The sequence below is a fragment of the Euprymna scolopes genome, chromosome 14 (genome assembly GCF_053919585.1).
Source record: "Euprymna scolopes isolate OS-2025 chromosome 14, ASM5391958v1, whole genome shotgun sequence".
NCBI classification, from domain to species: Eukaryota; Metazoa; Mollusca; class Cephalopoda; order Sepiida; family Sepiolidae; genus Euprymna; species Euprymna scolopes.
In genome coordinates, this window is record NC_136495.1 from 34982383 (window position 1) to 35204882 (window position 222500).

At 33.9% G+C, this 222500-nt stretch overlaps 1 long non-coding RNA gene across 1 annotated transcript; it reads right to left on the bottom strand.

The window, feature by feature from the left end:
• Window positions 1-59370: 59370 nt before the first annotated feature.
• LOC145292941 (uncharacterized) lies at window positions 59371-171615 on the bottom strand. Its single transcript, XR_013869620.1, has 5 exons — window positions 171191-171615; window positions 114830-114944; window positions 80232-80300; window positions 69453-69650; window positions 59371-59723 (listed from the first exon to the last, which is right to left on the bottom strand). It is a non-coding gene; the product is annotated as an uncharacterized LOC145292941 (long non-coding RNA).
• Between the last annotated feature and the right edge of the window lie 50885 nt (window positions 171616-222500).

The window sequence follows — 222500 nt, forward strand, 5'->3', positions numbered from 1 at the left end:
TAAGCATATTACCTAAAAACACTTTCCTGTGATTGACAAATAATTATGACCTTATATTTCTACTATGCAAAGAAATTCTATAAAAGATGCAAAAATACATATTTAGTCATAAAAAATAATAAAAAATTATATAGCCAGCATCAGTATCATAAGCAGCTTCCGCATCTGCAAAAAAAAAAAAAAAAAAAAACAAGTAGCAGTCACCAACTACAAATGTTGCTGATTAAATAAACAAAAAGATTTTTAAGCAATGATTATTTATATATCAATAACGATTATAAATATCCATCCCATACAAAAATCATATTGGAAGTTATTTTATGTACTTCTTCTTTTGGCGATTAGACACCAGGTCAAGTGTGGGTTTTATGAAAATTTTTTGGTGAAACGAACAAGATTCGAACCTGACATATCCAGGTTTTCAGTCTGTGTTGTTAACCACTTAGCCACATTAAAAAAATAACTTGTATCGGCTGGTTCAAAAGTATTGTTACAAAATACGTTTGTCAACATGTTCTAAGATTCGTGTTTCATGTATATGATACAGTTTGGTTAGGAAATATTGTTGCTCCTTTCATAAGCAGCAACAACCGAAAAGCAAAATATCATTTTTGTGCCACAAAAATCATGATGCTAATGGAGAAGACTTCGATTCTGACAGTTAATGAAAGTGAATAAACTGAATCCATTAAATGTTCTTTTTTATTATTTATTCTATTTTTATGCTGTTCTTATTTCGTCTGTGATTGCAAAAGTTAATTAGTGCATAGACTAAGTTCAGGGAACTTCTGTCATTGCTAACCAGCATCGCGTCACCACTGATGACCAATGATTGAAAGATGATGGAAATGTCAAGCATGTTTCTGATTTTTTGAGGATTGGTAATTCCTATTATTTGGATCACTGTTCTCATCTTGGTTGCTGTTCTCACAACATTTTGGCCAATGTAACCTTCGACCATCTTTGAGTGTATCTTATTGAATTCTAGAATTTTTTTGTTGAACTTGAGAATCTGCATGTAATTTCAAAAGTTGCTCTTTATCTAATCCACAGGGTTAACATGCTCTCGTTTTGTCAGCCATGACCAAGTAGAAGTCTTAAGTAATTCACAATTGTATTATTCGTATCAATTGCTCTGAGGATTGAACCTTCAACCTCCAGATAAGCGTTATGTAAAACTTTATCCGCCATGAGTCCTTGTGGATACGTCTAGTATAAATTTGGGGAATTTTAAACCTATTCTCGTATTTAGATGAACAATTTTACTATTTATCACTATAGATTGCTTATTATTACATACTACCCTGGGTGCCTGGCGTTGCCCGGGTGTTTGTAGGTGTGTGTTGAGCAAAAAAAAAGTGGTAGTAAGCAGGCAGGCTCGAACCCGTGACCTGAAGGCAGAAAAGAAAATGAAAGAAAACCTGACATCTTACCACTACTCCATGACGCGATTGGAAGTCTAAAGCGTTCAAATTTAACATAGTCAATTAAAAACAAAAGATGACTTGCAGAAATGGAGTTGCTTTTAAACCTCTCATGAAAGTAAATTAGACACAAGGTCGTTTTTTATGTTTGCGAATGCGAGATATTACAATCGGGGAAGTATGTAAAAACTTCTCGTAGAATCTAATCGGCGAAAGAACCCGATGCAAAAAGTCTTTCGTGGACATACACAAACGCTCATGCCCATTTTGCCCTTTGTATAATAGACTAGCATGGGTGCCAGCATTACCCGGGTGTTTGGAGGTGTGAGTTCAGCAAAAAAAAAGTTGTAGTAGGCTGGCAGGCTTGAACCTGTACCGCGAACAAGGAAAAGAATGCAAAAAAAAAAATGATGCGTTAGCTGCTGCACCCATAGCCAAACTGGAAGTGACGTAGGTTTAAATTAAGGCTAGACAATCAGATAGAGGTGATGACTTTCGAAAATATCGGGAAAAAAATCGACCCCTCCCCCTGTAGAAAAGTCCTCAGTTGATGGTGAAGGAATTGATGTTTTTGGGCAATTTTTCGATATTTGTCGTCTGAAGGGTCGAGCTTCAAAATGATACTGATCTCATGAAAATCCGTGGCCTCTGCTGAAAGTTTTTGTGAGAGATACAAACATGATGATTGCAACGTCTTGTCAGACGAGTGCCACTCCCTCAGACACTTAAAATCCATGATTGCAAATGTCTGAGGGAGTATCTATACAAATATGATGTTACAGAGTCTTAGCTTTGTACGACAGCTAAGTCTCTCTCTCGGTTCAAAATGTTGAGATCCAGCAACAAGCAAGAGCAAGATAGCCAGCAACAAATTAAACTGCAGACCAGCTTAATGCGGGTACTGGTCTTCCGCTTTATGGTTTCTTAAATTAGAGATTTGCTTCTCCTAGAAAGGTTGCCTTCACCACGGCTTACGGGAGCCCTCTCTACCCCAATATACATACACACACACACAAATATACACGGTGCTAGTTGGCCGTTCACCCAGAAAAGAGTTCATTCGCCCTTTGGAAGGTCTTGTTTTTAATCCTTCAGGGAGACTAGCCGCCCTCCTCACCAAACAAGTCTGGTGGGGGAACCAGTTTAGTCGCCGGTGACCCAACCATGAGGCAGGTAGTACTGGGTTACATGGTACCAGTAACATATGACATGACCTGACATATACAATTCATATACAATACATATACAAACATACATACATACATACATACATACATACAAACATACATACATACATTTAAATAGACAGGTGAGATTTATATTATAGATTACTCGCCATATATTCACATTCACATTCCATATAGATTCCTGCGTTTGACAGAAAGATTCCCGAGTCCAACAAGATATGCTTGAAACGTTGCGAGAATAACACTTAATATGAAAACAGAAGTCCGAATCATCCAAATAATACAGGTCAAGCACTGACTTAATTCTATTCATATCAAACTAGAAATACCCGTCCAAGGAAAGGTAAAATTAAGTTCCGAAGCCGAACAGTTATGCACCACTTTTACATCCCATAAGATTAAAATCAAAATATGCTGCTACTAAACACCATGTTTAGAATCCTTATTCAATTTCAATCAAAAGCTATTGCATTATTTGCATTCTGGATGATGTCTAAAGAATAAGGCTTAAACTTAAGAGACAACCAATCATGTGTATGCAATGTATGGTAGTCAAACTTGACCAGAAACAACTTGGGAATGATGGATTATATGACTTTTAAAGACTGGATGCCGAAACGATGTTAAGTTAAATTCTTTGAAGAATGCTATGGAAAATAAAGATCTGAGAATGAATGCTACCAAAACCAAATTGATTGTCAGTAGTAATCACAGCATTAGACACGCCTCTATAAAAAAATAAGAGGAAAGTTGACCTGCTCAGTTTATGGAAAGATGGTTGGATGTAGCTGAGTTTCTTGTGCTATTTGTAAGCATTGGGCACATAAGAAGTGGATTTACAGGTAAAGCTGTATGCAAATGACGAGCGATGTGCAAAGTGCCATCTCGACAAGGAAGAAAATAAAAAAATAAAAAAAAAAAAAGAATGTGTGCACAGACCAAGAATAACCATCATGATCACAAGCACATTCAAGAGGATCATGACCATATTAGAGACGTGGTTGACTTTACAGTCATAACAAGAAGTCGCGGGTGGCAGGAGAATGAAGAATAAAGGTCTTTTTTTTTAAACTTGAAACAGTGAGTTTTAGTTCTTTCCTATTCCTTATCTTTCCAGATATAATGGAGCAGTGCAAAGGCATATGGAATGAGAAATGATGTCACTGTAAGGAAAAAAGACTATAAGAAAAGGATAAAGAGCATGTTAGAGAAGACGATCATGTTAGAGATGTAGGTGACGTCACAGCCGTAATGAGAAGTCACTTTTGGTAGGAGAATGAAGAATCAAGGCCTTTTCTTAAAACCTGAAACAGTTGAATTTCTTTTCTATTCTTTAACTTTGTCTCCTTTGCGACTGAATCTACCACATATCCGGTTCCTACACGTTAACTCGTATGTAAAAGTGTGTATGCAACATTACACATTTAGCTCAAGTTTCTCTGAGGAAGAAAGGGAAATTATTTACCATGGTTATTGGTAGATGAGACTTTATTGTGCATGCTTTGTAGGAGAACCATAGATTGGAGCTCAGAAAATAACAATAGAGTAGATTAGACACACCATCTCTCTTCTGTGAGAAAGGGGCTGTAGAAAAAAAGCACAAAAAAGGTAAAAAAATTTATTGACAAAACTTTGAACGAAAATGAGCAAATTTCTTTTCTTAATATCTTTATCTTTATAGAGAACAGAGAGTAAAATGCTAAACCAAATACAAAACTTAAATCTAAACGTTAGACAATCAAGCAAGGGAGATAATTCACAAAAATTTGAAATACAACAATCCAACTGAATTTGAACTCATCTGATTTAATAGCTTACCAGACTCTTTGCCTTTTCTTTTTCTATTGCTTTCAGATAACGAGAGATATGATCACTGCTGAAGCACCAAAATAGTTTTCAACAGGTTCTGGAACCAATGTTTGTGAATTTTTTTTTTTCTATACTGCAACAGTGAAATAGTAGGTTTTGTTCTGGTTTCGTCATTAACATAAATGTTGCAAAAGGCTATCAGACCAAGGATTTTTGAGTTCATATAACTACTGCGTGACATCTACTTTCAAGAATCAGTAGAATTGATTAAAGTTGGTAGTTGCGCCTCAAGCAATCGAAAATGAACCAGTTTCGTCCAAATAGAAAAACAAGAGAATTTTAGTGCTTTTATGTTTTATAAACAGTTTTTTTATGCATTTTCTAATTGGCCAAAAGAAACGTAATGAATGCGGTAAAAAAAACACAAAAAAAAAACAATGAATGCGGTAAAAAAGCACAAAAACAATCTATTGAGAAATATGCAAATATCTGCACTTTAAACATAGTACAAACAAAATCTGGAGATGCTATTTAAATGCAAAGCATGAAATCTTCTGGGACTTGAAGCTATTAACACACAAATTCATTCAAGCAAAGAGACAGGATATCATAACAGAAAAGAAAATGACAAAATCGTAGATTTCAACAACAGATCACAGTGTCAAGGTCACGGCACAGAAAAAACATAAAATAACACCCGACAAGGCATGGAGCCACTTGATGTACGGAGGTAAAAAAAAAATGTTAATACTATTTCAAGGTCAAAAACTAACCAACGACAAATTCCAACTCAGAAAACAGCAATGTTTCCCCTTAATCAGAAGCTAGCCTGGGTGCCCATTGCCTGCGTGTTTGGAGATGCGTGTTGATCAAAAAAAAAAAAAAGTGGTAGTAGGCAGGTAGGCTCAAACCCGTACCGCAAAAGGGAAAAAAACCAAAAAAAAAAAAAGTGAAAAAAAAAGTGACATCTTTACCGTTGCATCTATTGCCCAATCGGAAGTGGTAAACGTTTTAATTAAGGCTGGTCAATCGAAAAAAGGGGATGACTTTTGAAAATATTGGTGAAAAAAGCAACCTCTCCTTGTAGAAAAGTGCCCAGTTGAGGGCGAAGGAATTAATGTTTTTAGCCAATTTTTCGATATTTGTCGTTCGCAGGGTTGAACTTCAAAACGATACTGATGTCGTGAAAATCTGTCACCTTTGTCGAAAATTTTAGGCAGACATACATACACACATATATACATGCATATATACAAACAGACAGGTGAGATTTATATTATAGATAATTCTAATGGTATATAAGAAATTAAGGACGAAATAAGGGAAACGAGAGTAGGAGGTTGCCTAAAAGTAAACCCAAGGTTCACTTTATAATCTTCTTAAAGTGTTGCAACTTGTTAGAGAATAAATAGGAAGGAATATGGATTGTGAAAAAAAATCGCTATAATACCAATAACTTTCAGAGCACCTGAAAAAAAGGATCTGTGAAGTTGAAATCAAAAGGAAGGTTGAGACTACGCAATGTACGGTAATGATCAAAACAGACGAAATATTAAGGAAAATCCTCAAATGCGGAAACTAACAAACATAAACTACAGACGCTAACTAGCAACAGGTAAGTTGAAGCAGGAATATAAATACTACAAATAAATATAGAAAACCTAAAGGAATTGAAACAAGAAATTCCATAAACTAACTCCCCAGGAAAAATAGCACAAATGTTTTTAATATATTTATCTCTGTAATAGCAATAGAAAAAATCCCCTAAATTCCAACCCTTCCTCGCCATGGTAGAAACAGTGACATTGTTGTAGTGTCAAAGCTGTAAATTAGAACTTGAGTTTCTAGTAGGGTCATCTCTGGTAAACAAGTTTGGTATCATCGTCGTATTTGATTTAATATCCGTTTTGCATGGAAGCATATGTTGGACGTCTTTTAGGAAGTGACTTCCAAATTTATTTTTAGTTAAGTTTTTTTTAAGTCACTTCCTTACTTGAGGCAAACAAATTGTTATTCGAGATGACCTTTCTGACACCAACTGAGCGAGCACTTTTACCATGACATCATCTCTAGGTGATTGCCCACCAAGACGAAAGAGCACCTCACCTGCCCTAAAGAGGCAGCAAGAGTATTTTTGAAGAAACATGCGCGAGTGCAAGAAGAACTTTTAAGACAAGATGCCATCCAAAGTTAGAACAAAAAATTTGCTTGGAACGAGCTGCAGACATAGCAATGGGAAGAAAAGCAGAGATTTTAAAAAAACAAATGACAGTGACTGTAATAATAACGTTATTATTTAGAAAGTGATTCTTAACATGGGGAGATGGAGGAAGTTTTGTATCTATTTTGTACTTTCATCTAACAATGTGATAAAAAAATATTGTAAAACTCAAATTTAACTTGTAAATACAATTCTAAAAAATTGCACGGTAACATAAGTGCATAAGCACCATTTTTATTATTAACATCTACGATTTATTTAACGAAAAATAAAAATAATTTTAGCCTATTCTTATTTTCGCTCTTTTTTTCAATGACTACTGCTCGAATGCTACTATTTTATATTCAATATACAAATATTTATAATATTAATCATAAAACCTAACCAAATTATAATAAGGATTAATTTAGTTTAAAAAATAAAAATAAAGTTTTTTTTTAAATCATTAAGTCGCTTCTGCTGTTTCATACTTATTAAAAACTTCGTATAGTTAATACAAATGCTGACGTCACCGATTTTGTGTTCTGTTCTTCACAATCGGTCGGCGGTTTCTAAAAATCTTGGTATTTTAAAATCCAAAAAAATATCCTATAAGAAATCTTTTAATTAAGTCACGTTAAAAATATCTCAAGTGAACAATGATATATATATATATATATATATATATATATATATATATATATATATATATATATATATATATATATATATATATATATATATTCATCACAGTCGCCAAGACATAATTATTACCCCTGATTTACAGCCGATTGGGACAAGTCAATATGAAGAAAATTGACTTGAAAATAATAAAGAAAGTTACAAGGGAGATAAATTATGCGTGCAACATTCAGAGTTACTTCCCTTTGAACAGCAAAAAAAAAAGGGGGGGATTAAAACGTAAAGAGTGACTTGGAAGTAGATTTGAAATAAAGGAAGAACAATGAGACAGAAAAGATATTTCACCGTTTCCAGGTAAGACATGAAAGCCATTTAATCAATATACAGCTGTCTCATATTAGTGGCAATCTAGGCAGTCATCAAATTTGCCGTGATGGCCTTCAACATTCCCCGGTAAGAGTTCTTCAATCAACCACTGATGAACTAATTCTCCTCTAAAGATACAATTTCTAAGACCGAGCAGAACCATCATTCTAATATAGTGAAAAAAAAAAAAAAAAAAAAAAATGCAGAAACAGATACTACTACTTTGAGATATTTATTTTTATAAATATCAAACGTTATTATCCACAGCAAATTATGTACAAAGCAAATTAGGTACAAAAATGTGGGAAACATGGTTGTTGTTGAGATTTGGCCACAATTACTTTTACAAAAATTCTATCTTACTGTTAATTAGAAACATCTAAGTCACCACAAAACCACATTCACACTAGGGGCTGTCCAACTTAAGATATCCCCAAACTGATTTTAAAATTTTAATTTTCCAAAAATATACAAAAGTACATATACTATACCTTGACCGTTGCAATTTTATTACAAAATATTTACATATGCTCTCTCTCTCTCTCTCTCTCTCTCTCTCTCTCTCTCTCTCTCTCTCTCTCTCTCTCTGTACAGAAAGTTGTTAGATGAGATAAGTAATTGGTACCGTCGGTTTCAAGCCCGATAATTAGGACCGTTTTAGATATCCATATCAAGCTCTCTTCAGCCAATACTCATCTCTTTTAATTGAGCACTCTGCTGGATTTATTTTTCCCCAAAAAACTAATCATATATATATATATATATATATATATATATATATATATATATATATATATATATATATATATATATTCTAGAAAAAGAATAAAATCCATTGATTATACCGAAGGGTTTCTGATGGTTTGAATTGGTTATATTTGAATATCAAAGAAAATGCAGTACAATCCCGGGATACGGCATTAAAAATTAGTAACAAAATACAGTACAGTATATAATGCATATGTATACAATACAATAACATTATGAATAAAACCGTAAGGTGGGGGGGTAAATACCGTAACCAGGGGTCGGAAGACATGCTCTTCCACATCGACGATTTGATCGAGAGGCAAAGCGCCCCACCATGAAAACAAAGTGGGTGAAGACGATCAACAGGCCAACTTGTGACGGGACAATGTACGATTGAAAGTCACCTGTCATATTGGGTGGAAGCCGATGAGGTTAAGGACACCCAGTGTGGTTGGTGCAGTATCGGTCTTGTTATATATATATATATGTCTTCTCCCCCCCCCCCATCCATCTCTTCATTTTAAATTTCTCTCCTCTCCACTATCTCTTTCTACCTATCCTATCTCACTAACGTTTAATTCTAGTAATACTAAGGTCTTTAATAAAAGTAAAAAAAATTCCAACCAGACCTTAAAAATCTTTTCACCGGCCCATGAAGAAGAATTACTCCAGAAATATGCACAACTTGGATTTCTAGTCTATGATGTGGATTGCACAATATACAGCTTGGATCTCATTACCTCACTGCTTTAAAGGAAAGTTACCTTGGATTTTACTGCACAATTTGGAACTAAACCTTTATATCCTTTTCTTCAATTTCCCCCGCTATGTGAATTCTATTTAATCAATTTTTGATTACGATTTTCCATGTCTAATTGACTTTAGCAAATAGGGTGAATACCGTTGTATCTATTTGCTAATATTTTCTCCCCTGAAGAGATAGTAGGTATCGAAAACCTATAGGATAAGGAGATAACATTTCGAAAGTATTCTATGTCTTACTAATAAAAAATCCTTGATTTGAATAAAGGTTTTTTTAATTTCATTGAATCACTATAATTTGCTATATATATATATATATATATATATATATATATATATATATATATATATATATATATATGAGCAAACAGTTAATAAAATATGTTAAAAAACACTTTGAAATGTTGAAATGAGTTGAAAACATATTTAATCTGAAAAGGAAACACTAGATAAATGGATAGTCCTTAATCCGCTGAGTTTTGAAGAAATACTCTCCTTCTCATCAGAGGGTAGGAATTAGCAAAATGCGGGATCGGATTTTGCATGTAGAAGTATTTGATGAAACAACAAGTAAGTCAAAGATCTTACTTGAAAACAAAGTGTTTCCTTTTCAGATTAAATATGTTTTTAACTCATTTCAAAGTGTTTTTTAACATATTTTATTAACTGGTTGCTCATATTATAAGCTCTATTTCCTATTTGGTTTTATCGAGCTTTTATATCTGGCTGAGATAATTTTATAAATATTAATTCTTTAATATTTATAATTTACTTTAATTTTACCATCTTGGATCATTTTGGTAAATTCAATTGTAATTTTCATTATATATATATATATATATATATATATATATATATATATATATATATATATATATATACTAGCAAGGAGACCCGACGTTGCCCAGGATTGAATTATGATCAACAAATGTTTCACACTCCCATATTTTTATTGTCATCAAAACCGGTGAAATTACCCATTTTTCAATCAAATCGATTGATTTACTGCTTTAATTTGGGGTTTATTGCGGTGCACTGGGAGAATACTCCACAATACATTGTAGTCTACATTGCACTGTAGAGAACCTACTGTTCATTTTATAAAATCATTTTTTATATAATGGCTTGAATTAAAGTTTAAAATTCAAAAGTCAAGCATCATGCTTCAGTTGTGTTCTAAGGGGGAAGAGGTCACTGATAAAGAGGAACCATATGCATGCTCACACCGTTTCATGTAAAACCACCAAATTTGGTCAGATAATCCAGTATGAGAAAGGGGAAGTTTTGACGGGTCATGCTGCTTACTCCCACCAACGAGATTGAGGCCCCAGGATGAAGATCACTTACAACTGAAAACACTGGGCAAGCTCAAAAGTAGAGCTATTAAATATGACAGGATAATCCACCAAAGTGTGGGGGAAGTTTTTACGAGTTACACCGCTCACCCTCACCAATCGTGCTTCTTTTCTACCACTTATAACTGGGAACCTTATGCAGGCTCACACTGTCTGACAGAGCTATGAACTTGTCATGATAACCCACCATGGAAAGAGAGGTGTATGGGTTACATCGTTCATCCCACCAACAGAGGTGGGGCCCCATGGGAGTCACTTAATGTTCATACGTTTGTGTCAATAAAGATTCTCACTACTGCCCCCACATGTTCGTTTGAGCAATCGCCCACTCACCCACTCTCACAAAGATGATTTGAGTTATGCCGAGTCTGTCTGTCTATCTGTCTGTCCATTTATAAAATAAAAGAGAATATAAGATACAAAAAGCATGTAGAAAATAAATATCGGTTTAAAAGAATTTAAAAATTATTTATATTGTTGTAGGGCCAATTTCGTTTGAGCCAGCTGTACATTGGCGCGTTAGTCATCAGCTTCTTCTGAAATAATTAAAGTTTTATGGCACCTTTTTAGAAGCAAGAAAATGCTAACACTTTCCAAACCATAATTTAATTTGTTTTTATTATTTTTTATTGTAAGCAAATTAAATATATCCCAGAGGTCACTTGCCTATTCAATATCACAGATTTTAAAAAGCTTTTCACACCTATTTGATAAATGGCCATATGGCGGCTATTAGAGACTTCGGACTAAGATTTAACATGCTTGAATTTTTTTTTTCTGGCGCTGGTTTTATCTGATCACCACATCCTTTAAAATATTCCATGCTTCCTAATATTTTGTTTGACTTTGGCACGGATGAAATCTCACAAGTTTATCAAAACTTTGGAAAAGCAAACATTGAGAAGTTTGTTAACTTAAAAAGAAACAACTTTCATTTACATTTAAAATACCCAAAACATATGAGACTCTACTTTTTTAGGCGATTATGTGTGAGCACACTGAAACGTTATTTTAGAATTTAGAATGTGGGTTCAGTTGTGCATATAAATATAATGTAAACTGGTCCCATTTCGATACATTATAACTTTTTAAGCAGTTATTATTACCACTAAATCTAAGGCCGATCAGCAAAATCATAAAATTACATGTAATTGCTATATTTTTCGTATTGCCACCCGTACTTAGGGTTAGTAGTTGGTAAGGAGCGTGGCTTTGATAACGTTTATCAGTACTATATATTAATCCCATAGCGTGTGTGTTATATAATGTTTGTCACGATTACACCCGAGTGACTATTGTTTAATTATGGATTCCCATTTCTTATAATAAATAATTTTACCAAGAATTCTTCATAAGTTTTGGTTTTGGTTTCGATTATAGCTGATGGCACTCAAGTCATTTATTTTCTTATAAATAGTTTTCCCAAGAATTCTTAATAAATTCCGATTTCGATTTCGATTATGGCTGATGGAACTCCAGTGATCAATTTTTTTTTTTTATTTTAATAAATAATTTTATCAAGAATTCTTTATAAATTTTGGCTTCGGTTTCGATTATAGCTGAAGGAACAAGCTGATGCACCCAAGTCATATAGATATATATATTTTTTTTATTTTTTTTGAAATCGCAACTTTATAATATATAAAAATCGATAGAATATTAACTCTATAATAATATATACGAAATATGCAAGAATTAAAATACTATACTTAACGACTTGGCTAAGCCGGGTGCCCTTGCTAGCTTAAATAAATATTTTTGCAGTTTTAACAAGAGACGCCATGAATACCAACATCAATATATTACATATGAATGAATCCCCTGTGGAATTTCCACAGGTCCCGCTAGTTATTATTATTTGCATCTAGTTTTTGTTTTTGTTTTTGTTTTGTTTTTGTTTTACAGCAAAGTAAATCAATTTAATACCCCACCAAAATTTATATAATTAAAATAATATTTAAACATTCATAGAAAGAAGACACATAATAGTTACCGAAGCCCAACGTCCTCTCCATGTTAAAAATGGTTTTCTAAATAGTAATATTATTATTTAGAAATTTGTTCGTAACAATGGGGAGGGGGTGTTGTTAATATTTTGTTCTTACATTGTTTTCTCATTTTACCTCCTAATTGTCGACTATTTTCAACTGTTTATGAAAACGTTTAAGTAGCATGTTGTATACTAACGACGAACTGATACAATTTAGCTTTGCTTAAAATCAAAATAAACCTTTTGTTGTCTTTCAATTTACAATACATTATAAGAAAAACATTTGAGAAAAAATATGCCCAGAAATTACCCGGAGATGTATGTAATAATTTGAAAATTTACGAAAAAAAAAAATCTAATTAAATATTTATAAATATTAAAAGACTCGAAATCGGAATCGGAAATTTAGAACGGAATCGGTAATTGGATCGGAATCGGGAAAAATTTTGGAATCGTCCCACCACTATTATATACAGAATATATTGTTACCGTACTCAGAATGATATAGAAATTATTACAGTTTTTAGACTCAACATTAAGAACGCTATGCCAATATGTGATATTTATAAGTTGTCTTGCGCTTTCTCTTTCTTCATTGCCACCTTTCTTCGACTTTCTTTCTATCTCGCCGCTTCTTTGTTGCATGTTTAAATGTTGTGTGAATAAAATTAAGATTAAAATGAAAAATTACACGTAAGTTTATGTAAGCAAGAGAATGGAATTTTTAATTTGACGTAAAGTTAAAAATTAAGTCGATGTGTGCAGGAAGTTACGTCATGAGAAGAAGTAAATGGCAGAAAAGCTGTCATTGCGTCAACATTTTCTTCTATCAAATCGAAATTAAATTAATAATGTAATTTCGATTTCCCACCGCTCGGAAACATTTCAAATGAACTACGAAAATGTTCTTTTACATTTTAAACACATCTTGAGTATATTCTAAATATCTCACATTTTAAATACGTTCTGAAGAGGACGCTTCACAGAACGTCTGAAACGCGTTAAAAACGATTTCAATGATTTAAAAGCATTATTACAATGATCTAAACATAATTTTCAATGAAAAACCAAAACACGGAATAATAAAATAATGTTAAAAAATACACATTGTTGGTGACCCTCCTTATATATATATATATATATATATATATATATATATATATATATATATGAGACCAATTGTAAAATCCTTATCCCCTAGAATTTACAGAGCTGGAATCTTGTGCTAATATATTGAATTGAATTGAACTCTCCCTTCCTCGTCATAAGCGCACAGAGATAGTTGTCCACCATTCCCCGATGCGCTCCACAGTGGCGTTAATTCTGTATTTTATTATTGAATAACTCTAATCAAACCATAACTCTAACTTTACCCTATATTTAACCCTTACCCGACATGAATTTAAACAAGACGCATGCAAGTAGCTCAAAGGCGTGTACACGCACAGTGCATAACTGTCCGGTTATTTTTTCTTTCGCAAAACTTATGTTTCAATTAGTGTTGTGGATTTCCTACAAAAAAAAAAAAAATTGTATAATGTTTGACCGTGTTGTTTTTTCTTCATTTTTTAATATGATTTCTTTTTTTATTATTATTATTTAAAAAAAAAACGCTTATACACGACAGACTGATCGACTTATTGATCGAGTGAGGACGTAACTATGAAAGAATTGAACAGAAGAAATAAAGAAACTGAAATGCTGGACGTAAGAAAAAGATGAGGGAAAATCGATTTGCATCATCGAAATAGGAATTTGCATATCAAAATGTGCAGACATTTTCTTTTCTCTCTCTCTCTCTCTCTCTCTCTCTCTCTCTCTCTCTCTCTCTCTCTCTCTCTTTGCGCGTCTTTACATCTTTATGAAAGCTATGTCCGTCTGTCTGTCACGCTCAACTTAGAAATAGCATTTGCATCCGAAAACACGTACAGTGAATGGACGCATCTTACGGAAATCAGTTCTAGTCGATAATCTGTCACCTTTTTGATGACAGATCGGAGAATGAGTTTTGAAATCGTGCGTGCAACCCCGTCGAGAGAATTTCGTTTTTGCAATTCTCGTCAATCCTTGTGAAACAAATGTGACAAGTATTGTTCGAAATGTCCGTTTTCTTGCAGGATCATCCGAACTAAAGAGTTTATACCCAGCGTGAAGGACACTACGTCAATATACGACATATGCCACGTGTCTTCATACGTCCTCTGACTCCGACTATCTCGTTCTTTCTCACTCTTCTATTCTAGCAATGCAGAATGAGTGGTAATCTGACGGAACAAGATTCTTCGATGTTCTCAGCTTTCATCAGAGCTACAACCGTTTAGAAGTTATATAGTGATCACCCGGAATCCAGGAATGTCTAAAATGTCGGGAACGTTACCAGAAAGAGAAGAAAATGAGCATTATAAGACCCAGAAGAATGCACACACACATATATATATTTCGACAGTGGCACTCTCCTTATCAAAAAGGTCAAGGTCATAGCCTATGTATATATACTCTCTTACAGCCTACACCAGTGGACCAATCATGACCAAACTTGACATCATCATGATCTCCAACCGAGAGATGGTGAACACAATTTTTCAAAGTCAAGGCCAAAGGTTAAGGTCGAGACTTTGCTAGTATATATATATATATATGTGTGTGTGTGTGTGTGTGTGTGTGTGTGTGTGTGTGTGTGTGTGTGTGTGTGTGTGTGTGTGAAAGTGTCTGTGTCCCTGTCTGTCTGTGGACATTTCCCTACACAATAACTGTCAATTTTCAATCTACAGACTCGAAATTTGATATACAGGGTATGGAGATTTCAGAAAGTCTTTCTAATCGGTTTTCGACCAGAAATTTAGTTGTAAAAAGGTCAAAGTTCAACGATTTGACCTTTGAGAACTCTACCAAACTCCTCCGCCAATTTCGGGTATAAACACTTGAAATTTTAGATATAGGTTCCTTGAGCATGGATCGAACTTAATAACTTGATTCGAGCCCAAAACAATAAATGTTAAAGGGTCATAATAGGAGTCAAAGTTTAAAAAATAGACCGCTTCGGTCTCTATCAAATTACTCAAACAATTTCTGGTCTTAAGATTTGAAATTTTCCATAAAGAGTATTCAGAGATAGGGCAAGCTTTTTAATCGGTTTGGGTCGAAAATTTCAGTTACCAATATATAAATGTATGTATGTATGTTTGCATGTCTGCCTAAAACTTTCGACAGCGGCGAAGGATTTTTACAAGATCAGTATCGTTCTGAAGTTCGACCTTTCAGACCACAAATATCGAAAAATTTGCTAAAAACATTAATATCTACACCTTCAACTGGGCACTTTTCTACAGGGGGTGTCGCTGTTTTTGCCAATATGTTCGAAAGTCATCATACTCAACATACACCTCCAAACACCAGGGCAACGCCGGGTTCCCAGATTAGTATATATATATATATATATATATATATATATATATATATATATATATATATATATATATATAAAGCTGAGCGTGTGTGTGTGTGTGTGTGTGTGTGTGTGTGTGTGTGTGTGTGTGTGTTGTCACGAATAGGCTTCTATATGGTTGACTATTTTAAAAAACTGATTACATATAATGATAGAAGATGTATCGAGGATCAGGAATGGGTATGTTTGATCTGGCAGAACGGGGGTTCATAAAAAATTTTGGGTCTGCGGTCGCGCCTGGCCCCCAAAGTATGGAAATAAAAAATTTAAAAAAAAAAACGTTTACAAGGGTTTTTAATATAGATGTACATAAGAATACTTTGATAAGTATGTTTCAACTTAAATAGGGATGGTATAATAAAATTGTGGGGTCTGAGTTCGCGCCTGTACTCCATGGAAATATGGCACAAACTTTAATAAAGACTTTTCATATCTATTTGCGTAAGTATACTTCGATAATTATGTTTCAGTTTGAAGAAATATGTTTATAAATATTCCTTACGTTGACGGAACTGTCTTAAATTGTTAACACAGAATGCTCAGGTGCCCTTCCTTCAAATTGAAAACGGGGCACTCCATTTCAAAGTCGCTGCCATTTTGATTTATTTTTAAATCGGTTCGTGAATTAAAAAAAAAAAAATTTTTTTTACAAACTACTTAAAAATACAAACTAATGAACTTTTCTACCATAAAAGTAACTTTCATTGACTATGGTAACATTTATTTATTGTATATTTATATTATTATGTATATAACATTTTCTCTTTTAAGTAAACATCATTTTGTTGGTCACTCTTGGCTACGAATGGAAACAAAGTTGATATAAAAAAATATATTTTCGCGAAAATTATCTTTACTTTCATAATATTTTGCTTAGGGTAAAATTTTTGAGTATCAAAACCTATCTCTTTAACAACCCCCTCCTTTTCATAACCTATCATACTTTCATCAATCACAGTTCATTTTCTGTAGGCTGTTTTTGAACCCAGTCAACGATGGGTACTTCTGCTAGTATATATATATATATATATATATATATATATATATATATATATATATATATATATATATATATATATATAGATGGAGAGGGGGAAGGTGACAACCGTTTCTGTGTAGTTGGATCGTTGCAAAAAATCTTTCTTTCGATTATTTTTCCGTTTCTAATTCAGCTATACATTAGTTGCATATGATGACATGCACGTCTATACTTCTCTTCCAGGTGCTAATGTACGAAAGAGGCGCCAAATTTCTAACTTTTTTCTGATTTCGGAAAAGTTAGATCACGCGGTACTAGTTGACCGGTGTGTCATATCTCAAATGACATAGCCTTTTTATTCGTGCAGTCTTAAAAATCGATCAGAAATCAATTAAGGAAAAAGTAAAAATAAAAAGCTCTTCCCCTCCCCATTTTTTCTTTTTAAAAACAAAAAATTAGTTCTGTGCGTGCGTGTGTGTGTGTGTGTGTGTGTGTGTGTGTGTGTGTGTGTGTGTGTGTGTGTGTGTGTGTGTGTGTGTGTGTGCGTGCGCGCGCGCGTTTGTGTTTACTTTTATAGATTCCATTGTAATACTTATGCCATACTTAACGGCGCTATTTTCTTTTGGAATTGCACTAGTTATTAATTTGGTTCTTTTTACAAATAATTGCTTCGAGCAAATATGTTACGGTAGCATAACGTGTTCGAACTACATAAATTAATGAAAATAAACGCCGAGTTTATGTATTTACAATCTGTAGACTTTATTAAAAACAAGTAGAAAATATTTATACATTTTTTTTATAAAGACAATACCTTTTGGTGGAAAATGTATAAAACTATGTGTATGTTGCGTACGTGGTCGTTTGTTTATCTCTAGCGATCATGTGTGGTTTAAGATTAAATATTTTGTTTAATGTCGTCACCGAGGTAATTCATGAATTGTAGATTTTGTCGTGATTTTGCAATGTTTGGATTACCTCAGTAAGGCTGCATCAGTACGCGAAAGTTCGTTTCATTACGGAATCGGTTTGCGTGTGTAAACCAAAATTGGAACGCGTCACGCGTCGTCCGTCACGATGCATGCCTCAGGGAAAAGAGAAAAAGAGAGAGACAGACAGAAGAAGAAAAAAAGGGAAATTAGTGTGAGGGCAAAAGGGCGATAATTGCTTATCTTTTTTTGTTTTTTTTACAAATTGTGTCTGCGTGTACGCTGTGCGCGAAACTATTTGACAGTCTAGTTTTTAAGCTAACATATCTCTACAAATATCTCGAAAATACCCGTATCACAATATGGCCGGTTATTTCTTTTCTTTTAATTTATTATTTTTTATTTTTTTTATTTTGTTTGTTATTTTGTGAATAATTACACATTTTGCCACAAAATACAATAGTTGAATAAACTTCTTTCGAAAACCTTCAATCTCGCTGCTCAACTCCCCACAGACACGATAGTAGCGCACTATGTACCTTGTTTGGAGGTGAAAAGGAGCACAATAAAATAACATAAGTTGAAATATCAAACTTTTATTCTGATAAGACGATTTTAATTTGTTATTTCTATGAAGTTTTTAACAAATACAAAATTAAAGCATTCATTTCACGTCATAGATACACGAAATATTTCAAAGTTTAAATTTGACTAGCTGACGCAGATTGCATATGTATTACTATAGAATCAATCCTCTATTATTATATACTAGCCTGAGTGCTCGGTGTTGTCCGAGTGTTTGGAGGTGTGTGTTGAGCAAAAAAAAATTTTTAAGTGGTAGTAGGCCAGCAGGCTCGACGCCGTACCGTGAAGAAGGAAAAGAACGCGAAAAAAGTGACGTCTTTGATGTTACGCCCATCACCAAACGGGAAGTTATGGATGTTTACATTAAGGCTAGTCAATCGAAAAGAGGGGATGACTTTCGAAAATATTGGCGAAAAAAGCGACCCCTACCTGTAGAAAAGTGTTGAGGGTGAAGGAATTAAAGTTTTTAGCCAATATTTCGATATTTGTCGTCCGAAGGATCGAACTTTAAAACGATACTGATCTTGTAAAAATCCGTCGCCTCTGTTGAAAGTTTTAGGCAGACATGCAAACATACATACATACATTTAAACAGACAGGTGAGATTTATATTATAGATTACGAGGAATAATTTGTCAGGTAGACAAATTCACAACAACAACAAAAAATAATTAAAAAAATAATTATGATGTCGTTCATCAAATTATGTCTGTGTTTGTTTACAATATCACATCAGCTGATATTTATTTCTTGACGATGAATGCCCTGGAAAAGTCTTTTTTTATTAACTTTTAGTTTTAAAATATGTAAACGAAGAAATGATTTGTGGCGATTTTAAATGGTACCTCTTCTTTTATGGTAAATTGAACTCATCAATAAGAAAAATTAAAATAAAATGGTGAGGTACACCCGGGCTTGAACATTGGACTATGCAATCTGTAGTAGAATGCTTTACCACTGAGCTATATATCATGACGACAATAGCACTGTTTTTTTTTAAGAAAAAATGATTTGCTGAGAACTGAATCTCTCTTGATTTGCTGAGAATTATCTCCCTTGGCCGGTGAAACGTCAAATATTCCCCTGAAAATGTTCTTTCTTATCTATAAGAAAAAAAGACTATTTTTAGGATCGAATGTTTTTGCGATTTACGGTACTTATCGGATGAATTTCTGGGCAAAACACACCTAAGAACACTGCCAGATATGTGAATTAACTTTGTGCGAAATTTGCAAAAAAAAGGCTCAGCCGTTTCGGAACCTATGAGTAAGGAAAACAAACACACACACACACACACACACACACACACACACAAAATAACTTTTATATAATAGCAGAGGTAGAGATATTTTTCTTCAACTCACTAATTTTTAGAAACTCTTTGAACAATAAATACTAATTTTGAGACGATTATCTGAATAGGAAAAAAATCCGATGCAAAAGAAAAATGATTCTTTTAATTGTTTTTGTTCTATTTATTTATTTAAAAATTAATTTTTTATTGTTGTTTCTAATGATAAAATGATAAATATTTATTAACTAGCAGAGAGATCCGATGTTGCCTGGGATTGAATGATTATCAACGAATGTTTCACACTCCCATATTTTATTGTCATTGAAATCAGTGAAATCGCTCATTGATTGAGTCGATTGATTGCCAGCTCTAATTGGGGACTCATCGCGGTGCACTGGGAAGCTTAACGTGTCTCCCCGCAATGACTTAGTTCACAATACATTTTAGTTTACATTGCATTGTAGAGAACCTGGTGTTGATTTTATAAAATTATTTTTATATATAATGATTTGAATTAAAATGCAAAAGTCAAGTATCATGCTTCAATTGTGCTCTAAACGAAAACATTCATTTCGAAAAGGACCTACTATTGACTTTATATGTCCGGCATTAATGCCATTGTGGTGTTAATGGCTTGAATTTAACTTGAAAATGAAAAAAGCAAATATCATTATTCAACTGTGCTTTAAACAGAAACATTCATTTCGAACGTGCCTCTGTCATATTAAAGAACCTTCTGTTGATTTTATATGCCGAGCATGTATGCTTGATAATAAAACTTCTCAAATTCACTTTTAATGTTAGGCTATTAAAGTGTTAACTTTAATCAAAATCGCAATTAATTCTTTCATCGGATTATTTTGATTATCGTTTCTCGATACGTATCGAAAGCATTCCCATCCAAAACATATCTAAGAACACTGCCAGGCACATAAAGTACCTTCGTGCGAAATTTCATAAAAATCGGCCCGGCCGTTTTCGAGTCCATAGGAAATGATCTCACAGCCACACAGATACACGTACGCACGGGCAAAGTTCCTTTATATAATAGTAGAGATATTAAATGAACAGTGAAGCTGAACTCTACGTACTAATATAACACGGGTTGCAGCAAATCTAAGTACGTAATATTCTATCTGATACTTATTTCCTTTTTTCTTGTTTGGTCGACGAAAGTAGCGGATTTATTCTCCACCGCTGTACAAAAATGGCGGACCAATAACTTTCACGGCAAAATAGAAACCCACAAAGGAAATGTCCCGCAAGGCCGTAGCCCACCAAGAAGCGGGCGGCTGTCCACCCAACGAAACCTGTTTTGATGGTTAAGTAAAGGCAGAAATCTTCCAGTGGAACATAAAACAAATAACAAAATAGTTTAATGCTCGACTTGACTGACGCTTGTGATCTATAACGTTAGCACGAGAAACGTTTACGAATATATAAGCAGTAAGCGGACTTGTCTCTGGCCGACAGGATCACGCATCATTTATACTTTACACAAGAATTAGGACATAAGGCAGTTTATAATGATTCTATCTTTAGGAATAACAAGTCAAACACACACACATACACACACACACACACACACACGTGTATATATGTCTAGCCGCACTGATGAGATGTGAAACAGCGGAAGAGTACTGTATGTGGATGACTATAATGCTCCCTATCTTGGGTTGAGCATATTGGGAAGTTAGACATTATGACGATGTCAAAACATCGTTAATTCATGACCCACACAGCAGCAACCGTATAGCGTAGTGGTGAAAACCCTTGACTGTTATTTGCGCGGTCGGGTTTCGATCTTGGTTTGAGGCAGTTGCCTGTCTAGCCGCAGTGATGAGCTGCGAAACAGTACTGTATGTGGATGACTATATATATATATATATATATATATATATATATATATATATGCAACTTTTCTGTATGTGCTGAGTTTGTTCCTTATAGACTCCAAAACAGATTTTCTTTAAAATTTACAGAAATTTAGTGTATAAGTCTGGGAGTGATCTTATTTCAGTTTTGTCTCAGAATACCCCTCGATTATGTCTCGGAAGTAGAGTGAAAAGCACATCTTATTTTTCTTTTATTAATATTATTTTTTTCCTTGTACACATTTTTGTGAATTATTCCATGGATTTCTGCCTTTGGATTATTATAGACCATTTTCTTCCAATTACGGGATTTCCTTGGATTTTACTTGTACAAATGGAAATTCTTTTAACTTTCTTGAAGTTTTACATTTGGATTTTACCGTCACTGGATTTTTTATCTTCCACCAGACTATCCATTCATGTGTAATCACCTTTTTCTTTACCATATTCCCTCTGCTTAACTTATTTTGTTTTCAAGTAAGATCTTTGCTAATTCCTACCCTCTGATGAGAAGGAGAGTATTTCTTCGAAACTCCGCGGATTAAGGACTATCCATTTATCTAGTGTTTCCTTTTCAGATTAAATATGTTTTTAACTCATTTCAAAGTGTTTTTTAACATATTTTATTAACTGTTTGCTCATATTATAAGCTCTATTTCCTATTTGCTTTTATCGAGCTTTTATATCTGGCTGAGATAATTTTATAAATATTAATTCTTTAATATTTATAATTTACTTTAATTTTACCATCTTGGATCATTTTGGTAAATTCAATCGTAATTTTCATTTTATATATATATATATATATATATATATATATATATATATATATATATACATATATATATATATATATATATATATATATATATATATATATATATATATATATATATATATATATCGATAATCGAAACCGTTATTTTAATTTATCTATCATCGGTAAAGCCATTTTCCATGTCGTCGCTTTGCAACAATGATAGAACAATGGGCCGTGAAAATTCTTCTGTGGGTAAGTTGACACCGTGTTTTTTTAGGGGGGGTTGGCCTGACGTAGTCTGTAGCTTAAAACTCCACACGTAAATTAAAAAAAAATGTTTTTCATTAACTGAAAAGAATTTTTCAGGACTTAAAAATTTACGTGTTTTTTTGTTTGTTTGTTTTTTTGTGTTTTTGCATGACGTGGTCTGTAGGTTCAAACACCGCAGGTAAATTTCTTAATGTTTTTTTCGTTAACTGGAAAGAAGTTTATATAAAATAATTTTATAAAGGAAACAGTAGGTGCTCTAGAATGCAATGTAGAATAACATATATTTTGGACTAAGTTACAGCATGGGGGCATGTGAAGCTTCCCCCCCCCCGGGCGATTACACGGATTTTGATGAAAATAAAAATATAGGAGTGTGAAATATTTGTTGATCATCATTCAATCCCGGGCAACGTCTGGTCTCCCTGCTATATATATATATATATATATATATATATATATATATATATATATATATATATATATATATATATATATATATATATATATATATATATATATATATATATATATATATAACTTATTTATTATCTTCTGTCGCAATTTTAGGATGCTATCTTCACATTTGGAATTTACTTTTCAACCCCTTGGATTTTTACAATTACTAATGAAATTTTTCATGTGTATCTTTACATTTGACTAATCAACATTTTGGGGGGATTGTATCACATTTTTAAACTTGTCTTCATTGGGCCTAGACTTCCTGTGGAATATCCTTTTAATCTGTATATTTCTGCATCATTATTAACTTCCATATGATTATGACTTCTTTCGTAATGTGTAGCTTTCAATTTATGTGCTAACCAGTAACATTTATATTCTGCTACGAATATTAGTTTGCTAAATACTTTCCTCTGAAAATAAAATCCATTCTTTGAAACTCCATCGAAACAGGAAAATTTAAAGTTTTCAACTTGTATTCCTTTTCGAATAATAAATTTGTGCTAAATTCTAATTTACAGACTTTAAATTCAATTTGTTATATATATATATATATATATATATATATATATATATATATATATATATAACAAATTTGTTTGTAGGTATATATATATATATATATATATATATATATATATATATATATATATATATATATATATATATATATATATACCTACAAACACTAGTGTTTCATGATTATGGAACTGATAATTACTACTGGTTGGGAGGTTCTAACTGCCCCAAAGCCACCACTGACTTCGAAGATTAGCGGCCTTTTTTCCAGGCCACCGGTAACTAACACATAAACGGAAGAAAATTAGGTACCTATGACTGCCATGTTGGCGGATGTTCGCAGAAAATAACCAAAGAGAGTATTCAACGATAGCGATGTCAGAATGATGCATCATTCCAGAAAAAAAGCATTCACCGTTTCTTTTCTTAATTCCCTAAATAGGGCTCAACGTTAATTTATGTGTGAGTGAGGCTTCTTAGCCAGAGTAAAGGCGGTTCATGTAAGAGAAGGAAAACTCTGACAAACGATCACCCTCTCTCTCTCTCTCTCTCTCTTTCTTTCTTTCTCTCTCTCTCTCTTTATATATATACTAGCAGAAGTACCCGTCGTTGATGGGTTCAAAAACAGCCTACAGAAAATGGACTGTGATTGATGAAAGTATGATAGGTTATGAAAAGGAGGAGGTTGTAAAGAGATAGGTTTTGATACTCAAAAATGCTACCCTAAGCAAAATATGATGAAAGATAATTTTCGCGAAAATATATTTTTTTATATCAACTTTGTTTCCGTTCGTAGGCAAGAGTGACCAACCAAAAAAAAATCAAAATGGCAGCGACTTTGAAATGGAGAGTCCCGTTTTCAATTTGAAGGAGGGGCATCTGAGCATTCTGTGTTAACAATTTAAGAGAGTTCCGTCAACGTAAGGAATATTTATAAACATATTTTGATGTTTTCTGTTATTTTGTGCTTGAGGAATATTCGATTATGGCATGTGTAGTTTATATAAAAATTCATTTAAGTAGTTATCGCCTCAAATTTTGTTTTAATTTCGGTTCGCTGAAATTATTTCAAGTAAAGAGTATTAAAAACAATTTCAAAGCAAAAAAAAAACATGAACTGAACTTTTATTGACTATGGTAACATTTATTTCTTGTATATTTAATTTTTTCGGATAGTCGTTTGTTGGCTTTTCTGCTAAACACTCTTACTTAATTAATATCGACGAAATATCGAAAAACAAAGAAACAAAAATAGTTTTGAAAAATAATGAAGCTATACTTACTTTAGTAAAATAATCCGAAACAGCAAAATGGGATATTAAAAGAGTAAACATGTAATTACTTTAGTTTTTTAAAGCAAAGAATCGATATAAATATGAATAAGAAGAAAATGGTGCCTTTTTCAAGCAGAACAGCTTCGTTTCAGTTTTATAGAATTGAACGGTGTTGTATTGCGCCGTCGGATTCAGGGTTGTACTATTGTAATGTAGAGAACACGCAGAAAGGGTTGTAATCAACTGAATTCCTTCTAGTACACTGACAAAAATACAGCTTAAACAGATATATAAATAAAAATTAAAAGGTTATGTAAAATATTTTTAAAAGGACACGTAATTACGTGAGCAGGGTTTTTCCTTCTTTTGACACGATAACAAGTAACGTTCTTATTTTTTATTATTAATCTATTTATCTATTTTCGAAAGAGCGCCACGTGCAAGTGGAGAAGGAAAGAACAGAGTTATGCAAAATTTGTGTCGAAAATTGTCTAAAGTTACGATTGTTTTTTTTTTGGGGGGGGGGCTTTCACTTTAATAAGAACGTGAATTTATGAGGTGAATTTATTCGACACAATATGATTCAACTCAAAAAAATAAATAAAAGCTAACGTGAATTAAGATTAAAGTTAAGGTGTTATTGTGGACCCTCACCTATTTTAAAAAAACCTTGTTAATCTTTGTGGTATATTTACATTCTATGGAGGTCAGACGCGAACGATCACCCAATAATTTTATTATACCATATTTCTTCAAACTGAAACATAATTATCAAAGTATACTTACGCAAATAGATGTGAAAAGTCTTTGTTAAAGTTTGTGCCATATTTCCATGGAGTACAGGCGCGAACGCAGACCCCACAATTTTATTATACCATCCCGTTTTAAGTTGAAACATACTTATCAAAGTATTCTTATATACATCTATATAAAAAATCCTTGTAAACGTTTTTTTTGTTTTTCATTTTTTATTTCTATACTTTGAGGGGGCCAGGCGCGAACGCAGACCCCACAATTTGTATGAACCACCGTTCTGCCAGATCAAAATATCCATTCCTGATCCTCGATACATTTTCTATCATTATATGTAATCAGTTTTTTTTTTAAATAGTCAACCATGTAGGAGCTTATTCGTGACCACACACACACACACACACACACACACACACACAGACGTTCAGCTTTATATATATATATATATATATATATATATATATATATATATATATATATGTGTGTGTGTGTGTGTGTGTGTGTGTGTGTGTGTGTGTGTGTGGTAATGATTTAAAAAGTAAAAAAACAAGAAAAAACAAAATGACTCGTGAGCCACCACCGAGAATCGAAACCAAACGTTTAGCTTACGATTTACTTTTGCCCTTGACGTTAATACCTGAGCTATGAAGACATGTTTTCTGCAAGGCTACAAATTAAAACATAGACAAATAGCTATTACATTACGCATGCATATTCGTAATGCTGTCGTTCGACCTTGGCAAATTCCATTTTTTAATTTTCTCACTTTTGCGCCGCTTTTTCCCGGCTAAAACCAAAATATAAAGTTTTGCATGGGTTCGAACACCCTACATATTAAGTTTCATGTCTGTAGTCCAAAAACCGACAGAGGAGTTTTGTAGCCAAAATGTTTTAAACAAATATACGCATACATAAGTACATATACAAAGAGGTTTATGTTTACTATGACCTTCTTACGCAAATATTACGCAAGTATAAATCGTGTAGAATATCTGCATGAATACAATTATAAAATATATAATCGTAAAATAAAGATAATCATCTTCTATAATATAAATCTCATCTGCCTGTTTTAATGTATGTATGTATGTATGTATGTATGTATGTATGTATGTATGTATGTATGTATGTAAGTCTGCTTAAAACTTTCGACAGAGGCGAGGGATTTTCACGAGGTCGGTATCATTTTGAAACTCAAAGTTGTCGGACGACAAATATAAAAAAATTGGCCAAAAACATTAATTTCTTCGCCATCAACTAGGCAGTTTTGTACAAGGAGGTGTCGATATTTTGCGAGGCATTTTTGCAAGTCATCGTATCGGTTGGATTGACTTTGCCTAATTTTAACGTTCCGAACTTCCGGTCCCGTCATGGAGTAGCAGTAAGACGTCAGATTTTCTTTCACTTTCTTTTCCGCCTTCGTGTCACGGATTCGAGCCTACCTGCCTACTACCACTTTTTTTTTTTTTTGCTCAACACACCCCTCCAAATACCCGGGCAATGGTCCTATAAGTCCTATAAGAAAATCGAAAAAACTAATAGGGAATTGATTAAAATTGATGTTTAAAGGAATATGCAAATTAGCTAGACCTTTTGCAGATGAATGCAATTATTTGACCGAAAACCGATTAAACAGATTTTCCTAAATCTCAATACCCCTTATATCAAATTTCGAGTCTGTAGACTGAAAATTGACAGAGTAGTTTGGTAGGGAAATGTACACACACAGACACGCACAGAGACCATTTCACTTGTATAGATAGATAGATAGATAGATTATTATTATTATTATTATTATTATTATTATTATTATTATTATTTGTAGTAGTAGTAGTAGTATTTGGAGCTTGTTTTTCCTTTTACAGTAAGGCAAACTAGTCTAATAATTAACCAAATTTTTAGAATTGCGAAAAAATATTAACATTTCTTCATAGAAAGAAGGTAGAGAATAGTTAACAGAAACTCCTCCGAATGTTAAGAATGGTTTTCTAAATTAGTAACATTATTATGTAGAAACTTATTTCTGATATGGAACATGATTCGTTAACTATTCTGATCCTACAGAGTTTTCCTATTTTACATACCAATCTTCGATTTTTTAAAATCGTTTATGAAAATTTCGAACAGCATGAAGGACGAACAAAGGAAAATGATATATTATTTTATTATGGGAATCCTTTGAGATGAGTAATTTGCATATTTATCCTCATCTCCATAGTTGTTGTTTCACAACGTTTCGACTTACGATACCTCTGACCTTCGTCAGATGGTTAACCGCGACGAGTTAAGAATGTTAAGTCTCTTAAATGTATCCACTGTAATAACTGCCTTCCATAGTTATTGCCGTCTCACCACATTTTGATCACCCTTCAGGGGCAATGGATAGAGGCGTTGAATCTTTACTGTTCCAGGTGAGCATTGTCTGAAGATGACAGTTTCAATCCTACCCAAAGCCGGCCAGAGGATTAGTTGGCCAAAACATGGTGAGGGGACAACAACTATGGAAGGCAGTAATTATTGAGGATGCAGTTAAGAAACTCAGCATTTCTATCCCGTCGTGGTTAACCACCTGACGAAGAACAGGGGAATAGTTGACCGAAACGTTGTGAAAAAACAACACCTATGAAGATGAGGATAATAGTTCGCAAACAAATAAATAAATAAAAAGAAAATGAAGATGATTTTAAAAGAAAAACAAATTTTCTCTTACAATTTTCAACTAGTCACAAGGAAAACATTTGGGGAAAATGTTTAGTAAGATCTATTCTTGTAATATATGTCCCCTCCCAAGTTTACGTTTTGTAAAATATTATATACGGATATTACATGAGGATGGGGTTACGATCATTTGAACATTATTAAAAAGCATCAAATATCTAATTAAATGTTTAGAAATGTTAAAAGAATCGGAATCGGTACTTGTATCGGAATCAGGAAAACTTTTTGGAATCGTCCCATCACTAATTTAGATATACACTTCATTGATTCAGGCATATGTATGCATGCCCTTGATTTACTATATGTATATATATATATATATATATATATATATATATATATATATGTGTGTGTGTGTGTGTGTGTGTGTGTATGTATGTATATACACATCCCGCTCACATCCCGCTGCTACAAACAGCCACTTGTTTCAATCAAACAACAGATATCATCAGGTAGCGACTTGACTATTCATTGGTTATTCATTGAACATTTGAATAGTCAAGTCGCTGCCTGATGATATCTGTTGTTTGATTGAAACAAGTGGCTGTTTGTAGCAGCGGGATGTGAGCATGTTTACATAACAATAAACAAGTATTATCAGCTCTTTTTATTGAACACTATCTAACAACCTCGTTGAATTCACTAATCCATTACTTTTGAATATAAAAAAAAACCGAGTATATATATATATATATATATATACACACACGCACACACACACACATATATACATACATAGATATGTATGTATATATGTATACAGACGCGTTTTATTTTACTAGATATCAGCAGGAAGACCCGAAGTTGCCCGGAAGTGAATGATGTTGAACGAATGTTTGATACTTTCATATTTTTATTGTCATCGAAATCGGTAAATTCGCCCATTTTTCTATCAAATCAATTGATTGGCTGGTCTAGTTGGGGACCCATCACGGTGCACCGGGAGTAAGTTTCACAGGCCTCCCCGCAATGACTTAGTCTACAATACATTGAAGTCTACATCGCGCTGTAAAGAATTTACTGTTGATTTTATAAAATTATTTTTATATATAACAGCTTTAATTAATGTTTAAAATGCAAAAGTCAAGTTAAGTTGTGCTCTCAACAGAAATTTATTTCGAACGCGTCTCTGTTATATCAAAGAAACCACTGTTGCTTTTATATGTCGAGACTTTCGGCTTCTGTGGTAATATAGTTTCTCGAATACACTTGTGATGTTAGGTTGTGTACGGTGTTAAGTTTGATCAAAATCGCCTGTTCCTTCTTTCATTGGATTATTTTAATTATTGATTACCGATACTTATCGAAGACATTCCAATGAAAAACCTATCTAAGTACACAGCCAGGTACATAAAGTATTTTTGTGTGAAATTTCATAAAAAATCGACCCAGCCGTTTTCGAATTTATAGGGAATGAACTCACACACAGACACAGATTTCCATTTATATAATAATAGAAGTAGAGATATGTGGCTGGGGTGGAAATTACACGGTTGCGAATTTTACTTCCGCATAAATATGTCGCCAATCAAAGTAAATTGGTTTCACATTTGCAGATTAAAAAAAACTAATTTAATGCTTAATCATCCGCTGCTTTAATTTATTTTTTAAAAAAATGTGACCAGGAAAAGACATAAAAACTGAGAATTTTTTTTTTTCTAAATATCCACAAAGACAAAATCTTTTGATCAACAAAAACACCTGTTCAGACAAATTTATCATGATAGGACAAATGAGTTTAGGCAATAAACATGATTTGTAGCGTAGTTTATGTTTACTTCAAGGCTTGATTATCTTTGCGGTTAACTTGTTGAAAAGTTGCATAATAAAAAAAAGTACAACTATAAACTTTTTTTTGTTTTTATCGATCGAGACAATCTTTTGATTTAAAAAAAAAAAAAAAAGTTTTTCAGACGAAGTTTTTATAATGGAGTCAAAAAAGTTAAAATTACCAAAAGTTTTATCATAAACAAATACATGATTATTTAAGAAAAAAAAAAAAAAAGAAAACCCCGCTTTGCACTGGCTTTCTAAAATCATAGATTTCATTCAAATTTAAACAATACTTACATAGAGGGAAAAAATCTACTTATATATATATATATATATATATATATATATATATATATATATATATATATATATATATATATATATATATATATATATTAGAATGTGAGAGAATATATAATTATTTCCGCAGCCAGACAACGTTGCAGCTCACAAGAATCATGACAGCCAATGGCTTCGTGGCCGTTTTCTTGGCTATCATGGCTCTTGTGGGCTGCGACGTTGTCAGGCTGTGGATATATATATATATATATATATATATATATATATATATATATATATATATTAGTCCTCGCCCGAAAGAGTAGAGCACAAAATGTTTTAAATATTAATAATAATAGAATAACAATAACTAAGACTTTCGCTGGCGAGAACTACTATTGACCGTAACCAGTTATTCAGTCCTTTTGAAATTTTCATCTCAATTTTCTCGTTATGTACTGAATATTTGTTAATGAAACCTATATGAAATATGTTCCTTATTAAATTTTAGAGATTTTCTATTCCGAAAGAAGTTTTAAAAAATTTAATCTAAAATTTATTCTAAAGTTTTTGTTAAATAAAATTCAGATTTTCTCATTATTCAGACCTGTATTACAAAGAGGGGGTTGCAAAAAATAAGTTGTGGCGTGAGGAGAAATACAAACTGAAACAGAGAGAATATTCGGACCCGTAATAATAAAAAGAGGGGGTTGCAAAAAATGAGTTGTGGTGTAAGGAGAAATACAAACTGAAATAGAGAGAAGGAAAGTTATAAAATATAATCTTAAAAAGATAAGATACAAGTTAGAAAAGCATTTCATCCAAAATTGTTAAACAAAATGTTTTTACTATAGGCTTTAAAATTAAGATACAAGATTTAATTTGAAATTTATTTATCTTCAAAGTGCACTTTTATAAATTTTACAAAATAAGGTATAAAAATTTAATTTAAATTGAATCAAAAAATTACCTTGTATTTATTTTATGTAATGTACATTTTGTTGCAATTTAAAAACATTATGTTTCATTTAGCAATTAATGATATAGATATAAAATTTTCAATGATTTTTTTTAGTGCATTATAAGTATATTATATTGTTTTGTATTCCATTGGAAAACATTCACTTAAAATTGATAATTTGATTTGCATTCAATTTACTTCTCTTTTTTTTTCTTTTTTTTTTTTTTCAAAATCGGACATGGGAAATTTGATGAAACAAGTTTGAAACTAAGCCACTAAATTATTTTGAAATTTACAGGTTTCTTTCTTTTTTTTTTACTTGGGAGTCACCACTTATAAAGGCCCGAATGCCACTCGATGATAAGGATTAATGTATATAAGGTGTAGTGTAGTAATTGTTAATGGTATAAATTGTGTAGAATTTCATTATTTATGGGGACGGCTCAACAAGAACTTGTTTACATTAGATTTGAAGGCTACTATGTTGTAGTTTATCAGGAAGCAGGCCAGCGAAACACTGTTCCACATGTTGGCAATTCTAAGAAAGAAGCTTTGTTCATGGAATATGCGTTTAGATTTATTTATTTATTTATATCTTTAGTATTTATTTATACAGATAGAGAATTGAGGAAATTGTTTAGCTAGTCAAGTGTTTTTGTGAAAGTTTGGCAAAGGTGGATTATAGATTGGAGTTCAGTCGAGCACTTTATGAAATTAATTCACACAGAGGACCAATGAAACTTCACCTCAACTACATTAAATAGAATAATAATGAACAATAGAGATAATCGGTGACCGAGTTTGTTGATCAGAAAATAAGCCAAAACTATCCTTCGTAAAAATGTACTACAGTTGAGGGAGAATAGATAGTATGGACAGTAGAGCATGAAAACAAAGCTCCCAGAATTGGACACCGCCTACATTTGTGGAAACTCCAACTGAGCCTGATGATCTAGGATAGACATACACAGTCATTACAGACTCTGTAATAACGGAATAATGGGGGGTGCAAATAAACTCTGTTGTTTACTGGGCTAGATGGATGCCAACAATTTGTGCATGTATGTTTAACGAAAAGTTATGAAACAAAATTCACATTTGACGAATAAATGAATAGACTTAGAGAAAAGGTTTTATATGTTTTGTATTTTGACTCATCCTCCATTCTATCGCGAAAAAAAAAACGTGAAGTTTCCATTAAAAAATGAATGAACATAAAACATTGGTCATTTTTACCTTTGTGAAATAACTAGCCTTTCGACTTAACATATAAGTCGGCCTGTGCATTTCACCATCAAATAATAATAAACGGTTCATTTTCAATATATATATATATATATACTAGCAAAGGTACCCGTCGTTGACTGGGTTCAAAAACAACCTACAGAAAATGGACTCTGATTTATGAAAGTATGATAGGTTATGAAAAGGAAGGGTTGTAAATTTGGGTTGAATTCGGGATTATCAAAAGCAAAAGATGATGAAAGTAAAAATAAAATCGATAAACCCCATAATTTATTATACCATACCTGTTCACACTGAAACACTTATCACAATATTCTGTGGATCTATATTAAAAAAATCTTGTTAAATTTTGCGACATATTTACATACTATGGAGGTCAGGTGCGAACGACCACCCCATAATTTTATTATACCATATTTCTTCAAACTGAAACATAATTATCAAAGTATACTTACGCATATAGATATGAAAAGTCATTATTAAAGTTTGTAGGCGAGAACGCAGACCCCACAATTTTGTTATATCATCCCTATTTAAGTAGAAACATACTTATCAAAGTATTATTATATACATCTATATAAAAAACACTTGTAAACGTGTTTTTTTTAAATTTTTTATTTCCATACTTTGTGGACCAGGCGCGAACACAGACCCCACAATTTTAATGAACCACCGTTCTGCATGATCAAACATGCCCATTCCTGTGTCTCGATACATCTTCTATCATTATATGTAATCAGTTTTTTAAAATAGTGAACCATATAAGAGCCTATTCGTGACCACACACACACACACACACACACACACACACACATTCAGCTTTATATTATATATTTATATATATATATATATATATATATATATATATATATATTGGGGGCGCGCGCACCCCACCCCCCACATATATATATATGTTTGCTTTGGGACGATTAATCAGAATCAGGAATCAGAAAAATCAGAAGATTTGGAGGTATCGGAATTGGTATCTTTAGTCGTGAATGCTCTGACGAACTACAAGCACTTGTACCTCCTCGACGTGACTACCCCCGACAAACCCGACAAGCAGCTACGTCCCACCTCTTCGCAGTAGAAATTCCTAGGTGTAAGAAAACCTTTTACTACAATAGTTTCTTCCCCAGAACTGCTAGACTTTGGAACTCCCTTCTGAGATTCTGCTTTCCAAACTGTACTGACGTACGGAAGTTCAAGTGTAATGTGAACAAACATCTTGCTACTCATCTCCCTTCATAATGTCCCTGCAACTTATATCCCCTATAGTAGTCCCCTACTTCAAAGTGGTACTGTGCTTTGTTTGGGGAGAAAATTGATTTAAAAAAAAAAAGAATCGGAAAAATTAATGCCTATTTTCGATGCAAAAAAAATTCTTTTAATTGTCCTTTTTTATTTGGTTTTGTTTAAACAAAATCTTCCATTGATGGTAATAATGATAAAATAATAAATATTGATTGGTTTTCAATTACCAGTAACACTAAAATCGATTGATCGTTCGCCACAAGTGTATTTTGTCGATTAGGGAAATATCTTTTAAGCGTTGCCTTAATGAGAAGTACTTCCCAACACCCTGGAAACATCAGTATGCCCTGTATTTAAGAATTCAGGTGATAAGTCATCTCCCCCTCAATACAGACCAATAAGTCTCCTGTGTGTCATGAGTAAGTTGCTGGAATCCATATTAAATAGAGAAATAGTCAACCACCTCAGCAGAAATAACCTTCTTAGTAACATGCAATATGGTTTCCGTTCTGCCAGATCTACAGCAGATGTACTAATGGTTATATCTCATAGGATTAGTGAATCTCTCGACAAAGGCTTCCTTTCTAAGGCAATTGCTCTTGACATATCAAAGGACTTCGATAAAGTATGGCATAAGGGCCTACTTCACAAGATGTCCAGCTACGGTATAACTGTAAATGTTTTCTCGATCATAAAATCATTTCTCTCCAATAGGCTCATAAGAGTAGTAGTTGATAGGCAGAAATCAGAGGCCATCAATATTAATGCTGGAGTCCCTCAAAGGTCCATCCTAAGCCCAACTCTCTTCCTGATATGCATCAATGATCTCCCAAAACACATACTTAAATCATTCGTTGACATCTATGCTGATGACACGACCATATATGGCAACACATCCAAGGCCGTAAATGACAAAGTTCTATCTGATTCTCTCTCCTCTGATCTTGAGCGCGTGGTACAGTGGGAGAAGTTGTGGCTGGTTACTTTTAATACATCTAAAACCAAACTGCTATCTTTACATCATCAACGCTCTGATCACCATCTGGCATCAATTGAAATGGATGGCTCTCGTCGAGGGAAGGCTCCATATTTTGATAAGCTTCTGGGTTTGACCTTTACTCCTGACCTGAAATGGAACACGTACATCAAGTCAGTTGCCAAGGTTGCTGAAAAAATGGTAGGATCCTTTTACCGCTCCAGAAGATATCTCACTGTTTATGCAATTCTCTATCTATATAAAAGCCAAGTTCGTCCAAGGATGGAGTACTGCTGCCACGTCTGGGCAAAAACTGCTAAAACAGCCTATCCTGCCTTGACAGAGTACAAAATAGACTTCGTGGCTTAGTGGGGGATGCTCTTTTCTCTTCTCTGCAACCTCTCTCCCACAGAAGAGACGTTGCGAACCTGTCTTTGTTTTATCGTTACTTCCATGGCAAGTATTCGTCTGAGTTCCAATCTCTGACGATATTGTCAATCTTTGACGATAAACGCCCGTCTAGCTGAAACCACTGTCCAAAATTTTCTCCACTCTTTATCTGTGCCAAAACCAAAACGTAGATTCCATGAACAAAGCTTCTTTCTTAGAAGTGCACGTTTGTAGAACTCTCTTCCGTTTGTCTGTTTCCCACCTGACTACAACTTGGATGTCTTCAAGTCCAACATAAACAAATTCCCGATGAACCGACCCCTTAAGTAAGACAATTTATCAAATCTCCAATACTAACGATTACTACGATACTATCCCAGTGATTACTGTACACGCAATAACGCTTATCCTCGAGTGGCTTCCGGGCCATGATAAGTGGTGACTACCATGTAAAAAAAAATCTACATATTTAACATGTGATTTTTGAGAAAATCAGAGATTATAACAATCTTATAGCTAAGTAATTAGACATTTATAAAGAATCAGAATCGGTAATTGTGTCGAAATCAGGAATTTAGCACGGAATCGGTAATTGTATCGGAATCGGGAAAAATATTGGAATCGTCCCATCACTAATATATATATATATATATATATATATATATATATATATATATATATATATATATTGGTAATGAGTAATTGTAAATATTAAGCCTTGAAGATATATTTTTTAGTTAAGTCTTTTAATGTTGCTTAATGTGGGGTATCCAATACGATTTATTAAATGAAGCTGCTGCTCTTTTATCTATAGTTATAATAATAAGTGTGCATTTATGTTCTGTCTAATTGTGTAAGTTTTACTTTATATATATATATATATATATATATATATATATATATATATAACCTCAGGTATTAATTCCATCCATTACAATGCTTCGGCAAACAGAGGGTTGTTTGCGTCTTTTTGCACATTCAAGTTGTTTTTAAAACAGTTTTCCTGTTTATTCTTACATTTTTAATCTGATTAATTGTGCTTCTAATAGTTTTTGCCAACTATGTGTGTGTTTGGGTGTGTGTGTGTGTGTGTGTTTAACACGCCATCGCCAATTACATAACCCCGATTGTATCTATTGAGTTAAATTTGCTCCACAACCAACAAGAGATGCTTGAAACTTACGCAAATACTACTTAAATTTTCTTTAATGTCGTCTCATGATTTCTGCTATTTCGTATGAGCACCAAACTAAATACTTGACCATATCTGCAAAACAATCACTCCATGATAGTACCACTTCAAAACTGGTGAGAACAAAATTAAAAATTATAAAAATTACATAAATACACACACACACACACACACACACACATACATTAATATCATTTAGTATTATTATCAATGTTTTCAAGTGGTGGAAATATTACGCAGCTAATCTTGAAAAGTCCAGCAGCGATGAGATTCGAAACTAAGGATTCCTAGCGTCTATGAAATGAACTTCTTTGGAATCAATATTTAACATTTTCTCAAAAGATCCACATATATAAATATATATTATATATTTATATATGTGTATTATATATACATATATATGTATATTTATCTATTATATTATCAAACTCAAATCGTCTTGTATGGGCGTTGAAACTATCCATGCACTTTTGGTTTACAATGCGCATGCATAAATAAACGAAAACAAAACGGTAACTGCTTTTTTTATTTTACTTTGTTTTTTTTTTTGTTTTTTTACTTCGGCATTTTACAAATCGTTCTTTTCCGTATTTCATTTTTTTCCTTACACTTCTTTCTATTATTATTTCTATTACTTTGTTAAGATTTCTAATTAAAAAAATATAAAACCGAAGATAGTAAAAACCATTACGCTTTTAGCGTCCCAAAATGTTTATATTACGAGTATTTGATTGTATTTTGATTGTAAGTTGCAATCGTTCTCAAACTAAAAGACAAAACAAGTATGTTTTTCTAATGAAAAAAAAATATTTGATCAATTTACATGTTTTTAAAAAATCTTTTCTTTACCCAAGTTCTGTGTGATTAAAAAATATCGATGGAAATTAAGAACTTGATAAAGAAAAAATTATACGTTTTTCGCGACCCAAATTGTTTATTTACGATTATTTTATTTGTATTTTTCATCGCAAGTTGAAATCGTTTTCAAGCAAAAAAAAAAAAAAACAAGTATTTTTTTTAATGTAAAAAGAGCTACTTGATCAATTACAATTAAAAAAAAATATTTGGTATTTTTTACGATTTAACATAAAGATAGAAGCTTGATTTTAGATGCATTAAAAGTAACCAACCACTCCTTCCCCATTGTGCCACGTGCTCAAGGTCAGAGGAGAGAGAGAGAGAGAATCAGAGAGAACTTGGTCATTTACGGTCTTAGATGTGCTACCATAGATGGTCGTGTCATCAGCATAAATGTCTACGAATGATGTAAGGGTGTGATTTGGAAGATCATTAATGTAGATCAGGAAGAGAGTTTCACCCAGGATGGACCCCTGAGGAACTCTAGCATTAATACTGTGAGCTTCTGATTTCTGCCCATCAACCACTACTCTTATGAACCGATTCAAGAGAAATAATTTAATAATTGACAAGACATTTCCAACTATACCATGGCTATGTATTTAGAAGATTTCATAATAGCTAATACGCAATCTATGCGTAGATTACAGCACTTAGAAATCGGGTAATAAATATTACTTAGATGAAACGAAATAAGGCTTAAACTTAAGGATGAAGTGTCCATTTAATTAAATTTGTATTTAAAATTGTTTTTTTTTTTTGTGTATGCAAAAAAAAAAAATACTTCAGATGTTTTTTTTTTATTTTGTTAGAATATTGAAATTTGCCTTCATAGCAATTAAACTTTTATGCATAGACTATATTAATTTGAACCCGGATTACTAGTCTTTCGTTTAGGTTTTTTAAGTGTATTTAGATAAAGGGGTTGCGTTTGGACTTCCTTCATAAAAAAGGTTTACATATGTTGAAATTCTAATTTGAAATATATGTATAAATGTACGTGTCAAATTTTTAGCAACCTTCAATTTTTTCAAGTTAACCAACGTTTTTTTTTTCGTACTAGCATAATGAAGACGTAGAATTATCACTAATTTTTAACTTTTGGCTAGGCGCATATAAATATTCGTATATATTTTTTCTTCTTCCCCTTTTTCTTGTTTCCCCCATTTTATTTTTATTTTATTCTTACTTAGTTTTTAATCCCCTTCCCAACATTAGGAGACCACGTAACTTTTTTAAAATGCAGTTTTTTCTATTTCTTTGTAGATTTGAACATTTATAAAAATAGTCTAATATCTCCTGATTCATAACTAATTGATCGAAACATTGCCATGATTGTGTAACGATATTAAAAATATATTTTATCAGATAGATCATTTATGAATATCAGGAATAATAAAGGGCAAAGGATCGACCTCCCCAGGCACATCTTCATAACTATCATGTTGTCTGGATGTAAGTCCATCAAAGACAACCTGGATGGTCCTCTTATCTAGAAATGATATTTTTGTCATTATAGGATCCAAACTAAGTATTTTATGAAATCAATTTCTTCGAAATCAACTGAAATCACGGCGTCAAATTTGTTATCAAAACACTAAAGTCTATTGTGTAACACTAAAGAGAGGCCGAATCAGACCTTTAGGGTTGATGTGACGTTTCTTTTGGTTAAAAGTAATTTTTTTTGTTCCCAGACGATGATCGGGTGTTGAAGAAATAAAAATTATTATTAATTTTTTTTTTTTTGTCAATAAATTCTGAGCTAAGTCTGTTGTTGAGATGACGGCGGCAAAAGTAGCGAGAGGTTAAATCACAAAATCTTCAAAAGCGAAAAAGAATGCATAAAATATTTTAGCCAAAATACACAGGCGTTTGATCTGAAATGGACGAAATCATAGTTTTGCAGGAGCCGGAGGGTTGGGGATTTCACACCCGCAATTGGCAAAACTATGAGCCAAGGTTGATCTGTGAGTTTGACAAGTTGAAAAAAGTCGGGTTGTTTTTTATCTGAGAGAAACACTCGCAGTGACTCGGCATTATGTTTTAGAACAAAGAATAGGAAAAAAATGAATTGTCCGAAATTTCAAAACAATAATATGACGTATCGAGAATTGTCATTTGGTGAATCAGGTCAAACGAAAATTGAAGTTATGAAATATTTTTGCTCGGATGGGAAAATGTGTTGTCCGATAAGTTCAAAGCGACAAATGCATTCTTGGTCTTTTGACGTAAACAAAATGTCTGATATAATGGAATGGCCGACAACCAGAACTTAATTCAAAGATAAACTAAAATTCCTTTGAATTATCAAAGCGAAAAATGAGATCAATAGATAATTTTAAAACAAATAAAACCGCGTAATTTACTTTAAGTCAAAGGAAAAATAATTTTCCTGGATATGGAAAAAAAAGCCATTAGTAAGCCAGGGAGGAGTTAAATAATACAACGTGTAAGTTGGGCGTTAATTAAAGGAGGAGTTCATCCAATTCTGGAAATGGACCAATGAAAAAGGGCCCTGTCGAAGTATAATCAACCAATGAAAAAGGGCCCTGTCGAAGTATAATCAACCAATGAGAAAAGGCCCCGTCGAATTATAATCAAGCAATTTGATTGGTCGATGATGCACATGGGTGTCGTCATCATTCCATAATTGTATTATAAAAGAAATGAAAAATCAGAGATTAAGTCAGAGAGAGAATCCGGAATCAGAGTCAAAGAGAGCTAAGTCAAGTTGTTCTGTCTCGACAGAATCACCTCTCCTCTCTCTCCCCCTCGCTTGTTGCCTGATAACTCAACGCTTATTACGTGTCGATCACTTAACGAGAATTACGCAAAGTTCGCGATACCGACCAGGTATTTCAACAACAGAAGCTCAGTTGTAGAACTAACTGCTTGATTGAATTAATTGTCAACTATATGTATATGCTGTAAATACTTCTTTTATGAATTTCCGAAATATATATTATATTAACCAACCTCCAGAGTTTTGTTGCTGATGTGCGTTGATCCCTATATGTGGATATTTCTTTATTTGCCATTTGTGACACCGTATCCGTCAACGAACACCCAGAATAACTAGACGATCCACGGAGAACAGGCCTTGAGGACCGAGCATCCGAGAAGAATCCCCAACGCCTTAACGAAGAACTCACTGGGTGACGCGACGTACTAACGGTTGGCATCACAACTGTACCGACCAGGGTGCAGATCATAACTGGGCCGCGATCAGAGGTTCAAGGTCGTGTAAGACCACGTTGCAAGGTCACATTGCGTGTTTGTTGTTATTTCTTTTGTCACTTATAGGCTCCAAAAGTACTCAAGAGGATGTTCCGTTCTCAACTTTGTATCATGCATGCAACATTCAATACGGAATCAAATTGTTATTCCTATAACATTACCGAGCGTTTCTTTTGTACCTGCAGCTTGATCATCCTCGTAGAATGAGTGAACACCATCCTGTAATTTAAGCTTATTATTCATACTTTGAAAAAGACTACAACGAACTTGACAGAGGTCATTTATTCAACATTAGTTTTGTTCAAATCTTTGATTAGTTGTGGCGGGAACAAGACAAGTCGCCAATTAGCACAAGCCATTACACGTCCGAACACCTTTCGTGCTTTCAAATAAACCTGCTTCTCTCTCTCTCTCTCTCTCTCTATATATATATATATATATATATATATATATATATATATATATATATATATATATATATATATATATAACAAGAATTGTACCAACTTGATGAGGATTTTCCTTAATATATGTCAAAGACGCTAATATTATTATCAGTATAGTTTTTGAAGATAGGACATTAGCAAAAGAAAGAATGGCGAAGTCTATCCATACAAATTGTTTTATTGACAGTTTGCTAAAATAATGAAAAGTTCATGATGAATAAAAGTTCAAAGTATCTGAAAGAGAAATTGAGTCCACATATTCATTTCGACTGGTGCCTTGCGCATTTGCGTGTAACAGTATGCGTGAATAGGATAGGCATCAATATGTGTGTATATTAACGTGTCTGCTTGGCCAGTGAGAGAGTGTATATATCAACTTTTGTGCAAGAAAGTTCGGTTAGCAGTGTGTATATATGCTGGTGCTATGCGTACAGTGATTTGAGTATATCTCACACCCATGTGCGTGCTACTAACCTTGGATCTATTTAACTCCAATGCGCCCAGGCTGGATTGTAACGTTCGCACGTGTCATCTCTGAATGAAAAATACCAGAAAATAGAAAGAAAGCTGACACCCCTGGGACCCTCGCCCTGTTGGTGGAAGTGAGCGGTGTAACCCGTCAACCCTCCCCCACCTTATGGATGGTGGGTTATGCTGCTATATTTGATAACTCCACGAGAGTAAATCAAACGGTGTGAACGTGCACATGATTTCAAGTTATAAGTGATCTTCCACTGGGGCTCCAACCCCATTGGTGGGGGTGAGCGGTATAACCCTTCAAAACCTTCTCCTCCCCATGGTGAGTTATCCTGCCAAATTTGTAGCTCTACTTGAAACGGTGTGAGTGTGCATAGGGTTTCCCCCTGGGCCCCAACCCTTGTTAGTGGGGAGATGACTTTATCATACACATTTTTGCTCCTTGATACGTCTTCTATCATTGTATGTGGTAAGTTTACTAGTAAACCATATAGGAGCCTAGACGTTGATCTTTATATATATATATATATATATATATATATATATATATATATATATATATATATATATATATATATATGAGCAAACAGTTAATAAAATATGTTAAAAAACACTTTTAAATGAGTTAAAACATATTTAATCTGAAAAGGAAACACTAGATAAATGGATAGTCCTTAATCCGCGGAGTTTCGAAGAAATACTCTCCTTCTCATCAGAGGGTAGGAATTAGCAAAATGCGGGATCGGATTTTGCATGCAGAAGTATTTGATAAAACAACAAGTAAGTCAAAGATCTTACTTGAAAACAAAATATATATATATATATATATATATATATATATATATATATATATATCAGTGGCGACTCTAGCCTATTATTGCTACTCGTGCCCCTCCCGCCCTCTGTCAACTTCAGTTCCCAACCCGTGATCCGTTGACCCAAAGTAAATCATCATAGTTGCTATTGCGTGATTCTCCATTGTATAGCACAGATTGACTAACATACCTTGCCAGTATCAGTCCATGATTGTCCTGATTTAGACGTGAAAAGCAAGCAAGGTCAACAACAGAGTTTTTCCTCAGATTTACTCGCATATAACCAGTCCATTTGGATTGGAACGAACGAGTTCTAACCTTATTCACCAATAAAGGAGTTGGGCGCCCAACTTTGATAATTTCTCGCTCCACGGCTACATTTTTTACAAGGTAGTCACCACTTATCAAGGCCCGGAAGCCACTCGGGAATAAGGGTTATTATGTGTACAGTACGTTAGTTTTGGAGATTTGATAAAGTGTCTTACTTAAGAAGGCGGTTCATCAGGAATTTGTTCACATTGGACTTGAAGACATCCAGGTGGTAGTCAGGTGGGAAACAGGCAACCGAAACAGAGTTCCACAGGCGTGCACTTCTAAGAAAGAAGCTTTGTTCATGGAATCTACGTTTTGATTTTGGCACAGATAAGGAGTGGGAAAAATTTTTGACAGTGGTTTCAGCTAGGCGGGTGTTTATCGTGAAAGATTGACGAGGGGGGACCAGAGATTGGAGTTCAGACGAGTTCAGACCAGCACCTGCCATAGTAGTAACGATAAAACAAAGACAGGCTCGCCACGTCTCTTCTGTGGGTTGCAGGGAAGAGAAAAGGGCATCACCCACTAGGCCACGAAGTCTATTTTGTACTCTGTCAAGGCAGGATAGGCTGTTTTTAGCAGCTCCTACTCAGATGTGGCAGCAGTACTCCATCCTTGGACGTACTTGGCTTTTATACAGATAGAGAATTGCATCAGGGATGAGGTATCTTCTGGAGCGGTAGAAGGATCCTACCATTTTTCCAGCGATCTTGGCAACTGACTTGATGTACGTATTCCATTTCAGGTCAGGGGTAAAGGCCAGGCCCAGAAGCTTATCAAAACATGAAGCTTCCCCTAGTCGAGCGTTGATTATGTAAAGATAGGAGCTTGGTTTTAGATCCATTAAAAGTAACCAGCCACCTCCTCCCCCATTGTACTATGCGCTCAAGATCAGAGGAGAGAGAATCTGAGAGAAGTTTGTCATTTACGGCCTTAGATGTGTTGCCATAGATGGTCGTGTCATCAGCATAGATGTCAACGAATGATTTAAGTATGTGTTTTGGGAGATCATTGATGCATATCAGGAAGAGAGTTGGGCTTAGGATGGACCTTTGAGGGACTCCAGCATTAATATTGATGGCCTCCGATTTCTGCCTATCAATTCTGCTCTTATGAGCCTATCGGAGAGAAATGATTTTATGATCGAGAAAACATTTCCAGTTAAACCGTAGCTGGACATCTTGTGAAGTAGGCCCTTATGCCATACTTTATCGAAGTCCTTTGATATGTCAAGAGCAATTGCCCTAGAGAGGAAGCCTTTGTCAAGAGATTCGCTAGTCCTATGAGATATAACAGTTAGCACATCTGCTGTAGATCTGGCAGAACGGAAACCATATTGCATGTCACTAAGGAGGTTATTTCTGCTGAGGTGGTTGATTACTTCTCTATTTAATATGGATTCCAGCAGCTTACTCATGACACACAAGAGACTTATTGGTCTGTATTGAGGGGGAGAGGACTTATAACCTGAGTTCTTAAATACAGGGTATACTGATGAGGTTTTCCAGAGTGTTGGGAAGCACTTCTCCTTAAGGCAACGCTTAAAGAGTTTTGTAAGTATGGGGGCAAGTTCTAGTTGAAGCTTTTTCAGCACAATGATTAGAATGCCGTCAGGTTCAGTTGCTTTACTGGAATAAAGGTTCTTGATTAACTTGGCGACCTCACGCACAGTCATTTGTATGTTGCACAGCGTGTTGTCTGGTATAGGAGAAAATACGGGGAGTTGATGGTCATTGTGGCATAGGGTAGAATTAGCTGCAAAGTTCTAGGCAACTAGTTTGGCCTCGTCTGATGCTGACGAGATGACCTCAGGTCCATTGATGATGGTTGGGATAGAACGCACGCTTCTGTTCAGGATCCTGTTTGCTATTTGCCAAAACTGGTGGGAACCAGGCCGCTGATCAGTTACTTTGGATTTAACGGACTGAGCATATAGCTCTATTGCATTTTTATTACTCTTTTACAGTGGTTGCTGGCAGTTCTGAAGGCAGCTTTAGTCTTAGTGCATCTATTACCTTGGTAGCTATGGAAAAGGTGATTTCTGTGCGCAATGGCAGCAGCACATTCTGGGGAGAACCATGGCTGGCTGTTAGGTTTTCGTTGGAATTTTTTGGATGGTATGAATCGGTCTATACCTACAATTAGCCATTCGGTCAGGTTTGATACTATGGAGGACACATCTTTTTTAAACATGAAATGTAGTGGTAGGTCGGATATAAATGTACGGAAGCTATCCCAGTCAGCGGTAGAGTATCGATATACAGTACAGTGGAGAGGTACATCTCCAGACTTATTGCATTTCGTTTTTATCGGAAGATCCCAGAGGAGACAGAACGGAACTTGAACATAGCTCAGGGGAAGTTGTGAGAAAAAGGTCTAGAAGGCTAGCATATTGACCGGAAGTCTCGGGCACTCGGGTGGGTTTGTGGACAATCTGGGTGAGGTCATAGGCAATAGCAAAATCATGACAGAACCTCCCCTCATCATCTGTCTTGTTATAGTGGGTCAGCCATTCCGCATTGTGGACATTGAAGTCAGCACAAATCTGGATGTTAGCTGAAGAGCAGACAGGATGTGGTCAATTTTCTCAGATATGCTCTTAAGGATAGTAACTCCGCTGTTGTGGGGGCGATAGAGAGCGAATATAAATGCAGTGGTGTAAGCAAGTGCAACTCGGAAGCACATATAAGGTAAATTAGGGTCTTCTCTGGAGATATCCCTACCACATGGAAAGCCATCTTTAATGTAAGCACATATTCCATGTCCATGGCGATCTTGGGTGTCAGATTTAGATATTAAGTTAGAGTATCCTTTAATTATGAATTAGTCAAGGGAAGCGGTCGGCCTAATGCCAGTTTCACTTAGGAAGACTATGTCTGGCTTCATCTCCTGTAATTGTGTTTCAACCTCTGGAAGGTTGGAACGTAGACCCCTGATGTTGGAGAAGGAGACATGGTAATAGGGGTCTACGTTGGAGGATGGGGTTCTAGGTTTACATGTGTTATTTTTGTGGAGGTATTTCATGTTGAGGATTGGGATTTGTGGAACAAGTCGACAGACTTGGTTAGAGTAGGACAGACAGGGAAGGTAAGAGAGAAAAGGAGAGGAAGATTTTTTTGTGTGTAGCCATGATAAGGTAAAGCCTTAACAATTACCCACTAATATGGCATCGAGAGGCCCCACTCCAAACTACTGCATGGTCCAGAGTCCATTCACCAAATGACAGTACAGCAGCCCCAGTATTTTGCACCTGCTGATATGACGGCCTCCTTAGTGGTTAATCCAAGGTTCGGGTCCCTGACTATCAGGCGGATAACGTCAGCCCGGATGAAACGGTTACCTCCAGCACCCTTACTAGTGACATGGCCACAAGGATAGACAGAGGAGCAGAAAATTTCCGACATCTCAGGCTACTATTCACGAAGTACTGTCGTCCTGTAGAGCAGCTTTTTCTTCACCCTTTGTCAGAAACATCACTCATTGGAAATGAGGATTGAGGGACAAATAAGAGGAAGCGAGAGTAACGAGAACTGCCGATAACGCATCTACAATGCGTTGTCTACTATCCATTAAAAAAACGGGGGTGGGGGTAAGGACTTATTTATATTTACTTAGCATAAGTCCGTCGCTTTAATTTGAAATGTAAGATATTTGAAGATAAATTCCCGTCCCATAATTTCGAATGAAAAGATGGAATAGATATAGGCCACTGTAGTTTCCATCTAAGAGTTCATTTTTTTATTCTTCACAAGAGACACTTCAAACAAAGAAATTATGACAATTTATCACTGAAATAAATTTAAAGATACCGGTCCCGAGTTTCCACGTGTTCAGAGATTCATTAAACTGGTTTCTTCTTTGCCAAAAGGCATCTATAACGTTGGAAAGTTTTTCACTCACTGACACTTGTCATTCGAGTTTCGCTGCTATAGCGGAAGTGGGAGAATTGGTTATGGTGGGAGGGATCTTTTCATTTATATTTATAGAGAGTAAAGCATTAATCCTAAATTTTTCCCCCTCGGGGGGGGGGATATTCTAGACATTTTGCACTTAACTTCAGACTGAAATAAAATGTATTAGACAAAATTAATTCAAATAAACAGTATAATAACGACAATTTAGCATTGAAATAAATTTAAAGATACTGGTCCCGAGTTTCCACGTGTTCAGAGAACTGGTTTCTTCTTTGCCAAATGCAGTACAACTTCTTTTTAATGTTTTAGAGAATAATCTACTTACCCGTGAAACACAGGAAAATTAGCCCAAGTGACGTTATACGCAAAATACAGGGAACTTCCAAAATGTAAATTTCATCTGATGAATCTTGAAACATGATATCTTGACCAATTGAAGTTATCCGTGGAAACACTGAGAATATTGAAAATCTTAATTTTATCCAAAAATTCTAAGATACAAAGAATTCGTAAATAAAGTCCGTGGTAAAATTAAATGCAATGAAGCGACTGAAATATTTTCTGCAACTGAAGTAATGTTCTCCAAAAACGGCGATTAAATTTTCCCATAGAACAAAAGATAATATTGATGAATAAAGTTGTGTTTAAATAGTTGTGAAATGATGGATGCAGCAAAGAAAGTTACACGCAGGACCTTTATGAAAAGAAATTGCGTACCACTACGGAATTCTACGAAGGTTTGAGGGGTTGTTTTTCTTAGTATTAATATAAAAGGGCTTAAACCCCGTATTTTTCGTAGATTTCTATGATTCAAAATTCACTAAAAAAAACATTCCTCAATAAAAAAAAAAGAAAAATTCACTTTCATTCAAAGCCTGTTCTTTATTAATTAATGAAACAATAACTTCATCACTGATATTTACAATCTGATATATACGCGTGGTTATATTTACACATAGCTATTCGTACTACTACCTACATATTGCAGCAGTAGTAGTAATCGTTCTCCATGTGTTTATGCGTACGTATGTGTCTATAGATCTCTCTCTATATATCTCTCTCTCCTCTCAGTCCCTCTTTCTCTCTCTCTCTCTCTCTCTCATGGTCTCTCTCCTTCTTCCCAAGACAGGCGTCAGCAGTCACATTGTGCTCAATTTTTTTAGCACGATACTTTGACTTGATTTTGCCATTGGCTACAGTCAAAAACGAGATTTCTCTAACATTAGTTATTATGAACGTTTTTGTGCTTGGCACGGATTGCCGGTGCTCAACATTGTAGCCGCTTCTATGGGATGTTCAATGGATCTGACGGTGGCCAGACAAAGACCTTCCGCTCAAAACAGCATCGTTGTATTATTCCCAGATATATTTATGAACTTTTGGCTACTTAGTTATCGAAATTTATATAGATACGTAATTTAATTGAGATCAGACTAAGTATGTTTGCTTGAAATTAATGGATGATTTTTAGTCCATTTTGAATAACATTGACCGAGTCGTGCCGGACACGAGTGGCACTAGTCTCATCTCTTCCCCTGACACACACACACACACACACACACACACACACACACATATATATATATATATATATATATATATATATATATATATATATATATATATATATATATATATATAAACAGATTCCGTATTGTTGATTATATCAAGCTTAATATGCTCCATCTACATATTGGTCGAAAAAGCCGCCTATTTTGTTTTTTCATCCCAAAGTTGTGGTTTACAATTTTTCCCCATATTTTTAGGAGAGGTATACAGCAAGATTGGAAGATTCTGTGAACACTAATATGGATTTAATGCCAGGAAATCAGTTTTTTTTTGTTTTTGTTTTTTTGCGCGCGGTGGCAATCCAGACAAATTTGGGGCAGGAACAATATACCTGATAGAAGGGTAATTCAGTGTTTCGTGACCAAATTCCGGGAGACAAAATGTGGTCCACAGCGTTCAGATATAATTCATAACAATATTTGGATTTTATAGCAACGCCGAGAGGAATCCCCCAGAAAATAAACACGATGAGAACATCAGCTTTGCGGATCCTCTATGATGACCTTAATCTCTCTTTTTTTTTATTCAATTTCCACCACAAACAAGGCACAGTGCCACTTTGAAGTAGGGGGCTACTATCAGGGACATGAGTTGCACAGACATTATGAAGAGAGAGATGAGTAGCAAGATGTTTGTTTACATTACACTTGAACTTCTGCATGTCAGTACAATTGGGAAAGTGTTGTGGAAACGCCTACTAATTAACATAGGCGGGTGAGTGAGATATATAAATGTATCAATCACCAATACCGGGGGGAGTCCGGCAACGAATAGGTAACAAATAGGCAAGACGCTTATGCTGCCTCCAGTAAGACATGCAACACGCCACCTGCCGGAATATCTCCAACTGAAGTATATATGAGGACATGTAGATATGTATATAACTTTTCTTCCTAATATATCATTGTATACCTTTACTTTCGTGTTCTTGTTAATTATTTGTGCAGACACAACAGAAAGCAAAATCCCAGAAGGAAGTTCAAAAGTCTAACCGTTCCGTAGAAGAAATTATTGAAGTAGAAGGCTTTCTTACACGTAGGATCTCTACCGTGGAGGGGTATGATTTTGCTGCTTGTTGAGTTTGTCGGGGGTATTTACGTTGAGGGGGTACAAGTGGTTGTAGTTCGTCAGAGTATTTACCATTAAAATACTTGCAGAATATTCAGAGTGATGCAACATTTCGTCGATCAGACAGAGGCTGAAGCTTAGATGACAGTTCATGACCTATCAGGTTGGCGGCTTTCTTTTGAACCCTGTCCAGGAAGGAGGAACTAATAGCAGATGCACCATAAATGGGACATGGGCGATTGGTGGCCTTATAGCGGTACAGGATACTTTCAGGCGTAAGTAGCTTTCAAGGACGGTAGAGAAAGCCCACCTTCTTCGCAGCAGCCTTGGCAATGCTTTCAATGAATCTGTTCCAACTCATGTTACATGTGAATGTTAATCTCTTTCTTTACAAAACTCTAATCTTGCAGAACGAAAATGATTGCAATAAAACAGAACGAGAAGCATTTTATGAAGATATCAGTCAAAGGATTGAAAATGGTTCTGGAGTTTATCGATATAATTTTATTTAGTGACGCGGGTCACTGTCACTTGAGTGGGCACATCAACAAGCGAATATGCGCTTCTGGACTCATGCTCAGCCCCATGAACATATCCATCGCCCCCTTAGCCAATATGAAATGAGTGTATGGTGTGTCATTCGACAAAATTACATCATCATCATCATCAGGAGGAGGATGACAATTGTAATGTCTACGAATTCCCATTCGGGGGATTCCTGCATTGATAAGATTTCAGTTTCAATCAGATTTGAAGTATACAAATTCTCATCATTCAGCACTATTTGGTGAGAAAATTTTCAAAATGTCTTCTTTGGAAAATATTTTAGATAAAATAGAAAATTGGGTGCTTTCTTTTTATAAACCTGTATGACTGCGCTAACGGAATGCTGTTTTATTTTAACTTACCCGTGGGTAGTCAGTGTAATCTGGTGATGTAGGCCGTTTCTCTTCCTTGAGATCTTTCTTAATATTTCAATTATTTTAATCTGTTTTGTGGTTTGAATGGAACCAATCTTCCCTTTGATTCCAATTTCTTCTGGTCGTTTTCTGGGGGTTTTCATAACTGTTCCCAGTACTCGTACAACTATTTCATATTTCATACTTTACTTTTTTATATGCCCTTCAGCTTCACCCTGTGATCTTTTGGGATCACGAGGTCTACTATTTGGCAATCGTTGTGTTCTTATTTAATATTATCATGTCCGGCGTTCTTGCTTGGATGAGACTTATGTTCTTGTCCAGAACTCTCCGTATATTTAAAACTTACTTTTATTTTTATAAAGAAAGTATTTTTTTAGGTGATTCATGGTAATTCGTAAACATTACAACAAATCTAGTAAGTATCAATTAGTGTTGAATCATCTCTCTTATTTTTAAACAGTTTTCAAGATGGTGGGCGAGACAGTCAATCTTCGTTTACTCATAAAGTTTGATTTTCTTATTTAAAAATTAAATTCACGTGATTTTTGGAAGATGGTATTTTTGTTTTCTCACGGGTTTTTAATATAGGGTAAATTCTAGACAGGAACCGAGATTTTATGTTTGCATTTCAATGTCCCAGAAATTTTTTAGTTCTTACAGTTCAGGTAGTTGTATAGGCTTGTATAGGCTGCTGCTGATGTTTTCTAATATTATATAGTCTAATATATAAACGGCTATAAGTATGTCTGTCTGTCTGTCTTCATATTTTCAAACTCTATCTTCTTCGAAATTAAAATTCACAGAGCGGTGCTAAGGACTTTAAATGATTGGATTTTTACGGGCCATTCTTTTATGGGCCTTTGCGCTGTTAAAATTGGTTTTAAGGGGTGAAAAATGAGTTAAAATAAAAACAAAATCGTTATAGATTTTGTACATTCATCTTAGTTTATTTTTAATTTTTAATCACTTTTAATTTTTAATTTTTAATCACTGGTACAGTGGTAACGTCACCAGCTTTGAATGTTTCAGTTTCGATTCTAGCTGAATGCACCTAAATACTTTTTTTTTTTTTATTTTGAAATCACGACTCTATAATAATATATACGAAATCTGGACAAATTAAAATATCATATTTAAGCGTATTTTTCACTTGGGCAAAGCCAGGCACCCCCCCCCCACCCTCGCTAGTATAATTTATAATCTGCTCAATAGTATTTGAGCAACACCGATTGAGCACGTGAAATTAATTTAATATCGGGAAGATGTAGAAGTTTGGTATGTATTATGTTTCCGTCTCTATTTTCTATTTGTTCTTCGTATTTTGTTCTATTTTACGGGTCGCCTTTATTATGCTTTTTTTTATTTTAGTTTTCGATAAAACTTAAGAAAAAGGGTAGATACACGCAAGGAATAAAGCATCCGTCTAATTATGAAGCACACTTCTGTTTTCACTTGCAAGTACGGGGACCATTAAAAAAGTAAACCCTTCTATTTTTAACTAAATAACTAAAATGTTAGAGAGCCACGAAGATGGGAGTGGTACCATTAAAACGAGCGACCGCTTTTAGTGCTCCAGGATTTTTCTACATAGTCACCAGCATTCTGAATGCACATTTGCTAGCCTCTTTTAAAGTCCCGTTCGTAAAAGTGCGGAGCGCTCTTCGTTACCCATATCTATGTCGCTACTCTGAAATCGACGAACCTATCTCCTAACTGTGCTGACATCAACTGTACTGGCTCCATAAACGTTCAACAGGCGCCGGTGAATCTTGATCGGTTTAATTTTTCTACGCGGAGAAAATTCAATAACGCATCTTTGTTTCTGACGCACGTCCATGACAGAGGTTGCTTTCTTAGAGTCTCACACCGTCAATATCTGCAAACTTTTGTATCATCAAACATTACATTGTATCATCAAACATTATCTTCAAACATTATATCAACAAAACTTAACTTTTCACTCGATGTAGTAGCATCAAACAAAAGTTTGGTGCTGAAAGGTCGAGTCAATTTTTGGATGATACAATGTTTGAAGATACAAGGTTTGATGATATAAAAGTTTGGATATCAAAGGTGGAGTCCAAATTTTTGATGATATAATGTTTGAAGATACAAGGCTTGATAAAATGGAAAGTTTGATGATAAAAAAATTGATGATACAAGATCAAGACAATGGTTTTAATGATACAATGTTTGATGATAAAAAAGTTTGATGATACAAAACTTAATGTCATAAAATTTGATGATACATCAAACGCTAACATTTTTGACACGCTCTTGTACGAACAAACTAGTGGTAAAATCGGATACGCCATTTACTTATGACTTTCTTCGTAAGATTGTAACGGAATCTAAATAATGAGCGTTTGTATCATTTAAAAACTGTCGCTGCAGGAAAGAATCCAAACATTGACTGAATTCATGAGGACGACACGAGAGTGAAAAGTTTGGGTTTCTCGCCACAGGACACGTGGAACTAATGAACAGAAGCGGACCAAGTTCGTTATCAGCTGAAATACTAAAGAATTAATCCTTAGATTAAATAACTAAGAACATACTATTCAACGAAGCCACTATTTAACCGTATTTATCGTAAAAACAACAACAACAACAGCAAATCTAAATATATAAGCGATAAAAATAACTAAGCACATATATTTATAAGCGATAAAAATAAACAGTGAAGTCATCTAGGAGTTCGTGGCGGAACGGTTAACGCGCCGGACAGTGATGATACACATGGTCTGGAGTTCGATTCCTAGAAACAGTCAAGCCCACTGACGAGAGGTAGTTACCTTGAAACATGCATGTACGTAGATTACTGTTTTAAAAATAATTAAAATGTTATACACGTCCAAATAAATTATGGGCGACTTTCTAAGTAAATAAAAATGAGCTTCGTGGCGAAGCCACTATTTAACCGTATTTATCATTAAAAAAAAACATATATATATATATATATATATATATATATATATATTCACAGTCAAACAACGTCGTAGCTCACAGGTTTCTAGTTTCTAAAAACTAGCTGACAGAAACATGCTCATGACTGTGTATCAATATATTACTGCTCATGTAAAAACAAATAATTATACTTTGCTGTACTTCGGTATTGAGTACTCTTGTATTAATTTTGTTATACTTTACTGGTTACCTTACCTCCGGAAAATAACAACCTAAAAATTATATATATACTAGCTGGCAGCCCAGCGTTGCCCGGTCGTACAGTACACTTAAACATAGTATTTTAATTTATGTAGATTGCGTATGTATCATGTAGAGAGCCAATCCTCTATTGATTATTATATATTACGAAGAATAATTTGCCCAGTGGACTAATTCGCAAAAAACAAAAATACAAAAATAAATAATAATTATAATGTTGTTCATCAAATTCCGTTTATGCTTGTTTAGAATATCACGTCAGCTAATATATGGACTTGACGATGAATGCCCTGGAAAAGTCACTTCTGATTAATGTTCAGATTTAAAATATGCAAACGAAAAAATCATTTGCGGCGATTTTAAATGGTGCCTCTTCTTTTATCATAAATTGAACTCATTAGTAAGAAAAAAATAAAATAAAATGGTGAAGTACACTCTAGCTTGAACAGGGGATCATTCGGTCTGTGGTCGAATGCTCTATCACTAAGCTATATCTCCAGATTATAATAATCTGCTTTTAAGAAGAAATGATTTGCTAACATTTTATAACCCCCCCCCCGTAAAATATTCTTGTGTAAAATTATTCTTTCTTTTATCTATAAGAGAAGAAAAACTACTTTTAAGATCGGATTTTTTTCAATTTTCGATACTTATCGGGTGAAATTCTGTACAAAACATATCTAAGGGCATTGACGGACATATAAATTAGCTTTGTGTGAAATTTGCAAAAGATAGGCTTAGCCGTTTCGAAACCTATAAGGAAGGAACTCTCTCACACACACAAAGTGACTTTCATATATATATATATATATATATATATATATATATATATATATATAGAGAGAGAGAGAGAGAGAGAGAGAGATAATACCTTTAAAAACTAATTATATGTTAAAATTAAATGAAACATGAGGAACAAATTTTTTTATGTAACTTTATTATATCATTAGAAAAATAAGGAAACGTTAAGGGAAGAATTTTTAAAAAATCTTTACACTATGGCATTTCGAAGTTAAATGCTTCTCATCATAATTACATTATATTTTATTATATATTAATTTATAAATTATATTTACATTTATATGCCGCATACAAATGTCTGTGCGTGAGGTCGCCAAACTAATCAAAAACCTTGATTCCAGCAAAGCAACTGGCCCAGACGGCATTCCAATTATAGTGTTGAAAAAGCTTCACCAAGAACTTGCTCCCATACTTACAAAACTGTTTAAGCGTTGCCTTAAAGAGAAGTGCTTCCCAACACCCTGGAAACCCTCATCAGTATGCCCTGTATTTAAGAATTCAGATGATAAGTCATCTGCCTCTCAATACAGACCAATAAGTCTCTTGAGTGTCATGAGTAAGCTGCTGGAATATAGAAAAGTAATCAACCACCTCAGCAGAAATAACCGCCTTAGTGACATACAATATGGTTTCCGTTCTGCTAGATCTACAGCAGATGTGCTAACTGTTATATCTCATAGGATTAGCGAATCTCTTGACAAAGGCTAGGGCAATTGCTCTTGACACATCAAAGGCCTTCAATAAGGTATTGCATAAGGGCCTACTTCACAAGATTTCCAGCTACGGTATAACTGGAAATTTTTCTCAATTTTTAAATCATTTCTCTCTGATAGGCTCATAAGAGTAGTGGTTGATGGGCAGAAATCAGAGGCCCACAGTATTAATGCTGGAGTCCCTCAGGGATCCATCCTGGGCCCAACTCTCTTCCTGATCTACATCAATGATCTCCCAAAACACATGCTTAAATCATTCTTTGACATCTATGCTAATGACACGACCATCTATGGCAACACATCAAAGGCCGTAAATGACAAAGTTCTCTCTGATTCTCTCTCGTCTGATCTCGAGCGCGTGGTACAATGGGTAAAGAGGTGGCTGATTACTTTTAATGCATCCAAAACCAAGCTCCTATCTTTACATCATCAACGCTCTGATCCCCATCTGGCATCAATATAAATGGATGGCTCTCGTCTTGAGTTGGCTCCATGTTTTGACAAGCTTCTGGGATTGACCTTTACTTCTGATCTGAAATGGAACACATGCATCAAGTCTGTTGCCTAGGTCGCTGCGAAAATGGTAGTGGCTTCCGGGCCTTGATAAATGGTGACCTCCATGTAAAAAAAAAAAAATGCTTCTATATTTTTATTAACAGAATTTGTTCCTAAACTAATTAATCGATCTTTATCAGTTTTGGAACACTGGGTTGAAGGGACCAAAGCGTGGTCTATATTTAGCATAATTTAATTATATGATAAATGAATTACAAAAGAGCGAACACTATGCGTGAAATCATTCGTAAAAAAATTCGTGATAATGCAAATGTCTCTGATGTTTATGAAATTCTTTGAATAGGTATTAGATACCAATAAATATTTCATCAATTTTACTTCTTTGGTGCATTTTAAAGATTTCTGATTACAAAACTTTCATTTGAAAATTCAAATATATTAGATTTTCATTGAATCTTATCACAAATATATAAAATTCCTTTACACACCTATTAAACTTTAGCCTTCAATTCAAAATAATAAACGTTGATCCAAATTTTAATAAGGATTCTAAACATAATGTTTGTTATTATATTTTGATTTGATTTTAATCTTCGTAAAGAGATATAAAATAGTGCAAAACTGTTCTGTTCGGATGGTTCATTGGGATATATATTATTTATATAAAGTTAGATATGTGTACATTATGTTTATGAAATTAGATATGGGTATACGTGTATAAAGTTACAGGCATGTTCAAGTTTATATAGTTAGATATGTGTATATGCTTATAAAGATAGATATGTGTATATGTTGGTAAAATTATGTATGTGTATATTTATAAAATTAGCTATGTGTATGTGTTTATAAGTTAAGTATGTGTATACGCATAAAATGTTAGATATGTGTATATGTTTATACAGTTAACTATGTGCATATGTATATAAAGTTAGATATGTGTATATGCGTATAAACTTGGGTATGTGTACATATTTATAAAGTTGCGTACGTGTATACGTGTATAAAGTTAAATATGTGTATATGTTTATAAAGTTAGGTAGGCATATGTTTATATATTCATATGTACAGGAATCACTCCTAAACAAATTAATCAGTGCTTGTGTATTTCGGAACACAGTTTCTAGGCGAAATGTTTAGTTTAATTTAGTTTTATGCAAAAGTGTAGAGTGGATAGAATCCCTTCGTGAAATTCAAATACCCCCTCCACATTTTTGTGAAATTCTAACAATAACATAAATTAAAAAATATTCCCAAAATTTCAGTTCTTTTAGAATTTAGAAAAGGGTTTTATAGGTCATTAGTTGGGAATGTCATTTGAACATTCGGATATTTCAGATTTACATTAAATTTGATCTATAATCATTAGATACTGTTTAAGCAAAAAAATTTTAATTCAATTTCTTAAGCATAAGTCTTAAATTTGAGATATTTTTGTGTCTCAAAATCGTGTGGTGAATTTAGATCAAAAGTGGAATAAAAAAGTCTAGTAGAATAATATGATTTTAATCATCGTCAGAAGTACATGTATATAAGAGTGTTGTAGTTTACTTAATGTATGTTGAGCTATCGTGTGTTGTATATAAACACATTTTAGGATTTAGGGCAACGCAAAAATACGAGCATTGGTGAATGAGAAAGAAACGACGTGTCAAAAATTTTCTGAGAATTCACTACCTCGTCAGGTTCCCCATTACCGGGCAGCGTGACAGGTTAATCTTGAAGTTCATCGTATCACATTCTCAGTGTTTTTTTTTGGGGGGGGGTCTTTTTATGGTAGCTTCTAGGCATGTTTCGGAACACAATATATCATGGATTAAGTGTCTTGTTAAAACCTTCCATGTTTTACTTCATTATCATCATTTCTTTTAGACATTCTGAAGAATGCGGTATATGACGCATTAACTGCCTCCATGACTTTTTGGCTCTCGCTACTTGGTTCGGAGTACTAATTGATTTGTGAGCCCACGAATGTATTTTGCCAAGCAATCTTCGCGATGGTTTACCTCTTTTCTGCACTTTTCCAACACATACTGCCATGCACAATCGCTCACGTATCTTTCACTGTCTTTCACTGCATCGTTTAGTTTTCTATTGATGATGTAATTCCAAAAATATATGCTATGTTGGAGACATCAAAGTATTGAAACACTTATTAAATAGAAGTTTTAGTGTCGACAACCTTCGTTACGTCAACAGAGAGAGGGTGTTTAGTCTGTGGATACTTTAAATAAAATTTATATGTGTATATCTGAAATTGAACGTACGTATAAATACATCAATAACACACTATCGTATAAACGGTACAATGGGTCTTTAACTTATACTGAAACACAATAACTATTGGAAACAATTCATTGAATACAAGTTGGTATTTTAGCTCGGACAAGTGTTGATATAATTCCCGACAGTACACGCATATTTGGTATTGTTTGCAATGTACATCCATAATATTTTCAGCTAAGTTGCTACGGGGTTGGTATTATCTCTCTACCACTACAGCAAGGTGACTTAATGGCGAAAAGTGAAACTTGAAAAGAACTATGGCCTACAATAATGACTGAGTAACCCTGTCGGCATTCTCTGGTAAAATGAAAAACTTCATTTCAAATGTTAAAACTAACTAATGATAATTTTTACAACCATTTTTTTGTTTTTGATTAATCAAAAATTGTTGCATTTTTATTAATTAATTAATTTATTTTTCATGAACCATCTTGAAACTCTTTGCACCTGTAGTTATGTATCATATCTCTTTCCAGTAAAAAAAGATCAACAATTAAATTCTGCAGCAATTTAATTTTTCCATATAAAGCATTTGGTCCTCTTTAAAAAGAAAAAGGGCTTCCGGGACACCTCACCATCACCCTCGGAGCCCCAGGGTTCCGTGGAGTCCACTTTTGGAAACCCTGTTTTAATCTATGACCAAGATCAAAGTACAGTATGTGTTCTTCAGATGCTGCACTTCAAATTCTTGTTCTCTGTCAGTGGAGGATAAATCCTTCGCGACTGAGACAATTTTTAATTTTTGTTCCTTTTCTCCACGTTAAAAAACAACCCTGGTGTCTAACTCTGTCCCGCGGGGAGGCATTGTAAATAGGAACACTGTTTTAATCTATGAGGGCAATAATTCTTTGTAATCTCATGTTGTCCCGAAATGAATGCAGACATTTCAAACTACAATATTGAGCATGCAATTACATGGAAGAAACTGAAAGTGGCCAAAGTAGGTTCTGACTTGAACGCTGTGAAAAATGTAAAATACATAGACACTAAAGCATATAATTGCAAAACCTAATTGAACTTAATCAAGATAATAGTAGCTGTTTAGTTTCTTAAAGAACTAACAAGAGTAGAAAGTAAATCTTTAGCTTCTCTTATTTCATTCTTTTATATTCATATATGAGAAATATTTCTGACAAAGGGGAAATACTTTATTTTTTCTTTGTCGAAATCTATCCACATCACACTTATAGGTGACTGGCTTTTAACTTTAGCTCCTTACATCAAGTGGCTTCTTGCAATTTCTGGAGCGATTTCAATAAAAAGAAGATTGTTTATTTTCATTTTGTTTTCTTTCTGTAATCTACGTAATTCACGGAAATAAGGATCCCAGGTGACGCCGAGCCGCACTGCTAATGTTAAATAATAAATAACGAATTAATCCAATTCCAAGGTGGGTAATAGTTTAATTAACTAATTACTAAAATTTTGAAAATAAATCTAAAATCATATTTAAAATTTTGAAAATAATCTAAAATCATATTTAAGGAGGGGGTTCATTTTCTCGTTATAACGTTCTACCTCATTGCTAACTAATTTACTGTCCATTTCTTTATCACGTGATTAGAACATTATAACGAGAAAGTGAGCCCTCCCCTTCTTAAATCAGATTTTTTTCAATTTTGTTTTCTAATAATATGATTAACTAATTACTAATTAATTAGTAAAGAGTTTTCCCGTATAATCCCAAAAGAGCTCTCTTTGAGTCATAGAGTCTGTCTGCTGACACAATGCCACATCGCCACCAAAAGAAGGAAGAGGTTGATACAAGCAAGATTCAACAAACAATTATCATATAATAAAAAAAAATGTATGATAGACAAAAGCAAAAATGCAATTATATATTGATCAATTCGAACTAAATTTCTCCAATTTTTATTTATTTATTTATTTATTCAGTTTCATTTTTGTTCAGTTTTTTTTTTCTTTTTTTTTTTTCTTTAATCAAAGTAGCATTTTGGCCGGTTAACCCTTGGATATTCTTCTGGTATCTCTCATTATTTTTCTGTTAATAAATGATGATCGATGGCAGAGGAAACAGCGGCGGCGAAAACGTTCTTGTTGTTTAAAAAAAAACACAAACAAAAAAAAAATAAAATAAAGAAGATGAAAGGTTCTATTGAAGCCATACGTAGAAGTCACAACACCCTCATTTTAAAATATCCGGGCAAAAAACTGAACAGGAAAACACTTAAACTTCGTAGCTGCAAATCTGCAAATGGAAGTAAAAGAAAAAAAGTCAAGGATATGTTTCAAGAATATTATCTCGCTAGCCTATATAATAATACGTTAAAACTTTTCATCTTCTTCGTACGTTATCACTTTTCATCCACATAAAAATGAGATAGTGGTTGATAACACTGGGTAACAGCCAAAAAAAAACGTCAGGAGTTTCTCAGCTGATTTAGACTAATTTGGGTGTTCTGAGTCCGAATATCACATTGATTTTGCTCTATCAGGTCAACTTTTTTAGATACAACCATAGGCCTATCTGACGAGCTATACATATGCTAATATCAGGGGGTTTGAGTTCAATCATATTTTTCTTGAAGAATATATCGAATTACAATGCACAGACACGAATAATATTATGAATAATTAATATATTTGTGTTTATCATAAATTTATGTGTATTTTTTTTTACATAGGCGTCACCACATTATCAAGGCCCAGAGGCCACTCAAGGATAAGGGTTAAAGAGTGTACAGTAGAAATTGGACAATATAGTAATCATTAGTAATGAAAATTTGGTAAATTTGATAACTTATATGGAACGGCTCATCAAGAACTTATTTACTTTAGACTTGAACACAACCATATTGTAGTCAGCCGGAAAGCAGGAAAACGGAAGACAATTCCACAGGCGTGCAGTTCTAAGAAAGAAGCTCTGTTCATGGAATCTACGTTTAGGTTTAGGCACAGATAAAGAGTGGGGGAAATTATTGATAGTGTTTACAGCTAGACGAGTGTTTCTTGTGAAAGTTTGGCGAGGGGGGACCATAGATTGGAGCTCAGTTGAACACTTTCCATGAAAATAACGATACATCAGAGACAAACTCGCAACATCTCTTCTGTGAGACAGAGGTTGCAAGGAGGAGAAAAGGACATCTCCTACGAGGCTACGAAGTCTATTTTGAACTCTATCAAGGCAGGCCAAGTCCTTTCTAGCAGCTCCTGCCCAGATGTGGCAACAGTATTCCATCCTTGGACGTACCTGGCTCTTATATAGATAGAGAATAACATCAGCAGTGAGATATCTACCAGATCGATAGAAAGATCCCACCATTTTTCCAGCGGCCTTGGCAACAGATTTGATATACGTGTTCCATTTAAGATCAGGAGTAATGGTCAAGCCCAGAAGCTTGTCAAAACTTGAGGCCTCCTGAAGACGAGAGCCATTCATTTCAATTGATGACAAATGTGGATTAGAATGTTGATGATGTAAAGAGAGAAGCTTGGTTTTAGATGCATTAAAAGTAACCAGCCACTCCTTTCCCCATTGTACTACGTGCTCAAGATCAGAGGAGAGAGAATTGGAGAGAACTTGGTCGTTTACTGTCTTAGATGTGGTACCATAAATGGTAGTGTCGTCACCATAAATGTCTACAAATGATGTAAGGATGTGATTTGGAAGATCATTAATGTAGATCAGGAAAAGAGTTGGGCCCAGGATGGATCCCTGAGGGACACCGGCATTAATACTGTGAGCTTCTGATTTTTGCCCCTCAACTACTACTCTTATGAACCTATCAGAAAGAAATGATTTAATAATTGAGAAGACTTTTCCAGCTATACCATAGCTAGCGATCTTATGAAGTAAACCTTTATGCCATACCCTATCAAAGGCTTTAGATATGTCAATAGCAATTGCCCTAGAAAGATTGCCACCGTCGAGAGATTTGCTAATCCTATGCGATATAACTGTAAGGACATCTGCTGTAGATCTAGCAGAACGGAAACCATATTGAGTGTCACTAAGAAGGTTATTTTTGTTGAGATGGTTGATTACTTCTGTATTTAACACAGATTCTAGCAACTTACTCATGACGCACAGGAGACTTATTGGCTTGTACTGAGAGGGGGATGAGCGATCAGCTGAATTCTTAAATACAGGGCATACTGATGAGATTTTCCAGGGAGATGGGAAACTATTCTCCTTGAGACAACGTTTAAACAGTTTTGTAAGTATGGACGCTAATTCAGTTTGAAGTTTTTTGAGTACTATAATTGGAATACCATCAGGGCCAGTTGCTTTACTCGAATCAAGGTTTTTGATTAGCTTCGCAACATCACGTACAGATATACGCATATCACATAGCGTGTTTTCTGATACAGGAGGAAATATTGGGGGTTGGCGGTCTTGGTCGCAAAGGGTAGAATTTGCTGCAAAGTTCTTGACAAAGAGTTTGGCTTTGTCTGATGCTGACGAGATTACCTCAGGTCCATTGATAATGTATAAATATGTATAGAATTTATTTAATATTTAATATATTTTTGTGTGAATTTAGGCTAACGAGGGTTATACTTTAGCAAATTTAGGTCATTCTTCCCAAGGACTCCGTAGTGACAATATTGCCTCTTAGATTCTCTCTCATATTCTCATTACCTTAACATTCATTGCCTTTGCCTTAAATTAACTCATTGTTGGCTCAGTGTATGTTTAGACGTGGAAGTTGATGCACGCCGGTTTTATTATGCGAGTTCTCTGAGAAAATAGTACAATTATGGCATATTCAGTAGCTATAAATCCTAGTACTAATTTATTAACTGTCTATGTTTCAGTATGAGCGTATTTAAAGAGCAGTAAACGGGGAATTCGGCTTATATTTGTTTATTTTCCTTTTTCGAATTCATCGGGTTTTAGAACAATAAAGGGAATTCTGCAATTAGCCGATCAAATCAATACCTGTCTCACCATTACTCCATAAGAATATATAAATAAAATGTAATTCAAAATTTACTTAATTAACCCTTAGCCAATAAAATTGATTCTAAATTACATTGTCTGACACTCAGCTGCATCTTTTCTGCGAAGAAATTCCTAGACCAGCGTTCACACAGCTTCCCGACAGCGGCGACGAGGTCACCACTACAGACGAGTAAGGATATACAGAAGCGTTCGAGTATGAAGCACAAGATGGTCCGCAGCTCTTTTCACAATGTGAGCTTAATGATCTGGTTCGAGATCTCAGCTTGTCGAAGACTTCCTCCGAGCTGTTGCCCTCCAGACTCAAAGAGAAAAATCTACTTGGCAAGGACGCGCGTATCAATTTCTTTCGTAGAAGGCATGAAGACTACATGGGCTACTTCTGCCAGGACGAAGATCTCGTGTACTGCCGAGATATCGCCGGCGCTCCTCAATACGATCCGAGAGATTGGCGACTCTTCATTGACAGCTGCAAGCGCTCTTTGAAGTGTGTGCTCCTCCACAACGGGAACCAGTTCGCCTCAATCCCTCTTGCGCACGCCACAACTCTCAAAAAGAAATATGAAGCAGTGAAGTACGTGCTCGACAAAATCCAATATGAGCAGCCACAAATGGATCATCTGCGTCGACTTAAAGATGGTGAACTTTCTATTTGGTCAGCAGTCCGGGTTCACGAAGTACCCATGCTTTATATGTATGTGGGACAGTCGAGACAGAGCCCAACATTATGTAAAGAAAGAGTGGACGGCGCGAGAGCAGTTAGTACCTGGGGCGAGAAACATCATAAACGAACCTCTTGTTGACCGGGAGAAGATATTTATCCCGCCGCTACACATGAAGCTTGGGTTAGTGAAACAGTTCATGCGCGCTCTCGACAAGGGTGGGAGGTGCTTCAACTACCTGTGCCGAGCCTTTCCTCAACTGACCATTGAGAAGCTGAAGGCCGGCATTTTCGATGGCCTACAGATACGACAGCTCATAAAGGACACAGTTCCAAAACTCTATGAACACCCTAGAGTGCGCCGCGTGGAAATCGTCTGTGCAGGTGGTGAACAACTTCCTGGGAAACACGAAGGCAGCAAACCACGCCAGACTCATCAGCAGCATGATAGAGGCCTTTCAAAAACTCGGGTGTTTGATGAGTATAAAGATGCACTTCCTGTTCTCACACATGGAGAAGTTTCCTGAAAACCTTGGAGCGATGAGCGACGAGCAGGGAGAAAGGTTCCATCAGGACATGCGCCAAATAGAGGAGAGGTACCAGGGAAGGTGGGTCGCAGTCATGATGGTGGACTACTGCTGGTCTCTGAAGAGAGACAACCAAGCAGCTGTTCACACACGGGAATCGAAGAAACGCTGATTTATGCCTTGAATTCTGAACTTTTGTGCCATGTAACGCTCATACTTATACTAATATTATGATAATTATGCTTATCAAATTTGATGGACTAAATAAAACTGAATGAATTTGGATACGTTGACTTTTATTTCTTGAGGAAAACGGAAAAAATTGTCAGGGGTTTCTCAGCTGATGATCCGCAGAAATTTTTTTTTTTTTTTTTTTTTTTTTACGAAAAATCGATTTTTTTTTTTAATACTGTAGCAAAAAACCCTGACCTGATTGAGCAAAACCAAGGTCATTTTCGGACTCAGAGCATCAAAATTAGTCTAATTCAGCTGTAAAACCCAGGACGATTTTCAAAACACATTTTTTTGTTACCTAGTGTAAGTAATCTGATGTCGCTAAGGGAAAAAACAAAGTCGACTTTACCCATTTTAAAATGAATAGTTTCAAAATCAAATTAAGTTGCTCCGTCGACTAAAGCAGTATACTTTTTAATATGATAGGATGCTAGTTCGTTGGGATGACGGGGACCATCCGATTATCCTGAAGTAATTATGGATGGTCGCGCTGAATTGTGAAGCAAATCTTGCACAATCTTTAACCATTCCTCTCCTGAGTCGACAATGTTTGATTCCAGCGGCGAGAAGTCCAAGACAACTGGAAACAATGCTGAGATAAGCGGAGAGCACGTGCAGTACACGGTATTGACAAATGATCACCCACTTTAATATTGGTTAAGCTAATCGATACTTAACTGAGGTGATCTGCTGGAAACGGAGGTCTCAACGTGATTATGGCAAAGAATAAAGCGTAATATCTGGGGGGGGGGTTCATATCTTGTATTTTAAATAAATATATTTACAAAAATCGACATTCGTTTTATAATTTGAAAAATATTTCGCTCACTGGGGAGCACTATTTTTTTAACTTTCTGTTGCATTTGATTTTTTAACTGATTCTGCAGGATTTTTAGGCGCTGATTTCAAATCTGAAATTAGTTTTTCTCCATAAGCTCTAGTTTTCATGCAATTTGAGATAGATGAAATAGTCTAAATATTAACGTACGTAACCCAAATCTAAGCATTTTGAGATTATATACATAGATAGATTCTAATATTTTTATCTGCCTTCTTTTTTCCAGATCAAACATGGCTTCCTCATCGAGACATCACTGTAGAAACAAGCCTGATGCCTTCTGTTATATCTGTGGTTGCTACACACTCCATCATCAGAGACGTAACATATCCTTGTTTGTGAAGCGAGCCTACAAGGATTATTTTGAAGTTCATCTTGGTGACCAAGACAAGCAATGGGCTCCTCATGTTGTGTGCCACAATTGTGAGGAAATGCTCCGAAGCTGGACCAAAGGAAAACGCAATGGTCTGCATTTGGAGTTCCAATGATTTGGCGAGAACCCACACACCATGTAACTGATTGCTACTTCTGCATGGTAAACAGCGGGTGTGGGCAAGAAAAACAGACATAAGATCGTACATCCGAACATTTCCTCAGCTATTCGGCCTGCTCCGCACTCTGAAGAAGTTCCTGTTCCAGTTTTCAAAGGTTTGCCTTCATTAAACGATATGACACGGACGAGGAAGACAGTTGTAACAATGAATTACCAGAAACTGAGTGGGAACAACCCGAGGAATGTTCTTCAGACACTGAATCTCCCCCAGTCCCCAAGCCCCTTCACCAGACTGAACTGAATGACTTAGTTCGGGATTTAGGTCTTTCAAAGAAAGTAGCTGAGCTTTTGGCATCAAGATTACAAGGCAAAAATCTTGTTGATCACACTGTTAAAGTATCATATTACAGAAAGCGTGACCAGGTTTTTGTGACCTTCTTTTCAGAAGACAGTTTCTTTACTGCCATGATATCCCAGGTCTTCTCAAAGAACTGGATGTTCCTCACTATGCTCCAACTGAATGGCGGCTCTTTTTAGACAGTTCTAAGCGCAGTCTCAAGTGTGTTCTTTTGCATAATGGCAATGTTTACGGGGCAGTGCCTGTCGGTCATTCAGTTCATCTGCGGGAAGACTATGATGACATCAGAATGGTCATGGACTTCTTAAAATATCGTGAGCTCAACTGGATCATTTGTGTAGACTTGAAAATGGTAAACTTCCTTCTTGGTCAACAGAAAGGTTTCACCAAGTTTCCATATTACCTCTGCATGTGGGACAGTCGAGCACGAGACAGAAACTGGGTCCAGAAGGACTGGCCTGGTCGCGAAACCCTTGAAGCAGGCATGCCAAATATCACACCTGACCCAATTGTTAACAGAGATAGGATCATCTTTCCTCCTCTGCACATCAAATTAGGTTTGATGAAACAATTTGTCAAGGCACTGGATACCGAAGGTGAATGTTTCCAACACATCATCACAGCTAAACCAGGGTTGTCGTTCGAGAAGATCAAAGCAGGTGTGTTTGATGGCCCACAGATTCGAAACCTCATTCGTGATGATCAGTTTGTTGCCAAGATGACCGCCTTGGAGAAGGCAGCATGGTTATCCTTTGTGGCAGTCATTCAGAACTTCCTTGGAAACAACAAGGCAGAGAACTACAATGAACTTGTGAACAGAATGCTCCTCGTTATTCGTGCTCTTAAGTGCAACATGAGCATCAAGCTTCATTTTTTGAACAGCCATCTTGACCAGTTCCCTGAAAACCTGGGGGCTGTGAGTGACGAACAAGGAGAGCGGTTCCACCAAGACCTAAAGATCATGGAAGAACGCTACCAAGGTCGCTGGGACAAAAGTATGATGGCCGACTACTGCTGGAGTATTAAACGGGATTGTCCAGATGAAGTGTACAAACGCAAAAGTTACAAACGCAAATTCCTGCCTGACTAAAATACTGTTCAGACAGAAAGTGATAAACGTTATTAGATGTGATTGACTCTTATCTGAAGAACGTTGTGAATGACGCTTATCTCACGTTGCGATAAAGACTGTTTTCTGAGAAACTTTTCCAGAAAAAACATATGCCACTTCTAACAATGGTGTACTTTAATCTAAAATCACATTTTATTGTTCTATTTCTTTTGCCTTGTTAAATATACTGTTTTGTGGCTGACATTGCAATATCCTATAATAATGCTCGTTTTTTTTTCTTTTTTAATAAAAATCAAAGATTGCATAAAATCTGTAGCTTGCAGAATAAAACTAACTTCAGATTTGAACTCAGTACACTTAAATTGACTAAAAACAAGTTTTTCTTTAAATGCAACATATTGAGTGTTCCCTTGTGAATTATCGTTAAGGTAAGTTGACGGGGAATATATACATTATTTGGAAACGAGTTTAGTAAAGAAGATATTCGTATTATTTATTTAAAAGTATTTTTAGCTCAGAATGATAATGATTTGGGGGGGGGGGTTCCAAAACCAACGGATTTGCAAACAATTTCATATTAAAGCATGGATGCATGCACACAAAACATTTTATGATAAAACCAAATTAATTAAAGTAAAGTGAAACAAGAATCAGCAAAATTCAGAATCAGCAAAATTCAGAATCAGCAAAATTCAGAAGTGAAATTTTCTTTGACTTATAAACCATCGCTAATTAAGGCCAAAAAGACACAGAAGTATAAGTGTTAATGAGTTTGTTAGGTCGACGGCGAGACAACATTGTGGGGATTGGTAACGATTGTTGCAACTGGTTTTATTCAAATAAAATTTAACCAAATAAGAATGCGATGCTGTAAGTGCTACACAGAAGTACATATATAGCAATTTAGGTTCTACTTTGGAAATGTCCCTACAACGTAAAAACGTCCCTAATGTACGTACAAGGTTCCAGACTTTTTTGTACAGGTATTTAAAAGTGTCATAAACACTTGAAAATTCAGTATATTATTGCTAAACATCTTATGAGATGATTGACTATTTTTTATGATTTCAGATTCAAATGAACAGCTACAATAGGAATTGTAATACAGCTTACTAAAGTCTGATTGCCACAACTGGTGAATTTAAAAAATACAATCTAAAATCTGATGATTAGGGCTAGGACAACAGCATATTCTTTTCATTGTTTTGACTCGAGTGTGTATCCATTGATATCATATGCTTTTATATAGAGTGATGTGGTTCTCAGTTTATTAACTGTTTCTGTGTCGGATATATACTCGAGAGTCAAAACAATGAAACGAATATGATGTTGTCATAGCCCTACTGACGACTAACAATACGCTATCTGAAAGCTCTTTGTTCAAACTGCTTGGCTTAATATTCCCATGCGACAGGAATTGAAACACATACATTAAAGGCATTGCCAAGGTTTCTGCAAAGCAGGTGGGCTCTCTCTACCATGCTAGAAAGCTACTCATATCTGAGAGTATCCTATACTTCTATAAAGCCACCATTTGCTCATGCGCGTAGTATTATTGCTAAGCTGGTGAACTACCACTAGTCTCTCGCTCTTAGAGAGGGTCCAGAAAAGAGTCTCAAACCTAAAAGGTACCGCACTAGCTACGAAAATCCAGTACCTGTCACATCGCCGCAGTGTTGAATTCCAGTGCCTATTTTATAAATATTATATTAAATGTGCTCTGAAAAACGCATAGAACTTTTGCCCCTTACTCTCAACTGACCAGCAAAATCCCACCCCTACATTGTAGAGATCCATACATGACGAAAGCCATTCAACTCGAATGGTTTCTTCACTCAAACTGCAAGACCTTAAAATTTCCTGCACGTTTTCTGCTTTCCTAACTGTAGTGATATGCAGAAGTTTAAGCGTAATGTGAACATGCATCTCTCTGCTCAACTCCCTACATAGTGTCCCTGTAGATATGAGCCCAAAACAGTAGCCGTTACGTCCAAGTAGCGCAGCAAAATTTAACAAAGGGATACAATGATTTTATAAAAGAGATTTTACAGCAAGATTTTATCCAAACAATTTACAATAAGACTTAACAGAAAATGCAAAAGGCTCAGGAGATAACGCAAGATGTGTATGTGTGTGCGTGTGTTTGTATGTGTATATGCGTGTGTTTGTATGTGTTTGTGTTGTTTGTATGTGCGTATGCGTTTGTACGTGTCTCTGTGTTTGTGTGTGCGCGTGTTTGTATGTGGTTGTGTATGTTTGTATGTGTGTGTGTTTGTATGTGTGTGTTTGTATGCGTATGTGTTTGTATGTATACGTGCGTGTGTTTGTGTGTGTGTCTATGTGTGTTTGTATGTGTGTGTTTGTATGTGTATATGTGTGTGCTTGCATGTGTGTATTTTTTGTATGTGTGTGTACGTTTGTATGTGTCTGTGTGTTTGTATGTGTGTGTTTGTATTATGTGTGCGTGTATTTGTATGTGTCTGTGTGTGTATGTGTGTGTGTTTGTATATGTGTGTTTGTATGTATGTTTATATGTGTGTATGTTTATGTGTGTGTGTTTGTGTGTGTGTTTGTATGTGCGTGTTTGTATGTGTGTGTATATATGTGTGCGTGTGTTTGTATGTGTGTGTTTGTATGTGTGTATGTTTGTATGTGTGTGTGTTTGTATGTGTGTGTGTCAACATAACCTTCTAAAAGCAAAGAATACAAAGATAACACGAAATGATTGAAATCACGAACAAGAATGACAAAAAGCGAGATTTCACAGCAAATCCAAATGGCTACAATTAAATCCGATTCGGAAGTGACGCGCTACATTTTACTTGGCTCACCTTTATTGTAAATAGTCGTTAATAGATTCCACGAAAAGATGATCTCCGTTTCATGGTTTTTCCTCCGTCGTTCAGGAAAATATACTGCGCTTCCGACCAGGGCTTTTTGGACTCAAAAGGAAATGGTACTTATCGGCCACGTCAGCTGCCTCTTCCGAACGACATTCGCCGGTCGCCTCAATTGCACAGGAACGCTTACTGTGCAAATAGATAAATAGATATATACATAGATATGGAAGATAAGAGTAAAGGAGAGTGTATATGAAAAGGAAAAGATTAGGTTTACAGTTTTGTATCAACTTTTATGTATCTATGAAAACATGCGTACAGACACACACATAAGAATAAACACGCAGAGACACATGGAATATTAATATACTTATTTCACATTAACATGGCCCAATTATCTTTTCACACACACAAAAATGAATTTTGTGAATTATTCCATGGATTTCTGCCTTTGGATTATTATGGACCATCTTCTTCCATTTACGGGATTTCCTTGGATTTTACTTGTACAAATGACAATTCTTTTAACTTTCTTGAAGTTTTAAATTTGGATTTTACCATCACTGGATTTTTTATCTTCCACCAGACTATCCATTCGTGTGTAATCACCTTTTTCTTTACCATATTCCCTCTGCTTCACTTTTTTTGTTTTCAAGTAAGATCTTCGATTTACTTGTTGTTTCATCAAATACTTCTGCATGCAAAATCTGATCCCGCATTTTGCTAATTCCTACCCTCTGATGAGAAGGAGAGTATTTCTTCGAAACTCCGTAGATTAAGGACTATCCATTTATCTAGTGTTTCCTTTTCAGATTAAATATGTTTTTAACTCATTTAAAAGTGTTTTTTAACATATTTTATTAACTGTTTGCTCATATTATAAGCTCTATTTCCTATTTGGTTTTATCGAGCTTTTATATCTGGCTGAGATAATTTTATAAATATTAATTATTTAATATTTATAATTTACTTTAATTTTACCATCTTGGATCATTTTGGTAATTGTAATTTTCATTATATATATATATATATATATATATATATATATATATATATATATATATATATACTGTTTTAACAATATATATATATATATATATATATATATATATATATATATATACTGCTTTAACGAAAAACCAAGACTTCAACAACTTCAAAAATGTGTTGATAGCAACAAAAATGTAAGTCATTGTTGGTTACAATTGTTTCAAGACCATTTGGACAAATTCAAACAATATGTCGTTTGAAAATCTTTAGAAGAAAAGCCTTTCTTTACGCTTTAACAATAAAACATTCAGGAAAAGAAACATTTCCATCATAAGAAAAAGAAAACAAGTGTATATATATGTGTGTGTGTGTGTGTGTGTGTGTGTGTGTGTGTGTGTGTGTGTGTGTGTGCGTGTGTAAACCTCAGATCGTCTTGCTTTTGCGTTGAAACCGTCCATCCGCTTTCGATTTACAAGTTCCGGCTTACGACTTCCGGTTTCAAACATTCTGCGCATGCGTAGATAAATAAATAAAAAGAGCTTTTTTAATTCGATAATTTGAGGGATCGTCTTCTTTCTTATTTTATTTATTTTTAAATAGCTTTATACATTATATATTTTACACTCATAACAATATAAATAAATAAATAAATAAAATCGAAAATACATTTTTAATTGATTTGCATTACAAATAAAAAAAAAATCGGGCAAGATCGGAAACTGAGTGGCAAAATACTCTCGATTCCTATATCACATAAAAGGAACCAAATTTACCTAATCATAATTATGTTACTATGCAAACAATATGTACACAATAATATCGGTATTTCAGAAGTTAACAGTTTTAAATAAGTAGACTATAGTAGTCGATGAAGGATGAATTAGAGGGAATGGGGATTCGAGTTTTTCTAGCCTTACCAAAAATGTTTGACAAAGAATATATACCCCTCTCTGCTAAAAATATCCCCATTCCCTCTAATTCATCCTTCATTCACAAGCTTACACAGGCTATCAATAAATTCCTCGTTAATATTAGATGGAAGGCATACCATTTTGATATGCGCTCCAACAAACTGTATAAAATCAAAACACAAATCCTACACCCAGAACACTGTAACCACATTTCATTTCCTCTGATGATATAACCTTTATTGAAAATCCATGGATTAAGGAAATCAACATAACCCCTTCTATATATTCCTTTTGTCAAACAATAAATTCTTAATTCGAATATATGTGTCTATATGTATTTTTTTCAGAATTTAAATATAACCACTAAACTTATATATATATATATATATATATATATATATATATATGACAAAAGACTATATTCAAAATTTCCAGATGTTGACCATGTTATGATTCATTTCTTTAAGTACGTTGAAACGCACGATTCTTGACAGTACCTGTTTCGTAGCGCAGAATCATTCATGTAATTATTATGACAATTTTTTTTAATTTATTCTGTCCTTAACTCATCAAAAGCAAAAGAACTTATCAACTTTAAAAGAAAATAAAGGAATGTGAGCATGAGTGCAAAATCTGAAAATTGGAAGAGAAGTTGCAAATATTTTTAAATTTGTTACATCATGTTTTAATTTTAATGCAGAGTCATGAACATAAAATTTACGTATCAATAAATTGTATTTTTATTGATGCACATTAACATCAAATATTTTATTTAATATCTTATTAATTTATTATTTATAATTAGTCTATATTTATTTACTTAGATAATATTGATAACGACCAAATCTCTAATGTATGTATTTATGTATATTTTTATACGAAACTATTGATTTATTGATTTGTATGCGCTAATAACCGTTGGTTAATTAGACCTAAACATTGCTTAGCTATAAATCTTCTTTAATTATATGTATAAATATTTTAATTATCTTCCTACGTTTGAACAGATTTCTGTTATTTTCATTTAATTAGTTTTAATTAAGCATTATAAACTAATGCTTGTATACTTTAGTTTCCTAGATGTAAATTCATTGAAACTCCTGTGTTTATCAAATAATGCTTGATAAAAAAAAAACATGTTTATAATATGTTTATTCATACAAACATTACTAGTTACATATATGCATATATGTTTCAATAGCACCTATATTCAGAGGAACCATTTCATCAGACTTAAAAAAATCAATTCTAAAACCAAATATATAAGGCTCATTCATTTTATACAAAACGTTTTTTTTTTAGATATACTTTAAACCCAAGAGGAGAAAATGAGAAAGGGGGTCTAAGCATTAGCAACAGGCAAAGGGAATAGAAAGCAGATTTAGAGAAACCCTAAGTAATACAGTCCAGGCTCTGAATACTGCCTGCTTTGCAACGCATAGGCGACCGAAATTATAACGGTACCGAATAAATTAAATATTCTCAACTCTAAACCTCAGATAATTTGCAGTTGCAGACACAAAAGAAAATTCCGAATAAACACCGCCAGACAAGGAATAATATCTATTGCCTCTAAGGCTAACCATGCAGAAACTTAACACCCCCCTTACATATCCTTCCCCCTTAGCAGACGGATAATACTCCTTCATTTTAAATTTAAATTCACTAAAATCTTCAGCGACAATCGCAACTGACTTCTATCTCCATCTAACTCCCCCTCACACACATACCCCCATACCCAACATCTCCTGTCTAAAATTCACTTACTATCCATTAAGGTCCATCAACTCACTTCCTCATGCAACCTAGATTATACCCTCAACCTCGCTTCCACCCATTTAGTTCGTCTCTACTACTCACCAGACACTGGCCTTCATTCCCGTTAAAAGCATCTGAACTCATTTTGAGCGGCTTAATTCGACCTGATTTTTCACCCCGCCTGGATTTTGCTACGTCAAACATATCGTTTTCCCGTACGCCAATGACGAATAAAGAATACAATTCATCAACACCAAACCATGGCATCATATAATAAGGAAAACACATCACAAACGCTGAAACACTAACCCCAACCTTGGAACTAACCGAATGCCCAATCTTTTCATCGTTTTTTTTTTATTTTAGGAATGGGGTATTGTCCCCTCACTCCATATCTCTTGATAAGACGAGCTCTCACTTTGAATTTGCAAATCTGTCTCATTGCCATTAATAACGCTCTTCACTGAACTCCACTCATTTCTCGTTAAACACAAGCCTAAATGTAGTATGTTGTTCATAAATGACTTATGTAACTGGACCATGCATCTAGGAAATTCAGGACTATAATATTAACATCTGCCGACAGTCTCCTGACATACTTGTATCTTCCGGAATATTGTTTACCAAACTCTCTGCTCTGCTGGCTAAACCCATACATACATTATACCTTTGTGCTTCACTTTTGTACGCTAGTTCTTCATCTCTGCCCCCCCCATTTAGCTACATTTCTGTTTAATTTTTATTTTTTCATTTTATTTTACTATTCATTTTTATTTTTCTATTTTGTATTCCTTTATTTATTTGTCCCTTGGTTTTATTTATCTATTTATTATTATTATTATTATTATTATTATTATTATTATTATTATTATTATTATTATTATTATTATTACTGCTACTATTGGTATATATTTCCCCTCTTATCCCACCACGTCATTCGTCCACATCCTAATTATTTTTGTCCCTTTATCTACCTCCATCAACTTTGCTCCCCTATATTTATGCCTCCGCCTGACAATTCAACCCTCCACCCTGTACACCTAATAACAGGGCAACCCTAGGATTATTACTGCATATTATCTAATATATATCATCTTTTGAAATTTATTATTATAGATTTACAACTACCATAGTCTTCTAATAAGTAATGCTGGGATAACCGTTACTTTGGTTCAATCCTACTTAATTCATCACCATAATATTTCGCCTGAAATTATACACCGTCTTAATGTGCTGTTGTCATCTCAGTTGCATCTATCGATAAAAAAAACTGTAATGAAATAGTATCACCACCCACCTCTATATCTGTGCTTGAGTCTTAAAACATAAACTACCTACATTATTTAAGAGTATAATAGAACCCCTATACAACTTTTTACATTACACTTTATATAATACGCTCCTCCTTTATCTTAGAATTCCATATAAATCCCCCTAAAAACATCAATATTTTCTTTGATTCATTTCGTTCCTGATGAATCCCATGCTAGACGTCGCATCCTCATTATGTTACCTAGCATCTTCTCTACTCTTCTGATGAGAAGCATTAGGCTTCGAAATACCTTGGTATAAAGAGTCCTCTCTATCCGCCAACTAAATGCTGTATACTTATCTTAAATAAATAAACGATTCTATATTCACTAATATTTAGTTTTTTGTGACATCATTTTACACTCTTATTGTTTCATATATATATATATATATATATATATATATATATATATATATATATATATATATATATATATATATATATATATATATATGGTCAAATATAAATAAGTTTATGAAAATATGTAAACCTTTCCATGGAGCCACTTATACACGTACATGTATCACAACAAAGTTATATTCTCATATACACGTTCCTACACACACGCATTAACGGTAGCTGGATGAATATGTCCTTGTTAATGAAGCCAGAGATGGCTTCTGTCGCCAGGTTCAAAACTATCGACTGGTGTTAAACGTGACACCCACCCTGCACTCAAGATTCCTGAAAGGATGAAGCACAAGTATCTGTACGTATTTAATAATTGTTATAGTAAATAATATATATATATTATAGTTTTTATTAGATTACATTTTTTACTTTATGTATTTATTGTTTTGGGGCTTTTAATATATTACTATTCGTAATTTATCTACAACAATTATTTATTCATTTCTATAGTATTTATCAATTATTCTATCTCTAAATTAAAAGTCAAATACGAACAGATAAAATTATAAATGAATAAAAGGCGAATCAAATGAGGTATAGGTGGTTTAAACAGTTATCAATTTAGCTTAAATTTGCGGTTTTTGAAATAATGTCAAGTGCGGACTTTCTTTTTGGCGGCACTGCATATGTATATATATATATATATATATATATGTGTGTGTGTGTGTGTGTGTGTGTGTGTGTGTGTGTGTGTAACTAAATCTATATAAATGCCAACCCATATACATAATTTTATGTTATATACAGACATCCATCAATATCTAGAGGTGCGACTCTATCATAATCACCGTTTGTAATCCCTATATATATATATATGTATATAATGAACTCATTTTTCCCTTCTAATTTTAACCTTAATAGGATTAAAAATCAAGACATTTCATGCAAATGAAATATGCACAAACTGCAGCACATTATCTGAGATGTGTTATAGGCCTATTACCTCTACACTTCCTCGATAATCGTGGATTCCTATATTTTTTCTGGTGAGAGCAAAAATCGGTTATAATCTATGGAAGTTGTAAAGTCTTTTCCCCCTATTATATACCTCCTACCCCCGATACCACTTACACCGTTGGGGATTTGTTTACAAGGGACAGTACGAAGAAACATCGGTTTGGAATCGTAGTTGCTAAAAAAAATTTACCATCGTTTTTTTTTTTTCATTTTTATTTATATTTTTGTATTAAAACAGGGTTACTTCTTCGCTTATTCTTTACTTTACCTCACTCCCCTTACGGGACTATTCGAGAGGGGGGGTTGTAACTATTCTGTGCTTTCAACTAACAATTTATTATTAAAGAAACTCGATTTATTATTTATAGTTATTACAACGAAAAGGTGAAATTTGTCTTTTTCAAATATATCGATAAACACTGTGTTTTTAGAGCTGCTTAAACATTTTACATTGAATAAAAACACAAAAAAATCATCCAATTAGGTAGAAACGTAACTTACCTTCCATTTGCTTTCATTTATTTGTTTTGGGACAACTTTTTCGAATCTGTGTATTGTAACGCCCCCCTCACCCAAATACTAATTAAAAACTCACATTTTTTTTTTCAAACAAAAAAAAAACAAAACAAAAACTAGATTTATCGTTTCAACATTTTAGCAACGTTCGGCTTAATCCACTAATTGTTGGTTGAGTCCAAGCCATGCTGGACGGAAACTCCCGAGGATCCGGATCCAATTCTGCAAGAGTACCATTTTTTTACATTTTCGCCTTTTTTTACCTTTTGGAGTGAATTGCTGTACTAAGAATATAAAAACATGCATTTTCTCTTTTTATTAGACTTTTCCATTACACCAAATTGAGCCACAGCAACGCGTGGCAGGGTACAGCTAGTAATCTATATAATCTTTAGAGGTGTATATCATCATTATACTTTATACATGTTAGTCAATATTATTTTATAGTTTACTATCATGATATTGTATGTATAGTAAAGACATGAACATAAAACCTAGTGCACTCACTTTCTTCAATTAATGGTATACTACGTCCCTTTTTTTTAGATCAGCTAATACTTATAGGATATAATGTATTATATGTAAAGATAATTTAAAATGATGTCACTGAACAGAGCGTTTATGATAGTTGATATTATTTAGTTTCGACGTTTACTATTTATTAAAACTGTACTGAACCAATACTGTATTATTCAACCTCACACTCGATTTATTAATATATTTATTTATTAATATCTTAATAGATTATGGGAGAGGGATGACGTATTAGTAATATAAATCCATTTAATTGAATAGTTAGTAAATTGCTTGTTAATGTAGTTTATTTAATACGTATCCTTTAAGGTTTTTACAGCTTCTATTTATTATTTACTGATTTTTTCGCGATCTTAAAATTAATTATTTAAAGATTTCGGTTAGACATAAAACATAGGTATAAATTTGATGAACTAACTTTTGTTTCCATTTAAGTATAAGTGTGTTATTCTCTCCGATAAAATGCTTGTAATGTAACGATGTTCTGTTGATATGTTGTATTCATTATTGAAAGTGCATGTACATAAAATCTATTTTTAAATGTTATTGAAGTACATTCTAGATATAGAAATTTTCTATTTCAGAATTTCCTCGGTGTATATTTTAGCTGGGTATGTGAAACATTCATTTCTTTACGGGCATTAAATAGTTCTTTGACAATTAAAATCATTATTGGTACTGTTATCATTAGTATCACTAGCTGAATTATTACTCCTCAATATTTTATTACTGTGGGTTTTTTTAAAGATTTTTCCAGGTTTTCAGTACAATTTTAACTTAATTTCAATGTAGTTTTGTTAAAGATCTTATCTAGTGGGAAGCGTTTATTTATCAGGTGTAGCAATTTACTTCTGTTTTGTTTTTAGCATTAGATTACAGAGGAAGTGAACCAGCTTATCTTCCTTCTTCGATTTATATATATATATATATATATATATATATATATATATATATATATATATATATTGCTATTTTTATATATGTATGTCTACATATATATATACTTTTTTATTTCTTTATATAAACATTTTATGCTGCAAAGTTATATTTCTGTTTTGTTTTTAGCATTAGATTACAGAGGAAGTAAACCAGCTTAACTTCCTTCTTCGATTTATATATATATATATATATATATATATATATATATATATATATATTGCTATTTTTATATATGTATGTCTACATATATATATATATATATATATATACTTTTTTATTTCTTTATATAAATATTTTATGCTGCAAAGTTATATTTCTGTTTTGTTTTTAGCATTAGATTACAGAGGAAGTAAACCAGCTTAACTTCCTTCTTCGATTTATATATATATATATATATATATATATATATATTTATATATGTATGTCTACATATATATATATATATATACTTTTTTATTTCTTTATATTAACATTTTATGCTGCAAAGTTATATTTCGGTCAACAGTGATAAATAACTTAATACCTCCTCATGCGATAATAGTCTTTAACTTTAAAAGCTTATTATACTATTGATCGAAAGATTATCATGACTAATATAGCGATATAAAAATGTTTTTTTTACATAGTATTCACCACTTATCAAGGCCTGGAAGCCACTCGGGGATAAGGGTTATTGAGTGTATAGTAATGAATGGGATAATATCGCGTTAATCGTTAATAATGAAGATTTGATAAAGTGTCTTACTTAAGGGGCCGTTTATCAGGAATTTTTTTATGTTGGACTTGAAGACATCCAAGTTGTAGTCATAAATAAGTAAGTATATCTTTCTCTATTTATTATTGAGTACTCTTATATAAACCTTGATGAATGATTTGAATATAATGAAATTCAAAAAGCTTAAAATAAAATAATTTGAACTACATTTTCACTGTACTGGACGCTGATTTTTTTTTAATGGCTAGTAATTGTATTTATTTATTTATAAAATTATTTATTTATAAAATTATTTATTTATTTATAAATTTTTTATTTATTTATAAACTTTTTATTTATTTATTTATAAAATTATTTATTTATTTATAAATTTTTTTATTTATTTATTTATAAAATTATTTATTTATTTATAAAATTATTTATTTATTTATAAACTTTTTGTTTATTTATTTATAAAATTTTTATTTATAAAATTATTTATTTATTTATAAATTTTTTATTTATTTATTTATAAAATTATTTATTTATTTATAAACTTTTTATTTATTTATTTAAAAATTTATTCCTTACGAACGTATTGTACTCTTGATAGTTTCATGATACTCTCTGGACCTTCATTTTATTTTAACTGGCTTTTTGGAATGTATATATATATATATATATATATATATATATATATATATATATATATATATATAGTGCTTTTTTACGATGGGATATTTAAATAAAATATACTTATCTTTTGCTAGCTTTGTTATTATCAAAACTGGCGACCACAGAATAAACATATGTTCCTGTTTTGAAACTGTATATATAAATGCTTTAACAGCGTGAATGTTATTATTCCTGGTTTTATCTTCATGTCTTTGGACATGGATTATTTTTACTTCTCTTCTGAACAGTCGCACTTTTGGAATCTTCCTTTATATATTTCCAATAAAAAATAAATTAATTAAACTTTCGAAACATATAAGTAGAACCTAATGTGCCCGCCGGTAATAATCAGTTTGGTCGTTTTACGTGTATTAACGTTTGCCAAACCACAAAGTATACACTATTAATTATTCATTGAATACTGCTAATAAAACGCTAGTTGTTGTTTTTTTTTTTGTTTTTTTTCATATGTGTATCTCTTCTCCGACGGTATATATTATCACAATAGATTTGATGAGATTTGAACCCTGCACAACAGATTCCATATGCAAATATGCAGTACGAGTAATCATTTAACCACTCTCACTTAACTAAGCAGGCATATAAGTACCTGGTTTAGTATCCAGACGCAAGATTGTCTCGCAGATTTTATTAGACAAGCTATCTAAAAGAAGGAAAGTATTATGTAAAACTTTTGTCTTACGTCGTTACTATAGTTATCTTGTTGCTGAAACATAGCGGAGGGAAACCTCCTTCATCATGGACAACTTTCCTAGATTTAGATACTCGGATATAAGTATCCTGTTTGCAAACTTACGATTGCTTAAGGAGTGGATGCATTTATTTCTTTGTTTACTAATCAGGCAAAGAAGTATCATCACAGGGAAAATGAAAAAAAAATCCTCTAGCTTAAAACTCAATTCAGTCTTTCAGAATCTTCCCCGTCCGTAGCCTAATGATGCCACACTTTAAAAAGGTCGTAGCTGAAACATATGTGCATATATGTAGACAATTTTTTGTATAAATAAAAATAATGAAAACACCAATCACGAAAAAAAAATGGCATTACTTACTTCGCTGCATTAAATCTGTTTGTTCTGTCCAACAACAGTTTTAAGAAAAGATTCTCCAAAGTTTTCTCTCTGGAAACAAAAGTATAAAGTAAGAAATGAAAAAGCAGATTTAAATAGAATGTGTAAATATATGTGAAAAGGACAAATAATAATAATAATAATAATAATAATAATAATAATAATAATAATAATAATAATAATAATAATGATAATAATAATAATAATGATAATAATAATGATGATAATAATAATAGTAATAATGATAATAATAGTAATGATAATAGTAATAATGATGATAATAATAATAATGATAATAATAATAATAATTATAATAATAATAATAATAATAATAATAATAATAATAATAATAATAATAATAATATCAAAGATCCTGAAAAAAGTAAAAGATAGAAAAATGAACAAAACCATGGCATGGATCGACTACAAGAAAGCGTATGGCAAGTTCCCCTAAGCATGGATAATAAAGTGCATGAGAATGTACAAAATACCAGGCAAGATTATCAATTTTATTGAAAATGCAATGAAAACATAGAGACTTGAGCTGACAGCTGATGGGCGGTACATAACTGATATTCAAATACAAAGAGGTATATTCCAGGGTGATTACCTATCACCACTACTATTCATCATAGCCATGATGCCTCTTAATAACATACTAAGAAAGTTCCAAGCTGGATACAAATTCACTAATACAGATGAAAGAATGAACCACCTAATGTACATGGATGACCTCAAACTGTTTGCAAAAACCAAAAGGAACCAGAGATGCTAACAAACGTAACTAGAATCTTCATCCAAGCTATCCGAATAGGATTCGGCATGGAAAAGTGCTCACGGGAAGGGAAAAACTAGAGGCAACGGAAAGTATGGGACTACCCAAACAAACAGCAGCTGATACGACAGCTACAAATATTTGGGATTACTCGAAGCAGACACCGTGCAAGCAACAGAAATGAAAGAGAAGGTTGGAAAAGAATACTTCAGAAGGACAAGAAAACTTTTCGAAACCAAACTATATCGTAGAAATCTAATAAAAGGTATAAACACATGGGCAGTGTCACTAGTAAGATATTCCGGACCGTTTATAGAGTGGACCAAAGAAGCTCATGATCATGGACAATGCACTACACCCAAAGGGTGATAATACAGAACACAAAAAGAATAATTTTCGCAGCAAGAGGCACTGAAAAACGAACAAGACAGAAAAAAGAGGCGAGGAACAAAACGAGAAAAAATATGGGAAAAGAAACAGCTACACGGACGATTCATGAGGATGACAAAAGACGAGACTAACGAAAACGCTTGGAGATGGCTACAAGAAGAAAACCTAAACAGAGAAACTGAATCCCTCATAATCCCTCATAACAGTCACACAAGACAACTATCAGAACAAACTACACTAAAGCAAGGATCGACAAGGCACAAAAGAAATAGTAAATGCAGGCTCTGTGGACACAAAGACGAAACAATAAACCACATAATAAGCGAAAGTAGTAAACTAACACAAAAAGAATATAAGAATAAGCACGATCAAGTGGAGAAGGCAGTGCACTGGGAATTATGTAGACAACTGCATCTTGAAAATACTGAAAAATGGTACAAGAACAAACTTGCAGCAGTACTTGAAAACGAAAGTCACAGAATTCTATTAGACATGGATATACAAACAGATAAACCCATTCAAGCAAGAAGACCAAGTGTCATAATAGTTAACAAGAAGAAAAAATAAAAGGGTAGGATAGTAGTCGATTATATTTTACACATGACTTAGTGATAGGAAGATCCAATATTTCCCGATTCCGATACAATTACTGATTCCGTTCTAAATTGGTGACTCCCATACAATTACCGATTTCGTTTCCGATTTTTTTAAAACGTCTAAATATTTAGTTATAAATAACTATTTAAAAAAAAAACATATAATGTGTATATGTTTTCGCAAATGTAATAATACACTTGTCGGGGCGTGATCTATAAATTTTAGCTTCACTATTGGTTTGATATCAATAAATATTTCATATCAATAAATATTTAATATCAATAAATATTTAATATCAATAAATATTTATCATTTCATCATTAGTAATTGCAATGAAAAATTCAGTTTTAACTAAAAACAAACAATCAATTAAAAAAATCGTTTTTGACATCATAAAGTAAGCATAAATATGTTCAATTCCGATTCCGGTACCCTAAAAATTTCCGATTTTTTCAATTCCAATTAATCGTCCCAACACTAATATGAATATACTTTTTAGTTTTTATATAAGATTTTTTAACCTTTTTAATGCATAGAGATTAAATAAACTTGCTGGTGTGCTTTATATTTCCTAATTTAAGAGTTAAAACGAAAAGTCCTTGAAATTGAGGTATTGTTATCAGTACGACAAGATTTGTAAACTTGAATTATTTCTCGTCAACACCCCTCCCCCGCATTATGATGTTTTTTTTTTAGCTATGTATTATCCAGTTGTAAAACGTTTCCCTGTGAGAAGCAGACATATGCGAAGGAAATGATAAAATCCATACAGTTATCCCTCCAGCATAATAGACACGTTTGCATAAAATCCAGACACAATTTTCAAGAACGTCGATAACAAATTCAAATTACAGAAATTTTAATCTACCAAATCAGATGCTTGAGGCGAAATCAAATTTTGATTTTCGGGTGAGTTATTATCATGCCAGATGGGAGGGATGTGTTTCGGGCAGAATATGATAGACGCCTTGATGCATCAGGATGCAAATCACAAGCGAAAACAGATAATACAATATGCCACACAGTGACGTTGTTAAAACGAATTTCCTAATATTACTGCAATTAAACAACATTGAGTCTAGTTAGAGTAGAAAGTGGGCCTACGGTTTATTTTTGGTCGCTCCGTAACTTTTGCTTCCTTCATTTTTTTCCTTTTATCCTCGCATTTCTTGAGAGATGTTTCTGATAAAGGAGAAGAATTACTGATTTCTGGGTCGGAGCACATATCGTTGGCTGTTTTTGACTGTGAAGTGGTATTTTTGTTTTGATTTATATCTCCTTTCACCAAGTGGCTTTATGCCTTGTCTGGAGCGATTTACATAAAAAAATACTAAATGGGTGACTATTTGCTACTACCAGAACACACAATAAAAGTGTCAGATTGTGTCTAATATGTAAAGCGGCGGAAGTGGAAATAATCGAGAGAGTTGAGACGAAGATTGAATCAATGCTATTTTAAAAGTTAAAACTTGTATTTTTTTTTTACATAGGCATCACCACATTATCAAGGCCAAGAGGCCACTCAAGGATAAGGGTTAAAGAGTGTACATTAGAAATTGGACAATATAGTAATCATTAGTAATGAAAATTTGGTAAATTTGATAACTTATATGGAACGGCTCATCAAGAACTTATTTACGTTAGACTTAAAGACAACCATATTGTAGTCAGCCGGAAAGCAGGAAAACGGAAGACAATTCCACAGGCGTGCAGTTCTAAGAAAGAAACTCTGTTCATGGAATCTACGTTTAGGTTTAGGCACAGATAAAGAGTGGGGGGAATTATTGATAATGTTTACAGCTAGACGAGTGTTTCTTGTGAAAGTTTGGCGAGGGGGGACCATAGATTGAAGCTCAGTCGAACACTTTCCATGAAAATAACGATACATCAGAGACAAACTCGCAACATCTCTTCTGTGAGATAGAGGTTGCAAGGAAGAGAAAAGGACATCTCCTACGAGGCTACGAAGTCTATTTTGAACTCTATCAAGGCAGGACAAGTCCTTTCTAGCAGCTCCTGCCCAGATGTGGCAACAGTATTCCATCCTTGGACGTACCTGGCTCTTATATAGATAGAGAATAGCATCAGCAGTGAGATATCTACAGGATCGATAGAAAGATCCCACCATTTTTCCAGCGGCCTTGGCAACAGATTTGATGTACGTGTTCCATTTAAGATCAGGAGTAATGGGCAATATTTATCGGGCTATTGTTCTTATTTGGAATGTTATTTGTGCAACGTTTCCGTCGGATTTGCCTTTGATCGTCTTCAGGCATGTTGGTTGTTGTTTGGAAAAGAAAAGAGAAAAGTTATTAGCTCCGTAGATATTTTCGTATTCTTTGACGTAGTCTCTGTTTTATGGATATGGTTTTGTATCTTTAAAAAAATGGTTGACAAAGGGAAGGCAACTCTAAAGATTGACATTCCTTCCATCGCAGAAATTTTAAGAGTGTACATTTTTTTTTCTAAAATTAGAGGCTCCCAAATGTTATTAATCACTAGGCTTTTTCTGCTTAGTAAATTTTCTTATTTTAGAGTATATTCTTCCTCCTTGAGTCACCTCTTACCACCATCCATATAACGTAAAAAGAAATCGTCCAGTGCTTATAACACCATGCCAAAACAATATGTAGCGACAACAACACATACCAGGAGGAGTTGACAACCTAAGAATAGCCTTCCACCGAAATGACTACCCAGAGAGCATTACATCGATTCCGGAAAACCTTCAGCAAACACCAAAGGATAATACTCGAACACCATGCATAAAAAGTCTGTCCGAAAAGATTTAAAAACCTATGCAGTCCATATAACAAGCAGAACAATATTCAAGAGTCTCAAAAAACACCTAGTAAAGCTCCAAACAGAAAGTCTCATGTCAAAAAACTGTGTATAAATGCGGTCTAGAAGTGTAACCCATGTTTAGTTTCAGAACAGGTTCCGATGGTTCGTTGTCCTACACGTCCTGGGAGGTGACTGGTTTGCAGTAGACAGAATAGTTTCCGATGGTTCGTTGTACTACACAAGTCCTGGGAGGTGACTCGTTTGCAGTAGACAGTTCTCGAGTTGGAATCCACAGAGCAAAAGATTCTTCCCGTGTTGACACGAAGAAAACATATGCGAAATTGCTACAGAAAGGTTTAATATTTATGGAGCAATTCTGGTTTCTGATTGGTTGGTAGCAGAACGTGAATTAATTCGTCAGTTCCTAGCAGCATCGTTTATAATAGAATCTCCCGACTGTGCGGGATTATACCTCATTATAGTCAAAAATACTGTAACATGCGGAAAACTATACAAAGGTGAGACTGGTCGCCCCCTAAATGTAAGGCTAAAAGAACACCATAAAGCCGTGACACGGGGGGAGGGAAGATCGAAAAGTGGGGCCTAACTAATCACACATGGAAAGAAAAAAACACACTTTCCTTTGTGGAACGAGGTAAAAATAATTGACAGGGATGCAAAGTGGAGGGTCAGGCGACTCAAGGAGGCAGCACATATGCTAAAAAGTACATTACTAAAGAGGACAACCCTGGCAATTAATAGCATTTGGGAGCCTCTTATTGTAGAAAAAAAAACAAGAATTATACACTCTTAAAATTTCTGCTATGGAAGAGAGATAATTCCCTGTCGATCTTTATTAGATTTGCTTTCACTTTGTCAACGAATTTTTCATACATATGAAACCATAGCCATAAAAAGAGGCTAAGTCAAAAAATACGAAAATATCTATGGAACCAGTAATTTTTCTCTTTTCTTTTCCAAACAACAACCAACATGCCTGAAGACGGTCGAAGCCCAAACCGACCGAAATGTTGTACAAATAATACTTAATATGTTAAGATGAGAACAGTAGTCCGATCAATACAAATAATATAAACAATCAGCTCTCATCTAAAAAATTCAGCCCTCATCTAAAAAATTCAGAATTTATAAACAGTATCTTTCTTCTAATGTGTGTGTATAGAAAGCAGTGTTGAGAAAATTAACCGAAACCGGGAATGGGAAAACTCGGTACTTTGTAAGGTATTGGAATCGGTATTGTAATCGAAAAAAATGTACTATTGTCTCATGAAAAAAAAAACGATTCTTGTAATTGTTTTTTGTTATTGTTTTATCTTTAATTAAATCTTTATTTTCCATTGCTGTTACTAATGATGAAATAATAAATATTTAATAAACTGCCCAGGAAATAAATAAAACTACCAATGACGCTAAAATGTACAGACCATGATCCGCAAGTGTATTTTTACGTTTGTGAAAATATATGCACGTATTGTGGTTAAAAGTATTCAGTGTTCGTGTCAAGCAAGGAGAATGAAAAAATAATGGCCGCTGTGTTTACGTATAGGCTGGCGATCTCATGAGGTAACATGAGCATCTAATATGCATATGAAAGGCAGGCGATTGCAATAAAAAGAGCCTGTTGATCAGAGAAGGGTATTCTTTTTGGCAGAAGTGAGTTTTGTTAGTTTACTATTGACTTTTGAGACCGGGAATTGTTGAAAGGAGAATAATTAGCTGTGTCTTGAAATTTCGATAGAGAGAATTCTGAAGAAAAAAAATGAATAGAATACTGCACATATTATATGGGTCTTATAGTAATTCTGAAAAAAATGCTATAACCAAATATTGAAAGGTTTTAAAAGAATCGGATTCGGTATTTTTATCGGAATCGGGAAACATATCAGAATCATTCCATTACTGGTAGACACAATAATCATAAACTAACATAGTTACATAAGAATATAACATTATGGTTGATTCTTTAAATGTTTTCTTACATATGTAACCAGTTAATGTATGTGGGTTTTTTTTTTTTTTGACACAAAGCAATAATACGCTCAATTACCGGTGATGTCACTTCTTCTTATCCTTTTTTTACTACAGGAAATGATAACAAAATCTACATAAATCTGCATAAAAATATGCTAAGAATGATGTTATGGAACAGATGTGCCAGAAATGGTTTGCACGATTCCGAAAGAAAAGGTGTTAGTGAGAAATGCCCCTCGGTCAAACCGGTCAAAGATAATCGACAGCGACCAAGTGAAAGCGGTAGTTTAACAAGATTGCTGATTGACAAACAGATAAATTGCACGCATTCTCAAGATTTCAAAACTGAACGTGGAAAATGAATTGCATTAATGTAGCGTGACCGCCCCCGGAAGCGGTAGAGCTCCCCATTGGGGGGGGGGGGCTTAAGAACCCCGAAACACTGAGTAAGGCTGGGCAACTATGCTGGTATTAACTGTTAAGCATTATTGGGTGTCCGGGCAGCGGCGGGTTACCTGGCTGAAAGGAAGAGACAAGTTTTCTTTTGTTTTTTTTTTAATTACATTTTCACCCCAAACAAGGCACATTGCCACTTTGGTGTAGGGGGCTACTATCAGGGGAAACATCTACTGGGGTACTATGTAGGGATTTGGGCAGCGAGATGTTGGTTCACGTTGCACTTGAACTTATGCATGTCAGTACAGTTGGGGAAGCAGTGACCTGGAATTGAATTCCAAAGTCTAGCAGTTCTGGGGAAGAAACTACTGGAGTAGAAAGATCTTTTACATCTAGGGATCTCTACAGTGTGGGGGTGGGATTTTAAGTTTATTGTGTTTTGTAAAACAGACATATATTTTTATTGTTGGGGAAAGTGAAAAATTCGATGGCGTTTTGAAATTACCACGAATATAATTTCGGTTCTGGGGCCAGACGAACGGTCAACGGGTTGCCCTCTCTGTTCGTGAGAACTGAAACCTGCGAGCATTAGCAAATTCACCAGCACAGACGCATTGGATCTGGAGTTCCTCGAAATCACGTGCTGATTGGTGATTGGGTCTAGGGAATAACCTACTTATCCTATAACCTTCTAATATAAGCGAATTCTCGCGCCAGAAAATACGTAAATTGAGCTGGATCTTGAGAGAATTTAACACTAATCAAAGAGATGCCGGCGCAGCCTCCCCTTCCTCGACCGCCGCCACCGCAAAATACGGAGAGCAAGATTCACTAGTATTTTGTAAGAAATTAATATTGGAAAATTGTATATAAGTTTATATGATATTTTGTAAAGCTGAAAGGTCACAGTTGGTAACCTGAAACAAGGGACCCGTTCAAATTTGGTACCATGACCAGGATAAAAGTGAACGAGTCACTTGTTCCAGGTCACCAACCATGACCTTTCAGGGTCGCTGGTAATAGGCATGAACCCTTACACACGCGTCGTGATAGTCTTTTGCAGGAAATTCTTCGTAAGTTCTCTCGGCACAGCGGGTTAGGGTTGGTCAGTTTTACCATCGATTTCACCTTCGGATTGATATGCCGTATTACGCTGGAAGTGAATAGATTTTCATGCACACAAAAGAATGATAAACTCAGATGTCTCTATTTTATGAATTAATTCAGCTTAAATTTACAAAATATCCTGACGCCACACCTAGGGTCTGTCACCTGATTGCACCAGGGGATCACTACACTCTTCAGCACATCCAGGTACACTTTGGTGTTGACTTTCATGCCGATGTCAAAGATGGTAGGTGCCATGATGTGACACTTAATTGAAACCAAACATAAACGTGGCCGGAAACTTTGTTTTTATCACCCTGTGCATGTCCCTTTTATTCATGCATTTTGAGGGTTATGGGAATGGTCCTGTTATCATAACTTGGATCGGTAGAGAGCATGTGTTGTACAACGACGCATCTACGATCTCGTTCGTTGAACATTGTGTCACTTTAAAACATGATAAAAGGCTCCTATCGCTCTTGGGACTTGGCCAACTAGATGGTCTGCAACATAAAAAGAAAACCGGTTTTCTATCAAACGGAAAAATGAATCGTGTCATTTTTTAGAGCGACAATTTTATCATTCCAAATTGTATAACTTGATTATTTTTATATTTTATTCTTCTTTTTATTAATACATATTTTTAATAAAAACGGCATAATCGCGCGTTGACACACCGGTTCTCGTCAGATCACCTAAGTTAAGCAACGTTGAGCCTGGTTAGTATAAGATGGGTAACCATTTGGGAAGACTAGGCGCTGTATGTGCTCTCCGCTTATCTCCGCATTTATTTCCAGTTGTCCTGTACATACACTTCACTTGCTACTAGTATTTAACAATGTCGACTCAGAAGAAATGTGGTTGGGGATTACGCACCTCCTGCCACAAAAAATTTCACACGCAGGCACCCCTTCGTGAGTACTCTATAATCTGTCAAAGACTGAAGGATCCTTTTTTATTTTTAATATACTAATTTAAAAAGAATAAAAAGTTCTAAAAACAAACAACAGATGAGATATGGAATCAACAAATGAGTTGGAGGTGTCGTTGTGGGGATGATAATGATGCGAACTTACGACATTGGTGTGACACGTTCGAATTCGATCGGTTCCATATTATTATTATTATTATTATTATTATTATTATTATTATTATTATTATTATACTTATGAATGTAAGTACCTGATCCTAAAAAGATTATCCTAGCGGAAATGTCGAAATTATGTTATTCCCGGCAGGGCGAGAGATGTCTCGCTCTTAGCTGGCGAAATTTAAAGGAAGAAAAATATTTTATATTGCAATAGTAGAAAGAATGTTATGAGATAAATATTTAAAATAATAACATTTAGAATTCATTGCTAAGTCAAATATGATAAAGTCGCAAAAAAATATTTACAAAGTTTACGATAACAAAGGACTTGGAATTTAGTTCAGCAATATAATGTTAGAATAAATACTTACAATTAGCAATAAATCATATGATTAACCTGTTTACGTAAAATTCAGTATGTTATTGCTATACATCATGAGATGACTGATTAATTTTATGGTTTCAGGTTCAAATGAACAGCTACAGCAAGAATTCGAATACACCGTACTAAAGCCTGATTTTCACAGTTGGTAAATTTCAAAAATGCAATCTGGACATAAGGACACTTTAGAAGAATGATGTGCAATAAAATTCTGTTTTAAACTTGGGGAAAAATGCCATAAAAACGTATGGAATGTTTCAGACTGCTTCTGGGTCATGAATTGAGCTTCAGTTTTTGAGTGGCGTAAGAGATTCAAGGAAAGCAGAGAGTGTGAGAGATGATGAGATTGTGGGAGGAGTAAAGAAGTCGGAACACCAGAGTTGATTGGCCAAATACAGAATTTCATAGATAAGGACCGCTGTGTGTCTGTAGAGACAATAAGTGCAGAGTTTGATGTCAGTGTGGGAACTGTACACATAATTATTCACTGTTATGACCCAGAGACCAAGAGACATGGTTCCCAGTGGAAGCATGTTGTTTCTCCCAGACTCAAGAAGCCCAGACAAAGCAAATTCACCGAGAAACTTATGATGAACTCCTTTTTGACAGAACGGCCATGATTTCCAGTGGTACTGGATCCCCACTGGACAATCAACAAGAAATACTATGTTGAAAGTTTTAGGGAGTTTAGGAAGAGATTCCGTCGGAAGAGGCCAACACTCTTTAAATCGGGTCAGTGGCATTTCGACCAGGACCATGCATCAATTCACAACTCCAGCCTTGTCACAGACTATTTGACCAAGATAAGCATCAAGACAGTTGCTCACCTTCCCTTTGGTCCAGACCTTACTCGCTGTGACTTTTGATTATTCCCTAAGCTCAAGGGGAACTATAGAATCTGTCATTATAAGACAATTGAGGAGATGAGAGAGGCTGTGACGAGAATCATTGACACGCTCTCACAAGAAGAATTCCAGTAGTTGTTGGAATGGTACAATAAGTGCATTGCAGCCGGAGGAGATTACTTCGAGGGACACTAGAATTTCACGTGTGAAATATCAATAAAAGTGGCCATAGGAAAAAAAGTCTGGAAACTTATTTAAGTCGCCTCGTACCTGGTCTTCAGAAGTATTTTGCCTATTTTTCACATTTGCATTTTTGTTTTAAAATACTTTTGTGGTTATTAAATGTCGAAACAGAACATATTTTTGATAAAATCGTGTTATTTGTTTTATTCGGAATGCTGTTCTCATTTTGGATGCTATTCTCATAACGTTTCGGCCGATGTTACCTCCCACCTTCTTCAGGCGCTTCTTGTCGTACTCTGGAATCTATAATTAATTTCGAACTTAACCCTTTATTTAATCAACAGGGGTCGATTGCTCTTGTTCTGTCAGCCATGACCGGGTAGAAGCCGGAATTCGTAATTGCGTTCTTAATATTGCCCGTACTGAGAATCGAAACTTCAACCTTAAAATACGATACAATTTGTTCTCATCGCAAACAATCCCGAAAGATTATTTTGGAAAAGGTGACTCCCCTTAAAATACGGGGTTAACTTAACGAAGCTTAACTGAACATGATTCTATCATTATATCAAAATAGTATCGCACCCACGAGGGATATTTTTTAACACACAAGTCAAGGGAAGATAATTGGACGTGATTATCTATTCTGTAGGTGACGTCTGTACTCTCAACCTGCAATCTCGCACGAGAGAAAGTGCTGTTCTACTCAGAAATATTTAAAGAAAGGCCTGGAAACCAAAGCAATGACTGCCACTCGTAAACTACTAATTAAAGATTAAACATGTTTACGAGATAAATTTCTCCACTATTTGCGCATGTGAATACTGTTGAAACACAGATGCTTGTACACATGTATTATTAAAACTTTGGCGCTAACGACAACCACCTCGGTTTATAGCGACTAATAACAGGCTTTATAAAGCATGTCGATGGCGACTTTCTTGACGGCCATGTCGCGAACATGAACCAGATAGGTTAGCTGACAATCGAACGTAGGACGCCTGTTAAAACGATTCCCAAATACAAACGCTTCGGACTGTCAACTTCACTAATGGCGGACGTGCTTTTACATGATATAATCGCCTTTGAATACGCAAATTTTATGCCTCAGAAAGTATATATTTCTAACGTTACGTAAATATTGTTTTTCTTCTTTCTTATTTCCAAATCCAATTAGATTTATAAATTGAGGCAATTCTCGAATAGCACAGGAACTCGGTGTTGCCGCAAACATAACAGTTGGAATCAATCTTCTTGCTACCTGTATGATAAAGTAAAATAAGTTAGTTGGTCAATTTGTTATCAATAGAGTTCATTCTTAAAAATAAATATTTGGTTCTAACTAGCCATTTTATATATATCCTTGAATCGTCTTGTTACGAACAATGAAATATAATTTGAGTTCATTCCTTCTAGAAAATATTTTATACGGATCGGATTTATTTTGTGTAGTCGCCATTTAAAAAGACGTTAATTATTAATTTGAAACAGAAAATAAAATTTGTAATGAAAAAGATGTAACTATGTATTTGTCCAACACACTTAGTATTGTTTGTTACAAAAAATACAATTTAGAATAAAAAAAGGAATAATTAAAAAATAAAAAAAATCAAATTGCAAGTAAATACACTATCGGACAACGCTACGTAGTTACAGTAGTTGTTTTAAATACATTAAAGAGAGTTTCCCTATTTCATTGGCAGTAATTGCTTTCTTAGCTAGAGATTTTATTTATAATGAAAATTATATTACATTTCTTAAGGCATACAACAAGTGCCGGGCTGAGGTTATATAACAGAAAATGCTACAAGAGATACAGAATTGCATTTCTTTCATGAATCATATATTAGTATGTGTTCTAAAAATGAAAAAATATATTTCCGATCTTTCACTTTAATATTCTTATATTTGATTGTGACCGATAATTTACTTTTGATTGGATATAAATAAAGGAATGTAAAGGAGTTTTTACTTTCACACTCATATGTCCTCCCACTTTGATCAATAACACCGCGAGGAAATTGAATAACATAGAGAAAGAGAGCGTGGGGAAAAAGAGGAAAAAATAGAGATAAGGGTTAACGAAATAAAGAATTCTAACCTAAACAGCAGCAGCTACCTAGCTATGCAGTTATTGGTGTCTACTTCTTAATTACTCTGCTAGCTCAACCGGTTAGGACGTCATATTTCCAGACCATGTTATTCGGGGTTTAAATATTTTTACTATGATTTTGTCCCAAAATAAACTTGAATATTTTATATTAAAATATTAAGCAGATTATTTGATTTATTTTCATTTTTCGTTCTTACTCTCTAAGCCATGTTTGTTTTTATATAAAATTAGGCGACCTGTGATCCGATGGCTGAACTTTGGCATATTAAACATTGTATAAATACATAGGTAGACAAGAAAATAATAAAAACGTTTAGAGAGTTTCGGCAGTATAATTTGGATTATTCGGACTATTGTTCTCATATTGAATGTTATACGTTTTGGCCGATGTAATTTCCGACTTTCTTCAGGCATACGTTGTCGAAGTTAGGAATATGCACAAAATTTAGAATGAGACACTTTATGTGATCCACGAGGTTAGCATGCTTTCGATTAAATAAAATGTCTCGTTCGACATATCGTGCAGATTCCCGAGTTTGACAAGATACACCTGAAGATAGTCGAAACGTTGGGCTAATAACATTCAAAATGTGAACAGTAGTTCCATGAATCCAAATGACACACATGATCAATCTTCATCTAAAAAATTCAGAACAAACGGAGCATGTATGGTCCTCCGTGAGTGCACAGTGAATGAGGCATAAAAAATTAAGTTCAGCATTTACCCCCACCCACACTTTATTTAGCCCCAAAAGTCTCCAGGGAGCGTCAAATCTTGGTGAAAATGAACAAACGGTGCATGTTTAGGCCTTAACATATATAAATTTGAGTTCTACACCATGCAAAAAAAACCAAAGAAATTACTAAATCCATCATTTGCCCCCCCCCCATTTAGCCCCAAAAGTCCCAAAGGCATTTAACACATTTAAATTTGAGTTCAGCATACGGTCTTTTTCAAATTACTCAGACAATTTCTGGTCTAAATATTTAAAATTTTATATAAAGGCGATTTAGAGATAGAGCAAGCTTTTTTATCGGTTTGGGTCGAAAACTTTTAGTTACCAATATATAAATGTATTTATGTATGTATGTATGTATGTATGTATGTATGTATGTATGTATGTATGTTTGCATGTCTGCCTAAAACTTTCAATAGAGGCGGCGGATTTTTCTAAGATCAGCATCGTTTTAAAGTTAGGCCTTTCATACGACAAATATCGAAAAATTGGCTAAAAACATTAATATCTTCACCTTCAACTAGGCACTTTCTACAGGGGGGTCACTTTTTTTCGCCGATATTTTTTAAAGTTATCCTCTCCTTTAGATTGTCTAGCCTTAATTTTTAAAAATGTTGCTTCCGGTTTGGCGATGGTCGTAACAGCATAAACGTTAGGTTTTTACTCCGTTCTTTTCCTCCTTCGCGGTACGGGTTCGAACCTGCCTTCCTACTATCACATTTTTTTTTGTTGCTTTTTTTTTGTTCAACAGACACATCCAAACACCCGGTCAACGCCGGGCTGAAATGCTAGTATATATATTGTCTTGGATTTCCTTTATTAATATATTCTGCTTAATTTATACAATTCAAAAGCATCAGGATAACGAACAAATGCTTTATTTAACTGTTTAAATATTTTATTTTTATCACCACCTTGTTTTATCATCCTTATTACTAAGTTAGAAATTGAGGGTATAAAATCTAATTATTTTAAGGTCACGCGAGCTATTCTAAAAAAAACTCTGGCATACTAGTTCTATAAAACATAAAAACAGGGCAGGTACTATCTTTATGCGGCATACGAACTATTTGAAAGGAGAAAGAGTTTCTTTTATTAAATATTTTATTTAAAAAATTCCATCCTCAACTTTTATATCTAAATCCAGAAATGTAGCCTGTGTTCTTCTATATTCACAATTTAATTCTAACTCCTTTGGATATATAAGATGTTTATTTTTTTTTTTTCAAATTCATCGTTATCGTTTATACATATAAAGTCATTTTTTACGAAATACTCTTTCATATATATTGCATCTGATTGTAATATTTTTATCGATGCCATTTCCTTAAAAACCTTCTTTTTGTTTGATTAAGGAGTTTTCTAATATAATTGAAAGACTCAGAAATTGTAGTAATTATAATATCTTTAGTTTTAGTAGTCCTCGCATGAAATAGCTGGTTTTTATTTTTTTCTGTTAATACAAGTTCTAGCAAAGCTGGATATAATCGACCTACATTTTCGGAATCTTGTAGGTTATTTTTTTTAACTTTAATATTTAAATCATTCGAGTAAATTACTCGCATTTCTTTAAATAATGTCGTCTTCCTTATGCTGATGCATTTTTAGTATATCATTATCTACATTTCCTAAACTATTATATCCATTACTTTCAAATTTTTTCCATAATTCGTACAGAAAAAGACGACTCACTACAGGTTTCTTTAAAGTGTTTCATAACATAGATACATCCCTTAATACTAGTTCTATGCAAATTTATACGTTTATTCAGAGGCATTACAGTTTCCCCTACGTATTGTAGATTACAATTTCTTCAGGACAACAGGTAGACTAAATTTTGTGACCTACATGACAAACCTTCTTTAGAATGATTAAGTACAGGATAATTTTTTTAGTCGCGTTAGATTTATATTTTTTAGATGTTATAAGAATACCACAGGTTTATATACACATATATGTATAAATATAGTGAGAAACCTATGTATACTAGCAGGGTAATCCGACGTTTCCCGGGATTAAATGATGATCAACGAATGTTTCAAACTCCTATGTTTTTATTGTCATCGAAATCAGTGAAATCGCCCATTTTTTAATCAATTCGATTGATTGCCTGCTCTAGTTGGGTACCCATCACGATGCACCGTGAGTAAGGTTCACATGCCACCCGTCAGTGACTGGGTCCACAATGTATTGTAGTCTACATTGCACTGTAGAGAGCCTACTGTTGATTTTATAAAACTATTTTTATATATAACGGCTTGCATTAAAGTTTAAAATTAAAAAATGTCAAGTATCATGCTTCAACTATGCTTTAAACAGAAACATTCATTTCGAACGCGCATCTGTCATATCAAAGAACTATTTATTGAGTTTATATGCCTAGCCTTACTTGTTATGCAATGTTAATAGCTTTAGTTTGAGTTTAAAATGAAAAAGACAAGTATCGTGGTTCAATTATGCTTTAAGCAGAAACATTCATTTCGAACGTGTTTCTGTCATATAGAAAAACCTACTGTCGCTTTTGTATGTCGAGCTTTTCTACTTGTGTGGCAATAAAACTTCTCAAATTCACTTGTGATGCTAGGCTGTGTAAGGTGTTAACTTTGGTCAAAATTGCCTGTTCCTTCTTCCATTTGATTATTTCGAAAGACATTCTGATACAAAAACTATTTAAAAAACACTGCCAGGCACATAAAGTGCCTTCGTTTGAAGCTTCATAAAAATCGGGCCAGCCGTTTTCGAGTTCATAGAGAACGAACTCACACAGACACACATACACACACAAAATGTTTCTTTTATATAACAGTAGAGATATATAAATGTATATTTATACTAATTTTTTTTCAATTATATTTAACTATTTGTTTATACTAATCTTTTAATTTATGAAGCTCAATGTACTTACAGAGCATATAACAAATAAATGAAAAAGTCTATATTCCAAATTTTAAGATGTCGATTATCTTACCATTTATTCCTTTAAGTATGTTGATATGCACAATTCTTGACAGCGCTGTTTTATAGTGCAAAATCATTCATTTGATTAATATATCAATCAATGAATTCATCCGGCATATGGCCATGATTACATGATTTTCTTTTTGAATGAATTGATAGGTACTTTTTCTTCTGAGGGGTTAAGGGCAGAATAAATATATTCAGATAATAATTCAATGAATGATTTTGCACTACGAAACAGGTGCTGCCAAGAATTGTGCATGTTAACATATTTAAAGGAATAAATTGTAAGATAGACAACATCTTCAAATTTGGAAAGTAGGCTTGTACCATTTATATATATATATATATATATATATATATATATATATATATATATATATATATATATATATATATCCAGCACTTTGGAACAACAACGTATCTTTTGACACATGAAAACGGAAATGAACAAAGTTCGTTCTAAACATTTATCTCTTAATGCTATAATCTGTGACGTTAGCAGAAAAATGAGATTAAATGGAAAGGTCTCCTTTTTGCGAAGGTCGTGGCCATACTCAGACCGGGAGCAGCTACTCATACCTGACGCCAGATACTATACTTTGATCCTGGGTCTCCAGGCCTCTTTATCTGTCTCCGGATTTTGCTTATCTGTTACTGTCTCATTTATATGATAGGAGAGAAGAGGATGTCCGATTCGTTCTGCTGTGATGAAAAGAGAAAGATTTATTTTGTTCTACTTCTAGTCATTTGTCACTTCGAGTGATCCGTGATTTTGATTAAAAATGGCAAAATGCAATTCAAGGTCGGAGGAATGTTTAGACAGGCTTCGTATCATACGCCAGTCTCTCTCTCTCTCTCTCTCTCTCTCTCTCTCTCTCTCTCTCTCTCTCTCTCTCTCTCTCTCTGTGTGTGTGTGTGTATGTGTGCGTGTTTGTGTGTGCCTTTCTCCATATATTTGCATTCAAGAGGGGTTTTGCAATGAGAGGTTTGAAATCTAAAATTGGCGGGAAATCCGAACTTGCATGCCATCAATTTTAGAGAGGAAACGAAACCAAGATAAAAACAAGCTCCAACAAACCTCTTACAAGAAATATTGCCAGCGAAAATAATAGCTTCAACATGGGATCAATTAAAATATGAATGATTAATTAACTTGATCATCCTGAAAGACGTCGAAAGATAGCAGTGATTAATTAGAATATGAATCATTAAATCATAGTGGCAGCAAGAACGAAAAAAAAAACAAGGCTATAGTAGGAGGTAAACAGTCAGCAGACAGAGGAAAAGTTCTACAATTATGTTCTCTGCTTCCTTTGTTTCAGATCGTTTGACTTGTTTGCCTAGTGGTCTCTATTACTTTGTTGCTTTAATACTTCATTGTAATACACCTTCCTATTTCATTAGCTTTATTATTCCAAGAACTGCTGGTTTGTAGAACTCTCTTTCTGATGACTATTTTCTTTCTACCATAGCCTTGGTCTTTTCTAGACTAAGGTCAATAGGCATCTCCTTTCTTTGCAATAATCATTTTGCGTTCTCGTTAGCTTTTTCCATCAAGTGGCTTCACAACTGGCCTGCAGCGATTTCCATATTTTTTTCAAAACCTTGAAGTTCTGAGAAAGAAGTTGCTAACATAGTAAGTTGTCAAAATAAGAAATCGATGAAGACCACTAGATCAACGAGCCAAACGAGCTAGAACATAGGAAACAGGAAATGAATATGATTCTGTGAAATGGCGGGAGTATGCAAGGGACGATAGAAATGTGGTGGGGGTTTTTTTCTCTCAAACCTGTACGCTGTTTGTAAAGATATAAATCAGCCAAACCTCAGCATAATTTAGAGAGAAACGTTTTACTCTACACGAATTAATGTCCGGTCAACGCTGTCCGTTTCATGTCCTTTGAAATTCGGTAAATACTATTGCGCGGTCGAATCTTTCAGTTAAACAACTTGAAACTCAAATAAACTATTGGGTTTGATCAAAGGAGCGACAAATAAGTCAATAATGATGACATGGAAAACTCGGCTTTACAATATAGTTTCTTGTGTAAATGTTTTATAAGAGACTAGAGGGGATACCAAGCATTGCCAGGCCTTATGGTTTATTACAGTATTGAACAGGTGGTATGCTAAAATGCTTTTGAAATTTAAAAAAATAAGTGTATCCATTATTTAGAAATTATTGATATATCATTCAAACACGGTATATCTCTATCTGTATAAAAGCCAAGTACGTCCAAGGATGGAGTACTGCTGCCACATCTGGGCAGGAGCTGCTAAAAACAGCCTATCCTGCCTTGACAGAGTACAAAATAGACTTCGTGGTTTAGTGGAGGATTCTCTTTTCTCTTCCCTGAAACCTCTCTCCCACAGAAGATATGTTGCGAGCCTGTCTTTGTTTTATCGTTATTTCCATGGCAGGTGCTCGTCTGAGCTCCAATCCCTCGTCCCCTCTCGCCAAACTTTCACGAAAAATACCTGTCTCGCTGAAACTACTGTCAATAATTTTCCCCACTCTTTATCTGTGCCTAAATCCAAACGTAGATTCCATGAGCAAAGCTTCTTTCTTAGAACTGCACGCCAGTGGAACTCTCTGTCGCTTGCCTGTTTCCCACTTGACTACAACTTGGACGTATTCAAGTCCAATATAAACAAACTCCTGACAAACCGCCCCCTTAAGTAAGATATTCTATCAAAACCCACAATACTGATGATTACTACAATACTATCTCATTGATTACTGTACACACAATAACCCTTATCCCTGAGTGGCCTTCGGGCCTTGATAAGTGGTGATCCCCATGTAAAAAAAATGATATGGTTAAGTGTTAGTTTTACTCATTTAGAATTAATTTAAAGCTTCACTATCACTCATTTTGCGACCAAAGTTCAAACAATTTTAACATTTCATAGGTCACCGTCTCAGCTATATTTTTAAATAAACATTTTAAAGTTTCGTTCATTAAGACAATCTTCCGATTGGCTGTTGGTTATCATAGCAACTTTTTCAACATTGATGTTTTAGAGACGATTTATTCTGCTTGGCTGTTGGTTAACAACATAGCAACTTTTTCATCGTCGACACCTTCATAAATCATAGCGGGAATGTCGCTTGCGTGCCATCTTATTTGGGTTATATAAAGAGAGTTTACAAAAGCGATGCTCCTTGCCATGCTAAGGCTGATAATATTTCGCTTACGACGTCGCCCGTTTATTCTGTTTCTCTCTTTTTATCCCTTCTTTCTGTTTATTTACTTTACGTCTTTTATTTGATTTTTTTAGTCAATTTAAGAAGTTTGTAATAATTTTTTAATGGATTGTTGACAATGCGTATGATTTGAACACAAAGAAGAAAATATTATTTCAAAGCAAAGCCTTGAAAAATCATGGATTACATTTTTTAAAAAACGCGAGCATGAAAAGTAATATGGTTAAGATTAAATTTAGAAAAGTAAAAAGAACCAGTTGTTAAATTTGGAAAAGAAGAGGACAAGATATTCTAGATAAATATAATAAATTTATAACTTAAAATATTGCAGCATTAAGACTTTATATATAATGTTAAATTGAATTTAAAAAAAAATGCTGCAATATTTTAAGTTAAAAATTTATTAATTTTTTGACTAGAATATCTTGGCTTTTTTCCTGTTTTAGCAACTAGTCTTTTTACTTTTACGTAAACTTATTACTTTTCATGCTCGCATTTTTTCTGTAATATGTAATAGTTTCAATATCATTTTTTTATGTAATATGTAATAGTTTCAATATAATTTTTTAAAGTGAAACAAATGTACAAAACATAAATCCGAAGTAATTTTTAAATTCAATTTGAATCAATTTTTTATATTTTACTTTGTAAAGTTTATAAAAGTATACTTTGAAAATTGATTAATTTCAAATTAAATTTTGCACCTTAATTCTTAAAGTTAATAAAAACATTTTGTGTTTTAATTTAACTTTAAAAAATGAATATGCTTTTGCATATGTGCAGCAAGTTGAAATTATTTTTTTGTTTCATTATTGATTTGATTAGGAGTTGGTTACACTTGAACTTCTGCATGTCAGTACAGTTGGGGAAGCAGGGACACGAAAGGGAATTCCAAAGTCTAGCGGTTCTGGAGAAGAAACTACTGGAGTAGAAAGCTCTCCTACATCTAGGGATCTCTATTGTGAAGGGGTGGGATTTAGCTGTTTGTCGGGTTTGTCGGGAGTAGTTATGTCGAGGGGGTACAAGTGCTTGCAGTTCGTTAGAGAATTCACCGTTAAAGTACTTGTAGAACAGGCAGAGGGATGCTACATTTCGTCGATGGGACAGAGGCTGAAGCTTAGATGATAGTTCAGGACCTATCAGGTTGGCGACTCTCTTTTGAACTTTGTCTAGGAGCGAGAGACTAGTAGCAGATGCACCAGCCCAAATATGACAACAATACTCCATAAATGGGCGAATGGTGGCCTTATAGAGGTACAGGATACTTTCGGGCGTTAGTAGCTTTCTAGCACGGTAAAGAGAACCTACCTTCTTCGCAGCAGTCCTGGCAATGCTCTCGATGTATCTGTTCCAACTCATGTTTCCTGTGAACGTTAGGCCGAGGAGTTTAAAAGATGTACTTTCAGATAAAGAGTATTTGGCTATTGCTATTGGTGGTAGAGAAGGTTTCTTATAATTATTGAAGGAAACAAGTTTAGTCTTAGCAGCATTGAATGCGACCACCCATTTTTGGCCCCATTCCACTACAGATTTGAGGTCATCCTCTAGTGTTTCTTCCATTTCTTTAGATATGTGTTCATTTGTTTTTCTGTCGTGTCTGCTATAGAGCGTGGTGTCATCAGCATATATACCCATCTCACGGACAATTTTGTCAGGGAGGTCATTCTACTTCACCTTCAGATATCTATTTCCCTGCGCTCTCTCTCTCTCTCTTTCTCTCTCTCTCTTTCTCTCTCACTCACTCACTCAGTTCTTATATATGTTCTAGCTGGGTTATTAAGCACTGTGTACCGTCGCAGGAACAAATAAACAAAGGAAAAAATAAATATCAGACTCGGCATTTTTTTTAAAAGTGCAAATGAAATGCATTTATTCGTGCTTCCTCCAAAACAACTCACTTCACTCTCTTGCAAAAGTCTTTCGCACATACATGTGCTTTTTAAAAGTCTTTTTCCTCGCCACCTCATGCCGGACGTCAGCCAGCTCTTTCTCGCCCTCAACTTTACACGTCCATCTTGCCCAGCACCAACTTGCTTTACCTCTCGACTGCGTCGAGTTTTTTTTTTTTCCTCTCCTTTTCTTGTGACGCTAGATCGCGCACACTTTTCTCAATTCAACATAAGACATAATAAAAGTAAAATTATTTTTTAACAGATACCAGCTGTATCTAGAGTATTAAGTACATTTGTATTCACTGAGTGCTTTACTGTATTAATAATTTATTGCTCAAGAGTGTGTTCAGGTTATTGACCGTGGCCATAAATAACAAAGCAGAATTTTTTTTTTAAGGGTGCTCAACATACTTCTGTTACTTATTTCTTTATCTTTTATTCGCCTGGAACTCATTATTTAAAACCAAATTTTTGTATCATTTTAAAGCAAGATAACGAATAAACAAAAACAATTTATCAAACGGTAATATTGATGTAATAACTAGGACTATGACAATAGAATATTCCTTTCGTGTTTGGAGTCTTGAGTATATATCCGACACAGTTAATCAACCGAGAACCACATCACTCTGTATAAAAGCATATAAGATATCAACGGATAGACACTCAAGAGTCAAGAAAACGAAAAGAATATGCTGTTGTCCTAGCCCTACTCATAATCTTGAAAATCATTTGTCTTAAAACCAAGTTCATCTATCACTTTCAAGGAAAATATAACGAATAAAAGAAAAAGACTTTCATAAGTTAACAGTTAAGAAAATGCTAAAAGGCTTCCAGAGAACTACTGAAATCAAATTTTTAACCCCCCTTAAATTTCTCATTGATAAAAACGTTACATATATACAGTATTGTACAAGATGTTCTAATCACAGATGGAGTTTGTGTACTATTTCGTTGCGAAAGTTATTGATGGAGACTGGTGTGGAAAAGGAAACTTTACAATGGTTGAATATTTTAGTATACTAGCATTTCAGCCCGGCGTTGCCCGGGTGTTTGGAGGTGTATGTTGAGCAAAAATAAAAAAAATAAAAAAGCGGTCAATTTTTTTAACTTTGACCCCCTATTATGACCGCTTAAAATTTATTGTTCTGGGCTCAAAAAAAGTTAGATCCATGTCCAAGGAACCTATATCTAAAATTTCAAGTGTTTAGATCCAAAATTGGTGGAGGAGTTTGGTAGAGTTCTCAAAGGTCAAATCGTTGAACTTTGACCCCTTAACAGCTAAATTTCTGGCCGAAAACAGATCACAAAGATTTTCTCAAATCTCAGTGCCCTGTATGTCAAATTTCGAGTCTGTAGACAAAAAATTGACAGAATTATTGTGTAGAGAAATGTACACAAACAGACAGACAGACAGACACACAAACACGTTCACTTTTATATATATATATATATATATATATATATATATATATAGAGAGAGAGAGAGAGAGAGAGAGAGAGAGAGAGAGAGAGAGATAGATAGATAGATAGATAGATAGAAGATTTTCTGAAAAACAGTAAAAAAAAAACTCTAGTGCATAATTATTTTTGTAAAAACGAAATTAGAAATTGTTCCGAAAAAAAAGGTAATTATTAGAATACTTATTTTCGTAAAAGAACGTATTTAAAACAAAAATTTGTACAAAACTTTTCGATATTTTCTTGTCTATCCCTTTCTCTCTTTGCCTCCTTTTCTTGTCGTGTCCGTTAACAGTGGAACTAATAAACCGAAATCGTGTTTGTTTTTCTATGTTTGAATTCAAATACTTGCTGAATTGCGTTATAGGAGGGTCGTTCCAAAGGTAAGCCTCATATTATTTTAAACTCAAGAAGTAGAAGAGATACGCAGATGGGAGTGGTAACATTGAAACGAGCGACCTTTTGTGCTCCAGAATTTATTTTTCCACATATTCATCACCATTCTCAATGCACATTTTCTGGCGATTACCGATGGCTGTGTATGGGCGTTCGGAGCGTGCTGTGTTATACGAAGGTCGTTCCAAAAGTTAAACCGCCTATTTTTAAATAAAAATAAAAAGTTTAAGAAAGTACGAAGATAGGGGTGATATTATTGAAACGAGCGACTTTGTGCTCCAGAATTTATTTTTCTATATAGTCACCAACATTTTTGTCAGGAATTCAATTACATATCTTTGCTTCTGATGCACGTCCATGACAAGTGTTTATTTCTTAGTTTTACAACAGGGAGATAAAACTTTCAGGTCATGCATGCATAAGTTCAGTCATCATGACAATGCAAGTTGCAGTCCCCTCTGATCCATTCGGGCGGAATAAAAAATATGGTGCATTAATTTTTTGAACGAATCTTGTAGTCAAGAAATAAGTTTTCAAGTTTTGCTTTCTCCATTTTTTTCTTTATAAGATAACAAAATTAGTACAGAAAATATTGATCTAGAATGTTTCAAAAATAATTATGTCTACATTGTTAAACAAGCACATCTAATAACGTATCCAGTAAGTAGATTTTTAAGGTATGTAAGAAATTATGAAGCTATCTTTAAAATTAAATAACCATATATTTTTGGAGACATTGTCGCCATCTTGTTTTAGTGTTTAAGTCTCCAAATTCAATTAATGTTGCGTTCATCCCCGTGCGCCTCTGTTAGCCAACAAGCTGAACTTCGCAAATGAATTTTAAACCAATTTATAACTTATAATTAGTTAAAATATTAAATATACAAATTATCATGAAATGAATAATTTTAAATGCAACACATAGCATATGGATGATGCCACTAAGAAAAATCCATAATCAGACAAGAAAAATAAAATAAAATAACGAACTCGCACAAAATTACACACACACGCACATAAATTTATATATTATTTTATGTATTTAAATAAAATTATATGTGCCCATTTTTAGTACTTATTGTGTTCTTTTTTTGTTTTTGTTTTTTACATGAAGGTCACTCGGGGATCAGGGTTATTGCGTGTACAGTAATCAATGGGATAGTATCGTAGTAGTCGCTAGTATTGGAGATTTGATAAAGTGGCTTACTTAATGGGCGGTTTATCAGGAATTTATTTATGTTGGACTTGAAGACATCCAAGTTGTAGTCAGGTGGGAAACAGACAAAAGGAAAAGAGTTCCACAGGCGTGCAGTTCTAAGAAAGAAGATTTGTTCATGGAATCTACGTTTTGATTTAGGCACAAAATAAAGAGTGGGGAACATTACTGACAGTAATTTCAGTTAGACGGGTGTTTTTCGTGAAAGATTGGCGAGGGGGGGGCATAAATTGGAGCTCAGACGAGCACTTCCCATAGAAATAATGATAAAACAACGACAGGCTCGCAACGTCTCTTCTGTGGGAGAGAGGTTGCAGAGAAGAGTAAATTGCACCCCCCACTAGGCTACGAAGTCTATTTTGTACTCTGTCAAGGCAGGATAGGCTGTTTTTAGCAGCTTCTGCCCAGATATGGGATCAGTACTCCATCCTTGGATATACTTGGCTTTTATACAGATAGAGAATTGCATCAGCAGTGAGATATTTACTGGAGCGGTAGAAGGATCCCACCATTTTTCTAGCGATCTTGGCAACAGATTTGATGTACGTGTTCCATTTCAGATCAGGAGTAAAGGTCAATCCCAGAAGCTTGTCAAAACATGGAGCCTCCCCAAGACAAGATCCATTCATTTCAATTGATGCCAGATGGGGATCAGAGCGTTGATGATGTAAAGAGAGAAGGTTGGTTTTAGATGCATTAAAAGTGATCAGCCACCTCTTCCCCCATTGTACCACGCGCTCAAGATCAGAAGAGAGAGAATCAGAGAGAACTTTGTCATTAAAGGCCTTTGATGTGTTGCCATAGACGGTCGTGTCATCAGCATAGATGTCAACGAATGATTTAAGTATGTGTTTTGAGAGCTATCCATTTCAATTGATGCCAGATGGGGATCAGAGCGTTGATGATGTTAAGATAGAAGCTTGGTTTTGGATGCATTAAAAGTGACCAGCCACCTCTTCCCCCATTGTCCACGCGCTCAAGATCAGAGGAGAGAGAATTAGAGAGAACTTTGTCATTTACGGCCTTTGATGTGTTTCCATAGATGGTCGTGTCATCAGCATAGATGTCAACGAATGATTTAAGTATATGTTTTGGGAGATCATTGATGTAGATCAGGAAGAGAGTTAGCCCCAGGATGGATCCCTGGGGAACTCCAGCATTAATACTGTGGGCCTCTGATTTTTACTCATCAACCTATCAGAGAGAAATGATTTAATGATTTTATGAACCTATCAGAGAGAAATGATTTAATGATTGAGAAAACATTTCCAGTAATACCGTAGCTGGAAATCTTTATGCCATACCTTATCGAAGGCCTTCGATATGTCAAGAGCAATTGCCCTGGAAAGGAAACCTTTGTCAAGAGATTCACTAATCCTATGTGATATAACCGTTAGCACATCTGCTGTAGATCTTGCAGAGCGGAAACCATATTGCATGTCACTAAGAAGGTTGTTTCTGTTGTTGACTACTTCTTTATTTAATATGGATTCCAACAACTTACTCATGACACACAGGAGACTTGTTAGTCTATACTGAGAGGGAGATGACTTTTCATCTGAATTCTTAAATACAGAGCATACTGATGACGGTTTCCAGGGTGTTGGAAAGTACTTCTCCTTAAGGCAACGCTTAAACAGTTTTGTAAGTATGGGGGCAAGTTCTTGTTGGAGCTTTTTCAGCACTATAACTGGAATGCCGTTAGGGCCAGTTTCTTTACTGGAATCAAGGTTTTTGATTAGCTTGGCGACTTCACGCACATATATTTGTATGTTGCATAGCGTGTTGTCTGTTATAGGAGGAAATACAGGGAGTTGATGGCCATTGTCGCATAGGGTAGAATTAGCTGCAAAGTTCTTGGCAAATAGTCTGGCCTTGTCTGATGCTGACGAGATGACCTCAGATCCATTGATGATAGTTAGGATAGAACGCACGCCTTTGTTCAAGATCCTGTTTGCTATTTGCCAGAACTGGTGAGAACCAAGCCGCTGCTCAGCTACTTTGAATTTAACAGACTGAGCATATAACTCTTTTGCATTTTTATTACTCTTTTACAGTGGTTGCTAACAGTCCTGAAAGTAGCTTTAGTCTCAGTACATCTATTATGTTGGTAGCTCTGGAAAAAGTGATTTCTGTGCGCGATGGCAGCAGCACATTCTGGGGAGAACCATGGCTGGGTGTTAGGTTTTGTTGAAATGTTTTGGATGGTATGAATCGGTCTATGGCTACAATTAACCATTCGGTCAGGTCTGATACTATAGAGGACACATCCAAATATGAATGTACGGAAGCTATCACAGTCAGCCATAGAGTATCGATATACAGTACGGTGGAGAGGTACGTCTGAAAACTTATTACATTTCATTTTTATCTTAACTGCTACAACAGAGTGGTCAGAGGATCCCAGAAGAGATAGAACGGAACATGAACACAGCTCAGGGGAAGTTGTGAGGAAAAGGTCTAGAAGGCTTGCATATTGACCGGGTGTATCAGGCACACGGGTGGGTTCGTGAACAATCTGAGTGAGGTCATAGGCAATGGCAAAATCATGACAAAACCTCTCCTCGTCATCGGTTTTATTTGAGTGGGTCAGCCATTCCACATTATGGACATTGAAGTCACCGCAAATGTGAATGTTAGCCGAAGAATGAGCAGACAGGATGCGGTCAATTTTCTCAGATATGCTCTTAAAGATAGTATAGTAACCCCACTGTGTGGGAGCGATAGAGGGCAAATATAAATGCAGTGGCGTAAGCTAGTACAAACCGGAAGCACATATAAGGTAAATTAGGGTCTTCTCTGGAGATATCCCTACCACATGGAAAGCCATCTTTGATGTAGGCACATATTCCATGCCCATGGCGATCTTGGAGGCCAGATTTAGATGTTAAGTTAGAGTATCCTTTAATTATGAATTCGTCTAGAGAAGTGGTTGGCCCTATGCCAGTTTCACTTAGAAATAATATGTCCGGTTTCGTCTCCTGTAATTGTGTTTCAACCTCTGGAAGGTTGGAACGTATACTCCTGATGTTGGAAAAGGAGACCTGGTAGTAGGGGTCTACGTTGGAGGATGAGGTTCTAGGTTTATTCGTGTTTCTTTTTTGGAGTTTTCATGATTGTTGAGGTTTTGGGGTTTGTGGAGCAGGTCGGTAGACTTGGTTGGAGCAGGACAGGGAGCGAAAATAAGAGAGAAAAGGGAAATAAATTTTTTTGTAGCACATGATAAGGTAAAGCCGTAACAATTACCCACTAGTATGGCATCGAGAGGCCCCACCAGAAACTACTGTATGATCCAGTATCCATTCACCAAATGGCAATACAGCAGCCCCAGTACTTTGCACCTGCTGATAGGACAGCCTCCTTAGTAGTTAATCCAAGGTTCGGGTCCCTAACTATCAGACGTAAATGAACATTTAAAATTAAAATGTTAAAATTCAACGTTATTTCATGCGGTTAATGGTAGCCGAATGGATTAGGTCTCCGCTAATCGAGCCAGAGATGTCTCGTGTTGCGGGGTTCGAATCGTTCGACTGGTGTTAATCGTGACACCCCGCACTGAAGATTCCCGAAAGGATGAAACACTAGTGTCTGTAGGTATTTAATTATTATGGTAAAAATAATTATATATATAGATAGAGAGAGCCCAACTTTTTGGCAATTTTATCAGTTTCAAATCTCAGCGAGTATGGATCAGAATTTTACAAATGAAGGCTCGTTTGAAAGGTAATGACTTTAATTGTGCAGTGGACTATCTAACATTTTCCCTTAAGGTTGCAAATTAAGGGGATCATCCATCATCCCGAGCCTATATTTTGCACTTTTTTACAGCCATGAAATGCTTTAATCATAGTCATTTGTTTTCTTATTTTTACATATGAATTACAAAATATCTGATATTTCTCCAAAACCTCTGGCTGTGTTGGAAGAGAGACTAAAACTTGCTGCCATGGTTTCAAATGATCTGAAATAACAACAAGGGGAGACTTGATTCCAAATATTTTTCTTATATTATATCTCCCCTCGTTAGTTTTTATACATAAAGTAAATTTCACAGTGAATAAAGATTATTTAATACTGGAAATATTCACAATAGACCCCTATTTCCAAAAGGGGGGGGGGAGATATAACACGTGAGAAATATTTAGAGTTAAGTTTCTCCTTGATTTTATTTCGAATCATTTGAAACCATAGCAACAATTTTTAGTCGTACTTTCATCAAGGCCAGAGATTTAGGGGAAATCTACAGTGGCGCCAAAATGTCCGCACTTGTCATTTGTTAAAAACCGCAAATTTAAGCTAAATTCCATGCAACTGTTTAAGCAATCCATACCTGATTTTATTCGCCTTTATTCCTCTATTATTACCTGTTCATATTTGAACTTTTATTGAAGTATACTAGTGTTCACGTCAATTTTAAAAAAATAACTTCAAATCGGGAATGCAAAAAGAGACTCCGCACAATGGAAAATTGTTATTTAAATGTAACTTTAGGACATTAATGCAACACCAATACAACAGAAACACAATGAACTAGTTAATATTTAGTAGCATAGCCCTTCTGCAATTTGACAGCTTGCACATTTTGGGTCATTCTCTTGAATTAGTCTGCGGCAATAGTCTTATATTAATATTCTTTTTGACGGCACTATAATAACAGGTGCATAAATTACAGAGGAATAAAAGGCGAATCAAACGTTTACAATCAATTTAGCTGAAATTTGCGGTTTTTGAAAAAAAATGACAAGTGCGGGCATTCTTTTTGGCGACTTTATATATATATATATATATATATATATATATATATATATATATATATAAATGACAAAAGCCTACATTCCAAATTTCAAGATGTTGTCCAATCCAATCATTTGCGCCCCCTATCGCTACTCTGCAACTTTTAGTTTCAGAGGAGATAGACTTTGAAAATATGGAGACAGATAGACAGACAGACAGAGATATAGCCGTTTATATATTAGATTATGTCACGAATAAAGCTTCTCCGTATGTGAATTCAATGTCGTGTGGTCAATTCAACAGTTAAGTTGAATATTAGAAGGGAAAGAAACGAATTGGGGTTATAGGAAAATTTTTAAAGGGGGGGGGGAGAACAGAAAAGGGTAACAGAAAGGGAAAAAAAGATATGTTACGTTGTGCGTGTATATGAATAAGTTCCAGAACGACGTACATGTTGAATAGTTGGATAGTTGGGTTTTATATTTTAACTGTATATTCACGTACGTGTAAATGCGTGTATGTATACACCTCGTTATCATATAGTTGATCGTCTAGTGTGTATATTTTAACATTTATGCAACAGTTCTAACAGGAAACGATTGACGTGGGCGTATCGAAACAGTTGTAGACAAACAGTTCTTTTTTAACAGATGCAAATAAAATCCTGTATCTCTATAAGGCCACTATTCGCCCATGTATGGAGTATTGTTGTCACATCTGGGCTGGTGCGTCTACTACTAGTCTCTCGCTCCTAGACAAGGTTCAAAAAAGAGTCGCCAATCTGATAGGCCCTGAACTGGCATCTAAGCTTCAGCCTCTGTCCCGTCGACGAAACGTTGCATCCCTCTGCTTGTTCTACAAGTATTTTAATGGCGAATGCTCTGACGAACTACAGACACTTGTGCTCCCACGACGCAGACACTCTCGACAAACCCGACAGGCAGCTAAATCCCACCCCCACACAATAGAGATCCCTAGATGTAAAAGATCTTTCTTCTCCAGTAGTTTCTTCCCCAGAACCGCTAGACTCTGGAATTCCATTCCAGGATCCTGCTTCCCTAACTGTACTGACATGCAGAAGTTCAAGTGCAACGTGAACCGACATCTTGCTGCCCAAATCCCTACATAGTACCCCAGTAGTTGCTGACCCTGATAGTAGCCCCCTACGCCTGAGTGGCAATGTGTCTTGTTTGGGGTGAAAATGTAATAAAAAAAAAACAAAAAAAAAACACATACCTGAATTATATTCAAACATTTATTTTCATTTTAGCTGCCTGAGGAAACGCCCCTTGAGTCGTCCGTTGTCTCCAACGTTCAGCTTACAACTGACTAGAATCTCCTCAAATCTACATCTCATTACGTGTCTCAGACCAACAGCTGATGTAACCTCAATCTAGTTATTTGTTTACGCAAACAAAAAAATTATGTTTACATCTATTTTCTATTTTCGCATTCCTTTTGTAGCGATATTATTATTTGCTATCAATCACTTTTTCCCAATCTAATTGTTTATTTTTATAATCATAAACTTTCACGAAAAACACCCGTCTAGCTGAATCCACTGTGAAAAATTTCCCCCACTCTATATCTGTGCCTAAATCAAAACGCGGATTTCATGAGCAAAGCTTCTTTCTTAGAACTGCACGCCTGTGGAACTCTGTTCCGTCTGCCTGCTTCCCTCCGGACTACAACTTGGATGTCTTCAAGTCTAATGTTAACAAATTCCTAATGAACCGCCCCCCTAATTAAACACTTCATAAAATCTCCTCACTAACGTGATGTACTTGCAATAACCCTTATCCCTGAGTGGCTTCCGGGCCTTGATAAGTGGTGATCACTGTGTAAAAAAAAAAAAAAAAAAAATTGATCCAGCAACTTGCTGTCACTCGAATCCATTAATAATAATAATAATAATAATAATAATAATAATAATAATAATAATAATAATAATGTTTTGACTCTTGGCCCTGCTTGCCACAGGAAACAGAAATACTACACTATGATCACAGCTAAAGGGTCACAACATAACAGATAGAAAACGAAACAAACGATACGGTTTTTAAAAGATTTAGAAAATACTCATCGAATATTATATTTTTTTATTTAAAAATCTAAAGTATATAAAGAAAAGAAAACGTTATTACGTTTTTTAGCGTAATGAAACTAAAGTTTAAAAGTATATAGAAAAATAAAAAGTAAATGAATGAATAAACAGTAGAAGTTAAGAAACTTGAAAATTATATATATATATATATATATATATATTCATCCACATACAGTACTGTTTCGCAGCTCATCAGTGCAGCTAGACAGACAACTGCCTCAAGCCAGAATCGAAACCAGATCGCCCAAATGACAGTCAAGGCTTTTCATCATTGCGCTATACGGCTGCTTCTGTGCGGTTAATGAATTAACGATGTTTTGACATTGCCCAAATGCCTCCGCTCGATTTGTTTACACAAAGAGCATCGTTTAATACACTAATGGCCGTTTGTATATCACTTCCCGATATGCTAAACCCAAGATGATGAGCATTATAGTCATCCACATACAGTACTGTTTCGCTGTTTAACGGCACATCAGAGAAAAATTAATTTTAAGTAAAGATTATTATAGAAATTGTTCCAAAATCAAATTATTACTTAAAATACACTGCAAGTAATCACGGCATATACTACAAATGTCCTTGCTTTAAGCAAGAAAAACATTATTTATTGTTCACTTTCACTTATAACTCTTGGCAGTTCAAAGCAATACATGAAGTTCAGAATTGCACAAAGAACGACATCCATATTTTATTAACTTAATTTTCTAACAAACATCTATCTATCTATCTATCTATCTTTATCTCTATCTCCTTTTTTCTCGTTAATTATTATGACGAATTGGTGCTTGTTAAGATAGAGTCGACAAATCGAATTTCTCAAAATATGTTATTTTAAGCAAAAACAACAGTGCTTATTTAATTGGTATGTCGAAAATAGTAATATATTTTAAAAAAAAATAGGAAACCTTATCGAATAGAAAATTATATGTAGTTAAAAGTAATTTTCACTGAAAATTTGGAGAAATTACATTTTCCCTAGATGAAAATATTGCGAATAAATGGGGTATATTTACCTCCCTTTTCATCATTGTAATGGCTGACATTTTGTTTTAGCAGATAGCGAAATATTTCTTTTACTAAAAACACAATAGCAGTCGTTTTACTTCATGAATTTTCGTAATTTTTGGATATATTAATGTTTACGACATGACAATTAAGTAAGTACTGTTGTTTTAGCTTGAAACCCCATATTAAAAAAAATATCAGTCGAATCTATCTTAAACACAGAAGAATTATCAATAGTAGTAGCAGCAGTAGTAGTAGTAGTAGTAGTAGTAGTAGTGTGATCTCGTTATTTTTAGATATTTAAAAGGATAGATCGCCGTAATTTACTTAGTTAAAAATAATAGGAAACGTGGCAGTCGATGGATCAGCAGAGGTCAGCACTAGACCGACAGACTCGGGTTGAAAATGACTTAATTTTTCCCTCGGAAATTTTGCCTGAAAAAATACTAGTGACACTTGCTGTACATGATCTCTGAAACTTCTCACTGAAAAGTCACCAGTTTCATTCATTTCACCGCAAGCAATGAATCACTCCCTTATTCCTACATAGAGTCAAATTTCTCGTATCTTGAACTTGAAGTTGCTAAGGAAATTTACCTGGGCTTTGTTCAGATTGTTAATTACCTAGACTCTGGAAATATATTAAAAACGGATATGGCATCATATAGCTTAAAGAAGGAGAAAAATGTATAGCAGGGGTCACATATATGTCTGGCTGGTGATTATCTAGCTATTAACCTGGACAGCTATTCCATTTATCAATGAATACGAGACACTTTGTTCATAAAAAATACTTTGTTTATTTTACGATGTATTTAATATACACACTTCAACACAATGACGGCGGTGGGGGGTTCGTCGTAGAGGTGGTCGCAATCTGTGTCAATTTGTGTCCCGTATCTGTCCGTCTCTCTGACTGTCTGTCTGTTGCTTTGTTTCTCTCCTCTTTTCATTGATATCTTTTCGACCTGTTAACCTATTTCCTCGCCAGCTTGTTATTACACTTTTGCTGTTTTTTCGGTCTGACCCATGACGGATTGACGTCATGGATCCAGGTCGCTACAAATCCCTGGATTCCATTGTTTATTTTCGTTTGCCTAGATGTAGCTTAGGTCACCTTTTTCTGAGATCGACCGTTCTTTGATCGCCTGAAATTTCCATTGTTTATTTTTCTACTTGCCTGGACACAGTTCACCCACACCCCTCCTTAACACAGGGAGAAGTCCGTTTGGAAACATTTTTTACTTGGGTATTACAGCTTATCAAGGCCCAAAAGCCACTCAATGATAATGGTTAATGAGCGTTAGGTGGACCACGTGACAACGCTATGATAATCAGTAATGGTGGAACTTGAGTAAGGTTTGATTATATAAGAGGGCGGCTACACAAGAACTTCTTTCTATTAGACTTGAAAACGAACGTTATAGTCAGCTGGGAATCAGTCCCACGCTATTGTGTTTACAAGACGGACAGTTATAGGAGAGAAACTCTGTTCATAGAATTTTCGCTTAGCTGTAGGTACAGGGAGAGTGAGGGGCTGTGCAAGATGTCAGATGTATAATGACATGAGTTGTCAATTAGTGACTGAACTCTCTCTCTCTCTCTCTCTCTCTCTCTCTCTCTCTCTCTCTCTCTCTCTCTCTGTGTATGTGTGTGTGTGTGTGTGTGTGTGTGTGTGTGTGTGTGTGTGTGTGTGTGTGTGTGTACAGTGATAGGGAATGGAAATCACATCGAATAAATTACTCGCTGTTTCCCCTCCATTTTGTAAAGTCTTTTTAAGACTTAAAAAAAATCAAAGCTTTAATTAAATTACAGTCTGTAAGGATCACTGCACAGGTTCTTGCAAGAATAACGACCAGCAACCAAAGTACTTATAACCTTTGTGAACTTGAACGTTTCTGCAATGATTGAGGCAACTTGGTTGCTGCATATGGTACAAGGTTCAGTATAAAACAGTAAATGTATTCTCTCGACATTCGCGACTTTTTTATTAAAAGGTTATTCACGAGTATTGGAACCGGTAATCAGTAACGTAGAGATGCAAGAAGTTAGCAACATTACTACTGGAAGAATCGAGAACGTATGAATTTTTTTAAAGTAGAGTATAAAATTGTCAACAGAAATCGACTAGTTGTCTTGTAACGCTGTAAATACAAAAGGGACGCAAATTGTTTTTTATTCAAATAACAAAAGGCGAAAAGGTACTCACTCCGCATTTGCGACTTCTTCTATTAAAGGGTTATTCGCCCGGATTTGAACCAGTTGAATGAACAGCAACAGGAGTAGCACGATTCGTGTCATATTTTCCGGATGTGTACGTCTTCCTGGAAAAGAAATTAAAAATAGATTGTATTTTACATTATAGTCTGTTATTGGCACTACAATAACGTTCTTAACTAATGTTTTATAATAATTTATGTACTCCGGCTCAGACAATTGGTAAGATGGAAACATTGTTATGCATAAATTTAAAGGATGTAATAATAAATTAAAAAAAAACTAAAAAACACTAAAACCACTTCACTGTATCCATCATAACGCCGTTAAGTGTAGTGTACATAATATATATATATATATATATATATATATATATATATATATATATATATATATATATATATATATATATATATATATTAGTTTTGGAAGATTTTAACCGTTAACACTATATAAAAAAAATATTTAATTTTTATATTTTTTATCATTCGTTAGAAAACTATTTAGACAGTAAGTCTTTTAATAACGTGCAATTAGTGCATCAACTTGCTCTCTCGAATTCACTATAATTCACAACGTTAATTTAAGAAATCATTATTTGTTTACCATGAAACACTGTTTTGGGAATTTAAAAACAAACAAGTACATTAAATCATGGCTCCCCAGCAGTGTTGATCAAACATCACCCCCTTAATCTTTATATATATATATATATATATATATATATATATATATATATATATATATATATATATATATAGAGAGAGAGAGAGAGAGAGAGAGAGAGGGGGGAGAAAGATTTTGGGGAGAGAATCCCAGCAAAGTGCTGGATTATAAAGAAAATCAATATAAGAATGTAAAATGTGACAAAATGTGACCCAAAGTCGTTTTCAATGTGGGAGAAAACCAGCTCCTCAAAAAGGGGCACACTGGAAGTGGGAAAAAATAGAAATTGTCATTTTATAGAAGGGTTTCCCCTTGATTTACTAAGGACAAATTAACTTCAGTGTAGCATCAGAACAGAGACTACACTGTGATCTTAGCCCGAAGGCCAGATATTTATTTATATACGTGTGTAATACAGAAAATCTGTACCGTTGGTTTTAAATCCAATACAAAAGGGATCCATCTCTGGTCACTTATTTTGAAATCTCTAACAACCCTGACTATGTCTGTTTCATCGAAAAATTACGGATTTCATTTTTCTTTTTATTTATATATTCTTTATGTTTTTTATTTTTCGTTTATTTTTATTTCATTTATTTGGGATGATGAATTTTGCTCGTATACATGTGGTTGAATAGAATGTATTTATCTTTTTATCTGCTTAATTGATAAATTGAATCAGCTTGATTCCCGATAGCCTCTTAACCATAAACTACCGGTTTCGGGGAAGCTGTTTCGAATAAAAAATCTATTTTAAAAATAGCTAAACACTAACTTTAAAATAAAAAAAAACTCAAAATAAAAACCAGGATAAAAGTTAATCAATTAGACCGACCAGTGCAATAGGAATATTTTTGAATTGTTGATCTGTTCCGACATCCCGATTATTTAATAGTAAAAACAAAGGGCTTGTTAAATTGATGTTTAAAAAGGTACAACTCGTCAAAGGGACAGGCAATTTGCTATATTACAGGAAATCTGCCTTATTCAGATTGGTGTTAGTAGAGATCTTAATTCCTAGTTCATGAAATGTTTTAGTAAGATCCTTTCTAAACCTATCTAGGGTGTTTCTATTGCAGCCTTGTAAAAGACATATGCCGTCGCTTCGATAAAGGTGGGTGGAGAGAGATAAAAGTCTACTATATCTAGTTGGTTGAATCTGCCTCTATGTGGCTCTGGTATGTTTTGGAATCAGTCTAGAACTGGCTTCTTTGTTTATAGATCTGTAAGTCCCTTTTTATTTAAAAAGCGGCTTTGTGTCTAACTCCGCCCTCGAGGCAGATAAATAGAGACGTGAAGTAAGTTTAACCTGGTGGGAAAAGCGGCTTCTCAGGAAGAGGGTCGCTCTGAAAGGATTACAAAAATATCCGAGAACAGACTCTTTGGCATTCCCCACGTCAGATCATCGTCGATCTACTAACTCACATCCCGAATATGGATGTAATGCCTAGAAGAATGTACTTCCTCCGGCCGAACTGGACCATACCTCATCTCGGCAAAGGTTGTCATAATAGCGTCAAGGAGGATCTCAGCTTGTATGATAACTGAATAGAACAAGAATCGTTACTATCGATAATAATATCGACAGATTATAAAAGTGATGCAAGAATACACATTATGTGGGGACGATCCTCCTCTGTTATTTTACTGTTGACCAACTATAAAATGTCCCCAAATCTTTACAATAGTTCATAAAATTCCGCCAACAACATCAACGAACATTGCGACGACAATAAAAATTTCCCCAATCGAACAGCATACGTTTCAGATTGTTCATTTGTCAATTTGGAACTGAATCAAAAATTAATAGGGAAAATACTGCTGTTGATATTATAGACACGACAGCTACATGAGGAATAACGCAATTTATTTTTAATAAAGGTTTTATTATCTCCCCCTCCAGATTAGAACACAGAGTGACGTAACTAGTAATTAATGCGTGGACGTTTGTTGATCAATTCGATGATTAGCAACAAAAAACATAAAATAATTGGATAAATTATTTTCCGGATATAAAAATGGATAGAAGACGGCAATTTGCATGTGTGAAGTAGTTGCCCTGTTTATCAGTTTACCTGGAGGTGGCTGTGGCAAAGAAGACAAAGACGCAAACTAATAATCTAGGCATGCAGAGTTCGAGGACGATAACAAGAATTTGTTTATGTGTGACTTAAAAACGACCATGTTATAGTCAGCTGGGAAGCAGTTCCATATTATTGTGTTCCACAGACGGGCAACTCCAGAAAAGAAGCTTTGCTCGTGTCATTTTCGTTTAGTAATGGGGGAAATTGTTGGTAGTGGTTGTAGTCAGACGAGTTTTACTCGTCCATCTACAACCACTAACAACAATTTTTCCCATTCTCTATCTATGCATAAAACTAAACGAAAATTACACGAGCAAAGCTTCTTTTCTGGAGTTGCCCGTCTGTGGAACACAATAATATGGAAATCCGGATGTTTTACAGGGAGGGGAATAGCCGATTGAAGCTCAGTCGAGCACGTGCCATGAAAATAACGATAGAGCAGAGATAGGCTTGCAACGTCTCTTCAGTGCGAAAGTAGCAGCATGGACGAGAAGAGGACAACCGTCATCAGATTTCAGAGCCGATTATTTAATTGATGTGTTTTATCGATGTGTTACATCTGTTTTTTATTATTATTATTATTATTATTATTATTATTATTATTATTATTATTATTATTATTATTATTATCTATTTTTGAGTCGCCTGCTTACTTTAATATTTTCGCTTGGTTAGCTCTCATAAATGAGAGGGTCTTTGTACGGGGAATAACACTTATGAGATATATAGATATAAAAGTGTTCATTTGAGCTCCTCCTCTTCTTCCAAAAACCAGGTATGCAGTACTGGTGTCATATTTGGGTTAGTTGATTCCTGCTTCATTTAAGGGTTCTTCATAAAGTGTAGAAACATATCCGTAATTTGATTGACCATCTACTCTTTCTTCTTCTCTGCAACCATTCTTTCACAGATGTAATTTTGTTAATCGCAGTCTTTTCTTTTTATATAAATACTATCATGGCATACATTATTCAGAATTGTCTGATCTATTTCCTGCTTCTTTTGTTCCAGCTCGTTTGATTCGTTGGTCTCGTGGTCTTCATCAATTCGCTGGTTTGAATTTCATTGTAATGCAACTGCCTATTCCTGTAGCTTCTTTCCAAAAAATCAATCTTGTGGAACTTTCTTCCTGTTGACTGTTTTCCTCCTATCTATAAGCTTGATATTTTCAAGACTAAAGTTCATAGGCATCTTATGTATGCCAGCTCCTTACATCAAGCAGCTTCAGGCCTTCTTTGTGCAACGTTGTCGCTACATTTTAACTCGGGCACACATTTTGCATGCAGAAGCAAAAGAATAAAAAAAGGAAATCCGACTTTTTTTCTTAATGTTTTCTAAGTTAAAATAAAAGTCATTTATTTATAGTACTTTCCGGACAACGCATAGCATCTTGTTTTAAAAGTTTCTTAGTTAGCCATGTACTTAACAAAACTCTGCCGTGTCGAACACATGCTTTTTCTCTTCCCGCGTCGATATGTCTATTTTACTCCAGTCACCACTACACATGTTTTTTAATCTCTGCTTTTCTTTCTGCTGCTATGTCTGCAGCTCGCCCCACGAATATGGTTGTCCGACCATATTTTGTTCAAAATTTGGATTGAATTATATTTCAAAAGTTCCTCTCGCACTAACTAGTTCTTCCAAATCCTCTGGTCGCCCACTTCGTTCTTTTTTTTTCTTTTTCACTTTCTTTCTCTCCTCTTCCTCCTATGCGACGTCGCCTCGCACGTTGTTTTACTCATTTACATATGTGATGCCGTTGCTATAGCTGCTGCACACGCGTCAGCGGCTTTGTTACATCTGAAGCTATTTTCATTTAAAAAAAAAACATGAATTAGTGAAGCAATGGAGAATGATTATTTTCCTTTTCTGAATTAATCACTCGTGAACTAAATTCTGGTGTAAGTTACGTTAAATTGAAGACTAGGGGGATACGACAGATATTTTAAAATATTGTTACTTATTTGAAAGGCGATGTTGTTGATTCTAGGTTTTTGTACTTTTATGTTGATGACTTTGTAAAATTTGTTTCATGATGTATTAGTTTTATGTTACTAAGATTTCTCTTACATCAGAGGGTGACACACATGCTGTTATTTCTGTAGATGCTAAAACCTTGCCTTAAAATCTACATTATGCATGGTGAGGCGACGGTGCGAGGCAATGGTTGTGTAACCAATGTAAATATTTGTTTCAATGTTGTTATAGGAGTCACACTCTACCGAACGGCATTTAAGCAGATAGCATCGGTTCTTTATAATGTTTTTATAGTTATGGTAAGCATTGTCGATACGATTACAAGGTTTTCGGGTTTAAATTTATTATAGTAAATAATGAGTTTAATTTTATAGTTATTGTTAAATGAAAATATGTATCTGTGTATAATATTTTTATGTGTTTTTCTTCTAATTTTAAGTTTGCTTACATTTGATTGCCGTAGAATATGTTAATAGAATTCTGGATGTGTTGCTGCGTGATATTATTTATAGTAGTATTTATTAAGTGTTGAATCACTGATTTTATTTGTTCATAGATGATATAGTTAGTATTGTTGCCCTATAAAAGGTTCATGAAGAAAGACGCGAACAACAGCGTTTCAGATAGAAAGAACTGTACAAAAAAAGTGAATATAACGAAACGTTGTCAGTATTTCTGACAGTTAAGTTAAACAGTTTGTAGTCTCGTGTAATGTTGTGATATTTTCTCCCACAAGAGTATTAATCTCCTGTTTCATATAATGGTTAATAGAGTTCATTATGAGTAAGTAAGTAATTCTAGAGAGAACAATCAGCTCTCTGGGCTTGCGAAGATGACATCAATAGACACCGGATTCAAGAATTCGGTCAAGGCAACGATCCTAGATCGAGGCGCGCCAGCAATGACATCAAAGAAGTTCAAAATGGGGGACGCAGAATTCCCGGGGATATGATATCAGAGGGACTGACCGACATTTCAGACAATAAACAAAAAACGGCGTGGATAAATGTTCTGACGTCATGTATCCCAATAAAAAAGATACAGCCAGAAGAAGAAGCGACCGCAGTAGGAAAGCCAACATATTATATCTCTGTTATTTTTACACACACCACCGCCATCCTGTGACCCCTTCATGCTGTCAGTATTGTCACTGGAAAATAAACATTTTCTAATCATTCCCGTTACTGGTTATTCAAAGATACTTTTTTGTTTGTGTCTGATTGTGGAGGCAGGCATAATTGTACGGATTCAAACAACCCATGACTGGCGATCCAGCTAGTTTTATGAATAACAGTTACGAAATCCATTATTGATAAACATTTGTTTTAACTTTTTAGTTCAAAGAGATTAGTTTTGCGCATTGTATTTTCTTAGTGGAGGAGATCAGTTTTGCGCAGTTTTGTAGTTTTTCTTTTTAATTAAAAATTCAAAACGCCTATCGTAGTCCTCCTCTCCTTCAATTTGACCGAAATCACTCCCTTCAGAATATGATTGTTAGTAGCCTCAACATCACTATCTACGAATATTAACCTTTTGATGATACTAATCCCTTCTATCGTCAGTTTTTTCTCGGCTCACTATACATTTGACTCTCATCCAAAGATGATTCGATGACGGATAGAAAACGTTTGTGATACATATGGAACATATATTAACTTTTTTATTATTATTTTTACATAAAGAGATAATAAAAATCGAAAAAATAAAAAATGCTGTCTTTAACAATTTTTGTTGAAATATATATAGTAGTGAATGACATTCCGGTGACCAAAAAGCAGAAAAACAACATGATTTTGTTTATTTTTATTATATATTTTATTATTTTCCATTTTTTTTTTCTTGTAAGCAAATGTCTATATTTTTTCACAAATGCCTTACACGTGTTTCCTTGTAGTGACGTGAGATATGATCTATTGTGTCATCAAATTACTCATATATATAAATATTAAAATTGCACCAAAGAGACGAAACAAAGACGATGGAGTAAACTTAACGTAAGGAATACGAAAATTCAGAAAAACACCCCCAAAGAAGATATATCCGATCGAATGAAGGATTGTGTTAGGCAGCCATCTTAAAATTTCTATTATAACAGAAGTGAGAAGTGTAGGTAGATAGACAGATAGATAGATATTAATTCTCTCTTGAACTATCAAATCTAACAGGTCTTGCACTATTCTCTCTTGAACTAACAAATTTAACAGGTCCTGCACTATCAACAAAGTTTCAACCCCTGTCCCATCACTGGAATCTTACATCCTTGGGTCCTAACTCAACAACTAACTTGACAAACAGCTAAATCTCACATCTTCACTGTAGAGGTCTCTAGTTGCTGGAAAGCCTTCGACTCTAATAGTTTCTTCCCTTGAACTGGTAAACTGAAATTTCCTCTCCGTTTCCTGCTTCCCTAAAATGCAGAAAATTAAATATAATGTGAACAACTTCATTGCTTAACTCCCTAGATAGTGACCCTGTAGACAAGAATCCAAGATAGTATCTCCTTAATTTCAATGGTTTGTTTTGGGTGAATAAGGGTACAAAAACGTTGTAACAAGTCCGTAGCAACGATGGCAAAACTACATGAATTGCGCGTCCATCTTAATATCCAATCATCACCAACTACTAACTGCTTGCAGACTTTAAAGGAATGCTCAAGGGAAAGAGATTTCGATCCAATAAAGAAGTGATATCGGAATCTGAGGCATATTTTGTTTAGACAAATGACAAAAGACAAATTTTGTTAAGACAAAAGACAAATTTTGTTTAGACAAATGACAAATGACAAATTTTGTTTAGACAAATGACAAAAGACAAATTTTGTTTAGACAAATGACAAAAGACAAATTTTGTTTAGACAAATGACAAAAGACAAATTTTGTTTATACAAATGAAACAAAAGACAAATTTTGTTTAGACAAATGACAAAAGACAAATTTTGTTTATACAAATGACAAAAGACAAATTTTGTTTAGACAAATGACAAAAGACAAATTTTGTTTAGACAAATGACAAAAGACAAATTTTGTTTAGACAAAAGACAAATGACAAATTTTGTTTATACAAATGACAAAAGACAAATTTTGTTTAGACAAATGACAAAAGACAAATTTTGTTTAGACAAATGACAAATTTTGTTTATACAAATGACGAATGACAAATTTTGTTTAGACAAATGACAAATGACAAATTTTGTTTAGACAAATGACAAATCGGTCGACAATAAAACTGAATTTAATTGTTCGAGAAACGTTAGAATTGATATATTACCCTAGAACAGAATTTTCCACCCTGTGGCTCCTTAAGCTTCTCAGGGGTTCCTTCAAATATATAAGCAGAAATATTTATTCCTCTGCACATATCTGCAAATTTATTTTTCAGGGATTTTTTTTCAAACATACTTTTCTTTGAAAAACCCCGAAAAATAAATTAGCACATCAGTTCAAATTTATTTTTCAGGGGTTTTTTTTTTTGTTGTTGTTGTTGTTTTTTTCAGACCTACTTTTCTTAATTGTGAATAAACTGCAAAAAAGATCGAATAAATTTGGGATAGACATATTCTAAAACCTAAAGCGATTATAAAAAGACAAAAATATCTCTTGCATTATGTAGGAGAAATAAATAAATGCGGTGGTAAAGTATTTTCTTAGGTATGGTTTTCTTGGGACACTAATGTTATTGGAAGAGTCCCACGAAGATAAAAAGGTTGGGAAACTCTAGAAGGATACTAGATGTTCGTTCGTCAGGATGACAAGGACGTTCTGAGATTCTTGGAGGGATGACGGATGACACGCACTAAATAGTGAAGCAATGATTGCGCAATCGTTAATCACTCTTCTCTGGAGTCGGCACTGTTTGATTCCAGTGACAAGAAGTCCAGAACGACTGGAAACAATGTTGAGGACAGATAATACATACAGCACCTGGTATTCCCAAATAGTCATCCATTTTTGTACTGACCAAGCTAAACGATGCTTAAACGACGTGTAGGAATGGTTTTATATTGATGAATAAAGTGGTATTTAGTCTAAAAATTGTTGGGACTTATTGAGTGAAGTGTTTGAAGTAACTCGGTAAAAGGAAAAAAAAACTATGTAAAAAGCTGACCCATCGAGTGGGGTAGAAACGAAGACTGATGATCGCCTCGTTGAACCTTCATTTATTCAACTTATGCGAAAAGGCGAAAAGGCGACGAAAGGAAATGAGTTTTGCTCATTGACCAAAATTAAATCAATTCGATTAAAAATCGTTATAACTTTAAAAGTAAAAAAATCGAGAAAAGAAAAACAAAACGGAAGTTTTAAAAGAATAGAAAATTATATTAAAACTGTTCATGAATCTTATTGATTCGGAAAAGAATTTTTGTCTTTTATCGAAAAATGTAATGTTAAAAGAAATGGTCCGTTGAAAAATATTGAAAGTTTAATCAGAACACAAAAACCAGTCATACATGCTGACATCGCAATTAAATGTATTCAGTGTTAGCTCCACACAAATCAGGGCGTTTTGAAATAATTAAATGAAGCCATTCGAGCGACGATTATCTTGAAGCCAAATTACGCTTGATTCAGGCATTTATTTCTGGCAAAATATTAAAAACATTTGCAAATAAATTAAACTTCGTTGCCATTTTAACAGGTTTCGTTTAGTTGCGTTGTTTTACGGCGTATCAAACCTTTTCGGTTGAGTTAATATCGAGTGAAGTCATGTCGAGAAAAAGGTTTTTAAGCGAAAAGTTCATTATGTTTTCAAAATAATTTGATCATGTTTGGCCATTTTCTTGATTTTGCATTTTTTATGAGTAATTATTAATCAAGGCTGAATACCACTCGAGCATAAGGGTTAATAAGATGGATATGTTTTGACGATTATCTTGAAACCAAATTACGATTGATTCAGGCATTTTTATTCCATTCACTGACAAAATATAAAAAAAAAATTATATTACAACTAAACTAAACGTCGTTGCCATTCGCTTATATATTAGAAGCGTCGTTTGGTTTTGATGTTTTACGGCATATCAACGCTTTTCGGTTGAGTTAATATCGAGTGCAGTCATTTAGAGGAAAGTTGATCATGTTTTCACAAATGTTTGGTCGTTTTCTTGGTTTTCTTATTTCCTAATGAGTTATCATTTATCAAGGCTGAATACCACGCGAGGATAAAGATCACTAAGATCGGTATATTATGACGATTATCTGAAACCAAATTACGATTGATTCAAGCATTTTTATTCCATCCACTGATACAGGGTGTCCAAAAAGTCACTAAAGAGTTAAAAATCTTTGTCATTTTACAATTAATGATTATTTTTTCTCTTTATTTCTCTGTTTAAGATATTTTATAGATAATAGTTTGGAAATTTATTATGGATAAGTATAGCATTGAACAACGTACACAAGTTGTGAAATTGTTTTACCAAAATTAGGGTCAAGTTCAGTGACTTTTTGGACACACTGTATAAAAAACATATTACAACTAAACTAAACGTCATTGCCATTCGCTTATATATGAGAGGTTTCGATTAGTTGTGATGTTTTACGGCATATCAACCCTTTTTTTGGTTGAGTTCATATTGAGTACATTCATTTCGGGAAAAGATTTTTATGCGAAAAGTTTGTTATGTTTTCAAAATAATTTGATTATGTTAGGTCATTTTCTTGTTTTGTTATTTTTAATGAGTAAATATTTAGTAAGACCAAATGTCCCTCGAGGATATGGATCAAATGGTAGAAAATAACGATAGAAAGCTAGAATGCAGTCATTTCGATAGGTTTTTGTGTCAATTTCATCATTTGTTTAAAATAATTAAATCATGCTGTTTGATTTGGTTGCTTTTGTATTTTTGTTTTCGTTTTGTTTTCTTTTCTTTGTTGTTTTTTAGAAATGAGTCACCACTCGCAAAGGCCAAAAGAAACGAAAAGATGAACATAGCTCAGTTGTGAGGTAAAGGTCAAGGAAACTTGCATACTGACTGTCAGTTTCGGGCACACAGGCGCGTTCTTGAACAATCTGAGTGAGGTCGTAAGCAATAGAGAAATCGTGACAGAACCTCCCCTTATCATTTGTCTTGTTTGAGTGAGTTAACCATTCCACATTGTGAACATTGAAGTCACCACAGACGTGAATGTTGGCCGAAAAATGAGCAGAGAGGATATGGTCAATTTTCTTAGATATGCTCTTAAAGATAGTAACTCCGCTGTGGGGGCGATAGAGGGCAAATATAAATGTTGTGTTGTAAGCAACCCGGAAAAACATATAGGGTAAATAAGGGTCCTCTCTGGAAAGCCATCTTTAATGTATGCACATATTTCGTGCCCATGGCGATCTGGAGTGTCAAATCTGGATGTTGTTAGAGTATCCTTTAATTACAAAATCATCTAGGGTAATTGTCGGTCCAATGCCGCTTAGGAATAATAGGTCTAGTTTAGTCTTCTGTAATTAAGATTCAACCTCTGGAAGTTTGGAATGTAGTCCCTCTGATGTTGGAGACGGAGACATGGTAATGGGGGTCTACGCTGGGTTTAATCGTGTATTATTTCTGGAGAATTTTCATGGTGGAGTTTTTGTGGAACAGGTCCACAGGTTAGAGCAGGGCAAAAAGGGAAAGTAAGAGAGAAAAAGAAACGAAGAAACTTTTTTTGTAGCATATGAAAAGGTAAAGCCGTAACAATTACCCAATAATATGACATCGAGAAGCCCCACCAGAAGCTACTGCATGGTTCAGAATTCATTCATCAAATGGCAATACAGCAGCTCCAGTACTTTGCACCTGCTGATAGGACAGCCTCCTTAGTTAATCCAAGGTTCGGATCCCTGACTATCATGCGGATAACGTCAGCCCAGATAAAACGTTTACCTCCAGCACCCTTACTAGTGACATGGCCACAAAAACAGACACAGAAACAGAATATTTCCGACATCTCAGGCTACTGTTCCCGCAAAATACTGCTGACCTAGAAAGCAGCTTTTTCTTCGCCCTTTATCAGAAAAATCACTCATAAATGAGGATTGAGGAACAAATTAGAAGCGAGAGTTACAGGAGCTACTGATAACGCATCCACAATGCATTGTTTACTCTCCATTATAAAACAAATATATAATAATAAGTATTGTACTTATTATAAGTCCAATTGGCATGTTATGGGGAAAGTATGATCATAGATTCCCCTCTCATTAACTGAAAATAAGTAGAAATGTTGGACCTATTTAAGCTAGATTTAAATCTATCATACATTTAATAAAACAAACCAAAAATATATATGAATTACAAACTAAAATAAAGATATTAATATTTGCATCTAATAAAAAGAATATCGCAAATTCAACCACTTATCTGTTAAAAGCGGCCCGTTTTAAATGCAAAGTATTAAGGGTTGTTTTAGCATGAAACTACAATCGTGCTTAAAGTTTGGCGTTTTATAGGAAAAATCTATCGATTATTATATTGTACCTAATTAGTGATTTTAAAAGTTAAAAAAATGACTTGTGTGCCATCTGCTAGAATAGAAACCAAAAGATATAGCCTTATTCATTAGCGTATGACCTAAAGCTATATGTATACAAAACCTGTAAAAAATAGCGTTGTTTTACCTATAATTATATTGACTTATATCAAGCCAAGATCACTTTTTTGGCAATTTTAACTCCTTAGCAGCTATTTTACCGGCTGAAAAGCAAATCGAAAGTGTGCTATAGATTCAAATACGCTCTATATAAAAGTTCGACACCAAATATTCAGAGATGAGTTTGGTAGAGAAATTTTTCACACATATCGACAAGGTCAATTTATATATATAAATATTCAAAATGGCGTAATATAAGCAAACTATAAGGTATTTGCAGCTTCTCTTTCAATTTTCGTTTTTTTTAATCATGTCCAAACGCATTCTATTTCCTTTTGGTGTATTGATTGTTCCTATTTCTTCTGATGAGTTAAGGACAAAATAGATTCACTGATTCATATAATAATTAAGGGATTGGTTTTGTGCTATGAAACAGATATTGTCAAGAATTGTAAGTGTCAACTGAATTAAAGGAATAAATTATATATATATGTGTGTGTGTGTGTGTGTGTGTGTGTGTGTGTGTGTGTGTGTGTGTGTGCTAGAATGTTTTTAGCTTAAATTCTTCGCATTTATGCAGAGTGTAGAAACTATGTATAAACTGAATCCAGCATAATAGTTAAATGAAACCAATCATCTAATAACATAGCGTAAAAATGTATAAGTAATTAATTAAAACTCGTTTATCAAAGGAATATGCAAATTAGTTAACTGTCATGTAGTCGCTCGCATGTCCATGACTGAGTACATTAAGAGGTTCGTTTTAGTAATTCTTTTTAAATAGAAAAAAGAAGGCTTTTAATATCAATGCCAGAGCGAGAAAAAAAACTTTATTGGTAAATAGATAGATATATAAAGAGAGATAGATAGATAAATAAGTAAATAAATATAGATAGAGAGAGAGAGAGAGAGAGAGAGAGAGAAGAGAAAGAACCATATATAATTGATTGTAGATATCTATTACAATTGTTCCAATATAATTCTTCAGATTTCATCCGATGTATTCCTCTGCCTTTTCTCCCTTCCCTTCCTTTCCAAACTGTTTTGCCATTAGGTCATTGATTTCCTTTTGAAAATGTCCATTACGTCATTAGATTTCTTATTGATTATTTTCATCTATTTTTTATATGCGTTTTATTTTTTGGAGTAAAAAAAATCTATTATTCCTACGTCTATCGGGCCTTACGTGGATCTTATAATTTCTACCATATTGATTTCCATCGTAGACATAAAATGTCCTCTTATACATACTAGCAAGAATATATGACGTTACTCAGGATATAAAGGGATGATAGATCTTTTGTGCTCTGTCCATAAAATTATCGTTTGCAAATTATTTTTTTACATTTCATAATATTCAATTTGCTCTTGTTGTTTACTACACAAGCGAAAATCTAAGTACAACCACTAGTGAGACTCACCTTGCCACACGAACTTATGTCAGTCCTAACCCAATGTTATTAAGTGCAATACAGACTCCTTGCAGGTCAACTAAATCAGACCGCGGTCGCTTGTATTTCAGAAAAACAATACAAGTCAGTCATGGACTACTTAACATAGCGACAGTTTATACACAGTCTTGCGAACTCACACACACGTCCACATTCATATGAACAAAGCAATACTTTCTTCATGTAGATCCTTTGAATTCTTCTTTACTCTTTACATCTGAGATCTTCTATTCAACTACAATGGTGTAGTCTAAGAGGAGCATACAGTGTACTCTGACTAGTTCTATCCATATCAATATGACCAACTTTAAAGAATTCCAGTGATGAACATGGCAACTAAAAGGGAAGACAAACTCATTTTTTTTCATGATAAATAAATACATTTATTTGAGTAGATTATGATTATGATTTTGATGCTGCTGTTGTTGTCTTTCTAGTAAGAATTCTTTCTAGAAAGACATCGGCTACTTACGAAAGGGGCCGCGGTTTTCTATGAGATTGATTTGTGGCACTTGGTTTTCCCAAATGGTCACACATTTAATACCGGTCCAGCTAAACTTAACGTAACTTCGGCGATCTTATGCGAAACCAGTTATTCAATTCTGGGAGTAGAATGTACATCGCATAGAGACGGTGTAAGTAAAATGATATTGAAATATACAGGATTTTTCAAAAAGCTTGAACACATTTTGACATTGAATTTCTCGAGAACTATTAAGGATATAAAAACGCATCTGGTATATTCAGAAAACTTGTAATCTCATGTTTTTCATGGAATTTTTATATATATATATATATATATATATATATATATATATATATATATATATATATATATATATATATATATATATATTACATTTTCACCCCAAACAAGGCACATTGCCACTTTGGTGTAGGGGGCTACTATCAGGGGAAACAACTACTGGGGTACTATGTAGGGATTTGGGCAGCAAGATGTTGGTTCACGTTGCACTTGAACTTCTGCATGTCAGTACAGTTGGGGAAGCAGTGACCTGGAATGGAATTCCAAAGTCTAGCGGTTCTGGGGAAGAAACTATTGGAATAAAAAGATATTTTACATCTAGGGATCTCTACAGTGTGGGGTGAGATTTTGCAGCTTGTCGGGTCTGTCGAGGGTGTTCACGTCGTGGGGGCACAAGTGCTTGCAGTTCATCAGAGCATTCACCATTAAAATACTTGTAGAACAGACAGAGGGATGCAATGTTTCGTCGATGAGATAGAGGCTGAAGTTCTTTTCAATGTAAGAACCTTTGGTCACATGACACACATCAAGCCGATAGTCCAATTCTTACAAAACGCGTCCCAACATTGTGTTATCAATGGTGGCAACAACTTTGTTATTCGGGCCTTCAGCTCATCCACGTCTCTTAGAACGGGAGGCACATAGACCAATCCGTTTACAAATCCTCACAAAAAATCGCAGGATGTGAGATCTGGAGATCTCGGAGGCCAGGGCATGAGATCGTGATCATCTTGCTTAGATCGCCCATTTCATCTTACTGGCAGTGTTGTGTTCAGAAACTGTCTAATCATGACGTTCCAATGTGGTGGCACCCCATCCTGTTGGAAAATGAAGTCATCAAACTCTTTCTCGCTCAAGCAGATATGGGGACTTGAAATGTGCCCAAGACTTTGGGAACACCCTGTACTTTCGGTGAATTGAACTCCTTTGAGACACGACTGGCGTTTATAGGGGGGAGCAATGAAGATCTCTGTATTTTTTTACACTCCTGAAGACATAAATTCCTCGTCATAATTTGTATTCTTTTTAATTCCAATATTTTTTAGATTAAAAATTAAATAAATGTAATTATTTTCATTAACGCCAAGCGTAAAGAAAAAGATAGGATATTCTTACGTTCTCTTTGATCAAAATGTACGCATATAGTAATGAAATTTTAAGGATGTAGTGTTTACCTGATATGGTAAACTTCAATCGAATATAAATACCAGTATATATATATATATAATTTAATCCCAACCGGTTAAAAACGTCCAATACACAATAGAGAGTAGAGCTTATTATACGAGAAAGAAAATTAAAACTGTAAGTTGAAATTTACAATCAAATTCTATTGTTCGACTGAATACTCCAAAAAACTATTTACACATTTATAAATTATGATTGTAAATTTCAACTTACAGTTTTAATTTTCTTTCTCTTAAGATAAGCTCTACTCTCTATTGTGTATTGGACGTTTTTAACCGGTTGGGATTAAATTATATATATATATATATATATATATATATATATATATATATATATATATATATATATATATATATTCCGAATGTACATGACTAAAGTATTGAGGTATATATATATATATATATATATATATATATATATATATATATACCTCAATACTTTAGTATATATGTATATATATGTATGTATATATATATATATATGAAAAAAGTCTATATTTCAAATTCCAAGATGTTGTTCATCTTACCGTATGTTCAAATGTTCAATTCTTGATCAATTCTTGAGAGCACCTGTTTTTCAGGGCAGAAACAATCATATGATTGTTATGTTAATTTTTAAATATTTTCCGTCCTAACTCATCAGTAGAGTAAGAACTCATTAACTTTAAAAAGAAAAAACAAAGACTTTGAGCATGATTACATAAATCTGAAAAAGTCTGAAGAGTAGTTGCAATTGTGTTTAATGATATTTACGGCATCTTTGATTTAAAAACTAAGTCCGATAATACCTTTTGCCCCTTCTTGCACTATATATATATATATATATATATATATATATATATATATATATATATATATATATATATATATATATACGTTTTATTTTTTATTACCGTATCTTTCTGTTAAGTTACATTATTGTTTCGGCTACACGGCCGTTTTTTGAGCCGTCTGTAGCGTCCTCAGACTTTTACAGAAGTCTTCGCTATTTTGGGATGAAAGAGCGGAAGAGTGAATGAGTTCAGGGGGGTGCGAGGAGGGCGGAAGATGAAGAGAGGAAGGGAACAAGGAGGGAAGGTGGGGGGCGTTTGGTATGTCGATAATGTTTTAGTTTTGGCGTTTAAGGAACTTGTGAGGGAGGGTCTGGGAAGTTCATTTCTGGTGTGGCTGAGGGCATAGGGATACATGAGGGGAAGGGGAATATGTGGGGGTTGGAGGAGGGGGGTTACTTTAAAATTCGAGAAGCAACTGATCTTGTCGGTCTTTTCATCCTATACAACCTAACAAACACTATAAATAACAAAAACATAGGACTATATAGAGACGATGGCCTTATAATAGTTGAAAACTCAAATGGCCCCAAATGCGAAAAAATAAAGAAACCCTTAACTAAAGAAATGAACAGAATAGGCCTAAAACTAAACATCAAATCCAACATAAAAACCGTCAACTCTCAACCTCTCAAGCAACACATACGAACCCTACGCCAAAGACAACACCTACCCACTCTATATACACCCACTATCAAACCACCCAAAACATATAATTAAACACATCCCCACATCTATCGAAAAAAAGACTTAGCACCAACCCCTCCAAACTCGAAATAACAACAAACATAAACCCTTCTACGAAAATGCACTTAAGGAAAATGGTCACCCAAACAATACCTTCAATTACATTAAACCAAATCCACCCAATACCGCAAACAAGAGAAATAGAACTAGAAAAATAATTTGGTTCAATCCCCCCCTTCAATACAATGGTCAAAACAAAACTTGGCACTAAATTCTTCCAACTAATAAACAACCACTTCCCACCCAGCCACGTACTACACAAAATTTTCTGTAAAAGTCTGAGGACGCTACATACGGCCAAAAAAAAAACGGCCGTGTAGCCGAAACAATAATGTAACTTAACAGAAAGATACAGTAATAAAAAATAAAACGCATATTTGCTCTACAATAGTATTGAGCACTTTCTTCAGTTTTTATTAATTACCATCTCAACTATATATATATATATATATATATATATATATATATATATATATATATATATATATATATATATATATATAATGCTTCATATCTTGCGTTTAGCTTACTGGGAAGTGAAATACAAACTGCCATTAGATTATTAAGCGATGCTATTGGAGTAAACAAATCGAGCTTAGGCATTTAGGCGATGTTCAAAACATCGTTAATTCACTACTCGCACAGCAGCAGTCGAATAGCGTAATGGTGAGAAGCCTTGACTGTCGTTTGGCCGATTGGGTTCCGATCCTGGCTTGAGTTAGTTGCCTGTGTAGCCGCACTGATGAGCTGTGATACAACAAAACAGTACTGCATGTTGATGATATGTATAGAAAGGAGAGAAGAGGAAGGATAGGGGAAGAAGAAGGGGAGAGAAAAAGATGTCGCCACCATCAATCTATATATTTTTTACATTAAATAAAAAAAAAATCTATTTGTTGCTGACTTTTTTTTATTATTCAATTTTCACCCCAAACAAGGCACAGTGTCACTTTGAAGTAGGGCTTTTATCGGAGACATAATTTGCGAAGGCATTATGAAGGGAGATGAGTAGCAAAATGTTTGTTCACATTACACTTGAACTTCTGCATATCAGTACAGTTGGGAAAGCAGAATCCCAGAAGGGAGTTCCAAAGACTTACCGTTCTGGGGAATAAACTATTGGAATAAAAGGCTTTCTTACACCTAGGGATCTCTACTGTAAAGAGGTGGGACTTAGTTGCTTGTCGGGTTTTTTGGGGGTAGTCACGTCGAGGAGGTACAAGTGCTTGCAGTTCGTCAGAGCATTCACCATTAAAATACATGTAAAACATGCAGAGGGATGCAACATTTCGTCGATGGGACATAGGCTGAAGCCTAGATGACAATTCAGGACCTATCAGGTTGGCGAAACTCTTTTCAACCCTGTCCAGGAGTGAGAGACAAACAGCAGATGCACCAGCCCAAATGTGACAACAGTACTCCATACATGGGCGAATGGTGGCCTTATAGAGGTACAGGATACTTTCAGGCGTAAGTAATTTTCTAGCACGGTAGAGAGAGCCGACCTTCTTTGCAGCAGCCTTGGCAATGCTCTCAATGTATCTGTTCCAGTTCATGTTCCATGCAAACGTTAGGCCGAGGAGTTTAAAAGAAGTACTTTCAGGCAATGTGTTCTTGGCCATTGCTATTGGTGGTAGAGAAGGTTTCTTGTAGTTATTAAAGAAACAAGCTTAGTTTTGGCAGCATTGAATGTGACCATCCATTTATGTCCCCATTCCACTACAGATTGGAAGTCATCCTCTAGTGTTTCTGCCATTTCCTTAGATATGTGGTCATTTGTTTTCCCCTCATGCCTATTCTAGAGAGTGATGTCATCGGCAAATCTACCCATCTCTGAAACAATTTTATCTATCTCCTCTCCCATTAAAAATGAAAATGGAAAGCATAGTAATGTCCTTTGTAATGACTTTGAGGGGGGCTTGGCGGTTTTAGCGATTGTATTTCGACTTTCAAGACAACAAACTGTATATTTCTAATACATGCATTAAATAACATTTTCTTTTATATCAAAACAGGAAAAAGGGAGAAAACGCGCTGCTCAATATATATTTAAAATGGAAGAAATCAAGGAATCGATGGATATTTATTGATCGATTAAAAAAGGTTTTCGTTTTATCACTAAATAACTTAAGAATTTGTTTAGTCTTATAAATAATAATAATAATAATAATAATAATAATAATAATAATAATAATAATAATAATAATGCGCACAACTAGTTATAAAAAAGGGAAAACTGGAAACGACATGAGGGCACTAGGGGAACAAGACGATTATAAATACTTGGGAATTCTGGAAGCGGACACCATCAGAGCAACAGAAATGAAAGAGAAAATTGGAAAGGAATACCTCAGGAGAACAAGAAAACTCCTGGAAACGAAATTATTTAGCAGAAACCTAATAAAAGGTATAAATACATGGGCTGTATCACTAGTAAGATACTCTGGACCATTTATAAGGTGGACAAAAGAAGAACTGAGACAACTCGACCAGAAAACCAGGAAACTCATGACCATACATAATGCACTACACCCAAAGGACGATATTGACTGACTCTACGTGAAAAGGAAAGACGGCGGGATAGGACTGATCTGTATAGAAGACTGTGTGAAGGACACGAAAAAAGGTCTAGAAAAATACATAATGCAAACCACTGAAAGGATAATTATGGCAGCGAGAGACACTGAAAAAAAAACAACAAAACAGAAAACAGAGAGACAAACGACAAAACAAGAAAAGAGAAATGGGAAGAGAAACAACTCCACGGAAGATTCATAAGAATGACAAAAGATAAGAATAACGAAAACACCTGGACATGGATGCGAAAAGGACATATAAACCGAGAAACTGAATCTCTAATAACTGCAGCACAAGATAACTCGATAAGAACCAACCATATCAAAGCAAGGATGTGGACAAAGAGACGAAACGATAAACCATATAGTAAGTGAATGCAGCAAACTGGCCCAAAAGGAATACAAAAACAGGCATGATCAAGTGGGGACGGTGGTACAGTGCAAACGACTGCATTTTGAGCGTACAGACAAATGGTACAAGCATAAACCCCAACAGCACTCGAAAACGAGAACCAAAAAACCTATGGGACATGGACATACAAACGGACAAACCCATCCAAGCAAAAACACCAGATGTCGTAAAATTAACAAGAAAGAAAAATCCTGTCAAATCGTAGACTTTGCAGTCGCAGGTGACCACAGGGTAAGTATGAAAGAAAAGGAGAAACGAGGCAAATACACAGAGCTAGCCAGAGAATTAAAAGGAAATTGGATGATGAAGAAAATCAAAATAGTATCGATAATAGTAGGAGCACTAGGAACAATTCTGAAAAAAAAATGTCAGAAATTGGAATCAGAGGAATAACTCCAAAAGTACAACGACTAACGATAATGAAAACGACTGAAATATTAAGGAAAACCCTTGAATGCGGAGAATAATACAAGAAGACAATATAACGAATAAACGTTACAGGGAATGAAGAACACGGAAGCTGCATATCTACAAGTTCTACACCCCCATCATGCATCCCCCATTATTACATCACCGTTCCCACCAATAAAAAAGTGATACCAAAGGGCTGAGAAGGGTCAATAAGGACTGAAAGAGCGAGGAGCGAGCGCTAACCAGACCTCAGCTGGGTAAGCGCAAAGAGAACTGGGACCTTGGAGAGGCTGAGTGCCACTCAAATTCCAGTATAAACCAATGGCCACTACCAGCGAGAAATCAATGGTAAGCGGCTGTTGCGATGATGCAAATTCATTTGCAAATGCTATCGAAGGAGGTGGAGAGAGCTGGGCGTCTGGGGAGACTTATAGTCACTCAGCTTCCAGAGAACACCACAGGTTTTCAATCAGATCGTTTGTTGACTTGTGTGAAAGCTCCATGTGAGCCAATAATAATAATAATAATAATAATAATAATAATAATAATAATAATAATAATAATAATAATAACAGGATTAATGTAGTCCGTCTTTTATTGGATTAATACGTTCAAGAATAGTTAAACCTCCAGTTTAGGTAACAATTATTCATGCCTACCCAGACACACTACGCTATGGTAGACTAAAAACGGAGCTTACTAGTAAAATTGATCATTATATCCTAATATAAATGTTAAGCATTTATCAAAGATAGATATACGTAAGAAAGAGAAAACGAATAAGAATAGTGAAGTGTACTTTTATAGAAAAAATTGCGGAACGATAAAATAATATGACTTTGCGTCTCGCATCGTCTTGGGCATGTGCAAGTGGGAAAAGAATAATAGCCATAGAAACTCGACGTTCTTGAGTAAATTCCACCGGTTGAAGGAAAAAAAAAATTCGTTCGCCCTCCTACACAACAATCAGGTTGAGCAAGGAGACATGGCCCACGCACATACGCACACACATACACGCGCACACACACACACACAGACACACACACACACTATATATATATATATATATATATAATATATATATATATATATATATATATATATATATATATATTAGTGTTGGGACGATTATTGGAATCGGAAATCGGAAAAATCGGAAGATTTGGGGGTATCGGAATCCGTATCGGTATCGGTATCGAAATCGGAAAAATTGATGCCTATTTTCCGATGCCAAAACGATTCTTTTAATTGACTTTTATTTGATTTTGTTTAAACCAAAATCTTCCATTGTTGGTAATAATGATGATATAATAAATATTCATTGATTGTATTTTGACGTTTATCAAAATTTCTGCTTATTTAACATGTGTTTTTACGAAAATTTGGAAAATAACTATCTTATAGTTAAATAATTAGAAATTTATAAAAAAAAATCGGAATCGGGAATTTAGCACGGAATCGGTAATTGTATTGAAATCGGGAAAAATATTGGAATTGTTGCATCACTAATGTATATATATATATATGTGTGTGTGTGTGTGTGTGTGTGTGTGTGTGTGTGTGTGTGTGTGTGTGTGTGTGTGTGGCAATTAAGCTACACAGAATATCCAGCGTTTCATTCTCGTAAGAATTCGTCAGACTTATATATATATATATATATATATATATATATATATATATATAAGACAAAAGTCTATATTCCAAATTTCAAAATTTCATGATATTGACCATCTTACCATTTTTTTCCTTTGATTCAGTTGACGTTTACACTTCTTGACAGTATCTGCTTCGTAGTACAAAAGCATTTACTTAATCAGTATATCAATCAATGAATCTATTTTGCCCTTACCTCATCAGAAAAAATAGCAACTATCAATCCACCAAAAGGAAATAAAATGCGTATGAACATGATTAAAAAATCTGAAAATTGGAAGAGAAGCTGCAATTACCTTACAGTTTGCTTACATTACACCATGTAATTATTATACATTGAACTTCTTAAATAAGGATTAGTATATATATAAAGGAAATATAAGTGAATAAAATTATTTCTACTGTTTATAAATAAGCGGTGTGAGCACTATAAAAGTGGTGGACGAATGCTTGTTTAAAACAGATATTTGGTGAGGTTATTTGCGGGCACCTCTCCCGCTGGTCGATCGGTAGAACTGCTGACTATCAACGTGATGGTTCTAGGTTCTGGGTTCAATCCTCGGCTTGGGAGAGGTACTAGCTTAGCGGCACTGATGAGTTGTGATACAACGAAACAAGACTGTATGTCGATGACCACACACACACACACACACACACATATATATATATATTATATATAATATATATATATATATATATATTACACAAAAATATGGAGGTATCTTAATTTAACGACTAGATTCCGTCCCATTTACCTCTTTGCATAAAACTAAATATAGCCAGATTTAGTCTTAATTATAAGTGTAAATCTTCTATTTGGTGTCTGATCTCTGTATTGATAAGAGACTTTATTTTAATTTAAAAATTATCGTCTTAGAAACGATCGTACACGTATTTGTTATTGATGTTAAATTATTGCAACCTACATAAAAATCATATTATCACATACAATCACTAAATATAAATGTATCTGTGCGTTAAAAATGATCTTATAAGGTAGAAGAATAAGAATGTCTAAAATCGTTTTCACTAAAGTCTGACAATTAATATTCTTTTCTTCAAGCAATTCCATAAGAGTTAACTGCCTGGCAGTTATTAGGATGCATTAAACGAACTAGCAATCGCCATTTTTTTATATAGATTTATTTTTTTTTTTAGTTTTTTAAACCAGTAGAGGGCATCGATAGTTTTGTTTTTTTTAAGATGGCTGCCGTCTATTTGTTAAATATCAAATCTTGATGACAAGACGATGGCGCCTAGCTTTTTCCAACCACAATGCAGCCAGACATTCAGCCTTGAGCAACATGTATTGTGCTCTAAAGTCGCTTAAAGATTCCGATTAAATAAAGACTTTAATAACTGATATGGTTGCTATCACTTGGAGAATCTCGCGAGACTGAGACTCGATGGTGTAAGCAGATGAGTGTTGTACGATGGTCATCATGGCCGACTGTTGACACTTAAGGCCGAACTATGCTTTGTAATCAGCTTCATGCATATGTAATTCATGTAGGAAGTGTTATACCGGAAGTATTCGGTATTTTTTTCATAGAAATGTCAGAACGGTCTCCGGAATTTGGGTGGACTACAACCGTTATTTGAAAGTTTTTGTCTAACCTGGATTTAATCGACTTGTACGATTTATCTCTTTAATCAGTAAAGCAATACTGATTGGAAAGAACTTTAATTTAGTTTTCCTAACGTTAGATAATTTTTTTTTTAAATCACATCATAAACGAACCATATATTTGAAAGTTTAGTATACATCACTCGTTCCGAAAAAAAGGATAAAACCAGTCTGTCCATATAATGGAAGCACCACGTATTTTCAACTTTTAACTCTTTCTCCAAATCAAGGAATCAAAATAAAACGCTGATAAACATATAAAATTTTTCGGTTTTCTTTTTCTTTTATTTATTTATTTTTCTTACTTTCACTCACATTCACCCCTAACAAGGCACGTTGCCAATTGGACTACAGGGCTACTATTTGAGACCATGCCAACGAAAGATTAACAAGATGTTGGTTTACGTTGCATGTAAACTTCTGCATATCATTACAGTCAGGGAAACAGGTAGCAGGAAGGGAATTCCAAATTCTAGCTGTTCGAGGGAAGAAACTATTAGAATAAAAAGGATCATCTAAGGATGAGTTAGTGGCAGAGAGTTTTAAGAAGTATACATGTTGTTGTTGTTTTGTTGTTTTTGTTGTTGTTTTTGTTGTTGTTGTTTTGTTGTTGTTGTTGTTGTTGTTAACATTCGTTCAACCCCCCCCAAACAAAGCATAGTGCCACTGAGATATAAAGGGCTACTGTGATTTGAAGGTGAGGTATATCGACAGTGGCATTCTAAGTGGGGAGTTGGGCAGCGAGATATTTGTTCACATTACATTTAAATTTCTGCATCTCGGTACAGGGAACAGGGATGGACTTCGAGTGGTAAGCAGTTCGAGGAAAGAAGCTAGTAGAATAGAAAACCTTCCGGCATCTGAGGATCTCTAGAATGAAGATGTGGGATTTGTCGGGTATATTTACATTGAGGAGCACCAGAAAAACAATTTCATCGGAGCACATTCCATTGAAGTACTTGTAAAACAAGCACATGAATGCAACATTGCGACGATGGGACAGGGGTTGGAGCTTGGAAGACAGAGTGAGACCTTTTAGATTAGATCCTCTTTTCAGGACACTATCAAAGGGTTAAATAACTAGATGTTAGTGCACCAGCACAGATGTGACAACAATACTTCATGCATGAACGAATGATAGTTTTTTAGCAGTGTAGGATACAGATATGTGTGAGAACTTTTCTGGCGCGGTAGAAACTCACTTCCTTTGCAACAGCTTTCGCAGTATCTTTTAATGTAATCGTTCCGAATCGTGTTGCCTGTGAATGTTAGGCCGTCTCCTCATATTTCCATTACTCCTGTTCCATTCTACGACTATTGAAATACACCTGATTTCATCTCTGACATTGCTTAGTGGGCTTCCTTTGTACAAGAATGACAATCACGTAATCTCCTGGATTTTTATTAGGCAAAAACGTTTAACGAAATAAAAAATGTAATTCTCACCGGGGAAAAACAAATATAGTTTTCGTTTGATTGAGTTTTTATTTTACATTATATGTTAGTTTGCACGTATTATCTTTTAGCAAAAACAAGAATGGTGGAGAATCAGAAGCGGGCCGCAAGCTGCGTAAAAAGCCGTTATAATAAATGTATTATGGAAAAACTACGGTTTAAATATGTCTGGTTGTTTTACAGGGATTGAGCATTGTTTTGTTAAGTATAAGCTATCGATTAGTTTACATACGAGTTGTGTCATAGTTAACACACAAACACGCACCACAGAACACGCACACACACACACACACACACACACACACACACATATATATATATATATATATATATATATATATATATATATATATATATATATATATATAATGGACTCTCCCATGAGGGCCAAAAATTCGCTCTGTTTCACTCTGCCTTCAATGCTTGTGCCGCATGTGTGGCCAAGCCGCACGACTCACAGGATACAGGCTGGGTAGGTGATGTTCCTACTCTTGCTCTACGAAGATTTGTTTGATTCGATAGCCGTGTGTCAATGTATGTGTTAATGCCCGCAAAACATTTTTTCCTCCACAATTTTCTATCCGCGTCATCTTCTTCAAAGGTTTTTGGGTTCAGGCCTGCGTTCTTAAGATTGTCTTTCGGTTTATCCCTGTACCTCAGAAAAGGACGACCCATATTTCGATTACCCATTTTCAGTTGACTGTATGCTAGTTGCGTAGGAAGACGGTTTTCATCCATGCGAACAAGGTGATCAGCCCACCGAAGCTGAAACTTCATCAGGAAGGCCTCAATACTTAAAATGTCGCACCTAGCAAACAATCCCGAGTTAGGGGCCTTGTCTTTCCATACTAATCCACATATACTGCGAAGGCAACGCTTATGGAATGTATCCAGTTGCTCAATCTGCCTAGGGTATGAGGGCTTCCGATCCATACAGGAGTATCGAAACAATCACTGCACGATAAACTGAAATTTTGGTCTTTAGAGTCAAACCTCTTTCATTCCATACTCTTGAACGCAGTTTGCCGAAGGCATCAGTCGCCTTTGAAATTCTGCTCAATATCTTATCATTAAGTGATGCTGACGAATTCACTATACTTCCGAGATATGCAAAAGATTTAACATACTTTAGAGGCTGTCTATTCACTAAGATTTTCAGAGGCGGTTCCATATATTCTGATCTCGGAATATTCACACCACCTTGCTGCAACGGGGTGGGCTTTGGTTGGTAGATAACTTCTGTCTTTTTAATACTAATCGTCAAACTAAATGCTTTTGCGGCATTGGAAAACTTGCCAACTAATTCTTGTGTGGCCACGAGTGTAGCATCGTCTGCAAAAAGAAAATCACGAACAATTTATATATATATATATATATATATATATATATATATATATATATATATATATATAAGTGAAAGTGAAAGTGTCTGTGTCTGTGTACATTTTCCTACGAAATAACTCTGTCAATCTGTCAATATTTAGTCTGCAGACTCGAAAATTGATATACCGAGTACTGAGAGTTGGGAAAATCGATGTGATCGGTTTTCGACCAGAAATTTGGCTGTTAAGGGGTCAAAGTTTCACAATTGGACCTTTGAGAACTCTACCAAACTCATCCGACAATTTTGGGTATAAACACTTGAAATTTTAGATATAGGTTCCTTGGGCATGGATTTAACTTAATAACTTGATTTGAGCCCAAAACAATAAATGTTAAGGGGTCATAATAGGGGTAAAGTTTTAAAAAATTGACCTTCTTTTTTTTGCTAAGCATACAATTCCAAACACCCGGGCAACGCCGGGCAACGCCGGGCACCCATGCTAGTATATATATATATATATATATATATATATATATATATATATATATATATATATATATATATATATATTACTGCAGGGTAGCGATACAAAATAGTTTTTAAAACTAATAAAAACAATAGAAAATAAACAAATAAATAAATTAAATAAACATGAATATACATAAACGATCACACATATATGTATGTATATATATATGTATATATATATGTGCATATATGCATGTACACATATATATATATTTATATATAAACTAACAATAAAAAAAAACACTAACCTAATTTTAAAACAGATCCTTTGTTCGATAAAATGCACGCCCATTGGCTGATAGGAAGGGGCGCGGTGGATACTAGAAAGCTGATTGACTAACTAAATCCTCAATAGAAGAGGACCATATAAAAATGATAAACAACCACAGAATTCACGCATAAGCCTGAGGAATCGCAGAGTGGATGAAACGCCGAATATTCAGTGTAGCTTAATCGCCATATATATTTCATAAATTACTAACTAGCTCTACCTACGTATTGAGCACTTTTGAAGTAAATACTTAAAGTTTACGCATAAATCTATACTTTCGTATATTAATTTTATGTGAGTAAATGAAGTAGTTATATATATATATATATATATATATATATATATATATATATATATATATATTAGCAGGGACACCCGACGTTGTCCAGGATTGAATAAAAGTCAACGAATCTTCCATACTTCCACTACTTTTATTGCCATTGAAATCGGTGAAATTACCTATTTTCTTCATCAAATCGATTGATTGCCTGCTCTAGTCAGGAACCCATCGCGGTGCACCGGGTAGAAGCTTCACGTTATTTTTTTTATATATAATGGGTTGAATAAAAGTTTAAAATTCAATTTCAAGTATCATGCTCCAATTCTGTTCGAAACAGAAACATTCATTTCGAACGCACCTCTGTCATATCAAAGAACCTTTTGGTGATTGATTATATATATCTGGCCTTACTGCTTGTGCGGTGATAACGGCTTGAATTTAAGTTTAAAATTCAAGTAGCATGGTGGAATTTCGCTTTAAACAGAAGCATTCATTTCGAACGTGCCCCTGTCATATCAAAGAACCCACTGTTGATTTTATATGTCGGGCCTTCCTACTTGTGTGGTAATGAAACTTATCAGATGCACTTGTGTGAGGTGTCAAGGTCAAAATCCATTGTTTCTTTCTTCCATTGTATTATTTCGCTAATCAATTATCATTACTTATCGAAGACATTCCGATACAACACCTTTCTAAGAGAACTGCCAGGCCCATAAAATACGTTCGTGTGAAATTTCATAAAAATCGGCGCAGCCGTTTTCGGGCCCGTAGAAACGAATTCACACACGTACATAGTTTCTTTTATATAATTGTAGAAATATCGAGAGAGAGGAAGACATACAGAGAGAGAGAGAGAGAGAGAGAGAGAAAGAGAGAGAGAGAAACTGTGATATATATATATATATATATATATATATATATATATATATATATATATAGAGAGAGAGAGAGAGAGAGAGAGAGAGAGAGAGAGAGAGAGAGAGGTCAACGCATTGGATGTATACTATTTCGGAGCGTAACAAATTTATCTGGGTGAATTCTTGAAGTAGCTAAAGTTTTGTGCCGTTGACACGTGGTATCTAATCTACTTGTGAAGGCGTTCGTAGTGGTGATGTGGCAGTCGCAGTTTCTGCGACGATGCCTCTTTTCATAATTGCAGTAATATAATAAAATAAAAATTTAACAAAAAACATAGTTGCACAATGTCGGCCTCGTCTTTAATGTTTGATTATTATTTATCAATTACGTGAGTTTAATCTCGTCCACTCCTCCATGGCGATAAACCTAAGCAGAGTTAAAAAAAAAAAAACGCGTTCGATCACAGTCATCTCTCGAACAAAAGAGAAAGACTTTTCTCTATTCATTAGTTTGTATAATAAGGTTATAATGTCCACCAACTTTCATGTTTATAGGTCTGATGACTTTTAACGAACAAATGTAACGCAAAGGCTGAATCAATTTTAATCCAAAGCGATTCATGTAAGTAACGAAATTTAATCAGTTTTTGTTTATTGCAGAAAAGGTGAGTTATTTCTCTTGCCATAGACAACAAAGCAACAGGTTTTGTTTAATAAAATCGGCAGGTTTTTATTTATCGTTGATTTCTTTCAAAATTAAACACATAATCTCCAGATTAATTCGTGACTAGTTTGCGTGTTTGCCAGACGCCTTCCTCGCCCCTCTTTTAAATAAGATTGGTTTTGATCAATTGATGTCAATTTTATTTTCCACGATTTGATGTTGATTTGGACCACCTTCAGATAACCTATATATTTGCAGCATAATTTTCGACCACAAATTTTCGGACAACAACATATTCTTGTCTTTTTATTTAATGCTGGGATTATTTTTTTTTTATAAATTCGATTTCGAGCCAATCTATCGTTGTGCGAGATTTAAATTCATGTCCCATGCTTCATATTCCGACACAGACAGACAATTTTAGTTGTCTTTGTTTTTTGTTTCTTTTCTTCCTTTGTTTTTTGTTTCTTTTGTTTTTTGTTTTCTGTCTTTGTTTTTTCTTTTGTTGTTTTTTGTTGTTTTTTTCATATAGATAGATTTTGCAAAGAAATAGGAAGTAATATTACGTGACATATTCACGTGTCAGCAATTGGTGAATTACAAGGCGGACATTGTATGTCCTGCTACGAACTGGGGTCACAATCATTTGGTTTTACATTTGAACATGTGATAGTCTAGGTAGACGAGGATACATAAAAGTCAAGTTTCCTTAAAGAAAGAAGAAAAAAAGCATTAGTGATCAAAAATGGCGTTATTTACAAATGGTTTTGAGAAACGTGCGATATTTCCATTTTAGATACCGGGAAACGGTTGATCGATTACCATACAAAAACTTTGCCGTCCATCTGACGGATCGAATTCTCCAGTTCAAGAAAGTGCCTGACTCATGGTGCCATCCTCGACCTATATATATATATATATATATATATATATATATATATATATATATATATATATATATATATATATATGACTTAGATACGGCCTAAGATGTAATGCCGCTGCCATATCAGGAGAGGCGCTATTCTAAGTATTTTTTCTCACCTTGACAAAATACAAAATACATTTCGAAATATACTAGAGGTGATCTATATGGTCCCCTAGAGCCCAATTCTTTATTTCTACAAAAGGTGCTCGACTGAGCTCCAATCTCTGCTTCTCCTTGCAAGACATTCACAGTAAAAATTCGTCGTCTTATCACGACAACAAAACAACTTCGGTTTCTTCCTCCGTGTGCCTAGCGGCAGGAGAAATTTCGATAAACAGTTTCTTTGCATAAACTTCTCGACTATGGAACACATTACGACAGGGCTGCTTACCTGCGGGCTAACGCAGGGTTGTCTTCAAATTTAATATCAGTAAATACTTGTCATAAACGATATTTGTATTAGGTAAACATTTCTTGCGGAAAGTTATTTCGTAATGTGGAAATAATAATTTAAAAAGTGATTAGCATTTTATTTGTTTACATATATATATATATATATATATATATATATATATATATATATATATATATATATATATATATGCAGGCTCCTTCAGTCTTGGACAGACTATGGATACCCACGAAGAGTTGATTGCGCGTGAGATTTTGAAATTTTTGTGGCAGGAGGTGCGCAATCTCCACCCACACCTCTCCTGAGTCGACATTGTTAAACATCAGTGACAAGTGAAGTACAGGCGAGTGGAAACAAATTATATATATATATATATATATATATATATATATATATATATATATATATATATATATATATATATATATATATATATAGTCCTGGTCAAAATCATAAGACCACTTAAGAAAGTAAGCGTTTACGCATATTATCGAATTTTTAATCAAAGAAAGGGTTGAAACCATTGCCAAAAGAGAAAATATGATGGAAAATATGAAATCTGCTCCATTCGAAACCTTAACCCTGATCTAATAACTATTTTTAAAAAAAAAACATTTTCACCTGGTCAAAATGATAAGACCACTGATAATTTATCTAACAAAAGGCAATTATAAATTACTAAAAAGGGTCTCAGTATTTAGTATAGCCTCCATTATTACGAATTACTTCAAAAATTCTCTTTGGCATGCTTGCGACTAAGTTTTTTATCAGTTGCGAAGGAATTTTATCCCATGTACTGAAAACTGAATCAGAAAGTTCCTTTATCGAATCATACTGGGTTCCATCCTTGAACACTTCTTTTGCCATCTATCCCCAAAGATGTTCAATGGGATTGAGGTCCAAAGAACATGCTGGATAATCTAACAATTCTATATTATTTGCAGAAAAGTATTCTCGTGCTTGTCGAGAAGTGTGTATCGCAGTGTTGTCTTGCTGGAAAATCCAATTTCTTCCACACAGACGTGAACCTTCAGTCCTGATAGAAGCATTTTCAACCATTGAAATGTACTTCAATGATGTTTGCTGGCCTTTCACTACTTGCAACTTTAGAGTCCCAGCTGACGAGAAAGCGCCCCAGATCATTAAAGACCCTCCTCCACTATGCCGAGTTGAAAAAGTCTCTTTGGGCAAATTTTTATCATGCCAATAGTGTTGAAATCCATCTGGACCATCGATTAAACTTTTTCTCGTCAGAGAAAATGACATTTTCCCACTTCTCTTCATCCCAAGTCTGGTATTTGGCGGCATATTTCAGTCGGTTAGTTTTGTGCTGTTCAAGAAGACGTGGTTTCTGCAGTCGCTTTGAATGATAGAAACCCTTCATTTTTAGATGCCTCCCGATGGTTTTAGGACTACATTCTGCTGCTGTTTGGCTTTTCAATCGACTTGAGCTCATACTGGAGTTTTTTAAACTTCTGATACGGCGATCCAGTGATGGGGTTATTTTTTTTGGTCGACCTCGACTCTTTTTGTGCCCATATTGATCTGGATTTCTTAAAAAATTGTAATGACCGTTTTGCTACGTTTCACTTCTTATGATTTTGACCAGGACTATATATATATATAAAAATGGCTTCCTTCAGTCTTGACAGACTATGGATACCCACTGTAAGGGTGCCTGCGCGTGAAATTTGTGTGGCAAGAGTTGCGCAATCTCAACCACGCCTCTCCTGAGTCAAAACTGTTGCATACCAGTGGCAAGTTGAGGTACAAGACGACTGGAAACAATGCCGAGATAAGCGGAGAGCACATACAGCGCCTAGAATTCCCAAATATATATATATATATATATATATATATATATATATATATATATATATATATATATATATATATATATATGAGCCTTGGTGTATTTATACTTTTTTTATTGGTTATAAGGTGGGTGCAATAACTAACATGAAACTAAATAAATAAACTATAAAATAAGAAAATCGAAAAAATAATTCGCCCCTAACCATCCTGGACCCAGCTTTATAACTAATATATATATATATATATATATATATATATATATATATATATATATATATATATATATATATACCAAGCCTCAAAGTAAAAGAAAAAGAAAACGATAACAAAAACAATTGCTCCTGACGACGATCGGATGCACCGATAGAAAATGCTTGAGAAGAATATGAGGTACAAGATCAACAACTTTTGGGCGCCATTATATACAACAGCCAGCTGAAATAAAAAAAAAACGGCTCGGCGAATTGAAAAGATATCCAGAAAAATCAGAAAAAAAGAATAACTCTGTCGTGTTCAATCAAACGTGTTTGAATATATATATATATATATATATATATATATATATTTATATATATATATATATATATTAAAAGATACTTTAATTTTTGTTTTATTTTTTAATAGTTAAAGCTTGTGGGTCGTCTAGATAAAGGGTCTTCCCCTCCCTTTTTAATTTTTCTCTGAGTTGTTGGATCAGATGATCATTTCGTTACGTCATCCACCAAGAATCTGTCCTTCTCAGTTTTACTTCATGACGTCATCTTTTCGTGGCAGTATCGTTTATGACATGATCGTTTTGTAACGTAACCCGCTGTGTACGTTTATTTTCTCTCATCTCTTAAGTCATAACTTCATCATTCAATGGCGTTATCTATTTATGGTGTCATCCTTTTGTGACATGATTGAACGCCAATGGGTACAATCAGGATAATAAACTAACAAAACAACAACCAATCAAATACGATCTACTGACGGAAAGTACGTCATAGATTATACTTCTTGTACTTGGGAGTCACCACTTATCAAGTCCCGAAGACCACTCGAGGATAAGGGTTAATGAATGTAAGGTGCTAGTGTAGTAATCGTTAATGGTGTAAATTGGGTGGAATTTGATTATTTATGGGAACGACTCAACAAGAATTTGTTTATATTGAATTTGAAGGCTACCATGTTGTATTCAACCGGGAAGCAGGACAGCGAAATAGTGTTCCATCGGCGGGCAGTTCTGGGAATGAAGTTTGTTCATGGAATCTGCGTTTAGATTTAGGCATTTAAATTTTAAAGCTGGTATAAACTGATATCCCCTATAGTAATGTGAACACACCAGTTCTCATTGTGCATAAATGGTGAATGGAAGATCCTCTGAGAATATCAGGTGCTGAATGTTAAAAGACAATGACACGTGATCCTCCTTGAAAAACTAATATCATCGGGAGATTTGGGACTGACAACCGTAAATAGAGATCATCACTATAAAGTCTCTTTTTCTCAATAGCTTCGACTCCGAGGTTTTTTCCCCCAGCCCCATCTTGGCCATTGTTGAAATGACTTTTCTCTGTTGCCTCAAGTATGGCTTTGGTCCTGTACACTAGGAGGTCCACCCTCCAAGGCTTTACATTTTCTTATTGATAATCTCATGAGGTGTCAATACCAGGGAATGGATAATTGTGTACGTATGATATGAATTCCATCAAAATAGAATCTATTTAAAATTTTAAAAGTAGCTTCTTTAGATTAGTAAGGCAATTAGAAATCTGGGACCACTTCCATTGTTTTCGCCAAAAGATGTTATACATATAACTTCAATCTCATAAAATAGGATATATTTGATGTTTTAAGTGGTTATCCTCATAGTCCTCTTAAAGTGCACTCAGTTATTATGGAACGCTTCCATTGTCTTTTCTGATAACTTTTACATAAGAAAAGACTTAGATTTTATGTAGATTCGCTAACCTCTCTTTCTATAGGGAACACAAACATCAGACACACACGTATATACTCAGACATTGAGTTTTATATAGAGAGATGTAGAGATTCGTGATTGCTTAGATGATTACTATTAAATAAATGTTAAATTTAGTTTACGGCTGGGAATAAACAAAAAAACACAAATAAAAAAATGAGACCTTTACAGCACTCGAACCTGTAATTTTTCACAGCACAGAGTCTCATTTTTTAACTGTGTGTGTGTGTTTTTTGTTTTGTTTTGTTTTTTTATTTATTTTCAACCCAGTAAAGTAACTGTTCACTTCATAGGATTAACCACCATTCCATTTGGCAAATGGTTAGAGTGCTTGCTAATGAGCTGGGAAACTAGGGTTCAATTCTCGGTCGAGTCATACTAAAGACTTAAAAATTGTACTTGATGGCCCCTACTCTAAACATTCGCCATTATAAGGTGATGATCAATAATGACTGGTATAATCCTTGGAAAAGTGTGGCACCTATTTCAGTGTAATAGCTAATGAAAAGGGAGCCTTCGTGTCGCCCTCGACTATGGTCGATCACTTCAATTACCTACGCACAAAGCCAGCAAAACAAAACCAGCATGATATAATGACAGAAATAAATTCCAATATTAACTCTCTTTTATATATGTTGTGATGATCGAACCTATTCTATCATTTCATAAACTTTTCCGACACTATGAATAGATGGTAAAAGAAAGACACGCTGTGACGAATCCATAGGCTATTCAGAACTTTGAATTAATGCCTTTTGTCAACTCCTTGTTGGCTTATTTCTTTTCGGCCCACGAAAACAGTATTATAAATCAAAATATTTTCGTTTCTAATTAATATTTTGCAGTATTTTAGGCCACATACTTGTTTTTTAGAGAACATAAAATTATAATTTATCCCGGGCACTACCAAGTAAACCTGCATTCCACTGCCTCTTGGATACATGTTATTTGAACAATGCGGCTGCAAGAGTTCAATGATAGAATGTTTCTTTTTTTTTTTTTTTTTTAATTCGACTGCACTCTCATCTTGTATTCTTTTGATATAAAATGTCATTTATTGATAATAAGGTTAATTGGGTGATAAAAAAAATCCAAGGGGAAATTTTGACAATATTTTGATGCATAAATAACGCGCGGGAGAGGGTTGTGTCACTAAATAGGATGCAGTGAATGTCAAAGGTCACAAACGCAGTTTCATACGCTAACAGCTCTACGTTGATTGGACGGGCGAGGTCAGGTGTTAGGAAAAACGGTTTCTTTAAAATAGTCATCAATTTATTAAGCTGTTTCATATTTTAACCGATGAGAACACGTCGGGTGTGCATTTATCCTCGGGGCCTACTAGTTAAGAAAACGATACAGGTGACCCAAATTAAATTCGACTCACCCGTGAAATTTTTTATAAAATTTACATTTTTTTATGCAATTATTTGGCAGAAATAAACTTCAGCCTATAACTTACTATTAATAGATAGCAAAATATGCTTTGGTAGGTAACTACACACATACATACGCACACACACACACACACACGCACACAATGTACATGCATGTATAATATTATAAACTGACATAAAATATCGAGTACATATTAACTTTAACATTGTTCAATATATAAGTAAAACTGAACAGCAGGATGAAAATATATCTATCGCACGTCAACTATACAGAGGCGTTCATATTTCATTTCCGCTCGAAAACATCTTGATGATTTTCTTGCGTGAATGGAACGGCAAAAATGAAACTTGGATGCCTCCATGTTGCTTACATATATGTATGTACGTGTGGGGGGTGAAAGAATTGAAAGCAAAATAAAATTTATAAACTTTATTTAATCATCAAATTTTCAAAAACAGAGAAAGTGTGTTTCCTTAATCTATGGAGTTTAGAAAAATCATACTTTTCTCTGCAGAAATCAATAACAAAGTATAGTAAAAAGAAAACTTACTATTTATGGATAAAGTCAGTTGGATTCTTGCAGAGATAGCTATTAAATTACATTTGATAAATCTATATTTAGTTTAAACAGATAATTATGCTATTTATTGGTGTCTGCTTTAATAATATATATTTTAATTCCAACTAATTTCAACGATTACATAGGATATCCGGCGATACAATCCCTTTAGTAAGAGACAATTCCAGAAATATACAGCAATTTACATTGGCTAATAAACTATGTGCAATTAAGTCATGTAATTATTGCATTTGTTTCAAATACAAAAAAATTACAATAGGCGTCTTGAACAAGTTCACGATATTAGTATTACGTAAAATATAGTGTTTCTTGCACATGGCTGAAATTCATTTAACCTTAAATAATACGCGAGCAAAGATTGGGAAATTACCTTTTCAGTCATTTTTGTATTTGGTGTGTTTACATTACCTTTAAATTGTTTACATTACATTTATAATGTTTGTTCACATTACATTTAAATTTATGCATATTCGTACGGTTGGGGAAACAATACACAGAGAGGGAATTCCAATGGTAATGTCTCCGTGGAAGTAAGTCCTTAGAGTAGAAAATCTTCCGGCATACAGAGACCACTTTATTGTAAATGGAGTAATTTTTCTGTGGCGATGATATTTGCAATAATTAGTGGATTCTTAGTAAAGAATATCGTGCTTTAGAAGAAATTAGATGCATAAATAATCCGTTCAACTAGTGAATTTCCAGGGTGATAATCCAAAATCATTTATTTATATGAAAGTAATATGATGAAGATGGTTTATTTTTCAAAGTTTATCATTGATAAATTCTCTCCTAAAAAAATCAATATTTAATTCTTGAAAAGTCATTGTCTTGTTTTTATCTTAGATTCATGCATTACATTTTTTCGCTTTAACTCTTTCGAGAAAATAAGATCTAGAGTTTTACTTGCATAGAAGCCTCTATAAGGCAAGACGGTTTCTTCAATATATATATTGGATTATTCTCTTGTTATTCTTATTATTACTTTATTTATCTTCATTATTATTATTATTATTATTATTATTATTATTATTATTATTATTATTATTATTATTATTATTATTTTCGTTATACCTAACCTATCTGCAGCATTTTTCTATATATACACCATTTTCCTATATATATATATATATATATATATATATATATATATATGTTTACATCTATGTTTACATGGTTAACTTCATATCCCTACTTATTCACTCACTTTATTTTATACATATCTTTAAATAGTAATTGATTTTATTTGTTTTGTTTTTTTGTTAGCGATACTCTTTGAACGAATTCAATTATTTATACGAAAATGCATTTTTACCTAAATGCGAGCTGGGAATAATTTTCCCTTTAACCAATTTGGTACCCCCTAAATGTGGATCGGCATATATATATTATTTTTAAAATATAATTATCCACTGACACGTGTTTCGCCGTTTAGGACTCATCAGAGTGGCTGAATCTAGCGAGATTTTGAATCTCGCTAGATTCAGCCACTCTGATGAGTCGTAGACGAAGAGACACGTGTCAGTGGATAATTATATTTTAAATTTAAATAGTAATTGATATGTGTTTGATTATATAAGTATGTGTATGTGCGCCTATGTATGTATGTATGTATGTATGTATGTATGTATGCATGTGTGTATGTGTTTATATGGGGATGTGTATACATATATCTGTATATATATAGTTGTATACTGTTTATATATATATATATATGTGTGTGTGTGTGTGTGTGTGTGTGTGTGTGTGTGTGTGTGTGTGTGTGTGTGTGTGTGTGTGTACATTCCTATCCATGTAATGCATAATTATGTTGATGTGCACATCTTTGTGCTGCCTTTTATACTTATATATTTGTATATGCATGTATATTTTGTTTTGCTTTTTATTACATTTTCACCCCAAACAAGGCACATTGCCACTTTGTTGTAGGGGGCTACTATCAGGGACATAGGCATCAGGGGTACTGTCTAGGGAGTTGAACAGCAAGATGTCGGTTCCCGTTGCTCTTGAACTTCTACATGTCAGTACAGTTGGGGAAGCAGGGACCCGGAAGGGAATTCCAAAGTCTAGCTGTTCTGGGGAAGAAACTATTGGAGTAAAAGGCTCTCTTACATCCAGGGATCTCTACTGTGAAGGGGTGGGATGTAGCTGCTTGTCGGGTTTGTCGGGGGTATTTACATCGAGGGGGTACAAGTGCTTGCAGTTCGTCAGAGCATTAACCGTTAAAGTACTTGTAGAACAGGCAGAGGGATGCAACATTTCGTCGATGGGACAGAGGCTGAAGTTTAAATGATAGTTCAGGACCTATCAGATTGGCGACTCTCTTTTGAACCTTGTCTAGGAGCGAGAGATTTATGGCAGATGCACCAGCCCAAATATGACAACAATACTCCATACATGGGCGAATGGTGACCTTATAGAGGTATAGGATACTTTCGGGCGTTAATAGCTTTCTAGCACGTAGAGAGAACCTACCTTCTTCGCAGTGTTTTCCTGTCGTGTCTGTTATAGAGTGTGGTGTCGTCAGCATATATACCCATCTCACAGGCACTTTTGTTAGGGAGGTCATTTATGAATATTAGGAATAACAGCGGTCCAAGGATAGACCCCTGAGGCACACCCGCATTTATATCATATTGTTTAGATGTACGACCGCCGAGGACAACCTGCATTTTTCTCTTATCTAAGAAAGATTTAATTATGTTATGTATTCTTCCAGTGATACCATATGATCTGATTTTCCTGAGAATACCTTCATGCCATACCCTGTCAAAAGCCTTAGATATATCTAAAGCTACCGCTCTATACTCCCCCGCTTTGTCCAGTGACTAGTATATACGTTCTGAGATTATAGTTAGGATATCTGCTGTGGAACGGGCTTGCCTAAATCCATATTGTTGGTCAGTCAGAAGTTTAGAATCTGTAAGGTGGTGGACTAGAGCTTGGTTAATTATGGTCTCAAATATTTTGGCGAAAAGTGGGAGGAGGCTAATGGGGCGATAATTTACTGGGTCAGTTCTTTCGCCAGAATTCTTGAAAACTGGTACTACAGAAGCAGTTTTCCAGCAGGCAGGAAAGCAAGATTCATTAAGGCATTTGTTGTAAAGTTTGGAGAGAATTGGAGCTACTTCGGCTGAGCACTTTTTTAATAGCACAGCCGAGATGAGATCAGGTCCACATGCTTTTGCAGTGTCAAGATTTCTTATGATAGCATGCACCTGAGAAGGGGTGATTTTCAGATCGTCTAGTGTGGCGTCTGCCCGCAAAGTAAAGTCAGGGAGGGGGTGGTTGGCAGTGTCCAGTGTGGAGTTGGAGGCAAAGCGACTGGCAATCAAGTTAGCCTTCTCAGTTGCAGAGCAAACAACCTCGTGATTGTTGGATAGTGGGGGAATTGTTGATTGCCCATTATTTTGTATTGTAGATTTTCCAGAAGTCGCGGGTTCCTAATTTCTGTGCTTCGATGCGTTTTTTGGTGGTTTCAGTAAATTCTCTCGTAGCTGTCGCTATTTCTTTCTTACAATTACTTCTGGCTTTTATATATTTCTGCCTGTTTGAACATGACTTATGTCGGTTAAATTTGCGGTACGCATGCTGCCTTTGCGCTATTGCAGCTGCACAAGTAGAAGTAAACCATTGGGGAGAGTGGGGCTTGCTATAGAATTTGAGCGTGGGAACATGTGCTTCAATTGCCGTTTTGAACCATTCAGTGGCCTCATTTGCGCAATGTTCCCCAGGAAGTGAAAAGATATTTTGCCATGGGGCGTCGCTGATGAGATCTCTGATGGCTTCCCAGTCAGCCTTTTTATAATATCTCGTTGTTTTGAGCAGTGGCTCTTCGGTTTGGGCTCTAAAGTTTAGGGCTATTTCAACCATTACCACTGCGTGGTCGGCGTTCCCAAGTGGGTTGTGGGCACTAGTTACGCAATCATCAGGAACTGTGGTCAGAAACAGATCTAGAAGTGATGCGTATTGTTCTTGCTAGTCTGGGAAACGGGTTGGAAACGTAACCATCTGTGATAGGGAATGAGATATACAGAGTTATGTGTTGTAATACCAGCTGCGTCTGTGTGATTAGAAAATCCAAGCCAGTTGCTGTGGTGGACATTGAAGTCACCAAATACATGCACTTGTGCGCTAGTGTTGAGAGAAAGTGCTGTATCTATGCTGTCAGAGACTTTGTTTATTAGGGTACAGTCCTGGGTCGAGGGAGAGCGGTAGAGAAAATAAAAGTAGCTAATGTTATGTAGCATGTTTAGTCTAAAGCACATAAAGGCTTGATCGTCCGATTCTAGTTTAGTTTCTGTAGTCAAGGGGAGGGTGTTTCGAATATAGACTCCAAGCCCGTGCATATGTCTGTCAGAGTCCTTACGGAAGTGGAAGGTATCCAGGCATGTTAAAGTAGTTAGAGGGGATGGAGGAGTGTAGGTTAGTCTCACTTAGTGCTAATATATCCGGGATGTTTGTTAGGAGAAATGCTTCAACATCATTTAATTTAGTTCTAAGCCCACGGATGTTCGTAAATGCAAGCCTCAAGGGAGAAGGCAGGTTGGTTTTGTTTGAGCTTAGGCCTGGTTTTAGCGTAATTTTTTTATTGTACTGTCATCATTTTTTTAAGAGTTTCAGTTTAGGTACTGAACAGGTGGTTATGTAGAATACCAGACATGCAACACAAGCAGACCATCAGTTGTCCTTCCATCTACTAGGATTGTGACCTCGGGATAGCCCACTAATGTATATGTATATATGTGTATTTATGTGTATGTGTATTTGTATATTTTATATGTATGTATATGTATATATATGTTTATGTGTATGTGCTTATGTGTATACATGGTATGTGTGTACATATACGTATATGAGTATGTGGGCATGCATATATGTATACGTATGGGTGCACATGTGCATGCCTGGATCTGTACATGTCATTGTATGCATATACATGTGTATGGATATATATTTGTGTATGTGTGTGCATGCGTGCATGTCTGTTTATGCATATGATTACTTATACATGCATTATATGTATGGGGGTGCATATATTATATACGTATGGTCGTTGAATATGACTGTGTATTGGTATGTATGCGTATATATGGGTGTTAATTGTGCCTGTATGTATATCTGTACCCTTATACACATGTTTTTTATGTAAAAGCTACTATTGGTCTATGGTTTAAATATAAATATCATTATTTATACTATTATTATTGTTGTTGTTATTATTATTATTATTATTATTATTATTATTATTATTAATAATAATAATAATAATAATAATAATAATAATAATAATAATAATAATAATAATATTTTATAAATATTGTCATTATTATCAATACACACTTTTCGAGCCAAAAGCACATACATTTAAGTACCTGCTCTGATATTATCCTCGGTCTATGTATGAGAATTCCTTCGGGACTGGGACAATTTTCCTACAGGACCGAGATTATTTGTATTCTCGTTTAATTATTAACTAATATTGATTTTATTGATTTTATTATTATTATTATTATTATTATTATTATTATTCATTTATTTATTTATTTATTTATTTATGTTCGTCTCTATCCTGTGTGCCATCTTTATTGAGAGAGAGACGAACTTTACTCACCATTATTATTATTATTATTATTATTATTATTATTATTATTATTATTATTCATAACTATTAATTACATTATTTTTACCGTTTAACAATTTTATTTCTATTCCATTATACATATTGAAATCAATTGCGTCTCATTTTTGCCGTTTGCAACATAAAAAAATATTTAAAAAATTTCTACAAACGGCTAAAATAATTCACGTGAATTTTTTCGAACATGCTTGCTAGGAATGAACACTGTCCACACTACAAATTTCCAGTTCTTTCAACGGTTTTCTTTTTCTTTTTCATTTCGATACTTTTTTGTGACCAAGAGCGGAGGTCCGCTTGAAATATAAAAAATAACAATAAAAATATTAAATACAAAAAGTAACATCGTTTTTCATGCTTCAAAAAACCGTCATAACCTTTAAATCACTATCCTAGAGACATACGTGGACTTTTAACATTATATATATATATATATATATATATATATATATATATATATATACATATATATATATATATATATATATATATATATATACTGTACTGTATTTTGTTACTAATTTTTAATGCCGTAATAGGGGTTCCACTATATATATATATATATATATATAGAGAGAGAGAGAGAGAGAGAGAGAAAGGGAGAGAGAGAGAAAGAGAGAGAGGGGGGGGAAGAGATTATCAGTTTTTATCGGAAATTTATATTTTTTATATTAACTTTCATTTTTCAATAAAAATGAATACAAGTAAAGTTTTCTAAGACATGATCGGCGACCCAAACCATATAAAATTATAAAAATGCAATTTCATAATTTGAGACCAAGACAATTTTAATTTATGTCATATATCAGAGGCTCTTTTAAGTGGAGGTAGGTTTTTCACCACATAAAAGCTGACCTGGTGTCTAACTCTGCCTTCGTGGGCAAAAACTTTACTCATAAAGTTGGATTCATGTAACAAGATCAACCACAAAGTAATCAAACAAAGGTATAATAATGAATATGTATTATAACCAAGATGGTAACGGGATTTAAGTTAGGATATATAGGAAGACTGTGCGTTTGGACTAACACTTCGATTATTTTGATAATTTACAGTTAGAGACTAAACTTTTAATGGTAAAAATCTGTATTTCCTTTATTTTGAAGTATGCTGTTGAAAATGTGTAAAAGAAGATTGAAAAATTACGTTTTAGAGAATCATAAACAAACGATCGCCGTGAGCAGACGTTTTGTTCTTCCTATCTGATATTTGGGGAGTTTGCAAGCATAGTAATTGAGCACTATGATGACTTCAAATTATTGAAAATTGCTAATAACTTCAAATATTTCGTATTTGCACAAGGAGTGGTGTCCAATGCAAACGCTGAAATTTACAAACTGAAAATTTTGCAACACTCAACACTTTAGCAAATAGCCGAGGATTGCCAACGGTTTATTAGCATACGTCAGGATTCGAAGGATATAGAACAGTCTGGACTGTTCCACATTAGAAAAAATTCATAACAATAAAAACAAAAATGACATCACCAGTAAATTTGACAGTCAAAAGAGAAGTAGTATCATTCCTAAACCGTTGCTTCAGTTGCGGACAGATGCATTTGTGTGAGTATGTCCCTATAAAATTAAATAAATGCTTCAAAGGGAGTGTTAAAAAAGTGATGCCAACATTCTACATGCAATCAATTTTAATTTATAGAAAAAAAAACTTTACTTGTTTTCGGTTTCTTCGTGTCTGTTGCAAGGACTTTAGCATATGAGGACTGAGTCAAAGTAGGGGACAATGCATCAGTTAGTATAAATAAGTTGGGACCTTAAAAAACAAGTCTCTATTTTTTTCTAAACAAATTAAACATTTCTATATTCGCTTTTTTTTTAATCGAAACATTTTCCGTTATCCGAAAATGCATAAAAAAAAGGTGCTAGTGGATTGTACGAACTGGAAGTCGCTTATTGTGCATATTACGAACCGGATTTTTCGTAAATGTCTAATCGGGTTTGACCGGCACCTGACGTGGCCGCCGGAATATGCCGAGCGCTGTTAAAAATGTCTGGAAGCCTATTCAAATTGTAGTTTTGTTTGCTTTTGTTTTTTAAAGTATTTTAAAGTTAAATTCAATTTTTACGATATTTTTGTTTATTAAATCGTTAGGTGAAAGTACAGAATAGTTGCAAAATACTATCCCCCTCCCATGATAAGTATGGCTTTCTAAATAATAAGGTTATTTCAGCATTGTAACATAAATATACAAGTACGCGTCATTGTTGTTCCAGCCATATCGAGCATTTACGAGAAATCCTGTTCGTAATATGCACCAGTACCATGGAAAACATAATAACAACACGCATGTTAACAAAGATTAGAAACAATAATTTTCTTTGAAAATAAGTATAATTTAAAGAAATATTTTTCGGTTTTCATACTAACCGGTATCGAATGAAACTTCGTCCACTATTAAACTGTGAACCGTCAATAAAACGAAATGCTAAACTATTAAATAATAAAACAAAAAAAAGCAATTATCTGTTTATATATATATATATAAATATATATATATATATATATATATATATATATATATATATATATATATATATGTAAACGTTTCCTAGAACTGAAACTTCTTTAATTAAAGCAAAGCAGTCATGCAATTTATGATTTTAAACGAACAGCAGATTGTAACCATCGGTGTCGCTTGAAAATACTCGTATGATTTGTAACTGATAAAAAAGTGTGAGTAATCCTAGACAATACTGGGAAATTGCTACTAGTGTATATTTTTTATCGGGAAAAATCATCAATGTAGTAATATACTGAAAAATTACTCACCACGATGACAAAGTTAGACGCAAGGTCGGTTTAAAAAGTGGAGAAAAATCCAGCTCCCCAGAGACATTATGGATTGAAACAAAAATATAAATTGCTCCACTCTAGAAGAACTTCTTCTTCAATGACGGGGAACAGAATATATAGTGCAACATCAGACAGATACTACATTTTGCTCCTAGCCAAAAGGCCAAGGGGAATGTTTTATAAATTTTAGAAACTTGGGTAATCAAGATAAAAATCACTGTTAAGTTCTTACTTACATGTTATTTTCAAACCGGGCAGCGCCGGTCCATTCTACTAGTCCATTAAATATTAAATCAAAGAATGACTGCGTTAATCTCTGTTTTTAATGAGTCTGTTTGCGTATTTTAATTTGTGTTGCCATATATTCTGTCGGATTAGTATCCTATAAACACACACACACACACACACTATTCTATAAATTTTTGGTGTACAGACTTGAAACTTGACATAGAGAGGATTCGGACCTATGGAACAAATTCAATTTGTTTTTGAGCCGGTAAAAATAGCTTAAAATTTTAAATTGGTTAAAATTGAAAAATTATAACTTGGCAGGCGTAAGTCGATTAAATGTGTATCTTCTGCGCATGCGCAAATATACATGTATACATTTAACAACGTTGTTTTTAGAATTTTTAAATGCAAAGTGACTTAGCTCAGATGGTAAAGAATAACGCTGGAGAGATACATGTTTTGGTTTCGATTTTAGCTGATGGCGTACGTTTTTTACTTTTGAAATCATTATTATATGACGGGAAATTCTCTTACGTATGATATTTCAATTGTATTACACGCAATATATATATATAGTTAAACAATATGATAAAGAGACGGGAGTACCTCAGGGGTCTATCCTTGGACTTTTATTATTTCTAATATTCATAAATGACCTCCCTGATAAATTGTTTCTGAGATAGGTATATTTGCTGATGACACCACGCTCTATAACAGGCATGAAGGGAAAACAAATGAACACATATCTAAGGAAATGGAAGAAACACTAGAGGAAGACCTCCAATCAGTAGTGGAAAGGGGACAAAAATCGATTGTCATATTCAATGCCGCCAAGACTATGCTTGTTTCCTTCAATAATTACAAGAAACCTTCTCTACCATCAATAGCAATGGCCAAAAACACATTACCTGAAAGTACTTCTTTTAAACTCCTCTGTTCACAAGGAATATGAGTTGGAACAGATACATTGAGAGCATTGCCAAGGCTGCTGCAAAGAAGGTGGGCTCTCTCTCTACCTTGCTAGAAAGCTACTTAGCCTAAAAGTATCCTATACCTCTATAAGGCCATCATTCGCCCATGTATGAAGTACTGTTGTCACATTTGGGCTGGTGCATCTGCTACTAGTCTCTCATCCTGGACAGGGTTCAAAAAAGAGTCGCCAACTTAACAGGTCTTGAATTGTCATCTAAGCTCTAGCTTCTGTCCCATCGACGAAATGTTGCATCTTCTGCATGTTCTACAAGTATTTTAGTGGTGAATGCTCTGACGAACTAGAAGCACTTGTACCCCCTCGACGTAAATACTCCCGACAAACCCGACAAGCAGCTAAATCCCATCCCTACACAGCAGAGATACCTAGATATAAGAAAGCCTTCTACTCCAAAAGTTTCTTCCACAGATCTGCTAGACTTTGGAACTCCCTTCCAGAATTCTGCTTTCCCAATTGTACTGACATGCAGAAGTTCAATGTAATGTGAACAGACATCTTGCTGCTTATCTCCATTCATAATATCCCTGCAACTTATGCCCCCCACTACGTCAAAGTAACACTATGCCATGTTTAGGGTGAAAATTTATATATATATATATATATATATATATATATATATATATATATATATATATACAAACACCTATTATATTAAGATTGTTTACTTTGTGATGGAAAATTATGATGATCGATCTAAAAATCGTTGATTGAGAACGTTAATTGAGAAATAGATGCATTAAATTTAAATCTTTAAATACGAAAATCGATTCCAAATACTGAGATTATTAATCGAAATATATAAGAAATAAATTATATTATTGGATTTTAAAAAGATTAACACAAACTGGGCAAAGAGTAAAAGGAAAAGAATCGCTGATTCTTACAAAGGAGAAAGGCATATACGAACAATCGATATTTTCATAAACAATTTGCTCACGTTGCAATGTTTAGCAATTACTAACGAGGACAACTTTCTATAAAGATACGTCTTTTCTATCGACACGTTCAGAATAAACATCACATTTTGCACTTTGGTTTGACGGACCAACGAATAGTTATTACACATTGAGGCTTGACAGACAAACGAATAGCTATTACACTTTGAGGATTTACAGAGAATATAAAATGTTATTTCAAACTTAAGCTTGATAGATAAAATAAGATGTCATTGTATACTAAACTAGCAGGGAGACTCGACTTTGCCCGGGATTGAATGATGATCAACGAATGATGATCAACGAATGTTTCACACGCCCATATTTTTATCCTCATCAAAATCGCCCATTTTTCAATCAAATCGATTGACCGCCTGCTCTAGTTGTGTACCCATCGCGGTTCACCAGAAGGATGCTTCATATGCCCCCAGTAATGACTTAGTCAACAATGCATTGTAGTCTACATTTCACTGTAGAGAACCTACTGTTGATTTTATAACATCATTTTTCATATATAATGGCTTGAATTAAAGTTTAAAAATGCAAAAGTCAAGTATAATTATTCAATCGTGTTCTATAAAAAAATATTCATTTTAAACGCTCCCTTGTCATATAAAACAACCTACTGTTGATTTTATATGCCTGGCCTTAATGTTTGTGCGATGATAATTGCTTGAATTTACATTTAAAATCAAAAAGTCAAGTATCATGGTGCAATTGTGCTTTAAACAGAAACATTCATTTCCAACGCACCCGTCGTATCAAGAATCTACTGTTGATTTTATATGTTGGACCTTTCGGCTTGTGTGGTAATAACACTTCTCAAATGCACGTGATATTAGGTTGTGTAAGGTGTTAACTTTAGTGAAAATCACCTGTTCTTTCATTTATTTGATTATTTGGATTATTGATTATCGATGCTTATCGAAGACATTCCGATACAGACCCTATATGAGAACACTGCCAGGTACATAAAGTATCTTCGTGTGAAATTTCATAAAAATCGGCCGAGCCGTTTTCGAATTGATATGAAACGAATTGACATACACACACGCAAGCACGGGAACACATACAAAATTCCTTTTATACCGTAGGAGAGATATTAGGTTGGTGGAAAAATAATGTCGTTTTTTGACATAAAGTTGAACGTCCAAAAACGACATTACTTTTACACCAACCTAATATAGGAGAGCTATTATAAAGACCAAATAAAATGCTATTTCAAATTTATGCTTCACAAAAATCCAAAGATCAAAAGAAAACGTATTATAAATTTTATCTTGATACACCGTATATAAAGAATGTTTCTTTGTTTCTTTTGGCTTTTTGTTTCCAGGTTTAAACTTGGAAGACTAAAGAAAATTCTAAGTGAAACATGAGCTTGATAGACTAACTGAAAATGCAATTTTAAACTTAAGTTTTAAAGACCAAAGAAAGTGCTAATTAAACTTTAGATTCACATCGGAAATAAAATACTAACAATTATATTTTAGTATTAGGTATAGAAGAAAGTTCTTGCAGAATTTTTAATTTTGATTTCAAATAATGAAGTTTTCGTTATAATGCCTTTACTTTATATGTCATCTTAATGGGCGTTTTTCTAATCGTTTTGAATTACAATCGTTTTAAAACAATTGTCTTCTTTTCAGAACGTTGAATATAAGATGGAAAAAAGAAAATTCACACCATTTTCTTATCTCAATTCAAGCTAGGCCAAAAAGCTGCTGAAACAGCTCGCGATATCAACGAAGAGTTTGACTCAGGAACCACTACTGAACGCACAGAACAATCGTGGTTTAAGAAATTTCGTGACGGCGACGAGTCTTGAAGCTGATGAGCATAGTGGCCGGCCATTAGATGTTGACAACGATCACTTAAGAGCCTTAATCGAAGCTATACACAACTATTTGAGAACTTGCTTCTGAATTAGACGTAACGTTTTCTAGCTGTTTTCTAGTTCGGCAGTATTTTGCGCGAACAGTTGCCAGAGATGGTGGAAATTTTCTGTTTCTATGTCTATCTTTGTAGCCATGTCACTAGCAAGGGTGCTGGAGGTAAACGTTTTATCTAGGGTGATGTTATCCGCCTGATAGTCAGGGACCCGAACCTAAGATTAACCACTAAGGAGGCTGTCCTATCAGTAGGTGCAAAGTACTGGGCCTGCTGTATTGCCATTGGTAAATGGATTCTGGACGATGCAGTAGTTTCTGGTGGGGCCTCCCGATGCCATATTAGTGGGTAATTGTTACAGCTTTACCTTATCATGTTCTATAATAAAAAAATTCTTTGTTTCTTTTTCTCTCTTAGTTTCCCCTCTCTGTCCTGCTCTAACCAAATCTGACGACTTAGTCCACAAATTCCAAAATTCCATCATAAGTTTCAAGAAAAAATACACGATTAAACCCGGTTCTTCAACTTCCAACGTAGACCCCCACTACCATTTCTCCTTTTAACCTTCCAGAGGTTGAAACACAATTACAGGAGACTAAACCAGACCTTTTATTTTTAAGTGAAACTGGCATTGGACAAGCTATTTCACTAGAAGAGTTCGCAATTACAGGATACTCTAACTTAACTTCTAAATCTGACCCCTAAGATCGCCATGGGCATGGAATATGTGCCTATATTAAAGATGGCTTTCCATGTGGTAGGGACATCTCCAGAGAAGACCCTAACTTACCATATATGTGCTTCCGGGTTGCATTAGCTCACACTACTGCATTTATATTTACTCTCTATCGCCCCCACAACAGCGGAGTTATTATCTTTAAAAGCATATCTGAGAAAATTGACCAAGTCCTATCTGCTTACCCTTCAGCTAACATTCACGTATGTGGAGACTTCAATGTTCACAATGTGGAATGGTTGACCAACTCAAACAAGACCGATGATGAGGTGAGGTTCTGTGATGATTTCTCCATTGCTTATGACCTCACTCAGATTGTTCACGAACCCACCCGTGTGCCCGACAATGACGGCCAGTATGCGAGTCTACTAGACCTTTTTCTCACAACTTGCCCTGAACTATGTTCAGTTTCTGTTCTGTCTCCTCTTGGATCTTCCGACCACTCTGTTGTATCAATTAAGATAAAAATGAAATGTAATAAGTCCCCAGATGTACCTCTCCATCGTACAGTATATCGATACACTAAGGCTGACTGGGATAGCTTCCGTACATTTATATCGGATCTACCTCTGCGTTCCATGTTTAAAAAGGATGTGTCCTCTATAGTATCAGGCCATACGAAATGGTTAATTGTAGGTATTGACCGTTTCATACCCTCGAAAAGTTTCAGCAAAAATCTAACAGCCAGCCATGGTTCTCTCCAGAATGTGCGGCTGCCATTGCGCACAGAAATCACTTTTTCCACTGCTTCCAACGTAATAGATGCATGGAAACTAAAGCCGCTTTCAGGATTGCCAGCAACCATTGTAAAAAAGTAATAAAGAACACAAGAGAGTTGTATGCTCAGTCCGTCAAATCCAAAGTAGCTGAGCAGCGGCTTGGTTCCCACCAGTTTTGGCAAATAGCAAACAGAATCCTGAACAGAAGCGTGTGCTCTATCCCAACTATCATCAATGGACCTGAGGTAATCTCGTCAGCATCAGACAAAGCCAAACTCTTTGCCAAGAACTTTACAGCTAATTCTACCCTTTGCGACCAAGGCCGCTAACCCCCAATATTTCCTCCTGTATAAGAAAACATGCTATGTGATATGCATATATCTGTATGTGATGTTGCCAAACTAATCAAAAACCTTGATTCCAGTAAAGCAACAGGCCTTGGCGGTATTCCAATTATAGTTCTCAAAAAGCTTCAACCAGAACTAGCGCCCATACTTACAAAACTGTTTAAACGTTGTCTTAAGGAGAATTGCTTCTCATCACCCTGGAAAATCTCATCAGTATGCCCTGTATTTAAAAATTCAGGCGATCACCCATCCCTCTCTCAGTACAGGCCAATAAGTCTTCTGTGCGTCATGAGTAAGTTGCTGGAATCTGTGTTAAATACAGAAGTAATCAACCATCTCAACAAAAATAACCTTCTTAGTGACACTCAATATGGTTTCCGTTCTGCTAGATCTACAGCAGATGTGCTTACAGTTATTTCTCATAGGATTATCAAATCTCTCGACGGAGGCAATCTTTCTAGGGCAATTGCTCTTGACATATCAAAGGCCTTTAATAGGGTATGGCATAAAGGTTTACTTCACAAGATCTCTAGCTATGGTATAGCTGGAAATGTCTTCTCAATTATTAAATCATTTCTTTCTGATAGGTTCATAAGAGTAGTAGTTGATGGGCAAAAATCAGAAGCTCACAGTATTAATGCTGGAGTCCCTCAGGGGTCCATCCTGGGCTCAACTCTTTTCCTGATCTACATTAATGATCTTCCAAATCACATCCTTACATCATTTGTAGACATTTATGCTGATGACACTACTACTTGTGGTAGCACATCTAAGACAGTAAACGACCAAGTTCTCTCCGATTCTCTCTCCTCTGATATTGAGCACGTAGTACAATGGGGAAAGGAGTGGCTGGTTACTTTTAATGCATCTAAAACCAAGCTTCTCTCTTTACATCATCAACACTTTGATCCACATCTGGCATCAATTGAAATGAATGGCTGCCGTCTTCAGGGGCCTCAAGTTTTGACAAGCTTCTGGGCTTGACCGTTACTCCTGATCTTAAATGGAACACGTACATCAAATCCGTTGCTTCTATCATTATATGTGATCAGTTTATATATATATATATATATATATATATATATATATATATATATATATATATATATATATATATATATAAAGTTATGACAATATGTGGCAATTAAGCTACACAGAATTTTTGGCGTTCATCATTGTGAGGATTCGTCCTGCTATAGTAACCTGACAAATCCTCACAAGGATGAAACGCGGAGGAGAAAAATATTGAGACTGTTTGATGGATGGGAGAGCTAAAATGATCTCTGTGATATAGGAAGAGTATAGCTTTTATTATATAATGGATGTCGGTGTATAGCTTATCTGCCACGGTGGCTTTAATATATGTGTACAATATGCGTGATTAAACTCTTGGGGACAATATACGGTAAGTGAATTGAAAGAATATGCTTATCCAATCATATGTATTAATCGGTTATAGCTATGGAAAGGTATACTTGAAATAAGAGATAAATGCTAAGTCCGTATATTTTAGGAGTATCGGACATTATAACTTAGTATTTAAAAGAAGTATAAACTACTAGGAATAATATTATAATAAAATAAAATAATAAAAGTTAGAGGATAAATTATAAGGGGCATAATATAGAAAAAAACATTTAAGTGTGTAAATGATAAACAGATGGTAGAATAGGGGGATAAAAATGCAAAGGAGTATGGGATGAATAAATATAAAAAGTATAAGAATTATAAAGTAATAATAAATAATAAAGCTAGAAGAAATACAAAGTTATTACGTATAGGAGAATAAAAAAGATACAAAAAAATAAGTATAAAAATATAAAGAACCAAGTGAAAAAAAAATAAAATAAAAATACGACAATAATCTAACTTTACAGTAGGAGAAAGTTCTTGTTAAGCGCAAATCAGTGTTGAAATATTTTTTTTAATTATTCATCAATAAACAGAAGTTCCTCTGGGAGAAATACAGTCTCCATCCAGTTTAAATAGTGTTGCACTTGGTGATGGAAAGTTTTAAATCTTTTAGAATATAAAAGCTGGAACGAGAATATAATAAATGGATATTACCTAACTTTTTCAGGAGATCTAAGTTTCTGCAACATTTTAAACATATCGTCATGCTTTTTCTCATAAAATAAAGAGGGGTTGGCTATTAATCTGTCAATTTAGTTCATTTGTCAAACTTGTAAACTTTATATATATATATATATATATATATATATATATATATATATATATATATAACTACTTCATTTATTCACATAAATTTAATATACGAAAGTATAGATTTATGCGTAGACTTTAAGTATTTACTTCAAAAGTGCTCAATACGTAGGTAGAGCTAGTTAGTAATTTATAAAATATATATGGCGATTAAGCTACACTGAATATTCTGCGTTTCATCCAACTATGGGATTCGTCATGCTTATGCGCATAAGCCTGACGAATCCTATAGTTGGATAAAACGCAGAATATTCAGTGTAGCTTAATCGCCATATATATTTTATAAATTACTATATATATATATATAATATATATATATATATATATAGAGAGAGAGAGAGACAGACAGACAGACAGACAGACAGAGAAAGAGAGAGAAAGAGATGTATTATGTATATGTATATAGCAATAATTATATATATATATATATATAGAGAGAGAGAGACAGACAGACAGACAGAGAAAGAGAGAGAGAGAGATGTATGTATGTATAGCAATAATTATATATATATATATATATATATATATATATATATATGTATATATATATATAATTATTGCAATAATAATTTTTAAATATCTACAGACAATAGTGTTTCATCCTTTCAGGAAGTATCAGTACAGGAAGTTACGATTACAGCCGGTCAGGAGATTGAACCCGGCCACGAAGCCATCTCTGAGTCCATTAGCAAAGAAACAAACCACACGGTCAACGTTAACCTCGAGAAATTAAGTTGAAATTTAAACAGTGATTATATATATATATATATATATATATATATATATATAATTACTATCATTATTTCATGTATCTGCATGAAATTTTATGCATCGATTTTCAGTATTTATTTCATCATTGTTCAGTACGTGAGTAGAACTAGGTAGTAAGTTATGAAAATATATATGGCAATGAAACTACCCAGAATTTTCCGCGTTTAATCCTAATGTATATTCGTTGGGATACTAATCATACTATATATATATATATATATATATATATATATATATATATATATATATATATATAATAGAAAAATGCGAGCATACAATATTCCAATCGAAAAATGCGAGCATAAAAAGTAATATGGTTAAGCTTAAACATAGAAAAGTAAAGGAGTAGTTGTTAAAACTGGAAAAGAAAAGAAAACGATATTCTAGTAAAAACTATAATAAATTTATAACTTAAAACATTGCAGCATCACGAATTGATTATATAATGTTATAAATTGAATAAATAATCTTAATGCTGTAATATTTTAAGTTTTAAATTTATTATATTTTTTTACTAGAATATTTTGTCTTTTTCTTTTCCAGTTTTAGCAACTAGTCCTTCACTTTTCCATGTTTAAGCTTAACCATATTACTTTTCATGCTCGCATTTTTTTTTATCGTAATCCATGATTTTTCCAGTAAATTCACTTGTTCTTTGTTAAATTTCAGTCTTATTTTTTGCCCCCATAAACATAACATACACACATGTAATAACAATGTGCGACACTCGTCTGCTTTCAAGAAAATCTCCCCATTATCTCCGTTTCATTCTTTCATTCTCTTTGTTTCACTTGTTACTTCTCTTTTCGCGAGAGCAGTGAATTAGTAGCAGCAGTAGTCTGTTAAGCGATGTGGTTGCTATGGAAAGCAGTCATAAATAACGTTTCTCACCTCTTTAAGTTTTTTTATGATTTTGAACACCACTTAATTCATAATAACTTTCGTTTTACTGAACAAAAATGGAAAAAAAAATGTTCACAATATAGCTGCGAAGGTGATCTATAAACTGTAATAATCGTTTGAAATTTGATCGAAAAATGAGTTAGCGGTGAAGCTTTACAGCATTTATAAATGACTAAAACTGCCACTTAATCATATATTCAAACACTACCGTGTTTGAATTATATATATATATATATATATATATATATATATATATATATATATATATATATATATATATAGAGAGAGAGAGAGAGAGAGAGAGAGAGAGAGAGAGAGAGAGAGAGAGAGATTATACGGTATAATAATGCTAACACACAGATTCTTATTTCATATTAGATCACTGGTTAAACGATATTAACCTCGTCCATTATTACATGAGGGACCATTTCAGAAACACCAAGCGATGCATATGGGAAATTGACGGAATCTTTAAAAAAAATAAATAAATAAATAAATAAAATAAAAAATAAAAAAACACTCAGAATATATTTATGGCAAGTACTTCAACATGATCTGTTAAAACCATGCATATAATGACACAACCAAACAATCGACCGCTTGGCGAAAATTCTTTTCTTAAGCATGTGGGGAAGCTCTCCAGAATATACACATGAATAAATGGGGTTATCCTGAAGGTGGGAGCGATGCTCTTTTCTCGTTATTGAAGCGAATGTTTAAGCATTCTTTTGGTAATTATGCAAATTCAAATCAGTGAGTATTATACAAAATTGAACTAAATATTAGATGAAAACTGGCTGTCCTGATCCGGCATTGCCTGGAAATAATTAAATTTTTGTCTGCTTGATCTTTTTATAATGCTTTTTTCACTAATTGTTAATACGATTTTTTTTTAATTATTGAAGGCAATTATTTCAGTACCATTGGGTCATTAAATTATGAAATGAATCAAATTGCTAAAAGCTATACCCACTTTTTACAGTTAGTATTGTTTTAATCTGTATAAAAGTTTTTGCCTGTAAAAAAAAACGGGCTTCTAAAAAGTTTTCAAAACGTGAGGGTATTAAATGAGTTTTCATTCGAAAGTTTAAAGGCTAATTTTTTATGGAGAAGTGCGAAATGCATTCTGATGGGTTTTTAAGTTCGTTTAAATTTTTACACTTTTTGCATTTTTTATTTCATGAAGCAATCGAAACTTTTAAAAATTAATAAATGCGTAAGCACACAAAGACACCATGTGATTACACAATTTTATTAATATAAAGTAATAATTTTGCAAACACATCCATTCAATGTCACCAATTGTGCGAAAATGTAATGTTCTACCGGTGATCTGTTAATTTTCGATTTTTGAGCGATTATCAAGTCTCAACTTTGGTTCTAATGAGAGTACCGCTTTGATTTTTTTTTTTTAATTCTAACTTGACAGGCGTTACATTAACTTTACTTTTAAATAAAAAACACTTGAAAATAAACAACAAAAACATGTCGAGGTAGGTAGAAGAGTAACTTTGTTTGCTTCTGGTAACATTTATTTGTTGTATATTTATTTTGTGTCACTCCTTTTTATTGCATTGTTAGCTATTCTGGAAAATCACTTTAGAAATCATGAACGTCAAAACGACGCGCTTATTTTGAAGCGCGAAACTTTACTTTTTAGCCGATAAAAACGTAAAAAGAAAATAGCTGGGGGAAAAAAACAGTTTTGAGATAGAAGGGATAATTTTAGTCACTTACCTGTCAATTTAATATATTTTACAGCGCGTTCGTTTTCCACTGTATATTTTTTGTTTGTTCGGTTTTTTTTTTTGGTTTTTTTTGTTTTTTGTTTTTTGTTTTTTGTTGTTGTTTTAATTTTTTTATTTGTTTGCTTGTTTTGTTTGGGTTTTTTTGGGTTTTTTTTTTTTTTTTTTTTTTTTTTTCTGTCTTTCTTGAAGTCTCGTCTTGTCCCGGCAAAGTCTTTTTTAGTTATATATTTCTCTCTTTCTCTTTCTCTCTTTACTCTACTGCTACAGCGCTTTAGCGTTAGCAGTGACGGCGACGGTAGTCGCGGCGACAATAGCAGTTGTCACGGAGCGGTAGAAGCGACTATTCTAGCCGCAAAGGAAAATGCGAAGATTGTTTTTATAGAGTTTGGCCGGACCAAAAACGCACGCAAAAACGGGCATCGGCGGGAGTGTAGTGGTGGGCGTCAAAAGGGCGTGTTCGTACTTTGTTGCATCTTTCTTTTTCATTTATCTACTCTTCTCTCTCTTCTCCCCCTCTCTATCTCTCTCTCTTTCTCTCTCCCTTACGCTCTCTTTCATTTTTGTTATCCTCTCTCTTTTCACTCTCTTTATTTTCAATTTTGTTTTCATCTCATTCAACAGGTTTTTTTCTGTACTTTTCTTGCTTTCTCCATTCTTTCATTTTTTTTTTTTTTTTTTTTTTCTTGGTGCTACCAATTCAGGCTGTCTGAAGATATCGGCGTCCTGACCTAAAATGCACTAAACATTAATATTATTGTTTATTTTTCCTTTCCCTTCGCAAAGCTCAATCATGTTCTGTTAGGTCGAAAACAAAAATAACAATTTTCTTCTCCAAAACAACCAAACTAAATATCATGAATAAATATTTGAAGATATAAAGAAACTTTAAGCATAAAAACTTGTTTTTCCAAAATGACTGGATCCGTCATTAAATAACCCCAAAATGGTTGGTAAAGAAAAAACAATCGTACAAATTTTTCTTTCTTTTTTTTATATTTTTTCTTTTTCTTTTCTTTTCTATTATTTAATTTTTTATATATATATTTTTTCTTTTTCTTTTCTTTTCTATTAATTATTTTTTTTTTCTTTTTTAGCCTCAGTTTCTTTTACCAGCTCTTGCTATATTTCTTTCTTTTTCAGTATTTTCATAGTTTCTTTTTTCTTTCTTTTTCTCTTTCCTTAATACCTGTTTTCTTTTCTGATTTTCTTTATTTCTGTTAAAACAGTTTTCTATCCTTTTTTTTTTTTCATTCTATTTTACGCCAACTACCATCCTTACTTTATTTGTATCCGGTAGTTATCCCCCTTTTTCTTTCATTTTATTTTCTTTTGCATAAATTTTCTTTCTTTTTCTTTATTTCTTTTATGCTAGTTTTCTATTTCTATTTACTCTCGTTCTATTTCCTAATTTTCTTTCTTTCTTTCTTTCTTTTCCAACCATTTCCCCCCCCCTTTATTTTATATTTGACATGTTTGTTGATCGACCGAAAACTGGTGTTCAATCCTTGTTCGGGTCATACTAAAGACTTAAGGAAGTACTTAATGCTTGCTAGATATTCGGCAGTATAAAGGAATGATCAAGGGTAAGTGGGGGAATCTTTGAAATAGAGTGACACCCTCTACTTCACCTCGGTGTAGCAGTTAATAAAAGGGGGCCTTTTGGAGAGTCTTTTACTTTAGTCGGCCTCTTAGTTTTCATTTAAGACACTGTCTTTCTATTCCTTTCTTTTTTGTTGCTTATATTTCCTTCTTTATTTTATTCTTTACGGCGTTTTTGTTTTGTTCTCTATACATTTCTCTTTCATTTAACTTAGTTTTATTTCCTTCTTTCCTCCATTTTTTGACATCAGTTTATTCTCCTGGTATTCTTTTTCTATTATTTTATTATTTACGTCAGTTTTTATAAACTTTCTTTCTTCGTTCATTTCTTTATTTTATAGCGGTTTTATTTCATTCTTTTGTTCTAGATTTATTTTCGCCTTTGTTTCTTTCTCATCTTTTTACACCCGTTTTCTTCTAATTCTTTTTCTTTCACACATTGTTTTTAGATTCGTTCATTAGTTAACTTTTCTACTGTCTTTGATACAAGTTTTCAGTTCCTTTCTTTGTTTTTTATCAATATTTATTCTTCATTCATTCAGTCATTCTTCAATGTAAGATTTTTTTTATCTATACTAATTTTATAATTTCTTTCTTTTTACACTAGTTTTATCTCTATACGTTCTTCCTTCCTTCCTTTTTACATCAGTTAAGAATTGCTATGCTTTCTTTCTTTCTTTCTTTTAACATCCGTTAAAAATTGTTATACTTTCTTTCTTTCTTTTTAGGCCAGTTAAAAATTGTTATACTTTCTTTCTTTCTTTTTACATCAGTTAAAAAATGTTATACTTTCTTTCTTTCTTTTTACATCAGTTAAAAAATGTTATACTTTCTTTTTTCTTTTTACACCAGTTAAAAATTGTTATACTTTCTTTCTTTCTTTTTACATCAGTTAAAAATTGTTATACTTTCTTTCTTTCTTTTTACACCAGTTAAAAATTGTTATACTTTCTTTCTTTCTTTTTACATCAGTTAAAAATTGTTATACTTTCTTTCTTTCTTTTTACACCAGTTAAAAATTGTTATACTTTCTTTTTTTCTTTTTACACCAGTTAAAAAGTGTTATACTTTCTTTCTTTCTTTTTACATCAGTTAAAAAATGTTATACTTTCTTTTTTTCTTTTTACACCAGTTAAAAATTGTTATACTTTCTTTCTTTCTTTTTACATCAGTTAAAAATTGTTATACTTTCTTTTTTTCTTTTTACATCAGTTAAAAATGTTATACTTTCTTTCTTTCTTTTTATAACAGTTAAAAAATGTTATACTTTCCTTCTTCCTTTTTATAACAGTTAAAAAAGGTTATACTTTCTTTCTTACTTTTTACACCAGTTAAAAATGTTATACTTTCTTTCTTTCTTATTACACAAGTTAAAAAATGTTATACTTTCTTTCTTTTTACATCAGTTAAAAATGTTATACTTTCATTCTTTCTTTTTACACCAGTTAAAAATGTTATACTTTCATTCTTTCTTTTTACACCAGTTAAAAATGTTATACTTTCATTCTTTCTTTTTACACCAGTTAAAAATGTTATACTTTCTTTCTTTTTTTTATAACTGTTAAAAAATGTTATACTTTCTTTCTTTCTTTCTTTTTATAACAGTTAAAAATGTTATACTTTCTTTCTTTTGACATCAGTTAAAAAATGTTATACATTCTTTCTTTCTTTTTACACCAGTTAAAAATTGTTATACTTTCTTTCTTTTTACATCAGTTACAAAATGTTATACTTTCATTCTTTCTTTGTACATCAGTTAAAAAATGTTATACTTTCCTTCCTTCTTTTTTCACCAGTTAAAAATTGTTATACTTTCTTTCTTTCTTTTTACATTAGTTAAAAAATGTTATACTTTCTTTCTTTTTACACAAGTTACAAAAGGTTATACTTTTTTCTTTCTTTTTACACAAGTTAAAAATTGTTATACTTTCTTTCTTTCTTTTTACACCAGTTAAAAATGTTATACTTTATTTCTTTCTTTTTACACCAGTTTAAAATTGTTATAATTCTTTCTTTCTTTTTACATCAGTTAAAAAAAAATGTTATACTTTCTTTCTTTCTTTTTACACCAGTTAAAAATGTTATACATTCTTTCTTTCTTTTTACTCCAGTTAAAAAATGTTATACTTTATTTCTTTCTTTTTATAACAGTTAAAAAATGTTATACTTTTTTCTTTTTATAACAGTTAAAAAATGTTATACTTTCTTTCTTTCTTTTTACAACAGTTAAAAAATGTTGTACTTTCTTTTTATAACAGTTAAAAAATGTTATACTTCATTTCTTTCTTTTTATAACAGTTAAAAAATGTTATACTTTCTTTGTTTTTTTTATAACAGTTAAAAAATTTTGTACTTAATTTCTTTCTTTTTACACCTGTTTAAAATTGTTATACTTTCTTTATTTATTTATTTATTTTTACACCATTAAAAAAATGTTATACTGTATTTCTTTCTTTTTACACCAGTTAAAAATGTTATACTTTCTTTCTTTCTTTTTATAACAGTTAACAAATGTTATACTTTCTTTCTTTTTACATCAGTTGAAAAGTGTTATACTTTCTTTCTTTCTTTTTATAACAGTTAAAAAATGTTATACTTTCTTTTTTCTTTTTACTCCAGTTAAATAATGTTATACTTTCTTTCTTTCTTTTTACATCAGTTAAAAAATGTTATACTTTCTTTCTTTCTTTCTTTTTACATTAGTAAAAAATGTTATACTTTCTTTCTTTCTTTTTACATCAGTAAAAAATGTTATACTTTCTTTCTTTCTTTTTATAACAGTTAAAAAATTTTGTACATTATTTCTATCTTTTTGCACCGGTTTAAAATTGTTATACTTTCTTTATTTATTTATTTCTTTTTACACCAGTTAAAAAATGTTATACTTTCTTTCTTTCTGTTTATAACAGTTAAAAATGTTATACTTTCTTTCTTTCTTTTTATCCCAGTTAAAAAATGTTATACTTTCTTTCTTTCTTTTTACATCAGTTAACAAATGTTATATTTTCTTTCTTTCTTTTTACACCAGTTAAAAATGTTATACTTTCTTTCTTTCTTTTTACACCAGTTAAAAAATGTTATACTTTCTTTCTTTCTTTTTACACCAGTTAAAAAATGTTATACTTTCTTTCTTTCTTTTTACACCAGTTAAAAATGTTATACTTTCTTTCTTTCTTTTTATAACAGTTAAAAAATGTTATACTTTCTATTTTTCTTTTTACCCCAGTTAAATAATGTTATACTTTCTTTCTTTCTTTTTACATCAGTTAACAAATGTTATACTTTCTTTCTTTCTTTTTACACCTGTTAAAACATGTTATACTTTCTTTCTTTCTTTTTACATCAGTAAAAAAATGTTATACTTTCTGTCTTTCTTGTTACACAAGTTACAAAATGTTATACTTTCTTTCTTTCTTTTTATAACAGTTAAAAATTGTTATTCTTTCTTTCTTTCTTTTTACACCAGTTAAAAAATGTTATACTTTCTTTTCTTTCTTTTTACATCAGTTAAAAATTTTTTATACTTTCTTTCTTTCTTTTTACACCAGTTAAAAATTGTTATACATTCTTTCCTTCTTTTAACACCAGTTAAAAAATGTTATACTTTCTTTTTACAACAGTTACAAATTGTTATACTTTATTTCTTGTCTGGATGTGTTAGATAAAAATTCGTAATTCGTATTATTTTAATTATTCATATTACTTTCCTCATCTTGAATGTTATGTGAACAACGATTTAACTTTCGACATTCTTCAGACGTATTTTGTTGAACTCGAGAATTTACACAGACTTCGCACAGAACTCTTTATTTAATACACAGCTTTGTTCCATCAGCTATGACTGTGTAGAAGTCCTAAGTAATTCCCAATTGTAATTTGTGTTTCAGCCACAGAAAGATTCTTCAGTTGAGTCAAGATACACTTGAAAGCATGTCGGAGGTTATATCAATGAGAACAGTAGTACGAAAACTTCAAATAAGACGAAGTTTATTTCTTTGATACTTTTTATGCCAGTTTTATCTTATATAATTTATTAACTTTTGTCTTTCTTTCTTTCCTGGGTTCTTTGTTTTTTTACACAACTTTTCTTTTCGTTAAAGTTGGTTTGTTTTCTTGTTTTATGTCTTTTTATGCCATTTTTTCTCGTGTTTTATCCTCGTAATGTATCCTCTTCCCGTCTTTTTTTTCTGTAAGTTCTTTTCATACTTTTCCCGCCATGGTTGTTCTGACTTTCTTATTACTTGAGCCACATTTACTTCGGCCTTTGATGTTTGTTGCATGATTTTCCCCGATTCGTTGTTTCATTTTACATCAGTTATCAGAGATTAAGGGGAATATGCTGACGTGATTAACCAATCAGCAATCAGTAATCCGGTGTCAGCAGACGATAAGTTTCAAAGCAATCGTGAAAATCATTGCAACAAGAAAATGTATACAACAAAAATGAATTAAGTACATTATGTTAAATGAAAAGGATTAATCATTTTTACAATTGCTTCCAAGTTTTTGTCCTAAAATACAGTAACTATTACAATTAACTTGCAAGTGTTCACGTCATGGGTATAAAAAGTATTCGAAACTTTTCTAGAAAAATAATAACATTTTATAAACTTTTATTGAGAAAAAAGAACAATTTTTTACAAACTTTTCGTGAAAAAGTAATATTTTTTCTTGAAACTGAAAAAATGCTTTCTTTCGCAGTTGTTTCCATGGTTTGTCATAAAAACAATTTATTCGAAACAATTTTTTTTTTCAAAACAGTTTTCAAATACTTTTCTTGTAAACAAATGTTCATATACTTCTGGTGGTTATTTTCTTCTTTTACAGTTTCGTTTTCAGTGTTTTGACTTTATCGTCTATTGCAGTATTCACGTCAGTTTTTACCGACTGATTACGTGACCATACTGGAAGATGCCGACGCATAGTTGGGTCAGATTCTGGTTAAATACTAAGTAAAGTATTTAACACATTTTCCTCTCCCGAATAGGCTAATTAGCTATTTTTTATAGCTTATTTTTCTCGTAGATTTTGTTTTTATTGGATTACAAAAAGTAGAAGGTACTGGTGGAGTATTCATCTCAGTGTTATCACTTGTTGTAGCCTCATCAGGAGAAAGTGCATAATTCCTCGTGTGAAGAATCTTATTCTAAATGTGCAGATAAAGTGATAAAAATTTATAATTTGAAATAACATGAAAATGGTGTTACATATTAAGAACCCTACATCAGTAGCGATTAAGTTAGCCATTGTGAATTTGAAAAGGGTCACATCTAGTGCATACCAGAGTAACCTTAACCTGCACACTAGAAACGGGTGACGTAAAGTTGAGACAGAGGGCAGAGCTCAGGCACCATAAACAAGACAGGAATTGAACGATTGATATCTTATATGTTATTATGTACAGTGATGTGGTTCACAGTTTATTAATTGCGTCTATGTCGGATATATACTCGAGAGTTAAAACAGTGAAAGGAATGTGATGTTGTCATAACCCTAATAATCATTTTTTTCTTTGTTTATTCTTATTTTTAGCGACAGTTTTCAATTTTATTACAATCTTCAACGTTTTTTTTTTCGTTCTATTCACAATTTACCCTTCGTCAACTTTTTTTCACTTTTCTTACTTTCATTCATTTTTTTTTTTTTTTTTTTTTTTTTTTTTTTTTACATTTTCACCCCAAACAAGACGCATTGCCACTTTGGTGTAGGGGGCTACTATCAAGGGCAGCAACTACTGGGGCACTATGTTGGGATTTGGGTAGCAAGATGTCGGTTCACATTGCACTTGAACTTCTGCATGTCAGTACAGTTAGAGAAGCAGGAACTTGGAATGGAATTCCAGAGTCTAGCGGTTCTGGGGAAGAAACTACTGGAGTAGAAAGATCTTTTACATCTAGGGATATCTACTGTGTGGGGATGGGATTTAGCTGCCTGTTGGGTTTATCGAGGGTGTCTACGCCGTGGGGGCACAAGTGTCTGCAGTTCGTCAGAGCATTCACCATTAAAATACTTATAGAACAGGCAGAGGGATGCAACGTTTCGTCGATGGGACAGAGGCTGAAGCTTAGATGCCAGTTTAGGGCCTATCAGATTGGCGACTCTTTTTTTAACCTTGTCTAGGAGCGAGAGACTAGCAGCAGATGCACCAGCCCAAATGTGACAACAATACTCCATACATGGGTGAATGGTGGCCTTATAGCGGTACAGGATACTTTCAGGTGTCAGTAGTTTTCTAGCACGGTAGAGAGAGCCTATCTTTTTCGCAGCGGCCCTGGCAATGTTTTCAATATAATTGTTCCAACTCATGTTTCCTGTGAACGTTATTTTTCCTTTCTCTTTAATTGTTTTATTTTATTTCCCTTTTATCGTTTTATTTCACCCCATTTTCATTTTCATTTATTCTATACTTTAAAATGGTTTTCTGTTTTTGCTTTATTTTTTTCATTCTCAGGATATATTTTTCTTTATTGTTTTTCTGTGCGATTTGTTTCTTTCTTTCTTATTTGCACATTTTTTAAATTGTACACCTTCTTCTTTTTTCTTTCTTTCATAAATTTTTTACTTTGCTCGTTCTATATTTTGCATCTAAACAGTTTTTTCGCCACCTTCTTTCTTTCCTTCGAAGCAGTTTTATCTCTTTTTTATTTTTTTGTTTTTTTCTTTCTTTCTTATTGTTTTTATTCGTATTTCTGCGGCCATTTTTATTCACTTTCTTTTGCAGATGTTTTTTCTCTATTTTTATTAAAGTTCTTGTACATTAATTTGAACCAGACATTTTCTTCTGTATATATTTTGTCAATTCACACCTTCTTTATGTATTTTGTCAATTCTTAAACCTTTCCTCACAATCACAATGTAGTATCTGTCCCTATACTTCACCCGCTTCTCCTAACCTTAGGCAATAAAGGAGAAACCCTTCGTGACTGAGACAATTCTCATTTTTTTTTCTTGTGCCTATTCAGAGTGCGCCTCTTTGAGGAGTGGGATCCTCACCACACTGAAAACCGATCCTGTGTCTGGCTCTGCTTACGTGGGGAGACAAATAGATGGGAACACTAAATATGCAATATGTCTATCCATAAACATCGCTTTTTTACATTAACAAACGACTAAGACTAAAAATCACAATAGAAACTAAAATCTAAAAATCAAACATCAAAATAAATGAAATTATCCAAATAACGAATTCTGGAAAAAAGTTTGCATTTCTGTGTTGTTATTTTACATTAGATTGTTTTCCACATAAGAAAAGAAAAATATCTGTTTTATAAAAAAAAACAGATATTTTTCTTTTTTTTTATGTCATTCTCGTTTTTACAATATTTTACAAAATCAGATCGATGTTCATTTGTACATTTGCATATTTTTTTCCTTGAATAACAGTTTTCTCTTCTTTCTATTTCACTTTGCAACTTATTTTGTCAGTACGTTCTTTTATACATATTTTTTGTCTACTTCTTTTCACCATTTATCCCTCTTTTTTCGTCTTTAAATCTTCATAATTTATTTATTTTTGTGGGTTTAGGGTTCTTACTCAATTTCCAATACTCCTTGTGTCACTATGAATCTAAGTAGGAGTAACTGTCATGATTCCATCTATTGATTATATAGCATCTCTTCCTTGTATAAAGTTAAACTCTATCCCATTGATAACTTTGTGGAGAGAAGACTTACTACTTAAGTTCCAATACTCTTTGTGTCACTCTGAGTAGTAGTAGTAGTAGTAGTAGTAGTAGTAGTAGTAGTAGTAGTAGTATCTGCTCGTGGAACATTCCAATTCGAACAAGTGTATCAGAAATTCTCATAGACCTATCTGATGGTTATATAGAATCATATCCTGATAAGAAAATAAATGTTTTATCCAGCGGTGACTTTGGTATATTTAAGGAGTGTATAGTTACTACTTAGTTGCCAATACTCCTTGTTTCACTCTGAAAAGCAATAACTTTCAGGATTCTGTCCTTAGAATCTGTTCTCGATATAAAACTCCACGTAAATTAAGGCACGACATGGCACGACAAACCACTGTCTACTCGTGTGATATTTCTACACGACGTTCGAGCAAACTGAGATTCTTATATCAATAATAATAAAAAACAACCGATTTTAATTTATACCAATTGGCATACTGTTTTTATTTTCGTTAAAAGTATGTGGCGAATAAAATTGTTCATGTATTCATTTTTCATTATTATTTTTTACTAAAACGCTTACTATAAAAAATCATTTATTATAAAAAAAACACTTACTATAAAAAAATAATTTATTATAGAAAACACTTACTATAAAAAATTATTTATTATAAAAAAAACACTTACTATAAAAAAGCATTTATTATAAAAAAAAATTACTATAAAAAAGCATTTATTATTAAAAAAATACTAATGAAAAGATTTACTATAAAAGACACTTACTATAAAAAATCATTTATTATATAAAACACTTGCTATAAAAATCATTTATTATATAAAACACTTACTATAAAAAATCATTTATTATATAAAACACTTACTATAAAAAATCATTTATTATATGAAACACTTACTATACAAAATCATTTATTATATAAAACACTTGCTATAAAAAATCATTTATTATAAAAAAAATACTTACTATAAAAAAGCATTTATTATAAAAAAAACAATTACTATAACAAGATTTACTATAAAAGACACTTACTATAAAAAAACGCAATAAAAACTTGCTATAAAAAAACAGTATAAGAAAACACTTACTATAAAAACTTATTATAAAAGCACTTACTAAAAAATATCATATAAACACTTACTATAAAACACTTACTATGAAAAAAACTTACTATAAAAACACTTATAATAAAAACACTTATAAAAACTTACTATAAAAACAAGACATTTATTATAAAGATTTACTATAAAAACACTTACTATAAAAATTTACTATAAAATACTTGCTATAAAAACACTTACTATTAAAAACAAAAATACTATTAAAAAAGTAAAACATTTTTTCTTTCAACTTAAATGAACATTTTTCTCATGTTGTACGTGTATTTCTTTAAAAAAAAAGCGTTCATTTTTTACAAAAATTTTAAGCAGGAGCTATTTGTGATGCCTTAATTTGTCGTACATCAATAGTAAACCCACAGTTGTAAATGGTTGGCACCTTTATGCAGTTACACTTATTAGTTAAGTATCAACAGAATTGGTCTTCAGATCCGCTCAGTTATAGTAAATTTCTGCTGTAATCCCTCTTTTGTAGCCGTTAATCCGTTCGTCCGTCGAAGGTTCAATTAGTTAAAAGCAGATTAACCTTCGATTTTCTGTCGGAACCGTTCACTGTCTCGTGGGAGTGATTATACAAGCAGTATAAAAAAAACTTTCTTTCCTAGAAAACCCTGTCTAGACGCGTCTGTGGAGTTTGCTTCCCACCCGAATACAGCGTGATCGTCTTCAAGTCGAACGTGAACAAATACTTGTTGAACAGTCCTCTTGGAATTAATTCCTCCTAAGTAATCTTTTCTTCCTACCCCAGTATTTTAATCTTTCAGGTCGGTAATAATCAAGATGAACAGACTGGAATAGTTAACAAAAAATGTATTATGAAAAGTATATTGCATAAGTAGACGTCATGATTCTGAGGACATAACTGCCACAAATCGCTGGTATTTACTTCTCTCCCCCCCCCCGCAGGAAGGTGTGACATATGGTAAAAAAAAGTGGAGAAAATCAAGCCATCGCCCTTAAAAGGAGTATTCTGGCCTATTAAATTGCCTGAGTAGCCCCGTCGAGATTTCCCGGTCAGAGCCGCTTAGGCAGTAAGTATTAAACTTACTCCACCCGAAAGAGCTGAGACAAAGTCTGAGAGGGTGGACCTCCTGCGACTACCTATAACGATAGATAAAAGACCAGCGAAATGACCCGATTTCTGCCGAACTGATTTTCGAGGTCAGAACCTTGACTGGTAAGCGATCGCAAGCGCAACCAAACACCAAACGAATGACATTACTTGCGGCCCAATAACGTGTTAGAGGTGGTAACTATATCTATAATCTCTAAATATACAGTAAGTGTATAGAGTCACTGCTTAGTTGTCTGCAATTCATGTTTCACTGGGTCCCGAAAGATTAATAAGTAACAAATCCTCATCTATTGGATATCAACTCAGTGGAACGAGGAGTATTAGCCATAAAATGGTGACTTTATTTTCCGAAATGCTAATAAATTGGGAATTACAACAGAATAAAGTTTGGGGAGTTTACATCAAGATCATGTTTATTTCATGCCAGAACAGATACTATACAATTCGTGGTGAGACTCTGAGTGTTACTACTACTTCAGCTTAAAGTGGAACAAGGAGTATTGTTGACCTAACGAGTCTGCACGCTTTAAACCCAGAAGAGAGTTTATGTAGTGTATAAATGGTACCTTTGCAGTTAGTACTATTTCTGTTTAGAGTAAAACTAAAAGTTGAAGTAGTACTGGAAACAATCTTGTGAGCCTAGCCTATACTCATCCAAGCTATCAATTCAAGCATTTACCACTGACAAATTATATATCATAAATAGATGGGTCAGAATGGAACAAGGGGTATTGGCAGTAGAAAGTCTACACTTCAAAAAACTATCAAATTGTGGCCTTTACGACTGATGAAGTTTAATCTTAGACGTGGAGTAGATTCTATATAATCAGTAAATGGAATTATGACAGTTACTCGTGCTTTTATTAATAGTGAATACAAGGAGTATCAACAACTAATTTATAATTATGTTTACAACTGGATAATGTTAATTTCATTTCCAGGACAAATTGTAGTTAATTTCAAGATATGATCCTAACAATTGCTGATATTTCGGCTCAGAATGGGATAAGGAGTATTAGCAACTAATCCTGAGTCTACACTCATCAAAGCTACCAAATTGGAGCCTATAAGTCTATAAAATCGTGTGATACTATGGTCGGCCTTCGGCCATTAAGGAAGGAAGTAGGAAAACAAATAAAGTAGGGAATAGAGTTTTCACTAGACAATGGACAGGAATGTGTTCTTCGCATAGACAAAGAAAATAATGGTAGGTTTAAATTCAGAGTGTGACCGGGAGACCGAATGACCGGTAGGTAGAGAACAATTGGTCAGTAGCATTTGGGGGGGGAGTTACTCTAAGTCAGGGGAACAATAGGAACAACACTTGACGGGGAGGGGGTCAGTCAGTTAGTTACGACTGGAACTCCGAAATGGACATTTCGATTTTGGATACAGCCGCTGGCAGTTGCTTTCTCAGCGGTTTCCAAGGAAGATAGGAAAATGAACAGACAGCAATCGACAAACCTAGCCTCGACAGGACGTATATAGTATATAGAAACACACACTCAGAGTCCAACTAACATATATGCGAACATCGGTGTATGTGTTTTCCTGTTTGTTTTATTTTCTTTTTATACTTCTGAATCCGTGCGTCGTCATCGACAGACGCCAGTGAGAAAATGACGATATTGCCATAAAAAGATAAAAGGATGAACGAAAAATCCATGGCACATGACGTCTGGGGTCGGCGACTTGTCTGTGTTGGCCAGTGGTGTCACATAAACCGGTTAAAGTTCAATTTCATATTCAGAACAGGTTTTATCTAATCCATAGATCGGATTCGAACAGTTTCAATTATTTCGACTCAGAGTAGATCCAAGAATCTTGGTCACTAAGGGATGACGCTATACTCCATAAATTCACCAACTTACTACTACGGCTCAAAGTGGAAAAGAGAGTATTAGTAACTGACTGGTGCCTCTTGACTTCTCAATATTTCCAAATCCGGGCCTTTACAATCGAATAATTTTAATTTCATACCCTGAATAAATTCTATTTAATCTCAAGATGAAACTACTACGGTTAATACTATTTCTACTCGGAGTAGAACAAGGAGTATTTAAAATTGATTAGTGACCCTACACTCCTCAATATACAAAATCGGAAACATTAAAAACTGGATAAATTGTAATCTTATACCCAGAAGAGATTATATATACTTTTTCGATTAGACGACGTTACTTCCACTGTAGTTAAGAGTACAGAAAGAGTATTGGGCATTTTATACTCAAGACAAGTTCTATACAATCCAAAGATGGAGCCATAGCTGTTATTAATAGTTCCATTCATAGTGGCGAGTGTACACTGTAAAGGCCGATCTTTTTAGCTTTAAATTGTGTAGAGTTACCACATTATTGCCAGTACGCTGTGTTGTATTATAAATCGAAGTAGGAGTAACGACCAGGCTCCAATCTATTGATTATATAGAATATGTTTTAGATATGATATTAAGATGTTCCCGCTGATAAGTTCCTCAAATGTATAATCTGGTTTTTAATACACTTTGTTTAACGATAATTATGAGTATTGTCATGCTTCCATGTAAGAACTTTATAGAATTTTTCTGAGCATAAAGTAATTTTTCCGGCTGTAAAGACCCAATTTCAAAATTTAAGAAGAATAGGGACACCACTTAAATGCCAAGTAGTAGTAGTAGTAGTAGTAGTAGTAACTCCCAGGTTTCAATCTATGAATTATAAATATTAAACACAGTCTTTCTTATGTTATAGATAAAGGAGGAAGATTTTTTACAGAGGAATATTTTACGTTACCCCGGCCGATATAACATAAAATATTACCCTGTAAAAATTATTCTTTTTAAGAGATAAGATTATTTATTGTAAGAGAAGGACTATTTTTAAGATCGTATTTTTAAAATTTTCGATACTTCTGTACAAAACATATCTGACCTTGGGTGCAAAATTAAACTATCTGATCGATTTGGTAGCTTTTATCAGTGCACTTACGGTGGAGTCCTAATACATTTCCTTGTATTCGAATGAAGAGCAGTATAATTTAACATGTGCTATTAAAACATAGCGGAGACAGCAGTCTCTACCTCGTCTCAGATTGACAGATATTTATAAAATTTCAGCCGTGTGAAAGCAATCGGGGTAGACGGCTGAAACACGTCAAACCTACTTGGCCGATACCAAGTTTTGTCAAACAATGACAGCGTTTAAGATTCTTTGATATTGATTATGTATCTATCCTCTGTCTCTCTTGTTTTTGTCATCACTGGGGAAAGAGATAATTAGTTAAAATCGAGACCCCAAAGGCAATCGATCGCATGCCTCAACTCTCGGGTTCTAAAATTCTCCTTCAATTGTTAAAATAAAAGTATTCTATTTTTATATATAAAATATATGTTGTTTGCTTATTTCATACAGTGTTCAATTCCAACACATCAGTCCTATCAGTAATGGCGTTGAGAACTCGACCACCAGCAGATGTACCCGACGACATATCAACCACTTGATCTAAACGGGATGTGCCTATCATTTGATTGTGTTTAAAACCCAAGGAGCTGGTTGCCATTCCATAAATATCCCTACGACACGGACACAACCAGTTCACTCTCAGTGGATGAATTGAGGGAAAAGATAAATATTTGGAGTATGTAAAGAAATTGCTTAGAAGTAATGGATATAGTCATAATGTGACAAGGAAGATTTGATATTTCAATTGCAAACCTTGCTTCCGTATAAGCTGTTTCGCCTGAAGAAGTCTCTAGTTACTAGTAACTAACTCATCGAAACATGCTTATTACTGTGTAGCAACATATTACTGCTTATTAAAAAAACAAATAAAAAGTATGCCTGCCTCTACTTCGGTATTGAGCACGTTTGTATTAATCTCGTTAACCTTATAGTTACTTAACCTCTGAAAACAATAACCTTAGATTATATATATATATATATATATATATATATATATATATATATATATATATATATATATATATATATATATATATATATATATATATATATATATATATTCTAAGCAAAAAGAAAATCTTCTAGGACTTAATTTAGTCTCTATGTAATTTTTCCCCGTTTATTTCTGGGGGGTTTTCCCCCTACCCACGCCATATTCATGACTTTTTTGTTTGTTTTAATCGTATTTTCCTCGATTTAGCTTTGATAAGTGAGGAACGAAACCTGGTTAGCTAACCTTTATTTTCATTTTTTATTTTTTTAATTCATTATGCTTTTTGGTCTGTATTTAGCTGTTATAAAATTCTGTACCCCCCGGAAAATTATATATATGAGAAAAGTCACCGATTAGAAATCAAGTGAATTGTCCTATTAGATATTACAGGAAGGTAATAATTTCAGAACGATCCTAGCCAAAAAGGTAAAGCTCAATATATATAAAAAAAATAGAGCAAAATATAAGTGTAATAATTAACGCAAAATTCTGTAGATTAAGATATGTATAAAAATATATTCCAGTTAAGAATTTATTGTTTTAAACAAAGAATATATGGAGAAGAATTTTATTTATTTATTTATTTATTTCCTTAATCCATGGCCTTTCAATAATGACTCATATCATCAGAGGAAATGAAATGCAATTAGCAAAATGTTCAGCTATGAATAAAACATGCCCAGGCTGTGTGATATCCTTTTATTTTATTGATGTGATGGTATTATTATTATTATTATTATTATTATTATTATTATTATTATTATTATTATTATTATTATTATTTACTCACTAGGAGTAGTCCCACAGACCATCATCAAAAATTTCGCTTTGAGAACAACTTGTGGTGTTCTCTGGAATCCGAGTGACAAAAAGTATCTCCAGATTTCCAGTATTCTCCACCTCTTTCGATAATATTTGCAGATGAATTTGCATTATCGCAACAGCCGCTTACCATTAATTTCTCATTGGCAACGACTGTTGGTTTTCACTGAAATTTGAGTGGCAATAAGCCTCCCCAAGATCTCAGTTCTCTTTTCACTCATCCAGCGGAGGTCTGGTTAGTGCTTTCTTTTCTCGATTTTTCCATCCTCCTTGACTATCCTAACATATTTGGTATGGCGTCAGTTTATGGTAACATACACACAAACAGGGGACAGGGGCGCAGGAAACAGGGAGGTTAACTTACAATTATACAACTTTAGTTTTTTCATGTATCCATGTAATATTCCTTTTTGTTTTACGTCTGTAGCAGTTTCTGTATGTTTAGTTTGTGTGTGTAGCTCATGTGTGCTAGTCTCCGCATTCAACGGTTTTCCTTAATATTTTAGCCGTTTTCATTATTGTTATCCGTTGTATCTTATCAGCTATCCCTCTGATTCCAATCTCTCCCATTCTATTTTCAGTATTGTTCATAGTGCTCCTACTATTAGTGGTGTTATTTTAACCTTCTTCATCTTCCAGATCCTTGTGATCTCTCTAGCCAGTTCCGTGTATTTGCTTCGCTACTCTGTCTCATTGATTTTCACCCTGTGGTCTGCTTGAACGACAAAATCAACAATCTGACAGAACAGGAAAGGCGCGAGGTCGTTGGAGATTTTTGTCTGTAATTGATGCTTTTCCTCCAGCTGTTGTGGATTCTGTATCGGACGAGCTCATATCATATTCGTCTTGCAACCCTTTGTGTTTTTTGCGAAATTGACTGGCTGTTTCAATTTTAAGCCTGGTGGCACTAGCTTAAGATTAAGAAATTGTTACCATACACTATTAAAATAAATAAAATGAGGAGAAACTAAGTGAGTCCACTACTTGGTCCTTAAGAAAAGAGATTATATATATATATATATATATATATATATATATATATATATATATATATATATATATATATATATATTGAATTTGGAAATAGATGAATCTCGCAGGTAAGAAATTCATTTTTATAACATGAGTAGGTTAGATAAAGTAATTAAGAAAAGGAAACTAGATGTAATATTTGTAACATGTTTTTTCCTAAGATTTAGGGAGGTAGTGTTTGATCAACACTGCTGGGGAGCCATGATGTAATATGCTGTTTTGTTTCTAAATCCCCGAAACAGTGTTTCATGGTAAACAACTGATGATCCCTTAAAAAATAAATGATTACTGGTACTATAGTGAATTCGAGAGAGCAAATTGATGCAGTGATTGCAGGTGATTGAATGACTTACTAACTAAATAGTTTTTTGACGAATGATAAAATATTTTTGTATAGTTTTAAAGGTTAAAAACTTCTAAGACTATATATATACATATATATATATATATATATATATATATATATATATATATTATTCAAACACGGTAGTGTTTGAATATATGGTTTAGTGGCAGTTTTAGTCATTTAGAACTGCTTCACCGCTCAGTCATTTTTCGACCAAATTTCTAACAATTATTAGAGTTTATAGATCATCTCAGCTATATTATGAAAAAGTTTTTTTCAATTTTCGTTCAGTAAAACAAAAGTTATGATGACTTTTCTGGTGTTCAAAATCGTAAAGAAGGTGAGCGACGTATTTTATGACTGGTTTCCATTGCTTACTAATTCAATGCTGTCGCGGAAAGAGAAGTAACAAGTGAAACAGGCAAAATAAAAGCATGAAAGGAAGATAATTGGGGGGATTTTATTGAAAGCAGACGAGTGCCGTACATTGTTATTACATATGTGCTTATGGGGGCAAAAAGTAAGACTGAAATTAAACAAAGAGCAAAGAAATTTATTGGAAGCCTGGAAAAATCATAGATTACAATAGAAAAATGCGAGCATGAAAAGTAATATGGTTAAGCTTAAACATGGAAAAGTAAAGGACTAGTTGTTAAAACTGGAAAAGAAAACGACAAGATATTCTAGTAAAAAGTATAATAAATTTATAACTTGAAATATTGCAGCATTAAGAAGAGATTATATAATGATATAAATTGAATTTTAAAAAATCTTAATGCTGCAATGTTTTAAGTTTTAAATTTATTATATTTTTTACTTTTTTCCCAGTTTTAACAATTAGTCCTTTACTTTTCTATGTTTAAACTTGATCATATTACTTTTCATGCTCGTATTTATCTATTGTAATATATGTGCGTGTGTGTGTGTGTGTGTGTGTGTGTGTGTGTGTGTGTGTGTGTGTGTGTGTGTGTGTGTGTGTGTGTGTGTGTGTGACAAATATATTTTGGTGTCTTATGAATATCTGTTTTGGAATATATATAAAAATAAAATGTTTCATTTTTCCAAATGGTTATGAAACAATTGTAACACATAAAGAAATACACCATATAATGTTGTTATTTTATATGTTGTTGTTGTGATTTGTGCAAAAATATTATACGCGTGCTTGATTATTAATACCGATAATCATTGAGCTTGATTCATTGAGTCAATACTGACTTTCATTTTATTGGTATATGAACATTACTGAAATTTTGATATAAAAAATATTTGGTTATATATATATATATATATATATATATATATATATATATATATATATATATATATATATATAAAGTTTAGTGGTTAAAGTTAAATTCTGGAAATCAAAATATGAACACATATTCGAATTAAGAATTTATTGTTTGACACAAGGAATATATAGAGGGGAGTTATGTTGATTTCCTTAATCCATGGGTTTTCAATAATGGCTCATCTCATCAGAGGAAATGAAATGCGGTTAGCAAAGTGTTCAACTGTGAATAAACACGTATTTTGTTTTCCAGCACTTATCTCGCTTAAATATATATATATATGTATATATATATATATATATATATATATATATATATATATATACAAAACAGACACAAATAATCCTCTAAACACAAAAGTTTTGCACCACTTTCATATTCTCTAACACATCATATAATCAAAACATATTGTAACAAACCCTTATTTTAGAATCTGTATTTTGATCGAAGTCCATTACATGATTTTGATTTGAGAAAATGTCTCTAATTTAAGGCTAAACCTTATAGAGTACTAAGATAAAATTTAAATCCAGGTAATCTGGCTTAGTTGATTGCTGATAACCATGCAAGTCTGAAGTCTTTGAATTTTCAAATGACAGGATATTGATTCTTTAAAATATTCAAAAGAAACTGAATATTTATTTATTATATCATCTGTAGCACCTATATATATATATATATATATATATATATATATATATATATATATATATATATATATATATATATATATTATTCCTTAATTGGAATTCAAATAAAATTAAAAAATTATCTGTAGCACCTATTGTTAAAATTTGGTAACAATCAGATGTATCTAAATGTTTATGAAGGAATTCGACCCATGCTTACTTCTGGAATAAATTAAATTAAACTAAATATATCTCACATGAATTCTTACACAACACTTTACGTCTAACAACTTTGTTTACAAACTCCATGTTTGGTTTATTGTTTTACGAGTGAATTTTGTGTATACTTAGCATTTTATCGATATATAACCCTTATCCCCGAGTTGTCTCCGAGCTTTGATAAGTGATGACCACCATGTAAATATATATATATATATATATATATATATATATATATATATATATATATATATATATATATATATATATATATATAAACTTTTGTTACCCCCTTCTCTTTCTTTCTGCCTCTCTCTCATCATTACTTCTTTTCTTCTTAATACTACCTTTTCATCTCCGTCTTCCATGTTCTGTCTATCTCTCTATCTAAGCTTTTAATTGATGCATCTATCTTTTATTTTCTTCAGTTCCTTATCTCTCCTTCTCTGTGGCTATTTCTTTCTCTATCATTCTTCGTCCATACTTCGCTTCTGATTTTTCCTTTTAGCCACGCATGCGCATCGTCACTCGCGGATCCTTGAACGCATTTATGGCGGGATTTCGTCGCAAGAAAATTAGGCTGGCGATTGCTGTTGATCGATTCCTTCTGTCGCGCGTGTAAAATGGCGACTTCTCATTGCGTCATCTTCACACCTACCACACCACAACACCAACATACACACACAATTCACTGTGTAATCGAAATACACGCGCACATAGACACAGACATACACACCTAGGCTAAAAAAAAAAAAGAATGGACGCCGCAATTCTATTTTGTGATGCGGTCGGTCGGCCAGTCACGTCCTTAGCTTTGACAAAGTGAATGTTAATAATAAAAATAATGTAACAATAACGTAATAAGAAACTTGACGATATTTACTGATACTGCCACGCTTAAGATTTTAATAGAATTTTTTTCGTTGTTTGGTTGGTTTTACAAGCTTAAGTTCTATAACATTTTATATAGTTTGTAACTGATAAGTTTTTAGTAGCATTTTCATTAGGTTTTTGCACTTAAGTTTTTACAAAATTTTCTTTAGTTTGTTACGCTTAAGTTTTTACGAAATTTTCTTTGGTTTGTTACACTTAAGTTTTTATGAAAATTTATTTGATTTGTTACGCTTAAGTTTTTACGAAATTTTATTTGGTTTGTCACTCTTAACTTTTAACAAAAATTTTTTTAATCTGTCACACTTAAGTTTTTACGAAATTGTCTTTGGTTTGTTACAATTAAGTTTTAACAAATTTTTTGTTTGGTTTGTTACGCTTACATTTTAACAGAATTTTATTTGATTTGCCACGCTTAAGTTTTTAATAGAATTTTCTTTGTTTTGTAACTCTTAAGTTTTCAATAATCTTTTCTTTGGTTTGTAACGGTTAAGGTACTAGTAGGTGTTTATAGGTTTGCTACGATAAAATTTTCAATAGCATTAACATTGTTTGTTATACTTACAAACATTTTTTTTAGTTTGTTATGTTTACGTTTTAAAAACATTTTATCTGATTTACCGCGGTTAAAATTTGATAACATTTTTCTTGGGTTAAAGTTTTTAGTAATCAATGTAATAATTTACAACGCTTAAATTTAACAGCAGTTTTTGACCTGCTTAATTTTGTAATAGCATTTTCATTACGTATTCAAGCTAAAGTTCTATATAAAGTTTAATAGTATTTTCTTTGGTTTGTCACGCTTAAGTTCCTAATAGTATTTTATTTGTTTTGACACAGTTAAGTTTTTAATATAATTTTCTTTGGTTTGCCACGCTTAAGATTTTAATAGAATTTTATTTTGTTTGTCACGATTAAGATTTTTAGAGCATGTTCTTGGATTGTCACGCTTATGTTTGTTAAAAAATCAAGGTCGATAACTTTTTCGTACAAAAACTTTTTGTTAATCTGTCTCGAATAAAAAATGACAATACATCTCGTCTGTTACGCATGAGTTTAAAAAATTCGTTCTTTAAAGCTTAAAGAAGGAATTAAAAGTCGATTAAAAGTTTGTCAGTCAAACAAAAGCTTGAAAGAGTATTTTACATAGTTCATCACACAAAAACTTGAAATAGCATTTTACAGAGTTTGTCACACAAAAACTTGAAATAGCATTTTATATAGTTTGTCACACTATAGTTTGAAATAAAATTTTACATAGTTTGTCACACTAAAGCTTGAAATAGCATTTTATATAGTTTGTAACACTAAAGCTGGAAATAGCATTTTATATAGTTTGTTACACTAAAGTTGGACATATTATTTTATCTAGTTTGTCACACTCAATTTTAAAAGAGCATTTCACATAGTTTATCACACAAAAGTTTGAAATGGCATTTTACATACATAGTTCGTCATACAAACTTTTAAATTATCATTTTACATAGTTTGTCAAACTAAAGTTTGAAATAGAATTTTGTATAGTTTATCGCAATAAAGCTTGGAATAGCATTTTATATGATTTGTCACTCTGAAGTTTTAAATAGCATTTTACATAGTTTGTCACACTAAAGCTTAAATAGCATTTTATATAGTTTGACACGCGAAAGCTTGAAATAGAATTTAATCTAGTTTGTCACACTAAAATTTGAAATAACATTTTATATACATTGTCACACTAAAGCTTGAAATAGCATTTTATATAATTTGTAAGACAAAAATTTGAAATAACATTTTATATAGTTTTTCACAGTAAAGTTTTAAATACCATTTTATATAGTTTGTCACGCTAAAGTTTGAAATAGAATTTTACATAATTTGTCATACTAAAGCTTTAAATTGCATTTTACAATATTTGTCACATTAACGCTTTAAATAGCATTTTATATCGTTGTCACACTAAAGTTTTAAATAGCATTTTACATAGTTAGTCACGCTATATCTTTAAATATCGTTTCACATAATTTGTTAGACTAAAACTTGAAATCGCATTTTCCATAGTTTGTCACACTAAAGTTTTTAATAGTATTTGACAGTTTGTCATACTATATTTTGAAATAGCATCTTACATACTTTGTCACACTAAGTTTGAAACAGCATTTTACATAGTTTCTAACATTTAAACTCGAGACAGCATTTTACATACTTTCTCACGCTAAAGTTTGAAATAGCATTTTACATAGTTTGTCAGATTGAAACCTTCAATTGTTTTTTTATAGTTAATTACGCTAAAACTTGAAATAGCATTTTACATAGTTTGTAACGCTAAAGCCTGAAATAGCATATCGCATGGTTTGTCACACTAAAGCTTGAAATAGTATTCTATATAGTTTGTCACATTGAAACTATAAATTGCACTTTATATATGTGCCACATTAAATGGTGAATCGGATTATCTTTGGCCTATCATGCTTAAACGGTAAACCGCAGCCCTGTTATACTTAAGTTTTAAAAAAGCATTTTCTATTCTCTTCAGGCTTAAGTTTGGAAAAGCATTTTTTTTTTTTTGTCGATGACGTTTTGGTTTGAATAGCATTTACATCGGTCTGTCATGCTTACGTTTATATATCAATTTTTTTTTTTTTGTAGGTTGTGTATGGTTTGAAAAGCATTTTTCTATTTTTTCTTTTTTTGTAGATGATATTTTCGTTTAAAATAACATTACCAGCAGTATATTATGCTTAAGTTTGAATTAGTGTTTCTTTCCTCTATTATGTTTGCGTTTTAAATATTATTTTGTTTGGTTTGCGATGTTTTTGTTTGAAATAGCATTTTAATCTCGCTTTCGTGCTACAGTTTGGAATAGCATAGTTTTGGTTTGCAAAGTTTTCATTTCGAATAGTATTATCATCGGTTTATCATGCTTAAGTTTGACACAGCATTTTCTTTGTTCGGTAACGTTATCGGTCGAAATAACATTTCACTCGGTCTGTCATACTTAAGTTTGAAACAGTTGGGGGGTTTGTTGTTGTGGGGTGGGGGGTCCCTTACGTTTTAGTTTGAAATAGCAGTCTGTCATATTTAAGTTTTAAGCAGCAATTCTTTTTTGCATATGACGTTTTTGTTTGAAATAACATTTCCATTGGTCTGTCATGCTTAAGTCTGAAACAACATTTTCTTTGGTTCCTTACGTTTTCGTCTTAAATAGCATTACCACCGGTCTGTCATATTTAAGTTTGAAGCAGCATTTTTTTTTATTTTTATTTTTTTTGTAGATGACGTTTTCGTTTGAAATAACATTTCTATTGGTCTGTCATGTTTAGTCTGAAACAGTATTTTCTTTGGTTGGTGACGTTTTCGTTTGAAATAGCATGTTCATCGGTCTATCATGCTTAAGTTTTAAATATCATTTTTCCAGTTAGGTTTTTGTTTGGCATAGCATTACCATTGGGTTTGAAATAAAATTTACTTTGGTCGGTGACGTTTTTATTTTTAATTGCATTTCCACCCGTCTGTCGTGCTTAAGTTTGAAATAGCATCTTCCTTGGTTGGTAATGTTTTCATTTTAAGTAACATTGCTATTGATCTATCATGCTTAAGTTTGAAACAGAATTCTCTTTGGTCAATAAGGTTTTTGTTTGAAATAACATTACCATCTCAGTCTGTCATGTTTAAGTTTGAAATATATTTTTTGTTGTTGTTTTGCTAATGTGTTCGTTTTTAATTGAATTACTATCGATCTATCATGCTTAAGTTTGAAGTAGCATTTTATTTGGCTGGTTATGTCTCGTTTGAAATAGCATTTTCAGCAGGCTGTCATGCTTAAATTTGAAATAGCAATTTTTGTGGTCTGTCATCATTTCGTTTTAAATCTCATATTCGTCAATATTTGATGACTAAATGAGCAGATGGAATTGACGTTTTTTAGTTCCTATTTTTTTTTTTTTTTTATGGAATGCAAATAAATTCATGTGATTATTTTTATCTGATTATATCTAAAGCTGATGGATCGTCTGTCCGTCTTTTTTGGTATTATCTCGTAACCAGCATTTCACGATTCGTCTCTATAATCGAGCCACGTAAATCTTTATCTTTCATCGATAAATATCTATAAATGCCGACATTTTGTTTCTCTTTTTTACTAGGTAATCAGCGCTTATCAAGGCCTGAAGGCCACTCGTGGACAAGGGTAACTAAGTGTCAAGCGGTTGTTGAGATAACAGCATAATGATTGGTAGTGCTGGAAATTGTGTAGAATTTGATTATTTAAAAAGACGGCTTAACAGGAACGTGTTGACATTAAACTTTAAAACGACTATGTTGTAGACAATTTGAAATCAGGCCCGTGGTATAGAGTTCTACATGTGGAAAAGAAAGGAAAAAACTTTGTTCATGAAATTTGCATTTAGTTTTAGGTACAGATAGAGAATAGGGGAAATTGTTGACAGTGATTATAGATAGAAGAGTGCTTGCTGTGAATGTTTAGCATGGGGGAATGGATTGAAGCTCAGTCGAACACCTGTCATGAAAATAACGATAGAGCAGAAAGACTCGCCATTTCTTCTGTGATAAAAGGATTTCAGGAGGAGAAGAGAGCATATTCTACCAGATTTCGAATCCGTTTTTAGAGTGAAAAACGAAAGTGAGAAATTATACACATAAAAAGTAGGAAAATAAAATGATTCACACATAAAAATATTTTCTTAATAATGTGAATAAAAATGAATGAAAATAAAGAAAGCTGAAAAAAGGAAATTAGTATAATACAAAAATCAAGAAATAATGAATTAAATTTAATAATTAGAAAAAAAAAGTAATCTATATATCTAGAAAAGTGTGCATATGTGTGTGCGCGCGTGCGTGTGAGGACACTTCTCAACCTATATACTCAAACGAATTTTTCATCTCGTCTCAAACAAAATCAATATATGCGCACTTATCTATGTATATATCAATAAAAATGAGAATGTGTTTGTGAGGGCAACTCTTAACCTATATACTCAACCAATTTTTGATCTACAGACTTGCAATTTGATACACAGGATGGTCGGGAATGTGGAAAAAATTTTAATTGGTTTTCATCTGGAAAAGGGGGATGCTAAGGAGTCAAAATTGAAAATTTGGTACGTAAGGGTGATCGGATTTTTATCTGTCAACTGTTTCACGAATGCGCATGCGTCGTCGTGAAACATGAAAGCTTCTTTATGTTAAGAATAAGTAGGTTTGAAAACACATTTTAAAGATCGTGTCAAGCTGGTCTAATAGTTATCGTACTCTACTCACTGTCTTTATATCTTGATTTTGATTTTTATGTCAGCTCAAGTATTTTTTTTTGTTTTACTTAAAAGAAGTGAACTGTTTAAAAAAAAAAAAACATAATACTCGAATGTCCCAGTTCTTTCCGATTTTTTAAAGGGGATTTAACGTTACGTTTAATACCTGCAGTATTTCTGTTTTTAATAAATAAGAATTCTGCATTAATTAAAACATAATATTTATACGTATTTTACGACCGGGCGACGCCGAATAGCCTGCTAGTAAATAAATAAACATAAAAAAAAAAAACGAAAACTGCAAGTAATGCAAAAAGGAAATAAATATTTAGAGTGTGTGTGTTGATCACGTGATTTTTCCCCAGGGACTTCAAATGGGCATTACACGAAAAGTGCTATTTGCTAGCGATAAGGGTTGGTTTCAATCTCGTTGAAAACAAGAGGACGTTTGTTTAAGTTCGTACACGAGAAAGCCATCAAAGCCTTTTTTTTTTTTTTTAGAATATTTAGTTGTACTGCCCACCGGGTACTGAAAATCAGCCGTTTGTATCAACAAACATATAAACACTAAAAACCTATTATGAACGATTGTCGTCAAGAAAATATTTCTATTTTTCTGATTTGGGAGCACAAGAGATAACACCTAAAATACGTAATTGACAAGAATCAGAATCAAGTAATAGAACAAGTCTTTTGAATAGTCATCGTATGGCAAGTCTATAACTTTTTGCCTCTTAACTGTTTCTATTTATTTACTTCTATAAAGACGCAAATAACAACATAATATTGTACCAGTAAAATACCTCATTGTGTCACATTATTAGAACTTTCTTAATAGTGTTTTGATATAAACGTCATCAATTGTAATAACACTAGAAATATGACCGATATTTTCCCGTACTTTTCAGGGTTGATAAAAAATAGAATAGAGTCTTAAAATCATCTAAGGAGACGGAATTGTTATTATTGATATTGACGGAATTATTAATCTGCAAGTGTTTATTAAGTAAGAAAGTAGTCATCTCAAAACATGGTATAATCGGACCGTTTTTAGTTTGAGAATGGTGTTGGGGAGACAGTGCCTTTTCGCTAGGAGTACAGTGTACCATATATGTTCTTAGATTACGATTTATTTTTTGCACTCGATCAACGAAGGAGAAATCCTTCTAGACTGACGCAATTTTAAATGATATTCTATACTTTTCATAGATAATAAAGAATTGAAGTGTTATATACTTGAGGAACAGGAGAGAAATTAGCTGTTATTTATCTATCTATCGATCTATTTATTTTTGTATCTGTTTATCAATATATCCACCTACCTCTGTATCTGTTTATCTAGCTATCCATCTATCTATCTATCTATCTATCAATCAATCAATCTATCTATCTATCTATCTATCTAACAGGAAGTAAACAAGAGATGTGGAACTATGTTTTGATAAAGTTGTCAAAACATGTCAAAACTGTAATCTTGACAAGTTGCACTGGAGCCTCTAAAAACAGCTGACCGGTGACGTGTCATTTATCACGTGTTTTGGTTAGCTGGGAAGATAGTCGAGTTGAATTGAGGACGTCTTCAGAAGAAGATGATCTGAAAGGTGTCACCTCCCGAGAGAGGGGGAGAGTCTCAGATGTGGGGCGTGTAAGAACTAACCACCCAAGCAAAGATCGTCGACTACTCCTCTGCTAACGTCGACTACATGGGAGAAATAAAAGAATGTTTATATATAAAAATACACAGCGTCTTGGTCTCTCTCTCCCTTTCTCTTTCTCTCTCTCTCTCTCTCTCTATATATATATATATATATATATATATATATATATATATATATATATCCCCTCCCTTTGAAACGTCTTTGTTTACACAGAATCTTTCTCCCCGAGATTGGCTGAATATCTGGCAGAGAAACGACAACAGAAAAACAGGTACGTCGTCAAATGTATGCATGTATGTATGTATGTAATAATGTTCACGTTCACACACACACGCATTAACATACTTAGATGATCACGGCCCGTAAATAGACTGTAAAACATTACATATGATTCAGATACTTAAGAACCCCACTCTAGACATTTAGTAACACGTCATACCATCACACGACATATATACATATATAGAAACCCCTCCATCACGTAATATAAGTCTGTTTAGTCATTACATAACATACGTTGATTTGGTAACCCACTATGTAAAGGCATTTAACTACAAAGAATATGAGCGCGAGTTACATTTTTATAAAACGATCGCTTATTCTAATGTGATCCTTGACTGGGACAATCATAAAATATGATCTATGGAATAAATGATAATACGAAAGTAGTGAAACCATTGGTCTACACAAACAAAGTGATGTGATGAACATTAATAGCCAGGTGGAAGAGCCAAGATGGAAAATTGGGAAGGAAGTATTTAGCTCTAGCTGAAGTAAGCTAAGAGTAAGTGAGAAGACCAGATGTATCGGATTTCCATTAGAAAGTACATATATTTGAGGAACACAGACTGTTGTAAGCAGACAGGTTCAAGAAGATTAATGAGCAAGTCAGCGATTAATGATCTCAACGAGAGACAGGCAGATAAACAAGCAACCTCGGACAGAGCCTTGGCTGATATTCTCAACTTTGGTAATGAGAAGCTTTGTATTAAAAAGAATTCTGTCCTTTGTGTTATCTATATCTATCTACATCTATATAAAGTTGTTTTTTCGTCACACTTACATTTATATCAAAACAATATCACTCATTTAATTATTAAAACGAACTTCTGAGTATAATCAGTCATGGATATGCGAGCGACTAAATAAAAGCCCACTAATTTGCATATTCTTTGAAAACGAACTTTCATTATATAATTATCCATTTTTAAGATGTCTTATTGTATGACTGGCTTTATTGAACTATAAAACTCAATATATATATCATAAGCCTGACGAATCATAGCGTGGATGAAACGGGGAATATTCTGTGTAGCTTAATTGCCATATATATTTTTATAACTTACTATATATATATATATATATATATATATATATATATATAGTAAGTTATAAAAAAAAAAATATATATATATACTAGCGAGGGTACCCGGTGTTGCCCGGGTGTTTGGGATTGTGTAAGCAGGAGGGGGCGACCCTGTTTTAATATTATAAAAAAAAAACACGATGTTATAAAAAAATTGGAAAAACCAAAACAAAGCAAAAACGAGAACAAATGTAAAAAAAAAAAAAAAAGGGAAAAAGGTTTAGGTAGGAAGACATGCTTGAACCCGAAGCATCGAGACTAAGGCGGAAATAAAATGCCTGACACATTACCTCTACGCAAAAGAGACACACAATTGAGAACGGATAAAATTAACCCTTTAAAAACACTTGCAGGTGGTTGAAACTAACGTCAACGTTTTCTATGTCAAACATGACGTCATTGTCGTAGTACAGGAGGGGGCCGAGTTTAGGGTGAAGGAACACCAACAAACATACACACACATTTTAGCTTTTATATTCATAGAAAAAAATCCCAAAAAGTTACGGCGTAAAATGCAAATATGTTTATTTAAATCTAATTTTTATGTTTTTTTTTTAATGGAGAAACAAAATTAAAAAAAATAAAACTTACCGTGTATAATGAAAATATGTTTATTAGATTTTATTTATTTATTTTTCTTTGGTTCAATGAATAAGAAAAAAAATGAATCAATAAGACAAGAAAACTGGCCGTGTTTTTTATTTTTCTTAATGTTGTTTTTTTTTCTTTTTTGGTATTGTTTTCTTTGTTGTCGCTGTTAACCAATTTGAATGTCGTCTGATTCCAATATCGATAGCGTAGTAGTAATTGTGCTAATGAAACTCTCAGTAATGCAATGTATAGAAATAAATAATGAATAAGTAACTAATCCGAAAATAGGAAGTCAGCTCTGCCCCCCTAGTATCACGTATGAAATCAGTGCAAACATAATAGAAGTATAAAGATAGTAAATAAAATATTAAAGCGGCTAATCGGTGCAAGATTTGAAGAACGCTGGCGGCTGACTGTTAAAGTTTCTTGTAAAAACTGGAATCCAATGTTATTCGTTTCCTTTAAGTAACCCTTCGAATCGCAACCCCCTACCCCCTACAAAAATAGAAAAATATAAAGAGAGAAAAAAGAGGGAGGGGAAGGCGAAGAAATTTTTTTTTAAAAAATGGCACAAGTAACCCACAGGATAATTGAAATGTAAAGTCGCGTTTCACCCGACGGAAAAATGCCAATCCATATTTTTTAAGCAACTAAGAACTCAAACCGGTGTTCTTCGTATATTCCCCTGTGGACGTATCCGCAGCGGTGTTAAGTGGTCTCGGGCGGAGTATAAATCGAATAGAGAGAAAAGATTTTACAACTTCCATTGATTCTAACCGATTGTTGCAGTTAACTCTCACCTGATAAAATATACAAATGTACGAATATCAAGGAACTGTAAGGGTAGTAGGCCTATAGCACACCTTAGATCCTGTATATATATATATATATATATATATATATATATATATATATATATATATATATATATATATATATACTGCGTATGCGTGTATAGAAACACAGGGCACTGTGATGCGTCTAGTGCAGAAGCGTTAGTGCTAAGTTCTTGCTTGCATGCTTTTCACTTCCAGCTTCTGCCGCTGGCTAGCCTTTAGATGAATAAGAAGCAGAATGCGTAAGCCTTCTCTGCCAGTATAATTAGCCTCTCCAGTGTTAAGACTCCTGACATGTTTCCTCGTGGTCACACACGGATATTGGTGCCTTGCAGCACCAGGCTCAATGTCAGGGGATCTTGGGGCAGCAGGGGTCCCCAAAGGTAATATGACATGGCCCACCAATCGTGTGGACACGCCCTGACACACCACCAACCCCTGCTCCGCTGCCCTGCGGGTCCCTTGGCTGGGATAAGGTTACGAGAAGAAAAACTCTGACTTTAAAATATCCCAATAGCCAGACGAACTGGCTATGAGACGGTTAACAAACATATAAACTGTTTTCTTTTCCGGATATCCGTTGCAACCCCTTTTCCCTGATATCGTCACCCCTACAAGTGCCGCGAAGGAAGGTTTGGGAGCACAGTGTGTGGGTTTCCTCCTGGCAAGTTGATGCCCACCCTAAACAAATTCATATGCCAATGGCTTTTCCTTCTTTCCTCTAGTTTGATTTTCTCCCTCTTTTTGTTTCTCTCTCTTCTATGACAAGACCAGCGGCGATGGGACAAGGGAGCAGGTTTTAGTGAAACTCAGAGCTCCTAGTCTGAACCTGCACGTTGGCGGTGGACGCATGATGGTGGCCCTCTCTTGGAACTGTGATTATCCGGAGGCTCGGTCCTGCGTCTACGACTAGGCAGGCATATTGAGGACAACTGCTGCCCACCCTGAATAGGGAGGCCATAGAAAATATGGGCTAAAAATTGGAAGTCACAACTGTGCCTGATTGGAAACCCGCATCCAGTGGGACACCCTATTCTGCGGTCAAAACCAGAAAAATTAAAAAAAAAAACAAATCCACAAATCTAACCTTTGGTGCATGGAACGTAAGAACTCTCTGACACGGACAGATCATCAGCTCACACCAACAGCTGTAAATGAGAGACTTATGTCTCTTAGAGTCCCACTGCCTTCTGATAACTTCATTATTGTCATTTCGACATATGCACCAACCCTAGACGCCGACAGTGAAGTGAAACGAGAATTTTACCAGCAGCTTGGCAAGCTTATAACCAGAGCCCCACCACGTGACAAATTAATGCTGCTGGGCGACTTTAACGCGAGAGTGGAAAAAGACCATAAACTCTGGAACTCTGTCATTGAGAAGCATGGACTTGGTAAATGCAACTCAAACGGCCGCCTGCTGTTAGGACTTTGCTCAGAATTTGAGCTATTCATTATCAACACTCAGTTCCAGCTCCCAAATAGATTTAAGACCATGTGGAAACATCCTCGATCTCAGCATTGGCACCTTCTAGACTATGTCATTGTCCGTCAGAAAGATAAAAAGGATACCCATATCACTAAATCAGCACTAAGTGTAGATGACTGTTGGACTGACCACCGTCTGGTCATCATACATGATAAATATACCACCAGAAAGAAGCCCAAATTTGAATTAAAACAGCAATCTCGGAAAAAATATAACCTCTCAAAACTTCACCTAACAGAGGTAAAAACAAAATACCAACACACCATCGAACAACAACTTCGTATAAACCCAACCAATTCTTGCAACCTGGAAGAAAAATGGTTGTCAATCAGTAAGATCATTAATGAATCAGCCAAAGTCACAGTTGGTTTAAAGAAAAAGAAAAATCAAGACTGGTTTGATGAAAACTATGCTGAAATTAATCAACTCATTCAAGAAAATATAAACGCTGGCCATGCTCATGAACAAAACCCTCGAAGCTGGCATTAAACCAACATCTACAGAAACCGCAAAAAAAAATGTCAATCCAAATTACGGGAACTAGAAAACAAATGGTGGCAGCTGAAAGCTTTAGAATTGGAGGGTTTTGCAGAAGCCCGCGACCTTAGAAATTTCCATGCCGGTATAAAACAAATTTTGGGCCCCATCAGATCCTCCATCGCAACACTCCTTGCAGCAGACAATGCCACCATCCTCAACGATCCACAATCAATTCTGGATCGTTGGAAGGGGCATTTTGCCACTCTACTCAATAAAGAATCTTCTGCAGATGAGGACTTTCTCAAAATGGTCCCACAGTACCCAGTGCAATTATGGATGAATGCACCACCATCATTTACAGAATTTCTAATTGCGATGGAGCAAATGAAAGTAAATAAAGCCCCAGGGCCTGATAATATCCCCTTCGAACTTATCTACCATGGTGGACAACATCTGAAAACAAGACTATTCACTCTCATTCTTAAGATGTGGGAAGAACGTCAAGTACCAAAGGATCTGAAAGACGCAGTGATAGTAACCATCTTCAAAAAGGGTGACCGAAAGTGTGTGGCAATTACCGTGGGATTGCCCTTTTGTCCATGATGGGAAAAATCTGAATCGCTTGCTGCAAGTCACGGAATCCGTCCTCCCAGAATCTCAGTGCGGCTTCCGTGCCTCTCGAGGAACAATAAATATGATTTTCTGTGCGAGACAGCTACAGGAGAAAATCAGGGAACAACAGAAACCCCTCTATCTTGTATTTTATGACCTGCAAAAAGCATTTGATAGCGTTCCAAGAGATGCAATGTGGAAAGTTCTCAAGCAATTTGGTTGCCCAATCCACTTTGTAGAACGCATCCAGGCACTGCATGAAGGCATGTCAGGATATATCGCCAAGGCAAGGAAACAAAAAAGTTTCTAATTACCTGTCGACTAAAACAAGGTTGTGTTCTTGTACCTACCTCCTTTTCCTTATATCTTGCTTCAATGCTGCACGAACTTCCCCCAAATAACCCGGGGTGGACATTAGGTACCGTTATGATGGGGGACTTTTCAAGCCTGCTAGACTAAAATCTCAAAGCCTTGTGAAATTCCAACACATCACAGAGCTTCAATATGCAGATTACAACATGGTCCTTAGCCATTCCAAGAAAGACATCCAGAGATCCGTAAACAACTTCACGGCAGCCTACCATCGCTTCGGACTCTCTGTTAATATTGGTAAGACAAAACTGTTAGTACAACCAGTACCCAATACCATCTTACAGGACGTAAGCATTCATATAAATGACACTCCTCTTGAGCAAGTAGATCAGTTTCCATATCTCGGTAGCATAATATCGGAAAAGTGCTCAAATGAGAATGAAATAGAAAGCCGAATTGGCCTCGCCTATGGAGCTTTCAGTAAACTGACGAAGTGCGTCTTCAATAATAAACATCTTTCAATAAAAACTGAACTCATGGTATATCACGCGATTGTTATGCCTACGCTTCTGTATGGGTGTGAGACCTGGACTATATGCCAAAGTGATCTCATTAAACTCGAAAAATTCCACCAACAAAACCTTCGAGCTATACTGAACATCAGATGGTATGACTATGTAACCAACACAATCGTTCTTGAGAGATCAAACAGCTGCAGTATTGAGGCCACCACTATGAGGCACAGACTCCGTTGGTTGGGGCATATCCTCAGAATGGATTAAAACAGACTCCCTCGACAAACCCTGTACTCGGAGCTAGCCACAGGAAAAAGACTTATCGGTCGCCCTCTACTGCGATATATATATACTCAAATCCACCCTAAAAAACACCGGATTTGATCTTCACATCTGGAAAACAACATCTCAGGATCGGTGCCTGTGGCGCCAATCCATCATACATAGTACCAAAGGATACGAGGCAGAAAGAAGAACACTGGTTGGGATCAAGAGGCAAGCAAGAAAAAATCGTGCTGAACAACAACGTCCCCCTGCCAAGCATTGCTTGCCTTTTTTGCCGACGCAAATTCCACGCTCAGATTGGTCTGAGAAGCTACAGACTCCACAATTTTAATGAACCACCGTTCTGCCAGATCAAACATACCCATTCCTGTGTCTCAATGCATCTTCTATCATTATATGTGATCAGTTTTCTATAACAGTCAACCAACTATTCGTGACCAAACACACACACAGATGTTCAACTCAATATATATATATATATATATATATATATATATATATATATATATATATATATATATACTGTGTGTGCAAAATCAAGACTTCAAGACAAGGTGTTGATGGCAACGAAAAGTGTAGTTCATTTTATGTTACAATTGTTTCAATGTCAAAAATCCAGCATTTCTTCAGACTTTATGGATAAACACACTTTTGGCAATGTAGCATTTTTTTGAATAGAAAGAAAAAAGAAAAAAAGAAAATTTTCAACAGATATAATGCTTGAAACTGTCGAACTGGACATTGAAACAATTGTAATATAAAATGAAATACACTTTTCGTCATCAACACCTTATCTTGAAGTCTTGATTTTGCACACACAGTATATTAATGCTCAATTATGAAATGTGATAATTTTGTAGCTTAATACTTAAGTCAAACTTTTTTGGCTTAAAACCTATTGGTATATGAAAATTTACTGAATTACACGAACTCAGTATATTACATATAAGTGTATGTATATATATATATATATATATATATATATATATATATATATATATATATATATATATATATATGTGTGTGTGTGTGTGTGTGTGTGTGTGTGTGTGTGTGTATATATATATATATATATAAAATATAATAGGCGGAAGTCTCTCGAGAACTCTTTCAGCTATCATCTCATCAGGAGAAAATCGATAGCGTAAAAATAATAATATTATGTCGAAAGTAAAGAGTTCTATGGGGAACTATTGAATGTGCCAAAAATTAAGATGACACTAAAATAAAGTTTATTAACGCTTAAAAAACGATTAAAATAATGGCACAACGAGGATAAAAAAACGGGAGAAAAGATTCACAGTTCCCCAAAGAGAAACAATGCGTCAGATGTTTCTTTCTGCCGGCACAAAGAAGGTTTCCGCATTTTTTTGGAGTCTGTCTCTATTGCGGTTGCGGAAACCTTGTAAATTATTTTTATTATTGTTTTTTCACCCCAAACATGGCACCGTGCTATTTGGATATAAGGGGCTAATATTTGGTACAAAATTTGCAGGGATATTATCTAGGGAGTTGAGCAGTAAGATGTTTGTTCACATTACACTTGAACTGCTGCGTGTCGTTATTGTCGGGAAAGCAGGGACACGGGACAGAATTCCAAAGTCTAGCAGTTCGAGGAAAGAAACTATTTGAGTATAAGGTTTTCCAGTATTTAGCGATCGTTATAATGTAGGGTGAGGTGCTTACGTCGAGAAAGTACTAGGAATGAGAGTTCTATCAGAGCACATTCGATTAAAATTGTTGTACAATAAGCACACGGATGCAATATTTCGCCGATGGAATAGAGGTTGGAGTGCGAGACCTATTAGGTTGACCATTTATTTTTTAACCCTTCCTAGGAGTGAGAGACTAGTAGCAGATTCACCAACCCTAATGTGGTAGCAATATTTCAATGCATGGGCGAATGGTGGCATTGCATATATACAGGACATTCTCAGTCTCAAATGATTTTCTAGCGCGGTAGAGAGAGCCCACCTTCTTCTCAGCAGTCTTGATAATGTCCTCGGTATATTTGTTCCAATATATGTTCCCTGTGAACGTTAGGCTGAGAAGTTTGGACGAAGAGCTTTCAGGTGGAATGTCATTAGCCATGGCTATCAGTGGTTGCGAAGATTTCTCGTAATTATTAGAGGAAATAAGCTTAAATTTTGCAGCATTAAATGTTACCATCCATTTATGTCTTCATTCCACTATAAACTGGAAGTCTTCCTCTGAGGTTTCAGCCATTTTCTTCGATATTTGTTCATTCATTTTCCCTTTGTGTCTGTTATAAAACGTGTTGTCATCATCAAATATACCCATCTCAATTCATGAATAAGAGGAATAATATAGATCCAAGGATCGACCCCTGCGGCACATTTGCATTTATGTCATGTAGTTTTGAAGTAAGACCATTAAGGACAACCTGGATATTTCACTTATTTAAGAAAGATTTGATTATGTTAAGTATTCTTCCAGTAATAATGATTTAATTTTGATGAAAAGACCATCGTGTCATACCCTGTCAAAGGCCTTAGATATATCAATGACCACTGCTCCAGCCTCCCCTGTCTTATCCAATGCATACGTTCAGAGATTACAGTTAGGATATCTGCAGTAGAACGCAGTTGCCTAAATCCATAGTCTTAGTCGGAAAGAAGTTTATTATCTGTAAGGTGACGGACTAGTTCTTGATTAATTAAGGACTCAAAATTTTTGGTGAAAAGAGAAGGGAGGATAATAGGGTGATAATTTAGTGGGTCAGTTTATTCGCCAGTAGTTTTGTAAACTGGTACCATAGAAGCAGTTTTAAGCAGCCAGGAAAGACAGATTCGGTAAGGCATTTGTTGTCAAGTTTGGAGAGAACTGGCGTAATCTTAGCAGGGTATATTTTAATAGTATAGCCGGGATGAGATTAAGTCCACATGCCTTTGAGGTGTAGTTTTTTTTTATGACACAAACTTGGGAGGGTGTGTTTTCGGATTATTAAACGTGGTTTCTGTTCGCAAAAGAAAAGTCTGGGAGGGAGTTGTTTTCCTGGTACAAAGTGGAGTTGGGGGCAAACGAAATTGTTCTACAGGTCGAAATCCCCTATATATCAAATTTCAAGTCTATAGATCAAGCATTGGCATAGTAGTTTGGTAGAGACCGTTTCTCACACAGATTAATAAACAGACAAACAAAGTCACTTTAATATATACTAACAGATCGCCCAGCGTTACCCAGTCGTAAAATATGCTTAAATATGATATTTTAATTTATGCAGATGTCATGCGATCAATTCTCGATTAGTTATTATAATGCCCCCAATATATAGTAGCGAACGCAGCCACTCAGCCGGTAGACTCGCTCCCTCTCTCTCTCTCTCTCTCTCTCTCTCTCTCTCTCGCCACACACACTGTAACACGCACACACGCACGCATACACACACGCACACATACCCATAATGGAACTCTGAATCGAAATTTTTGGCGCTTTTTTCTACATATTATCCAACAACTTTAAAACGTTTAAATAAACTTTGGTCTTTCAAAGTACATTTTATATTTCTGTAAAATTGTTGTTATAAATATATTTTGTTTATTAATTCACGTTTTCCCACTCTCATTCCGAAATTCTCGCTTTTGCTAACTGGTGACCCATTCATAACATTCATGTTTTTTATCCATCTATTTCATTCACCACATTAACTACATGTATATTAATTGTTATCGCCGTTCTTGGCGCTTTCCAAATACATTACTATTGCCAAAAATGCACTATGCATCGTCTTCGGAACAAAAGTGTTGGGAATTAGTCGGCCATCTTTGTTGGTAGGGATGATATATCTGCTCGATTTTCCATGTCTGGAAACTCCATTTAGTGGTTTCTGTTTTGAAGAGTATTACTAATGGCGTTGTTTCGAACTTTCGCTCCCCTCAACTCATTTTATAAGGGTTTCTGTTTAGTATCAGGAATTGTGAGAGTGGCCGAAACTAGTGTACACATTGCGGTTCACTCTAGCCAATTCTCATGACTTTTACTTAATTAAGCGGTGGGAATGATGCGAATGAAGACAGTGAGGAATGGATGCGTACATGCACGTGTAGATATACATTTTGATCAACAAACATGCCGGTCCAACATTGTTTTTTGTTTTTTTGTTTTTTTTGTTTTTGTTTTTTTGAGGTGCGTCTGTTTGTCTGTCTCTCTTTCTCTCACACACACACATAAACGTACACTCTTTCTCTCTCTCTCTCTCTCTCTCTCTTTCTCTCTTTCTCTCTCTCTCTCTCTTTCTCTCTCTCTCTCTCTCTCTCTCTCTCTCTCTCTCTGTATGCGTCTGTGTGTGTGTATATGTAATTATTTGCTATAATAGTTTTTCATCCTTTCAGGAATCATCAGTGCAGGGTTTCACGATAAACACCGGTCGATAGATTCGAATCCAGCAACGAAGCCATCTCTGACTCCATTAGCAAGGAGAAATCCATTCGGCGACTGTTAACCGCGAGAAATATTTTTTTTAAATCTAAACATTTATTTTTAAATGTTTTAGCGTCTGTCAAAGTGATCTAATCATTATATGACGATCTGTGTATGCGAGCTAAATTGACCGACTCTTTTTAAATTGTAAAATGCTCAACAGAAAGAAACGAGTTTCTTAAAGGGGCTGATATAATTATTTACTATAATATATATATTTTTTTTTTAATAAATTAAGTTAGACCAATTACCGCCCTTAGACTCGTAAATCAAATAATAAATAAAACCATGACAATTATCTCCCCTTAAAAACTTGCAAATTAAATATTCTCTCTCTATAGATATTAACTGTAGCATCTTTAAATCAAAATACGCTAACGGAAACAATTTACTGCACGAGCGTCGCCCTTTTAAAATTCATCATTCAATAAAATAAAAAGCTATAGCAAACATCTAAATGACTACTTTAAATACAGTTCCTGATTTCAAAAAAAGAAAAATTAAAAGGTAACTATATCTATATATTTTTAAATCAAATTTATTATGTAAATTCAAAAACAAATATATTTTTTCTACTCATTTCTATCTCTAACCTATACCAATTTTCTTATTAATTTTCTCATAAATTTTAAATCCAAACCTTTTACTTCAATTTTTCAGATTCATCTGCCTTACTTTTAATGCTAGGTTTATTTTTGGTGTCTTTTCAATTCAATATAAATCCTCCTAAATTTGCTGATGAGGAGACCGTGCTTACCAAAAAAACTATGTATAATTGTTCTACGTGTCTTCATGTATACCACAAATAAAAAGCACGGATTTCCGAAACGATCGTACAGATAATTGACTTTGTTGTTCCTTCTTATGAAACTGATTTTTAATTTAATTAAATTTTGATTTTTAAATTTTAAAAAAATTTTTAAAATTTTTAAATTATAAATCACATTACTTAATATATATATATATATATATATATATATATATATATATATATATATATATATATATATATATATACTAGAACCCCGGGATACGGTGGCCCTAGGATATAGTTTTTTTCAGGTTACGAAGTGGAATACGATGTTTTTTCGCTCCTTGGTTAAGTATTATTTATAATGTTATTTGATTATGTGCATGAGTATTATATACTGTACTGTATTTTGTTACTAATTTTTAACGCCGTATCCCGGGGTTCTAATATATATATATATATATATATATATATATATATATATATATATATATATATATATATATATATATATATATACGCAGTGGTGCCCGGAAATTTCATTTTTGTCCTTTTTAAATTGTTTCTTTTTGTTATAACGTCATATATGACGTCACATATGACATTTTTGTTGTAACGTCATATATGGGGTCACATGACAGTTTTGTTATAACGTCGTATATGACGTCACATGTGACATCATATATGACGTCATCACGTTTGACATCGTCTGCTATGACGTCATCTGCTATGACGCCATATATAATATACTAGCAAAAGTACCCGTCGTTGACTGGGTTCAAAAACAGCCTACAGAAAATGGACTCTGGTTTATGAAAGTATGATAGGTTATGAAAAGGAAGGGCTGTAAAGAGATAGCTTCGAATTTGGGGGGAACAAAACCAAAGCAAAATATGATGAAAGTAAAAATAAAATAGATAAACCCCATAATTTATTATACCATACCTGTTCATACTGAAACACTTATCACAATATTCTGTGGATCTATATTAAAAAACCTTGCTAAACTTTGTGACATATTTCCATTCTATGGAGGTCAGGCGCGAACGAACACCCCATAATTTTATTATACCATATTTCTTACAAACTGAAACATAATTATCAAAGTATACTTACGCAGATAGATATGAAAAGTCTTTATTAAAGTTTGTGCCTATTTCCATTCCATGGAGGCCAGGCGCGAGCGCAGTCCCCACAATTTTATTATACCATCTCTATTTAAGTTAAAACATCCTTATCTATGTATTATTATGTACATCTATATCAAAAACACTTGGAAACGTTTTTTTTTTTCATCTTTAATTTTTTATTTCCATACTTTGTGGACCAGGCGCGTACGCAGACCCCACAATTTTAATGAATCATCATTATGTCAGATCAAACATACCCATTCCTGTGTCTCGATACATCTTGTATCATTATATGTGATCAGTTTTCTATAATAGTCAACCATATAGGAGCCTATTCGTGACCAGACAAACACAGACGTTCAGATTTATATTATACTGATGTACTATCTGCTATAACATCATAAAATAAACAAATAAAACAAACAAATATTGAAACAAACGAACAAGAATACAACTTTATTATAATAGATATATATATTTCTCTTTCACAGAAGTTGTTTGTCCCCTTTTCTCTTTTTTGCCTCTCTTTCTCTCTATCTTTCTCTTTCTCTGTCTATCTCTCTCTTTTTATTTATCTATATCTATATATTAGATATATCTATCTATTATCTATATATTTCCCTCTCTCTCTCTCTCTCTCTCTCTCTCTCTCTTCGTCTCTCTCTGTCTGTCTGTCTGTCTGTCTCTCTCTATATATCTATCTATCTATCTATCTATCTCTTTCTCTCTCCTATCTCCTCCTCTTCTCCACATATCTTTCACGCCCGTTTCTTCATGACACTTCAATTTTAAAACACTGCATTCGCGATGCCGATTCTATTTTACGCATCTCGTAAGTCAATTCGTTCGCCCATTCACACAACGCCTCTTCTTCCTACATTCCGCCGCCGTTTTCGTCAGCCTTCTCCTTGCAATAAGACAATAACCAGAATCCGACCGACCGATCTGGTCGCGAAAGAAATTGTCACCTCTCGTTAATGACAAAGTTGGCTCCGGTGACAGAAATCAAGAGACGAGTGATTTATTGAATCTTTCTACATTTCTTACCTTTGCCTGTCCCAGAAAAGTTTCTTTGAATCCTTTTTGAAATCAAAACTCGTCCTCAAGCCTAGAATGGCGACAAAAATCATAAAACGCGTTGTCACATCGGCCATGAATTTGTTTGCGTTGCTCGTACAATGCAACACGTGTATATTCACCGTCTTGAATTGTGTCAATACGTCACACTAGCGTCGTGAATATAACACTATAAGAAAATATAGTTCACTTTTTTATTAAACCCCTAACCAAGGACTATTTTTTAACGTGAAGTTCAAATACTGTTTATCTTTACTCAAATTCTGCCAAGGCAGAGAAGTGTGGTGCTTTGCAAACAGCATGAATACACGTCCGTCTCATTCAACGTGTGTCTACTGTAAAGGAGAATGTTCGCTTAATTCCCGGTATATTGTTTGATATTTACCAAAAATACTACTCATAATAAAATTCAAAATCCTTTTTGCAATCCAACCATATTATGTATAAATAAACTTGAATCTACGCGTGCCTTGTCTATCAAGTTCCAATCCTAAACGTCCAACAATTTTTGTTTTATCACTGTTCAGTGACAAACGTACATTCGTTTAATTTTAAAGGTTAAAAAAAATTCGCGTTGTTATTTGGCTTTAAAGTGTTGAAAGTAACACGTCTCTTATTTGATTTTCAAATTTCACTCAACGCCTTTTATGGATAAGCTACCCAGACTATATATATATATATATATATATATATATATATATATATATATATATATATATATATATATATATATATATATATATACTAGCGGGGCTACCCGGCGTTGCTCGGTCGGGATCGTATAAACAATGAGAAAATTTAGTTTGAATATATTTGTTATTCTTAGGAGAGAGGAATTTTTAATATCTATGTATCATTTGCTATGTCGAGCTCATTGTTGCTCATTGTTGCTTAACTTTGATGACTTACATAAAGCATTTTGTATTCCCAAATATCCGTCAAATAATAACCAAGCTTATTGTCACTTAACTTGTTAGTTGAAAGTACAGATAAGTGTAAAAAAATTATCTCCCTCCCAATTTATTTTTTTATTTCAGTACAGTCCCTATTCGATAATAGTAAAATACTATCCCCCCTTCTTATAATAACAAAAGATAATGACGTTGTCGCGTCGTCGGTAAATATTTTTAGTCAGTCATAAATGGAATTGTTCCTAATCGATTTACGTGAAAATTTGATATTTTACATTTATAAATGCGATAATCATGATGGTATCATTATTTAGAACGAGAAAGTGAATATTTAAGTCTGGGGAAAAAATAACCTTGTTAAATTCCCCAAAGCAATCTGAAAAACGGAAACAGAAAAACTGAAATCGAACGAAACGAAATGAAACGAAAACGGAAATGACGTAATATATGTATATGAAAAAAATATAGATAAATACATAAAAATGGAAAGAATCCTTGTTTTGTTTTTTTTGTTTTTTTTTGTTTTTTGTTTTTTTCTCAGTGTAAAAATGTTTGGAAATAAATGGAAATTAATAAGCGTGGTGCGTTTCACCCAATAGGAAGCATTTTAGTTTTTGTAAGCAACTACTAAACCAGAAATCGGTGTTCGTTCTTAAGAGTCCCTTGTGAACGATGTAGCATCGGTGTAAGTGTGGAGCGGTGGAAGGGAGAATTTATTAAAGAGAAAAGATTTTACAACTTCCATTGATTCTAACCGATTTTTGGCAGTGAACTCTCACCAGGAAAAATATAGGAATGTACGCTAATCGGGAAAGTGGAGATGTAATAGATACCTCAGATAATAGATACTGGAGATGTAATAGATACCTCAGATACTGTGCTGCAGCTTGTGCATATTACATTTGCATGAAATGGTTTGATTTTTTATCCTATTATGGTCAAAAGCGGAGGGAAAATGACTTCATTATATATAGAGAGAAAAATAACTTAATTATATATAGAGAGAGATGAGAAGAGAAGAAGATAGAAGATAGAAGAAGATAGATAGAAGAGAAGAGAAGAGAAGATAGAAGAAGATAGAAGAGAAGATAGAAGATAGAAGACAGAAGAAGATAGAAGATAGATAGATAGATAGATAGAAGATAGATAGAAGAAGATAGATAGATAGAAGAAAAGATATATAGAAGAAAAAATAGATAGAAGAAAAAATAGATAGAAGATAGAATAAAATAGAAGATAGAATAGAAGAAAGATAGACAGAAGATAGATAGAAGATAGAAGATAGAAGAAAGAAGATAGAATAGAAGATAGAATAGAGAAGATATATATATATATATATATACATATATATATATATATATATATATATATATATATATATATATATATATATAAACAGAGATGTGTGTGCCACAGACGATTTCTGATTGGTTAATCCAATAATCACATCTCCTAAAAACTATGGTTCGTAGGCTCTTAACTTTACCATAAAATATTATGGCTTTATTTATTGTCCATCTTGGAAGGGTTTAATTTTTTCCTAACTTGCGATTTACAAATTACAAAAATACGAAACTTACAATCTAACAATCGAACCTCCGACATCACGGCCGCCATTATGAAACTAAACTAAAAAAAAAAAAAAAACGCGCGTTCACTCGTGGTCTTTTCATTTCGGGTTTGGGTACTTGTGCAGTTTTCCATTGACATTAAAAAATGGAAATATTTTTTTAAAAAATATATTGTACGTACTCGTCATGGGATAAAGTTTTCCTACAGAAAAAATCACGTAATTTCATCAAGTAGTTATTTTTTTATAGCGAAAAAAGAAAAAAATCAACGCTACAAGCGAGTAATTATTAATTCAGCCATCTTGATTCTTAACCAAACAGAAAGTTCAAGTAGGGGGATTTCCTTTTTTTTTTTTTTTGATAGCGAGGCCAAATTTCGCGAATTTGGCCTTTTTTAAAGCAGTTTGGCCTTCAAAATTTCTGTTTGGCCTTTTTCTTCACCGATGAAATAAAAGAAAGCAAATAAAAACAACGCAATAAAACTTTAAAAAATACGGCACACTTTTGTTGTTCTTGTTTGTTTTTGTTTTTTTGTAATTTTCCTTATTTTTTTATTTTTTCAAGATAATACTATTAAATGGACACTATTATGCCGAATTAGCCCCCCCCCAAAAAAAAAAATGCACAAAAATTCGAGATTTAAGGTTTTGACGAGATAATTTAGCGAATTGTCCGGACTATTGCGAAATAACCATCCATTAGTTTTTCCTGAAATTTTGCCACAAATTGTATTTCAATACATAGATGTGCATAGTAACAACATTTTTTTGCCGAAAATTCCCGTTGCGTCCCCAGATTTCATCGGTGAAGAAAAAGGCCAAACAGAAATTTTGAAGGCCAAACTGCTTTAAAAAGGCCAAATTCGCGAAATTTGGCCTCGCTATCAAAAAAAAAGGAAATCCCCCTACTTGAACTTTCTGTTTGGTTAAGAATCAAGATGGCTGAATTAATAATTACTCGCTTATAAGACTATCAATACACACAAAAAAATATAGACTTATTTTTTGGTTAAAGTTCCCCCGGGTTTTCCTTTCACTTGAGTAAATAATGGTCTTTTGTTATATATATGGCGTACTATTATCCTTATATATATGATGTTTATGTTTATATATATATATATATATATATATATATATATATAAGTGATAGTGTCTGTGTGTGTCTGTGCGTCTGTGTGCATTTCCCTACGCTAAAACTCTGTCAATTTTAAGCCTAGAGATTCGAAATTTGATATACAGGGTACTGAGATTTGGGAAAATCGATGTGATAGGTTTTCGACAGAAATTTGGCGATTAAGTGGTCAATATTCAACGATTTGACCTTTGAGAACTCTACCAAACTCCTCCTACAATTTTGGGTCTAAACAGTAAACACGTGATATTTTAGATATAGATTCCTTGGACATGGATCTAACTTATTAACTTTACTTGATCCCTAAACAATAAATGTTAAGAGGTCATAATAGGGGTCAAAGTTTAAAAAAATTGACCTTTTTTTTCTCAGCATTAACCTCAAAACACCTGGGCAACGCCGGGCACCGATTGCTAGTATATATATATATAATTACGACAAATATTATTAAATATTTATCCACATACACGTGTTTCGCCTGTTTCTATGAGCAAGCATCATTGTAGAGTAATATAATTATACTGGTCGCACGATTTGTGACGCGTACACCCTAGCGAACTTTTTGCCTTTTTGTCGGACCGCCTAAAACCTCGCGACCAATAAACCAACCATGTTGAATGGAAGAGAATTAAAATCTATCCATATCTAAGCAAGCGGATACATCTGAAACGCTGTCTGCAGCAGTGTTCAACGATACCTTAGGTCGGAACTTAACATTACACATTAAAATTTGTCAGCCTAATCGTACCGTCTAATGAATAACCTATTTATGGAGCGTTTATATTATTTGCACGTAGAAACGTTATTTTTTTTTAAGCAATTGAAGTGGACATTTATAAGTTTGTTTGTTTTTAAACAAAAATAATAACCATAACGTTTATTTCTTGTCTTAGGCATAGAAGCCCGAATAAGGGAGGGTCGATGGTCATTCAATTTTATCAAAAAATGTTTGGCTTAAAGCCAGACACTCTCACCAAAATACCACATTCACCGTGTGGCATCTTAATTAGATGAATGATTTTTTTTTTTAGCTGATTATTCTTAGAATTTGAATTCTTCGAACTTCCGTTCTCATCTTGAGTGCTATCTTTTACATTTCGATCGATGTAACCTGTGACCTTCTTCAGGTGTATCTTATCGGAATTTTTGTCGAATTCGAGAATCGGCACGGAATTTCGAATGGCAGACTTTATTTAACCATCTGGTCCGTAAGGACCCGTGGCCTAGCGATTGAAATACTTGGTAAAATTCAGATGTAAAGTTACCCTCTTCTGGGTGTTAAAAATTTAATCCTCTAGGCGGAATTTAAATTCTCATACTTAAAGTTTTTGCCCAGTGATGGCTGATGGAACGAGCACATGCAAACCTCGTGGATTAAATAAAAGTCCCGGTTCGAAATTCCGTGCAGATTCCTGAATTCGACGGAAAGATTTCTGAATCCAAATTATGCGTTTGTTTTTCTAATCGTTGAATGTTTGAGCTACGAAATAGAAAAAAGAATTATTTTCAGATCGCCAAGTTCGCCGCGTCGAAGCACACGTAAGAAAAATTTCCCTTTTCGATGTTATCACAAACAAGCTTTCTTCAACTTACGACAGATTGTAAAGTACACCGTACCGATGTCGAGCCGGCAAAACAGAATCGTCCCCGACTGAAGAAATGCTGGCTTTTTATATTGTCCAAACCAACCGCATCTCAATTTGCATAAGACACGTTTTGTCTCGTATCGGTCAGGTTTCGAGTTTAAGACATTTTTTCTCTTTCTTTTCTTAAGCGAATGACACCCGCGCTAATCATGCAAACTACAATTCTCCCTACAGTTTTGAAAGGATTTGTAAAAGTTTGGCCATCGATTTTCCAAACATCATGTACATGCTTATTTGATTGATAGCCATAGACAAGATGGCCACCATCTATAGTTGAGCCGTCGAATGACCTTATCAGTCAATTATCCAAATATACATCTACTTCGAACGGAAAATTAAACTTTGTTATGAAATGGGGAATATCGTGTGACATTCCTTTCAGACAAACAGAACAATATTTACTTCATCAAAGGGAAATGGTCTCTTAGTTTTTAAATGGAAACAGCTTTATTCGTGTAGCTCTTGCAGATGCTCATGTTAAGCCGCTATTTATAATCTGGTTGATGGGCTTCACTTTTTAAACGATTCTCATCGTCATAATACGAAGACCGTCAATAGCATTACGACCTATAACATTTCAATTGATTAAACTAGAAGCAGCCGACAGAATAAGAGATTTAAGAATATGTCAATTAAGTATGAGTATTGCAAACTTAATCTTATTCTAAGATATAGAGCCTACGTGTAAGAGGTGGGATATATCTGCCTCTAAAATGTCAAATGCAATGTCAAAATTACAAAAAAAATTAAAGTTTCGAAATCTTTTAGATGAGGATTGATACTTTCCATTATTTAGATTATTCGGATTACTGTTCTCATCCTGGATGTTATTTTCATAACGTTTCAGTCGCTGTAACATCCGATCAGCGTCTTGACGAACTATGGAATATTTATGTCAAACTTGATAGTCCGTACGGAATATCGAATTATTTAATCAAAAGCAGTTACTTTATCTTGTTCCTTCAGCCTTAGTCTGGTGGAAGTCTTAAGTTCTTTTTTGTTTGTTTGTTTGTTTGTTATTTTTCATTTGAGGGTCACTGTTTATCAAGGCTCTGAGGCCACTCAAGGATAAGATTTAATAAGTGCTATGTGGATATGCAGACAACATCATGTTGATCAGTAATGGTGGAACTTAGTTAAAGTTTGGTTATTAAAGAGAACGGCTCAACAAGAACTTATTTACATTAGACTTGAAAACGACCATGCTATAGTTAACTGGGGAGCAACCCCACAGTATTCTACTCCACAGGCGGACAGTTCTGGGAAAGAAACTTTGCTCGTGGAATGTTCGTTTAGTTTTGAGCACAGATAGAAAGTGCGGAAAATTATCGATAGCTGTTGCAACTAGATGAGTATTTGTTGCGAATGTTTAGATTTAAGTTCAGTCTATTATGAAAACAACGATAAAGCAGAGCTAGATTCGCAACGTTTCCTTTGTGGGAAATAAAAAGTAACAAAGCGAAAAGGTCCTCGGCCACTAAATTACAAAGATGATTTTCTAATAAAATTATTAAGTCAAAGAAATTTCTAAAAGTAAAATTTGTAAAACTTATTTATGGCGACCATTTGTTTTACTTGAAGTTGTTAAGGATCAAAAATTGTAAGATTACAATATTACTTTTGGTAACTCTCTTCGGCTGTACCGAAAATTACATATAACTATTTAATATTGCTTAAATGGATGGAGAAGAAACTTACTGGCACCATTTGTTCTACGCAGAGTTATCTCTGCTCAAAATCTGTACAGATTAATTGTCAAGGAAATGAGGCTGCTAAATAGATAGAAGTTTTTATATAAAGATATTACACATAATGTTAAGCTTATTCGATTTAGTTATTTATGACCCCAGGCAACGTCAATTAGCCCTGCCAGTCTAATATATAAAACAAAGCAAATTATTCATGTATCTTTGACTGGAATGTTATTAATACGAAGTACATAAATAATTTCGTTTCGACCTCAACATCTCATTCTCTTCCAACTATGTTTAAAAATCTATTACTTATTTTTATTTTTGATCTTTTAGCTGATATTTTATTTATTTTTTTATTCGTAATAATTAAAAGACGGTGGAAGAGTTTTTACTCACAAGCCCATGTCTACTACTACTGTCCCCCATAACACTAGAAATAAATTTAATAAGAGACATTTTTTAGGTTTAGAACCGAACATTTCGTATGCTCATCTTTTCCCCGCAGCACAGCACTACCTCCTATAGCATTTTTAAGGAAAATATCGATACTTTTCCAGTGGAAATCTGGCGTCCTTATTGACTATTTACTACTGTTTTGTGTAGATCATGCGAAGCTATTCTCATCAAATTGTGGTACTATTAGTAATATTAGTATAAGTAATAGTAGTACTAGTATTTTATTTGTCACGCATATGTTAACAAATAGCACTACGTTAGAAAAAACATTCTCTTTGATCTGTCACGCTTAAATTTAAAATGTTAATTTTTTATAACTAACGCTAAAGTTTAAAGTAGTATTTTCTTTGATCGGTAATGCTTAAGTTTAGAATAACATTTTTGGTCTGTCGCCATTAAATTTGAAATTTATATTTTATTTATTTATTTATTTATTTATTTATTGTATGTAATGCTTAAGTTTGAAATATCACTTTTCCTGATACGTTCACTTAAGTTTCTTTTTTTTTATATAACGCTTATGTTTAAAATATCTTTGGTTTGATCGATTATGTTTTAAATAGCATTTTCTTTGATATGTTGCACTTAAGTTTGAAGTAACAATCATTTGGGTTTGTCACACTTAGGTTTGAAACAGCATTATTATTCGCCGTGCTTAAATTTGCAATTTTAATTTGGGTAATTAATGATTATTTTTTATTGTCAAAGATGGAAAGATTTGAAATGAATTTTTGTGTTACAATGTTAATGTGGAATTTTGCAACTAGCCGTTTTTTATGGGGTTTTGAAACAAAAAGGACAATATTGAACTTTGGGATTATATGTGATGTCCTCTGATGACGTAAAAATTTTATGTTCCAGTTTTTTAACAGAACTCTGTTTTTTTGTTTTTCTTCAAAAAATAAAACGAACTGAAGATGTCTATTGTTTGATCATTATGTGATGTTTATGGAAATTTAATATGTACTTGTGGTGTAATTATAGGTGTTTGTATTTGTGTTGGAAGATTAGACCGCTGATTTAATTAGATAAAGAAAAAAACAGTTAGACAGTAAATATGTTTAGAAGAATTGAAAGTCGGCTTATCGGATTAAAATTTTAGAGTGGGTTAGTACGATGTTGAATTTACGTTCAGTTAGATATTTTATTGTTTTTGAGAGTGTTCGCCAAAGTATTTTTTTTTTCGTTACAATTTATTTTTCTGATTTGAGTAAATTGACAGAAAAAGGCAGAATGAGAAATGCTCCTGTAGTAAAAAAAAAAAAAAAAAAAAATGTTTTCCGCCAGCTGAGGATTCTAAAACGGCCAGTTATGGATAGTGACTTCGAGTATAATGGCTACTCAATACAGCAATTAAAAATGCGGACAGAGTTCTGCGGGTTAAGAACTAGCTGCTGTCACCAGTTCTGGATGAGGGTTTCCCTAACACAGATATAAGAAGGCGCAAGGGCAGTAAAGCCGTTGTGATAGCGAATCGATCAGTATAAGTAGAAAAGGATACGTAACAATTCAATCAGTAGATAAGTTCTTAACAGAAATGGCAACATAACAAGATACCGTGTTGAATTTTTAGAGAGATATGGATGTGGGAGAACTCTTTGATTCTTGACCGGTCTGGTGGAGGTGAAGGAAAAATTATACAGGTCCTGAGCATAGCTAGGAATTAGGTGAACGCGCTGTTATGATCTATCGCAAGGGAAGGGGATTAAGTTAGTTAGGGGTTATATTTTCTATGGTCTCTGCCGAATTCTGTGAATCCAGGCTTGGAAAATCGGAGTCAATCGGTATAGTGGAAGGTATATTGTGTAATTAGGAGCTAACCAGTAATTATTGTAAGCAGGGGTCTTTTGTTTGGATCTCCAACACGTATTCTGAAGCAAATGGAAATGTTTTACAGTAATATCAGTAAGAAAAAAAATTAGACAAAGCTCAAAATATTAGAAACACCCAGAGGGGGGAAGAGAGGTTCAGAAAACCGTTGGACGATGAGTAGTCAAGTTGGTGGAGAGGCAAATAGGGCCTCTATTGTTATTGTGAAAGAGGTGGCTGGATTAAACAGCTGATATTGATCGTAAAAAAAAATATGGCACGAGATCGGGTGGAGATTGCGGACTGAATAAAATCAGGTCAGTTGGTAAAGGGCTGACCAAAAAAGAACATTTTTTATGGATGGGGTCTGATCTTTCTTAGCCCGGCAGGATGTGGAAACCTATGGAAGAATAGGAAAGGAGCGGTAGAAAAATGCACGGACATTTTGAAAATGCGTACATTTTTTTAAAAAATAGATGGTAGGAATATTAGATTATACCAAGGGAATTTCAATTTTGTAAATTATGTAGTATGTAATACTAATGTTGGATAATCTAATAATATCATCACGCTTAAGTTTGAATGTAACGTTTCGGTTCAAAATATCGCAAGCTTCGAATAGCATTTTCTTTGATCTAACACTTAGATTTGTAATAAAATTTTCTTTGGTCTGTCACGTTT